This window comes from Haliotis asinina, chromosome 15 (assembly GCF_037392515.1).
Source record: "Haliotis asinina isolate JCU_RB_2024 chromosome 15, JCU_Hal_asi_v2, whole genome shotgun sequence".
Taxonomy (NCBI): Eukaryota; Metazoa; Mollusca; class Gastropoda; order Lepetellida; family Haliotidae; genus Haliotis; species Haliotis asinina.
Window position 1 is genome coordinate 48,703,076 of NC_090294.1, and position 288,358 is coordinate 48,991,433.

The 288,358-nt window shown below is 38.9% G+C and overlaps 7 protein-coding genes across 16 annotated transcripts in view; 3 read left to right on the forward strand and 4 right to left on the reverse strand.

The window, feature by feature from the left end:
* LOC137265572 (uncharacterized) overlaps positions 1–1,603 on the reverse strand; it is a 15,758-nt gene extending 14,155 nt beyond the window's left edge. The window contains exons 1-2 of one of the 2 annotated variants that reach the window (XM_067800991.1): positions 1,503–1,595; positions 1–735 (exon numbers count right to left, since the gene is read on the reverse strand). The exon at positions 1–735 is cut by the window's left edge and continues 2,929 nt beyond it. In XM_067800991.1, the coding sequence (XP_067657092.1) occupies positions 1–677 (677 nt within the window). In that variant the 5' untranslated portion in view covers positions 678–735; positions 1,503–1,595. Of the gene's footprint in view, positions 736–1,502 lie in introns of both variants that reach the window. The other variant, XR_010954935.1, reaches the window with a different exon arrangement.
* A 33,768-nt stretch (positions 1,604–35,371) lies between these two features.
* Positions 35,372–36,724, forward strand: LOC137265069 (uncharacterized). Its single transcript, XM_067800387.1, has one exon. It carries the CDS (start codon positions 35,372–35,374, stop codon positions 36,722–36,724), a length of 1,353 nt encoding a protein of 450 aa, XP_067656488.1.
* Positions 36,725–42,250: 5,526 nt separating this feature from the next.
* LOC137265071 (uncharacterized) lies at positions 42,251–43,477 on the reverse strand. The gene has a single exon (XM_067800388.1). It carries the CDS (start codon positions 43,475–43,477, stop codon positions 42,251–42,253), a length of 1,227 nt encoding a protein of 408 aa, XP_067656489.1.
* Positions 43,478–49,121: 5,644 nt separating this feature from the next.
* On the forward strand, positions 49,122–58,969 carry LOC137265340 (sorbitol dehydrogenase-like). Its single transcript, XM_067800724.1, has 9 exons — positions 49,122–50,312; positions 50,879–50,912; positions 52,440–52,604; positions 54,328–54,484; positions 54,971–55,089; positions 55,699–55,764; positions 56,410–56,585; positions 57,462–57,586; positions 58,370–58,969. Exons 1-9 carry the CDS (start codon positions 50,253–50,255, stop codon positions 58,521–58,523), a joined length of 1,056 nt encoding a protein of 351 aa, XP_067656825.1. The 5' UTR covers positions 49,122–50,252; the 3' UTR covers positions 58,524–58,969.
* On the reverse strand, positions 58,912–194,392 carry LOC137265338 (golgin subfamily A member 4-like). 7 transcript variants are annotated; one of them, XM_067800717.1, is made up of 41 exons: positions 194,233–194,392; positions 185,102–185,733; positions 151,187–151,417; positions 148,053–148,166; positions 143,030–143,176; positions 137,372–137,542; positions 136,836–136,907; positions 136,298–136,414; positions 135,611–135,736; positions 133,000–133,083; positions 132,058–132,126; positions 131,441–131,557; positions 103,297–103,461; positions 102,821–102,979; positions 100,879–101,619; positions 94,421–99,202; positions 93,377–93,480; positions 84,510–84,990; positions 82,707–83,618; positions 81,940–82,203; positions 81,161–81,290; positions 78,193–78,389; positions 75,734–76,405; positions 75,286–75,351; positions 74,758–74,820; positions 71,874–71,969; positions 70,832–70,993; positions 69,982–70,167; positions 69,498–69,674; positions 68,623–68,745; positions 67,429–67,524; positions 66,777–66,929; positions 65,593–66,001; positions 65,067–65,209; positions 64,362–64,449; positions 63,484–63,642; positions 62,933–63,063; positions 61,753–62,016; positions 61,315–61,449; positions 61,002–61,067; positions 58,912–60,592 (listed from the first exon to the last, which is right to left on the reverse strand). In XM_067800717.1, exons 2-41 carry the CDS (start codon positions 185,717–185,719, stop codon positions 60,515–60,517), a joined length of 13,068 nt encoding a protein of 4,355 aa, XP_067656818.1. In that variant the 5' UTR covers positions 185,720–185,733; positions 194,233–194,392; the 3' UTR covers positions 58,912–60,514. The 7 variants fall into 7 exon arrangements, with proteins under 7 accessions (XP_067656818.1, XP_067656822.1, XP_067656819.1 ...); XM_067800721.1 differs by lacking the exon at positions 100,879–101,619; XM_067800718.1 differs by lacking the exon at positions 69,498–69,674.
* Positions 194,393–210,118: 15,726 nt separating this feature from the next.
* On the reverse strand, positions 210,119–229,043 carry LOC137265423 (N(G),N(G)-dimethylarginine dimethylaminohydrolase 1-like). The gene is given in 6 exon segments (XM_067800822.1): positions 210,119–213,636; positions 214,641–214,772; positions 216,076–216,269; positions 217,073–217,178; positions 228,743–229,018; positions 229,020–229,043. Coding segments are annotated over 6 exon segments (852 nt in total). The 3' UTR covers positions 210,119–213,516.
* Positions 229,044–230,771: 1,728 nt separating this feature from the next.
* On the forward strand, positions 230,772–251,227 carry LOC137265530 (HEAT repeat-containing protein 4-like). 3 transcript variants are annotated; one of them, XM_067800946.1, is made up of 15 exons: positions 230,772–230,869; positions 231,302–231,475; positions 232,923–233,979; positions 234,696–234,829; positions 238,363–238,506; positions 238,941–239,152; positions 239,442–239,556; positions 239,693–240,009; positions 240,767–240,961; positions 241,278–241,382; positions 242,852–243,035; positions 244,340–244,525; positions 244,969–245,158; positions 247,653–247,848; positions 249,378–251,227. In XM_067800946.1, exons 3-15 carry the CDS (start codon positions 232,994–232,996, stop codon positions 250,653–250,655), a joined length of 4,242 nt encoding a protein of 1,413 aa, XP_067657047.1. In that variant the 5' UTR covers positions 230,772–230,869; positions 231,302–231,475; positions 232,923–232,993; the 3' UTR covers positions 250,656–251,227. The 3 variants fall into 3 exon arrangements, with proteins under 3 accessions (XP_067657047.1, XP_067657046.1, XP_067657048.1); XM_067800945.1 differs by lacking the exon at positions 231,302–231,475 and adding an exon at positions 249,015–249,122; XM_067800947.1 differs by lacking the exon at positions 231,302–231,475.
* Positions 251,228–288,358: the final 37,131 nt, after the last annotated feature.

Below are 288,358 nucleotides of genomic sequence, written 5' to 3' on the forward strand. Positions count from 1 at the left end.
CCGCCTTGTTTCATTTCTCTGCTTCTCAAAAGGAAGAAGGTCTCCAAGTCTATCTCAGCTTGTCGATCTAAAGCGATCTTCTCCTCAGCACTACTTTCAGGGTATTTGTAAAGTGAGTTATTATATTTCACTGGAGTCTCCGATAACCAGTGCAAAGAGATCATACACATAATAAAATGCATTGAATTTGAAGGTACACACTGTTTATAGAAGTCTGTTCCAGAAGCAAGAACATAGACGTTGTCCATGTCCGGAAGGTACACTTGAGGATCAGGAATTATTCCCGAAACACGTTTGAAAAGTGAATTGAAATCATTCACTTCAGTGTCTTCATAGATGACCTGGAATTCAGCCTCTGGGCCATGCTGATCTTTCAGATTTGCCACCAACTGCCCAATGAAAGGCATGGAAGCAGATCCATCAGCTGCCCCATAGTCGCCTATGCTAAACACTGAATCTTTGACATTAAATGGAATGGATTTGACCCTGTTCAAAACCCTGTCTCGCAATGGTTCGATTAAGCCAACTGTTTGTTTTCCGAGCGTTCTTCCGTAATTTCCGCTTCCTGGTTTACCATATGGCGCGAATCCTCTGGAGTATCGTACAGGTGCAAACACAGATATTTTGTGTAACCTTAGGTGTGTTCGTATCGCTGAAGAGAATAGACGAATGGACATCGTCGTGGTGGACTTCTTATGACAGATTACCTTTGTAACTGTTTGCTCTCTATCAATCCTGAAATATGTTAAAATCATCATTGTTTTACTGTCACAACAAGGAACTAAGAAACGTAGCCATGTGCATTTTCACTAAGGAAAAGATATGTCATGTCAAAAGGATGCACACCCCGCACGATTAGAATATTTCCCTCATTCCCCAATTCAATCCAAGACCATATGTCTCTATGCTGTTTTCTCAGGTGAACCTTTCAAGTAATCTTTTAATGCATTTGTGTGGGGCAGGATACACCCATTTCCTCCTGAAATCTGGTATCATCAATTACCTGAGAGTGAATAAACACATTTTCACACAGCCCTTATTCAGTAATGTTTTGTCTCGAAATACAACACAATACACGTGTTTTCGATACTAAAACTAGCAAATACGAAAGTACTATTCAAATATTGTTGACCACTTAAACGTTCAACTGTACAACTGAAAACACAACAAATATTGTGTCAGAATATTTCCCAATTGAGCCTTAACTGTCTGCCAATGCCACACGTCACAAACGAAAAGGTAGCATCAGAATAACTGCCAGTTAGGCATAAACCTGCCAACCTATCTATTGAAAATAGATGTACACATCGCATTCAGACGTTTCCGAGGAGCGGGGAAATGTTAAGCCTAGATTTTGTTGTCCATCTAGTAAAGGGTGTATTTACATTATGTGAATGTATCTACGTGCACATTGTTTTGATGTCATTCAGAAGTGCTTAGAATTCCTTATTTGTCACTCAACAGGTACATATATCAGCGTAGATTCATAGAATCATACTTACAAAAACGCGGTCTCTATCACTGCTGCCAACCTAATTCGCCGTCACAACTGCACTGCACTGCACTGCACTGCATATGCACAATGTACAGCAAGCGAGGTTATTACATTTCCTGCGGTTAGCTCGACCTATTCAATGAGACGTGTTAACCCCCTGAATGCCAGACAGACTTTGAAAATTCATAATATATTACGCACACATAGACATTTGCTTTCAAAATAAGATTTTGTTCGAACATGTCAAATGTTCAAAGGTCATCTCACTATAATTCTGTCGGTGTACAGTGAAGGGAGATTTTTACTGTTACACACACCACACGTTTGGACAATACTTATCACAGTCTTGTTTCATATGGATTATGTTTTTGCACGAACAAGAAGGAAATGTGTTATTATACCCTTCTATGTGATGGTATAGCTGTAGGTAGAGTCAGTACCACGTGAAAGTGTTTAATACACAAAGTTCACTTTCCAGATCTGAACAAAACGAGAGTTACAAAACACCTTGACATCAGTGGGGTTAAAGATATCGTGCCGAGTGCATGATGACACTTGCACTTTGGGGAGAATGACTATTATTATATTCGCCAATGAAATCATGTTCCATACAACGTTTCATTTCAATATTATAAAATCATAACATCCGCCTCCTCTGAAATTTAAGTCGATACATGAAATGTTTTATGTTCTTTACATCAAAACTCGCATTCTGACAATGTCACTTTCACCTACACTACGTCACACAAAAATGTTACCTTGACACAAAGTCTCCAAAATATGCAGGTGGTTGTCTCACTCCGTATGAGCGTCACAGCACCGGCGTGAGAGGCGATGACACTTCGACCCCTACCTCAGGTAGAACAGATACGGCACCCGTGGCGAGCCACCTCCTCCTGGTGGGTGCTGGGTAGCACCAAGAGGTCGCCGACACCCCCGTTGTGGACCCGGGGGGATATTTGGTCCACCAACCCGTTTGCCGTGGGTTACGGCGCTGTGTCGGTGGAGGAAGGGATCCTGGTGGTTGAGGGCATGGGAGCAGGACCATTGTTCCTATTGCTCCATACACCACTTTGGGCCTGACTTCACCTTGACGGGTGGTTGAATGGGCTCGGTTCAACCAATCGGCTGGTCATGCCAAGCCCTGTGCATGGACTGTGTATGTGTCATTGCACAATTTTGATATTTGGAATTCTTTTGAAACTCGGTCTTGGCACTACTGTTGATTTGTAACTTTTTTTATTCTGAATTATGATAACATGAACTTTGCCTAGAGTCTTAAGCCAGAAGGCGATGGCTCATAGGCCAATCTGGTGGATTAGTTATTTATAATTCTTCCACTAGAGTATATCATCGGAGTATCCTTGGTGCTGAAAGTCGGAGACCCACATGCGTTTAGCATTGTCCTTGTGATACTCCGTGGTGGGTGGGGAGCTCAGATGATGAAATCTAACTAACTAAAGATGGCTTACGAAACCCCTCAAAAAAAGAGCAAACGTCAACTTGATACTGATCCCATTGAAACTGACCACAGACTGCCCAACTCAATTGATTACTGGCCACGTTTTCTTGTTGTTGAGACTATTGACAAGACCCCTTTAAAGTTGAATCCTTTTGCCGTAGCTAAAGGTATACAAGGTATCGCCGGTAATGTTAAAAACATTAGGCGATTACGTTCCTGTGCCCTTGTGGTTGAGTGTGCAAATAGACAGCAAGCCACCAAGCTTATGAATATTAAATCTTTTGTCGGTGTTCCAGTACCGATCTCGGCTCACAAAACACTTAACACGAGCAAAGGAATTGTCAGGGACCCTGAACGTTTGTTTGCTGACATGTCAGAACTTGACATCGCCTCAGAAATGAAGGATCAAGGTGTCCTTTATGTCAAACGTTTTACAACCCGTAGAAATGATGCTACTGTAAACACAAATACATATCTGTTCTCTTTCTCTTCTCAAAATGTTCCAAAATCACTGAAAGCATCAACGTTGAAATGTACATTCCAAACCCTCTTCGATGCTTCAAATGCCAAAAGTTCGGCCATGGGGTTAATAACTGCACATTGTCTGTTGTTTGTGCTCACTGTGGTGAAAAGACACATACAACAGAAGATTGTGACAGTAACGTTAAGAAATGTACAAACTGCACTGGTGCCCATTCATCGTTTTCCAAAGAATGTCCTGTCTGGAAGTATCACATGGAGATCAACAAACTAAAATTCACCCGAAACATTAGTTTTGCAGATGCCAAAAACCTGGTCCAAAGTTCTGAACCTAAAGAAAGCTATGCTTCCATAACTAAACCATCGTCGGAAGTAAGTATAACAAAATCAACCGCAAGCTGTCAAACTGACTTGACGTGGATTACATCAGAAGCTCCTCTGATTTTTTCACCTGCAATATCCACTCAAACGCCACAGTCACTTGCGTCTCAAATCCAATCAGTAGCATCCTCTGATCATGAGTCTTCTCAATCATCTCCAGAATCTTCAGAAACTGTTAATACTAAACCTAAAAGGCCAGATCCTATGAAAAAACTAAGTGGCAGAGCCCCGAAAGGGTCACAAAACAAAATTCAGTTGTTTAGCAAATATGGGTCTCTCGAGGACATGGACGTTTCTGAAAACGTCCATTCTAGGGCACATGGCTTGTTGCCCTCCAAAAGAGTGCGGGGTAGATCCCCAATAAATCCCTTCAAAAGATAGTTTATTCCAATAATAGTGTACAGTGGAACTGCAGAGAACGGAGGACTAATTTACATGAATTACAGCTATTAGTCCAAGATTTTACACCTTCAGCGATATGTCTCCAAGAGACATATATAAAACAAACAGATATACTTGACCTTCGTCATTTTGATGCATATCATTGTTTTTCCCCTCCGAGTGATAAGGCCACTGGCGGATCATCCATTCTAGTCAGACAAAACGTTATTCAAAGCCCTGTTTCACTTAATACTAATATGCAGGCTGTTGCAGTGAGAATTACTTTACATGTAGCGTTTACGCCATGCTCTCTCTATATTTCACCGTCTTCTCCGTTTGCCAAAACTGATCTTCAAGCTCTATATGACCAACTCCCAAAGCCCTGTATTATAATGGGAGATTTAAATGGACACAACCCACTCTTGGGAAGTGTAACTACAAACACTAAAGGTAAGTTGTTGGAGGAGTTTTGCTCTGACAATGATTTATGTGTTTATAAAGATGGTTCCAACACATATTTACACCCTGGTACAGGAACCTATTCTGCTCTCGACTTGTCACTCACAAATTCAGAACTACTCAATGAATTTGAATGGTCAGTCCACGATGACCTCTGTGGAAGTGACCATTTTCTTGCTATACTAAAATCTGTAACTCCATCTGATGTTCCTCCATCATCAGGGCGGAATTTTGAAAAGGCTAACTGGGCTTTATATGAAACACTGTGTGCTGAAAAACGTAAACCTGAACGTTTTATTGACGTTCCCGATGCTATTAAATGTTTTTCTTATGAATTGAACTCCATAGCTGATGAGTGTATACCAAAGTCCTTTGCAGTTCCACACATACGAAAACCATGGTTCAACGATGAGTGCAAACAAGCAAGGGAAGGCAAGGGAAAAAGCAGAACATTATTTCCGTCGCCATCCTATAGTGCATAATATAAATAAATTTAAAATTTTAAATGCTAAAGCACGGCGTACATTTAAATAGAACAAACGCCAATCTTGGCAAAATTATGTATCCAAAATAAATTCTCGGACACCCATGTCCAAGGTATGGAACATGGTCCAGAAATTTAAAGGTAAAGGTACTAAATCTAGTGTCCATCATCTTAAACATGGAGATCAAGTACTTACCGATAAATCAGATATAGCAAATAAACTGGGTAAAACCCTCGCTAAAGATTCTTCCTCTTCTAATTATTTACCTAAACTCCAGCAGTATCAAAAACAAGAAGAAAAGACAACTATCAATTTCAACTCAGATAATGGGGAAGATTATAATGAAACGTTTTCTATTTATGAGCTCCATACTGCACTTGATCAAGCTCATGATACTGCTACAGGAGCTGATAACATGCATTATCAACTGCTGAAACATCCTGTCTGGAAACTCTTAAATTTTTTTGATGATATTTGGACATCGGGTAACTTTCCTCCTTCATGGCGTGACGCCATAGTAGTACCAATACCTAAACCTGGACGTGATCACACTGATCCATCCAATTATCGTCCGATTTCATTAACTAGCTGTATTTACAAGACCATGGAACGCATAATAAAGAATCGAATTGTTTGGTACTTGGAAACAAATAATCTTATCACAGATATACAGTGTAGTTTCCGTAAAAGCAGAAGTACTGTCGATCACTTAGTGCGACTGGAATCATTTGTTAAAAACGCACTAATTAATAAACAACACGCTGTGTCTATCTTTTTTGATCTTGGAAAAGCATATGACACAACCTGGAAATATGGCATTCTTAGAGATTTACATGACTTTGGCTTGCGAGCTCGTTTGCCTGAATTTATTGCCAACTTTTTAAATGACAGAAAATTCCAGGTCCGTGTGAGTCCTACCCTGTCTGATCATTACAGTCAGGATCAGGGTGTTCCACAAGGCAGTATTTTGTCTGTCACTCTTTTTAGCATTAAGATCAACAGTTTATCCAAAGTTTTAAACGATTCAATTGATGGATCCTTATCTGTGGATGATTTTAATATTTCATGTCCTGGTAAAAATATGCACACCATTGAACGGCAACTACAACTGTGTTTAAACAAAATAGATAAATGGTGTCTTGAAAACGGCTTTAAATTTTCTAAATCAAAAACCAATTTATACACTTCTGAACTATTTCTAAGTGGCACCCCAATCAAAGTTGTCAACGAGGCCAAGTTCTTGGGACTTACTTTCGATTCACACTTGACCTTTTTACCGCATATCAAATCCCTTAAATCTAAATGCCTGAAGGCACACGATTTGTTAAAGGTTGTCTCAAATTCTAAATGGGGAGGTGATCAAGCTACCCTCCTCCATCTGTATAGATCACTGATCCGTTCCAAAACTGATTATGGCTCCATCGTCTATGGTGGAGCATGTAGCAGCAACGTAAAGTTGTTACATACTGTTCATCATCAGGGCTAAGACTTTGTCTTGGTTCTTTTAGAACTTCACCTATCGACAGTGAAGCTGACGAGCCTTCTCTCAGCCAACGCCGTATAAAACTAGCTTTACAATACATCACAAAAGTAGCTTCTAATGAGTCTAATCCTGCATTTAATTGTGTCTTTAATCCTCTTTATGACGATTTATATAACAAAAGTCTTCTCTTGTTCCGCCTCTTAGTTTAAGAATAAAACCACTTATTTCTGCTGCCGGCATTGAGCTGGATAACATAGCCCCTTCTCGTCTTCTTTCTTCTCCTCCTTGGCATTTGGTTAGGCCACGAGTGGACCTAACATTAACTACATTTATAAAATCAGAAACCAATGAACTACAATATAAACAAGAGTATAATCAACTAAAACATAAATATAGCAATTATAAATCCTTATTTACAGTTGTGTCCAAGGACGGTGGTGCTGTGGCTTGTGCCACTGTCATTGGATCCAGAACAATATCCTCTAGATTACAAGACAACAGTTCTATTTTTACAGATGAAGCTAACGCCATATTAACGGCTCTTATGTATATTCAAAGGCACCCTAAACATAAACAGTATATAATCTATTCCGACTCTCTGTCTTGCCTTCAGGCTAATAAAAATATCTCTTGTAAACATCCACTTTTAATAGAAATTATTGAATTGTATAATGATCTTGCCACTGGCCAATACGACATCGTCTTTTGTTGGCTTCCCAGCCACGTAGGCATTTCTGGTAACGCAATGGCCGATCTTGCTGCAAAAGCAGCACTCAGCACAACAAATCTGTGACACCGCTTCTTATTCCATATTCAGATTACAAAGCTTGCATTAGAACGTATATCCGTGATCTGATGCAGAAGTGGGACACCCAAGTGGGTATCAATAAATTACATGAAATAAAACCGTACATTGGTTACACCTACTTGGGTTGTCAGTCCAGGTTTGAGGAGGTCATCATGCGACGATGTCGCATTGGCCACACAAGACATACACATGAATATCTTCTTAGAGGTGAGGATCCTCCGTTTTGTATCCCTTGTGATGAAAGAATGACGGTGAAGCATGTCTTGCTTGACTGTATTAAGTATTCCATCACAGGGGATACATATTTCAAATCCCAATCAATGAAGGATCTTTTTAATAATGTCAGTTATCATTTAATTATTGCGTTTTTAAAAGAAATAGATTTATTAAGTGACTTGTGAATAATTAGATATTTTATGATTGGTAGTTTAGAGTAGTAACTGAGATTGTTAGTGGCTGTACCCTCAAAGGGGGTTGAAGTATTGTAAAATTATTGTCCTCCCGAGGGAGTACGTAAGTCCTGAAACATTCAAAGTAAATTTAAGCTCACCAGGATTTTTAAATGTAGTATTTTTGTTATTTCAATTTTGGCTAAGATTTCCTACAATTGTCAGCGACTGAAGAGATGGTGTAAATCCAGCTTGGGTGCATGCAGGTAGCAAAGGCAGTGTGGTGACCTACCTTCAGCTGTTGGTGATCTATAGCCTATTTTTATATTGTGTTCTCCCTTCTAGATAAAATGTTTTATATATAAGTACTAGTTTTACATGTATATCTGTGATATTCTAGTTATTTTACCGTCCTTAGTCGACAGATTTTTAATAAATGCATACATTCCATTTAAATGTTAAATGTTCTCGTCACGATATGGCTGAGATATTGCCGATGTGACATTAAATAAAAACTCACTCACTCAGTCTTATGCATAACATTTCCTTGACTGACCGGTTTATCTCTAAGTTCCTTCCCGTGTGGACCCGGGACAGAATGTGTCCACAGCACCCCATTGCTTGTCGTAAGAGGCGACTAAATTGGGAACCTGTTTGCCGTGGGTTGCGTCCCGTGTCGGTGGAGGACGGTATCCTGGTGGTTGAGGGCAGTAGGAGACTGAACCATTTTGCTCCTATTGCTGAACATACCACTTCGGCCCTTACTTCATCTAGACGGGTGGTAGAATCGGCCGGTCACGCCATGCCCTGTGCATAGAACGTATTTTCGCACGTTTGATTTATTGGGTATTGGTCATTTTTTATGTCTAGTGTGTAATACCTTTTTGCTATATCTACTTGCCGAGAGTCCTATGCCAGAAGGCGGTGGCTCATGGGCCAATCTGGTGATGTCGACCTCTGTGTTCTATATGTCTCCAATTTCTTGTTAGTAGCCGAACCAGCCTAGCATTTGAATTGGTAGACAAATGTAGCTACTCGTATTTACTGGAGTATACCACTCCTGTATCCCTAGTGTTTGCAGGCTGGAGTTCCACTGCAGTACAACACTGTCCTTGTTGACACTCGGTGGCGGGTGGCTAGCGGGAGCGTTGAATCTATTATCATCACCATGTCAATCACACTTTCTGGTTCCACGAGAAACGACATAAAAAGACGTTTAGAGGCTGATCATCTTTCTTGTAATGAAGTTGTTTCAGGTACAACACACCAAGAACCTTGGCCAAAATTCATAGTTATTAAATCTACCAACGGTGAACCACTCAAGATCAATCCATTTCTAGTATCAAAGACAATACAATCTATTTGTGGAGAGGTTAAGAACGTTTCACGTCTCAGAGGAAGTACACTTCTTGTTGAGTGTGCGCGACGACAGCAATCCATAAATTTATTGCAACAACATCAATTTGCCAACGTCAATGTTGCTGTCTCAGCTCATAGAAGTCTGAACTCAAGTAGAGGCATTGTTAGGGATAGAGCCCATTGTCTCGCGGACATGTCCGAGGATGAACTAGTGGCTGAACTTAAGGATCAGAATGTAAATTCTCTGAAACGCTTTCCTGTTAAGAAGCAGGATGGTAGCATTGTACCTGGCCACACTTACCTGTTTACCTTTTCATCGTGTACTCTGCCAAAATCAATCAAAGCCGGCTATTTCAATATCGGAGTGGAGGTGTATATCCCCACTCCACTCCGCTGCTATTCCTGTCAGACGTTTGGACACGGGTCTAAGTCATGCCGAAACACTCCTCGTTGTCATCGTTGTAGTGAACATCATCAGGACTCTGACTGCAGCAATGATATTAAATGTGCCAATTGTGGAAACAGACATCTTTCATCTTCTAAATGTTGTCCTGAATGGCAAATGCAATCTAAGATACTTAAATTAAAGTATGAAACAAATATTTCCTTCATGGAGGCTAAAAACAAAGTCCTTAGCCAGAATCAACATAATCCCTCTCCCACTGTGACATACTCTGCTGCTGTCTCACGACGACCAGAAACAATCTCTACTTCGTGTCAAACGGATTTAACCTGGATGGCTTCTGAGAAACCTGTTCATGTGAATAGTACTTCTGGCAGTCAGGGCCTTTTTACAGCGTCTTTCTCTCAGACTATTAGTCACGTATCAGGTGAGGTTGTTCAAACAGCTATAGATGTTGAAACGTCAAAAGGTGAAATGTCAAAATCGCAAAGAAAACGTCTAAATCGTAGATCAAAGAAATCTCCTGCTGATACTCATGTAGACGTTCACAATTTGTTTGAGCCTTTGGAGATGGATGATACGCCATCTTCACAACACCGAAATAACGGTACACCCTCCTCTCGTACACGTGAGAGGTCTCCAACAGAACCACCATGAGTAACGCTACAAATGTAGTACAGTGGAATTGCAGAGGGCTTAGGAATAATTTTCACGAGGTCCAATTATTAGCTCAAGATTTAAAACCATCAGCATTTAGTCTACAGGAAACATTTCTTAAACGTGATGATAAGTTTGAAATGCGTTAGTACAACTCGTATCACTGTTTTTCATCTCCGGGGGATAAAGCAACCGGGGGCGCTTCGATTTTGGTGAGACAGGGTATCATTCACAGCCCTGTTCCTCTTAAAACTAAACTTCACACTGTTGCTGTCCGACTAACTTTACACGTCACGATCACACTCTGTTCCTTGTACATACCACCATCCTCGACTCTTCAGCTATCAGAACTTCAGGATTTATATTCCCAATTGCCTGGACCCTGTGTTATAACGGGAGATCTTAACGGACATAATCCTCTGTGGGGAAGCAAATATACGAACAATAAAGGTAAAATTCTTGAAGATTTTGTTTCTAATAATGACTTGTGCATATTTAACGACGGTTCGAACACATATCTGCATCCAGCAACGGGTACATATTCAGTACTAGATTTGGCAATCACAGATCCAACCATACTTAATGAATTTTCATGGTCAGTCCACGGTGACCTGTGTGGTAGTGACCATTTTCCGACAGTAATCACTGCTATAAATCCAACTGATGATCTGTCGAAGTCAAGATGGAATTGTTCTAAAGCTAATTGGCCTTTATTTCAGACTAGTTGTACTAAAAACTTAAAACCAGAATTTTTCATGGACGCTCATGATGCAATCCAGTCATTTTCGGAGACACTGAAACAAATTGCTGATGATACTATTCCTAAGTCCTCTGTCAATCCACACATTCGTAAGCCATGGTTTGATAACGAATGTAAACAGGCGAGGAAAAGTAGGAAGAAAGCAGAAGACTATTTTCGCCGACACCCTACTGTTCACAATTTAGATAAAGTTAAAATTTTAAATGCCAAGGCTCGACGCACATTTAAGCAGAATAAACGTCAGTCTTGGAGAAAATATGTTTCCAAGATCAATTCACGCACACCTATTTCGCAGTTCCATTGATCATTTGGTACGTTTAGATTCCTTTGTGAAAAATGCTATAGTAAATAAACAACATGCTGTATCAATTTTCTTTGATCTCGAGAAAGCTTATGATACCACGTGGAAGCATGGCATTTTAAAGGATTTACATGATTTGGGTTTGAGAGGTCGTTTACCTCTTTTTATATCGCAGTTTTTACAAGACAGGCAATTTCAAGTCCGAGTGGGTTCTACCCTGTCTGATCATTACAATCAGGATCAGGGTGTCCCTCAAGGCAGTATTTTGTCTGTCACACTATTTAGTATTAAGATCAACAGTTTATCAAAGGTTTTAAATGATTCAATTGATGGATCATTATTTGTGGATGATTTTAATATCTCTTGTCGTGGTAAAAAAAGATGCATACTATTGAACGACAACTGCAGTTATGTTTAAATAAAATAAATGAGTGGTGTCTTGAAAGCGGATTTAAATTTTCTAAATCCAAAACTAATTGTATACACTTCTGTAGAAAATATAAACCTCATAAGAACCCAGAGCTAACCTTAAATGGCTCTCCCATGAAGGTGGTAAAGGAGGCCAAGTTCTTGGGCTTAATTGGTGATTCCCGATTAACATTTCTGCCACATATTAAATCACATAAAGCTAATTGCCTCAAGGCGCTCGATTTGTTAAAAGTTGTATCCAATTCAAAGTGGGGAGGGGATCAGACTACTCTCCTTCACGTATATAGATCACTTGTCCGCTCTAAACTTGACTATGGCTCAATTGTATATGGTGGAGCCTGCAAAAGTAACCTTAAACTTGTAGATTCAGTCCACCATCAAGGTCTAAGACTTTGTCTTGGCTCCCTTCGAACGTCACCCATTGAGAGCCCCTACGTCGAGGCTGATGAGCCATCCCTTTATCAACGCCGTATAAAATTAGCCTTACAGTACGTGACAAAATTACGTTCTAATCAGTCAAACCCTGCCTATAACTGCATCTTTAATCCCCTTTTTGAGGAACTGTACAATAGGAAAACGTCTCTTGTTCCGCCTTTAGGCCAAAGAATTAAACCGTTTATTTCTGCTGCCGGCATTGAGCTGGACAATATAGTGCCTTCCCGTCTTCTTTCGTCTCCCCCTTGGCAATTGGTTAAGCCACAAGTCGACCTAACATTAACCACATTTAAAAAATCAGAAACTAATGAATTACAATACAAACAAGAATATAACCAATTAAAACATAAATATAGCAATTATAAAGACTTATTTACAGATGGGTCCAAGGACTGTATAGAGTATTCCATCACAAGGGATCAGTATTTTAATTCACGAAATATGAAGGATCTTTTTACTCATACCAGCTCTCATTTAATTATTGCATTTTTAAAAGAATTAGATTTGTTATCAGAATTGTAAATAGATAAATATTTTATTATTGGTAGTCTAGATTAATAACTGAGATTGTTAGTGGCTGTGCCCTCGAGGGGGGTTGAAGTATTGTAAAATTATTGTCCTCCTGAGAGGGTACGTAAGTCCAAAACATTCTATGCAAATTTAGTACGACCAAACTCTCAATCGTAGTATATTTGTTGTTTTTAATAATGGCTAACTTTCAGTATAATCGCCAACGGCTGAGGGGATGGTGTAAATCCATCTGGGGGTCCATGCAGGTAGCAAAGGTACTGTAAGTCCCCATGGTCCCTAGTATGGTGATCTACCTTCAGTTGTTGGCGATCTACAGCCCGTATTCTATGTAGTATTGTCCAAATAGTGGTATTTGTTTTAACTCTCCACACTAGTTTTAATTGTAAACGTGATGCTCTAGTGGGTTTACTGTCCTTTGGCGACAGGTTTTTATAATGTATACACATTTCATTTCAGTATCAAAATGTTCTCGTGACGATATGGCTGAAATATTGCCAATGTGACGTTAAATATTAACTCACTCACTCACTCACTCTAAGTTCCTGTCTCAATAGCCATTGCAATCTTCAGTGTATTATCAAACGTTAGTGAAGTTTCCGACAAGTTCCTGTGAATATTGCCATCTTCTATTCCACATACAATCCTGTGTTTCGACATAGACAGTAAATCAGTACCGAAGTTACATCCATCAGTTAGTTTTCTCAATTCAGACACATACGCAGGAGAATTTTCACCATGCTTCCTATTCTGTAAATGGATTTTTTATTAACCATTTCCAATGGTCGAGGCGAGAAATGTTCTTACAACATCTGTACCAGTTCATCGTACGACTTGTAACCGGGTTTAGCCGGTTGAACCAACGCTCTAATTAACTGATAAGTTTCTGTTCCAGAAGAAGCTAACAGAATGCTTCTTTCCTTCAATGTGTCGTCGAGTTCGTTTGCCGTGATAAAACGTGAAACACCTTGGCTGCCACTTGAAACTTCATAACAGGCGAAACCTGTGCAATTCAAATGTCTAAACTCAAACCCACATGCACTAGTTTACCCTTGCTAAACATCTCTGCATATCTTCCGTCTCTGTGATACCCCATCCTTGTCGCCAAATGTTAGCTTCGTCAGTCAAATCATGTTCCATACACACGACCAAACTACACAACATGTCGACTGGGTGACGACTGCGACAAGAATGCCACATTTTATGCCCTGACCCTTATAATGCAATAATGTTCTCGTGACGACAACAAATAAAATGCCAACGGTGCTCGTTGATAATATGACCTGACAACAACCAGTCGTCAAATATGACTTCAGACTCTATGACTGACAACGATGTTGAAGGACAAGAGACGGGGAATGGCAAATGTTACGCTTTAGGATATCGGCATCATTCGTGAAATGGGCGTCACCAAAGTTCCCTAATAGGACGTTGTGTGTCTCAACAGTTCAATACAGTGGCTGATTTGTTATCTATGACCAATCGTGTCATGAGATACCTGTCACATAGGAAATGACAGGCGATGGGGCGTGCGCTAAATTTCTGAAGAGCACGTTCGGTCACTAGACAGCTTGGGTACAGATTGACTGTTGGTTAGATCGCTGACCAATCGATATGCTGGATTTCGGCTTTATCAACTCTAGCTATCATGAAAAAGTTTGTGTATTGTGAACATACATGATCGTACGGATGCCTGAAATGTAGACGTAGGACTAACAAGCACTTTGACCAGTTTATTTTTCTTTGAAGCGCTCAAAGCGCTGCGATCAGATTATTTTTACCCCGGATAACCCAATCCAACCATTGAGTAGAGATAGTATCTATTTGCATATAGATTTTGCGCACACTACTTGTACATCAAAGATAATGGCTTGCTGAACATGTCAATATAATCTGCACATTGTTACGGATAACTATCATAGTTCAAGTACATGTATTATAGAATTCAAAAACGTTACACGATACTGATTTATTGTGATGTACACACTTGCAGCTGAATCTTGCTTGACTGTGTAGAATATTCCATCACGAGGGGTAAATATTTTACATCACGAACTTTGAAGGATTTTTTTATTAATCATAGTTCTCATTTAATTATTGCTTTTTTAAAAGAGTTAGATTTGTTATCTGAGCTGTAAATAGATAACTATTTTACGAATGGAAGTTTCAATTAGTAACTGACATTGTTAGTGGCAGTATCCTCAAGGGGGGTTAAAGTACAGTAAAATTATTGTCCTCCCAGGAGGATACGTAAGTCCCATAACTTTCGAAGTAAATTAAACTTTCCACTGTTTTACTCGTATTTTATTTTAATTTAATGTATGGCTAGATATGACGAAATTGCTAACGGCTGAAGCTGAGGACCATGCAGGAAGCAAATGTAATGTAAGCCCCCATGGTACCCAGTATGGTGATCTATACCCCGTTTTATGTTGCAATGTCCTCAGTAATTAAACTGTTTTAGATAATCATTACTAGTTTTAAATGAATGTCTGTGATATACTAGTGGTTTTTGCTGTTCTTCGTCAACGGTTTTTAGATTGTTTCAAGTATTATTGATATATATCATGGATTATGTTCTCGTCACTTTTTGGGCACCCGTGGCGAGCCACCTCCTCGTGGTGGGTACTGGGTAACGCCAAGAGCTCGCCAACACCCCCGTAGTGGACCCGGGGGGATATCTGGTCCACCAACCCGTTTGCCGTGGGTTGCGTCCCGTGTCGGTGGAGGACGGGATCCTAGTGGTTGAGGACACTGGGGCTTTTAACTGCGTTCCATTGCCCAACACACCACTTTGGCCCTTACTTCACCTAGACGGGTGGTAGAATCGGCCCGTTTCTATCAATCGGCTGGTCACGCCAAGCCCTGTGCTATAACTCTGTAGTGTTGCACAAAAATTTGAGAATTGTATGTTTATATTTTCTAGCCTTGGCGAATTTCGAAACAGAATTTGAAAGCGTTACTGTTTATTATTGCCTAGAGTCGTATCCCAGAAGGCGGTGGCTCATGGGCCAATCTGGTGGATTCATTAATCTTTTAATTTTTCTGCTGGAGTATATCATCCGAGTATCCTTGGTGCTGCAAGCCGGAGACCCGCTTGTTTTTAGCATTGTCCTTGTGATACTCCGTGGTGGGTGGGGAGCTCGGATGATGAACTATTCAACCATAACCATGGCTTCTCAAATCCCCATTACAAAGAAAAAACGTCCACTTGACAATGATCCAGATGATAACGATCAAAGACTGTCCACTTCCATTGATTACTGGCCACGTTTTGTCGTGATTGAGACTCAAGATAACAGCAGACTGAAGTTGAACCCTTTTGCGATACAGAAAGGCATACAAGGAATTGCTGGTGACGTCAAAAATATCAGACGTTTGCGTTCAGGTGCGTTGCTCGTTGAATGCAACAGAAGACAACAAACTACTAACCTGATGTCTACCACCACATTCGTCGGCATTCCAGTATCAGTATCTCCACATAGGACACTTAACACAAGCAAAGGAATCATCAGGGATAGAGATGGATTATTTGCCGACATGTCTGAATTTGATATTGTTTCAGAAATGAAAGATCAAGGGGTCACATATGTTAAGCGTTTTACAACACGTAAAAACCAGGAGACCATTCAGACTAATACCTACCTCTTTTCATTTTCCTCTCCAACAGCTCCCAGATCTGTAAAGGCAGGCTATTGTCACATCAATGTAGACACCTATATACCCAATCCATTAAGGTGTTTTAAATGCCAGAAGTTTGGTCATGGTGTTAGTACTTGCACATTGTCTGTTGTGTGTGCTCACTGTGGTGAGAAGACACACACAACAGAAGATTGTGACAGTGACTTTAAAAAATGCACCAACTGCTCAGGTGACCATTCTTCATTTTCTAAACAGTGTCCAATTTGGAAAGAACAAATGGAGATAAATAAAATCAAATTTACACAAAATATATCTTTCTCTGAGGCCAAAAAACTGGTAAAAAGATCTGATCTTCCAGAAAGTTATGCTACAATAGCAAAAACATCATCGGGTTCTAGTTCTAAAACAACATCAACCACAGGCTGCCAAACTACCTTGACTTGGGTCAATTGTGATTCTCCACAGTCTTTGTGCACTGCTATATCATCACAGACTGAGGAATCACTTCCTAGTACCTCAAAGTCGTCTTCTGATCACAAATCATCAGCATCTCAGTCACATTCAAAGTCTCAATCAACAGCTGATAGTCGACAAACGGTGAAAAGTAAACCGAAGCCAAAACCTGATGCTTCAAAACAACAAAGTGGCAGAGCTCCCAAGGGGTCACAAAATAAAGTTCAATTGTTTAATAAATACGGGTCTCTTGAAGACATGGACGTTTCTGAAAACGTCCATTCTAGGGCACATAGCTTGTCGCCCTCCAAACGAGTGCGGGGTAGATCCCCCATAAATCCCCCCAAAAGATAGTTTATTCCAATAATATTGTACAGTGGAACTGCAGAGGATTAAGGACTAATGTACATGAATTACAGCTACTAGTCCAAGATTTTACACCTTCAGCGATATGTCTCCAAGAGACATATTTAAAACAAACAGATATATTTGACCTTCGTCATTTTAATGCATATCATTGTTTTTCGCCTCCGGGTGATAGAGCCACTGGGGGATCATCCATTCTTGTCAGACAAAATGTTATTCAAAGCCCTGTTTCGCTTGTTACTAATATGCAGGCTGTTGCAGTAAGAATTACTTTACATGTAGCGTTTACACTTTGCTCTCTTTATATTTCACCGTCTTCGGCGTTTGCCAAAACCGATCTTCAAGCTCTATATGATCAACTCCCGAAGCCCTGTATTATAATGGGAGATTTAAATGGGCACAACCCACTCTGGGGTAGTGTAAATACAAACACTAAAGGTAAATTGTTGGAGGACTTTTGTTCTGACAATGATTTATGTATTTATAATGATGGTTCCAACACATATTTACACCCTGGTACAGGGACTTATTCTGCTCTCGACTTGTCACTCACAAATTCAGAACTACTTAATGAATTCGAATGGTCAGTCCACAATGACCTGTGTGGAAGTGACCATTTTCCTACTATATTAAAAGCTGTAACTCCATCTGATGTTCCTCCATCATCAAGGCGGAATTTTAAAAAGGCTAACTGGCCTTTATATGAAACACTGTGTTCTGAAAAACTTAAACCCGAACGTTTTATTGACGTTCCCGATGCTATTAAATGTTTTTCTGATGAATTGAACTCCATAGCTGATGAGTGTATACCAAAGTCCTCTGCAGTTCCACATATTCGAAAACCATGGTTCAACGATGACTGCAAACAAGCTAGGAAGGCAAGGAAAAAAGCAGAACATTATTTCCGTCGCCATCCAATGGTGCATAATTTGAATAAATTTAAAATTTTAAATGCTAAAGCGCGGCGTACTTTTAAACAGAACAAACGCCAATCTTGGCAAAATTATGTATCTAAAATAAATTCTCGGACACCCATGTCCAAGGTATGGAACATGGTCCAAAAAATTAAAGGTAAAGGTACTAAATCTACTGTCCATCATCTTAAACATGGAGATCACTCACTTACGGATAAATCAGATATTGCAAATAGACTGGGCGAAACCCTCGCTAAACACTCTTCCTCCTCTAATTATTTACCTAAATTCCAGCAGTATCAAAAACAACAAGAAAAGAAAACTATTAATTTCAATTCTGATAACGGGGAAGATTATAATGAAACGTTTTCTATTCATGAACTCCATACTGCTCTTGATCAGGCTCATGACACTGCTACAGGAGCTGATAACATACATTATCAACTCCTGAAGCACTTACCAGAATCCTGTTTGGAGACGCTGTTATCAATATTTGATGATATTTGGACTTCCGGGAAATTTCCTTCTTCATGGCGTGATGCCATAGTAGTACCAATACCTAAACCTGGACGTGATCATACGGATCCATCTAATTATCGTCCGATTTCATTAACTAGCTGTGTTTGCAAGACCATGGAACGCATGATAAATAATCGACTTGTTTGGTACTTGGAAACAAATAACCTTATAACAGATATACAATGTGGTTTCCGTAAAAACAGAAGTACTGTCGATCACTTAGTGCGTTTAGAATCATTTGTGAAAAATGCACTAGTCAATAAACAGCATGCTGTGTCTATCTTTTTTGATCTTGAGAAGGCATATGACACAACCTGGAAGTATGGCATTCTGAGAGATTTACATGATTTCGGTTTGCGAGGTCGTTTGCCTGAATTCATAGGCAAATTTTTAAATAATAGACAATTTCAAGTCCGAGTGGGTTCTACCCTGTCTGATCATTACAATCAGGATCAGGGAGTTCCACAAGGCAGTATTTTGTCAGTCACACTTTTTAGTATAAAGATAAACAGTTTATCAAAAGTTTTAAACGATTCAATTGATGGATCGTTATTTGTGGATGATTTTAATATTTCTTGTCGTGGTAAAAATATGCATACCATTGAACGACAACTACAGTTGTGTTTGAACAAAATTAATAAATGGTGTCTTGAAAACGGCTTCAAATTTTCTAAATCGAAAACTAACTGTATACACTTTTGTCGTAAATATAAACCGCATAAAGACCCTGAACTATCTCTAGATGGCACACCAATTAAAGTTGTGAAGGAAGCTAAGTTCTTGGGTCTCATTTTTGACTCACACTTAACGTTTTTACCTCATATTAAATCACTTAAGACTAAATGCCTGAAAGCACTTGACTTGTTGAAAGTGGTTTCAAATTCAAAATGGGGAGGGGATCAAGCTACCCTTCTCCATCTATATCGATCTCTCGTGCGTTCGAAACTCGATTATGGCTCCATCGTCTATGGTGGAGCCTGCAAAAGCAACTTAAAACTATTAGTTTCAGTCCATCATCAAGGTCTAAGACTTTGTCTTGGCTCCTTTCGAACTTCACCTATTGACAGTCTCTACGTTGAGGCCGATGAACCATCTCTTACACAACGTCGTATTAAATTGTCCTTACAATACATTACTAAATTACACTCTAATGAATCTAACCCTGCGTATAACTGTGTGTTCAATCCCCTTTATGAGGATTTGTACGACAAAAAGTCTTCTCTTGTTCCGCCTCTAGGGCACAGAATTAAACCCTTTCTTTCTTCAGCCGGCATTGAGCTTAAAAACATAGCTCCCTCCCGTCTTCTTTCTTCTCCTCCATGGCAATTGGTTAGGCCACAAGTTGACCTAACGTGAACTACATTTAAAAAATCAGAAACTAATGAATTACAGTATAAACAAGAATATCATCAATTGAAACATAAATATAGCAATTATACATCCTTATTTACAGATGGGTCCAAGGACGGTGGTGCTGTGGCTTGTGCCACTGTCATTGGATCCAGAACAATATCTTCTAGATTACCAGATAATAGTTCTATTTTTACAGCAGAAGCTAACGCCATATTAACAGCTCTTAGATATATTCAAAGACACCCTAAACGTAAACAATATATAATCTATTCAGACTGTCTTTCTTGTCTTCAGGCTATTAAAAATTTATCATGTAAACATCCACTTTTAATTGACATTATTGAATTGTATAATGATCTTGCAACTGGCCAATGCGACATCGTCCTTTGTTGGTTACCTAGCCATGTAGGAATTTCAGGGAATACACAGGCTGACATTGCTGCTAAGGCAGCACTCAACAAATCTGTGACTCCACTTCTTATTCCATACAGTGATTATAAAACTGCAATTAGATCTTATATCCGTGATCTGATGCAGAAGAAGTGGGACACCCAGGTGGGTATCAATAAATTGCATGAAATAAAACCCTACATTGGTTATACCCACTTGGGTTGTCAGTCCAGATTTGAAGAGGTCATACTACGACGATGTCGTATTGGTCATACAAGGTATACCCATGCATACCTGTTGAAAGGTGAAGATCCTCCATTTTGCATCCCTTGTGATGAGAGAACCACGGTCAAGCATATCCTGCTTGACTGTGTTGAATTCTCCATCATAAGGGACAAATATTTCAATGTAAAAACACTTTCGGATCTTTTTAACACAGTCAATACTCATTTAATTATTGGATTTTTAAGGGAAATCGATTTCCTTGTTGAATTATAATTGATATGTCCTGTAGATAGTTGTATTTTAATGGTTGGTAGTATAGATTAGGAACATTGATCATTAGAGGCTGTACCCTCAACGGGGGTTGAAGTATTGTAAAATAATTGTCCTCCTGAGAGGGTACGTAAGTCCCAAAATTTTCAAAGTACATTTATACTTTCCAGGACTTTTAAGTGTAGTATTTGTGTTATTTTAATTTTGGCTACAATTTCTTACAATCGCCAGCGGCAGAGGGGATGGTGTAAATCCAACTAGGGACCATGCAGGTAGCAAAGGTACTGTAAGTCCATATGGTCCCTAGTGTGGTGATCTACCTTCTGTTGTTGGCGATCTATAGCCTGTTTTTATACTGTATTGTCCATATAATGATATCAGTTTTACCTTTCCACACTAGTTTTAATGCTAATTGTGATATCCTAGTTGTTTTACTGTCCTTCGTTGACAGGTTTTATAATGGACACAATAATCGTTTTTATTGCTGAATGTTCTCGTCACGATATGGCTGAAATAGTGCCGATGTGACGTTAAATATTAACTCACTCACTCACTCACTCGTCACTTTTTGGCTGCGATATTGCCGATGGGACGATAAATATTAACTCACTCACTCACTCACTCACTCACTCACTCACTCTACACGAACATGGGTGTAATACAGTATTGCTATTTATGTCTACGATTCATTATATGAACTATTACAACGAATGAATGATTTAATTTGAAGAAGGTTTTTGTCACCGTTAATTCAATCAATGTGCAAACATAGTATTCACTGCCAATGACGAGTAACAAACACTTACCTCCTGTAACAGCATCTCATAATCCCCTTTCTCGCAGACATGTGTTCATTTGCCTGTATAAGACCCCGACATTGCAAGCAATTGTTATCAAAACACATTAATAGTTCTTCTGATTAACACAGAAAGCAACCTCACTCATAAGAAAAGCTAATCTTTGATCATTACTGCTAAATTGATTGAAATAATATTTACAGTACGAATTTAAAATGTAGAACGCATATGCGAGTCTGTCGCTGAGTAATTGGTGCTTTTTATTACCCCCAATACGCGGCTCTCGTTAGCGCTGTTAGAAGCTGACGAATTTGCCGCACATACGCGTCTCTCGGCCTTAATGAGGTAAGGGCACCACAAATGTCTTTGCACACGATGTCAACACTTAGATCTTATATTTGGCAATAACGTGTGTATTAATTTTGTGAACCCCTGCTCGTTTAGTGTCTATTTTAGGAATTTTTCAAACGAATCAGATCACTGAGAGAACACTCATAACAAGAAACATTGATGACTATAGAAGACGATAACACATTTTCAGTGTGTACTGGCGAGGTTTTAAGGGATTATAATAATCATGTTTGACTCTTTTAAAAACACAATTTTGACACTATGGTCACAGCGTATACTAACATATACTAATAGATGAAGACCTCGGGAGAAGAAAGTTATAACCCACACTTTTGTCATTTTGAGAAAAACGCATTTAAAAGTTTGTCATTAGCTGACAAATCCTGTAGTAGGAATAATTGGATATTGACATGTTTGTTTTGGAGATCATGTATTTGTGTAATGAAATATAAATATTTGTACTAAAATACAAGTTATAAAGTTGTGATTTGTACATTTGAAATAGCACCATACCATACATTTTTGTTGGTTATAACATTTTTTCTGAAAACGGTTTATCATTGTCTTCCTGAAGAGTCATTACATTGTCAATATCAGTCAATACCATGTGTTTAAAAACACAATAAAACATGGCTTAGCAATTAATAACTAATTCTATTTGTTCAGAACATAATTGAAAATAAGGAATGACCCCAAACTAGCACAAAAACAGAGTGGAAATGTTATTCAGTTGACATTACTAATGAAAACAAACATCCTTATTGTTTCCATTTTGAAATCCTGTCGTGGAAAATGATTAAAACGATGATGCAAAATATCACAGTTGTCAACTTGATAAAAACTAAATGAATAAAATTGTTTTCAACCAGAAATTTAACCAATAACAAAGCTGCTAAAATTTTAACATCATGAACGAAACAGATCAAAACTCTTAAAATCTTCTTTGAACAGGGTTTCAAATTGAAACTCAATCAACACAGCATGTGTTATCTCGAAGTATCTTTGTCTTCACCCAGGCCCTCCATACACTTTTTACTGCAAGAGCATGCAGGTCCTTTAGTGACTACATCAACTTTCTTCCCACTACTTGATACATAAGCTTCTCCTTTGTTCTTTAAATCTTTATTTATGGCCTTTTTGGATCTGTGTCTGGAATTTGTGTTTTTTCTGTCTCTCTTTTATCCTGAAATCGATTAGTTACATAATTTTATTTCAAAATCAGCATATGTTCTCTCAATAAACCTAATTTGTTCATGTGAAAAGCCTGGAGCACGTGAGATTAACATTGACATTGGGGATGCATATGACTTTGGTATGACCTTGTACTGATGAGAACTCTACACAAGCAGCATCAAGGTGCAGCAAGTTTGAAGGAAGAACTGAACACAGGTCATGTGCTTTGACTTCTGTAAAACTCACACACAAAAATTCAAGTTTTGGGCAGTGTCTAACATTCTCAATTTCATTCCCTGGGAGCACACAACATCCACTGATGTTGAGAATCTTGAGAAATGGTTCATGTTTGTCAGAAATGAAGGAGATTGTATGGGTGCATGAGTGATGTCCAGTGTGTGAAGTTTGGTAGATTTTGACAGCTGTTGGCACACAATGTCACTTGCACAGGTGGATGAAAACAAATACTCAGCATATGGTATTTAAAAATATCTAAAACAGGATGAATGAGACATCTGTTTTTGCAGATGGTTCTTCTCAAACATAAAAAGCCAAAAGAAAAGTCATCCACATTGCTCCAGAGGATACTGTTTCCATGAACAATATTGTACAGCAACATATGCCATATTTGGGATTTCACTTCCTCAGTAAAGTACAAATTCTAGTACTTTTTTCGTTGAGTCCCATCCGGGATTCGAACCCGCACCCTCAGAGTCAGGCATCTAATCGCCAGCACACAAAGTCAGCCGCCTAACCCGCTCAGCCACCGCAACTTCCCGGATGGGACTCAACCAAAAAAGTACTAGAATTTGTACTTTACTGAGGAAGTGAAATCCCACATATGACATATGCTGCATTTGACCACTTCCTAAATGGCATCGTGTAATAATATTGTACAGGAATTTGCAGATTGAATGACGATTTCATTAAGTGTTCCAGTTCAATGAATTCCAGAATTGTAACTAATACTTCCTCGGGTAGATTTATCAGAGTCATCTGTGAAAAAAAATGTTAGTTGTCAATTTGCATCTGAATGTTTTACCAAAGTGAACGTTTTAGTGATAATGTGTCAGTTGATAACCCTCAGTATTTTCCACTTTCGTTTCACGAAGAAAATGATAACCTACAAATACACACTTTCTCTGTTTACCTTTTGTAGAAGACACCCCAAACGTTTTTACATGCATATGTATATAAGTAACTTCAAAGTATCATTTCATTTTTTGGTGAAAATGCTTTTGTTTTTGCGTAATAGAACCCTGGGGTTGTCACGACTGACGAAATGAGCGATTTGGAAAGAATATGATAACCCACAAAATACAGGAAAATACCAAATTCTAAAGCAAAATTAAACTTAGCTCTGGGAAACTATTGTCACTGGATGCAGAAGTTGTCCCTTTATATGTAGGATCAACTGTGGTGTCATCGTTTTCACTGTCACTAGACAATTGCGCTAAAGCTTGATGATCTGTGAACATGTGTTCCGCCATGTTTCTGTGGGTCATGAATGTTTTTCTGAAATTGGTTCATGTGGGTGTGGGTTGTGATATTTTGGGTGTTGATGCAATAGCTTAAGTTTAAGAGTAAGGGGAGATAATTTCCTTTCACATGATTAGTTATGGTCTGGCAACCCACAAACTATGAAAATCGCTGAAATTCACCAATGGTGGGTTATAACTTTCTTCCCCCGAGGTCTTCAGATATTGAATTACTAACACATATCAATATATACTATGTCATACAAGGTATACTAACATATACTAACAGATATGGAATTACTAGCACATACTAATATATGCTATGTCATACACAGGACCCGTGGAGGTCCGGAGTAGAACAAGCCTTCAGCAACCTGCACATTAAAATAAATAAAAACTTAGTATTAAGGGAGATTTAAATGCAAGCCAATTTAAAAAAGTGAAAAATATGAAAAAAATAAAAAGTATCAACAAGAGTAATATAGATTTAGAATGTTATAGAGATGTAGTATGGGAAGTGGTTATTGTATTTTGTTAGAATGTTTAAATGTTTGAAAAAATATTTATCAAGTGAATAATGATGAATACATAAATGTTTTAAAATGAAGTTGATAAAAAGAGAAAATTGATCTAAATGTTGTAAGAACACATATACATACTTGTAACAATTTTTAAAATGGTGAAAAGTGGAATTATTGTATCACTGTTCGTTTCTTTTGTTTTGTTTTGGTTTGGTTTGGTTATATGTTTTTGTTTTTGTTTTTGTTTTTGTTTTTGGTCTTGGTTTTGTTTTGGTTTTGTTTGTTGTTTTTTGTTTGTTTGTTTGTTTTTTGTTTTGTTTTGTTTTTTTTGTTTTTTGTTGTTGTTTTTTTTTGGTTTTTTTGGGTTTTTTTGGGAGGGGGGGTGTTTGTGGTGTGTATGCCCAAAAAGTCAGCACAGCCAACGTTACAATGTCAAAACAATAAAGGACCTTTTTCATAGGTTAATGTTATTTTTTGTAAAAGAAATAGATTTATTAAAAGAATCTTTATGTATATTTTGTAAGTAGATAAGGTTTCATAATTGCTAGTTCACATTATCAACTTCTTTTGTTAGTGGCTGTACCCGCAAAGGGGGTTAAAGTATTGTAAAAGTATTGTACTCCTGAGAGGATTAGTAAGTCCTAAAACTTTCAAAGTCAACTAAGCTTACCAGGATTTTTAAACGTAGCATTCTTGTTATTTTAACTTTGCCTAACATTTCTCTGAAGGTGTAAATCCTCCTAAGGCCCATGGAGGTACCATGTAAGTCCCCATGGCCGCTAGTATGGTGATCTACCGTCTGTGGTTGGCGATCTATAGTCTGTCTGTTTTTATATTAAATTGTCCAATTAGTGGTATTCGTTTTAACTTTCCACGTTAGTTTTAATTCTGCTTGTGATATTCTAGTTGTTTTATTGTCCTTCGTCGACAGGGTTTTTTTTGTTTGTAATATACATATATTCCATTTCATGTGATCTCGTCACGATAAGGATGAAATAGTTCCGATGTGACTTCAAATATTAACTCACTCACTCATTCTGCCACCACCATCTGATGAAGAGGTTTACATAACTGCTACAGACACCTTGGAATCAGGATATATGAAGACTTGAACATGAAAAGTTTTGTAAAAAAACTGTGTAAAGCTGCAAGCCGTGCACTCTCTTCATTGTGCATCTTCAAGTTCAAAAGTGCCGGAGGTTTGTCCTATGAAGTTTATACAACTCTGTACAACAGACTGGTAGAGTCTGTTCTCTTCTATGGAGCTGGTGTGTGGGGAAATCCAACGTGTCAAAATAAAGCGTGTCGATATTACCTTGGAACAGGAACTAATTCCAGTAACCTACCTATATGAGGAGACATGGACTGGACTCCCTCCTCTGTGATGCTACGTGTAGAATTGTACAGATTTTTCTTCCGAGTTAGAAATATGCCTGAATCACGTGCAGTGCGTAACATTCATGTCTGGTTTTGTAAACTTAATGATTCTGGATTAAAAGAATTATCAAGTTCCTCCACGAATTGACAAATTGAATGCTGAGTGGATTATCACTGAAAATTGGAGTATATAGAAAACAACACAGTTTTTAAAATGTTTATTTTAAAGTTACCGTGATGGTCTGGAGTATGGGACGATGCCGGGAGACTGGGTGGTATGAAACTAAGAAGTTACAGATCCTTTAAATGTGACTTTACTGTTAGCCCTTATGTTAAATGTGTATGAAAAACAGAAGTGTTCTCGCCAGGTTCCGGAGTGTTTGGGCACCCGTGGCGAGCCACCTCCTCGTGGTGGGTGCTGGGTAACGCCAAGAGCTCGCCGACACCCCCGTAGTGGACCCGGGGGGATATTTGGTCCACCAACCCGTTTGCCGTGGGTTGCGGCCCTGTGTCGGTGGAGGAGGGGATCCTGGTGGTTGAGGGCAATGGGAGCAGGACCAATGTTCCTATTGCTCAACACACCACTTTGGCCCTTACTTCACCTAGACGGGTGGTAGAACTGGCCCAGTTCTATCAATCGGCTGGTCACGCCAAGCCCTGAGCTACAACTATTTCATGCTCAAAATTTATGAAACTGGTAATTTGATTTTTCATGCTTGGCACTTTGGAGATTGTAATTTGAAATTCATCATTTTATATATGTTTTTGCCTAGAGTCGTATGCCCAGAAGGCGGTGGCTCATGGGCCAATCTGGTGGAAATATTAATCTTTTGATTTTTCTACTGGAGTATATCATCCGGGTATCCTTGGTGCTGCAAGCTGGAGGCCCGCTTGCTTTAGCATTATCCTTGTGATACTCCGTGGTGGGTGGGGAGCTCGGATGATGAACCATTTAAAACCAACTATGGCTTACGAAACCCCCATTAAAAAAGCAAAACGTCCACTGGACCCTGATGAAGATGATAATGAACACAGACCGACCCAATCAATTGACTACTGGCCACGCTTTATAGTGATCGAGACTCATGATAAGACACCACTAAAGTTGAACCCGTTTGCAGTATCGAAGGCTATTCAAGGCATTGCGGGTGATGTCAAAAATGTTAGACGCTTGCGTTCAGGAGCTCTTCTCATTGAATGTAGTAAACGACAGCAAGCTACAAACCTGATGACAACTGAAATGTTGGTAGGAATTCCTGTATCGGTCTCAGCTCACAGGACGCTCAACACTAGCAAAGGCATAATTCGAGATCGTGATCAGTTGTTTGCGGACATGACGGAATTAGATATTGGGACAGAGATGAAGGATCTAAGGTGTGATGCATGTCAAAAGGTTTACAACCCGGAAAAATAAAGAAACTGTTCCAACAAATACATACTTGTTTTCTTTTTCCTCGCCAACTGCTCCAAAATCTGTGAAAGCTGGATACTGTAACATCGCTGTTGATACCTATGTTCCTAACCCATTAAGGTGTTTTAAGTGCCAAAAATTTGGACATGGAGTGAATAGTTGTACATTGTCTGTCACGTGTGCTCACTGTGGTGAGCAGACACATACAACAGAAGATTGTACCAACAACTTTAAGAAATGCGTTAACTGCGCCGGAAGTCACTCGTCTTTCTCAAAAGACTGTCCAGTTTGGAAACGGAACATGGAAATCAACAAAATCAAATATACTCAAAACATTAGCTTTGCAGATGCAAAAAAACTTGTCCAAAGATCAGACTTAACAGAAACTTATGCTTCTGTTACCCGAACATCGACTTCGCCAACCGTGAATGTAATCAAGTCTTCTGTTTGCTGTCAAACCAACTTAACATGGATTAATACTGACACTCCTCAGACTTTGCTACCTGAATCATCCACTCAAACTGCTGACGTACTTCCGGAGCCCATGGGTGTTCAGGATGTACCTTGTACACAGGAGAAATTATCTCAGACAAATGCAAAACGGACGTCTCAATCCAATGTGAAAGAAACTGAGAAAAACAAGCTTAAATCTAGATGTGAATCTTCACAAAAGGGTAAAAGTGGAAGAGCCTCAAAGGGGTCTAGTAACAAAATCCAACTTTTTAATAAGTTCGGATCCTTGGAAGACATGCATGTTTCCGAAAACATCCAAACAAGGGCACAAAGCTTGTCGCCCTCCAAAAGAGTGCGGGGTAGATCCCCAATAAATCCCCCCAAAAGATAGGTTATTCCAATAATATTGTACAGTGGAACTGCAGAGGACTGAGGACTAATTTACATGAATTACAGCTAATAGTCCAAGATTTTACACCTTCAGCGTTATGTCTACAAGAGACATATTTAAAACAAACAGATACATTTGACCTTCGTCATTTTAATACATATCATTGTTTTTCACCTCCGGGTGATAGAGCCACTGGTGGATCATCCATTCTAGTCAGACAAAACGTTATTCAAAGCCCTGTATCACTTATTACTAACATGCAGGCTGTTGCAGTGAGAATTACTTTGCATGTAGCATTTACGCTGTGCTCTCTTTATATTTCGCCGTCTTCAACGTTTGCTAAAACCGATCTTCAAGCTCTATATGACCAGCTCCCGAAGCCCTGTATTATAATGGGAGATTTAAATGGGCACAACCCACTCTGGGGTAGTGTAACTACAAACACTAAAGGTAAATTGTTGGAGGACTTTTGTTCCGACAATGATTTATGTATTTATAATGATGGTTCCAACACATATTTACACCCTGGTACAGGGACCTATTCTGCTCTCGACTTGTCATTGACAAATTCCGAACTATTAAATGAATTCGAATGGTCAGTCCACAATGACCTGTGTGGAAGTGACCATTTTCCTACTATATTAAAAGCTGCAACTCCATCTGATGTTCCTCCATCATCAAGGCGGAATTTTAAAAAGGCTAACTGGGCTTTATATGAAACACTGTGTGCTGGAAAACTTAAACCCGAACGTTTTATGGACGTTCCCGATGCTATAAAATCTTTTTCTGATGAATTGAATTCCATAGCTGATGCGTGTATACCAAATTCCTCTGTAGTTCCACACATAAGAAAACCATGGTTCAACGATGAGTGCAAACAAGCTAGGAAGGCAAGGAAGAAAGCTGAACATTATTTCCGTCGCCATCCTATGGTGCATAATTTAAATAAATTTAAAATTTTAAATGCTAAAGCACGGCGTACTTTTAAACAAAACAAACGCCAATCTTGGCAAAATTATGTATCCAAAATAAATTCTCGGACACCCATGTCCAAGGTATGGAACATGGTCCAGAAAATCAAAGGTAAAGGTACTAAATCTACTGTCCATCATCTTAAACATGGAGATCAATTGCTTACTGATAAATTAGATATTGCGAATAAACTGGGTGAAACTCTCGCTAAACACTCTTCATCTTCGAATTATACACTTAAATTTCAGCAATATAAAAAACAACAAGAAAAGAAAAGTATTAATTTCAATTCGGATAATGGTGAAGATTATAATGAAACGTTTTCTATTCATGAACTCAATACTGCTCTTGATCAAGCTCATGACACTGCTACTGGAGCTGATAACATACATTATCAACTCCTGAAGCACTTACCGGAATCCTGCCTAGAAACTCTTCTCAATATTTTTGATGATATTTGGACATCGGGTAACTTTCCTCCGTCATGGCGTGACGCCATAGTAGTACCAATACCTAAACCTGGACGTGATCATACGGATCCGTCCAATTATCGACCTATTTCACTAACTAGCTGTGTTTGCAAGACCATGGAACGCATGATAAATAATCGACTTGTTTGGTACTTGGAAACAAATAATCTTATCACAGATATACAGTGTGGTTTCCGTAAAAACAGAAGTACTGTCGATCACTTAGTGCGTTTAGAATCATTTGTTAAAAACGCACTAATTAATAAACAACATGCTGTGTCTGTCTTTTTTGATCTTGAAAAAGCATATGACACAACCTGGAAACATGGTATTTTGAGGGATTTACATGACTTTGGTTTGCGAGGTCGTTTGCCTCAATTTATTGCCAACTTTTTAAATGACAGACAATTCCAGGTCCGTGTGGGTTCTACCCTGTCTGATCATTACAATCAGGATCAGGGTGTTCCACAAGGCAGTATTTTATCTGTCACTCTTTTTAGCATCAAGATCAACAGTTTATCAAAAGTTTTAAACGATTCAATTGATGGATCACTTTTCGTGGATGATTTTAATATTTCTTGCCGAGGTAAAAATATGCATACTATTGAACGGCAACTGCAGTTGTGTTTAAACAAAATAAATAAATGGTGTCTTGAAAACGGCTTCAAATTTTCGAAGTCCAAAACTAATTGTATACATTTTTGCAGAACATATAAGCCACATAAGGACCCAGAACTATCTCTAGATGGCACTCCCATCAAAGTTGTAAAGGAGGCCAAGTTCTTGGGAGTAATTTTTGACTCACATTTAACGTTTCTACCACATATCAAATCCCTCAAAACTAAATGCCTGAAGGCACTTGACTTGTTGAAAGTCGTTTCAAATTCTAAATGGAGAGGGGACCAAGCTACCCTCCTGCAACTTTATCGATCACTGATCCGGTCAAAACTTGATTATGGCTCCATTGTCTATGGTGGAGCCTGTAAAAGCAACCTGAAACTTTTAGATTCTGTTCACCATCAAGGTCTAAGACTTTGTCTTGGCTCCTTTCGAACTTCACCTGTTGACAGCCTGTACGTTGAGGCTGATGAGCCATCTCTTGAGCAGCGACGTATCAAATTAGCTTTACAGTATGTAACAAAATTATATTCCAGTGAGTCAAACCCTGCATATAACTGTGTTTTCAGTCCTCTGTGTGAGGACTTATACAATATGAAATCTTCGCTTGTACCGCCTCTTGGTTTAAGAATTAAACCATTTCTTCCTGCTGCCGGCATTGAGCTGGAAAATATAGCTCCTTCCCGTCTTCTCTCTTCTCCTCCTTGGCAGATGGTTAGGCCCCAAGTGGACCTAACACTGACCACATTTAAAAAATCAGAAACTAATGAATTACAGTATAAACAAGAATATAATGAATTGAAACATAAATATAGCAGTTATAAATCCTTATTTACAGATGGGTCCAAGGACGGTGGTGCAGTAGCTTGTGCCACTGTCATTGGATCAAGAACAATATCTTCTAGATTACCAGACAACAGTTCTATTTTTACCGCTGAGGCTAACGCCATATTAACAGCTCTTAAATATATTCAAAGACGCCATAAACATAAACAATACATAATCTATTCCGACTCTCTTTCTTGCCTTCAGGCTATTAAAAATCTTTCTTGTAAACATCCACTTTTAATAGAAATTATTGAATTATATAATGATCTTGCTACTGGCCAATACGACATCGTCTTCTGTTGGTTACCCAGCCACGTTGGCATTTCCGGTAACGCAATGGCTGGTCTTGCTGCTAAGGCAGCACTTAACAAATCTGTGACACCACTTCGTATTCCTTATTCTGACTACAAAGCTAGCATTAGAGCTTACACTCGTGATCTGATGCAGAAGAAGTGGGACACCCAAGTAGGTATAAATAAACTACATGAAATAAAACCCTACATTGGTTATACATACTTGGGTTGTCAGTCCAGATTTGAAGAAGTCATTTTGCGACGGTGTCGTATTGGCCATACAAGATACACTCATGCATACCTTTTAAAAGGTGAGGATCCTCCGTTTTGTATCCCTTGTGATGAGAGAGTCACGGTCAAGCATATTCTGCTTGACTGTGTTGAATTCTCCATCACAAGGGATAAATTTTTCAATGTCAAAACTATCAAGGACCTTTTTAGCACTGTTAGTTGTCATTTAATCATTGGCTTTTTAAAAGAAATTGATTTTGTGGTGGAATTTTGAAAATTATGTTGTGTAAATAGATGCATTTTAATGATTGGTAGTTTGAATTAGTAACTTGAATCGTTGGTGGCTGTACCCTCAAAGGGGGTTGAAGTATTGTAAAATTATTGTCCTCCTGAGAGGGTACGTAAGTCCACAAACATTCACAGTAAATTTAAGTCTACCAGGATTTTAATCGTAGCATTCATGTTCTTTTAATTTCGGCTAACTTTTCATACAATCGCCAGCAGCTGAAGGGATGGTGTAAATCCAACTAGGGACCATGCAGGTAGCAAAGGTACTGTAAGTCCCCATGGTTCCTAGTGTGGTGATCTACCTTCTGTTGTTGGCGATCTATAGTCTGTTTATATATTGTATTGTCTAAATAGTGCTATTAGTTTTAACTTTCCATGCTAGTTTTAATTGAAATTGTGATATTCTAGTTGTTTTACTGTCCTTCGTTGACGGGTTTTTATGATTTATATATGCTCTTTTTCATCGTTGAATGTTCTCGTCACGATATGGCTGAGATATTGCCGATGTGACGTTAAGTATTAACTCACTCACTCACCCCGGAGTGTTTGTCTCCCTTTAGCCGTAGAAACTGGTCGTTAGACCAAGCCACACGTTCTGCTGGAAAATAGAATCTGTAGAAACTGCCATAACAAAACTACAGTTGAAGATGAGCGCCACATTTTAGTGAATTGTGAATTTTATTCGGACCTGAAGTTTGACCTGTGGAAAGAGGCAGACACAATAAGCCCCTCCTTTTCAGACTAAAATGAGGACATGAAATCTGTTTTCCTCATTTTGCAGCCGCTTCTTGCAAGAGTAGTCCTCAAGAGGCGTCGATCAGCCATATGATTGCATACAGTGCTCTACACCAACCTTTCGAACAAATGTTTGTTTTTTAATAATGAAAGTGACTATATCTCATATTATTCTTTTATTGATAAATAATGTTTCTCATAGGCTTTATAGCAGGGCATCCGCCGACATTGACACACCCTCTCTGCATCCTCCATACTCAACAACATTCTCTCTGCTGATGGAAGAAAACCACCCCCGTCAAAAACATCAACCAGAAATGCGTTATCTACAAATGAACTGTTATTGTGGACAGAGTACTATACGCGAAACGTCCCGACCCATCAACACCCGAGTATAAGAACGTCACTTCTCTGTTATCAATTCAGACAGCAAATCAGTCATCTCTGACCACATCAACGCAGGTCCCATTCATCAAATACACTGGTCTGACATCACCATTCTTGCTACCAATCAAAGACTTCACTAAACGCAAGCTTACCGAAGCCATCCACATCAAACGCCAAAAGCCCACCATCAACCGAGACCAAGGATACTTCATTCCAACCGCCTACGATGCACCCCTCCGCGAAGCTCAATCTGCTGTAAATACTCTACTGTATAAACATCTCACTACCTGTACAGCAAGTGTTACCTTTCCTTTACCTCAGCGGCTTACTGCCTAGCCAAAGATAATGTTATTGAGTTGTGTTTTCGTGCGTGCGTGTTTCCTGAGCCTGAAGGACGTGGAGTAAGTAAACAAACATCAAGTCAAGGGTACATCAACCCATGGGCCCCGAGGGACCAGTGAACAGCACATTTACCTTACCGAACACCTCAATATTTATTTTGAATTGTCTGGGTATCGGATCGTACACTTCAGTCAACCTGTGTAAATTAAACGATTCGACTCTTGCATCTGACTGTTTTTCCCGCAGGTATTGTCTTTGTAAAATAACAGCGGTGTAATTCCGCAAGAATCTGTATCGAAACGTTACTGATGTACAGTTGCTGCGATTCTTGCCGAAGTACCAACGTGCTATACAGATCTCTTGTCTGTAATTCTCTTCATAAAACAGTGTTTTCTACCATTGATGAATAAGAATCTCATTAGTCTGTAAACATACTAAACATAGTGTAAAACATTAGCGTATTACTCTGGTGTTACTGTCATTCGATCTCACTCTTTGTCACCTAAGATAAATTGTGTGGTTCACATCTGTCAAAGGATGCGGTTTCTTTCCAGAGGGCTGCATACTGAATGTCTTAATGGCAGATAATACACGCTGACGTGCTGGGACATACATTGTTTATCCCCCACAGGGTGTCATACCTCTTCGTGGTGTGGGGGAGGCAATGCCTTTGGTAGCGAAATGACACCATTCCTGCTCATCCTCTTTTCCAGCTTTCCTGTCTACTTTCCCATGCTTTACCTTGAACTGTTCCTCTGATCCAGTCTTTTGTCCTGCTTTGCTGTCACTTATGCTTTTGGCTATTCTATCCTATAGCTTTCCTTACCAACCCGTGGGGTTCCCGGGTTTAGAATTGGTCCCCAGTATCCTTATGCTGGTCGTAGAAGGCGACTGAAATGAGGCGGCCTGTTGGCCGTGGGCTGCAGCCTACTGTCGGGGGAGGATGGTTGTCTGGTGGTTGAGGGGTCAGGCCATTGGCAATTATATGACCTGACCTCAACACACCACTTTGACCCGGACTTCCCCTAGAGGGGCGGCCAAGTGGGCTCGTCTTGGTCAATCGGCTGGTCACGCCATGCCCTAGGAAGTCATACTTTATTGTGGCCAACATATAGTGATTATTGCTGTGTATTAAATGTACTAAAGCTCAGACGTTTCTTTGCCACCATCTTCCTAGAAGGCGGTGGCTCATGAGCCAAACTGTTGGTTTGAATTCGTTCAGTTTGAAGCTGAGAAAGGCTTGTTCTCTGATAGCGGGGAGGACTCTCCCTTTCTTCAGTGGATGACTGGGCAGACCTTACTTAGCAGTGTATATCATCCCTGTATCCCTGGTGCCAGTCTGCTGGAGATCCGCAGACAGTGGCACCGCCCTTGTTGGTGCTCGGTGGCGGGTGGGGAGCAGGGATGACGAACTTACTAAATCTCACCATGTCTTCCAAAACAACCGCCAAGAAAAGACATTTGTATTCTAGCTCATCTGACGAAGAAGTTGAAACAAATCCATTAAAGTCAAGTCACTGGCCCAAATTTATTGTCATTGAAGGTCAGGAATCTGCTGCAGTAAAACTCAACCCTTTTGCAGTAGAAAAGGCTATCAAAGGGATTGCAGGTGATGTTGACAACATTCGTAAGTTGAGATCTGGAGCCCTTCTTGTAGAATGTGCCAATAAACACCAATCATCAAACTTATTGAAAACCAAGTCACTGGCAAATGTACCTGTTCGTCCATCCGTCCACAAGTCTTTGAATTCCTGTAGGGGAGTCATCAGGGACAGAGATAAGCACTTAGCAGATATGAGTGAAGAGGAAATCGTTCATGCCCTCTCCCCACAAGGAGTATCCCATATTAAACGTTTCTCTCTGAAGAAACCAACTGGAACCATTGTCACTAATACCTATTTGATTACTTTTGCATGTGCTCAACTTCCAAAGGAAATTCGAGCAGGCTATTGTAATATCAAAGTGGACACCTATATCCCACCTCCACTACGGTGTTACAAATGCCAAAAGTTCGGCCATGGTGCAAACTCGTGCAGGAATTCAAAGGCTTGTTTTCGCTGTGGCTCATCAGAGCATGAAGGCTCAGAATGTAATGAGGAGGCACGTTGTGTTAATTGCTCGGGTCATCACCCAGCATTCTCAAAGCAGTGTCCAGTCTTCCAAAAAGAAAATGACATAGTAAAAATGAAAACACAAAGAAACATCACCTACTATGAAGCCAGAACTATCGTTGAAGGAAATCTGCCTAATATCAACCAATCTTACTCTGCAGCTGCTTCTCAATCACTTAGAAAGACCACTTGCTCAGCCTCTTGTCAAACTGACTTTACATGGCTTGAGGCAGAACAACCTAAACAAATCTCCCTTAAGTCAGCTCACTCTCAGACAGATAGCTCTTCTCAACCTTCTAATTCTACCAAATCCTTAGATTCCTCAACCTCTAAACAACAAAACCCTAAAAATTCTGGCCGAGTCTCCAAGGGAGAATTAGACCCCATCCAACAATTCTACGAATTGCAATCATCCCCAAATAGCCAAAAAGCGCAGAAGCACGCTAAAACCAAATCCAACCAACAGATTGATTTACAACCAAAAACAGTTGAAACTAGGAATTCCTATGAAGTCTTTGAAAATATGGAACTTGGTCCTTCCTCTAGAACCTCCAGCCCATCACCTTCTCGTGATGAACATACGACTCGGTCTAGAGGTGGCAACCGTTCTTATTCTTCCAGTAGAAGAAGAGGGAGATCTCCAATTCTTCCTCCAAGTAAGCATCCTTAATTATGGCCCCACACCTTATACAGTGGAACTGTAGAGGTCTTAGGAACAACCTTCCCGACTTGCAACTCTTGTCACAGGACTTCAATCCTGTGGCATTTTGCCTCCAAGAGACGTATATGAAAGAGACTGATCATTTTGATTTTAGACGATATAGTGGATATCACTCATTTTCACCTGCTAATGCAGATAAAGCTACAGGTGGCTCTTCTATATTGGTTAGGCAGGGCATCATTCATAGCCCTGTTACATTAAAAACCTCATTGCAAGCAGTTGCTCTCAGAATAACATTACAAATTGTTTTTACATTGTGTTCTATTTATATCCCTCCTTCAGCTCATTGTACACAGTCTGAGCTGCAGGAGATATATGATCAGTTACCTCAACCATGCGTTATCATGGGCGACCTCAATGGTCATAACCCTTTGTGGGGAATTAATGATTGTAATGGTCGTGGTAAGCTGCTTGAAAATTTCATTTTAAATAACGACCTGTGCATTATGAATGACGGGTCACACACATATTTACATCCCGGCTCAGGGACATATTCAGCTCTAGATTTAACGCTATGTAGCCCTAGTTTATACAGTGATTTATCTTGGTCAGTTCATGATGATCTTTGTGGTTCTGACCACTTTCCCACTCTATTATCAGTCTCAGACACATGTAATGATTCTACTTTGCCACAGTGGAATTTCAACAAGGCAGACTGGCCTCGTTTCCAGCTGCTTTGTGAGGATGAAATTTCAAGTAAATCATTTGTTGATGCAAGAGATCCTATTCAAGCGTTCTCTGATACACTTTTAAATATAGCAAACAAAACCATTCCTAAGACCTCTGGTGTTCCACGTACTCGTAAACCTTGGTTTACGAATGAATGCAAACAAGCTCGAAAAGTAAGGAAGAAGGCTGAAAAGTACTTCAGCCGACATCCTACCGGCCACAATCTAGGTCAACTCAAAATTAATGCTGCCAAGGCCCGTCGCTGCTTTAAATCATCAAAGCATGGGTCTTGGCATAAGTATGTTTCCAAGATTAATTCTCGGACCCCAATTTCAAAAGTTTGGAACATGATTGCCAAAATTAGAGGTAAAGGTTCTAAATCCTCTGTTCAACATTTAGTTGTTGGAAATGACACTTTAACTGATAAGTCTGATATCTCTAACAAATTGGCTGAAACTCTGGCAAAACATTCGTCTTCTGATAACTATGTGCCAGAGTTCCAGCGATATCAGAAAACTCAGGAAAAGTCCAAAATTGATTTCTCTTCAGACAATGGTGAAGAGTATAATGACGAATTTTCTATATCTGAACTGCTTACTGCTTTAAATAAAGCTCATGATACAGCACCGGGGCCTGATAACATACATTATCAGCTGTTGAAACACTTGCCCCAGTCATCTCTAGAATCTTTACTTCACATTTTTGACAACATTTGGACTTCTGGCAATTTTCCAACCTCTTGGCGTAATGCTACCATAGTTCCTGTAGCTAAACCAGGCCGAGATGCCACTGATCCGTCTAACTATAGACCGATCTCGCTGACTAGCTGTGTTTGTAAAACAATGGAACGAATGATCAATGACCGCTTGGTGTATTATTTAGAATCCAACCATCTTATTTCTGATATTCAGTGTGGATTCAGAAAGAACCATAGCACCATTGATCATCTCGTTCGATTGGAATCATATGTTAAGGATGCTTTCATTGCCGGTGACCATGTTGTGTCGATCTTCTTTGATCTTGAGAAAGCATACGACACAGCATGGAAACATGGTATTTTAAAAGATTTACATTCATTAGGCCTCCGTGGCCGATTACCAGAATTCATTTCTAAATTTCTGAGTAACAGACAGTTTAAGGTCCGTGTGGGCACCACTTTTTCTGATTATTTTCAGCAAGAACAAGGTGTCCCACAGGGCAGTATCCTGTCTGTTACTCTTTTTAGCATTAAGATAAACAGTCTGTCAAAAGTTTTAAATAATAATACTGATGGTTCTCTTTTTGTTGATGATTTTAATGTATCATGTCGTGGCAAACATATGCAGACCATCGAGAGGCAGTTGCAACTGTGCCTCAATAAAATCCACAGATGGTGCTTGGAAAATGGCTTTAAGTTTTCTATGACAAAGACCAATTGTATACATTTCTGCCGTAAAACAAGTTGCCACAAAGCACCAAATCTTTATTTGAATAAACATCCTATTAAAGTTGTGGATGAAGCCAAGTTTCTTGGTCTTATTTTTGACAGACGTCTCACTTTCAAACCTCACATTAAGCAACTGAAACTTAAGTGCTTGAAGGCATTAGATATCATTAAAGTTGTTTCTAACACTAAATGGGGTGGCGACCAAGCCACACTCCTCAATCTCTACCGTTCCTTAGTCCGTTCCAAGCTGGACTATGGTTCTATTGTTTATGGTGGGGCCACTAAGGCCACTTTAAAGCTACTGGACCCTGTCCACCACCAGGGTCTCAGACTCTGCATGGGGGCGTTTCGCACATCTCCGGTAGAATCTCTGTATGTGGAAGCTGATGAGCTTCCACTGTCTCTAAGACGCATTAAACTATCTTTGCAGTATATAACCAAATTAAAATCAACCCCTTCTAATCCTGCTTTTAACTGTGTTTTTAACCCAAAGTATTCTCACCGTTATGATAAAAAACCTAATGCTGTTCCACCCCTCGGCATCAGAATTAGAGAGCACATATCTGATGCTGACATTGATCTAAATCTTATTGCCGAATCCCGTCTTATATCTACATCACCATGGTGTATCGTTGAACCAGAGGTTGATGTATCACTTTCCAAGTTTAAAAAATCAGAAACAAATGAATTGGTCTATCAGCAGGAATTTACTATCCTACAAGATAAGTATACTTCCTACTACCCTATTTTTACAGATGGATCCAAGGATGGTGGTAAGGTTGCTTCTGCTGCCGTCTTTGGATCTGAAGCATTGTCCTTTCGGCTTCCAGACAATGCTTCTATATTTACAGCTGAGGCAAATGCTTTGTTAACAGCTCTACAGTATATGAAACACAGCAATCTGCGTAAATTTGTTGTCTTCTCAGATTCATTGTCCTGCCTTCAAGCACTTAAGAATCGCTCTCCTTCTCATCCACTCATGATTAATATTCTGGAATCATACCAGTCGTTATGCATGAACTCGTACATCATCGTCTTTTGCTGGCTGCCCAGCCACATGGGCATTAGAGGCAATTCCAAGGCTGATGCAGAGGCCAAGGCAGCCTTGGACAAGGAAATCTCTCCTTTTAGTATCTCGTATAGAGATTTTAGGCCCTGTATCCGATCATATGTACGCCAACTCTTTCAGGCGCTGTGGGATACACAGATCAATAATAAATTATTTCAAATTAAGCCAACCATTGGATATACTCATCTAAATTGCGTTACTCGATTTGATGAGGTTATCCTTAGACGTTGCCGTATAGGCCATTCCCGGTACACGCACGAGTTCCTTTTGAAGGGTGAAGACGCCCCTTTCTGTATTCCTTGCCAGGAGCCAATAACAGTCGAGCATATACTACTTGACTGTGTGGATTTTGCTCCTGCAAGAAGTACTTTTTATTCGTGTAATAGTTTAAAAGATCTTTTTAACAATGTGAGTTATCACCTAATTTTAGGTTACCTGAAAGAAATAAATCTGTTAAATAAGTTATAATTTGTCTTTTGACATACAGCATGCTTTTACTCCTATCATTTCATTGGTCTTCCAGGTAATCAAAACGCTATTTCTTATCTGTAGTTGTTAGTTTTTTACAACATTGTGATATTGACTAACGTTTTACTGCCCTTTGTTGGTAGATTAGTGTTTTGCTTTTTAATATTATGATACTGACTTACATTTTGCGGCCTTTCATTGGCAGATTATTGTATTGCCTTTTAATATTATGCTACTGAGTAACTTTTTACTGCCCTTTGTTGGCAGAATATTGTCTGGATTCTCAATGTTCACGTCGCTATATGGCTGAAAGATTGCCGCCTGCGACGTTAAACCACACATCAATCAATCAATCACATTGTTTATCCCAGCTCTTGTTCGACGCTTGTCCACGTGTACTCCACCAACATCACACACAGACAGTCCAATCTCAAACACATTCAGTGTGTTCCTAGTTACCTTCCAGCAAAAAACTCCCTGTCATTAATCCCTTCCTTGTCTTTGTTTTCCTTCCAAGTGGTGTAAAATATGTCAGAGATAATGACAGTTTCAGCAAGAGGCGGAGTCCTGATTTCGAAACTGCTGAGGGTTTGACGTCAAATGGTATTCCCGACTGATTCATATTAAGTCAAAGTGAGAAACTAGTATTTGAAAATCTTCAGTATTTTCCCCGTATCCTCTATATTCCATCCATTACACATACAAATACACATCCATCTGAGACATATTCTTAACGTTCAGTGGTCAGTACTTTGTTCGTAGACACAAGATCCCAACTGCTAGAAAGCCTTAGCAGTATAAGTATATCTGTGTGCGATTAAAACCGGGAGTAATGGATAACCAAATGTATACCTCTGAAAACCTGTGTTACTAGTGTAGAACACATGAAGTTCTGTCTGCTAGTGGAGATTCACTGAACATCTCTCTCTAAGTAGAGAACTTCTGTCTGCTGATGGAGACATACAAGCCGACCCTCTGAACTACTGTCTGCTGGTGGAGACCCTCTGAACTACCGTTTGCTGGTGGAGAACCTCAGAACTACTGTTTGCTAGTGAAGAGTCTCTGCACAGCTAAACTGTACCTCTGAACTACTGCCAGCTGTGATTGTTGATGTTGGTGCAGTACTACAGGGCAAATGTTATGGATAACAACTCCAAGAACTTCAAATAAATTCAAGAAGTTCTTTTCCATAAGATTTGTCCCGGATTACTCTCTGCTGGTGGAGAACCTCTGAATATCTGTCTTCTAGTTGAGAACCTCTGACATACTGTCACACATGTGTAGGTGATGATCTGACCTGATCTGTATGTTATCTAGTTTAAGTTGCTGTTCACCACACCCTGGGTCCAGAAACAATTCCGCGCGAGATACAGATAAAACAGTGGAGAATGTGAAACTGTATAAATGACCTACTTATATAAACCATCGAGTGAAAATTGCTGGCTGATGACCTTGATGTTTAGAATCTAGATATTATGACACCACAATGACCACTCAGCCCCCTTTACATTCCGTCACTCCTTTCTCAACTCAGTGAGCAGAGACTGATTTACCAAACTACATGGTCAGTAAATCTCAACCTTACCCTTGAAGAACAGGATTAGAATTGGTCTTCAGAAACCCATGATTGTCGTAGGAGGCGACTAACGGGATTGGGTGGACTTGTTTGACAAGTCATCGTATTTCCCATGTTGTTGATCAGTGGACTGTGCGATCAAGACTCGAATATTTATAGAATATCGCAATGTATCGTTGAGTGCAGCGTTAAACAACAGACAAAATGCATCTCAATTAAGCATCACAAGAGATATCATGTTGTCATCGTTTTATTTTTCTCAAATCATCAGGCTCTTTTCCTTATGATGAGGTAATTCAAACCCATATCATTCTTGAACTCATCTGGACTGATAGAAGTCATGCGTTTCTCAATAGTTGCAAAGAGTTCATCAACTATCTTCTCCTTCTCTTCCTGTGAGCGAGTCTCTGAGAGACCATTCACGAATGTGCTGTTACTCCAGTTCCTATGAGCTGCCACGTACATCCTGGCAAACTCCCCCCTGTCATCAATCCCTTCCCTCTCTTTCTTCTCCATCCAAGCATCATAGAACACATCTATATTGATGTACACCTCAGAGAACAGAAGCTGTAATCCTGATCTCTTCACTGGGGATGTCAAGTCAGTAAAAGGGGACGTTAACTGTTTCCGTGTTTGGAGATAAATTGGAAAGTTTGTATTTATGAATTCTTCCTCTAATATTTTGCCCGAATCTCTAAATTCCCTCCACACCCGTGTAGCTAAGAGTAAAAATGATTTTGACGTGTACGTTGGTTCCCCAGTGGAAGCATCAGTGTATTCACAACACACGGCCACGAACAATAGACCTCCTGGTATCAACTCTTTGCTTCTCATCGTCAAAAACGTTTCCCAGGCTTCCCCTCCTGCTTTCATCAAGGCTTTCTTTTCTGCATCACTGCTATCCGGGTAGATGTATAAGGAATCTTTATAGACAGTTGGTGACTTGGGCAACCATTGAGCAGCAGCTACTGACATGATGAAGTGCATTGAGTTTGATGGAACGCACTGTGTATGGAAATGAACGCTACTCGCATGAGCATAGACATTTGGAAGGTATTCAAGGTAAGAGGGCGGATCTGGAATTATACCTGCTAGTCGTCTAAACAGTGAGTTGAAGTCATTAAGCTCCTGATCTTCGTGGATCACCCGGAACTCCGTCCCTGGACCATGGTGATCCCGGAGGGTCTTCAACAGGTCAGTCATGAACGTCATGGACGTTGCTCCGTCAGCTGTGCCGTAGTCGCCGATGTTGAAAACATGATTTTGTCGTATGGGTATTGTCTTGATACTCTCCAGTAGCATGTCACGGACTGGCTCAAAATAGATGGCATTTTGTTTTCCAAGTGAGGCTCCATAACTCCCTTTGCCAGTGGCACCGTAAGAAGCAAATCCTCCTTGGTATCCATGGTGACATCTAAACGGACGAGGTGCTAGATTAACCAATGAAATCAATCCCCGGCTTGCATATCTGCTGCAGATAAGTGGTCCGTACATTATCTCTAAATAAACTTCCACCTCTTTAAATATTCTTCCGTTAATCTTACATATGCTGGACTTACTGGAACAGAAAAGGGTATATCTATAATTTTGCAAAATAGTTAGCATACACATTACACTAGCCGCAATACCAGTGTGTGTGTGTGTGTCTGTCTGTCTGTCTGTGTGTGTGTGTTTAGTGTGTGTGTGTGTGTGTGTGTGTGTGTGTGTGTGTGTGTGTGTGTGTGTGTGTGTGTGTGTGTGTGTGTGTGTAGCAGGAAGGGAGGAAGGTAGGTAGGTAGGTAAGTGTGTATATTTACATCGCGTTAAAGGATAAGCAAAATAACTTTATTGGTGGTGCAAAACCAAACTTTATTTGTAGTTACCTATACAGGCCTCACCAAGACGTTGTTCCAATGATCACCTTAAACGGGCCAATAAAAATCGGAGGCAAAAGAAACTATAACAGTCAACAGACGCTTTATGTGGATATCCTAAAAAAAAGAAAAGAGTTGGCGATGCTGTATTAGTGAGTGAGTTGGGTTTTCCACTGTTTTCAGCAAAATTCCAAGAATATCATACATTATACCCATGTGGGGAATCGAACCCGTGTCTTAGGCGTGATGTGCGAACGTCCGCAATATTGTTTTTTTAAAAGTAGAGCTAGTGCTTAGTAGCACTAAAAACATACATACCGGTGATTTAATTTTGATTGTGACATTTTTTTTGCTATAAATACAATAATACAAGATATGCTGATAAATATGTTCCATATTCTCCAAAATCTGGTGGCTAAAATCACCAATTATTGAGCTCAATTGTAGGTATGATTGATGGTTCAACTAAATTTAACAACCGTTCTTTCAGTTTTCAGTTACATAAATAAAGGAAATGCGTATACTTTCTTAGTCGTGTCACATGTTATTATAATCACCAGATAAGCCTATCCTATTAAACATTTTGAGATGGTTCCTGATGATTAAACACACCTGGATACTGAAAACCGAACGCCTTGATAAACAGTAAGTATTTAGTTGGTTTAAGTCAAAAGAATTAATCTAAAGCAGGAAAATAAACAACAGAACACAGCGTACGACCTACCTCCGGAAGGAAATCCAGCCATTTGTTTCCACAAATCACTTAGAGGTCCCCAGTCTCGAGAGAACACAAAGAGTTAACAATGTTACTATGAAATATAGGAAAAACCAAGGAAATGAGATATGCCAAGGTGCGCACATCTGTCGGCTTCATTCTCTATTAATGCTTCATTAACACCTTGACTCGATAGCAATACGAGCTGTAAATATCAGCAAAATCGTCCGTTGTTAATCTCAAAGTATCATGTTTTCACAGTATCATGTATATGCACAGGCTGGTTGAGTGCATTTTCATGTTTTTTTCACAGCGGGTCTAATCCATTTATTTCAGCATGATTGTGCATCAACTGCAGCAGTGGCCCCTAAACCCAGATGGTACATCCTTGTCGACTACCAAAGCGTTGCGTTGTTAAATCGTACGCAAGTAAATAGCTTTGCTCCAAGGCTGTACTGAACGTTAAGTTGACGTATGTGTAGTAATTCTGTCTCTATAAGGCAAGTCTATATAGCTGGCAGAACACCAGTCTGAAGGATAATGTTTACTTATTTATAGGTGTTAGAAATTATCATGATCTAAGCTAATAATTATCACCATAAAGGCTTGTGAAAGTTTATCTAGTAAACAGGAGGCACTATTTCGTGCATTTACAAACATAGGTCATTCCAGTTTCCTTTGGTTTGACAATATCCCATTACTATTTATGATTTAGAATAGCTGCTACGTCACGAGTCATACTTCAATAGGTCGCATATAAGCTATATCGTAACAATGGTTAATTATTCATCGACTGTAAAGTTACACCTACCTCTTTAGTCTGTCGTTTCTTGTTTGTTCCACATTATTGACATACGATGTGTTCTCCTTCGAAATTGGTTTGATTTCGCGAGAGTGAACAGTCCATTCGCCATTTTGTTTTATGCAAGGGAATGGAAGCCTGTATTGTCAGAATGTTGGTAGTTTCATATTGATTACAGAAAAAACAAATACTTTCCCATCTATAGTGCCATTTATTCAGTCATCCTGCGATAATACATCATTCCATTTGAAGCGCAAATGATAAAAAAATTACATTTTTGTCCCACTTGAAAGTTTGCAGATTAAACAATAGATGCACGTTTCTCTTTTGAGAGAGTATTCGTTAAGACGAAACTCAACTAATGTCAATGTCAGTTAAAGAGGTAGTTAAAGATTCAATGAACAGACGAAGAGATAGCTATATACAGATGAAGAGATAGTAATGGACAGACGAAGAGATAGCTATATACAGATGAAGAGATAGTAATGGACAGACGAAGAGATAGCTATATACAGATGAAGAGATAGTAATGGACAGACGAAGAGATAGCTATATACAGATGAAGAGATAGCAATGGGCAGATGAAGAGATAACAATAGACAGGGAGAAACAGCAATGGACCGATTTAGAGAGAACAATACATAGATGGACACTGGAAATTACAGTTACAAGCGTGCATGATGCTGTTCTACCAGCAAATGCTCCAAACAATGATAAAAAGACAATATAATAATGATTGTTCGTTGAAAGGTCTTTCCTATTCGGGTGTCCAAAATCATGAGACAGATCATCGGAGTTGGACTGTCAATGTCATGTCAATGTGCAAAATTTGGTTTCGCTGCAAAATGAGTAGATTCTGTATTAATGAGCAATTCATATCGTTCTCAAATGAAATCAAACGGGTTATAACATACAATAGTATAGTTCTAGACGTTCAGATATTTACTGAAGACAATGAATGATGCTGAACTGTGGAAAGTCGCCCTTAGTTGAATTTCTGCAGAATTTGGTATGATTTGTTATTTTTACTTTGATGAAGGAGCTAGATTTGTGTCGGGATTGTTTGAAATAGTTAGCTTTGGATTAGTTTTGATAAATCAGCTAGGGAATTGGAAGCCAGCAAGTATTTTACGTCCCCTCTTTCAACATCGAAAGATGTTTATCGAAACTGGGATAGTAAAATTCATGTGAAATGTGAAATATGCGGTTATAAGTAACGTTTACATGTTAAGAGCCAACTAGAAAGGCTTAAAGCTGAGATGCAATCAACAAAATAAGCATAATCAAAACATATAATAGTAATTCATCATTCATTCATGACATAATATCTACTGCTGGTTATGAAAACCAAATTATAACAGTACAATGGGAAAACAAAAGTGCAATGTTTTGTACTTGGGTTTACTGCCTCGAAACGAAGCACCCAAGATACAGAACCCAGTCAGAGCGGGTGGGCGTGTAACTTAGAATAACGAAGACTTTCATTGGTTGTTTCATTTGCCGATACGCTCAGAGCTGGTTATGTGCGAACCTATTCACAACGCATGCGCAACACTGCTGTGTAACTATGAGCTCCCTCTCTTTCTCGCCCTTTCACTCGGCCACCCACTCACTCGCATGCGCAACACTGCTACGTAACTATGAGCTCCCTCTCTTTCTCGCCCATTCACTCCGTCACCCACTCACTCAAACACAGAGGCCACACTCCACTGTGTCGGACAACCGATGTGGCGATTTGCGTAAACTCGAATCGAATTATAATATCTAAACAGAGTGAAGTTTATTCATGGCTGCATATATAATGTAGACATGGTTCCATCACTGCACAATGGCAAACGCAAAAGTTAGCATTCACTTCATTCCAAACTGTACTTTGCTAGGCCGAACCAGACTACATATGCTGTATAAGTTGTCCATAGTTAAATCTTAACCCTATTGTTGATGGGGTATATCGTACACACTACCCTCACGTTGTTGTACAGGCATGTCCCCAACCGTAGCAGGTATATCTTCCGTTGACACCTAGTTTAGGGTTCCATGTTTATACAGTGATAACATAAATATAATCTACCTCTGCGTTTACCAACAGGGTACAACTGGGTCAACAAATATGGCATTTAACTGCCCCGCAGAGATTGTATTGTGTTAGAGTGGAACAGTACCACCACCACCACCACTACTACTGCTACTGCTACTGCTACTGCTACTGCTACTGCTACTGCTACTGCTACTGCTACTGCTGCTGCTGCTGCTGCTGCTACTACTACTACTACTACTACTACTACTACTACTACTACTACTGCTGCTACTGCTGCTGCTACTACTACTGCTACTACTACGACTACTGCCGCTGCTGCTGCTACTACTACTGCTACTGCTGCTGCTACTACTACTGCTACTACTACGACTACTGCCGCTGCTGCTGCTGCTGCTGCTGCTGCTGCTGCTGCTGCTGCTGCTGCTGCTGCTGCTACTACTACTACTACTACTACTAGTGGGCATGGTGGGCGAGCTGGCTAAGGCGCCAGGCTAGTAGTCCAGCGAGGTTGAGGTTTCGGGATCGAGCCCACCTGTGACCGGGTGTAAAAACCTTGGAGTCACCTTTGTGTGCAGACTCTTTCAGTGTTGTCACAACCCCTAGTGCACAGTACACAACCCTGTGCACTTAAAAGAACCCACGAATCCGTTGGTATATGACCAATGGTGGCCACATGAACACGTGCATACACCTAGTTGCTGGTGCAGCAACGTGCAGTCAACTTGGACAAAGTGCTGTGACTATGTGTCCCAGTCCACCCAGCTGTCAATTGGGTACCTCGTTAGGATGAGAGAGCCACAATAAACTCGGTGCGCCTAGTGGCAGCAAGAGTTGTATACTCCCCAGGGAGTTGAGATTGAAATACGATGTGCTGTTGAGATTGACATCCGGTGATCGAGGGAAAAATACCAGCGCCTTGAGCATTCACTAGTGCGTGGATATGTGCGCTATATAAATATCCAATCTATCTATCTGCTGCTGCTACTGCTACTGCTACTACTACTACTACTACTACTACTACTACTACTACTACTACTACTACTACACTGCTGCAGCTGACCCCTGAATGTACTGGGTAGAATAGGCCTTCAGCAACCCATGCTTGCCATAATATTCGACTAACGGGAACGGGTGGTCAGGTTCGCTGTCTTGGTTGACACATGCCATCGTTTCCCAGTTGTGCAGATCGATGCTCATGTTGTTGATGATTGGGTGTCTGGTCCAGGCTCGATTATTTACAAACCGCCGCCATACTACTGCAACGCCTACTGCCGCCATATACACGTTGCTACTTCTGCCACAGTTACTTACACAATACTTCCACTCATTCCTCTCCTGGTAACATAACTATTACATCTATCACTGATACTGTTGGTGCTGCCACAATACTACTGCCGCTCTAAGTACTAATACTGGGAATGCTGTTATAACTCTTCAACCGCTACAGCTGTTAAGTCAGTGACTAATATAGTTCTTCCTTAGAGGCTGTGTCTGTGTGACCCACATCTGAAAGTAGACCTCAGTGTCACCGCGATTGCTAGAGGGCTGTAACTGACCATATATCGGTTTATGTATCTCGGTTACGTTGTTCTACTTAGATGTCGGTAGGATGATTATATCTTCAGTCGTGTCTAACACAGTAGCTCTTTGTATACAGGGGTCAGTCTATGCACGACTTTGTGTTTGCTATCTTTATCACTTGACTTTAACAGATCATTTGCAAAGACAATATTAAAGGCGAGCCGTCTATATTTGCATGGGTACATATACATGCACCTCACAGAGGCGGATACAGATGTCACCCAATCCCCTTTGTAATCGCCTCTGTTTTTATTTGCGACCGCAAAATACCCAGAGGTGTCTGGTAATGTACTGGGACTGTATCTTGCTCAAATGTGATTATATAAATGTGTATTTATACATATGTGTATTGTGAATATAGCGGCAGCTGCCCAAGGGGGTTTGTGTTTCCCTCGATCATTGGATGGCAATCTCGTACTATAATGTTGCAAACCAACATTCAGTCCTACATTGGGCGCCAATGTTCCGGTAAAAAATATCAAAGAGACGTGATGTGATTCGCATCAATGAAAGACCGATCAACGCTCTGGGGATAGGATAGCGTGATGTTCACCCGATACACATTCTGGTCAGTTGTATTACATAACGTCACTGGTCGAACTTCAAGGCCTCTTGTCACGACTGTCACGACTGTCACGATCGATGTACATTACAACTGAATATTGTCAGTTGTCTTACCTTTCGTGTCCGCCATATATCTAGAATATTGCTGAGTGCGCTGTTAAACAACAAACAAACAGTTTTCGAGTTTGTTCCATTAAATTAAGTTTTTGAAAGGGTTGAACTTATGGGTACGATAGCGGTGGCTTCGAAGATGGACATGTGCTAAGATGTTTATCAGTCTTGAATTATTGCCCGTATTTCATGGTGATTTGTCAGATTGGTTGTTTTTCTAATGATGGCTGGTGTGTTGGTTAACGCCACACTCAGCAATCAGCAAAGATCATCACAAGTCATCTCATGACGAGATGAGACTAGGAGCTGTTCACCTGGCGACATATGGCGGTATATTTTTAGAAAGAAATACTGTTTCAAGGTTATAAATCGTCATTACATCAACAGCAGAGTGTTGAAAGGTTCGTAAATCTGTTGGTTGGGTCCACGCGATGTGTTACATACGATTAGTTGCATACGACGTGTCGCACCGACTGAATTGCCTCACAACCGTCTGCATGTTATCTTCAACACGATAAAACGGGTGTGACAGGGCATATTATGTAGTATATGTCAAGTCACCAAAGAGAAGACCCCAGCTATACAGCTTCACAAACTAAAACAACATGGCGAAGACAGGAAGCAACCTATCCGCCGTCTTACAGGGGGCAAATGATCTGCGAATGGTGAGTACGTTGTTAATATGTAATATGTACCAATCATCTTACAGGGGGCAAATGATCTGCGAATGGTGAGTACGTTGTTAACATGTAATATGTACCAATCATCTTACAGGGGGCAAATGATCTGCGAATGGTGAGTACGTTGTTAACATGTAATATGTACCAATCATCTTACAGGGGGCAAATGATCTGCGAATGGTGAGTACGTTGTTAACATGTAATATGTGACGATCATCTTACAGGGGGCAAATGATCTGCGAATGGTGAGTACGTTGTTAACATGTAATATGTACCAATCACCGTATGTTGCTGCCAACCACTACAGCGTATCGATTGTTCCGATTAAAGCTGAATTGCTCGCCCTGCCTTAAGAGTGAGTTAGTCGGGTTTTACGCCAATTTTAGCAATATTCCAACAATATCACGACGGGCAACACCACAACTGGACTTCACACATTGTGCCAAATGTGAGGGAATCGAACCTGGGCCTTCAGCATGACACGAAGACACACATTAACACCTCGACTACCAACTCTTGGTTATGCACGTGTCTTTTTGTTTTCATCACAGATTGATGTCCCTATCCCGGAGCCGGAATATGGAGGTAAGTCCTACGCACACTCACCAACACAAGTACACACGTACGTTCCTACGCAGGTACGCATGCACAGGAGCTTCCTTTCGGGTTATAAATTTAGGAATTATTTTGTTTCGAAATTTTTCATGAAAGATCTACTTTGGATTCGAATCATTGATGTAAGGTCTAGTGTATATTCTGGTTCTGTGTAAAGTCTACTTTGTATTCGGGTTGTAGATACAAGGTATTCGAGTTATAAATGGATGGTCTACTTTCCATTCGAGGAATGATTGGAAGATCTACTTTGTATTCGGGTTATGGATGTAAGGTCAATTTGATTTCGAATTCATTCGGCTTATGGGTCTAAAGCCTACTTTGAAATCGAGTTATGAGTGGAAATCTACTTTATATTCTACCTATGTTAGCTGTTTGGAGCAGCCAACATAACTGAAATACATCCCCACTCTGCCGGAAGAGACGTTTTAGAAGATGAACGTTTTCCACATGCACTCAATGGTCACCATGGCAAAATCTATGCTAAATAAGTGTCCAGATCATTTTCAAATCCTCGTACCTCTCATGCGTTCATGAACCTATTTTACATATTTGTCTCACCCGTGAAAATCTGTACAAGAATTGATCTGACTTGATCGTGTGGTCAGGCTCACTGACTTGGTTACTTCGAGACCACTGTCATATAGCTGAGTGCAGCGATAAACTACAAACAACAAAACAATCAAGCTTTTCCCCCCTTTGATTATATATACAGTAAACATGTACCTTATTTGTGTCCGTGATTGATAGCAAGTTCAGAAAGTTCCGGGGTCAAGGCCTGACGCAGCTTGTTACTATCGTGCTCACAGTACACGATGTCGGGGCACGAACGATGACGTAATTTGACACGTCTGGGTCAGGCTGACATTTAATCCCAGAAATATAGTTTGGTAAAAACAATTACACAATGCAGCTTTGTGCCACTTAATGCGTTTCGAGAAATACTTCCACGGTCAGCCAAGCACTTGCTTGTAACATGAGATTACTTTTCATTGTCATCCAATCTCCGGTGAGAGTTTTCAGGCCAAAAGCAATTACTTTTGATTAACAGAAATAAGGAGTTTCTGGGTTTAGATCGCGTTCATCAATATTTAAATCTGGTAACCTCTGTCAAACTGTCGGTATAAGTCACCATTTCAATTTTGTTTTAAGCCAGCCCTTGTGTGATAGCTTCAAAATACAGAAAAGATAATCTAAGTGATAGTCACTTCATAAATGTTTCGTTATGTAAGTATTGAACTATAGTTCTAGGAATTTAACAGTGCAAAGGTGTTTCGTGCATGCATCATAAACTGTATTGATTAACAGATTGATTAATCTGCTGGTATGTAGTTGGAATACTGCTGCGTGCGGCGAAAAACAAGAAGTAAACAAACAAACAAAAGATACCGACGCGATCATTGTCACACAGTCAGAACCTCACTCACTCACTCATTCATTCACAGAGGTCCAATTGAGGCAGTTGAACTGAGGTATTTGCACTCACTCCTTCATTCACAGAAGTTCAACTAAGGCAGTTAAACTGTGGTATTTGCGGTACTGATGTTCATACCTGGAAGCAGGCAGGCTTTGGAGGGAAAGCTCTCACAGAACCGACTGTTCTGGGCCACGAGTCCAGTTCCGTGGTCACCAAGGTGGGAGAGGGGGTCACTCATCTCAAAGTAGGTAAGATACTGCCTTAGTTTTGTCTCTGAATTCCTACCTGAATTTAAGTTCACAATTACATTCATTAGTTGCGTCGAAGAGATCAACGAGAACTCAGATTAGGAATGAATTAGGACTAAGCAGGGTGCAAGCTTCGGGGTCAAACGAAGGGTCGACATAAAAGCACGAAGCTATGGTGGCTGATTTGGGCCACCGCTTTATCGCTTTCACATTTTCTCGCCTCCAAATTTTAAGGCGAGAAAGCGATGGCCCAAATCAGCCACCATACAAAGCAACGGTTTTTCACTGCACCATATCACTGGCACACATCACGTGAAGGAATGATATGCATGTTAGTGCTGGTATTGGCTTACAACAAGCGATACGATACTAACATTCTAGTCACGACGATATATTGCCAAGGTATTGACAGATCAATACAAAACAAATTTTAAAGCATTTCGTAAAATTCCGTCAGCGTACTTCAATGTTCATTCGGAAACGAGAAAATTAAATTCGTACTTGAAGTTTGTGAATGTTAATAACATACGAGCGCTATATCTGACACAGTTCTTGACGAAATTACGTAAGCATACATTTCAATCATCAATTTCTTAACCGGTATCGCGATTCGGAAACATTCAAATTTAGACATCAATGTATTGTCGCTCATATGAAGTATTGGGATATTCCACCATGTAAAACTTTGTATCGAATCAGTGTATCGGCGGTCCGTGCATCGATGCATATCTATGGATCGTCACGCCACTAATTCGCGTATATGATCTTTTCATAAAACAGATTCAGTTAAAGTGCTAACTAATTGTAGAAACGCTGGCACAGTGTGAAACCGTGCATTCCACATAATTCGGCCGCTAACTCTAGGACTGCCAGCCAATGTTTATCGATCGATGACTATCTCTAAATAGTAGCATTAGGTTTCCCCTTCGTCCCAGAATAAATCACCAGTTTGTATGGAGTAGTTTATTGTGGCATCTCTTGGTCATTCGTTACTTTAGGACTTTCAGCATTTGGCTATCGTTCCATGGGTGTCTTTAAATCGCAACCAGGTATGGCTTACCCGCTTTCCGTATGTGTGTCAAGGGGAGATAACAGCATGGATCACGAGGAATGTGAAGCAAAAGTCAGTCAAGAAAATATTTCTGTTGAGGCAAGCTACTTACTCACATGTTAAGATTTCTAAATCTGTAATCGCGATGAAGGTTACTGTCAACTTGAAGGTGTCGGTGTTTATACGACCCTCGGTATTGCTTTGGTAGGTCCTAACTTACATTCAAAATATAAGATAAAATAACAACGAGTGGTTTCAAATCCTAACATTTGGACAAAACTTATTGGTGAATGCTTGTGTGAAAGAGGGAGCGGGTGGTCAGGCTTGCTGACGTGGTTGACACATGTCATCGGTTCCCAAATGCTCATGCTGTTGATCACTGGATTGTCTGGTCCATACTCGATTATTTATAGACCGTCGCCATATAGCTGGAATAAAACGATTTGTGCAATCCCTTCAAAGTTCGAGCCTAGCAGTAATTGCGGCAAGGGGTGATGTCACCAGGTACTGGCCTAATCGCCCAAAGTGTCCACACATGTTCACTTAATGTCCACTCACTCACTCACTCACTCACTCACTCACTCACTCACTCACTCACTCACTCCCTCGATCACTCACTCACTCACTCACTCACTCACTCACTCACTCACTCACTCACTCTGTGTTGTCCAGGTGACCGTGTAGCAACAGAGCCTGGTCCAGCGTGTTACCAGTGCAAGAAGTGCAAGGCCGGCCGCTACAACCTGTGTCCAGTCATGCAGGTGATCAACCCTCAGTACGTCAGTGGTCTCAGCCGATACGCAAAACACAGAGCGGACCTCTGCTACAAGTGAGTCCCATCATGTTGTCACGTTGTCAAGCCTTTTGTCCTTATATGTCGTCATTTGGTCAAACCACGTGTCCTTATCTGTCGTCGTGCTGTGAAGCGATGTGTCCTTTTATATCGTCATGTTATCAAGCCATGTGCCCCTCCTTGTCGTTAGGTTGTCAAGTCATGTGTCCTTTCATGTCGTCATGTTGTCAAACCTTGTGTCCTTCTTTACACGTCGCAATGTTGTCAAGTCATGTGTCCTTACAAGTCGCCATGTTGTCAAGCCTTCATTCCTTACATGTCGCCATGTTGTTAAGCCTTGTATCCTGACACGTCGCCATGTTGTCAAGTCATGTGTCCTTACAAGTCGCCATGTTGTCAAGTCTTCATTCCTTACATGTCAGCATGTTGAACATGGGTAAACACTACTGAAAGAGACGTAAAAGACTATTCATGCGGTGTTTTCGTTGTATTGGTGCAATAATTTTCGCCTTTTTTTCACAGACTGCCCGATAACATTAGCGATGAGGAGGGTGCGGTCATTGAACCTCTTGCTGTAGCAGTGTATGCTTGTAAGAGAGCCAACATTGGGATGGGAGACACCGTGCTGATATGTGGGTCAGGTATGTCATCCCTGGCAACGGAGAGGATTCATATGGGGGACACCGTGCTGATATTTGGGTCAGGGTTATTGTCCTGGTAACAGAGAGTGAGTTTAGTTTTACGTCGCACTCAGCAATATGGCGGCGGTCTGTAAATAATCGAGTCTGGACCAGACAATCCAGTGATTAACAGCATGAGCATCGGTCTGCGTAACTGGGAACAGATGACGTGTCAACCAAGTCAGCAAGTCTGACCACCTGATCTAGTTAGACGTCTCTTACGACCAGCATAGTCGCCTTTTATGGCAAGCATGGGTTGCTGAAGGCCTATTCTATCCCGGAACTTCACGGGCCAGTAACAGAGAGTATTCATGTCGGTGACACCGTGCTGAAGTGTGGGTCGGATAGGTTCCTGGTTAAAAAGAGAAGATGAGAATGGTCAGAAGAGTTCAAAGTGATGTGAGAATCGGATCGGTTAGTTACGGAGGCAATGATCACTAAAGAACTATTGGAAGGAGCTAGGAGCTTTAACTTTACCGACCGATTTAGTGATATATTCGTCTTTGTTATGTAGATGGTACTCATGGAAGCGTACACAGGACCGAACATTTGAAACTGTTTTCATTTCAGGGTCAATTGGACTCCTATGTCTGGTGACAGTGTTGGCGAGAGGTGCCACGAGAGTTCTGGTGACAGGTGAGATTGGGACAGATTGCTTTTGTTCTGTGCACAACAGATGTATTCCACATAAGATAAGAATAGAACCTGATTACTTCATGCGTGGAGGTTAAAGCGTTCGGTCGTCACGCCAAATGCCGGGATTCAGTTCCAGACATCGGTACAATGTGTGAAGCCTATTTCTTGTGTACCACCGTGATACTGTTGGAATAATTATCGAACAAAACCATACTCACTCACTCGGCGATGACGGCAACATCTGATGTGGGCGTTAAAATCAATCGCCTGTGCAAGCATTGCCGTATAGGCACAAAACAAAGCAACCTCATCGCTTCGTTTAGATGATATTAGTTCCCCTACTCAGGTTTAAGAAAGTCGCGTTGGGGAGCTCGGACATGGATCTTGGGAGAACTGTGCCAAATCTATTTTAATTATTTGCCTATTCAGCGACCCGAATCACAGCATATAAGGCTGTCATATTCTTGATGATGATGATGATGATGATGATGATGATGATGATGATGATGATGATGATGACGACGACGACGACGACGACGACGACGATGATGACGACGACGACGCTGAAGAGAAGAAAGTACGTGACAGGTACTTAATAATGTCATCATCATTGTTTTGTAATATAATTCTATTCCACCTTTTTAGACATCGGAGATGACAAACTGAAGGTTGCGAAGAAAGTCGGAGCGACGCATACTCTGAATGTCAGGGGTCTGTCCCCCACGGAGGCTGCTGCCGCAATTGAAGAAGTTCTGGGAGAACCAGCTGATGTCTCCATGGAATGCACTGGCGTACCTTCCTGTGTCAGCACCGCCATCTATGTGAGTGATAGTCTCAGTACTCTTAGGTTTTATTGCTGGAGTTTAAGATTATGCAGTTTTGACTGGATCACAAAATCCAAAATCGGAAATATCGGCAAGAGGAAAAATTATTTGTGATTCATGTAATCGACTATGTATTACAAAACCCACTGTGATGAATGAAATACAACTGTAACTTTCTCATACAATACACAAATGCATGTCTTTATTTACGGCAAGCTGCTAAATGACTTCAGCGTGATCGTTTTGGGCATTTTTTGCTCTTAGTTACTTCTCGTATATTTATCGATAATCGATCGATAGTCAATTGGCGATTGTCGATCTCTATGAATAATAGTCAGTCCGACGGCAGATCACAATACTATGTTGCATCCCTTCGACGTATCCAAAACTTGGATTGCAGGTTCGAATCATTTATGGCTCTGAGTTACATTTGTCAGCATTACATTATGGCTGTCATGTTCAGTTTCCCCAAGCGGGAAATTTTCCATCACTTCGGACTTGCCAACATGACCTGGCACAATGTTGTGTAAGTCACATACTGTGAAAGCAGCGCTGAACTAAACTCAGCATGACACCTATTTCTGGATGGTACATTGCTGAATGTCGCAGGCAACAGATTTTCGATCAATCCGCTGGCTACCGGCTCAACTTCCCTAATTCATTACTTTATAATTGAAATATCTTCACATTTCCCATACTTTCTTAAAGGTTTTTAAACGAGCGTTCCTTCACAACTGTTTTGGGAGGTGTGTTCTATCATGACGTTGTTGTTGTTGTTGTTGTTGTTGTTGTTGTTGCAGCTGTTTTGGTAGTCGCAGACTTATAACAAGAACGCTTAAGTAAAGCTTAAAATCTGTTTATCTGTTTACCTAGGCAACGACACGGGGTGGCAACGTGACCATGGTTGGGATGGGTGACCTCGTTCAGGAGGTGCCCCTGGGCACAGCCGCTATGAAAGAAGTGGACATCAGAGGAGTCCTGAGATACTGCCACGACGAGTAAGGCTAATTCATAACTATGCAGGTGCTTTGGGGATGGTTCTGGTCACCATGACCATGACCTGTACAAAGGGGTCAGGTAGGACTTCCGTTGGACACTTCTGAAGAACCGTATTGGAATTGGTCCTCAGTAACACATATTTGTAAGCGGCGACTAACTGGAATGGGGTCGTCAGGTTTGCTGACTTGACACAAGCCATCGTTTGCCAAGTGCACAGATGTTCACGTTGTTGATCACTGGATTGTGAGCTCCTTACTCCCATTGTTTATAGACCGCCGCCACGTAGCTGACAACGTGCTGAGTGCGGCGTTTAACAACATGCCAACAAGCTAATTTGTCACTAGCATGAAAACTTACGACCGTTGGTACCCTATAAACTATGTCTGTAATAAGAGGTGTTGTGGTCAGATCTTGATGAGCCAATCATCCTACGCGGACGTTGACCATTACCCATGTTATCAATCATCAGATTGTCTGGTCCAAATTTGTCTTTACATGCTGCATATCCCCACATCTGTAAACGTAATGAACGCTGTGTAAACCTACACGGGCATTTGTGACCAAAATGCCTGTTTGGCCTCCACAGGTTGAAATGTGATAAAAGAATAGTGTAATTACTTACACATGTATACCTGATGAAAAATCGCGTGTTTGAACCTACATGTGTAAACACGATCATAATGCATGATCCTGTCCATGTTAATGTGACCAACGAGCATTAGCTGAATCTATGCGTATGCATGAATTAACTGTTCATCTATGTATTCGGTTTCATGCTTCAGCTTCACTACCGCGGTGTCTCTGGTTGCCAGCGGGAAGGTGAACGTAAAGCCTCTCATCACCCATCGATTCCCACTGGAGAAGTCTCTCGCAGCTCTGCAGACAACGGCGAGCGGAGTGGCCGTCAAGGTGATGGTCCGTTGTGCCGAGGACTGAAGAAGACATCTGCGACAGTGTCCCACCTCTATATATCCTGGAAATCCAGCGCTGCTATATTTAAATAAGACCATGTGTTTTTTTTTAAATTCTGTACTCTGAGGGTAGGTTGATGAAAGACCGCGTTTCACTTCATTTTATCCAAGTACTCTATCACAGCTGCATTTGAATACTGATACATCCTATAGTCCCGTACCCCTACGTCTTACCATTACAGCATCTCAACTCTTTATATCCAAGACTACCATCAGCATTGCCTCTTCAATTGTACAATTCAGTGTGCTTACCTTTTTCTTAGAAGGCCTCACCCTGTTAATGGTAGTTACCATCACCTTAGGGCCAAATTCCCAGGTACAAACGTTCCTTATCACAACAAAACACAAGATGATAATGTTTACATTGTTTTTAATTTTGTATGAGCATTGTATTAAAAATAAGTACATACATATTGCCTCTAATTATTTTGCATAGATCAACTGCATTCATAAAAACATCATCAACAAAATACAAACGGTATATTACAGTATGTTATAAACATGTCAAAAATCGTGGGACCATCCATCTGTCAATGTGCAGATGATGTGATACTGCTTCCTTTCGGGACGTGACTTCTAATATCTGAGGTCATTCAGTAGGATAGTATTCACCTACCAATCCTATACAACTATACAATGACTTGGCGCAGTGTTTTGTTATTTTGTACACATTAGCTGCTAACACTGAATGTTTATAACATTCCATAAAACAGGATAGAGATGAATTCAAGTAATGGTTTATGCAAATTTGTTATTAAACCATTCATTTAAAAATGAAAGCATAACATTTGTATCAACAAAGATATTACATGAAATGCATGCAAATTACTAAGTTGACTTTCAAGACATAGTTAATTGATGATGAAAGGAACATTTTGGACAACGGAACTAATATAGTCACATGTTTACTGTTGTCAACAAATACAGAGTTTATGCTGAAAAATATCAAATGACAAACCTTATATTTGATTATTAGATTGTTGAATAGATATTTCAAAATCAACAAAGTATGGTCCACAAAAATCCTAATAATGTACAATGGAATTTGAAACAAAAACAGATTAACTGCAATATATCAAGGATATATTTATCTACAACTGTTAACAGCCATTTTTAACAACATTTCACTGGAATTCAGTTTCAATAAATAAATTCATATTAACAAATGAGTAGGATACAGATTAGCAAAGCTGAGTTAATGGCACACAATGTCGTGAACTTTTCCTACTGTTGTGTTAATTACTGTCTGAACAAAACAGTCACATATCAGAATAGAAGACATAATACAGTGTTTGTCTAGATGCACGGTACATGAAAACAAGATCGGTTAATGCAGGAAGTACTTAACCAAACTAATGCTGGCACAACTTTGGCACAATACCTTGACAATTTTGTACTGAGGAACAAAAATGGTTCTGACCCCCCAGCACTGGAGAGTTCATACTGCTATTTCGCTAATGCTGCCATTTTCAAAACATAACATTCATGTTTCGTGGAAGATCAAGATATGTGAAGAATTGAAATCACATCTTCTCAGTTATAAACAACATCATCAATGGAATCATGTTGTGGAAGTGGAGGTTTTGTTTCTAAACAGAAAAACACGCTGACATCATTGCTTATTGTGTCAATACTGTGAAACTGGCTTTAGAGACTTCTTCTAGGGTATCCAATGACAACAGCCACTCGACAAACACCTCACAAAACTAGCAACTTCTCAACCAATCACTGACGTCTTTAACCATAACAAAGCTAAAACTGTCCAATGAGAGCACAGCTTGTAGCTAGTTGCCATAGCATTGTTAGTTGAAGTTTAATACACCAATCAACAGTCCCAGTAAATTGCTGGCAATGAAAGGTGTGAATTATGCAAGTTTTGTACAAGGCTAAAAGCCCTTCTACATACTTGTTATGAAATCAAATTTGTGAGGTCATATCAACGTGACAAAGAGTACGTTATGAACGAGGTGTGTGTCGCAGTGTGCTGTTGGTTGACCGTGGAGTGTGAAGATTGGAGGAAGAACTTGATGTCCCCTGAAAACAAGCAAGTAGTTTTAGTTAAAAAAACAAACATGGCAGATTGATCCTAGAGAGAAATTCTGCTTCAGTGTAGCCTCATCTAATCAACTGGAGGTAATGTGATGCCTACAAACAACCAACCTTGATGTGTCTGTGGTGATCCCATGTGAAAACAGATCCCTTGACATCAAAGAGGCACCAGCTACATTTGGGTTGCCGGTCATGTGACCGATTTACACGCCAATGCACAGGACTAAAGGGAGGCTACTTGTGGGTGAGTGTTGATTTTCAATGGACTTCAAATTATTAAAGTGTTCCACTAACTTATGACAGAAGAAGGAGACACACATAATAACCATGAGTCAGCACAAGGAAAAATGTGACTTCTCCGTACACATTATTACTTCAAAGGGAGGTAACTCACCGGTCTGTAAGGAGGCGGGACTTCTTCAATGAAACTAGCTGGCACAAGGCCTCTCTTCCCATTTATCTGAAATAAGCAATGAGCTCAACGTTGAGTGAGAACATAAACATAACATATATTATATGTGACATGCAGGAACTAGAGGTGCACCAAATTAATAAATCATAAATTCAAACCAATTACTCCCAACAGTTTTGTTTTGAGCAAGTGTTGAAAAACAGATTACAGATTGATCCATTTTCAGACAAAAGATATTTATTGAAACTGATAATATTGTAATATTGTAAGCTACTGGAAGTGAATGTTTCACTACCTGGCCATGAAAGAAACCATCTGGTCGGAGCTGACCGAACACCTCGATAACATCTCCTGCCCTGAAGGCCAGCTCATACCCTGTGTTATCATGCGGGGAGTGGTGGCGGGGGTCGTAGTCATACAGGCCCATGAACTGCAACAAAAAACAAAAATGACAGGAAATCACAAAAGAAACCTTCAACGTCTTACCCAATCTTTTGTCATCTGTTTTAAATGAAAATCAACAGTGAAAATATTACCATAATTTTTAGTTCATCTTCAAAATAATAGACACTACAACAAGCTCTAGATAGTACATAAACTGTTTTCGAAAGACCAACATTACTTTTAGAAGTAATCCGTAAAAAACAAACCCAATTATTTGTACTTCTTTACATCTGTCATACACATGTACCACAAAGTAATGTGCTCACACACGGGGTCTACACACACTCACCAGTCTCCTCTGAGCCTGTTCATAATGTCGACCAGACAAGATGGAGGACTGATCTGACTCGGTGGCAGCCTCATTCTGACTTCTCTCAATACGAGGCAGTTCTGTAGGTTTGTACACAGTCTCCACCAGTGTGGAGGTCTGCCCCGAGCTGCTGACTGTTTGCATGGAGAAGTGTTGGTGCTGACTATGGTCAATGTTCTCTATCACAGACTTCGCCAGGTGGGGACTAGAGGGCTGCAGACACAGGCGGCCATTCAGGTAGATCTGTCAAGAAGGAAGCAAGTGAATGTTGATTTGGACAGCATGATGAGTTTCTTGAATAGAGCGTACTGCTTAAAAATGTACAATGAGCTTTGATTTCACTCCTGACATAGGGATCAGTCAGCATACAAACATATGATCATAAATAAAGCTACAAGAAATCTGTTGACAAAGGCATGTCACTGGACCAAATTATCACCTCTACGTCATACAACTGTCCTTGAACAAGTACAGTTACATATCTAAGATGTGAAAGGTCCTGGTAACCCTCCACACCTCCACAAGTACAGTTACATACCTAAGATGTGAAAGGTCCTGGTAACCCTCCACACCTCCACAAGTACAGGTACATATCTAAGATGTGAAAGGTCCTGGTAACCCTCCACACCTCAACAAGTACAGGTACATATCTAAGATGTGAAAGGTCCTGGTAACCCTCCACACCTCAACAAGTACAGGTACATATCTAAGATGTGAAAGGTCCTGGTAACCCTCCACACCTCAACAAGTACAGGTACATATCTAAGATGTGAAAGGTCCTGGTAACCCTCCACACCTCCACAAGTACAATTACATATCTAAGATGTGAAAGGTCCTGGTAACCCTCCACACCTCCACAAGTACAGGTACATATCTAAGATGTGAAAGGTCCTGGTAACCCTCCACACCTCAACAAGTACAGGTACATATCTAAGATGTGAAAGGTCCTGGTAACCCTCCACACCTCCACAAGTACAGTTACATATCTAAGATGTGAAAGGTCCTGGTAACCCTCCACACCTCCACAAGTACAGTTACATATCTAAGATGTGAAAGGTCCTGGTAACCCTCCACACCTCCACAAGTACAGGTACATATCTAAGATGTGAAAGGTCCTGGTAACCCTCCACACCTCAACAAGTACAGGTACATATCTCACCCTGTATCCTACAACATGGGAGTTGTTGCTGCAACCAACTTCATCAAGCTCCGGTGGTATCCATGACAACATAATACCAGTTTCCCCAACCAGCCGCTCCACGTGGAATTGTCTTGGTGCCTCAGGTGGACCTGCATGCAGAATTACATTCAACCTTCGATGATTGCAGTTACCATCATAGCAGCGGACTGTTCTTAATAGGGTACCAAAGGGTACAAGGAGATACGAGTTTAATCATATAAGACCTGTCCTTAATATTCTGGACTTTTATAATACTGAAAATCCACATCTGTAGGAAAAACGACACTTACAAGAGAGATAGTTCAGATACAGTTTCTGGATATAAAACTCAAGTGTAGTTGAAATATTTTTTGTTTTTGTTTTTTCCAACATGACCGTACATCTAAGAATTGATACTTGATGCCTTTCATACAGATGCTAACAGTTTTCATTTTTCTTCTTTTTTCATTTCTTAAAAATAACATCACAAAATGAAAGAACATTATTAATTTCTACAGTTATTGTCACATTCTTAAATATCATATACTGACCACTTCTTGGGGGCTTTCTGTACATGGGTTTGTGTAAGTGAGTCTGAGCAGATGTTGAGGACACCAGATGTTTGGGTGTCTGGGTGCCATGATGTGTAAGACTACTGGTAGGAGTGGACCGACTGCTGCTGTTGCTGCTGCTGTTGCTGTTGCTGCCCCCTTGAGGAAGGAAATGATAAAACCTCAACAAATCGTTCAACATCCATTGTGACATGAAATTATCCAGTCATATATGTTCAACCTGCCATCTTCCATCAGATAGAACGTGTATGACTCAAAACATATCCCACACATGGATCACCTCAAGTCATGACACCAGGATTTAATTCATAGACATAAACCAATTTAATGTATTCTTTTGTCACTGTTTCATACACGTACATATATATGAACTTCAACATGGAGTTATCTCCCTTGAAATATATAATGTGGAATGTAATTTAAATTACTTTACTGACACAGTATGTGAGACATCATGCAGTGACCTTGGAGTCTCTGTTATAAGCTTTAGACCTAGTCAGATAACACAAGACCTATCAAAGCACGGAGACATGATGCAGTGACCTTGGAGTCTCTGTCATAAGCTTTAGACCTAGTCAGATAACACAAGACCTATCAAAGCACGGAGACATCATGCAGTGACCTTGGAGTGTCTGTCATAAGCTTTAGACCTAGTCAGATAACACAAGACCTATCAAAGCACCAAGACATCATACAGCGTTCTTGGAGTCTCTGACAAATGCTTCAGGACTAGCCAGATAATGCTAGATCTATCCAAGCACTGAGACATTATACAGTGATCTTGGACTTTCTGACAAATGCTTCAGGCAATGCTAGATCTATCCAAGATGTAAGACACAACTTCATCTGCTACCTACCATGTCTGGGGGAGATCTGAGGAGCCTGCAGCTGATGGTACATCTCCGTCACTCTCTCTGGGCTGTTGTCTTGGTGAGGTGGCTGGTTCTGGTGATGACATAAATTTGGGGTGACAACCAAGGCCAGTAACACAATTACAACTGCTCTATGATCTGATGTGCTCTTATACAGTCTCTAACCTTACATACTTATTCAAAACTGTTGCACATTAGACATACAACTACCATATGAGTATTGCTACAGTGAACTAATATCAATACATGTACAATCCAGCATCTCAGATTTCCTTGCAACTTTCTGATAAAACCTGTAATGTCTGCCAAGGCTTATGATATCCAGCTACTTGTGTCAGAATTTAAGTTAATCAGGGTGTGACTGATTGCAGTAAAGACCAACAGTGCTTTGTTTTGTCCGCAGAGACACAATGCCACAATTTTGCATTGATATTCTTCTGCTATCACAGTACACTGACCGTGAACAGACCTGCACCACAGCAACACAAAACAACATGCGTAATCGTTAAACACTTTCTGGTAAACTGTCCCATTCACAACACCAAAGATGCAGCCGAGTTACTGTGGTATAAGGAAAGGATTTAGGTCCTAGAGTAACAACTGGTTATATTACTGTGGTTCCCTAATTTAATACCTATTACAGTACAGTTTCTGCAATGTCAGTGATGACAGGATGATTGTCACAGTCACCTTCAGATGTTTTAACCTCCTCTCTTTGGGTGTGCCATGGTGTCCATTAGAACTCAGTCCTGCAGGCTGGAGACAAGTGGCAGGAACCAGACCCGCTCTCCCATTACACTCCACCTCATAGTAACCATTCTCATCTATTGGACCTGTAGACATAGGTAAGACTTTGGTGTAACAGTGTACCAGCATTTCAGTCGTATCATGGCATGTGTAAAGAAACTCAAAGTGATGCAGGTCTCGGATGCTTACTACACTGATCAGACCAGAAGCATGTATATACAGACATGCATGAATCAAATGGGTCTCTCCCATATCAAAAGCAGATTCCTCTTCTAATCTTTTGCAGAAGTTATAGCAGATTCTACTGACCTCTTTCTATGAAATCATTGTACAGAGAGACATTGCTTCCCAAATTTTCAGAATGTCTGTCAGTGGATTCTTGAGATCACTGGATTCCTGCTTGCTTAAAATGATGAATATTTGCCATAAAGGCTAATCTACATGGAAAAGACACACACTGAAAAGTCACCTGTGACCTTGACCTTGTCTCCTTCCTGCAGTCGGAGATGCAGACTGGGATGACCAGTAGATGATGAAACATCTGGAATGTAGTCTGTGATGGCCACAAAGTGACTGGCATCTGGCAGATGTCCATACTTCTCCCTCATGCTGTTGACCAGTCCACCACTGCCCCGTGGACTCAGATTGTTCACGTTGATTGAGCGCTGAAGAATCCCCTGGAATGGTGACCTTCGACCCATCAAGTGGTCAGCGGATTTGGGCCTCCTCTTGTTGGTAGATTCAACACTTCCCATCTCAAGGTCGCTGGACAGATCACGACTGTCTGACAGTGAAGAAGACGAGGACCATCGCCCAGAATTCTTCTGGTTCCTAATGAAACTGTTCACATCAATCTTCCCAGCCCTGGGACTATCAGCCTGAGAGACACAGAAAGGACAAAATGAGCAAGACAGGAATTTGTCTGAATAAGTTCCCCCCTGAAGGTTGTTAAATCAATATTTCAAGCCATGCATGTGTTTTTGTGGTGTTATCAATTACCCAGGGATGAGAATGGAAATTTTCATTTACAGCTGAAAACTAGTCGGGGGTCTGGGGGCCACCGGCCCCCAGCCAGGTCCAGGGCGGAGCCTGGTCGGGGGCCCAGGGGGGGGGAGCCCCCCGTAAGCTCCTGGGATTTTGGCATTTTACACACTAAATATGGCTTCTAAAATCAATATTAACACTGTATATATATTTAGACGTTTCAGAAAAATGACCCTGGGGATGTAAAAAAACGCGGATTTCCGCGGATCCGTGGAAATTTCTCATCCCTGATTACCTAAAAATATCTGACGGCAAACCGTAGAAACCCATGCTAGCTTATTTCAATCAATGAGTCAGTCAAACTGCCCGAGTCCAAATTCTTAATGAACACACTCAAGTTTTTGCCACAAGCTGCAAACTGTAAATCATCATTCCCTATGATCTAGTCCCATACAGTGATGAATACAATATGCTCTATGTACATATTGCTTTCTTCTGATATAAACACAACAGCAAATTGAGCAGCCTCATGAATGCTTCATGTTACAAGCACATGTTTTGCCTTTGGGGTAGTACTCTGTATCTGCAACTATGGGTTCAACTGGTGGATGCATCATGATTGGAGAAGGTGACAGCAAAGCAAGAATGGACACAGACAGAGGTACTGACCCGACTGGCTGGTGTGTAGGGTGAGAGAGGGCGGTAGTACTCCTCATTCTCGGTGTCCTGCTCAAACTGTTCCAGTTCCTCCAGAACAGACGCCAGGTTCTCTGCAGTCTGGCATCGCTTCAGCTCATCTGCTAGACGATGGATCAAAGCATCCTGTAATAAAGATGGGAAGTTAATAGACTGCATGGCACACTCAATATTCATGCTATATGATGGTGGCCTGTCAATTATCAATTCTTGGCCAGTTAATCCAGCTTGAGAAACAATTTATTCAGTTGTGATATGACGTTTCAAGTTACAGAATCTGATGGCAGATTCACCTGGTCACCTTTTAGGACAAGCATAGATTGCTGACACATGCAGGGAGGACTGTAATATACAGGTTACCTTATATATACAAGAACAGGCACACATTTACCAACTATACCAGTTATAAAATACCTGGTAAACAGTAACACCAGTCTGTCACAACAGGAGACAAAGGTTTTATAAGTCTGTGCTGCATGACAGTGCAGCAAATGGAGCTCTGCCTCCATGTAGCTATAAGTACTGTTTATTGTAAACAGTGGAAGCACCATGTTAGCTGTAATACCATTCCTCCGGTATGTACTGGTGCTTGACATAGGTGACTGGCAACTACGATGATTCCTACCTTCTCCCTGCACTTCCTGCTGAGTCGGGCGACCTGAGCCTTCAGAGGGGAGATGGCCATCACAGCCTTGTTCTTCAGTCTCTCCATCTCCTCATACTGTCAGACAAACAGCACCATGTCATGGCAACCACAATTGAGTAAACATGGTGGCAAACAATACTCATTATGTGAACATCCCCTGTAACCCCTAGTTGGTACGTCCATTTTTCAACACTTTACACTCAAGCCAGATAATAGTAATCTGTTATTAATTACATCTGGACCAAACAATCCAGTGACTGATATCATGTTCAACAATCTACACAACTGGGACACCTACATCAAGATATGAAAACATCCTGTGCTACCCTTCACACTATTGTTTTAGGTCACAGTAAAATAACCATTTGATATTCTTAAAATGGTAAAAAAAACCCCAAAAAACATCTACAGTGGGAACAATTTTGCATTTATGTTATTGTAAAGAAACCTATACTTGTGACGACTTCATGATTTAAATGTCCATAGCTATTCAAACTTGTTAAAAATGTCAGCAATGCAACAGTCAGAAAAGATTTTTAATAAATTAGACCACTGCTTTGACAATGAAAACAATTATTCCAGGATTTTCTACTTTTTCTCAACATTTGAATTTGATTTGGCCACCATATGATCAGGGCAATGCCACAGTTGTGAACACTTGACCTTTGTAATTTGCATATTTATCCATATATGACCACAGCAGTTGTCAGTTTCAGCCTTTTGCTTTATCCTGCCCAGGATATATACCATGATAAATCAGTTTATCGTTCTCTCATCAACTCCATTTTATTAATATGTTGATTAATAGTTAGTATATGTTAACAGGAAAAGAATACAAGTATTCATGAAGAAGAAAATATGAAATCTTGTCACTTTAAAGGCCATGTCTGAGTCAAACCACTTTGTGCAAACCAGTTTTCCCTTGCCAGTTACTGAAGACATGTTGTCAAGGAACCTCACTCTGCAATGCCATACAGCTAATAACACACACTTAGCGAATAAGACTGAGCAGAGAGTCACAGTTACACCCTTCAATAGAAAAATGGTTGCTGATAGAAGAAGAAATAAATTCGTATTCGTAGAGCAGTAAATTCACAGAAGCACCTAAATCTTGAGTGTTAACACATCTGGATCTAGTTTCCCTAAAGACATTATGTGATGAAGAGGACTTGCCCTGGATTTAATGTTATGATAGTCATCCTGCATGGACTTCAGGTGATTGTTCTCCTTGTCAATGTCTGCCATCTTGTCCTGGAGGTGAACTAGCTCCTGCTTCAGTTGCTCAACCCTCTCCATCTGGTGGCCATATCGGAAAAAGTAGACGCAGTGAGCAAGTGCAGAAATGACAGAGAGCTTGATTTACAAGCAGCCACAGTGATGTGCATGGTACCATGGTATTGGTAGACTTGGAACTATGAGAGAGAGGTCACTGAAGGACATGTCAGGGCTGATGTACCAATGAATTGGGGAAATATGGACAGAATAAATTCACCAATAACAATTACACAAAGAATACTTTTAAGGGAACGTTATTAGTTGTTATATATATCCTCCGAATTCTTGGTGGTTAATAATGGATAATCATGCAATATATAAAATCTCTCTGACACCCTGAAAAACAGAACCTTCAGTAGAAAGGCTGCAAAATACAGGTGAGTATCAGGTCAAGCTATGGCAAATGAAAACGGAAAAGCACTTGGTGTCATGAAGCTTGTACTTGAGAAAAATGTGGCAGTGAAACGGAAGGGTGCTGATGATACCCAGTTGAAACCGGGAGAAATCTTTACACTATTCGTAACCAACACCTATAAGAATCTGTGCACACTTAGTAAACCTTGAAAATTCATAACCAACCATAACTGGTTCAAACTGTAAAGGCAACACAAAAAACAACCACAGTACCAACTGAAAGAATTGGTGCATTGTGTCCAAAAGACAATGAAAACTCATCAGTAAAAGTCAGTCAAGAGTTCCTTCCCATGCACAACAAACAGTGCAGAGTTATCCCCCATGAGCCAAGGTAGCAGCAATGGGGTCTGACTGGTTACCTGGTCACTGAGAAGTCTTGAGGCTCCCTCCAGCTGTCCTTCAAGGGCATTATTTTCTGCTTCCTTCACACCAAAATCTTTCAGTCGAAGCTTCAAACTATGAATCTCATCTTCCAGATCTTCTTTCTCAGCCAGAACATGCTTATATTCTGTGCAGACACTCCTCAGATCATTGAGCTGCGTGTGGGGACATTATGAAGGGTTAGCAGGGTTAGTGAAGCAAAGTGTCACACAGAGCTTTCAGAACACTGCTGCGGGTTAGAAGCATGCAATCACAGACTTATCATCTTGCTTTTAATATGTGACTGTTAGTATACAGTGTTAACATTAAATGTGAAGGTGAACCTTTCCTTATCAACTTGAGCTGTTATCTCTATTTTCCATTCTTAACTACATCAAAACCAAAAACATCCGAACAAATCTTGACGACAGTTTGCCTACACTGACAATGTTAGAACTTGTCAACAGTTTGACAAACACTAACCTGTTCCCGAAGTTTGTCATATTCTTCCTTCAAATCCTTCAGCTGTTCGTCAGCATTCTCTAAATGTGATACTTCAACCTCCAGATTTCGTAGACTGTCAAGTGCATTGGCACGCATTATTTCTGTCCTATCACATTCCTCCTTCCATCGAAATACTTCCCTTGTTAGTGTTTCTATCTCACTAGTCTGGAAGGAAACATCACCGTGTTAACACGACACAACCAGCAAGTCAGTCCAAACATCCTTTTCCATGACAAAACATCAACCAAACAGGCAATGAACTACTGGTAAGTACCATAATTACACATAGCAAATGTATCAGTCTGATTCCAAGTCACTAATTTCACATCAAGCGCATAGTCGTCTAATTTATTGTTGGATTTGATAGAAAGTGTTAACAATGTAACTACCACATTTACTTGAGCAGAATACACTCTTTAAGAAGGAAAAGTGTGTAAATCATGCTAACAATAAATAATCATTTAAATAATCAGTTAAATGTTTTGTCTCAGTATCCATCCATTGACAAGCTCAATCAATTCCTCTAACAATATTGGATTTTTCAAATTAAGGTCAACACAGATCTATTTGCCAAGTTTGATGACTTAATACTTTCAACTAAGATTTTCAATTAGTTCTAAAAAATATCTGCATGAATAACACTGTCTGATTAAATCCCACAGATATATTTAAAAATGTACAAAAATGTACACTTTTGATAAGAATGTAGCTAGTTGTTAGGAAGTCAGTCTTGACCAGACATAAACTAACATGAAACTGTGACTGTACAGAGTTTGACATCAATGCTGCTGTCTGAACAAGGAAGTAAGTTCAATAGTAGTGTACTCACTTTAGCTGCTATTTCCCTATCCCGTTTGTTAAGTTCTGTTTTAATTGCTGCTGGGTCTTCCAATATGTCTTCTTTCCGATATCCTGAGTGTTGTAGTTCAGACTTAATGTTGACTAGTTGTGACTGTAAGTTCTGTACTATGTCCCTGTCGCTTTGCTTGTTCTGAAAAACACAGCATGATGGATAAGTTTTGTTGTTTGTCATCACTCTCAACCATACTGAGGGTGCCGTTCTCAGCCATACTGAGGGTGCCGTTCTCAACCATACTGAGGGTGCCGTTCTCAGCCATACTGAGGGTGCCGTTCTCAGCCATACTGAGTGCCACACTCTCCAGGTATGTACAGTTTGTTTGCCTGTTGTTTAAACTCGGCAATATTAGAGCTGTTAATAATCTGTATATAATCAAGTTTGGACCAGAAAATCCAGTGATGAACATCATGAACATTGATTTAAGCAGTTACAAAACAACATGTCAACCAAGTCAGCGAACCTGGCCACCTGCCTGCTGACCCTTACAACAAGCATGGGTTGCTGAAGACCTAATTCTAATCTCGATCTTCACAGGTAGCGTAATATGTACTCTCGAGCCATATCAGCAGCCAGCTGGTACAACAAGATTAGACTTGGATCTCACAAAACATGCATGACCATGTGTGCTCAAAAGATAAGGGCTCAATATTCAATTGATTTTTCACTTCTATGACAAAAAATACAAAAGACTGAATTCCAACATAGAAGTACTGGCATCTGCATTCCAGATAACATTGCACAGTATCCATGGTGTATGGCAATGTGCTACCAAGATACTGTTTAACTGGGCTCAACATCTGTGGAAAGAAAAGGCAGTTGGCTCACTCAAAATTAACCAAAGCAAGCCTTGCATATTTTCGATGTACACCTCCATGGACATTGGTATATTCCCTCATGGACATGTTTTCAGTATATTACTTCAAGGACACATTTTCGATGCACACCTTAATGGACTTATTTTCAATGGACACCTTCATATACATTTTTTTGATGGACGCTATGATGGACATACCTGGTTTCTGAGTAGTTCCTCTGCCTCGGACATCCAAGTTGTAAATGTGTCAATACACCGTCTTTTCTCCTCTAACTCCTTTTCTAACTTATTGATCTGTAACAGCAACAACAACAACACGTCCATTTAAACATCTATCACACCTCACACCATACCAGCAAACCAGTATCTTAGTGTGAACCACCTACCTTAGTGAAAACAGTAGAAGTTTTACTGATAGAAAGTGTTTCTGTATACCAGGCATTATCAACAAATGTGCATTCATCAGTACAGTGACAGAAGATAAGATAAAGTTTATTTATTTTTCCACAAGGATTATTAACTGATGAAGGTGAAACTATTTTCTATCTGTACTAACTCAGTGACCTGTTGTTTACAATATTTAACAATGCTATAAGAATGTTTCGCTGAGCAGATTTCCAAGAGTTTGCACCAATTTGAATTACTCAACAATCTTGAAGCAATTCTGCAACAGTTTGACTGTTGTTTTGCATATCACATTAGTCTAAAATTGGCGTCATTTGAATTTGCAGGACTTCTGCAGTTGGTTCTGCACCAATTTTGCATCAGTTTTTTTATCAAGTTTGCACAGATTTTACACCAATCTGGCTTTGGTAAAGCGTTAGGAAGATGAAAGCAAGCAACACTGGCCATGTATCAATAGTACTATGTAATATGTACTTCACATAGGAAACAAGAACGATGCTCAGATTTACCCATGGTCTGTCACAATCATGTTTTAGCCGAAATATGTCTACAGTCAACTCATTTTGTCTTTCACCTTCTGCCGACACATTGTGATATACAGTATTAAATCCACTTGTACCTATGACCAATGTTAACATGGAGCATTATGTGCACATTATTGTTAGCTGAATCAGGTCTTCACTGTACTGTTGGTCCAGAGATACTACATCTCAGCTGGTCAACACTCCAACTACCCTTATACCAACGTGCAAAATGAAGATGTGCTTCAAGCTTAGCAGTTATGCAGTGACTAGAATATCTACACTTTCAGTGACTATCCTGATCTTGTAGTTGTCATATAGATTTCTACAGCTACACTGTACCTTTACATTGTGTATAGATGGATTTACTAGGCTACACCTTCACACAACAGCCATATATTACAATATCACAGTTTTACGCAGATATAAAGATTTATGAAAAAGACAAATATGTACATTAAAACAAAAATCTACATGCAATAATGATGACTATTTACGATGAAAACATGAAAAATGAAAAGTGCTTATTCCAACACCAGTGACAAATAAAATGATGAACTGAAATAATCTGTATGAAATTAACTGAAAAAAAATTGATAAATGAATCTTGCAGTTCTGACAACAATTATTTGTTTATGCTGTGCATCCCGCCTCCAGAGTGCTGTTGCTATCGAGGCAGCTAATCAGTAATTTGCTGGACATCAATCAAGAATTTTTTGCACATGACAACTTTATTATTATAATTATTTCCAAAGAAATCAACAAGTTATTCTTCATAAATCAAAGAAATAGTTATCATTGTTAGAACTAAAAGCAAATATTTTCTACTAAATTATCCATTTATATGGGTTACACAACATCAGCAAACTACCGATTAGGCGCTGGGTAAAATTGAAAGCAATGCATCTTGGTCCTAGCTAATGGCCAGTATGTCTTAAGTCGGCCGAGTATGTCCGCATTCCGCCCCAAAATGGTGAACAAAAGAAAATACCCCGAACCTTTGGTGTTGGACTGGAACTGAAACTGAAGTGTCGTGCGCCACACTTTCCCGTCACTTACCCTCTGGCGACGGCGTGTGGCCGGCGGGGGCTGGTGACCAGAACACATGTTCAGTATCTCATGACATCCTCATCGCATACAATGGCTACTTTCTGGGATGGACATTAATGATCCTAACATGACTCTCTAACATGCCTTGTTCATTGACCCTAACATGACTACAACTGATCCACAATTAATGACACTTTGTACGAAGGCCAACCTATGTTGATGACTATTTGGAGAATCAAATCTTTGAAAGGCATTTGGAAGTTGGACAAACATAAAGATATAAAGTTTATATTGGTAGCAACTTCTTTACCTTGGTAATGATGTTACACAGATTTTGTGTATCTTCATCGGGTAACTACATATTTTGGAAGGATGAAATGCAGATGACTCCATGTTGGAACATGGCTAAGCATACAAAAATGCATGGAATGCCATTGGGCAAATAATGATTTGAATAATACATTTCAACTTGCCCATTAATATACCATTATTATTGATTGAAGCAACATAGTGGTCTCTACCATGGCAAACACTGAAGAATTCAATATTATATACACTGGAAGCTGTGAAAACCGGCATCTGTCCAATCTGGCAAGTTGTCAACACCGGTATAAAATCCATGGCTTGTACATTTACTATCAGCTCTACAATCCAGCACTTTGTCTAAATCGGATTATTTCGTCAGCCACAGTGAGTGCCTGTTTAGACAGCTTCCACTGTATTTGTATCATAACAAAGATAACATCCCAATGAGTGCCAGTTTAGACAGCTTCAAACTGTATTTCTGTCATAAGCAAGATAACAGCTTTGCTTGCCAACTGAATGATACATAATCACAACAGTTATTTCCTGTCATACTTTCATGTAAGATGAACCAAATTATTTGGATGATGATGATAAGGTGAAACATGTACATGAAGTGCTGACTGTATGACCTACACGACAAAATTGCCCTTGATTCAAAATAAAAGCAATGGTGAATCTCTTCAGCATAATCGTCTCCTTGAAGGGCAAATTATACGAAATCCAAGGCATAAAACTGATGCTGTATATAGTTTTGTTTCAAGAAGTTGTCATGCAGTGAAAAGTAACGTCATGTAACTTACTTCGTCTTTGACATTCTTATTCTCCTTCTCTATAATCTCAATATGCCGTGGTTTTTCTAGAGCCTGAATGGAAAAAAGAACGTGTCAATGCAGACACAATCAAACAGAACTCTGAGACACAACAAAACAGAACTCTGAGACACAATAACAGTCAATAGGGTAAAACGGATCTGTACAGTGCTTCTATACACAGATGTTCATCAAAACAAATTACAAATACATATTTATTCCATTCGCCAAGGCAGTGAGTGATTCATCACTACTGAAGGACAGGCTTATAGTTACAGACAGCATCTGAGTCAGTTTGACATATACCACATTAGCAAAACCAGCAACCAGGAATAAGCTCCTCGTCACAGTGACACATTTCTGACATGTAAAATGTGAATAACTGTTGCTATTTTAACACAAACATATTAGAAAGTCTTTCCTTGTAGTGTTCGATTTTACAAATATATCAATCATATTTCACCAGAGCTGATAAAATCAGCAGCTTCCACAACATCACAAAACAGCATCTTGTCATACCTTCTGTTTCCAAGAAAACACACTATCTTCTTCATCAGTCCTACTTTCAGCTCCCGAGCTCTTTGACTGTAAACCACAAACCATTTAATGTGTTATGAGAGCAATTTGTTTTCAGTCTCAGTATCAAAAGTTGGGACGTTTTCGCCTGAACAACTGAAAACACACTGAAATGACAATTTTCCCCGAAGTGCACCTTTCTGAATTTAGACACACTGAGGCTGACAAAATTACATGGTACAGATTATTGTGTCCTTCTCCATTCAGTGCTTACTCCCAGTCAACTTTCAGTACTAACATCAAAAGATAAGACATATCTATGTTTTAGAAAATGAAAAATGCCAAGCTGACTGACTGATTTGACAGTTCTCGAGACATAGTCCGGGTCAGGTTTGTTTCAAATGAGAGGTATGGCAAGAGATGTGATTATATTTTAAGTTAGAGGACTCACCTGCAGTTGTCTCTCAAGCTGTGCTATCCTGTCTCGAATGACCGACCCCCGGGATGTCGAGAACATTGATCCTGTTCCCATGGTGCCCTGCCCACTGTCGGCAACACTCTCAGCCGACACTGTCCGTGTAACCTGGGCAGACACAGGGGGCGCAGTTTGCAGGTGAGGGGCACGCTGACCTGGTGACCTCTGAGTCTCGTCAGCACTGCTGTCCATCTCTGAGCTCGGTAGATAGTAGGATTTCTCTGCGAAATTTCCCACCTTTTGTGGCAAAGATGGTGGAAGTGATTTTGGCAAAGGCGGAGCATGCGATTCAAAGCTAGTATCCTTCGATGCTCTAGCTCGTTGCAGCTGAGGGCTTGACCTATTGGAATCTGTGTCATTCTGTGATCGGTAATGGCTGTGCTCACTCTCCGAGTTAAGGGTGAGACCTATCATTAATTCCTCCTGACTATCTGTGTTCTTCCTGGGGGAGGTGGAAGGAACAGCCTTGGCAACACTCTTCCAGTTGCCAGACAAATCTGCTCTCTTCTCCAGACGTGGTTTCTTTGATTCAATTTTCTTCCACTGCTCCTCCATCACAGATTCAGCATCACTAGATTCAAGATGGCCACTTCGGCCATCTTGAGAAGCAGAAACACGAGGGCGGGTGTACACTCTGCTTCCTTGCACCTGTAAAACACAAAAAGCACACTGACATGAAGAACATTCCATAGAAGCAACAATAAAAGAATCATCATGCAACATTGTTATGTGACTGCATAAAACAGATTTTCATATTTCATTTTAATTTGATGAATAAACATTTAGTAAAGAGTGTATTTTAGTCTTTGAGTTTGTAACAGAATTAGTTGACAATCATCTTCATTTAACCATAAAGTCCTATCAGGTCAGTACCAAGACAAACCCAACAATCAAGGGCAGATATTCCATCACCAATTAGAACATGTGTTTCAAGAGCCAATCCCAAGACAGATGAGGAATTCAGTGCAACTACTTTCAAGGAACTGTGCCACCAACCTCTGTTTTAAAAAAATAATATTAATTTTAATTTCGAGAGACAGAAGTGTTACTTTACCCTTCAAACAGAGGAATTTAGACAAAAATTGACCATGACCACCTCCAAAAGAATGTCTCAACAATAATAACAGGACAATGTTGATACTTTTCAGCAGTTATTAATTATTAATACAAACTCAAGTTTTGAATTATCATATTAAAAATGGCAGTTCTATATTCTTAGTAATTGCAGTTAAAGTGTGCAATCTTAACCCTACATTAAAATTAACAGTGAAACTCCAGATTTACCAATGCAGGTAAGTCGTACATAAACAACTTATTCTACAATCTACTATCAGTTCTACACCAAAGATCTGTATACAGGGAAGGTAACCTCAGGATCCAAGGGGAGACAACTGCATATACCTTTACTGGATGCAGATGTATTATTGCTCCATCAAGCACGACCAGTTTGCACTCAAGATGAGCAAAGCTCTGAATCCAAATTCATAATAAAACCATTACACAATTTCAGACATAATATTGGAAAATCAAACAGTTGCTATGATGAAGTGAAAATCTGCTGCATTTCAGTACTAAATGGAGTAATGGCTACCAACCAATGTGTAATCTTCACACCCATAATAGCTGCCCATCATGGCCTACATTTGGTGTCAGTGTTTATCATAAATGTGACGGATGACACGTGTTAAGTATGTATGATCAAATGATGTAACATACCACATCTTGTGTAAATGCCCATAAGTGATGAAGTGAAGAATCAAAATGTTAAACGAAATTACTTTGTAAAATTCCAAACAAACAGTGACTGAACAGTTTGCATGTTGCTTAATACAAATGAATAATGCACTAACATTATGAGCATTATTTTTTCATACTATCACTGAACTGTTTGACTTCAGAATAAGAAAGAACAACCTCAGGGAAATTTGTTTTGTGCACACTTCTATCCACCTGCTACGAAATTAATCAGGCAAACATACGGACACTACCTATGTTTTCCTATTGTTTAGGCATTAGCAAATATTGGTACCTATACCAGGAACAGTCCTCATAATTCCCCACATATAAATCCAGTTTATAGCTCACCGACACATGTTCAGCAGGTCAGCTGATTTGTGACCATCTACTGACCTGGGTCCTTATTCTTGAAATGCTTGTAGCCCTAAGAATTCGGAACTTTGATCGTAACTACTGTGTTATGCATGGGCTTGAAAAGTTTGAAGGACTACGAACATTTCAAGAACATCTAAATGTGTACCACCCCCACGTCCAGAACTGGCTCTCTATGGCATACATGATGTGAGTTTGGTTCACCAGCACGTGTCCAGCTGATCAGTACGACCCTGTATTGACCAAACATATAAATGTCTACCACCTTAATGTCCGAAACAATTTCTCTAAGGCAGATAATAATGTAAATAAAATATGTATCTTACCTGATGCATATTTTCTTCTTCGACACTGCTGAGGTCTGAGGGCACCTGTTCCTCAGCATGTATGGCCTGGGGTTGCAACGCTGCTGTCCCCACTGGCCTGGTCAAGCCTCTCATTGTCTGCATAACCCTCTCTGACTCCAAGGACTGAAGACCTCGAGCTGGGAGGTTCTCACCGGATGAGCCCTGAACAGATGCATCTGTAAGAAAGAGAGAAATTGGTTAGGCAACTCAAGGCAATCTGAGGTGAGGTGAGGTGAGGTGAGACAAGGTGAGGTGAGGCATGCAACGCATCAGTATCTGCATAGCTGCTGTGATGACCTTGTGATTTCCATTATTGAGACTACAGATGGGAACAGTGCACTAGGTCTTGGACAAACTGACCCAACTAAAAATTTTCCTCAGTATGGAATATTTACTCAAACTACTACCCGTCAGTCTCCTGATTGATTATGTCAGTATATGCAAGTAGCAACTTGGGAACTTCAGTCGATCCAGTGATGCTGACTCAAGATGAGGAACACTGAGAAACAGAGTTTGTAACGTAGTTGATTCACCACAGGTAGTTCTTAAGGCAATTTCATCTATCATGTCAATAGATATGTAGGAGGTGTTTAAGTGAGTCACAAAGCAACTCAGAATACAATGACATCAAGTACTGATGCTCATGCTATTGACCATTAGTTATTTACATCCTACCAAAGCTGTGATATTACCTGGCAGGGCACCAATTAAAACGGGCAGGGCACTGCGCCCTGCTGAAAGGTCTAGGCAAACTTACATATTTTCCTGATGAGATAGACGCAGAATGTGAAGACACAGAATTTCTCATTGCACAACTATTGTGACTGCACTTTTTAACTTAGCTTAACAATACTTAGAAATGTCAATGACACAATTTTAATATAACAGAGTCCGACACCAAAAAGTAGTAAAAATCAATCACAGTACAGTTCTTTACAGATAAGTTGGAAAACTGGAATCTGACAATCTACAGAATAATGACACAGACTCACGTATCAATCAAAGTTTTGGAAATTACTGTACCCCAGTGTCAACGAACATTTCAAAAACAGACTGACTAACCAAAGCAATGGTGGCCTTTGTTGAAAGATCTCATCCTGAAGAACGTTTATGTTTGACAACACTTTCACTGTGACCGCACTCATTCACACACACTCAGATACACTCAGACACACATAAAATAGATGCAACAAGACCCAAAACTTTACAAACCCATGCCAGAAGGAACTTCATACATATTCCACATGTAGTAATCCAAATCAAAGACTGCTGTTCACATATCAAACACACAGATGGAGATATGTATCACGTGTATGTTCCATAGATGTGCAGCCACCATCTGTGCAATTCACCACACATTAAACACAGTGTCCCGCCAACATCTATTTATCCTGTCTATACTGCACTCTTCCTTGCACAGAATCAAGTTATTGGCTGAGATAAATGGTCCTGCTTTGAGCCCTGTGATTTCAGCTTCAACACAGACGTTATATCCTGCACCATTCACATACATCTACAAGCACAGATCAATATGGCTACTCACTGTCATGTATAAACTTTTATATATCCCTGGTGCTCTTAACCCTTTCACTCGTAAACATGAATCTGTTGGCAGTAAGATTGAAGTGTATAACTGTATGTTGTTTAACTTCACACAGTGAGGGGCAGTAGTGAAGCCCTGTGATTAAAGCGTTCGCTTGTCATGCTATAGACCCAGGTTCCATTTCCCGTATCTGTTGTCCCGCACCGTGATATTGCTGAACCATTGCTAAAAGTGGTGGAAAACAAAAGTTCCTCACTCTGACACAGTATTATTCCAGCTTCATGAAACTAGCCAATGGTTGAATGAGGATAAAACCAGTGATTGATGTTACGAACTTCTCACCAAGACAGGTAAAAATATATTCAGGCAAAGCTCTCTTTCCAAAGAATACCCATATTAAAAAGTCAGACTATCGAGCAGTACAAGATATAATTTCAGTCCCTAACAGCACCTTTCCTCAGTGATAACAAGCAGGCAACTATGTCACGCACTCCACAGTGATATTGATTTTTGTGACACAGAAAGGGTTAACCCCACCTGTTGCTAGAGTCTAGAGCAACAGCTTGAACACACTCACTGCACACTGGTCATGTTTCATAATACTAAGTTCAATACATCTCTGAATATCTCCATACAACAAAGTTTGACTGCCATTAATCAGCCATAGATAGATAGCTGTCAGCTTGTTCCTGGTATTGTCCTAGATCATCCACGGCAGAGATACACGCTGTGACTGACAGTTTCATAAGGGAATTGTTTTGAAGGCAGTTAAGCTGTATGTTTGTGTTATTATCCAGTTGATGACTCAATCTGCTTGTTTATTTGTATTTGGCTAGGTTTAACTCTATCAAAATTGTGTTTATTTGAATAAATTATACTCATGTAATTAGTGAATATAGTGATGATTTTGACACTAATGAGGGTATATCATGTCAACAAAACAAAAAACACATCTCCTAGTGAGCAATTTCATCCTTTGCAGATGGTACAGTATGAATCAAAAACAAGTGACAGTGAAACAACTCTCAAAATAATGTAAGAACCACTAACTTTATTAATCACCTAAAGGAAGGCACGAGAGACAGTACAGATTAACGACAGTAATAAGGAAGAATTGTTGCATAACATTTTCAAAAGACAATAAAGTATACTTGTGAGAGCATGAAAGACAAATATTCTTTTGAAACTTCACCTGCTGAGTGAAAATGTAAAGCAAATTCAAACAGATAAATACTTCAAATGAATGAATGAACAAATGAATGAATAAATGAATGAATGAACGGAAAAACACTTGTTCTTCTGCAGTTCTTAAACTACACATGGAATCCCATGTCACAAAAAGCAGTGATCTGTGCAGGGAGCGTGCCAAGAGATGACAATCTGACAGAGGTCTGTTCCACTCACCTGAATCAGGGTTCAACAAAGAGGGCACCTGCTCTGATGGCAGGATTTGTTTGAGACGCTGCAAGGTGTTCTCGTAGGACTGGATCCTCCTCCTACATACATCCAGCTCCACCTCATGACCATACGAACCCTGAAACATCACAACACATGACGTGATCTGGGCAATGAGAACCCTGAAACGACAACACATGATGTGATCTGGGCATTGAGAACCCTGAAACGACAACACATGATGTGATCTGGGCAATGAGAACCCTGAAACATGACAACACATGATATGATCTGGGCAATGAGAACCCTGAAACGACAACACATGATGTGATCTGGGCAATGAGAAGTCTGAAATGACAACACATGATGTGATCTGAGCAATGAGAACCTTGAAATGTGACAACACATGATGTGATCTGGGCAATGAGAACCCTGAAACGACAACACATGATGTGATCTGGGAAACTAGAACCTGAGACATGATGGCATTTACTGTAATCCAGACAATAATGGAACTAATGCATCTTTGTGTTGATGTTTATTACATTGCCAAATTTCAGCTAAATGATGGTGATCTGTAAATAGTTGCATCTGGACCAGACAATGCAGTGATTATCTCATCATCAATCACGATTTAACAAGATGACATGCAGGGACCAAGTAAGTATACCCTTTATTTGCCTCTTATGACAAGCATGGACTGATAAAAATAATTCTAACACGATTTTCACACGTAGAAACACTATTTTCATCCCCACCACCAAAATCACATAGTTTTGACATCTTACCTTGCCCTGTCTGAGCTGTACAACTGTGTCTTGAAGATGAGAAACAAGTTTCTCTGTCTCAGACAACTGCTGCTCAGATTCTTCGAGCAAAACCATCTTTGCCTGTATTTGTGCCAACTCTGTTTTGGGCACTTTCACTATGGCTCCTTCATCATCATCCGAAAACTGGGCAGTCTGCTTGAGCTGATTCTGAAGGACCACAATCCTCTTGTGACACTCCTCAAGAGTGCGGGGGAGCTTCTCCCTGGACGCTCCCTCCAAAGGCTGAAACACAATGTCAGTGTTCATATGTAATAACCATGCACAACAACACACTATGTGTTCTTTGTTCTCAAAGATAATCTCCTTCTCCTTTCCTTATATAATATACATGTACAGAAGAAATCAAGCTTGAAACTGTAACTGAAACTTTTCTGTATCTGTTTACAGGATGCTGATACAGACTGAGGACATATTAAGTTGTCATAATTATTGCATGTCCAAAAGAATACTATGCCTGTGAGTTATTTCCTGCATAAGCAATTCTTATTATCCTGCACTAGGAGCAGGTGACTGAGCATGGTATTATGGCACTTTTAGCAATATTCCAGCAATGTCATTTTGGAGAGGGACAACCACTCACTCACTTAACCACATACTGAAAATATGTAGGCAATGAATCTGAGCTCTTCACTGAAGGGCAAACCACTAGGCTACCCCTTAGTACCATGAGAATTTATTCCAATACCATCAGTCCAGCCCAACTGCCGGGTTCTGTGGTGTCTCACCTGTTTGCCACTGCTCTCCAGTTCCTGAATCCTGTACTTGAGTTTGGTCTCACTTCGCTGTAGATTACTGATTCGGTCCTTCATAATGGCTTCAGTCTGCTCAAGTTGCCTCACTTTGGCCTGAGAGTCTATATCTCGCAACTCAAATTCCTTCAAACGTTTTTGTAACACAGCCTCATTCTTTTCTGAACTCTCCACCTGCTGTTTCAAACCGAGTTCTGAGTCTTTTGCTACAAGAAGCTGCCTGTTCAGCTCTTGCACATTTCCCTGAATGCCCTGGATGTGATTGTACAGGACAGCATTCTCCTCCACGGCTCTCTGCAACCGCGTGGAGATGTCCATATTCATCATGTCTAGTTCTGATATCTTACTATTAGCTGCTGCCTCAGAGTTTTCTAACACCATTAACTTGTTCTGAAGACTCACTTCCACATTTTCATAATTCTTCACCTTCTCATACAGAGCTGTCTCAGAGCTTTCCAATTCCTGACACCGAAGCCGAAGATATTCAGACTTCTGTGCCAGTGTCATCTTCTCTGTGGCAAGCTCCTCTAGCCTCTTTCTGAGATTAACCTCTGAGGCAGCAAGCTCTTCTACAGTCATTTCCATGTTTTCGGACTTTGCAATCCATAATTCCTCATCCAGTTTGAGTTTCTTGACAAGTTCACGGAGCCTCCTCTCATGGATCTGCAGGAGATGAGTCTGGTCCTCCATCTTGGTTTTCTCAGAGTCCAGATCGTCACACTTCCGGTAGAGTTCCGACTCTGAAGCCTCCAACTTCTCCACCTGTTCGCGGAGCACTTTCTCTGACAGCTGCAGCTCCCGGATGCGAACATTCTGATCATGAATGGTTCCTTTGTCCCTCCGTGCAATCTCATGGAGTTCCTCTCTGTCTGCTTCCAGTTCAGATATCTGTCAAGTGAACATTTCAGGAAATGACTTAAAGGTTATTGACTTACTACCTGACTATCTTCACAATCAAGGAATAATGAAAGGGACTTTTTATTTTTCCTTTATTCAGTATCCCTACAATGAATGTTACATCTGTGGTGTATGTTGACAATCAAGTTTGGACATCCTCAGAACTTATCCAAGTAAAAGGGAATAGGGAAGCAATGACAATTCAATAAGTCACTAAGCCTGACAAGTCCATTTAGTCTTCTTCTTTGACAAGCATAGACGGCTTATGACCTCTTACCTGGGATCACTACGAGTTGAACCAGAAGGAAACTGTGACAAGCTGTTCAAGGCAGATTTACACACATCTCACTCAATTACTCGTTCACTCACTCACTCACAAACCCACCAAATAGCTCTCCCAGCCAAAAGTCAACCACTCACTCACCTAATCGCTCATCCAGCCACTCACTCACTCACTCACTCACCCACCAGCTCACCAATCCAGGGAAACCACTCAGTGACCCACCCACCAGCTCACCCAACCACTCACTCACCCACCCACCTGCTCACCAAGCCAGCCAACCACTCATTCACTCACCCACCCACCAGCTCACCAAGCCAGCCAACCAATCACTCAGCAACCCATCCATTAGTTCACCCAGCCAGCCAAACACTCACTCACCTTTCCACCCACCAGCTCATCCAGCCATCCATCCCTCACTCACTTGCTCACCCATCAGATCACAGCCAGCCAACCACTCACTCACCGACCCACACACCAGCTCACCCAGCAAGACAACCACTCACTCACCTACCTATCCACCCACCAGCTCACCTAGCCAGCTAACTACTCACTCACTTAACCTTCCACCATCTCACACAGCCAGCCACCCACTCACTCACCTGTTCTCTGTGATGTTTGTCCAGCTTCTCCAGCTCACGGATCTGCTGAAGCAGAACGTCTTCTGGTTTATCCAACATGTTGTCTGTTGTCTCCGTGGCAATAGGTGCTGCCACCTGGCTGGTCTCAAGACGTTCAACTTTCCTCTTCAGAGATTTCTCTGACTGCTCAAGTTGGTCCACTTTTTGGGACAGATCCTGATTCTTGGCATCGTGTTCCACTCTCTCTATCTGCTGCTTCAACTGATCTTCACGTTTCTTCAAAGTATCAATCTTATGGAAGAATTCTGCATGATTCCCATCACACTTTGATGCTGGTACGGATGGTGGCTTAGCTGACCTATCAAAGTGTTTCATTTTCTTTCTGAGATCATCTTCTACAAGTTGAAGGTCAACAACCTTTTGTTTAAGTCTTGCTTCTGATGCTTTGAGTTCAATGACCTGGTGTTTGAGCTTTTCAACACCAACTGGACTAACTTCAGATCTGAAAGTGAAAGAGATCATAATGAATTTATCTGAACATATTTAATTTCAACAATAAAGGTTTTCAATAAAACACTGAAAACATAAATCTTTTGTTTAAAAGACATCGGATATGGTAAGGTTGAGAGGGGTAATGCAGTCAGTTCTTTGGTTCTTGTAACAGTGATATCACACACCTGAAGAATATTTCTTGTTATATAAAGAAACACAATTACTATATACATGTGACACATGAGTAACTGACAGCTGGTGTTTAAACAACTGCATTGAGAACATCCAGTTATCTAGCAAGGAGTCAGCCTGATCTGAAAGACAGGCCTAAATTAATACAAGTGTAAAAGTGTCCTGAGATGGGCATTCAAATTAGCATCTATGTGATTCTGTGACTATCACATATATTGACTATCTATCAAACACGTGGTTGATACCCTCCTTAACAAGCCATGATCTGCCAGAGAAGAGACCCACATTCATCCTGTTCAATGGACTTACAAGTATGGAGATCTATTCTGCTGAGGATGTTCATATATATGTAAGTTTGATCAAGTCACAGCACTGCTGAAATAATCCCAAAAGGACTTGAAATACTGACTCACTGACATATTAACCCATGAAGTCTGTGAGAGCCCGGAGACTTCAACACTGCCAACAAACCAAGACTGAGACAATCAACCCTTCCCACCAACCACAACAGAAGTCCATCAGTAGGCTATGAACACTCTAAAACAACAGATCATACTACAGACAATGTTGACTAACTTGTTTCCATAAACTTTGACATGACATCAATAAGCATCCACCATCAAACCTCTCCATCCATTCGTCAAACTGAGAGTGCCCAGCGGACACTCGAGCAGGAAATTCATTAGGAACTACAATCAAACTACCAGGGTTGATTACTCCAGGTGGAAAACCATGTCGTGATCAATCAATAATGCATGTGCCAACAGGCAGGACGCACTCCCTACCTTGATCATCCCACAGATACTTAGCTGAACGATCACATTCCTACAGACTTCATACACAGCTCTGCTGCCCAGTGGATAGAATGGTTGCAATAAAAACCTCAGTAGTTCCATCCTGACCTTAACTTGCCATGCCAAAACACATAAAAAGATGGTATTTGGTTTCTGTGCATGGCTTTAGCCATTATGGGGATAAAGGAAAGACTGGTCCACTTGGAGTGGGTATATTGTGTCTAAATGGGTATCAATGTTAAACATGGGGGGGTGGGGGCCAATACAATAGGCTGGGACACTAGCACTGGAACATACACGCAAACACGTCTCAATACACACGTCACAACATAATTAGATGTCACCTTACTTCACATCCTAGTGCTGTAGGCCAACAAACCACTGATCAATGGGAGATCAATGAAATATCACATCAATTCATATCAGTATATTGCTCCACTAAAGGTTACAGTACCAAGGTCCTGGCTGAAAATGTATGACTCCATGCACTCACTGGACAGAGACGGTGGGGTAGTCTAGTGGTTAAGGTGTGGATTTGTCACACTGAAGAAATAGGTTTGATTCCCCACATGAGTACAATGAGTAAAGCCTATAGCATTCCCCATCGTGATATTGCTGGAATATTGCTGAACGCTGCATAAGACCCAACTCACTCATTCACTAGAGAGGACCCTCTCCAACAACATAACCCTCTAGTCTATTGTAAGTCTTCTGTATTTGTCTTTAGCTCTACTCTAGGTAGCCCATGCATGTGAGTGCATACAGGTGACAGACGTTGCTGAGATTCACTTAATGTCAGGTATGATCAGTATGTAGTTGACAGGCAATTATCATGTTAGTGTTGTATTCTACATTTCCTGCATCTGAAAACCAATCCATCAACATCATGTTTGCCATACAAGCAGTTTCACGCCCAACATCACCTGGCCAGAATTATGTGCATAATACAACAATATCAGGATTGCTGTAAGAATCATGCATGGTATCATCAGCTAAAACTTCTCGGGATTCTGGTTAGGACTGGTTGGTCTCTAACAGTCTTGTGCCGGTCATAAAGGATTTACTTTGAAGCAGATCATAGACAGAAAAAGACATATTTGCCTACTACTTTATTCACCATGTTTAAACCTGACAGGCAGACTTGGAAATACAGCTGTCTTAATACATGTCTAAAAATAATAATAAAATATGTACAGGCCAGAAATATGTCAGCAATCTACATTTGTTCGGGCGTACCAGACATAAGTTTCTAACCTGCTTTTTTTAAAGTTTATTCTCTGAAGCCTGGAAGACAGTGTGTTGTTCAGTGGTGTTGACTGATACTGCCAGTCTAGACTTGGGCCTAGATGCTCTCTTAGCACTAAGACAGTCGTAAGTACCATACAATAACATTAACTTACAACTATCTTAGCACTAAGAGAGCGCAGAAAATCTTGGCCATAGCGTCCACAGGCTAAATGTTTTCTTCAGTACACCATAACACTTCACAGGGAACATACAGCCTCAGAGGCATGCAGCCAAATATCAACAATTTCCTATGTTCAAGGGTAAAACGTCTAAATGATGGGACGGAAAAGTAAGAGTAGTTCCTACAGGGTTGATGAAGTAATCTTGTCAGTTATTTAAATGCAAAATGTGTTGTTTATTAATTATCAACATGTGTTTAGTTATCTAGTGACAGATCTTGAAATCAGTAAATTTTGTACACTTCACCGACTAATGCTGGAGGCTATTAACAAGCTACAAGGATTAAACAGATGACATGTTTAAATGTTGTTAAACATCCTTCAATTCAAACAGACTGAGAAGCTTTCTCTCCGAAACTACCAAAATCAAATGTGCAATATTTTAATTATTTTTTCAATTCAAATACATTTGCATGAACTAATCTGTAACCTACATACTCAACAACAGAGACCATATCACAATCTTGATTATTATTGCTCCATGAACACAAAATAGACATCAGGATATTCCTACCACTGACTATCAATATCTGCTTCATTACTGACCCAGGCACCTGTGATGACAGACACTGATTCATCACGGATCACCAGATCTGAATGAGACTGGCTTTAAGTGGTTGTCGTAAGATAATCAATGCTAAGAAACAAATGCTGTGATCGTCACCGTCCTTCTCACTGGCGTACCTTTAGTCAACGAGACAATGCAGGTAACAGCATGCAAACAAAGCCAACTATTTCATATCAGCATACTGACAACACTCCTCTCATAAACAAACACCTTCAAGTGTTAATTAAGTTAATGAAGTCAACAGCAAGAATATTGCAGCTCTATGGAAAGGACAGAAATAGGTTTATTGATTCTGCGGCAATCAGTTACAATAGCTAGATTATGAAAATTCCAAATACATTTAAGGTAAGCCTTGAGAAGACAAGACTATAAGGATGACTTGTGCTTCTCTTTGTGAATAACCATAAGTGTAACAGACGTTTTGTTTCAACACACATGCAGTTTGAACTGTAAAATGTGAGACTAAAGTCATAAACAGAAAACATTGACATCTCGGCATACAAAAAACCTACCCTGCAACAAACCAGTAAATCCAAAGTGACGCTACAGATGAATGACACCGCACTGTATTTAGTAATCACAGTGGAAACCCATGATGCATTTCCCTCTATTCACTCTTCAAAGCCAAGCATGACTGGATGACAAACTAAATAGTTATGGAATGCAGAGATCCAAGATTCCCCAACAGGTAGAAACATGCAGACAGGTGTTTAACGACATCAAGTCAAGATCGTCAATTCACATGGATGAAAATACAATAGGTAGAGCAAACATCGCCTTCACCTGACCTACCTGTCTTTCAAGACTACACGGAACAAACACAGGTCTTCAGGTAACGCTCCTTAAATCAAGTGGAACAACTGCATTGAAACTGACCCCAATACAACCGTTACAGCAACCATATACACAGATTGACAGATTATTTCTGGCTATGATCTAGGATTATTCTGTCAAAACAACCTGACACCCCCATTGGCAGGTTGATCTGTCTGGCTAATCTTTTCAATCATCAGTTACCTGTGAAGACTGTTGTCATAGTGCTAGTTCATTATTCTTTATGGGGGAGACAGGTTGTGGAATTTAGGTCAGAGATCAGAACAGAAAGCTCACTGCATAAAAATGAACAAAGCTATCACTGTGACAAATGATTACTACTCAATGGCACTTAACTCACAGAATCTAAATTATATTAATCTCAATACTAAATTCTCAATACTACTTAAATATCTCTAAAAAAAACATGTGGTAATAGGAAAAGAAAATGTTTCCCTTTTCTCTAAGCTTTTGAAGTCCATGGGCTGGTCAGTCAGTACTAACTGAAAGGGAATAAAAGCTTGGGTTTGAGTTCATGCTTACTTGATCCTAGCATTAAGACATGAAATGTTTTATTGACGTCAATTTCTATATTGCTTATTGAAGTTGGTTTCACTTATTTATTGCTTGTCATTTGTTTGGGAGGCACCGATTGTCAACAATCTGTTCAGATGTTACACTGAAATCACACAGAGGCACAGGGTTTGGGGATATTTCTTGCACCTTAAAACCTGTCATGTGTAACTACTTACTGTTCCTCACATTTCATGGGCAGTGGGGTGGCCTACTGGTCTTCAGGTAACGCCGAAGCTCTGGGATAGATTCCCTAAATGTACAAGGTCCACCTCTGGTGGTGGCCCAGCGTAATACTGATGGAGTACTGCTAAGTATAGGAGAAAACACGCCTCCGAGGTTTCTGTAGACAATGTCAAACTGGAGGGGAAAGGATTTTTCGAAACCAGGGGTTTTAAATTGTCTATGAAAACCAAGGAGAAGTGTTTTGTCTAACATATATACCATCAATGATGGGTAATTACAATGTACATTATCATTTAGTGAAGCTACATAACAGTTACTGAAGCACGTGTAAAATCAATTTAATGACAGCAATTAGAAGTGGGATAATTTAACCCCACCACCTTTATCGGACCGGTGGCTAAGCGGTAGAGCGTCTGCCTACGAATGTGAGAATTGTAGTTCCAACCCCGCCTCGGAAAACATTTGTAATGTGAGATTAATCTTGAGCGATATTTTTCAGTTGATTTCAAACACTCATGTATCATTTGAATGTTGATGTTCTCATAAAGTTAGGATAAGTAAAATCTGGCAAGTGGTCTTACTAACAAAAAGTAAAACCTGGGAGGAGGTCTTTCTAGCAAAAAGTAAAACCTGCTCCTCCAAAACAAAAACCTCAAATGCAGTTATTCTGGGAAAACAAGAAACGACCTAATACATAGTGAGAAGCACACTTTAGGTTTATATAATATTATTAACTTTATAGAGTCCAAGGTTACTGATTTCTTATATATGTTATAAGACTTAACTATATATTTTTGCAGCTTGTATTAAAGGGGCACTGATGCGGAGCAATTTCCGTGGACTGATGTAAACTTTTGTTATTGTTTTTCTCCCGTGAGTACCCGGATGATATCCCAGAATTCGTGACTGGTTCGAGACCTCTGCTGCGCAGACCGTAAGCGCAATTGATAGTTTAATTATAGACAGATCAACTGAGGTGAAGTCATTTTTACTTCATTACAAATGTATTATGAAAACAAATGAAACACTTTGAAGGTTAATCATCTGCCAGTGGTAGAAATGGTAAAAAACTATTAGGACGGAAAAATAACGAAGCCAATGTACCTCTCTATATTTTGTCTCATAACCCTAGTTAGTTTATTGTCATACTTGTATGATTCTGAAAATTGATAAAAGAACACACGATCTGCTTATACTCATAGTAAATTTCTAACATAACAGCAACATTTATACATTGTATAGAATGCCAATGTGGATCCTATTTCACACACATACGCGATCTAGTGTGTTTTTTCTGTCATACAGATTCTGCTGAATGCTACAACAAAATGCAAATAATGAATGTAAATCAGACTAATTTTATGGCAACGATGTCAGGCTACTACCTTGTTCAGGAATGTATCCATCAATATCCACGTAAAAGAAATCGTATTCCATTCATCTGCAGCTGGTAAATAATCCTGCTCTGTGTCGCGTGTCTTACAACTGTCTCATTTGCGAAAAAGTAACACATCGTTTCACGTCTTTCGTTGGTGAAAACCAGATAAACCTCTCATTGGTCTCCCAAGATAGCACACCTGGCAACTAATTGTATGATGTCCACTATTCTAAGTAATTTAGTTAACCAATAATGAGCAATCAATCAATCAACGCAAGGGTGGTTAATTCTTTGAAGGGAGGATGTTGTTTTTGCACTTACACTTTACGACAGGGTGTAGTCATCTACACACACTGCCTTTTGACAAATCCGCTAGAAGATAAAAGTAATTAATCAATCAGTGTGTTATCGGTTAATCCTTTGATCGATGTTTGTTTTTGTAACTCAGCTGATAAACCCTCTTGCATCACTTACTTGCACATATTACATAACATACAATACATTTGCCATTACAGACCTTAATTTATAATGTTGAGTATTTACTCCAGACAGGAGAAATGCCAAATGGGAACCTTTGTTGAGTAACCGAAGTGGTGTTACTACTAATTATACCTGTTGAAGATGTAATCTCTGTGTCGCATGCAGCCTGAAAACACTTATGAGCCGAAACTGTTTTGAGGATACCAAGAGAATTTCGTTACATAAGGAATACACACGGGCATTTGCTGTGTACTTGGGTAAATAGGTGAAATAAGGGTTTTTTACGTAAGAAAATTTTCAGATTTCTCTACCAAAGGCAAAGTCATCGTTTTTTGTTTACGAATTCAAATAAATCAACTGTGTGTTTTTATTATCATAGATAATAAACCATTGTAGCTACCATAGCTACCAAAATGTACGTATGATATTTGCTATCACTGCTGAACCAACACTCAAAACTACCTAAATATAAAGCTTTGCAATCTTCCGTACTGAAACAAATGGCTACGTGCCTGTAGACATCATATTTTCATGTAACATGATTAAATATTGAGGTTAAAAACACTAAAAACATCCGAAAAGAACTACACAGCTGGGATATTTGGTTACAATCAGACAAGGAATACCATGGATATTTTTAAACAAATGGCATATGATGGGCATCCGGCCTCCCAACTGTTTAGCTGAAGAAATTCTGCTAATATGGACAGGAGCCCAGTTCCTTTGTCTGTCACGGTCGAAGGAGCGGGCGCTGACCAATTTGCGGTTTGGTTTCATAATTAGACCGTTGGCGAGAAGCATTATTCGCTCCGCATCAGTGCCCCTTTAAGAATGTAGTTTAGCTTTGCTTGTGCTTTAGTATGTTTGCATAACACTGACGACAGTTTTAAGGAAGAAAGTTCCATAAGCTGAATAAAAGTGTTGTGTTCTGTCATAAACTTTCCAAAACAAACCAAATAATCCAAACAAGAAGCTGGCATCCATAAGTATGACAGCTAATTTCACAGGACCTTGATACAAACACAGGTACCCCCAAACATCAGTTGACCTGTCACAGAAAACCCTTAACATAACAGTCAGTAACCAATATTACAAATAACCCTTAACATAATAGGTAGCCCTCAACATCACAGGTAGTTGGTCACAGCCCATATAGGACCTGTATGTAAAGGTGGTCACATGCAATATAGGACCTGTACATAAGAGTGGTCACAGCCAATATAGGACATGTACATAAGGGTGGTCACAGCCAATATAGGACCTGTATGTAAGGGTGGTCACAAGCAATATAGGACCTGTATGTAAAGGTGGTCACATGCAATATAGGACCTGTACATAAGAGTGGTCACAGCCAATATAGGACATGTACATAAGGGTGGTCACAGCCAATATAGGACCTGTATGTAAGGGTGGTCACAAGCAATATAGGACCTGTATGTAAAGGTGGTCACATGCAATATAGGACCTGTACATAAGAGTGGTCACAGCCAATATAGGACATGTATATAAGGGTGGTCACAGCCCATATAGGACCTGTATGTAAAGGTGGTCACATGCAATATAGGACCTGTACATAAGAGTGGTCACAGCCAATATAGGACATGTACATAAGGGTGGTCACAGCCAATATAGGACCTGTATGTAAGGGTGGTCACAAGCAATATAGGACCTGTAAATAAGGATGGTCACAGCCAATATAGGACCTGTAGATGTGTGTGGTCACAGCCAGTATAGGACGTGTACATAAGGGGTGTCACAACCAATATAGGACCTGTACATAAGGGAGGTAACGGCCAATATAGGACCTGTATGTAAGGGTGGTCACAGAAAATATAGGCCCTGTACATAAGGGTGGTCAATGGCAACAGCTCTTCCTGAGCAATTTCACTCTGGACAATCACAAACTACTAAACACACAAGGATTGCATGTATTGCACTGCTCCTACCTGAGGGTCTGTTCTCTGTGTTGTATCTCTGCCATCTTCCGTCGTAATTCCACTTCTAGGTTTGAGATTTCTGCCATATGGTGCAGGGACACTGAAGGTGACATCTACAAAATCAACACAAGCAGGTCTATAGCAAAATCACAAAACTCAGACTCAGACTGTCCCTTTCATCACCAAACAGTGATATGCTACAAACATGATGTAAACTTACTATAGAGTCCAAGGTTACTGATTTCTTATATATGTTATAAGACTTAACTATATATATTTGCAGCTTGTATTAAGAATGTAGTTTAGTTTTGCTTGTGCTTTAGTATGTTTGCATAACACTGACGACAGTTTTAAGGAAGAAAGTTCCATAAGCTGAATAAAAGTGTTGTGTTCTGTCATAAACTTTCCAAAACAAACCAAATAATCCAAACAATAAGCTGACATCCATAAGTATGACAGCTAATTTCACAGGACCTTGATACAAACACAGATCGTTACCCTTACCAATATACTACCTCATAAAGTTCCTGAAACTGTATAAGACCATGGTACAGATGCCCAAACCTATCACAATGTTATGCTGATTGTAACTTCTATATTTGACGCAAGTCTTACTACAGTTGTAGGGCCTTGGGTTATGTATCAAGAGGAAACCTAAACACTGGGACTCCCACACTTCAGTAATTCTAGAACATCTACAGCAAAACTTTATTTGACAAATTCAAGTCGTAGACTCTATTCAAGCTTATCATATCAGCACTTTGACTGATATTGTCCAAATAAACTAAAACAGTGAGACATTGATCACAATGACAAGACTGTCTTGAGGACTACAGCCAATATACTACACATAGAAGAAACAAAACCATTCTTTTCTTCATGACACAAAGCAGTGACTGATATTGTGAGCTTTGATCCATGTCACCAGGGTACAATGACACAGTATCAACCAACTTCTTAACCCGCCCTTAATTGGTAGTGGTGACAAACAGGAATCTGTACACAGATCACTAAAAAGATTACATGTCATTTTACTGTTCAAACAGTACTCACTGGTTTAGGTTTATGGAATGTATCTGTCGCCTTTTTCTCCCCCTCAACAATGAAATCCCTCAGGTTTGTGACTTCTGCCTTGAATGCGGTGATGTATGTCTCCAACTCCTCCACCTTTTGTCGCCCCTGTTCCTTCTCCTGTTCCAGCTGATGCACCTTCTGAAGCAACTCCTCACTGGAGGACTCCTTTGTCCCAGAGTATCGGGAGCTTCCGTACTTCTTACTGGCTGGAGTCAGGTACAGTGTGGATGTTGAGGTATAGGATGGACTTTCATTCAGCTTGGCATTTTCTCTTTCAAGTTTACCAATAGTGTCCAACAGTTCCTTCTGTTTGGATTCTAAAGCAGTCACCTGACTTTGAAGGTCTTTTTCCCTGAGAAATTGCACTGATTTGTTTGCACCAAATGGAAGAGGTTTCTTCAGAATGTCTTTAGTACGAGGTGAGGCGGTGGCAAGGGAGGTGATTTTTGGCAAGACTGGGTGGTGGGTGGAACTTTTCTTCTTTGGGTCAGACTCTTGTCTGAGGGTCTTTACAGATTCACACAACTTTTCATTGTCTTTGGTAAGATTGTCACATTTAAGCACAAGACTAGAATTTTCAGACTGAAGCACAGAAACTCGGTCTTCAAGGTGTTTTGACTTATCACAGATTTCACTAATCTCACTTTGAAGGGCTTCTATTTTCTCTTGAAGTTCCTGTTCTTTCTGAACATTAACATTGATAGCACTTTTCACATGTTTCTCGCTCTGCTCTAGAGCTTGATTCTGAGACTGAAGATCAGAGATCCTCTTCTCATACTCAACCTGCACTTCCTCTAGCTTTCCCTGAGTTGTCCTCAACTCCCTCTCCAAATCTTTCAACACTACTGACTCCTCTGTCTTTGACTTCAGCAGTCGATCCTCAACACTGGCGTATGTTCTTGACAGGTGTTCTTGTTGGGAAACTGTTTGCTCCAAACTCTGAAGTTTTTCCTCTAAGCTGATCTTTTTATCATTGACAATTTCTACCATGTGGCGTTCTTCCTGAAGTTGATTCTCCAGGTCAACAATCTGAGTTTGAAAGTCAATGACCTGACTCTGGAGATCATTCATCTCATCCTCAACACTCTTCTTCTCCTGTTTCAGGGTCTCCAGATCCTTTTTCAAAACAAACTCTGAACTCTGTAGAGAGTCAACCTTGAACTGTTCTTTTTGATGCAATCTTTCCAATGACTTCACCTTATCTTCCAATGACAGTTTCTCTTCCTTAACACTCTCAGTCAAATGTAAAAGTTCCTCCTGCAGAATCATCTTCTCTTCCACTATCTTTTCCACATTTAGCTTCTCTTCATCTAACAGGGTTTCAATATTTGCTTTCTCTTCTTTCAACTGTTCTACGTAAGTAATTAAAGCTGAGGTATCAGATTCGGCACTAGTTGAAGCTCGTCTCATACCCTCTCTCCCACTATCACTCTCATCAACACTTGAACTACTCCTCAATTTCTGAACTTCACCTTTCAACCTATCTTCACATTGTTCCAGTTCCATAACACGTTCCATCAATTTGTCTTCCGACAATTCCAACAACTTCACCTTTTCCTTCATCTGCTTTACCTGTGTTGTAGCACTTTCATAATCCTGAAGTTTCATGGACATGTCCTTATTCTCAGTCTCCAGTTCCTGAAGTCTTTGGAAAATTCCAGATACCTTCTTAACAGGCTCTGGTTGATCAGTACTGATCAGGTCACAAGTTGATGTTGACTGGTCTGACATGTCCGGTTTAGAGGACACATCAGTGATGGTAGACATCTCAGAACATGAAGTTCCTCCTCTGGAGAGTCTGGAGCTAGTCTCTAGTTGGTCCTGCAGCTCTTGTTCCACCTGCTCAAGTTCCATGACCCTGTCCATCAGTTTAGACTCGGCATCCTGCAACACTTCCATTTTCAGGCTCATCTTGTCCTGCTCGTGGTGAAGCAACTGCAACTGTTCCTGCAACTCATCTCTCTCCTTCACAACCTTCTCTTGGTTTGAGTTTTCAGACTTGAGCTCTGACTGAACCGACTTCAGCTGAGTTACTTCATCTTCCAACTCCTCTTCTCTTTTCTGATGGTTCATCAGCTTCTCTTCTGAAACTATCAATTTGTCCCTGAGATTCTTTTCATTTTCACAACTTTCATTCAGTTTCACTTTAGCACTTTCACATTCACTCTTCCACTTTTCAAGTTCTGCCAAGATATTATGTTTCTCATTTTCCAAAGAAAGAACACTTTTTAGGAGTTCTTTCTTAGCCTTTTCAAGTGTTTCCATATCTTGAGACATAAGTTTGGTCTTTTTCTCAGACTGCTCATCAAATGACTTTGAGGCAGACAGTTTTTGTTTGAGATCATAACATTCAGTCTGAGCAGTTTCACATTCAGATTTAAGTTCAGATTTCTCATTTTCCAAGGTTTTCACACTGAATTTGAGATCTCCTACTAAACCATTCAAGAAGTCAATATCACATGTCAACCTGTCCAAAGATGACTGAATTTCTTCTTTTTCTGATGAAATATCTAAAGTTTGAGTTCTGAGATCCTGGTTTACCTTTCCCAAAGAGGCAACTTGTTCCAACAAATTCTGAATGTTCTTTTCCAGTTCACATTTCTGAGACACCACTTGGTCTATTTCAGAAGAAAGAGTTTTATTCTTCTGTTCAAAAGATTCAACATCACAGGACAATGTCTGAACTTGGCACTCATATTCCTTATTTGTCTCTTGAAGTTGACTCAGAGAAGCTCTCAATGATTCCAGAACCTTCTTTTGACCATCTTCCTTCCCTGTCAACTCATCCAACTGATTTTCAAGGAACTTTTTCTCCTGTTGAAGATTCCACACTTGGTCCTTCAGTTCCATCTTTTCTTCTTCCAGCTGATCACTTTCATTTTCAAGATCACTGACTCTCTTGGACAGTTCTAACTTTTCTTTCTGTAATTCAGTAAGTTCTGTAGTTTTCCTCACAACAATTTCCTCATATTCTGCAAGAGTCGTCTCTAAGGATGACATTTTCTCAGCACCTGTCCGTTCACTTCCCTGAGATTGTGAGAGTTTCTGTTCTAAGTATTTAACACTTCCTACCTGTTCTCGCACACTCATCTCTAATTTCTTTATTTTCTCCAACAGTTCATGTTTTTCTTTCTCAAGCCCAGTTATAGCAAGAGACTTTGTTTGTTCAAGGGTTGAGATCTGTTGCACATATTTTTCTTCACATACACGCATTTTTTTCAAAGATTCACTCAGTTCGGTTTGGGCTTTTTCCATATTTTGTATTGTTCCTAGTCTAGCCTTTTCATTCTCTTGTGCTTCTGTCAACTCTCTTTCTAACACACCACATTTAGAAACACTCTCACTCATCTGACTCTCCAACTCAGAAATCCTCTGTTTTGATATGGAATCTGTCTTGGCATACTGAGACACCTTCTCCATCAGTTCCTTCTCATGCTTTTCAAGCTCTGATATTCTAGCTGAGGAATGTGAACCTTTCTGTTCAAGTTTCTTCATCTCTTCTTTCATTCCAACCAATCTGGCTTTAGCTTTTTCTTCCCTCTGATTCAGAACTTCAATCTCACCCTCAAGTTCAGCAATTTTAGCTTTCATACCTTCCTCTCGCTTCTGAATAGCACTCAAAGTCTCCTCCATCTCTTTCAGTTTCCCTGAAGCATATTCCTCTCTCTGTTCATACACGCTAATCTGTCCACTCAACTCAGTAATCTTTTCCTTGGCTTCTTCTCCCTTCTTCACATACAGCCTGATCTTGTTCTCCAGTTTATCGATCTGCTTCTTGAGGAACTCTTTCTCCTTTACAAGTTCCTCCCCTCTTGTCTTTGCCTGCTCCAACTGAGCATGTACATTCTTTAGCTGTTTCTCAAGGGTCCCAACTTTGATCTTGGCCTGCTGTTCTGATCGGTCCAGTTTTTCCTGCAGTGTCATCTCATGATCTTCCAAAGACTCCAGTCTATCTAGAAGGTTCTCCTGAGAACTATGGAGCTCCATTATCTTGTCTTCATACTGAAGCATCTTCTCTACTGTAACTCCCTTGCTCTCATACACAGCAAGCTTTGCTTTCAGTTCTCGTTCCTCATGCTCCATTTCCATTAGAGTTTCTGTCAGTTTCACTTCGTTGTCATGCAAATTAGCAATCTTTTCATGCAAATTTTCTATTTTGGAATTCTTGTCTTCTACAATATTATTTATCTGTTCCTCTAATTCTTGAATCTTTTCAAACCCTTCAGTTTCAGTAATGAAGTCCAAATCCCTCTGTGAAAGGGACCTTTGAGGCATCGACACCTCATAGCCTGCTGAATGGAGATAAGGAGTTGAGAAAGACCTTTTCGCCATAGTCAATTCACCATTATTCTTTTCAGACTCGGACAACTCAGTAGCTAAGGAGGAAGACTGAGGAACATTATTATGAATGTACACATTGTCTTGTGCGTCCTGAAGACTATTTTTGAGCTGTTTATTCATGGCTTCCAACATTTTCACCTTCTCTTCCAGACACTCAATTCTGTTAGCATCCTCATCCGCCACCCTCCTCCAGTTCTCCCTCAACACCTCCTCATCCTCCTCCAGTTCTGACACCTTCACACTCAGTTTCTTGTTCTCCCTCTCTAACACACTTATGCGACCTTTCAGCCGCTCAGCAAACTTAACATCACCCTCAATGTCTGACTTCAGTTCCAGCTGATGCCGAAGACTCTTCTCTGTATTCTGTAGTTCATGAATAATTTGGGCTGAGGCCAGTTCTGCCTTCTCCAGAAAGTCAACCTGAAACAACAAGGTGATAATGTTGTTATGAACAGAGAAGGTAACACAATGAGATATCATAATAATGGAATTGATGATAAATCAAGCTGACATCATCATTATCAGAAATATGTGTAAAGCATGTAGGTTTTGTTAAATGTAAAAACAAAGTTCATTATACTGTAACAAGGAAACTGTTGCTTGGCAACTCTTCATAACAGTGGTGGCGACTGGAATATATTTGTGAAACGACAAAATGAATGTAAATTTTATTTCTAAAATCAATAACCTCAGATAACAGATATAATTATGTTTACAAGACAACATATATTAACAAAGAAACATCGGGAACATTAAATCGCAGGCATCAACCAGCCCTACTTAAGGACACATCAACCAGAAGCATGATGGGATGCATTGGAATAACACGATACAGCATTTGTGTCAAACTGTCTTTATCCATGAGATCCACATGAAATAATTTTCTTTTAAACGTGCAGACCTAGAAACTGTTGTCATGCAATTTGTCAAAGACTTTAACCACAAAACACAGTTTGAAGCAAAAACATAGTGTGAGCATCTGATTTTTTAACAGCAATGCATTTGATCTGAAATTTAACATAACAGGGAATGCAACATGCAATCTTTAAATTTACTAATGAAATTTAATCTTTTATTTTCATGCTATTTACATTAGCATCTATTCTTGTAAATGAAGCAATCACCTCATGATACAGACAGATATGATATCAAAAGAATTCGCTGAAGCAGTCAGAGATGGTATCGTGCCCGCATTTAATCTGTGACGCTTGGAGCCTGCATCAGCCTTTATGAAGGGATGGATACTCACTCTGATCCCTTCACATCAAAATCTAGTTTGATAAAACTAAGAACATGCTGTAAATCCAGTCCAGCTTTTTAACTTCTCTACAATTCTCCCTCATGCATCACCAGAAACATGTCCCAAATGACCCAGCAAACAAAGGGTGTCAGCCTGAAGTGTTAGTATGATGCATCTTAACCCACACAACCAACACAAACTGAACAGCACAAGACACACGTCCTCACAGCCATTAATCTGTGAGGACTTTTAATGATCCACAGACTAATGCATTTCCGTTTAATAGAACATTCAGTCATGTTATGCTAAATAAATGCAATAGGAAAACAGAGGAATTGAAAGAAGCAACAAATGCAGATCGACTAACACTTTACAGGTTTTTGCGTGACATACAGAAATATCTTTGCAGTTATTTGCAGAGGTGTTAGCATTAAAGAGAAGTAACTTCACAGATATTTGGTTGATAAAGAGGAATAACTCAACAATGATTCCTCATGCTTTGGTTCCCTTATCTAACCCTCAATGCTGCTTAAAATATACACAAGTTATCTACTGACTGCATTTGTCAGTGACATGTTGCAAGAGTGACATTTAAAGACAGCAATACTGTTTGACAATAACATCGCTGTGATTGTAAACACTTTTAGACACAATCCTACAATTAGTCAAACACATTTCTGCACATATCTATGATCGTTAATAAACTTCAATCCCATGATGCAACAGGACACAGAAACTGGGTGATGGATAAGACTAAAATCTACAAGGTCAAGGTCTCCACCAGCAGTCAACACGATCGGCATCGCAGATAGTAACAATCCATTCCCATGATGCCTTTCAAGTGGCCATGTTTTACCTTCTCGCGTAATGCTGTTTCAATAACATCTTTGTCCAATACGATCTCTTTCAGTTCCTGGACTGTCTGGTAAAGTTGGCAAGTCTGCCTTTTCGCCTCACTTTCACGATTAGTTAACTCCTCCACTTTTTCTCTACAGTAGTTTTCACTACTTTCAAGGTCATTGATGGTATATTCAGCAAGTTTCAGCTTTTCTCGTAATTGTCTTTCAGACATTTCTGCTGTGTGAAGCCGATCCTGCAAATCCTCACAATATTCTTCCATTTCTGCTAATCGGCTATCATAAGACATGTCTAAACTCTTGTCAGATTCTTCATCAATTATTTTCTTCTCAACAAGCTTTTGTTGAAGAGACATATTCTCCTCATACAAAACCTGCATCTTTTGGTCCAGGATATCAAAATCAGCTTCTGTGTGTTTAACAAGTTCATCATATTTAGCAGTTACACTTTTATCCAGCATCTTGGTATTTGTCTGGGAGTACTTATCCCGTTTACTGGGATTATCAGACCCGGTGGAATTGGTCCGGATCAGCTTCTCATGAAGCTTCTCCTTCTCGCTGTCTGTTCTGTTCATGGGTTTCCCATGCTTTGTCTGCAGTTTGATAACTTTATCTTCCAACTCATCAATCCTCCTGAGCAGTTTGCAGTTCTGACTTTCACATTCATCCAACTTTGTCTGGAGCTTACTGTTCTTCTCCATAAGCTCTACTTCCGACTTTTCATGGAATAGAAGCTGATCCTGAAAAGTTGTTACACAAACATAAAATGACATCTACTGTACATACATGTGGACACTCCTCTCACGACTCTCCCTCCATATACAGTGGAATAAGATAGAACAAAACTAGAACAGACAGTTAAAATCAGTAATGAGTAAATAATATGCAAATAATTTGAAAGGAATATACATAATGTGCAAAGCTTAAATAATTTCAATATTTGCTGTTTGAGAAAAATAATATCAACATTATTGAACTGATTTCTTCATTACATTACTGAACTGTTAAATATGATATCTGATGATTTCACAAAAAGACAATTTATCATTTTCATGCAGTTATTTGTTCACTGCAAACTATGGTCTAATTACAGTGGCTACAGAGAGTTTCAGTTCAATAAAACAACGACTAAGGGGTAAGTGTTAGATTAATTCTCTGCAGGGCATTTGATTAGTATTGTGAGAATATTTCTACATCTTATATATATTTTTCTTTGACCATGCAATAACTGTTCTGTTGATTTCTACATTGTTAATAGGGCTGATGGTATTAAAACATATAATCCATAAGTCTGAGAAACCAGGTATAAAAACAAATAATAATTTCTACATGAACTTTCAATGACCTCATTCCCCCATGTACAGTGTTTTCTGGTGAACTTTGAAAGTAATGCAGAATCATTTGTTTCTCTAGAAAATATTATTACAATATTTTTGTCCACAGATAAAAATAAGCTCTGAACAAATAAACTCTTTGAGGATTCATTTGGTGCTGACAATTTTTAGAAAATACATTTTTTTTCACATAAGTTAAAAAAAAAACAATACAAAGGATATATCAATAGCCAATCATTCTTCTACAGGAAATATATCACAATTTCCAAGGAAAAGGAACTGAGCTTAACAGTGTATCACCCAGTGTGGTTAGCATATGATTAGGTAAGACTTCAAAGGTGAGAGTTGGTTAATGGTGAAACAAAGAAGACAGATAATTAGGTCCCTGGTACACACAGTGAAGAAGGTGGAATATTGTATAACAGCAGGTTATCACAGTCTTTGCACTGATGTAAAAGAGCCAGCAGACTGAATGTGATGGAAACAAAAGGAGGTAAGAAAGGTAGAAACAGGAGGGAGAGTTATCCACTAATCCTTCCATCAACCACACCACTTGCCACCTTGCCAGTTCCGCGCAAGTCTCATTCTGATCACACAATGCCAATACCTTGAGTGCCAGCACTTCAGCAGACTCATGCCTGTTTGGAGAGGGTGTTGTCGCTTGTTGAGTGGAGAGTAGCATTTCCTCCAGAGTTGTCTTCTCTTGCTGGAGGGAAATGACCTTGGATTGAAGTTCTTTTGCTGTACATTCCAGGTTGATGATTTGCTGAAGGGAGGTAAACAAATGGGAGTTAACATACAGTCACAAGAAATGTACTCACCTTGGCCAGTGTTAGATACAAATTGACAAGTGCATCTGGCATAGTGCAATACTGTCTCATTCACGGAGTTTAATGCAGCATCTTGTCTCAAAATAGTCAAGATATATTTCACTCTGGTGGGAAAATCAAGTAATCACAGGTTATCAGTGTGCATCCTCGTGGCTTCAAAGGACTTTTAGAAATATCTAAATATCACTTTGAAATCGACATCAATCAGGAAGAAGCACTCTCTTAAATCAGACACCTAATATATTATCAATACCTGTTCAGCATCCTTGAATTTATCAAGCTTCTTTAACACTGTGTCAGCCTCTTTCCCTTTCCCCTGCAGCAACACCTTCAACTGCTCTTGCAGGGCCTCAACCTCAAGAGGGCCCCCTGACATGCTGTCAGTTGGAGTTACCTCCCTTCCTCCGCACTCACACACCTGTGAAAAAAAAAACACCTCTGAAATCATACTGTATACAGTAACTGACTTTTGCATCCACTTTTCCATTTATTAGTACAAGAACAACACATATCAATGTGAAACTATGAGTATATTTGCATATGACAACTGATCTCATTCTTTTGTAGTGAGTTCAGTTCAAGATGAACTATCACTGTGTACAAAAGTTTCCAGTCTACATGATGCATGCTAATTAGAATGTTAAAGACCACCACTGATACAAGGACTGGGTTGTTCACAAAGCATTACAGCAATAACATCAAGACTCAAACTGGAAATAGAGAGACATGATGTTCTGCATGGACATCTTAAATTTAAGAGGTTTTTCATTCAAATATATAGTCTAGACATCATTAACGCAGCATGAATTCAATGCACTCTTAGGATCATGTTCGTTTGTTTGCTGTTGCAAGCTGTAAGGCATCAGTCTGTAAGTAATAAAGTCTGGACCAGGCAATCCAGTCAACAATAGATCCTTTTAGTCACCTCGTAAGACAATCATGGATTGCTGAAGACCACTTAAATTAACCCTCATCTTCATAGGTAACTCCAAGAGGTATAAACTCTCCCTTATATAACTCTTACAAAAACCTCACTCTATAAATTTATCTTAAACATAATGTAGGTACATGACTGAACCAAATCAAGATTCTCAATCAGCTTTAATCTTGCCACAGCAGAAATCCAATCCTGGAATACACACTTTACAGTATCCTGAGCCTATAGACACTGTTTCAATATTAGCTTGATAACCGAGAAATCTCTCTTTAAGATAAGAATGTAATACTACCTATAATTCATAATAGAGGCATCTTGCCAACACTCTCATAAATATGAGCTTAATTTGAATAGCACTTATCATTAATCTCCATCAAGTCATATGATCTGTGTATCGACTGTGATCACCACAGTAGTTCTCCGACATGCCACATTGTGAACTACATGGACTGACTGTTTCTCAACTCAGTGATCATTGATTTTGTGTAGACATGATTTATATAATGATCAGTAAGTGAGAGTTGGGTTCAAATCTGCCATAATTAATTAACATATCACATGTAGCACCGCCTACAACATTAAGTGAGTTTAGGTTAATGTCGCTTTTAGCAATATCAACAGAAATGGGCTTCACTATGCACATGTGGGGAATCTTACATTGTAACCACTAGGCTACGCCTTGGACCATGTAGCCCCTGTTTGGAGGACTTGCATGAGAGGAAAGTTCAGAGCTGCAGATCTCATATATATGTAATTGTCTTGCTTGGATTTCATTTGTAACTACCATATGTGTTATCTTTTTCAAGGAAGTCATAATTTTGTTATTCTGTACCAAAATTAGGATAATCGTTTATGATAATTGTTTATCTGTTTTATCCACTTTTGTCCATGTAAAACGTTGTGTCTGGTTTTAGTCCGACATTACAGTCTTTTAATCCAACTTTGTTAACGCTCACATACCTGTCATGCTTTTGCAGACATTTTATCAAAAGTGTTTTGTAGTATCTGTGTATTGTATCATTCCATCTTGCTTTGGAAAATTTGTATGTTTCTCAAACTTTGTAATGTGCTTCATCAGTAAATACAAACAAATTCTACACATTTATTCTGTTCTATTCAATGGAAATATTTTGTGAATGATGATTCAATTTTTCCTGGTGTTAGTACAATGCTGAAATTTCAACAGGCTGACTAGCATGACATGTCTAGATACTTGACTTCTGTAATGAGCTTTGCTAAAACTGAATTTTTTACTTGTCTTGTGTACTTTCTGTGCAGACACGTTCTTGTGCACTCTACGATGAAGTAAAACAAATAGACGAAAGGAAATGTTGCAATCTAAATTAGTGAAATGCTGAACACTTTAACAGAGCACACACGGTGTGCTTGTGTGCTGGGTCTCAACAAACATTACGTCTGGGTGTCTAACCCTGTATTTTTCACCACCATTTAAAAAGCAACTTTTAACTAAAATAGAACTAACATCTTTCGAAAATTTTTAACACACAGATTTTCATTGTCACATTCCTTTCTTAGGAGAAAGGATTCTTCCTGTTCATATGGGTACAATGTGTAAAGCCCACGTCTGGCGTCCCCGGACATTACTGGAATATTGCTGTTAGCAGGATAAAACCAAACTCACTTACTCACTCCTGTTCAGAGTCAAAGTAGATGATAATGATTTACTGACTCTAACAATATTCAAGTTACTTTGCAGCATGTCAGCTTGATGTGGGAGGAAGTGCCAAACGGATGCAGACTGATGCTCATGCTGTCAAACACTGGGCCAGACTCAGTTATTTACAGACCCACACCATATAGCCAGAATACTGCTGGAATACAACAAACGACCAACCAACCCACTGATGGACCAACTGAAGTGGTGCATTGCATACAAATCAAGATTTGAATCCCCACTCTTAGGTTTCAAGTGTGCCCTAAGAGAGAAACTCTGTGTGGAGAATGGAGGTACTTTAAAACACCTGGCCACACATGCACCTAACTGGGGTGTCAACACCGAAACTTCTTACTTCATATTCTCATTTTCTGCAGTGTACTATCAAGCATTCTCGCAGGAACATTTGAGGTTTCACCAACCACAATCCATTTGTTTAAGGACAGGAGTGTGTCTCCAGAGTTTTTTGTAGGTTTAACACAGTAGCAGTACTGTGCCAGCACAGTTGTCCCCACTTAAAGTGACAATGCAAACAACAGGATTGTCAGATTTTCTTATTCATAGTGTCAGAAACATGAACAACCTGAGCATTGATCCTGACTGTAAAATCCCTGACATTCCAACAGCCGTGTGTACTCCTGAAGAATCTGGTCAAACACTGTCAACCAATCCAAAGCAGCTGACAATCGCAGGTGGGAATGTCCCTCACATTCACAAGACCTCAAACCATTGGTTCTGACTGACCACTATGACACCAGATGACCTCCTTCCTGGGCGGACCTAACACACCTCTGTCACACAGTGACTGTGTCCACAGTGACCTCTGTATTGTATCCCCTGACCTTCAAATGTTGCACACATGTCCGACTATTTTACACACTTCCTGAGTTTCCAGATGAAAACAACACAATTCCTTTCGGAGATCCCCTTCCTCATTTCACCAAGCCCAATCTTGAATTAACTTCCCCAGACGTCCTTTTCACATGTTCCAGCAACTGATCTGCTGATAAGTTATAATCCTATACAACTTCAATAGACAGACCATCAATGGTCATTCACGTATCTTCCTTAAGATGATTACATGCTAATATATAGTGTAAAGGTGTGTGTTACACGGAATCACATGACTGGGCACTGAGACATGATTGCTGTGATGCTCAGTATTATCAGGTATATTAACGATGATAACAGAAACATTAAAGCTACTTTAGCTATTTTGCCTAAAACTGAACAACACCTATGGTCTGGAACACTTAACAAACTTGTATGACCATCTTGTCATAGAAACACAGAACCTACATCAGCTGTTAGAGTCAACTAGAGTTTTCAACACCTATAAAAGAATAAACCTAACCTATAATTTTATTTTTCCACAGAAACACATCAGGTATCGAGTTAAAACCAAGCAGCATCAACTGACCCTGTTTGCTGTTTTCAGGCAATGGAGGTGTTAATCTGTAAGCTGCTAAACTGGGTTTCTTGGTAATAACAGGTTGGGCTGGTATTAATTTCTAAAACTTACTTCTACTTTACCAGTAGAACGTTGGGGACTTTCTTATTATTACACAAACAGTAGAAAAATTGGAGAAAAAAAAGAAGAAAAATCAGATATAATTAAACTCCACCACAACCATATACATCAATATCCGTGCTTAACTGAAGGCTTTATACATATAAACCATGTCAAACAACTTACTCATCAGTCAAACATTTCGTAAGTTTTATGGAAGAAATGTTGTGGACATTTCCATAACTGACAAATTGCTGACAAAAATGATGACTAATGCAATTGATAAGCGACAAGGCCTTGCATGTGTTTGTGTCACAGGTGGTGTAGAATATGCTCCAGGGTTTCCAACCCCCTCATATGACTGCTACTTGATAGTCATTCACATGTCTGTACTTAGTAAAAACCATACACTAGATACTGCATTGACAATAGACTTAAGAATGAAAAGGGTTTTGTGAGTGTATTTTGTAACATGATTAACAAGTTCAAGATTCCGTCAACACAGCTGCATCCGCCATACTTGAAACAACCATTGAGACAAACCAATACGTGGATATATCACATCATTCCATAACAAACAAGATTTCAGGTCAAAAGTTCACCACAAACAAATTGTCCTCCAATATTATACTTGCAACCAGAATCATCTGGATGAACCGTCCAAACATATCATCCAAAATTTGATATTATTTTCAGTATTTATAACACATGAGGCATTGTCAACAAATGTATAAAATTTGATTCCTAAATATTTCAAAAAGAATCCTTCTCACTGTAAAAACTGAGATTTTAAAAGCCTTCGGTACTAAATCCAGATTTAAACATGTTCACATCTTTTGAGCAACAGAAAGAGAATTTCAGGATATCAATGACAACTGATTACTTTTTATGAGTTTATTTTTTCCTGACAAACAGTTTGTTTTCTATTTCAGTCTGTCATTTTGTCAGGTGGCCTTGACATTCCTTCTCAACTCAGGATACAATAATACTGACATTGCTGTGCCTTTAAACACACACATCAACAATACAGAGCCCCGCTACACAGCAACAAGCAGTCCCTCGTCTTCTCTCCCCTCCACATTATCTCCCGTTAATCGTGATCTAGGAATCTCTCCACAAACGCACTCTGATACTCATCCATAGACATTAAACACACAGCTTTCCCTTCCAAGTATGTTCGTGAAACATCTACTGATATACCCTTCCTTGGTTACTTTGATGCTGGGGGACTAACTGTGTGGAAACAAGCAGTTGGTGATGGGGGATTCTACACATGTGGAAGACAACAGGACACACGCAGATTCCAAACAGTTTACTGAGGATTTACTTGAAGCAGTGACTTGACACACACTACATCGATGACAGGTGAAATGCTGAAGGTCACTTACTTGTTCCAAGGTGAATACCAAATGTTCTTATAAAAGGAAGAACTGAAACAATTATTATATCAAAAGGAATCATTAACTACAAACCATTATTTGCTACCCTTGCTAGACCAGGCAAAGTTTAACTAGATTCATACAACAACATGGTTTTGTTAATTCCATTCCTTACCACCAACCAACATATACTGTCCAATATTTGCTAAGGCAAAAATAGCTTCTAATCTTCATAAAGGTGAGGCCCTTGAAAAATGTTGAGTAGTATAAGACACAGTCAAACATTCTGACCAATTAGCTGTTTTAACAACATTAGAAGATATATATAGGAGGACTTAGAAATTCTGATGCTGTAGATATAATGTACACCTCCATACAACCATTAAATAGCAAGCAGGACTGCTGTCACCAATTAAGCACCAACAGACACTGGCAACGCACACAGGGAACAGAGGTCGTAGTGCTGATCCAAGACAAACACTTATGAAACATACAAGCATGGAACATACAAGCTCACGGTTCTTTCTAAACCTTTATCCTGATGTCCATCAAGAGATATAACACCTGGTATTGCACACTCTGTGAGAAAGGTAAATACACCTGTAATGTTCACTACACCTCTCCACTACAGGTGAGAGAACGAAGGCATCAATCATACAAATCTCACCTTGTCTCAATTAGATATGTTGATGACACCTGGCATGATATGAATTCACACAGAGGTTATCGTAGTTCATTTGCTTCAACTGTCTGTTGTGATTTCACCAACAGTGAAACGATGCAGAAATACCTTTACAATGGCAAGGTTCTCTCTCTCTTCACGAGTGACAATAATCCAGTCACATACCTAATATATATGTATGGTGATCAAGGTGAAAAAAATGCAAGAATGGATTATAAATCCATCAATCATGCAAGAGAAATACCATGTTTGATGATATGAAAAAAAACAGGTGTTTTTCCATGATCAGTCACTGATGTGACATCTTCCCCTCTCAGTTATTGACCCTGTGTTGATGACCTCTCAGTCACTGTGATACGCCTTATATACAACACATGGCCATTCAAAATAATGACAGAAATGCTTCAGATTGCTGTAATTGCTGACAAATGAAGCTCAGTGACATATAGTAAACTACAGTTACAACATGAAGACAAGTCATCAATATTCCCGCAATGACAAAATACTCTTTATGAATTTATCCACAAGTTATGATTATGTCAAATGGTTTGAAGTGTATATAGTACAGTGGATGAAAGTATTGAAAGTTCAGTTCCAGGAAGTAGCACAACCACCAAATTTGTTGCCATGGAAATACACAAAAGAAAAATATTTTATTCCAAAACTACCGAAAGGCACCAGAACACCAACAGGCCTATCTATGTGCCAAGTTGAGTGAAGAAATGGTTAATGGTCAAAGAGTTCTGCTCTGGAAAAGACAAATGTCACTGACAGATGCCGGACAGTGCCCATTTTATACGAATCATTCCCTCTATTTATCCCCTGGGATAAAAAGAAGGAATGACTTGGTTCTCCTAGAGCTTGTGAATCAGGTAACCACACCTGTAGGAAGATGAGTATGTCATCCTTTTGTTCCCCCACCCCTCACTCACACACAAGTATATTACACTGTGACTGCAAACTTATGTTCCATTCATTGTGGTTATATTTTACAAACAATATGCATCAGATTCACAGTAAACACAACTGTATTTCACAGCAAACATCAGTATATTTTACAGGTTCCTGATGTGTGCTCAATAAGCAGCCGATTAACACTCGCACAATACTGCCGACAAGGATGTACATTCATAGGCTGGGAGGACAGAAGACAGGTACTGCTGCTCCCTGCTCTCCTATTGAAATATATTAGACATCAACTAAACCAGCCTTCAAGTTAATTGTCCTACAGATTATCTATTGTAGCTGACGACCAGACCCATAGGTCAGTGATGTCGTATAACCTATTACAACACACCCTTAGAGCCAGGGATTGGTTTTCTCTTTCTCAGGAGCGTAACTATGACACGAAATGTGCCGCAAACACAGTCATCACCTTGGAATCTGTACAATTGTAATATCTATCGGATGAAAGACGGATGGATGGAAAGACAAGCTATCAACAACTTATGAATACAGTCAGGCCACGATAATCCGGACACTTCTGTTTTTCATAAAAAATGTTCGGATGGTGAAATGTATGGACTACTGAAACGAACTTTTATGAACACAACTACAGTAGAGTTACTTCCATTTGACATGGAAATACAAAAATATACGAACGTATACAAGTTTCAAAAGACTTTATTACAGTTTGTAGACATAACAACTTGAATATTCATATAATAACCAATCAATGCGTATAATCATGTCTGGATAGATTATACATACACGTAACAAAACTCACTTGTGATAGAAATCTACATGACAGTAACAGTTCTGAATGGTGGAGCTTTTTACTTTGTACCAGGCAGTTTTCTCGGTGCTTTTCGGAGATTAAGCATTTGTGGCCGGTCGGCACACTGGATGAAATGCAGTGAATGAAATGAACTTTCACGTTGGTCATAGGCACACTTGTGCCTGGCAGCATTGTCACAAAGTAAGATCATGTATCAACCACATGATTGCATCTGTCTGTCAAATGGTCGTAGCCAATCACAAACCATATCCGATGTTCGAAATTGTGTTCTTGCCAAAGAATGTCCGCATTCTTGACCAAAATGTTTCACATAAGATCAAAACTGGCTTTTGGGTTTTCTCTTTGTATCTACAATTTTTTTTTTTTTTGTATGGCAGTAATTTCACATATTTTACGCCTAGGGGCGGGTCTTGCCATTATGACTGACAATCGTCAGCTGATCTCATTTTGACACGATCAGTGTTTTATACAGGAAGTAAGCATGACAGGTATTACTCCAACTAACCAAAAGTGAGGCCTACTAAATGATCAAAATCACAAACAAACGACATCTTCACCTCGGAAGTGTCACTTAACAATTACTACTGAATGGGGTTCATGGTGTGAAGGGATTATCCGAACCTTTTTCATGTACCGCCGGATTAATGAAGCAAAAATTGTGTGTAATTAGCTAATCTGTTACCACTGATTAGCGTCCGGATACGGAGAGTGAAGCACCGGATTACTGAATCAACAGATAATGAGTTTACTTAGTAAACAAGATTGGTGACAGCTAGTTATTGTTTGGATATCGCGGGAATCAGATTGTCGGGGTCCGGACTAACGCGGCCTGACTGTACACATTTTAAGTTAAAATGGCACCTGTAAAACTTTATCCTTCAAAGTTGATTCAAAGAGCAAAGTAGCTGTTAAAATCATCATTATGGATAAATGAAAATCATTGATGACACAAGGACTTTGTGAAAAGGCAGGATTTATCCTGTGTAGGTGTAGAGGTATGCACTTTCAGACCAACAGAAAACCTATACAAGACATAACACTCTCTTGTAACTCACTGCAAGTAACCTGGTCTTGAACAGCCCTAAACAAATATCTATGTGTATTTTACATATCCTTTATTGAAAAACAGTCATACCTATTATTGGAAGGTTTGAGACACCAGCATATGTTTGACAACAGCTTGATATTATAGGGTGGGACTGTCTAGGACCCAAAAGATTATGTGTTCCAAGACCCAAGACTAGATCCTTGTCAGATTGGCCTTGTTTGTTGAAATTGTAGCAGGTGAAGAGTTCACATTATATGACCATCCCAAGGTCACAGAGCTCCCTATTGTTATTGTGTATCCTTGTCAGCTATCCTAAATGTCTTTTCTCTGTTCTATAATAACTCAAAACAGAGGCAGGAGTCTGTCATCTTCTGTCACAAGAACTCAATTATTATTTATAAATGAATTCCGTAACAAAATGGAATTCTGAAAGAACATAACTCCACATGCCATGAAATGACTCTAGGTGTATGTATTATGAAATATGAAAGGTACCATGTTTCTTGTAATAAACACAAGGTCTCTTGGTAAGTGCCAAGCACACATTCAGTTTATCTCTTTTTGAAAAGCCCTGGTCTCTAACAATCGCTGGTTCTTCAGATGTAAATGACTTCTCCCTGAATATGATATAATCTGAAAAAAGGTCCTGTTTTAGTTCGTTTGATGGATAATTTTTGTTAGAGGAAATATATATTTCCAATCACTGTTTCAAAAGATAATATTCATGGTAATGGAGACACTGAACATTTCATGTTTTTCACAATACAATTTTTTTCAGGATATTATCTGCAAACAATAAATATTTTGGGTAATACCTGTCAAGAAGTAATTATTAGGAATGATTTCATCCTCCATCCCTTAACACCTACTCCCCTGTTCCCTGACTACCTGCCAGCCACTATGTAGCCTATTAGTTTTATCTACCTGCTGCTGTTACTACTGTTTACAAAGCTAAGCACACATCACAACAGTTAGACCCATATATTTGCCACGACAAAGGCCCATGTCTGATCATGTGATCTAAATCCTCACAGATACCTCTCCCCAAACTGTTGTCATGCGTAACCTATATTGTTCTTATGGCATGACAACTAACGGCAGTAGAAATACCTTGAGGTGTGACTGAATACATTTCAAGCTACTCAGATTACACTGATAGTGGACACTAAGATTTTATCAAAGTAGTACACTGTGGACAGGGAGGGAGAGAGAGAGGGAGGGAGGGAGGGAGAGAAAGAGAGAGAAAGAGAGAGGAAGGAGAGAATGTGTGTATGGAAGACATGGAGAGAGGAAAGGAAAGAATGGATGAAAGAAAAGGAGAGAAAAAGAGAGGGAGGGTGAGTGTTGAAGTAGATGTTGAGTGGTGGATGTTGGTTGGTATGATTTTCAGAACCAGCGATGAGTTGCCCATATTTTACACAAGAGTGGAACTGCTGTAGGTGTTTTTGGGGGGGTTTGATGAGTGGACAAATTTAGAGGGTAATCACCTATAGGACATTTCCAAGATACTTTTGTGAAACTGCCCATTGAACTAATGAGGTGTCAATCCACAAGAAATTCCACAACAGTCATCATCAAAGTACTAATTGGGAGAGTCCACCCACCTGGCATGAGGCAGGTCTTAAAGCTATGGTATTTATACAATGCTCAACACTTACACAGGGTGACAATCACTTCCAATCTCACAAGCCAGCATAGATCAGTAAAGTTTCATAATGTGTTCTCCAGAAGAACCAATCTTCCACAGACAATGGAGAGAAATAACATCACAGGCACTTCTCCAGATCTTGCACGGATCTACTTTTCCCCTGCAAACTTTTGAGTCCAGCTGCAAAGCGACTTGCATTAACCATGCACTGAGCCATTTCAATAAAACATCTGACCTGTGTGTCTAGCTTGTCTCTGGCCAATACTCACAGAACCTAAATACCTGAAAATTTGGAAGAGCATTGTTTAGATGACTGTATTTTAAGACAATTCAGTAACTCCATGCCCAGCTATGAGAGTAGGTAGGGAAGGCTTGTTGTCAAAGTGCTTTAGTCTGAAAACAATTCACTACACATACAATTTGTAATGCTAACTTACCAGCAGTCTATTACTGGAATAATGCTAAAACAAGTGTCAAACTGTATTCACTCAACTGCAAGAACAGTATGCAGGTCACCAAATTCATGACAAGAAAAATAGTGAGGTAACTTTGCCCTCTATGTGTGAATCAATTCAGTTCAGCTAATTAAAATGACCTGGTATATTGTGCACTAAACATGCAAATATTCATGAAGTGTTGATAATCCCTGACTCGGCAGTTTGTCAACCATGTTTCGAGTATGTCAATTTAAATAATGTCATGCAACCCAGTGAACACATTTAACTAGCCCAGATACTGACGATGAGTCATTGTGCGACAGCAGCAACATCGTCACACCAGTCAGGTACTTGAGAACTACAACAGCAACACATGCAGCTTTGGGCGGACAGATGGTATTCAACACACGTGTCTGTGTCAGCCCATGATTGATCACATGACTAGAGAGACTTCAACTGAAACCCACAAGTTTAAAATAAACTTGTGACATCACTGACAGACTGCCCCTGAACAATCATTTATCCTTTTGGTAGGGCAGTGGGCTAGCCCTGCTGTTAAAGCGTTTGCTCGTCACAGATCAAAGTTTGATTCTGAACCACACGGGTACAATGTGTAAAGCCCATTTCTGAATTCTCCACTCTGATATTGCTAGAATATTGCAAGAAAGTTGCAAACTTAACTCACACACTATCCCTTTCTCTCAGCTCTTAGTGTCCTGCTACAGTCAGTAAGTGAGTTTAGTTTTCCGCAGCACTCAGCAATATTTGTGTGTGGACTTCAGAAATCAGGACTTCACACATTGTAAAGAAATATCCCAGCAATATAGCAGCAGAGTGGAAATAATCAAGTCTGGACCACATAATCCAGTGAACAACAGCATAAGCACTCATCTGCATGATTGGGAACCAATGACAATGACATGTGTCACCAAGTCAGCGAGTCTGACCAACCAATCCCGTTAGTTGCTTCTTATGAAAAGCTGTTGCCTTTAGTGGCAATATTGGATGCTGAAGACCTATTCTACCCCAGATCTACATGGGTCTGTCCTGCTACAGCCTGCAGTGAAACACAGGAAAAGAACTGCACCACCTGGACAACTGGATCCCCTGTAAACATCATTGTTGTGAAGGCATCTACATACAAGATTGACAATATAACCTCTCATTGAGAGGGACCTCAGGGCATGGTCACTGGACACTGAAATATTCAGAATCATTACTCACATTAACCTCTGATTCCAGCAAGACTCATGGAAACTCATTTCTGCTCTAAATCTACTGTTTACTACTGTTTCCAAAACAACACCTCAGGTTTTTTTAACTCATAATCAATGATTTTAATTAGACAAAATGTATTGGATGACTGCTCTCTGTACCAGCCAATCACAGACCCCTGGATACAATTAGCCACTATACAGTGCACCACTGATCCCAGCTAGGAACTAATTCAATCAAGATGACATGAATGTTTGATGATGGGCACCGACGTGAGATTAATTCCTGATGAGAAGTCAGGTACAACATGTGATCATTGATTCCAGCCACTTCCCCATCAAGTGTACATACGTCCATGTCTGGGAAGACGCTATGTTCTACCATGCTCTAGCAGAACTCAATCAACAGCATGAAAACACATACAATGCTGGACAAACATTATGGATAACAACTCATTTTATTTTGTGAGTGTTTTGATGCAGATTCTTGTACCACTGTCAAGTCTGACAAAACAAATCGAACTCATGAAATAAAAGAACTTGTTATCCTTACAATTTGTTGAATACTGTACATCAAAAAACTTCTAAAATAAATGTCACTCAAAGAATATGGAAATATATTACCTCCAAAATATGACACATATATCTACTAGGATCTCCAATATGATAAGTAATAAAAAAGTTGAATATCCATAGACCTTTTTCATCACACCAAATTTTAATTGCCACTCAAAGAAGTCAAGACCACCCAGTTGTGTAACAGTAGTCTTCAGATGGTGGAAGCACCATGTCAAACATAGAATTCCATACGTCTTACCACAACAATATCAACATAAAATGTAAAAATTGTACCTCAGCATGGCACCTTAACTGCTTGTTCTAGTGTCCTGGGTATTCATAATAAACCTCATCTTATGAGAGATTTAATAATAATGCTAAACATATAACCCACATTAACAGACCCACAAATCATAACATTTAATTTAAAGAGCCCATAATCCTGTTCTGACTGAGATTTATTGTACATGACACTGCACACACCACCTTAACAGTAGAATGCCTCTTGGTCGCTGCCAGACACAGATTCCTGTGATGACAGCATGACCTGCCATCCACACACAGGCGAAGCATTCCTGGTGGCAAGCAAGCACCTATCTGTTAAAGCTACACATTACTTCCCTATACATCTGTCTGCACAACGCATATATCACGCCAGACACAGATTCCTGTGATGACAGCATGACCTGTCATCCACACACAGGCAGAGCATTCCTGGTGGCAAGCATGCACCTAGCTGTTAAAGCTACACATTTCTTCCCTATACAACTGTCTGCACAATGCATATATCATTTTTTAAATCTGATATCAGTTTAAGGAAAGGAAACATCAGGGCAAAGTCTTCACTATGTGTTGTCTGTGTGACCTAGATATCCTGCTGGTATAACAGTGATGACAACATTGAAAGTTCAGTGACATTGATACAACAGAACTCGGACTTCATGGTGATTGAGTCTGACTGACAAATGACAATTTCTGACAAACATTAGTGTTCCCCCTGGGGTTCAGAAAGGGCAGGGTAAATTCATGGAAAAGGGCACTTCATAACCTCAAAGGGCATGTTGGTGAGGATTATTTAAAAACAACAAAATGTATAAGAAGTCAAATTCTCTTATAATTTCAATTCTAAAGTTCATTTTTACTCTTCTCAGTTTGTATTTTAAGATTAGAATTTGAAAAAAGCATTTCAAATCTGGAAAATACACACTTGTCAAAGTAAACCACTGCAATTGAGGCAAAAAAGGGCAGGGCGCAAAAGTCAAAGGGCAGGGCGCAAAAGTCAAAGGGCAGGGCACTGCGCCCTCCTAAATGTGCCTAGGGGGAACAATAAACATGGGGGTTGGTTTTCATGCCTCTTGAATCAGCACTGCAGCTTATTCACAACACATCTGATCAATGTGGAAGGAAAACCCTAAGTGATGTAAGTCACAGACATTTCCCCTTGGGGGAACAACAAGCACAGGTATGGTACCAACAAACCTAGAAACATAATACTGGCAAATGGGATTCAAATCAACTATCAGAGGTTTCTGGAGTTCCCACTTTATACAACTCTGCACAATAAATTGCCTTATTACAAAATGGCTCCATCATAAACTGTAAGGGAGCAGACATGGCAATGCCTGTTTAATATGGAAGAGTAGAACTGAATCAACTTATGCATGGACATGATTGCCTCAAAATGAACATACTATGTACACAAGAAAGTGGCTCTGTTCAGTTGCTTACTGATGCTCTAGGTGACACATATGTACAACACAGATCCAACTCCTCAAAAATATGTTACTAATCCAAAAGTGATCACATTTTTATTCTTGTTTTAGCAAAGCATCACACTCCCTTCAAACCTTGTCAATAAAACACTGAAAAATAACCCTCCCACAACATATTCTCCATAAACCTGCTACATCATCTAAACAGGTAACTTAACCAAGAGGTTTTCTAATAAACCAACATCTTTCTAAATACTTTCAACTTCTCAGAAGTCCCAGACTTGCTGACAGTATATACTCTGAACACCTACTTTCACACCCCATCAGTTCAGATATTACTTGTATTGAAATGTTCCTGAACACAAATCCAGGAGCCTACCTGGCAATACTTCACCTCAATACAGACAACAGTATTGGCCAGTAGGCATGTCACACCCAGACACCTACATACAACCCTATCTATTCAGCTGAATATGACCTGACCAGTCTACTCTACACATGATCAGGGCCATACTATCAACAGAAGTATTCCCAGCTCTGTATAAGTATGATTACAATTGGTGTTTCCTGACATAGATCTCCACTACTGCAACAGAATACAGGATCCTGCCTGCTTATTTCTGTGACAACTTATGTTTTCTTATCACATTCTATCATCACCAGGGGCTTTATTCTCCAAACATTCGTAGCCTTAAGATTTCTTAACTTTGGTCGTAGCCAATGTGTTAAGAATATGCTTAAGAACTTTGTGGGGTTACTACGTTTCAAGAATAGCTAGCCTAATCTCCAACTCAAATCATTTATCTCTGACTGGCAGGCCTTCACGTGACTTGTGACTGTAGTCATAATAAAACTTCCCCAAACTGATCCAAGTTAGTCATTAGGAATCTTTTCAACGATAATTGTTTGTAGTAAACACTGATCTCATAATTTAACTGAAATACCCCAGAAACATTTATGATCTGAAGTCTGTTTAGTATTCTTTTATGCAATGACAATCTGTTCTGCGACATAAGCGACATCATACAGGATATATTTGGACAATAACATTACTGGATATGTAAACAAATCTGGAATCTGATGTTTAACCCTATTTCGCAACCACCACTGTCAGGCTAATACGTTCCTGCCACTGAAACCGAGAAGCAGCTTGACATTTTCTTCAATAGTACACATACTCCAGGTAGGGTATAGTCTCTGTTAGTATTTGAGTTCTCAGTGTAAACTAAACTTCACATGTAGGATAACAGCCAAGAAGTCGCAGTTTGGTCTGAAGCTAATATGAACAATACAAACACAAAATACAAAAATCAGACAAGATATTCACCTCATCACAACAATCAGCAATGGCTAACTGCCACAAAAAGGAAGGCAGAATTATATCTTTCAAAAGTCACTCCTTCAGAAAGCTAACGAAACATGTGACTTTGTAACACTATACTCACTATATTACCCTAAAGTAAGTAGATGTTGACAGATTCCTGTAGATTCACCACACTGTAGCATGTGCCATGACAAGACTGTTACCTAACAGTCCAGGTGAATGACCTGCCGTTTACATCATAAGTCTGCTGCCGTTCTTCATCCCACAATGTCCTGCAGACTCCAACATACATCATGAACACCATGATGCAACACTCGATCCCTGAGTTGTGTGACAGATACGTCCTTCAAGTCAGCAGCAGGATCAGCACCTACCATCTTGTATTGTCAGCTGACAATGACAACAACTCATGAATCACTCTGCAGTCGAACGTTGCCAGTCAAGTAAAATTTAGTTCACATAATAATTGCCCCTAACAAAAAATGATGTGAAGTTTGTAGCTCGGTGCTCAGCAATGTGCCTGTTACATGATGACAGCCTGTAAAAGATCAAGTCCGGACCAGACATTCCAGTGACTGTTATTATGAGCAACAATACAGCCTGGGTACAACCATGTAACCTAGCCTGACCACCTCATCCATATTTCATTGGTTTCTGGGAGAATCTCATTCTTGTAATCACACTGGGTGACATGTTCCTATGAACAAAGGTTTTGGCACTGACTCACTATAATGTCACCCAATGCTACCCATTCCATAACGTCGATATTGGAATACATGGGGTTAATTCAGTATTAACATCTCTCAGTGGGACCTGGTTTCTGCATTTGTAAAGGTAAGAATAAACATGTTTAATTCCTTCATACACACTGTACATGTCATTCACAAGTCTCCACACAGAATGTCAACTGTCACAGATATTTCCCTTATAAGCAATGACTATGAATAATAGCATTTGAATAGACAAAAAAGAACTCTGACATACATTTTGTATCAATCAATCACAATTTAACTCCATGAACATTACCAAAAGGTCTCTATTTCACTCATTCCTGATTCCTTAAACACTGAAATCGAGAAAAACAACCTCAATATCCTTTGTATCTTCTTATATTCTACACTATGACACATCTTGAAATATTCAGCAACATGATGCATCTTGATATATTCCAAAACTGATACATCTTGAAATATTCAGCAACGTGATGCATCTTGATATATTCCAAAACTGATACATCTTGAAATATTCAGTAACAGAACCATAGCCATGTCACAACATACAGGTGTCATTTATCAAATACGAAAAAAATATCATCTAACAAAAAATGAATCACTGCTGATCTAAATTCAGAAAGACTGCTAGTCTCATACCTTCAAAGGGTCAGAAATTCCACGGGTGATACCCTAAACATGCACGACTTGCCAGTAAATCAGCTAGTGATTAATGAAGCAAGCAGCAGTCAGGTGTCCAGGTATGACAGATGGGCTGGTGCTCTACATGCATGTATGTATGAGGAGGTGGAACTATGTGTTATCAGTCGAGTCTACGCAACATCTGTACTGTTTCCAACCACTTGAGAAAACTCATCAATGTCACAATCACAACAATTCTGAAGATAGGTTACACTCAATTATCAATCAATTTTTAGAACTGATAAAGATGAGTGTTCAGTATATTAAGTAAACAACTTCAAATTCCACTTCAACAGTTTAGCACCAAGGGGACTTTACCATAGATATGGCTTAAAAATGTTTTATATCTTTTTTAACATGTCTCAATCAGAATTGAGCACTCCATTGAGTCATATCAACCTAATATTGCAGTAAACAACCCTTCTGATCTTGTCAAGAGACTCACTAAAAGGGTTAAGTAAACACAGTGCACGATAAGATAATTTGACATGCTTTGATGTTTATTTTTAGAGGGTAAACATATCGCTGACATAATATTGATAAATTTTTCCATCAAAAAAAAAAAAGATTTTAAACATAAGATGGTGTTTGCTATCAATATGTATTCCATTGTTGTGGGGTAACGTGACGATTTCCTATCATTCTGATAAACAAAAGCCCAGTGTGATCATCATTGTGTAGCATTGATCCTATGTATGTAGACATGTGTAAATGTTACAGAGTGAGTGAGTGAATGAGTATGAGAGTGGGCAAGCGAGCACGACTTTAGGCCATATTTAGCTACATCCTGGTGAGGACACCAGAAACTGGCTACTCAACCACCCCATAACAAAACAGACCAATGTTATTACACTTACAAACATTCCAAGTTCAACAGCAGTGGAATAAAAGTTTCAGTTTTTCTCCTTTGAGTAATTGCTGGTTCCCACACACCTATCTTACAAAAATGGTTAATGGTCTAAGGAGTGATGTCACTTCATGAATTAATCCAGAAACATAACATAAACAAACAACAGAAGTGGGGACACACTAGAACACAAAACCACTGGGAATCAAAATTATGACACAAAGAGTGAACACCTTAACTACAGTGCCAACCTTATCATAAGCTATCTTATCTTTGGCATGCCAATCATAGAAACAAGTTGGACACACTAGTATCACTACCATATTCAGACACATTTGTTTTTTATCTGCAAATGTGATTCATGTCAGAGACATGCCAAACTGCTTCATCCAAACATCACACTTGCACAGACATGTGTGAAATGATAAACATCTCCCTGAACGTATTTGTTTAAATTTCCTTCTGAAGCATGTAGACATTGAAGGAAAAACAGGTGACAGAGTCAACACAACCAGACACAAATATGCTCCTCCCTGACCAACTCTTGATGACAGTTAACCCCCTTTGATTTCTGACTTGTATCAAAACTTTTAAGTTGAAATCATTTAAAATACCACCAAGCAAGAAGAACAAGTAACTTTTACACCCACAAAATCAAACCGATATCGGCCATTTCCATGTATGAAAAAACAACAGAGTTTCAAAAATCAAAATTAAATGTATACATACACCAGAACAATATTATCAGTATGGCTATTATTTAGCTTGGATGGAAACGCAAAAAGCATTACCAAACATATAATGTTTTATCCTTAGCTATGCATCAAATCATAGTCTAAAATAACTGAGTATGCTTTTGTTCAAATGTACCAAATTTATTTCTCATTCATATGAACATATCTGATTATTTTCATAACGATCAAATATCTTTTTCTTCTCATTTCTTTTTTTCCAGATCCTATACGGTAAAATCTTCATCCTGTCTTAGCCAATCTTCAATAAACTCCGACCTAGCGGAATGATAATGATCTGGTCTTATTTCCACCCAGTGAAGATTGTTGTCAGAAACACATGACGATGAGATGACACCTAGACCGAGCTAAGTGTGTCAACAAGCATTAGGCTACCTGGTCCTCTGATATTTGTTGAGCAAACCGCCAGGTAAATGCTCGCTTTCCATCCCCCCGAAACACCAACACTGTGAAAGCCTCATTGAAGTACATGCCGAGAGCACAAACCTGCTCTATACATGTTTCCATTAATGCTAAGGTAGCAGGATAGAGGTTTTCGTAATATCTAGATTTGATTGTGTTATGACAAATGTTTTCAAGGAATGACTAGAGATGTGTAGCTGATTACAGAAACCAAGTTCAATGTCAGCAAGTGTCACATGTCAGTTTCACAAAAGATAACGAGAATGAGATTTTACAAACTTTCAAAGGTCAAATTTTTTATGTAAAATAAGGATAAACTGTACAAAACCAGTATTTGTATTGCTTTGAAACACAAAGACATGATGTCATCAGATAAATAAATCGAAATATTGGCAAATATATCAACAGATCTATAGTAGCTTAGCTTGTTCGTAAATGTTCAGGTACAGATATTACAACCTTGCAGACTTTAATGCATATTACAAGTATAACATTACACAAAGTAGGGATACCTTCTATGAATATTCATAAAGCATATTACATTACGTAACGTAGTTTATTACTATTATCGGTTTACATAAGTGATTAGCCTGAAATAAACATAGGCAGATTAACTTGGGAGATCAGTAATGCTACTGATAAATGAAAAACCAAGACTTTCAAAGATGGCAGGATACTAAAACACAAATAATGGATGGTTGGAGGTTAGAATAAAGATCTGAACATGAATACATTGGACTTTGGGTAATCTGCCTGACAAGCCAACGCTTTAACTACCAGGGTACACCACCGTTTCCCAGCTGGTATGAAAATCTAACATTTAAATTACTTTTGCCCAAGATGATACAATGTGTTTTTTTGCCTGTGAGATATTCATCGATGAAAGGCTAATATTTTGTTTACTCTGCAAGGTCTGACAGCGACAGTATCAACATCATAAACTTCATGCTGTTGATATTATTCTATGAAGGACAGAAGTCACAGTACAGTCTTAATGTTTGTACTGAAGATTAAACACCATCAAATCAGTGACCTCTGGCCAACTTATGTGACTAGGAATACGCTCATCAAGAAGGAAGTTACCTGAGAAAGATGGCTTAAGTGTTATTTCTTCATGTACAACATTACTGATATTTAAATCTGATAAAATTCTATCATTTCAAAAGCATGAAAAGGACAATGATTTCTATTTTCAAAATATAATTCAAAACTAAAAAAGTAACAATTTGTAACACTTCTACTGCCACTGAAACTAAGCCCTGTCAAAATGGTTTTGCCTTCTTAATCTTGGCTGGAAAACCTGAAATATGGTTGATTTCACAATACAGTACTGGCTTTTCTTCATTAATAATACATATGACTTGAAAAAGAAAACAGAATACAGATAATATCTTTGAAAATGTTTTTTTTTCACCTCTCAAATAACCCCATACATTAATGAAATATCTGGGATTAACTTCTACAAAAGTTTACAGATGAGAGTATACACTGACAGCATGAGCTATAGCCCTGCAGTTACTTTCCATACATAGCACCTCTTGCAGGGCAGGAAACAGAGGCGTTGTCAGTCATTTCTTATGAAATGTATTCCATATCAATGGGGCATCACACAGTATGGCAATAAACAACCCACACTGAGATCTAGCTGGAGGTCAGGTTATCAAACATGAATAATTGAAGACTTTCACACTGAATAAATCATCATTCATGTCTTTATAAACCTACAGTATAGACTGTACTTGTGCTGTTTCTGAAAATATAACCTGATCACTTTTATTCATATGATAATGAAACTTTCAGCAAATATTTTGAGCAAAACTGAAACATGTATTTTTCCCAAATTTACCTATTATATATGAAACACTGGTGAAATATTATGAGGGAATAAAAGTTCAAATGATACCGTGTTATTATTTTACAGTAAATTTATGTATTGTTCACTAAATTATTATATGGCTTCATTTTAAATTATATAAATAACAACTGTTGACATTACGAACTTAAGTACATAACTAAGCATGTTGTGAGTATTTCTAGTTTTCAAATATCGGTATGGTAATGTTGTTGTTATCAGATATGACACTGCCTCTCATTATATCTGAGACAGCCCATAACGATCAGGAAAGCTGGTGCAGTAATATTGATAAAAGTTGTCACAATGAATCAGCTCAGTGTATATATATATACACACATATTGCACAGCCTGCAATTTACATGAGTCAGTAATCCACGGAATGCATACAAATGTCACAATAACTAAATACACACATCTTTATAAAAGTATAGAAACAGTGCTACACATTCCCTACACTGACATTTCACCAGTTCATGAAAATACACTTTCTCCATCTCTTCACTTTCTTTTCCAACATATACAATATACATCAGACACACCTCAGTGACTCAGGTATCTGTCAAGTGAAATGGGCACATCTGAACGACCCCACACCTGATACCATGTAAACTCACCTGATGTTAAGAAAATTCCAACTTGTCAAAGAAGCACATTCCATCATAGTTTCAATTGACTGAACTTTCCCAGCATGAAAAATTGATCCTGAAGAGCATCCATGAAAGCAGAGGAAGAGTTAGAGCATAGAGCTAGGTGTAGGTAAATCCCACTATGTCAAGTGACACGCTCCTGCAATGGAGGGCTGTGACTGCCTGTGAGCCAGCCCACTGTGTACATGAATGCTACAAGGGGCACTACACTAGGTCAACTCCTTAGGCACATAACAATACAGCACCTTCTGTTGAGGCCCTCTTAGGGAGGACAAATCTTGTCTTCCTGTTTGAAGATTAGCCAAGTGTAGAATTACTTCCCTTTATTTCAAAGAGATGATTTTACTGTCTGGTGATGATGGTATGTTTATTTTTAAAGTACATTGAAGTGTTTCTGAAAACAGTACATCCCATAAATGATTTTTAAGTAATGCATGGCTGATGGTAGTAATGAATTCACTTAAAATAACTTTAAGCTCATAATTTCATTACTAATTTATCATTTACATCACAATGCTGACTCAGGGGTTTAGTTAATTAATTAATAATACAAGGAAATAATTATGTATTATCACTGTCCTATTTATCAATCAACTACATTTATTCTGTTTTACTATTTTAATTGTTCTACATAAGTATGACCCAGATTAATTAGTTTCATTATCAAAAGGAAGAAACAAAAAAAATTGTTTTGTTTTAAAGAATATTATACAGCCATAAAAATAACCGTATTTGTACAAATCTACCCAAGAAAAAAGTCAAAAATTTAAATGTTAAAAGTAATTCCACAAGTTCCTATTCAACAAGTCCCTCCTCCCCAACCCCACACAGACAGAAAACATAAACAACAACACAGAAACAAAAACAAACCTGAAGCATTTAATACAAAATAGATTCAAATTGATTTTATTGAATGGAATACATAAAATCAACCAAAAACATACATGTGCATAAACACTCATCCAAATTTAGGGAATCAACATATTAAACTAACATCCAACTTTCGTGGTCTGGTCCCAAACCCATCTAAGAAGAGATATTACTCAAAACTCCAAACTTTGTGTATCTTGAGTAGTAAAGAGGCAGTTTTTATTCATAAATTCTGTCTACTTTGTCGTCCATCAATTTCTAGATAATCCTGATCATATAATTATCATTTCTATACAGCAAGGTATTTAACATATTCCCACCATAAACCAGTCAGCACCAAAATGAGTCTCGATCAAGATCTCTCATGACTAACCGACCTAAACCATAAAACCAACTAATCCATTCAATGCTTGACAGTCTAATAAGTTGAACTTCTACCGATAAACCTTAACAAAGATTAATTTTCATATTCAGCACATCTAAATGATCTTATGAATGAAATCAGGTACTGCTCTAATAGCTAAATTGCACCACCCAGAAGGACCGACTAATCTCAATGTAATCGATACTGAAATAACGCAGGTAAAGACTTAACGTTAATTGTGCAGGTAACAGTCTCTGCTTTAGCTTCCGGCAGAGTCAACATCACAGGCTGTACATGCCTGGTTAAGCTGATTACAGATCAAGACTGGATATAGCTGAATTAATGTAATCTTTCTTGTGGAACAAATGACATTTTAAGCATTGCACCACTTTGCTGACCTCTGTGTCTTGCAAGGCTCCAGCCATTTTCTTTATGCAAACAGAAATTATGTTTGTGAGATATGACTTTGCTAAGAGAACATTTACATATACTTGGTTTACAAACACAGCTACCTAAGTTCTACAAGGTAAAGTGATCAGTGACTTTCTTCTATAAAACCAAGCAAAATTTGCTATGAAGAGTTATGTCCCTTACACAGGCCAGGATCATATGACAATGAGTTTGAAACTCAGATATTCCTGGGTTTCCCAGATGTTTCTGGGTTTGTCAGTGTTATAATTATACCGATGCTCACATGTTTCACTAAAGTGACACATGATGAAGAAACGAATCACTTTGGATTATAGTCTCATATCAAGCTGACATGTCGTGATGAAACGGAAATGCTGCTCAACATGGCATTCAACTCCTTGACACAGTTTATGATTTAGACAATTCTAGCACTTGGGATGAAACACATTTAATATATTAACAATCACAGGACTATATAACCATTTTCTATTAGAAGTAGATAAGAACTATTTTCCCTAAATTACATCCGGTGTTCATGTGCCGTTGTTATCGATATCCAAACATGAAAATTTTTCAGATCAGTTGAAAGGTAATGCAGATATTCCACACAATAAATAATACATTCTTAACCAAAACCTGCTGCACCCCTAGACTCAGTCCACAAATTCTCAGTGTGAAGATGATCAGCACTCCCTTGCTGTATTAAAGGTATCTCTCAGATGATATCCTCATTAAGATCGTGAATCACAATGCTGTTTCCATGGCTACATTACCTGTTATCCCATGGCCAAGCAAGTAGTACGAACACAATAATCAATAAATAAATATTCTGCTAAATAGTTTACATGTCCTTGGTGTGGAAATCTCCCCAGTAGCATAATTCCAAGTCTTTGATACATCTTTTAAAAATTAGATTTTTATCTCCAAATTTCAGTCAAGTGACATAATTTATCTATCACTTCTTTATTAAACAAAATTAGAACTTGCAATTAGAAAGTTCTAAAATACATGTGAATCAATGACCAATTTGCACACAATATGTTGATCTCACACTGGTTTTAAATGAAAATAGAGATATCTAAAAGGTTTATCAAATTTGAAACATATTCCAATAAATTTCACATGTGCAGTAATGAAAGTATTATGTGTGCAAACACAATTAATTTACTACACAAATAACTCAACCATCCAACCCTAACAGGGCCTCCCAGAAAAATATACTCTGGAACAATTGTCAAGAACAATGGTAAAGTCAGTTGTCAACAAGATCTACTATAATCAATGGTCAGAATAAATATTGTCATGATATGAGGAGGTTATTTTTCACACCTGCGTGGCCATCTAACACTGGTATGGCATGTAACAGCCAAGTAAATATCGATGGGCATTACTATCATTTGCTACTGGTTGTATTTACAGGTGGAAGACCGTCAAATAAACCCCTTGTCAAAAATATTTCTTAAAAAATGTTTTATCAAAAGGATGTGAATATTACATTGAAACTAACCACAGTATTAACAATACCATCAGGACATTATGAATAATGTTTGCTTTTGGACACATTTACATAATCATTCTTAATTACCCAAAATCGTAACTTGTGCCAAATTCCACAAATAGATCTCAATGCTGTACAAAACAACCTTAGCACTATAACAGCCATAGGTCCATGTTAAGGTATGGAAGCTACGATTAATCACCTTAGCATTAAGGTTTCCTTGTAAAACAGCAGCCTAGTCCAGTACTTTATGATCAACAATGCATCAATAAATGACCGCTTATACATATTATAATATAATTCTTAGAGTATCATCAATATCTGCAAATCAAAACCGTTTTTGTTTTGTTCTTCTATTGTTAAATCACTTTAACACAAAGACTTGTGAGTATAAAGTCAGCCTGGTCCAATAATTTATCACAGACTGACAAGAAATGATGATTTGTGTGAGAGGCATCCTAGAATTTGCTGGTTCGGAGATGACAAAACATTATGGATGATAATCTTAAACTACCATTCATCAATATCGACATTGGATTCTCAGCAGTGTATTTTAAGGGTTTGTTCTACCATTGTTATATTACTATCAACAAACCTTTCCCCGCAGGACATGAGTAGGTCACCAAATATATATACGGTACGTTTTAAACAAGACTGCTTTAATGCAGGCCACATGCAACATGTGGATACTATCAGATGTGTGTACACAGGTACAACCCTTCTCTGTTCAGGCAAAAGTGTCCCCAACAAATGTGTTACCCATTATTCTCAGACATTGTTCTTGTTGTATGTCTGACTAAATATGGACACTGAAAAGTGTACGAAGTTCAGAAACTGTTGATATTAGAAATGTTGTCGTGTTTAGGTCTTACAGATTAAAAACATAATAGCTAACAGATTGTGTTGCAAACTCTGGAATTATGTGGCAAGTTTGCTAAATGTCAAATGTAATTTAAGGACACTATTACAAATTCTATGTCAACACTGACAGGACATGGAGGTCTCTATGTTTGTCATTAAAAGTATACAAAGGTACAAGGTACGTGTTGGGTAAGTATTGCATGTGTGACTTCTTTCAACCTGAGCCACAATCAGGGAAGATGTTGATTATCATATTTCACACAGTAATGAGGGTCCAGCATGCCCCCATAATCAAACTTAAAATAAAGTTTTAAAGCAACAATATACTGCTGAAAATTCGTCCTTGTAGTCAGAGTGTTACCGTCAAACTACAGTTGAAACAATAGAGAGACATCACAGCAGAGTTTATGATAGTTATTTCTTTTCCTGGACATTGCAGTAATGGTCCAATCATTTTGAATATATACTAGTATATATCAGTGATGTGGTAAAGATTGCTAAATTAAAATTGACTTTAAACTTAAATATTTGAGAATATTTCTGACTTTTATTAGAAAATAATTGCCAAAAAGTACTATAAATGAAGACTGATCAACTCACCAACAAATAACACATACCACACTATCAGGGTGGCAAGTCTTGCGTGTGGACCACTAAAAATAAAGGTAACTCTTTTCACAGGTAGAACCAAACTACCCCAATATCCATACATCAGAACTGGACACAGGTATAGGTATGTACAGCATACATAAATCCTGGAAAACTGATGAGATTCGTGAAACAATATGACCCACCTTGACAGGTTCCTCCATTAGGAATCCATAATCAGTGAAATCAGCATACCCTCCATCAGAGAACATACATCAACTCGGGGCTCAGACAGAAAACTAATGGCCAGCACACGGCCATATTACTCTGTTCCTTATTCCAACCCCGAGGGGCTCATTCTGATTAGTGGCAGAACCATTCAAGCATTACCACTGAGAATCTATCATATAGACAAACGACAGGGCAGATCACCACAGGCTATTAACCTGGTATTTATACCTGCATTTGTGCTGAGGTGCAATGACGAGTGGTCCCACAAAAAAGTTCCTGAGGGCAAGGAAGGGTTATTGAGGGAGATAAGTATTGATCTGGTCACCGAGAGATAAGGAGGTCAGAAATTAAGGTAGCCATTAAGGTCAAATATAAAGGGATTGTTCACATTTGTAATACCATCAGGTCACTGGAGCAGTCCTCAAGTCAAACATTCACTGCACCATGCTCTGATCAGTTGCAAAGAGCCTCAAACCCTCTTGTTTTATATGTCTGTTTAAGTCTTTACTCATTTGAGTGAGTGAACGAGTGCATGAGTGAGTGAGTCAGGCTCCGTGACTTCACAGATGCATGCAATTGTTTCCAGTTTTAAGATCAATGTTCATAATGTCAATCACTGGGCTATTTGGTATTATTCAATGATGGACAACATTAAGCTGGAATGTCAAACTGATAAATGCAAAATTAATCAAAAACACCCCACATGCTTCCCGTACTGGGAATAAAACTCTCACTTGACGAGTGAACACTTCAACCACTAGGCTACCTCACTCAAGTCAAATCAGTTTGTGTATGTAGTAACACAGCTAGAAGATCACTCTGTGGAAGTGAATCAATGAAACGAATCTGCTTGGATTACAACACATCCCTCAGGCTTTTGCTCCATAACATGCAATAAATTCTCCTGTAGACATGAAATGATGCAACAGGGAGCAGGAAGACTTCACAATGGTCCTGAAGTAGAAGATGACTAAAGGTCAACTTGGCCACTTGTACAATATTTGCAGGCAGTGATTCATAAAGATCTCAAAGAGTTATCCTTCTTGTTCTCCAAGAAATTCCACTCTGAACCTATTGATCACACCTTTCTCCGTAAGGAGCAGGTAACTACAATCATCTCATTTCTACAGTGTATGAACCTCCTTTTTGGAATTTTGTGTTTCTCATTTAATGGCACAGTAAGCAATATTCCTACAGAATCATCGTCTGTTAATAACCCTGTCTGGACCAGACAATCCTATGACTGATGCATTTGGGTTACGATGACATTCAGTCAACTAGTCATGTCAACAAATGAAATCCACACTCCACTCAAATGCCTCTCACAAAAGCAGTGGATGCTGTGGTAGCCTGGTGTATTCACTCATCACTCTACAGATCTGGGTACAATTTCTGATGTCTACAATGTGAAGATCATTTCTGTTGCTCTCTGCTACAACATTCATTGAAAATTGTGAAAAGTGGCACAAAACTATCTACATCCTCCCTATCAGCGTAAAACAAAGGCTGTACACTTAAAATATCTTCTTCCCTGGTTGATCTTGTTGTGCATTTCATCAGCAAATCAATTTTCAAACATGATATTAACCGAACTGTTATGTATGAGATCTTCTTGTTGTCAACACCACGGATATGGACTGAGTCAGTGACAGGATGGTGGATGGTAATGGCAATTAGGTCAAACAGCATCTGAATCTGTCCCTGTAAAGAAACTGCTCCTTTGCACTGTTTTCCCCACGTGATGACATCATCAGAAAATAAGTGAGATGCGTCGAACATACGACATGGTCAACCTACCTTTGGCTGTGCACACTCTTCCAGCTCAAGGATGCGGAACTCCAGGTCCTCAATCTGCTCTGTCTTCTCTGTCAGGTCCTGCTGGAGGTCGGCGGTCTCACTCTCAAACACTTGTACCTGTAATATGGAGGAGCTGTTTACGACTACTTCAAAGGCACCTGTATTGTGACATCCCTAACACATATGGTGAGAACACAGCTGAATGTTATGAATAAATATGTAAGCTGTAATATCTTCACAATGCTCATTTGATAATCAACAAAATTTACCAGAGACAATGCGAAATAAGAGACATCTGATACAAAATTAGATGTCTCTGATTTGAAATTAGAGAATTCATATTTAAAAAAAACCTCAAACTACAGCCCTGCCTACTTCAATATAAGCCCCTTAATGAATCCGTTAACAGTTAGAAATATAGTGAAAAACAAAAGTACTTGGCGAGCCAGTCAGAAACCATATAAACACTTGCAATGTCTTGGTTGACATTTTTGGGGGGGGCAGCGTGATGTTTTCCTATTTGAATAGCAATGTGCAACTCAAGATTCATATTTCAAAACACTCATTTTATGATTCAATAAATTTCATCATCTTCCAAGGTTGTTCAGGTTATTTACCCGTTGTCTCAGCTCCTCATTGGACATGAAGAACTTTTCCTTCTCCTGGAGCCATTCACAAGCTTCACCCTGGAACAGTCAATGAAGATATGTTGATATGAGGAGGCTGTTACCATCCTCTGCTGCTTCTTCAGCACAAGCTTTCACCTTGGTACATAACCAAGACTTCACAAAACTCAGATGCATCAGTAAACCTCGTTGCACCACCCTTGAGGAAACACAATCCAGTACAGAGTCAACTGCTACATGTGAGGTGTGCAGTCTGGGTGAAGCCCTTCACAATTTATTGACTGACTGAACAGGAAATTGATTTCATCAAATGTTGTATTGAGACTCACACCTCAATTACAAGTGAGGCCTTGTATTTTCATCAAATGTGTCTATTCATACTAGGGATGACGAAAAGGGTTTGGCAACTTGCCCATGATTGGTTGACCGTGTTTTTAGAAAACTTTCAAGATTTTGGGGGCATTGGCTATGCAATCACCTTGATGCTCTTAAACAAAATGTGCAACTTTCTGACTGGTAAGGTGTCAAACATTTTAAAATTTAAAATAGAATCCAATTAAACTGTCTTTTCATAAAACACACCAAACATTGTTCATCATTCCAGAAAAGACTTTTCAGTTTCTAAAAGTCCTTCCATCAGGCTGTCACATAGGTCCCTGATCCAACCCTAACTCAGTTGTGCTAAGGACACTGATTCACTCCACTCACTCACTCACTCTCACATTCACTCGCCTGTCCTGTATCCTGCAACAGTTTCCTTCACTCTCACTCACTCCTTCACTCACTCTCACACTCACTCCTTCACTCTCACACATGGAATGCCCTCACTCCTTCACTCTCACGGGACTCCCTCACTCCTTCACACACACTCATTCTCACTCACTCCTTCACTCTCACTCACTCACTCACTCACACTCACCCACACTCACTCACCTGTCCCGTGTCCTGCAGTAGTTTCTCCAGCTCCTCTATCCGACACTGACTTTTGAACAGATCCATCTCCAGCTGACTCCTCATCTACACAACAACAACAGTCAGTAGTCAGTACATCATGTACTCCAAACACTTGCTTGATCTACTTGTCTCACACGACATAAACCTAGACAGTTCAGCTGGTGTCCCATGGTATGACATCATAAAACTTCCAAGAGTTGTGTCCCTTTCCTGACTTGTTTCAATAGACCTGCTTATGATTCAATAGTGGTGAAATGTAAAGGTTCATGGGATTCAGTCAAGCCACTGATGTGTATGAACTGTATCTTCAGGTAAGTCTTACTTTACATGTTCAGCTGACAAGGTGAAAAAATTCTGACTTCATTTCCATCTTTTTAAATAATTATTTCACATTATGTAAATGTAAAACAATATGTATGTTGCATTTTCAAAAACAGCACTTTCAGATTATAATTAAAATCACATTTCAGGCTTTGACAAAACAGTTAATATAATGAGTACATTAACTACATACAGACAGACCTCGATCAAACCCAAGCGTAGGGAATCCACACTCCCCCCGGAGACGTCACACACCAAGATATACATGAGTGTTTTCTGCAAGCTACAAGACTTGTACAGATAGAGCCATCATCATCAGTTGACCTGTCTGTATCACCTGCGACAGGGTGTATACATGTACTGCTACAGTACAAGCATGTCCTACAAATGTGTACGTGTGCCCTGACATGAGAGTATAACATCCAGCTTGTACAGATTATGATGCTAAACCTGGGCGTGGATGTTGTTGTTATTGATACAAACACAAGTTGGGAGTGAAGGCCAATATCCACAAACAGTACTCTACTGTCACGTGTATTGACATTCACACGTGGAATGGCTCACATGTTTTCTAAATGATCCAGAGATATTTCAACAAGTTCTGCCTGAACTCAGAAACTGTCCTGACCCGACTGAGACATGATGAACATAAAAATTATTTTATGGATCACAAATATTTTATTGATCATATCATGAGTGACTAACTTCTTACTGCTGGTAATATGTTTTGAGCAGGGGGAACCAAAATTTGGCTTCACATATTGCACCCATGAAGGGAATCAAACCCTGATCTTCTCCATTGCTATCCAATGTTTCAACATCTAGACAATTCTACTATCCTCAATGTTGGCATTGTACTATGTCAGTGTAAGACATTTTTCACCCATTGACAATGAATCAAATAACTGTAGACATGCAATCATGTGGTAACTATAGCTCTTATATCACATACCTAATGATACTAGCCAGTGATGCATATGCTATTGATTTTATCCACCAGCACAGGCAGTAACATGCAATGCCTTTCCAGTCACTGCTGATTCCCCCCACCATCCAAATTAAGTACTGAATCTGCATGCTACTTCAAATGCAGACAAAATCTGCACATGACCAATATCTAGCATTTTCCACATGTGAGAGACACATGTGACACTTCTGCAGCAATCAATAAGAAAAGCTAAAGACCCAAATGAGGACTTAATTATAGCCATAACAGACACTTGAGTAATGCTACATGTATATCACCACACCCTAGGATTAGCTACTGCAGACAAGGAAGAGTTATCTCCCTTAAAACACAAATTTTACAAGTTTTGTGAACATGTAAGATGTGAGATTTGAACAATGTGAACTGATATTCAGGACCTGAATATTGTCCATTGATATATATCTGCCAGTTACTATTCAATCTGAAGAACATTACAATCTTTAAATAATTAAAATTATGTTTGTGAACAGGAGCTACAATTTGTTTCTCATCAGAATACTAGTCCTGCTTTTTTTTCTGGTTCATAAATCAGTTTTTGTATACAATCTTCCAGAATATTTCACACTTTAATTTTGCTGACATTTGTAAATAATCATAATAAGCCCCAGGGACTTACCTTGAGTCCTGTATTTGAGGGTCCCTGGGACTTATACTCCTAAGTTTCAGGGGGCCTGGACTATAAAATGGGGGTTCCAGACACTTATTGTTATCATTCATACTATGTTATGATATTGTTGCAATTCAGTTTCTGTTATTGCATTGTGCATCATGATCAACAGAATAATTAAACTGCAAATGATATTATAACCCAGCTAGTTTCAGACTCAGTGATAACTTATTGTTATGAGATCAACATTTTAAAAACAAGTATTTGGACCTTTCCTGCATCCCTGTGGATGCTCTTACCAATTTCGTTGTGTCCGTTAGTTTTATGCACATATGACACAGGAATTTGCATCCTTTAAATCCCTGAAATCCTTTTCAAAAAAGTAAACAAATATTTATGCAAATGTTTTCCTTACCCTATGTCCTTATCACATTTGTTCTTAATGAAGATCCTGATTTCACATCTATCAAAAAATTGTTGGGTGGAAGGGTAGCCTTGTGTTTAGCCTTTGCCCATCATGCTGAAGATCCTGGTTTGATTCCCAACATGGGTACAATGTCTTGAGCTCATAGTGGTGTCTCCAACTTTGATATGGCTAAAAGCATCATAAAACCATAATCACACACTCAGTCACTCACTCACTACATAAATGTGAAGTGATATGTGAGTCGTACCTTGGCCTCCCTCTGTGGGTCGAGCAGACCATCAGTCTGACTCTGCAACAAGGCATGAGACTTCTGCAGCTCCTGGTGTTCACGCATCAACCTCTGATAGTTCTTCTCCACCTCCTCACGTGTCAGCTAAACATATTTAACTCCAGATACATGTCTATACATATGAGAATTAACAACTGGGAGTTAAGGTATGAACAAACACTTTGAGGAGTTGCCTCTCCTAGCAGTACTAGGATCTACTGTTCATGGGTTTATATCACATATTCACTCTGATCTTTTGTCTAACACCACAATCCATATCTTCATAATGGTGTGATATAAGTCTGAGGCATCTAGCACTTCCAGACCAGATACCCTGATGTGAATTTAATAGTTTTCAAAGCAGCAATATATTCGATTCAGTGCCCAAGGCCATTGACATATCAGTGATTTGGTCTGGACAAATGTACTGTGTTTCTGTACTTTGTTCAAGAACAAGTAACTAGATAAAGTTGTGTTCAAAAAGTCAATATTTTTGGGATCATACACTGTATGTGAAGTTCTAAAATTTGAAAACCTGATGATATTATTTTTACTCTGTTGTTTGTTCGAAAACAAGTGACCAGATGAATTAGTGGTCTTCAATAAACAAAACATTTTTTTATGTTGTAGGTGATAATTTGAAAACCTGATGACATTATTTTTTACCTCATCCCAAAGGTCATCATCAGATACCGTCAAGGAAACAGATGACAGCGAGTTCTCTGAGTTTTCTGATCGGCTGTCTTCATCATATCCATAGAAGGTCTCCTTTACTCCCGTACACTGCCAGGACAAAAGAGGTACATGTAACCTGACCAACAAGGAGAAACTTTCAGGCTGTGTCCTCATGTTTCATCACCAATATATACCCACCCCTTTGCTTCCATCCCTTCCAATACACACTCAAACCAACCAGGCACACCCTTATCTCGCTACTGCTATGAACCCTCTCACACACTCATCCCACACCCTCATCTCACTTACCTCCCAGTAGCACAATCCCACCTAGTCAATACCACAACACAGCCATCAAAGATGCACCCTTGTTCATGCTGTTGACCACTGGATGCTTATGGTCTAGACTTGTTTATCTACAACTGCCGCCATATAGCTGGAATATTGCAGAGTGTGGCATGAAACAACCAGCAAATCCCTTCAAACCCCTTTCATGGAATGTGCACACATGCATGCACACACAAACTACCTTCTCTTGCGATCTCATTAACCTTCTTCTCTTCTTCCTGTGTTGTATTAACTCTATTCTTCTGTCTTTTTCCTGAAACAAATGAAAGAATGCTGACTGCCAACATGTCATTATCCTCATGTGAATATGTACTAAAGTCCCTGTCTGTACAGGGCATGTACGAACGTTAATTGACCTGGCTAGCTATTCTTAAAACATTTGTAGCACTACACACTTCTTAAGCCCATTCTTGACACATTGGCTACAATCAAAGTTAAGAATTCTTAGGGCTACAAACGCTTCAAGAACAAGGGCCCAGATCCATTGGACTGCAAAATCTGCCTCTTGCCAGAGGAAGCTATTTAGAATTCTACTGCAGTGCTCCTCTTGCAATATATATGTCCTAGCTACTGATTTTTGCATCATAGCTACTTATTCAACAGGCCTTTTCTAGTCCTAGCTACTTACTGAACAGGCCTTTTTGAGTCCTTCGTACTTTTTCAGCAGGCTTGTTTGTGTGCAGTCTATTGTGTTCTTATTGTAATCTCTATACTCACTGAGCAGGCCTGTTTGAGCGCAGCGATGGATTTGCCCTGCTCTGTGATCTGCTGCTTCATGCCCTCCATCTGCAGCACCTTCTCCTCTGCACAGCTGAGATCACAACGCTCCTGCTGCAGCTGTTTCATCAGCTGTTGACACTTGCGTCTGGAATGTTCATACTGGTGGTTCTGGAACAAAGAGGACACAATGTTCCTACTCGTGGTTCTGGAACACAGAAGACAAAGTATTAACACCGGTGTCTCTGGAACAGAGAGGACACTATGTTCATGCTGGTGGTTCTGGAACAGAGAAGACACAACGTTCATGCTGGTGGTTCTGGAAGAGAGAAGACACAATGTTCATGCTGGTGGTTCTGGAAGAGAGAAGACACAATGTTCATGCCAACAGTTCTGGAAGAGAGAGGACACAATGTTCATGCCAGCGGTTCTGGAACAGAGAGGACACATCATAAAAATAACCTTTATGTGGAATGTCCATCTTCCTGATGGTTCTGGAACTCAGGCCAGTTTGACAATATTTCATTTCCATCCTCATGTCAGTTTCATGTGGTAGGAAAGATGATATCAAGGCAGCTCTAGATACATACCACAGTGAAACCCAGTTACATCAGTGATGCAAACAAACACAAAAACAGCACATACATGGCAAATCTATAATGAATAAGTTTTATTGCACTATGAAAGGATACAACTTTGCCCATCAAATTGCAGCAAGTTAGACAGGTGGGCTACAACACATCACTGGAACAAAATGTGTCTACAGGCTTGTGTTTGTTTTCATGGTGTGTCACATTGAAATCATATATACAAGTTGTCAGGGAGTGGTGGGGTAGCCTAGTGGTTAAAGCCACACAAAAGACCCAGGTCTGATTCTCCACATGGGTACAAAGTGTGAAGAACATTTCTAGTGTCCCCTGCCATGAATACTGCTGGAATACTGCTAAAAGCAGCATAAAACTAAACTCACTCACTCACAACAAGATACCTTGGACCCTATCGACAAAACATTGGTAGAACTATGCCACTTGAAAGCCTATGGGAATTATAGAGCAACAATAGGTCATAACGTTACGAACGCTTTGTGGATCGGGACCTTGGTCCATCTTAACCACACCTGATATTTTCCCTATCTCCAGTCCGAAACTCCGACAAGAAACTGTTTTCTTAACACATTACTGGAATAAAAGTATCTTCAGAACCCCAGCAGACTTGGCAAGGTAGACTGGAAGGTACCACATAGCCTTCCCTGTGTAAACACTATACCTAGTTGTTAGGGGAACAGTGCTGATGGAATGGTGGGAAATACCTGACAGCAGTGTTGGCTGTCTGAACTAGTGATGGGATCAACAAGCCACATTTGCAGTGTATTTGGACGGACTAATTGGCTTGGATTCTTCCGACAAATTTGCTTTTCTTGGCAAAAACTACCTTTTCGATCGTTCAGATAAGAATAATTCCTCATGTCAGAGAGTTGTGGTTGGTTAGGTTCTCTATGGGGGAGAATTTTCTTCCACATCAAACACAACTACTCTTGGCCTGATGTGATCTGAACTGACATAGCAAGTAAATCATGTTTACATAACTATGACAGCCAATGACACCTATACTCATAGAAGTGGCAAAAGCAGCTCCAAGATCAAAAGAAATCTCTTCTAAAACCAGAATCTGGTTTATCCTACCAAATGTGTCATTTGAATGTAATAATGAATCATATGTGATGATACCAAGTATTCGCCAAAACGTGAACATATCCTGCCCTTCAATTTGTGCATTATGGAATGTGTTATCAATTTCATGTGTGACTTAAAATATATCTGTAAGCACTGTGACCGATCAAGTAGGAGTTTTGACAGTTGCACAATTTATGCCAAGATTTTAAAACAATTCCACATACAGTCGAACCCCATTTACTTGGACCCCACATCTGGAAACCCTGCCTTCCAGACAATTTTTATGTGAAACGAAACTTACGTTCATTACTTGTACTCACTTAACCGAATCCCACACTTTGGGGGCCTGATAGTGAATTTTTAAATTATTCCTATAGATTTCCATTGTAAAATGATCCAGTTATCCAGGCGGAGAGATCTGTGCAACGTGCATGTGTCACATCAATACCATTTACCACACGAGTATGTGTGATTTCATTCATAATCTATCGGAAGGCATTTGGTGTAAGTGGATCAAAACACTAGTGACGCGTGTCACTCGGGTTGTTCATTAGGATTTGGCGAGTGTGAGAACATTTCATCAGTAACAAAAACACATGTTAAGTAGGATTAAGGTAAACTACCCTGTAACTGTACTGTATATAATGCTTATAAATCGACACCTGCCATCTGTCGCGATGCAAGTCAAAAATAGCCTGCCACATGATCTAAGTCATGTGATAACGTCCTGAAGTTTACTTTCTGCAGACAGCATAAGTTCATCGCGATGTCATATGCTTTTAGGGCATTTAAAATTAAAAAAAGAATATGCAATTGGCAAAATAGAAACTCTTTGTCATCGATTTATGTTTTTTATCTAACTCTACCCTCTGAAGCTCCACACGCTACACGATTACATCCGACACAACCTGACAAATGGTAACCTGCGTTCCGCCTTGCATGTATTATCGGTACACTTATATGTTATGATGATTCACTGTTATTACTACTGACTGTTGATTTATTGATATACGTACATGAAATGTTTTTGCTTTCACTTAATTTTCACTTTTTCTTGTTTGATCCAGTTAATCGGATGTCTCCAAAACGTGATACCAAAACGTCCAGGGTCGACTGTATATCTTTTTTATTCCACACATTCTGGGTTAAAACATTTATGAGAAAAACTATGCAAGCCTATATCCACACACTGGTCTTATTACACCATAACATACGCTGAGATTATATTTACTCTGCCACAAAGACAAAACATTTTGTCTTTGAAAATGTGAAAGGCAGACAGAAACTAGCCTTGCTCCACTGCTGTACTGAATGGCTTCCATGCATGTACAATGATTCTATTCTTACAGACTAAGTGTGTTAAAATTTTACGTAACATCAGTTTATTTACCAGTACACTAATGGACCCATATTTCCTAGAAATTATCATTAATTAATACTTTTAATTATTAACAAATACATATGAAGTCTAGACAGAAGCATATAATTAAAAAGGAGCCCCACACTTGGGAGTTTGAATGGTCTGGGGGATAAATCTAACTTGCTCTCTTAAGTGCCTGGCATTACAGTAAGTGTTGAGTAAATGGGAAAATAATAACATCCACAGACTTTGTTATGAAGCAGATCACTAGGAACAAAAACAGATGCAACTCCTATTTACAGTGTGCTTATTAACCGTTATCTACATTCAGATCCAGTTCATTTTGACAAATGTAAAACATCCCAAAGCTCTGAGCAGCAAGCTAGCAATGGTGCGAACATATATGATACTAGTATTTGATCTCCTAAATAACTATTAGTACACATCCTGTGACCCTCAGCACAACAAACAAGTTCCCCTTGATACATCTGATGTTTGGTTGCCTGTGACTCGGACAGCTCCTCTGGAAAATTCCAAGAACCCCAGAGGTAATAGTTTCTGTACCTAATGCCAGGGTGTTTGTTTGTCTAGCTATCTCCTATTACTGTAGACTGAGAGAAGCCAGCAGGCAGGGTTAGGAGAACCAGGTGGTGTGTACCCAGGGATCCACATACTGCTGGCTACTCTCTCAGGTTGATTTAGTAGGCGGCAGAGTATCCTCATCAAGTTGCCAATTAATGTTTGGACAACCAGCAACTCACACCAACCATTACTTAGCTGGGATGAGGCAATGTTGCTTGATGTCTGATTCATCAACAATTCATCTATTTCACATGGGCAGAAGGGTAGCCTAGTAGTTCAGACACCTGTGATGCCAAAGACCAGGTTCGAATCCCACATGGGTACAAAGCACGAAACCTATTTCTGGTGTCCCGACATAATATTGATGGGGTGTTGCAAAAAGCAGCTAAAAGATTCATCTAGTTCACAGCAATCTGCTAAATGTCCCTATCTGGTCAATGAAATGAGCAACATTCAAGTCTGATATGCTCTTTTGGTAAGCATGAGGAAAGAGACAAATCAAGATAAGCACTTAGTCAGTATTTTGATCACATGGTATCATGACACAGTTGAGAAACAACCCCTGAATACACAAAAAGTAGATCATTCTCACCCTTTCTTGAGGTAGCTGGGAGTTACTCTGTGGAGTCACAGAAACAATGTTAACAACCAATCATTAGGGTGGCCCAAGCCGCCTATATCTCAACCTCAAGTGATGTTGTGGGAGCGTTTTAAGGGACTTTGAATGCTTAAAGGACAACACAATGATACAGACACACAATAACCCATTATACAAACTTTCAGTGACGATTCTTGTCAAAACGATCTGACTTGAACAAGTGAGTCCCAGTGTATCAGTTTCCAGAAAACTGCTCTGTGGTGTGTGAGTCACACAATTACACACATCTCACACACAGTGCCTGTTATGTGTTTGACATGGAGGTCAAGAAACTGGATAGTCAGGATAAGAAAAACATATACTTGACACATAATATACATCATTCATGAGAAGATTTATGTGTCATACAACTGTAATGTAAAATGTCAAGCAAATCCACTTCAATTTTCTGAAAAATATCAATGTAAATATATGTCTTCCAGTTTACAAGGCTAGGAAGCACATGGAAGCTGTGAAGGAAACAATTAAAGGCTAACAAAGGCTGATATTTTTCATATGTGTTTACTGTAAAATGTAGGCCATCCCTTCCCCACCTCCATCATCAAATACTCAGGTGTCCAACACACACTACAATACACTGTATACAAGTAGTATTGATTTTTCAAATTCACCCATTCACCTCTGCCTTTACACAGTTAACTCAAATCCTGCTAAGGCTGAAAACATACTCTTTCAACATTACATAAATACTTTTTCCAAACTGTGATTTATTTTTCAGGAATTTTTTCTTAAATTAATAATAATGTTTTTTTTTCGTAGAGTGTTGCTTTAAGTATATTGGCCGTAGAGCCATACAAATCTACACCAATTATACCACCGACTACTGTTTATTTATTTGTTCTTTATTGCTGCATCCAGCAATATTCCAGCTGTATTTGATAGTCATGCTGTTGTTTGTGTAGTCCTGTGTGAGCTGTGACTGGTGACTACACTGGTATCATAATAAGGCTTGGTGACATGATTGAGTGCATGTCATTGTATATCACTGATGCTCATATCATCAATCACTGGGTTGTCTGGCCTGGATTGGGGTGTTTACAAACCACCTCAATGTGGCACACACAAAGACTGAAGCTGTTCTTAGAGGATTCACCAAGTGATTACTTGGTTGCTTACATGCAGTGCAAGCTTGTATCCCTATAACAGGGTGTGGCATTAGCAACCATGGTGAGACATTCTGTTGTGCACAGTTACATACCATATTGGAGCAAGAGACCCAAGTTCAAATCCTGGTATGGTTCTTGCACATCAGCTTGACAAAAGTTGTAAACATCAGCTTCCATCAAACATTTTACAGATATGCCATGCTAAAAGTGGAATACTGTTCAAATAGATGTTCATCAAACTCCATAAAGCTAATTGACCTGTTTTATAATGAAACTTACAAGTTTCTTGTGATCCTCTGTGAGCAACTGAGTTTGGTCCTTGAGGTTTCGGTTGATAGAGGTAAGTTCCACATTCTTGTCAAGAAACTTCTTGTTCTTTTCATTAAGTTGTCGGTTCTTCTGTTCTATATCTTTGAGTTTCTTACTCTGTAAACAAAACATATAAGTTTCAAGAAATAGCACCATTCCACAAAAAATGGTGATCGTAAAACTACTTTTAATAGTAGAGACATGGCACTGAAGCTTCTTGTTAATAAGTGAACATTAATAAGTGAACATTTTAGATGGCAACAAAGGTTGCCACTCTGCTTCAATACTGAGAAGTGAAACACTATAACGAAATGATTTATAGAAATCATTCCCAAGGTGCAGCTCTGTAATTGCAGAGATGTAAATGGATTATGCAAATATAACAGTTATGTAACAATTATAATGGATATTTACCTGCACACATGTGCAAATGAAGAGGAGAACATACAAAATATGCACAGGTCAAGGAGAATAACATTTTAACTAAATGTAAGACGATGAACACATTTGGTTTTGAGACTGATTATAGTATTGACTGCAAAGTGGTTATCATATGTGTTTGACTTTACACTGAAAGACACAACAGGTTAAAATAGTACACATATATTTTGTTTGTACATTTAAAGTTGAAAAAGAAGCATTTTCCACACTTAAAAAGATCACAGTAACTTCTTTGTAACAAAAACAGTAAATACTTCATAAATTCAGGTCTATCAATCAAATGTGACTAGTACAAACATTTTATTAAGTTACCAATATCAATTCTATCACAAAAATATGCACCAAATATATCCTCCAGCTGTTGACCAAACATGTGCCAGTAGACATCTTATACTGACATGAAGAAACGATTTATCAGTGACTATCACCCACGACAACCAATTTGTTCCTGATTAAATATATTCAACAGGTAAATCCAACAGGTGCACAGCTTTACCTTGGTGAACACCTGCTTATCTTTGATGCCAAAATGGTATACGACCGTATAGTTGATAGTACAGATAATACTGTCTTCTCCACAGACTTTTTGGCGCTAAGTAATTCTGCATCAACCAAATTTTCTATTTTACACTTGCACTTGTCCTGTTCCAGTTAAACACTAACTGTCACAACACCAGACAACTTTTGTTCGTCTCTATGGTCAATACTCAATAGTGAGCATCATCAATGCACCGAAACACTACCAGTAACACTGAACAGCTGTACTGCAGCAGAACAGATCTCAGCAAACAAATATTCTTTGATTCATTCCTGCGTCTTCAAAGTAAAACAGTGTCAGTGTTCAAGTCTTGACCATAGCCATCTTCAGAAATCCTTATGAAGCTGATATCATGTTTGCTAGAACTAAACTGCTAACTGTAAAATGAACGCTTGCAACATCTTCCCCAACAACAGAGAAATCTAAAAGAATGTATTTACTCCTGTAAATGTATTAGCTCTTATTCATGTTCATCTTCAACTTTAAATTGGAAAGACATTAAGACTCAAATCAAATCTTTTAAGTAAGTTCACAGAAAATTCCACTTGAATTTCAGCAACACATACAATATGCCCAAATCACTCACACCCTTCTTCTGTTCCCTTCTTCTGCTGGAAATCAAAATCCTTTCTCTATCGCATCACTGTAATGCACTATTTACAAATTTACTCAGCTAGCTAAAACACCAAAACATATATGTCCAGGAATCACATCCTCATCTTGTCTTTACATTTTCACAAACACATGCACAACGACCGGATCATCACAATATATCCAAGTCCTCCTCCCCTTTGTATATCTAAAGTATGTCCCAGGACAGTTCTGAATCCTTAAAAACACGAAATGTTCACAGCATATTTTCAAACACCTTCCACTTCTCACAAACACCAACATTTTGATGACTTTTCCCACAGGTCTGACAAATTGATTTCCACGGCAATCACCCAGTTATTACATCAATCCGTCACTACCTCCAGTCAACCAACCACCGCTGTTCCAAGTGCCATTGTACCTGTATGAAAGGTCGTCAGCCAATACCTATCCATCACAGCAGCCCTACACGGCCACATAACACCGATCCATGGATTCAAGGCATGAAATAATTCAGTTTTATTGCCATTCCTACCTTCTATCATCAGTCTAAGATTTGAAACATTCACCATCAGACGTTAATATGGGCTGGTTGCTCTGAAGGATCAACATAGAGCTAGCTTGTTCAATGGATCAGGGATTGTGGTGCAATATTTCAATTTAATCATTTCTGTCAGAATGAGTTTGATGACGTACATATACAGTTATAATGGCTGGCTGCTTGGTTACATCATGACACAACCAATAGGTCAGGAGAAAACCTGTCTTAAGTTTTCATTTCAAAGCAACTGATAATGTTTATAGCTACAATAAATTGACATTAAACATTGTATAACATATGAATTATGTACTGTGTGAAGCATACAACAGGCTTTGATTTTTGTAACGTGAGTGAGCAAGCTTAGCTTCAGCCACACTCAGCAATATTCCAGCTATATGGCAGCAGTCCGTAAATATTCGAGTCTGGTCCAGGTACTCCAGTGATCAACAGCATGAGCATTGATCCGCACAATTAGGAACTGATGACATGTGTCAACCTAGTCAATGAGCATGACCATTTAATACGGGCAGTCACCTCTTATGACAAGCATGAGTTTCTGATGATACATTCTAACCTGGGACTTCACTGTCAGTTTCGAATGGGGTGACTGGTTGCCGTAGGGTGTTGTGGAAGAATAAGGGGTATGGTTCAAGAGAACAGATATGAGGGTGTGTGGTACAGTTGTGGAATGAAGAGGTCTGTGACAGCATGCGGTACAAGGGTTCTGATGGGACAATGGTATATGATATATTGTTAGATGAGGTAGGAGCTGCATGGGAAATAACCATGATAAATATTTTTTTTGCGATTAGCCTGAAACTAATCAACTTGTGCCTAACAGCACACACCAATGCTAGAAAAAACATCATTGCCACAGAATATTCAATAACAGTCAATAATCAATAACCCTGAATATCTGCTGGAACCAACACAACAAGGTGTACTTGGCACAGTAATGATGAAATGCATTGGAAGGATACGCATATAAGGAGGCCCGGCTGTTCTTGTATCACCGACACAGGACAAACTATCTTAAGGATATTGGTATATTGATATTTCATCAGATTGTCAATGAATTAATAGATCATTATTCATAATTTCAAAATTTACATACATCCTTAACTATTTTTGTCCAATATATATACAGACATGTGATAAGTTATGAAGACCCAATTTGATCCTCCATCCCCTCAGGATCACAATCTGACATTGATTCACATTCTGACACAACTTGATATACTGCTGACCATGCTGACTGTGTCCACCTGCACACAGACACAACCAATATCTACAATTCATACTGAAGTTAACAGATTCCCATACTCACATTGCCTCCTCTACTGAAACTCAGTTCAAGAAGTGAGAAGATTTAAACCTGGCTGATGTGTTAGGAAGAACTAGCATTACCTAGCAGACCGATTGGGCAAGCAAAACAGGAACTGAAAGCAGGCATGTGCTAACTCTTGTTGTGTTTGAACATAATGGTTTACAGGATGATCAATCAACCATAGCGTTATTAATATCAGATCAAAGGAGATCTTAGTTCTCACTACTAGTAAGAATAAGTACAGGCCCATACTGTTTCCTTGATAGTAAGGGATGTCACAAATATTTCACCTTAAAGTTACCAGATATTTGTGTGAGTTTTTTTGTGTATGTCCTTGAGCAGAAAATACTGGTAACAAAAACTGGTGACCTGTTAGGTCAGTTATTAACAAGGTACATAATTCTTTCTGTTTTTGTATTATAGATAACCTTGCAACCAAATGCTAAGCTCTGTATATTGAAAAGCACCATGGATCAAGTGTTATCTTTTAATTCAAGTTCCAATTTGAATACAAATACAAATTCTGAGTTGACAAGAAGATAAAGTCTGATAACACTCTGTCCCTAATAGTCTGTTTATTTAACTATAGCTATCACAGCATCAAGCAATACACCATCTATATGATGCTCCCCACATTGAATTGTGCATGAAATTGCAACCAACATATTCCTAGCCATACTAAAATTTGCTTAATCCTTATAGTTTAAATCCTTAAGTTAATAAAAAATGATATTATCAATGACCAAATGATGTCTTAATGTTTTAATGGTACTTTTCTCATCATTTTAGAGTAAGGTTATGTATGAGATTTGCAAAGGTCTAAATTGTATCACCATAACAAAACAACAACAAAAATCCAATGTTAAATATCTGTGTATGAATCTGTTCTTAATTTACTTCAATTAATATATCCATACAAAACCCCACCCTATCCGGGTACATTGCCACAAAATCATCTAAGCCTCAAGTCCAACTGCCCAATTCTATGTTCAAAAGAATTATAGCATGCAGAAGTCGAGAAAACGAAACACAGTGAATGTGAAGCTCCTTTCTGCATCCTACGTAATACTTTGGGAGGGGATAATGATACTATCAACCAGAAATGCGTGAATATGATGGGATTTCTCAAAAGTACACCTCAACACGGTTATCACCTAAAATAGATTCATCACCACACAATCAAAACAAGATGCACATATCAATATTTGTTGTAATGCTGACACCAGTACACAGTCTCTGTGTGAGAAACCCGTGAAGGTAGAATAGGACTTTAGCAACCCACACTTGAAAGAGGCGACTAACTGGATCAGGTGGTCAAACTCCCTGACTTCGCTGACACGTCATCAGTTCCCAGTTGTGCAGATCGATGCTCATGCTTTTGATCAATGGACTATCTGGTCCAGATTCAATTATTTACAGACCGGAGCCATATAGTAGGAACATTGCTAAGTGCGGCGTAAAACTAAACTTACTCACTACCTCTGTGTGAGGCAGCATGGATGCAGTATACTGCCTAAAATTTCCTAAATTTCTATACACAAAATGACGTCCTTACCAATTCCTGGTTGTCTTGCACCAGACAGTCACACTTCTCCTTTAGTTCTTGGACCTCAGTCTCTAGGTGAGCTAAATCCTCAATAGCTCGTTTGCCCTCGCCCTCATATGATAGCTGAAAGCAAAGAAAATCTGCAGAACTGCAACCAAATGGATGCGCACACTAAATTCCAACTTGCCTTTGTTAATACTATTTACCTAAGAACTACGTGTAAGACCCACACAAAACATGAATAACATTTTGTGATTTATACAGCTATTCTCCTTACAACTATATGTTAACAATGCAGCATTTTGTTTTTGTCATTCTGCTTTTCTCATAACAGCTATATGTCAAGCATAGGCACCACATGCCGACACTATACTATTTTGGTCACAGCTACTTATTAGGCATACACACCCTATGCAACATTGTGTAGCATGTGATATCACATTTATAGCATGGATTCACCCAGATTCATAACATTATTTGCAGCAGTATACTGTGTCAGTGGAAGTCAAGTTTACAAGATTTAGCAGCCTAGATTGCACAATACATGAATCAGTGATTATTATTATTTCATTATTTCCCAAAAATGCTGAGACATCATGTCAAACTACTTAACAATTCACCCATTACAGTGGGTGAGTGAGGGTAAAGGCTGCTTTGATATGTATCAGCATCAGCAATTACAAGAACAGTTCTACAGTATCCCTGAACAAACATACTGCATACATAGCCCGGGCACCTGTCCTTTGTTAAATAGCCAGGGACAAATATATGTAATGAGTTTTCAGGGCATAACAAGGTAATTGGGAGTTAGGCCTTGTCATCAATGGAGTGATGATCAGTTGAAGGTTCACTGTTACTCATAGTACTGACTAGCAAACCATTGTGATTACACCGGCTTTACTCCAATGGATGCAAACCCACTTCATGCACCATCAGTATCTACCAGTATATATGTACTTGTGGTGGTGTGTGTCTTTTGGCATACAGTAAGGTTGGTCACAACTCAGTTGGTCACGGTGAGTCCTTGGATGACTTCTTTGAGTGGGACCTTTGATCATTGTTGACTGGGGAAGAGTGATGTTTTGATGCAGGTTAGAGTGATAGAGTGAGTGAGTGTGTGCGTGCGTGCATGAGAATGGTAGAAGAATCTGTATCGAAACACTGCACTCACAAAAGAAAAGAAGCTGTTATCCATAAAGTTTGTTCAGTATGGGATAGGTGATTGTGTTGGTGGAGAATTCTAGGAATAAAACACACCTGTGTGTTACGTGGTCTTATCGCACTTTTCAATTATTTACATTCTTTACAGAATATATGTTTAGACAATAAAAACAATGAAGACAAAGACTGCCGATTTATTATTTCAATGGTGAAGAGTTTATTAAAACAATAGACTTGAAATCTGTTAACTTGACTGCCTACAACTTTTACAAAATGGATCAAATTCCAATTTCAGTTATTCTGTGAGGTCACATCATCCATGACAATATAATTCTTCATATAATTATACATTGCACCTATCTCACAACAGAAAGGTTATTAAGTTAATATTCCTTAACAGAAAACATCTAACAAGCATCCATTTCTGATGAAATTTAACAGCATACACAATAATCAGAGCATACTCGGGTTAAATATGTAAGTAAGTATGACATTTATTTATCAGGCCACCCTCTAATGACAGGTTACAATGAGCCTACATACAGGTGTACACCTAGAATACCGGCTAGTTTAACTAAGAATGTCAAGCAAGTTAAACATCTAGGTAGACACAATTATTTTCTGTTGCTACCATTGTTAACACTACAATCAACTTCAACCTTGACACACTTTATTTCCACTCCAGGGTTGTTAGATCCTGCATCCGGAGTGTGATTGGATGTTCCAGTGAACAGTTAGAATGCGAACAGTTGGATATGTATTCATGTTTATATGATACTGTGCACGGTTAAGTGTGATCTGATACTGCATCCTGAGTGTGATTGGATGTTCCAGTGAACAGTTAGAATGCGAACAGTTGGATATGTATTCATGTTTATATGATACTGTGCACGGTTAAGTGTGATCTGATACTGTATCCTGAGTGTGATTGGATGTTCCAGTGAACAGTTAGAATGCGAACAGTTGGATATGTATTCATGTTTATATGATACTGTGCACGGTTAAGTGTGATCTGATACTGCATCCTGAGTGTGATTGGATGTTCCAGTGAACAGTTAGAATATGAACAGTTGGATATGTATTCATGTTTATATGATACTGTGCACGGTTAAGTGTGATCTGATACTGCATCCTGAGTGTGATTGGATGTTCCAGTGAACAGTTAGAATGCGAACAGTTGGATATGTATTCATGTTTACATGATACTGTACACGGTTAAGTGTGATCTGATACTGCATTCAGCAATATTCCAGCAACATCATATCCTTGGCCCTGGGTCACACAGCAGTCGTACCACTAGGGTGATCGCAACTATATACTTGAATGCAAACTTACGACAGTCGTAGCGCTTTGTAAGATGGACCATGGGAGACCAGACCTGAGCAATACATTTTGTATCCATGTGGGAATCACTAAGATGAGCGAACGCATTAATCACTATGCTGCGAATCCCCTCTAATATTGGTAAAAGATATAACAATGCAGCAACAGGAATACTTGTAGTGTTTCAGTTTACTGATAAATGTGTAGTCCTTGCAGATAACGGGTTATCTGTCCTTGGTCTGACGGAGGGAATACCTGTGATGTGTTTAGTGATGCAATGAGTAGTTGAAGCTTCATCATGGCAGGTTGATGAGAGAGGATAGCTCTAAGCGGTGCAAGTCTTTAGCTTTAGCATGCAAATGAAACCACAAAGCACAGATACGGTGACTTTCAAAATGCCATTCTGGTGAATGTACAAAATGTGTCGGACAAACTTATTATTTCCTTAATGAATTTATGTTTGATAAATACAACTGATGGAAAAGCATACAACTTCACCCTTGCACTTTCAGCAAACAAACTGCAAAATTAATGGGAATAGAACCCAAATCTTCAGTATAATGAGTGAGCACTATAACCACAAGGCTACCCGTCCGGATGGGTGGAGAGTAGCAACAGTGAAAGAAAGGGACTATCGCTGCGAGGACTTAGATCCTTACCGTGTAAGTGGTTGCCCTGGTTCCACTGCCATCACCGAGTTTGCCATTACTGCCGCTGCTGCTGAGACTGAGATCCATGTTAGGTGTGACGCCTAGGGCGGCGGGGTGGGGGGAGGCGTCGTGTGACGTCGGCTCCCTCTCGAGCGCCAGGTGCAGCGCATACCCCGACTGATGACCCAGCTCTCGCTCCAAGTGCGAAATTATCTTGTCCTTATTCTTCAGTTGCTCAATCTGAAATAAATATAAATAAACAACATAAAAAAAATGCCTTCTTCCTTCTTTATCATTGCTGAAACTACTGGCTCCAGCATATCACAGCGGTATCCCTGAAGGCTATGGGTTAGGGGTAGGCTGTGGAAAGGTTCATGGATTGCAATTGTTGGGTTTTCAACAACAACTAATCAGTGGTATTACTAAGAAATGACAGACTACTGATGCATCGATAGTACGTGTGATTATCGATAGCTCAGTAATTGACTTCCATTGATAAAATCACGGCACAAAATATTGGATGTTTGGATGCTGACTTGCAGAGTACATATTCTAACTGTTTAAATGATCTAGGTTTGAGATTTCTTGTCAGTTATCAAAAGAAATGGAAACTACGTTAACTTATAAGTATTTTGTATAAACTGTGTATTTGTTTGAGAAATGAGACAATTCAAGGAGAAAAAACTGCAATCATATTGCAGTGGCAGGTCGCAATAGACTATCGCTATAACAATGATATGTCGCAACAACCAACCGCTATCACAATAGTTGGTGCCCCCCTCAAATGTCACCCTTAGATAAAGAGCTGCAAGACTGGGTAGCTGACTGAGAGCCTGGAAAACTTTAAGCAGACCATAATATGCTTCAACATGACACTCCTGGCTTTTGGATATGCCAAATAATTTACAAACCTCTAAGGAAGATTACAGAGAGTCAAGCCATATATTTCAGTAGCTGTCCCCACTTGCACAAAGCGATCGTAGATCTACAATGATTGTAACGCCCATTCTTCAACATAAACATAAGATGGTCGGTGCAGTAAGTTTGCTTTGGGCATGTGGGCCCTGGTTTACAGAAGTGCCCAACCCCCTCAAAAGACTAAAAAATATTTGAAAAGAATTAAATAAATGAATTTTTGACATATAGAGAAACCTTGTCATTTATATTTCATATCACTTTGCAATCATACTTCCATAGTGATGTAACTCAGAATCTTGTGTTTCTTTCAATAACACCAATAATTACTTATGTATTACTTTCATCTGTCTACATGCATCTTAGGCCTAGAGAAGAGTAAATATCAAGTGACGCTTCAAGACAAACTTTTTTTCAAACTATAAAATTTTCTCTCTTAGAAACAAGCAGAACAGTTTTGTAACATATGTTATATTTGTGATAAAGGTTTCTTAGTAAAGTACAAATTGCAAACAAACTGTGATCATTATTTCATTTTATGTATTTGAAAGTAATTTATCAGAATTGATAGTCAAAAGCTTAAGGTTGGTTTCAGCCAATGCAAGTTCTAGCAAAACCATAGTTATTAATCCACAAATGGTCACCCACATCCTGACAACTCATTCTCATATCTTATGGTATACAGCAACAAAGAAGCTCTATATAAGCACCATTTATCACCTATTTCTGACTAATTTATCAGCGGCCCTGTATGTAGTCTTGGAGATTTACCAACATTTGGTGGTTAGAAGAAATGAAGAAGAAATGGCTCTGACATGACTTGACATGATTCATCCCAAGACACAGTCTGAATCAAGTGTGTTGTTGAAAGGTTCTTCATCAGTTACCTACTTCTGTGTACATGGGAGTATCTCTGTGCTGATTTGGCAGCATGTCATGAAGGCAAAGAAAACCTCTGGTATCCATGGCGATGGTTCCAAAACAGCATCAACACAAAGAATGCTTAGAAGAATCTTTCAGGGCCATTACACCTCCAGGGTAAAATGTTTGATAAATTTGAAGTTGCTAGAGATTCTGAGGTTCTTGGGGAGTGTTTCCTTCTTACTCATCTGTTTGACAATGGCCAATATTCTTTTCAAGAACATTTCAAATTTTCCCGAAGTGTTCCATGATACTTAGTGACCGTGTCTGCCTTCACACTCTTCTAACCAACACATGATGGAAAATACCAGAAATGGTCTGCAAAATGTGCACCCTTACAGGAATTTGATCCAGGTCTTTGGTCTGATTTGCCACTCAGCCACATGGAATGTTCTTAAACATTATTTGCTCAAACAAAAGATATAAATAATACTAACTTGATCTAGCTGCCTATTTTTGAATGTTGAAGCATATTTTGCAAACATTATTAAAATCAGACAATTTGGCTTTCAAGACAAACAAATCTCTTCCTTCAGAAAGAGTGTATGCAAATTTCAAATAAAAGTGTCTCGCACAACTTGTGTCTCTGAATCAGTGATGATTCACGCATGTATTGACACATTGCAAATTTATATCAGGTGATTCAATGCACAACACACCTACCCATGTACTGATTAACATTTTAATTCTGCATACAAAAGCTAGTGTTAAGTATCCTATCACAAAACAGAAATCTAAATCTCATTTCATGATTCTATGAAATAAAATGAGCCAGTCATGCAAGTAAACATCAACTGATTGTTAGCCTTGTTGGCCTCCATATTAGATCACAGAGCATTTCCAGACAGCATCTCATATGAATAACCTTAGTGCATATTGTATCATGATCAATTAATGTTTCTCAAAATGTACTGATATGCTAGGTGGACTTCCTTCGAAATCCCGGCACATGTACTCTGATCCTAAAGGAGCAAACATATATTTTTCAAGGCCAGGTTTGAACTGAGGCTATCTAGACATGCCAAGTAAGACTTTGAGCTCTGACTTTATTTCCAAATTATCTTCTAAGATCTGAGAGAACTGTAGACCATATTGAGTCCAGAAGCAGCTGTTGCGAGTCTATTTCACTAAAAGTGAGTGGTCAGTTAACAGTAAAGACAAATGGTCGGGTATTTTTTCGCTTCTTTCTGTCTGTGACAGATACAGGAACAAAGCAGACACCATCTCCCAAATGGAAGGAAGAAGCATTCCTCCAAAAACTGTGTGATGTACTTCACCATGAATTACACTGATGAAATACCACATCTGATTAGATATCAACTTTCCAGGTATAGAAAAGTACATCTTGATCCTTACTCCGGGCTACTCTCAATGCAAAACAGTGTGTCCATGCACACAAGTTAACAGGAAGAAGTAATTTATTAGTTCAGCAGGGTGCAAAACCATAAGGTTCAAATCATTAAATCCTAAGTGATGCTGATTACATGTTACATATAGCTGATGCTCCTGACAAGAAATGCATAGGAAGTTCAGAATACCAGTTACTGATGCTCAACAATAGAATATGGAAATCCCTGTGTGGGACATACTTCAGGCTTCTGAGAATGTGCCATGGTGGCATATAAGTAAAAAGTCTGAAAATCACATCCAGGAACAAGTTGTCAACCCAGCCTCCAATGTTCAGATTTGTACAGCAAAATTAATCTATTATTTATACACCCATCAAAGGACAGGTCCATGTATATACCTAGAAAATACTGACTCCATCATTTTTTATTCAACTATCAGCAGTCGATGTGGTTACTTCTTCCTCTACCCATGTCAAGCAGTGACTTAACATTACCAGCCATTCAGTCCATTGAACCAGAATTATTACTTATTACTGACTCAGGACATCGGTCAGGTAGCTATCGCGATTGCAACAGAGATGTTCTCCAAGGAAGTGTGGATATAGCATCTTTAGCTGGTTCAACAGTTCTATATTCAGACCCAAGAGTGTATGAAATGAGCAGATGAGGCTTGATGTCATTTTCAATGGCATTCCAGAATCCTGAAGATCTGGGGTAGAATAGGTCTTCAAGTACCCATGCTTGCCACAAAAGGTGACTATGCTTGTTGTAAGAGGCAACTAACTGGATGGAGTTATCAGGCACGCTGATATGGGTAACACATGTCATTGGTTCCCATTTGCGCAGATCAACACTCATGCTCCTGATCACTAGACTGTCTCGTCCACATTCAAATATTTACAGATCAATGCCATATAGCCGGAATAATGCTGAGTGGAATAAACCTAAATTCATTCACTCACTGAACAGTATTCCTGTCACATCATAGTGTGTCTGCTTCATGGTGGAGGAAAGCCTGAAATGATCACAGTGGTCTTTCCAGTCTCCAAGAGCATGCTCTCAGTACTGACCAGAAACCCAGAAACATCATCACAGCAAATATCTCAGGCCATGTCCATCAACCAACACATCCAGGTCAATGACAGCAACAATCCTCTTTCCAAGAATAAAACTGTCTGGAATACCTCTATAAGAATGGCATGTGAAAGCTCACCTGATCAAACAGCACAAGCACACATTCACTGATATAGCTCACATGGTAAAATAATGTTACTAAAAAATAATGGATTAATAGAATTGTTGTTAGTATGCTTACACACATTTATAATAGGTTCAGCTTCAGAAGTACAAAATTTCATTCAGTCATTCATGAGGAAGGTTAGCAATTGTTCAAGTCCAAAAATATCCAATGCAGTGTTGACAGATGTGTTTTATCCATTTCACTCACCCACAGAGAGAGTACTGATACTAGTCACTAAACCCACTTCCAGGTGAGGTGAGGTGAAGTGAGGTAACATTGCATTCAAGATTATTGAACTCATGCAGCAGCTGGTACAAGTCCAGACTTACACTCAACTTAGTGCCAGCCCACTGATTTACCATGCTTCTGTTTGAAAGGCACACCCTCTCTAGTCATACTGTACACACTTCCAGCTAGACTAATGGTCTCTGAATATATATAATTTTGATTGTAGGGTATAAACCCCTCTAAATTGAAAAGGAGCCCTCAGAAGCCCAGATATCCTGTACCTTAGGAAATGTAGACTTCATTTATGACTTTCGCATTGCTGGGAGGGCAGGGTATAGGGTAAATGCTTTATTCACCAATGGTGTGAGCCAGAAACAAGATATGGAGACTGGTGCAAACTGGAGCACACTTTAGCAAACTGAAACAAACTGGACTAAACTGGGGCAGACTTTGAGATAAGATGCATCTTTTAAATATTTTAATCATCCTGGGAATTGATTCACCAACCATCTGCTTTCCACCCAGACACTCATTCTACTATGCCATGGAGAAGGTCCTTATTATATGTTTTAGGCTGACAGGAAACTACTTTCCACCGCCTCTTACCTGTTCATTACAGGAATGTTTCACTTACATTTCATCACATTCCAAGGTGTTGTAGTGAATGCATTCATTTACCATACTTATCTACTGACACAGCTCACCTCATAACACATTACTAGACAACCTTTCCTGCTTTCTTAGTAATCTCCGATAACTAGTTTCCATGGCAATTGCTTAACTATCTCTGGTTGTTATCAAGGTACTGTTTATCAAGCCAATACCCTGTTTAGATTATTTCAGTTAAATGTGTCTGTTGGCAATTTTCCGAATGAGTTACTGAGGCTTTCATCTCTGCTAAATTACCAACAACATATGAGGTTAAAAGTTAAGGATGACATAAGACGCTAGACAAGATAACATTAACCCCAGGCTACAAGTTTATAGTGGACAGACAGGATCAAACCCACTACCAACAAGTAGACCTGGACGCCATACCCACAAACCCACTGCCAACAAATATAGGTATGTGGACGCCACACTCATAAACCCACTTCCAGCCCGCACATTCAGACACCATACCAACAAATTAGTTTCGGGAATTGGTTAAAATCTCATAATGGATTATTGGTTCATTACATCCGATAATCATAATCAATCATAAAAAGAACTGGTTTGCTCCATGTATCAAATTTTCATGTTATGCTTCTTAATGCACAAAACTTTTGCTTGTTGTTTCTTCACAAATTCCACAAAATGAATTTGCGAATTTCATCATCTGTAAAGGATCACTAGTATGTTAGGAACATACATTTTCTTGAGTCTTTGAGATAAATTCAGTCACGACTTGGAATGAGCTATTAGTGCTCATGAAATGTAAATTTATTGACACAGACAAAACCCACCTTGTGAAAAATACTGCTCATGCAAACAAGTGTCCAAAACTGTCTTCGAGTATGAGAAAACACAATGCTCCTCTATCTGTAGCACTCACACATTTCACATATAAAAGTGTGAGCTGAGGCACTACAATTCTCCTGTCATGTGATCGCAGCCTTTTAACAAACATACTCAAATAATGTAGCAAACAATTTTTTAATGTTGACATTTGTGTCAACACCACTGGTTGAAAAACTGTTATAAATAAACCATCAACAAATTAATGACAGTCATCTTTGTGTCTGAAAACAACAGTATTGTTATCTTTCATATTTCACAAAAAATCCACTGTACACCAGTGTTGTAAACCATTTATTTTTTTCATTCTTAACCATCCTGAAGTTTCTTACAAACAAAGAGATATACCATTTCATAAATTCACAATTTATAAATATCACAATCTTGGCATTACCTGTAAATACATGACGCAAATATCTACATATTAAACAAGTGTCAAAAGATCTAAACAAACCTTAAATGTAATTTGTAAATGCTGTCATTGGCTCCATATTCCTATGTAATAGTTTAAATACAATACAGCAATTCAATACAATAATTCAATGAGACAACAAACAGTGTTGTCAACAAGGTAAAGAGAAACTTCTTACCACCAGGAAATCCCCAGTGCTCCTAATGTCAACACACAGTAACTGATCTCCTGTTGCTGTGTCTTCTCAGTATCTCTGTGGGTGCTCACACACATCACACATCACAGATCACACGCTCTCATTCACAGCCTCATCATTCCTGCTCTACATTCACAGCTCCATCTGTCCAGCTTTACACACCGGCTCACAAATAACTCACCTTACAGTAGCCTCTCATAATGAACACAATACCAACAAAAGTTGAGTTGGACACTAGATGGGGAATACCTCAAGTGTGTATTTGTCATTTTTCTGCATTTTTGTTTGAAAAGATATAAATAAATTTCTTGGGAATATGTTATTTGATAATAAAAAAAAACATCATTGTTTTTCCATGGACTGTCACAAACCTAGGCCTTTCCAACTAACAGAATACTGAATTCTGATTGGATGATAATTCTTAAAAAATCAAGTAAGAGAACAAAACATGAAAAATAAATAGCAGAGTTGAACACATTCACTTTTGTTGTCAACACGAATAAGATATTTAATATTCTATGACTAAAACCTGTAGAAAATTAATTTTCAAAACTTCAATATTGCATGCATCTGGCCACACTGAATGACAATGGAGTAAGTACTTATTAAACGTAAATTGTTAAAAGATAACTTCTTTGAGTGGCGTTCTTGAAGTTTGGAAGTACAATTCAACATAGAACAAACTTTTTGGATAACAACTTCTTGTCTGTTTCAATACAGATTCTTGTATTGTTACTAAGCTCTCAGGAATAAAAGATATCAAAATATTGATATTTATAATAATAATATGATAATATCCACAATATCCATAAAGTTTGTTCTACATTGTTAACAGATACAGAACAGTCATATGGGAAGTAGCGGGAGTTGTTTTTGGTCCTCCCTGTAGCTCACATTAATCCCTTATTAAGACTCCAGCAAGGCCTATAGTCTCACAATCCAAGTCATGACAAATGACGCATGTAGATATGCTTGGCTGGACATAGGTGTATTATTATCCATTGTCACTCTAACCATAGGCAATACCTATTGTGGTCGGGAACCTAAACTACAACAAACAAAGGTGCGATGGATATTAAACTGCCTTAAAGTTTTTCAAAGTGTTTTCCTGTGGCCTTTTTTCAGATACTCTGAAGACATAGAACACCAGGCAATATAAAACTATGTGATTGCAAAAATTGTTTCAGTTGTAGAAGAACAATCATTTGTGTATAAATGAAAAATATATCGGAATCAGTTTTGCTGATCATAGTAAAATTGACATTCAAAACAGTTATCAATATCATTTATGATGTTTTAAACACAGCATTTTCAAAATCATCCTATACATTTTTTTCGACACATTTCATGCACAAACATTATGCAGGATGTAAGATACTTTTATTCAAATGATATTTCTAAAAAATATACCGACATCAGCCATACGCTTATTTTTGATGATAGAAAAAATCAAACAGAGGATGGTTAGCGGATAGAGAAGTATTTGATGTGGAACATTATGATAATCATGTTTTGAACCTAAAGTGTTTAGGACACTGTTTACAGACAACATATATAATTTTGAGGTCAAATACAATTTTTTCAGTGCAACTTTTCTTTTGTCCGTTTAGCGCAAAATGAACACTCATTGCCACACTATGAGCCTAAGTATTTTGGGAACACATTTTTATCAAAATATTTTTTTAACAAATTGAAACATAAGTATTTTGCAAGCACTATCTGGGATAAAATGGTTCCTTCACTAAAATCCCAGGTCAAAGAAAATCTGCCAAATGGTCCATCCCCAGTGTCCATTGCAAGTGACTCGTATTCTCGTGGGTTACATTTCTCATCTCTGCATTCCTTTTAAACTGAGCTTTCATTTCTTTAATTAACAGCACATTATAATTTACTAGAAAATGAAAAGATTCCTTCATATTGATGTCAAAGATACTTGAAATTCCTATTACTATATATGGCATCATGCAAGCATCTAGATGGGGTTCTGTTATAAAACAAACATTTTCTCCAGAAATACATAGCGAGTCTCTCCAAACAACTTGAAGCTATCAAAAGCTGTGAAATAACTCATTCCCAGGTGTGACAAAAAATCTCAAAGGATCCTATTGCACTAAAAATAACCTACCATATGGCAAAAACATTGTGCTTGGAATCAGTAGCACTGCCATCAGAGGGGCTGTCAGACCAGTACACCATGCTATCAAGAAAGAAGCAGTTTTGCCAGGGAATCATGTTTAGTGGACATGACATGTTATTCAGATAATGTAACAGTAGTATTAACATTGTGATTGAGCTACAAGCATTCTTTCTGTGAAGCCTGTATAAACACATGTTCTGAATTTCAAGACTGACAGGGAAAAGAGTTACTACCTAATTTACGAGTGATGCAGCTCCTAGATGTTCACAATTTTCCTGAAACCTATGAGCAGTTATGAAGGGATTGCCAAATTGACTTAACGCTACACAAATTACAGCAAGTTACAGAACTGACTCACATATAAGCTGATACTTTGGGGTCTGTCTGTTAATTGAAGCCAATTTAAGTCAGTTTCTTAATCCAGCACCAAGTGATGTAGAATCAATTTAGAGTGAGATTAGGGCATATTCTCTCAACTTTGATAATGCCTTTGGAACATTTTTATTTGAGCATCAGAAAATATTAATGCACTGGTAATGAAAATATTCAATGTATTTCTGTTAAATGTAGCATTAACCTCACTCACTCTGCATGTCAATAACAGCAAAGATCAAGGTTAGACTTGTCCTCCATGCTTGCTGTAAGACTCAGTTGACAGACGTAATTATATCCCAAATGTGATGCTCATGCTGTTGATCACTGGATTGTCTGGTCCAGGCTCAATTGTCTACAGACAGCCACAATATAGCTGGAATATTGCTGAGAGCAGCACAAACTAAACTAACTCTTCATGATGATGAGGAGTGGTGAAGTAGCCTAGTGGTTAAAGAGTTCGCTCAACACAAGTTCGAATTCCCTCATGGACAGAATGTGTGAAGCCCAGTTCTGGTGTTCCCCACCGTGATATTGTTGGAATATCGCTAAAAACCTCATAAAACTACACGCACTAACTCATGTTGTTGAACGATCTTCATCAAAGTGAATCCAAACATATTTGTGCCCATTTTAATTTCATATTTTTAGCAATCACCATTATGAGGAAAACAACATTCATTTAAGATATTTGTGAGACAGGCAGTCAAGATATTTACTATACTCATCAAAAATGTAGCGGAAACTGAACTTTCAATTTGGATAGGAAGTGTAAATGTTAAACATTTCAAGGGCAGACATCTTTTGAACGCATCACCATTTCCCTCTATTACCACCCTTAAACAAAATGCATGATAAGCACGTGCACAACACAGTAGTCCCTATGATGATACATGTTCTTAATTTTGACGTTTTTTCCAAGAAGGTCGAGAAATCATTTAGAACATTAACTTTGACACTCATCTTACATCACACATTTGTTAGTGTTTGTTTCTGGTCGTTTGTGTTAAAATGAAAATCATATACATGCAAATGCCATACACCAGTCATCTTTCAAAAGCGACTACATTCCAAGTAACTATGGTTGTAAAGAAGTGCAAATGGTGATGCACTCTTAAAACATTCAATAATATCATATCAACGCTGACTGACTCCGTTAAAGCTCTTAAATATTTTTAATCGTAAATAAAAAAAATGAAGTTCCTCTACTTTCTTTAAACAGTATATATTACAAACCATGTGCACTTACTTACATCAGACCAACATAAAGTATTTCCTCTACTTCGACATATCTCAGGAGCTACTAATTAAAAATCTTTGTGATGATTATAGGCACCAGTTAGCCATTACAGTAAGCAATCTTAGCATTAATGACATACGACATACATAGGTCTACAGATGCTTTTAACAACACCACCATGAACCCTGTACCACAAAACTATCTTAGTGCTACAACCTGTCTAACTCAGACACCTAAGACAGACTTATGACAGCTGTAGAGGATGAAGGTCACTTTCTGCAGCTAGCTCCAGAATCACCTATGTTTCCATTAGAAAATCATCATATGGGTCCTACATAGGGATCATTCATCTGTTGGCATGTGTAAGAAACCAAGCAATTTGTCCAGTTTGGTGATACTGACTTTCACCTTTCTGGAGGCAGAGGCACTGTTGGCTAGGTGGATTAATTTCTTAATTTCATGGTATCCATAGCAAATTAGCTTTTGAGGGAGAGCTCCTCGTCCAGCTAATGGTTACTCACAGGATTGACTTTTATTTCAGCTGAAGTCCTAATGATCAAATGATTTCCTTGCAAAGACATATTTACAACATATTCTGACATTCAGGTGTTCTCCTGCTCACAGACTTTTCCCCTCTATTCAGCTTATATCTCCAGTTCAATTTTACAATCATGTCAGGGGTTCAAAAATATGTTGAAAAGCCACTTTCCACAGGGCATGTGACTTCAAGAAAGTTACTTGTCCTGACTAACTTTCCACTTGCCCTGAGTTTTTGACAAATGCGTGATGTTAATATTCACTGGACCATCTTCCGAAGAGTGATAATTTCACTCTCTACAAGCTCTACTTTGTTACTACTGCAAACTTTAATAGCTTCATCATGAGCAGATATGAAATGAATCCAACATTATTTGCAGTTTCAAACCGTAAGTGGAAATTATCTAGTAGTCCACGGACAAGTAAGATACCATTATTTGATTGCCCGAAATGAAAACTGACAGGCAATGGGGTTTTTTAATCCCTGCATGCAGTTAATGCAGAAACTGAGATAGATTTTTCAAGCCTACTTCAGCGCTTCCCTTTAGTGTCATTACAGAGAAAATCAGGGACCAAGGTTACCTCTTGGAATGGATATCAGTTTCCATGTACAACATAACACAGTCAGTTTCTGGGTGAGAGCACTAAAAATACTGGCAAAAAACATTTGTTCCTTTACCAAATCTATAGAATCTATATAAAATACACGCCTGCCTTGGTGATGGCACTGCTCACTGACTATATACTGGCTATACTCACAGGTGAGTGAGGCAGCACCAGTTTGGTCAGGCTGACATGGATTGACATTTTCTCAGGAATTCCATGCAAGAGCTCTGACTCACAGTGTATGCAATATTACACTGTTCTTACACACCCTGTAAATCCAGGAGCTGTTATATATTAAGCACAAAGTAGCATGCCATGGCGCATGTAAAATATGTCAAACTTTTTCATATGGACAAAGAATCGACCTTTTTCCATTCTTTGTGAAATTTAGCTACATGAAGAAAACAAGTATGAACAGTGAACTTAATCATTATGGATGACGAATCACATAAATATTTTCTTACTCATGATTTGTGTCATAATTGTATAAAAATAGCTAAGAATTTTTATTTTTGTGCATACACATTTTACAATGTGTCTTCAAAGTGTCTTGAAAGTTTTCCATGTCGGTCAGTATTTGACCAAAACCTTACAAAAAATTCACTTTAAAAAAAATATCAAAACTTACAATATTGACAAGATGACCAATTGTGGAGTATGAAGTTAATCCATGATGCGTTGTGGAAGAACTTCCTAGAGCTGGGAGTTTGACTCGCGGCGGCAGGGAATGACACGATTCCATTCTGTGCGTTCAGGAGGCACGCCTGATGGTGACTGAGGCAAAGATGCTCCTATCCCACAATACCTTCCAAGAATTTGGCACCGGTGCCAATGCCAGCAATCCATTTGGATCAATGCCAATGCCTCTCAGCAGGGTTTTTGTTTTGCAACTGGAGATCAGGACATTTGCTGTGCCTCCAGTCGAGTTCTGCCGCTTCCCTTCATCTCCATTGTGAAAATAATCAGTCCTGTACATACGTCAGTAGCACATTGGTCTCCAGACTGACTCCCTCCATTACCCGATGAAAGTCTGGATGGAGTCTGGATGCAGTATATTCATTAATTAGCCCAGCTACTTTATCACTATTTTTTCATTATATTGTGTCAGTAAGATTAGCAATATTCTAGCAATATCACGGTAGGGGACACCAGAAATGGGCTTTACACAACGTAACTGGGTTTTGGCAAGACGAGCAGACACTTTAACCATTTTAAATAAGTATTTGGGAGCTAGGGCAAATGTTATCATATTGTTCATAAAAAATGTTTCCTGTGTAAATGCTCAGGTCTGGATCAGCCAGAGAGGCCAACAACAAACTGTAGACCATGTGACCAAAACAAACCAATCACCAGGTAGACAATGAGACCAACAAAAATGAATCAACAAACCAACCAATTAACACATGGCCATATCACAAACACAAACTAATTAAAAAAAAAGTTTCAAAAAGCACATTCATGCACAATATTTTCAATGACACTATTTTCATGTCACGTATCTTTAATTATTTTTCCTATAAACATTATTTCTGATCATTTACCTGATTAGCCAGCCCTAAAACTATAACCACGGCAGGGAAACAGTTCATGGTAGAATTTGATGTTAATTTATTTAAGATTATTTTCTACTATTACAACTTTTTTATTCAGTAAAATTACAAATTCAAAAACAAATTGGGTTCCATCTGAAGTCCACAAATAGATGCAGACTCAAAGTGTTTAATGAAAACAACAGGAATGTACCTGTAAGTGCTACAATATGACAGAGACCAGTTCCAGTTGTCTGTGAATACATCTATTCTCACACAACAAATGGCCATGTCTGTGTCTCTGTCAACATACTGCACCCGCTGATCTAACCTCCACAGTTATGTAAGACCTGTCCTGGTGAACCAGTTACAGGATGCCCTCTACAAATACTCCACAACAACTAGCACAGATATCTATCTGGGTCCCCATTAAAAAAGAATTGTCATAACTGCATACTTCATCTTTGGCAACAATGTCCTAGAGTCGAGTCCAGTTTCCCTTCCTTTCAATCACAATTAATGCCCACTTGTTGCTGCACTATTATCTTTAAAATTATCTCTTGCTTTCTTAAAGTGCAAACAGCACATTATGGTTTGAATTTTCTTATGAATATCACAGTGCTTCCAATGCTGTGTACAGAACCGAGTAACATAATCAGATTGGATTCTTACACAAACTTCAACAAGTATAAACATATATATTCAATAAACTAATTCTTGGTATTCATCTCCATTCAAAATGCCAAAATTGTCAAATATTGACTGATATCAATAAATCCATTAAGACATCCACATCCTTACCATTTTCCTCACTCTGGTTCTCAGATGTTTCCAATAAATCCACATACACACACACACAACGATGACAACGTTACACAACTGTAATGTAAGTGTGGGACTAGTAAGAAATGCCATATGCTCTGTGTAGAGGTAAACAGTGCATTAAGTGATGGTGTTGCTGTTTGTGTTAAAATGACTGTTACTTCCACGGTGGAACTTCCAGCGTGGAACTTCCTGCTGCTCAGATATGCAGCGCGGAAAGGTCGTCGTGTGTTGCATCATGCAGTGTGGTAGGGAAATTAACAATGTTATACTCTGAGTAATACATAGAAGTTTAACCTGTTAACTAGAACCTGACAGTGACGGCCTGTATCTCCTCATGAGTGAGCGATGAACAAGTGAATTTAAGTTTACACTGCTTTTAGCAACATTCCATCAATATCACAGCAGGAGACACCAGAAATATTTTTCACACATTGTGCCCATGTGGGAATCAAACCCTGGTCTTCAGGAACAAGCGTATGTTTTAACCACTAGGCTACCCCACTGCCTCAAGTGAGTGAGACTCTGTATTTCAGTTAAAGCGGCGCTTATCATCTAAATGTATTTGGAAGTCCTGAAGTGATGCAGATCAAACCTCTGTCTTTTTGGTGAAATCTATGAGCACAGGTAAGCCAAAGTTTGAACCCCCTACCCTTCGCTTTCTGGTGTGCCGAAGGGAGACGACTCATTGCATCTCTCACAGACTAAAATTATTTTGCCATTTCATGTATATCCTAGATGCCATAACCCAGTGACTAAGGGGATTGGTTGGTTAGACTCAAAGACTCACACCTCTGAACAGACCCCTTGAATACAAGAACCTGCCACTAGTAAGTTCTCTGACTTGGTTAATACATAACATGTCAGCCCAATAGTGTGGGTCAGTGATATTCCTAATGAAGGAATATTATACTAATCTACATCACAAGTACATGCAATGCCTTACACAGCACTTCAGACAGACAGAGAGGCAGACATACAGACAGACAGAATATTTCAGTATTTAAGGCCATGGCCCATATTACATAAGGATTTTCACACATGTACTCAAGCTGGTCTTGTTACAGGTATTTTGTCACTGGACAAGACAAGGGAGCTCTTGTAATAACAAAAAGAAAACACTAAAATGCTACACTAAACTATCAAAAATATATACTGAAGATCTAATTTTTATTCATTGTATTTCATATTCTAAAAACTTTATATAAAAACCTTGCCAAACTTAATATAGTATCCAAAACAAGAAATGCACAGATGAGATTCTTTTGCAAAAATGTTGTGGTTTCAAACTTGTATAACTCATCCATAAATAGGCTTTAGTGCATGAAATTTTACAACAGTTTAGAAGAAGGTAATGTCTGTACAACTAAGTGAATACTTTTAGATAACAGTGATGTTGAGGGCAATGGTGATGACGTTGCATGACTCCAACGTTGTGGTTCCTGACTCTCAGACCAATCTCTTTCAACCTGTCCCATACAGTTTCACCGGACATCCTCTAAAGTCTTGGCACCGTAGCTGCTGTGCTTTCACACATGGCAGTACAATCACACAACTCTAGTACCCGGATGTACCGATCTTGGACTGCAGTGATAAGTCAAGGCCTGCCTGCATGGGTACGGTCATTTGTTATACCTGTTTGGTAGCAACGAGCTGCATGCTATGATATCTTGCTCAGAATAACATTCAGACGCCTGGCAACCGAAGACTGGTAATCTCCAGCATGCACTCTTTCAATGGCTATGTTCCTTGTCGCACAGTCAAGACATGATGTAGTGATTTGAGCCTGGACCTCTTCAAAACAAATGCCGATTTCTGAAAGTATGTTGGATTCTTATTTCCAGACAGTAAATGTTCTTTGATGCACAGTTTCTACTGGCAGGTGACTTCTGTTGCCTTGTGGCAATGTCTCTCTGATCTTTGTAAAAAATCTCATCAAAATCAACATTTTCAGGTAAAATCAATTTGTTTTACTTGTGCAATTGTGTAAAATCATGTTATCATCCCTTTTTTACATATTTTGATGATTGTTTGAACACAGTAGGTAGTTAATAGATTTTCAAAAGTTCAAATTGCCTATGCATTTACTTTTTAAAATAGTATATTAGATTTTTATCAGTACTTGCTATAATTGTAACAAAATTGTCTATAGAAGGGTTATTTCTTATACTGTTGAGTAAACATTCTCTTCTTTCAGTTTCATAGTGCTGACAAATCATCAAGACATGAAATTCATCTTCTACAAGAAAGAGATTTTTACTATGAAAACATAAGCAAAATCTGTCATCAGCAGTTAAACTACAATGCCTCCCTGTTTTAATAGCTACAGCACTTCAAGCTCCTCACATAAACAATATGAAGTTCACTTAAAGACTGTCAACACTAAGTTACCAATGTGCCACTAAGAATTATCTGCTGTACTGACTATTGGTAGAAATATTTCAGTAATCTAAATTTAGCCAATACCTCTAATGGAAGTTTCATCATAAATCTTCCCACTGTAGCAACAACTTGAATTTGAATTTTTAAATCATTTGAACCATTTAAAACGAATGCTATCAACTATAAAAAAAAACAACCAAACAAAACCTATAATGGCCCAGATATAACCACAAATGTAGAATAACCTATGAACCAGTTCTGACATTCCAATCGTTCTCTCAGCCCAATACGTTACTGCTAACTACCTTGGCAGTAAACTTACCCAATGTGAATAGGTTTGTGCTCAAGACATTTGTGTATATACACACAGTGATTGGTGAGCAATTACAGCCCTGGAATCTGGCCACTACTGGTAGAAGGATGCAGTCTGGAGGTGTCTGCTGGCAGACTTGCCGTGGTAGACTTGGTTCTGTCTGATGGCTTGCTCATCAGACATGAACTGAAGCTAAAAATGACTGTCAAGGTCTTATGTTCAGGCTAGGCCTGCATCAGATAAAATGCCGCAATTAATGGTTAATAATTTCCCCTTTCAAGATATCAAAAGTAACGAAAACACTAAAACCTATTCCTATCATCACAACCAGAAGCTGCATCCTTTTTAAAATTCACATATGCTTTCTATTTGACTAATACCAAACACGAAAAATGGTCTTCTCTTTAAAATGAATGTAATACCGTGTATCCTTGAATTTAACCAAACAGGACTAACAGAACCTTCTATCTTTTGAAAACATTCCACCTCCACGTCTGGATGGCCTACTTCCCTGACTGGAATCTGACACTGTCTTACTCCACAAGAGAGCCATGTATACATGATGGAGAGACACATGTAATGATGTCTCATCAGTTTTATGCAAAAGCTGAACTTAAGCAAGTCTAGCCAACACCAATCCGCTGAAGAAATCAACAGGTGTGATGGTTCCATAACAAGTGAGAGAATGGTATTTATCCTCAAAGATATCCTACAGGGATTTTTTGCAACATGTCTGACAGAACTATTAACTGACTTCTTGTTGCTGTGATTACTATGAAATTATAGAATCATAGTGTGGCTAGTTGCAGCATTGAGTGTTTGCTGATATTTAACTTTCTACGTGATACATTTCCTTCTGTTACAATAAGTTTAAGCCAATATAACATTAGTACACAACTAATTCTGATTGGTCACCTGATTCCGATTGTCTCCTCTTATCACATCGCTCATTTCTGTGTAAGTGATCTTTCTTTCATCAAAACATGAATCACTAAAGTTGCATTAATTTCGTCCCAACCTGCATCTTGGATTTACCCATGGACTGGGACTGAGCTTCACAACTATCTGTCTTCATTAGTTTATAAGCTTGTAAGTCTGACCATACAACAGATGGATAGATGGAGCAGGAAAGAATTGTCAGTAGTGAAAATAGAATGTCTAATACTGTGTGTAAATCATAAAGGCTCATGTTTAATGTAAGAGGAATTTTTTTTCATGAAAATGGATGTGAAACGGAATCCAGTATTTTGTTCCAATTGCATCAAAGAACCAGTCATGATACAATGCAAGCCAAAGTTCCAGTTAATTTGAGCTATACGACTTACGACTGTCATACATTGATTGCAGCAAGGAGCATGATATAGGGTAATTGATGCAGTCAGTAACGGAAAAGAAACTGTAAGCATGGAATATGGTCATGCACATCCTTTAGGCTTGGACTGGTGAAGGGGATGCATGTTTATGAAGCGTTAGATCATAAGTTGTACATGTTTCACTTGGAGATGAGTTCAATGAATATCTCCTGGTACAGTAATACATTCAATATCCACTGTTTTCCGATTAGGTCCAATATTTTCACCCTGTTTGTTTCCATTATTTCATATTTTATAGTTGCTCTAGTTTCAGTACCAGTGTTTCCCAAAAACATGCTCTCTTGTTTAGAAGCCCATGGCTATTGTTTGAAATTATTTTTCCACATAGAAACCTGTGGGTTTGTATTTAAAGGGGCACTGATGCGGAGCAATTTCCGTGGACTGGTGTAAACTTTTGTTATTGTTTTTCTCCCGTGAGTACCCGGATGATATCCCAGAATTCGTGACTGGGTCGTGACCTCTGCTGCGCAATCCGTAAGCGCAATTGATAGCTTAATTATAGACAGATCAACTGAGGTGAAGTCATTTTTACTTCATTCCAAATGTATTATGAAAACAAATGAAACACTTTGAAGGTTAATCATCTGCCCGTGGCAGAAATGGTAAAAAACTATTAGGACGGAAAACGTCTCTATATTTTGTCTCATAACCCTAGCTAGTTTATTGTCATACTAGTATGATTCTGAAAATTAATAAAAGAACACACGATCTGCTTATACTCATAGTAAATTTCTAACATAACAGCAACATTTATACATTGTATAGAATGCCAATGTGGATCCTATTTCACACACATACGCGATCTAGTGTGTTTTTTTCTGTCATACAGATTCTGCTGAATGCTACAACAAATAAATTAAAACAAAATGCAAAAAAATGAATGTAAAACAGACTAATTTTATAGCAACGATGTCAGGCTACTACCTTGTTCAGGAATGTATCCATCAATATCCACGTAAAAGAAATCGTATTCCATTCATCTGCAGCTGGTAAGTAATCCTGCTCTGTGTCGCGTGTCTTACAACTGTCTCATTTGCGAAAAAGTAACACATCGTTTCACGTCTTTCGTTGGTGAAAACCAGATAAACCTCTGATTGGTCTCTCAAGATAGCACACCTGGCAACTAATTGTATGATGTCCACTATTCTAAGTAATTTAGTTAACCAATAATGAACAATCAATCAATCAACGTAAGGGTGGTTAATTCTTTGAAGGGAGGATGTTGTTTTTGCACTTACACTTTACGACAGGGTGTAGTCATCTACACACACTGCCTTTTGACAAATCCGCTAGAAGATAAAAGTAATTAATCAATCAGTGAGTTATCGGTTAATCCTTTGATCGATGTTTGTTTTTGTAACTTAGTTGATAAACCCTCTTGCATCACTTACATGCACATATTACATAACATACAATACATTTGCCATTACAGACCTTTATTTATAATGTTGAGTATTTACTCCAGACAGGAGAAATGCCAAATGGGAACCTTTGTTGAGTAACCGAAGTGGTGTTACTACTAATTATACCTGTTATAAATTCATGAATTGACCATCAAGAGAATGATGACAAATAACACGTGTAGGTTTACACCATCAAACGCGAGTTACAGCAAGGAAGATGTAATCTCTGTGTCGCATGCAGCCTGAAAACACTTATGGGCCGAAACTGTTTTGAGGATACCAACGGAATTTCGTTACATAAGGAATACACACGGGCATTTGCTGTGTACTTGGGTAAATAGGTGAAATAAGGGTTTTTTACGTAAGAAAATTTTCAGATTTCTCTACCAAAGGCAAAGTCATCGTTTTTTGTTTACGAATTCAAATAAATCAACTGTGTGTTTTTATTATCATAAATAATAAACCATTGTAGCTACCATAGCTACCAAAATTTTCATAAGATATTTGCTATCACAGCTGAACCAACACTCAGAATTACCTAAATATAAAGCCTTGCAATCTTCCGTACTGAAACAAATGGCTACGTGCCTGTAGACATCATATTTTCATGTAACATGATTAAATATCAGGTTAAAAACACTGAAATAGGATCAAATTGGATCAGTAACTATACCATCCATGCATTCGAAAAGAACTACACTGCTGGGATATATGGTTACGATCAGACAAGGAATACCATGGATATTTTTAAAGAAATGGCATATGATGGGCATCCGGCCTCCCGACTGTTTAGGTGAAGAAATTCTGCTAATATGGACAGGAGCCCAGTTCCTTTGTCCGTCACGGTCGAAGGAGCGGGCGCTGACCAATTTGTGGTTTGATTTCGTAATTAGACCGTTGGCGAGAAACAATATTCGCTCCGCATCAGTGCCCCTTTAATTTCAAAGTGTATCAAATGATGGATCTGACCAGTCAACTACAAGGGAGCTCAGATACAATGTAGGTTTGAAGGAGGGTGACCGGAATGTATACGATGAAGCCGCAAGTGACATTGATGATCCTTTCGGTGAAACTGAACTGTTTGACTTGTTAGAAACCCTATAGAAGACGACGCAAGCGGCGTCAACTGCACCTTTGTGCAGCAGACTGATCCATTTGAATCCCATTGTTCTCATGACCAATTTTTAAACATTGCAAAGTTTACAAGACTTATATTAGAGTTTGTATACATTCCACTTCATTGCATATTCATGAATAAATTATTAATATATTGCATTATGATTTTTTATTCCATATGATTGCCACTTTAAAAAGATTTCCAAATAGAAGCCCATGTTTCCGGATATAAGTCTGGGCTTCTGTCTGGTGTCAAAGTTCACTTGTTAAAAACCCTATTTTCTGTACAGATGCCCTTGTCTTGGTTTTGGAACACACAGACAGGGGTCATCACTGATACACTGCTTTCCACCTTTTGATATTGACAAATATTATAAGCAACTAAATAAAACATCAAATATGTATTCCAACATCAAACAGCTGACCCGGTATCATAACAGTCAGTTGGGTAAGTGTATGGCATGTACTGTACTGGGGTTTTGGCATAGTTCCTGTAACTGGCCTACCACTGTGGACTGAATGCCATATAAACAGAGTAAAGTTTTAGGGAGTTAGATTCCAGTGTGAGTTCCAATGGATATACCAGACATTCTCTGCTATCTTGCTGTTATCTTGTGTGTTTGGCTAGAAATAGCATCCCCAAAACATGCTCATTAACCCAGCTAGAGAGCTGTCAGAGTTGCCTCCCTTTGATACTAGGTATGACCACACCCAACTGTGAATATAGGTACAAATGAATTTGATTATTTAGATAAGCCTGAAAATTACTTTTTCTAAACAGTTGGTACCAACTTCATTTGTCTCAGACACATTGTGAATCTGTGAAAAATAACAAACAAGGAACAGGAATCACGTGATTCAGGTCATTGGATGAATGAATGAAGCCAAAGCACATTTAAGTCTTCTCCCAGGAGTAACAGATTACCACTACAAAAACTTTTGAGTAGGGTGGTATATATATTAAAGAGAAAAGTTGGGTCCCTGGTATCTAATTGATAATATTGCAGCTCGTAACTAATTACTACATGTCTTAACGAAAACAATGTACTCAACTAAGGCTAGTTCTCAAACATTTATGAATAAGGACATGAAGTATTCATTTCATTTTCATAATTACTGGTTACAATACTTCAAAAACATTTGTAACCTCCACATTTGTTTCTGTTGACAGGTAATGCTTCATTTAAACCAGCTGAATCAAACACTCTGAGGCAGCATCCATCTGTAGACAAACCAACACAAGGATCATGGCTTACAGAGTTCTCTCCCTTGTTCCACCAATTCCATGCTTTACTGTGAAGCTCTCATTTCTGATGCTGTCACCAGTTTGAATTTTACACTGACAACTGAGTTCAGTTTACAAACAAGTGATAACTATTGCTCATATGCAGGCTACGATCAGTTAGTAGCAAAGGTGACACAAGCATGGAACCCACAACAAAATATTCTTATTAGTTTCGTACAAGATTTTTCTAAGTTATCTATGTCTTACAACATTCCTATGAGTCTCTTAAAAAATTCTTATGTGTCTTACAAGATTCTTATAGGCTTCTAACAAAATTCTTTTATGTTTCCTACAAGTTTCTTACAAGGTTCTCATTTCTAACAAATTTCTTATAATATTAGAAGATTCTTATAAATTTCTTTAACATTTCACATTAGTTTCTTGCAAGATTTTTTATAAGTTTCTTATACATTTCTTACAAGAATCTTATAACTCTCTTACAAGACTCCTCTGAGTTTCCTATACATTTCTTACAAGAATCTTATAACTCTCTTACAAGACTCTTCTGAGTTTCCTATACATTTCTTACAAGAATCTTATAACTCTCTTACAAGACTCTTCTGAGTTTCCTATACATTTCTTTTCAGTTTCTCAAATGACTATAAAATTTCTTAAGTCTCTTTTAAGTTTCATACAAGATTCTTATACAGTTCTTATAATCTCTTACAAAATTCTTACACATTTCTTATAAGTTTCTTACAAGATTCTTGTACATTTCTTATAAGTTTCTTACAAGATTCTTATAAAATTCTTATAAGCTCCTTATAATTTCTTATAAGCTTCATACAAGATTCTTATACATTTCTTATAAGCTTCATACAAGATTCTTATACATTTCTTACTCATGTTGTTGATCACTGGATTGTCTGGTTCAGACTCAATTATTTACACAGACTGATGCCATTTAGCTGGAATATTTCTGAGTGCAGCGGAAAACTAAACTCACTCACTCTAACACATTTCTTTTAAGCTTCTTATAAGTCTCTTACAAGAAAGATATAAGTTTCTTAAACAATTCCTATAGGTCTGTTATAAGTTTCTTACAAAATTCTGATACATTTCTCATACGTTTCATACAAGATTCTTTGAAGTTTCTTCAACATTTCCCAGAAGTTTCTTATACATTTCTTATAACTTTCTTATACATTTCTTAAAACTTTCTTATACATTTCTTATAACTTTCTTATACATTTCTTGTAACTTTCTTATACATTTCTTATAACTTTCTTATACATTTCTTATAACTTTCTTATACATTTCTTGTAACTTTCTTATACATTTCTTATAACTTTCTTATACATTTCTTAAAACTTTCTTATACATTTCTTGTAACTTTCTTATACATTTCTTATAACTTTCTTATACATTTCTTGTAACTTTCTTATACATTTCTTATAACTTTCTTATACATTTCTTATAACTTTCTTATACATTTCTTGTAACTTTCTTATACATTTCTTATAACTTTCTTATACATTTCTTAAAACTTTCTTATACATTTCTTATAACTTTCTTATACATTTCTTAAAACTTTCTTATACATTTCTTGTAACTTTCTTATACATTTCTTATAACTTTCTTATACATTTCTTGTAACTTTCTTATACATTTCTTATAACTTTCTTATACATTTCTTATAACTTTCTTATACATTTCTTAAAACTTTCTTATACATTTCTTGTAACTTTCTTATACATTTCTTATAACTTTCTTATACATTTCTTATAACTTTCTTATACATTTCTTGTAACTTTCTTATACATTTCTTATAACTTTCTTATACATTTCTTATAACTTTCTTGTAACTTTCTTATACATTTCTTATAACTTTCTTATACATTTCTTATAACTTTCTTATACATTTCTTATACAATTTTTTGAAGTCTCTTACAAGTTTCTTATAAGTTTCTTACAAGATTATAACAATTTTGTATGCAAATTAGATATGAACTTAATAAGAGTGAGTGTGTATATTTTTACATTGCGTTTAGCAATGTTCCTGCAATATCATAAAGGGGTACACCAGAAATGGGTTTGCACCCATTTGGGAAATCGAACCCTGGACTTCGACATGAGAAATGAATGTTTTAACCACTTGGCTACCCCACCGGCCCTGAATCTCAAAAGAATCTTGAAAGAATAGAGTCACAGTCTAGAGTAGGTAAATCTGTCTCAAGCTTTGTCACTATGGCATGAGCAAATATGTTACTTGGTGAATTCCAATTAAATGTTAATACAGAAGTCAGAGAAAAATCTTGCAAAACAAATAATAACTTTGATTTTAATCTGACAATAAACTTAGTGTTCAATCACTGCTGTTTACAACATGGCACAACATGTTGACATTGTCAATGACAAAAACTGTACACAAGACAAATGGAGTTATTCCCCTTTCACTAAGCTAACAGCATCCCTTGTTTATTCTATTGGCACCTCCAGTACTACCTAAACACAACAAACATTGAACTATTCCAGTAGCTCCTGGTGTAAAACATGCCAGATGTAGAAATAGGTTGAATCAGATTGGTTTGTTACTTTAAACATCTATCCCATTGTGAAAGACACCAACTGGCAGTTTCATTCATGAAACCAAACTGTCAGCCTGGGCCTCCTTTCATGAAACATCCCTTACTAAGCTTAACCATAACTCCCATTCTTTAACACTGCACTAAGTTCACCTTAGTGATTTATGATTAAGGCCAGGTCTTATAAATTAAATCCTGCAATCAGTTCAGTAGTTCAACAATAACAAGTTCCTGATCTTTTTGTTCTGTAAATTACATTTCAACTTTAACTTTCACCACATCCTGACCCACTTTGTTGGCATATTGATTGATCAGATTGGTTTGTTACTTTAAACATCTATCCCATTGTGAAAGACACCAACTGGCAGTTTCATTCATGAAACCAAACTGTCAGCCTGGGCCTCCTTTCATGAAACATCCCTTACTAAGCTTAACCATAACTCCCATTCTTTAACACTGCACTAAGTTCACCTTAGTGATTTATGATTAAGGCCAGGTCTTATAAATTAAATCCTGCAATCAGTTCAGTAGTTCAACAATAACAAGTTCCTGATCTTTTTGTTCTGTAAATTACATTTCAACTTTAACTTTCACCACATCCTGACCCACTTTGTTGGCATATTGATAAGAAAATTAGAACCAGCCATAATGACACGTCTACACAAAACAAGCAATAAAGATTTGTCTGTACTCACTGCAACTGTAAAAACAAACTTCCCATGTAATTCACATTTCAAAAACAAATGTTCAAATTACTTCAAATGAAAAATGATATCCCATAAACTTCTACAGCCACGAAAATATTCCCACACTGAATTATAAACACTTGAAAGATAAAAACATTTCCCACCAATGAAAACATTTTTTTTTATTAAACCCTTAAAGAGTGAAGGAAACATCTGCATTATGACAAGTTTATCACGTGTATTTCCAGATAAAGCTAGCCTATCTCTACCACGCAATATTTCTTTGTGTGCAATGCAGCATCAGAAGCACTCTCCACATCACCCAAGTCTGTTTATAATACAGTCTCCCTCGGGTCTACACAACAAACACACAAAGCCCCAATATGCAGGTTGCCATGGTTATACAGCTTCATATATCTTCTGACATTTGTTCAAGAGAGATGCAAGGGCCATTAATTCCTGGAAAGTGGTTGCATTACTTTAGTGAATAGGACTCCTTGTTCATGTCATGACTGTGATATTCAGTGATCAAAATATCTGCTTTCCTCTAGCCAGTGATGACAAAAATGGACTTACCTTTTCATTCTCCTGGTTGTTTTGTGGGATTATACACATATACAACTGCAGGAGTAATTGTACATTGTAATATTTCCAGTTATTTTCAGAATGAGGTTATAACGGCATTGAATTATTTTCAATTACCTTTCTAATGAGTTCAAATTTAAAGTCTGCCCAGCATGGGTTTTGTTATTCTTTGAAAAGGTATGATAAGCAGAGACTCTTATCAACTTGCTTCCCCATCTGTGGCATCTGACAGGGAAGGAGTTTTGATAAGGGGTCAACAACGGATTAGGGTATGAATTGTTGTTCATGTTATTGACCACAGACTTGGTACTAACTGGGATTCAAACACAAGCATTTGCTTCTGGCACACTTAAAACACACATTTCCATTCATGAGTGAGTTAGAGTTCAATGAATGAAGTTAATCCTGAATATGTTGCAAAATATTTTCAGAAATTAAGAGCGAGTTGACCTTGACACTGTGTAATAATTTCCTGATTGTTAACTTGTAACGAAATACCAGGACATTTAACAAGCTACAAGTCAGCTACAACCCATAAATGTCAAAGAAACTTCTCTAGTTTTCTAAATACAACTAGTACTGTGAGCCTGGTATTTGTACAAGATGTTGTAGCAGTATTGTGTCGTTTTGGACGATCCCCTCTTACCTGTCTGCTCGCTTGTGGAAATATTTGACACCCTGCTTTGTCAGTTTCTTCCCGGACAGACGTATTCCTCCTACACCTGAGATAACGACACTTCAACAAAGATGGTTACCTGTGACACCTCAATGATGCAAGATTAGTTTCACATCTAATCTTTTCAAGGTGTCAAAATATCTCACCACTATGTGCATTTTAATGTTCTTATACAAAAACATTTGCATTTCTTAAGTGTGCGAACATTCGTCACACCTCCAGAGCCTTATTTACAAAAACAATCACCACTGATTACACGTGATCTAACAGAAGTACAGTACAGAAACAGAAATTACATAATGTAATTTTCCTATACTGTGTAGTCTAGAGGGTATGCATTTCGTTGTCACTCCACAGACTGGGTTCACTGCCCATGCTAACGTGTGCACCTGTTTTCCTTCCACAATAGTTGCTATATTCAAAATGTAATTTGCTGGTCATATTCTAATGTTTCTGTACATTTGAAGACACCAGTTTTAGTGGCACTGAAGATGAAATCCCAAAACTTTTGTACATCCAAACTTCTATGATGATACTCAAGGAAGTTGGGGCAACATGGTGTAAATCTCACACACTGATGAACCAAAAGTATATCACATTACAGCACGTCAGGGAGCAATGTCACACAGCCTTCCTGAGGAAGGGAGGGATTCACTGAGTGAGTTAGTGAGTGAGTGAGTGAGTGCAGTCCATGTGCACTGCCTACAATAATAACAAATTGGTTTGTATGTTGAAGTAAAATAATGAAACTTTTGGGATTAGGCTTTTGGGTGGGCTACCTTCCTCCCAACGTTTTTAACTGAAGTTACAGTTGGCATGCCATCTTTTTCATAATCCTGTCTCCACCCATGCTATGAACCCAATTCTCTGTTCACACAAATTCCTTTGAACACTAAAAAATAAGCTATGAACAATATTTCATTGTTTGTCTCACAATGTGTCATTTAGGGACATGTCAGTCCTGAGAGCAAAGCCTTGAAAGAGAATCAAATCATCATCAAACCTATCAGAGTTTCACAATGTTTTATATCACATTCCCAACAAGGCCCATTGGAGGAAATGAAAGAGCAAAAACGAGACAGACACCAAAATATTTTCAAATATTCAATCTAAATCTGAATCCTATCTTTAAACAAAGTGCCCTCACAGCTAATTTTCTTCAACAAGCAATCCACTTCAACACCTTTAAACAAGTGGTATTTGTTCATATATGCTTGCTTGGTGCAAAACAGACTCCCAAGGTTCTTGAAATCCCCGACTTAAAATCTGATCTCTTTAAGCTATCTTAAACACTGCCAGCTTGGTTAAATTTTGGAACAAAACATTCATTCAGAGTTATTGAGCTGATGCGGCAGTATGCCTGTAGACCACACCCTTCTAGGTATCCCCAAAGTAGCGGGTTTAATACAATTCTAGGATTGGACATGTCATATCAGGCAGAATTACGGATAAATTTAATCAGCAGAATATTTTTTCACAATTGTCACATTACTGAATCCAGGTTATATAGTACATATCTGTTTAAATTTTATCAAGTAGAATACTGAAGGCACGGTGTATATAAAACATCTTAAGTGAATAGTATTTTCATTGACATTTTTATACACATCAATTTGATCCAGGTATAAATCTCATTATGTTTGACAACTTAAATATCATGTTTATTAGGAGATAAACATTATGTGTTAGCCAATTTCTGGGTGTTGTTCAGTATTTCTAGCACGGGAATTCATCTGGAACCAACAGCATCAGCTGAGAGATTTCAAATGAAATATTCCCATGCTTCACATGCTCAATAAACACACACAAATTGGCCAACACATGGCCAGTACATGATGTTTATCGACATTGTAAACACAAAAGTAAACCAAAAGGCCTCCATGGGTTTTACTGTCTGCACTCATTGATGGGTACAGTAGTGAAGCCTCATTAGCATGTTATTTCAGTTGGTTCCCATGGCAGCATCAGAAAGTGCTCATTTGTGACGTCATTCCAGCTTTACATCATCATATGATTTGAATGACATCACCACTGCTGGTGACACAACAAAGAAACTGTGCGTGATATTTCAATGTGTCAAATTAATGAATAGTCTTGTAATTTCCAGGTCATGATTTTCAACCAAACAGTGTACAAACACAACAACTTTTGGTTTACAGTTAAGAACAATGGAGTCAAAATATTGACAATAAAAGCATATAGCACAGTTTTGAGTGAGTGTGTGAGGTTGGTTTTATGCAGCTTTTCTCCAATACTCTAGCAAGATCACTGTGGAAGACACCAGAAATAGGCTTCACACATTGTACCCATGTGGGGAATCGAACCTGGGTCTTCCATGTGATGAGCAGACATATTCACCATCTGACTACCCCACATCCCTACATTTTTGATGCTCTAACACTGTTTTTAAGGTGCTCAACCAAGCTGAAGACAAAGCACCATTTTCATGCTCATGATGTTAAGGTGCCCATGGATGAACCTCTGGTCTGATGCTCTGACAATGTTTTGACTAGATGGGTGTATAGATGGGTTATCAGCCTTCATGAAGCTGCCTGTAATTGCTCAAGACAACATCACTCAACACCCAAGTAACCCCACTGTTTATAAACATTCCACCAGCCTTAATTGCAGGTGATGCAGTTGCTGCTGCTGCATCCTGCACATGCTTCATCTACATTCACATCTTACAGCCCGCATTTACCAATCCTCTGGAACAAATCTACGTTAGCAGCTAATACAAATATCATTGTTGTTAAAGTCTGGGACGGTCACAGCAACTAGTCAGTCAGTCTCAAGGCTTGATTTTTAATAATGGGAGGACCAGTTGCTTTCTTGATAATTTAGTGTTCAAAATTGCAAACAGAATTGAAATTCAAATGCCAATATACATAATTTGTTAAACAGTTAGAATAAAATGGCTTGCCACTCAAAAATGGAAACATATTCAGATAATTTTTCATAATAAACTGACCTGACTTGACCCATTTATATTTTCACTACAAGATGTTTCCAAACAAAGAAATAAAAACAAATATCATCTCAAAATTAAATTTCATCAACACTGCAAAACTTCGATTCAGGGCAAGTGAAATACCAAGGTTATTTCTGACAAGGAATCTAGTTGTTGCTGCAAGTTGGAACATATCAGTACAAACATGCACCCTGTGTTAGTGATCTCCTACACAAAGATAACAGGCATTGTTTATGCAACAGAGTGTCTCCTCGCCTTTCACCACAGCTATTACTCTAGCTTATAATTTGGTGGAGTATAAACATTCCACTAAAGTGATGACTTGGCAAAAATGCTGCATGTTTTACCCATCATGACCTTGATAGCTTGCAAACTAGTCGAGGTATTCTAATAAAGCATTATCTTATCTATCTTATCTTATATTTTTATTCATGAAAATTTGCTCTTCATGGAAAATTGAACTGTAGCCTAAAAATGTTTATGAAATTCAATGCCACGTCACACGATTAATTATCTATGCATTTTTCAGAAATAGCTGAAACAGGAAACACTACTAATAATCTCAGATTAAAAGTATGTTCCAAGGAAGACAATATGTGTTAGCATTTAAGCCTTCCTCTGTTCTCAGTACAACCTATTTTGCAAGAACATGTTAGAGGTTGAAATGGGCCACGAATACATTTACAACCGAGGAAACATTTCAAAGTATGAGTGCAAATCTTGTAATGACTTGTGTTATCATGACCAGTCTTTTGGGAAGTACCTTATTTGTAAAGTGTACGTACTGTTCATATTTTAAAATTCTCTTAACAGATTCTTAACCTTTGCCACATCTTACCAGATACTTCACACATACACAGAAATAATAATGTTTGTCTTTAAGGGTAGTCTTTATATGACTAATCTAGAGTACAAGTAAGTTTGATTTGACCCACAAAAAAAGAGCTTGTAGAGCATGCACTACATTTAACAAACATCCTGCTGAATCAGTGAATCATTGTATATGGCAAAATGTTTGATCCACCTTCATATCCTTAAACTGTAAATAAAAAGTGATACAAAAATCCATATATCTTGACTACCACTGTTAACTTTTCAAAGCAAACCCAAAACGTGTTATCATTGTTTACTAGCATTCCTTTCGATATTTTGAAAACTTTCATCTCAATGTACATTTTGCAGTTTTAACAAAATACAAATGAATACAAATCCTTTGATGGTGTAAAACCCCAGCAGATGTAATGTTACATGATCTACAAGTTATTCTGAACTTACAGTATTACAGTTATTCTGGTGCAAGAACATCTGACATTTTGTCAGCAAAGTGATAAAGTAGTATGTGGGAAATGCTATCAACTCTCCCTCCTAATTACCTTGGACCAATCACAGATCCAATATTCTAAATATTCACCAGAAAACACAAGTAATAACATCCTGACAAAAACATCCAAGCAAGATCCAGTAATACTCACTGTCTCAGTAGCTCTCCCTGGCTCAGTGAGTGGGAGCAAGAAAAGGGATGTACTTTGCGCTTACAAAGAAATCAAACGACTTCTCTAACCAACAATGCCATGTCTACGGTGTCAGAACTGAGAAAGGATAGTAAATGTTATTGTTCAGTGACGACTTTACTGTTCGGCCAGGTGTAAGGGCCACTGTTGACCTCCATGTTTGGGGAGTTTCTTGAGTAAGCATTGCACTTTCGCCAAGTTAATCACGATAAACCTCTGTTATAACAAAGATCATGAAGGAATGCAAATTTGCCCTCTCTTCGCTGTTTCCAATACGAAGACCAAACTGTCTTTCATTCAAGATAAAATACCTCTGAAATATCTTCATTAAGATCAGGATCGTCGCCATGGTTCAGCTAATACAGTACTGTAAGTTAAACCATTTGCTTCTAACTAATCGTACAGTTCTCAACAGCCACTAGTATAATTTAGAGGCTAATATTCTAATTTATTCTACATTTGCTCAATCAGGTGGTAAGTAATATCAAAGAACACACATTTTGATACAGCCATGAGGCATTGTTTATGTTTCTCAAGAATACCCAAGTCATTGAACAGAACACGTTCATATTCTAAACAGAAAAAAGTCAAATAACACAACAAATATGTAAAAAATGCTATGAATAAGACAGCGAAATGCTTCCATGAATCTAATGGTGCTGTGTTAGAAACTGTTGTGCCAACATGTTTCTTTGATGCCAGCTTAGCTGTAGAGTAACAAGTCACACTGAAGTGGCTAACCAAAGTTAATGCTTCAGGGTGTTTACGCAGGGCCTTCACAATGTATCACCTTTGTCATCTCGGACACAAAGGTGACGCTCTAACACTGGATTTACCCAACAGTCTACATTACTTTGTTCAGCGTAACAGGTCATATCATGCTCATTTTGCCACATGGGAAAACAAATCTATTTTTTTTAGATATACAACTGAAGTGAAGGTTGAGGAAAACATTAATCACAGTCATATAGTTTGTTTTGCCCCATAAAGTATTGTTTGATATTGAGGTAGAAATGGTTTTTGTTTGTGGAAAGGGAAGAGTTCGCACAAACACAACATTGGAATAGAGATGCATGTGCATCATGCATGCATTCAGGCATAAATTGCCGGCTTGAATGGCAACCCTTCATTTACTGTCTGAACACAGCAACTATGGCTGAGGTTAATGAGAGATCAATGACAACAAGCCACTGAACATCTACAAAATCTCGAGCAATGCTTCTTTTGCCTTCAGTATATTATACACACCACACTTACAATCCTGGACATGCTTTAACACTGAGGATATACCTCGGATCATTCATCCTACCACCCAAATATACTAAGTCTCACTCTGTCAGATAATGAACACAAAATTCCCTGCAGATAAATATGTTACTCATAGATTAATTAATCACACATTGCAAAAACACTGTGAGTGATCACATGGTTTTTGAATGGTTCATTATACATTTTTTTTGTGTTTGATATACACAGATTGAAAATGGTAGTCCACACCCAAAAGCAGATAGACTAATGCTTAGTTTCTGAATATATGTATAATGTTGGTCCAAACAAAGGACTACATTTATACAAGAGGAACATCAGTGAAGCTGAACCTGATGACATCTAGACTTACATCATCTGGAATTTTGTATTGAACGAGGGTTGGAGGAAACAGAAAATAATGTGGTGTTCAGAGACTGTGGGACAGGCTAACAAACACACTACAGACATTTGACTGGTTGTTCTACACTGAACGATGTTGCCACACTGTTGTCTTGAGTGGACTGTGATAAGGACTAAACATGCAGTCTGTGAAGTTGCTGTGGTCACAAAAAGTACACAGTGAGCTCACTGTTGTTTATGTTTAAATCTTAAAAATAATTAAAAAAATGAAGACAGTTTTCAAACTGCAACCTCTCTGTTGTTCAATCAGAAATAAGAATGTGCTCCCAGAAATAAGAATTAGCTGTGCCTTTTTTTTTGAGACTACAGATAATCTTACACTGACACATAAAACTGTTTTGTAAATCACTGCCATACTTAATGAAAAATGTATTCAGATTTCTAACAAAAACAACATTCACATCTCAAAGTTTACAATAATGAATACAGTGAGTATAATCACACACCCTACGGAGCCAATCCACCTTGTAAGCATAAAAAGTTGCTGGAGATGTGAGTTAAAGGTTTATAGATCATCTCCTAAAAACAAGCTTCACACACACGATGAAAAGTCACACGTATCCCATCCATCTTCAACCTTAACTAAGCAAGCACCTGTTGTGGTCCCAGTACCAGCACCAAAGATCATTTCCAAAAGTGTACATGTCCAATTAATGTTAGTGTTCAGTAATAAAGATGCATGTGAGATCTGTCAGAGTTGAGGTAGATCTGTCAAGGGTAACATAGATCTGTCAGAGATGAAGATGCAAAGATGGGCAGTTTCCGGAGGCAAGGGCCCAGAACTGATTGATGCAGGAGATATCTGAGGATACACGCTGATTTCATCCTCTGTGATTCCCTAGTGTACATAGTGAGGAGTGGGATTTTATAGAGGAAGTGCTCTTCCTCTCTATCTAACCTTGTGGAGGAAGTAGGATGGCCATATTACATGCTACTGATTAAAACTTATTGATGATGTCATACATATATCTTCTTAATCATATAAGTGCTGGTTTTTGCCAGAACTATTCACATCCAGATAATGTCAACAGTTTTGCACTCATAATTCATTCCTTGATAATTAGTCATCTCTCTCTGAGTTTTAATGGATTTTAGGAAAAAACAAACGACATCATTCTCGTGTTCAGATAACTCCTACATAAAAAAACAATAAAAAATATAAATATAAACAAGTAATCAAAACTGTTTTATGTTTATAGTGAATGCTGCATCATCATCATCATCATCACCACCACCACCACCATCATCATCATCACCACCACCACCACCATCATCATCATCATCACCACCACCACCACCATCATCATCATCACCACCATCATCATCATCATCATCATCATCATCATCATCATCACCACCACCACCATCATCATCATCAATGAGAGGACAACAACAAAACATCCAAGATGTGATTGACACTTTGACTTACCAGGTGCCTTATTTCTATGTATGCTTCACGCTTGACCCTCACGACCTCCGACTGGTAATGTTCCGCAGTTTTGCGCAACTGCCGACAATACTGTCTCTCTGCTTCACTTGCTGAGGTCAATGAGTCCTCAAGCTGCTTCTTGGTACTCCGTAAATCACTCAGTTCATGCAACAGTTTTGATTTCCTTCCATCTTGAGACAAGCGAAGAGATTCTCTCCTGGTCTCGCTGATGTACCGGTGCAGGAGAGATTCCTTCTGTTCCAGTTCATGCCTCAGCTTGGTGACTTCTGTTTCCTTCATCCTTGTGAATTTCTGAAGGTCATGTTCATGTTTCTGCTGAAGCTGTTCGCGTAGGTTTTCAAGTTCACGTGTCTTTTCCACCTGAAACTTGTTCTGGAGGTCAGCTATGGTGGCCAGGTGTTTCTGTTGCTCCTGTTCTCGGACCATGCGGATGTCCAACACCTTCTGCCAGTGGACCTGCTTGACATTGCCTCTCTGAACGTCCAGCTGGTTGCGAAGTTTTGCCAAGTGGGTACGAAGGTCTTCATTTAGGGTTTTCAGGCTTTCGACGGAACTTTCACTGACCTGTCGCTCAAGCTTCCGTCCAGGCACCGCCATTACTCATCTTCCTTCTGAAAATATACAAAATACATTTGAAAAGTTATACCCTAATCTTCAGAAAATTTGCATATCATCAACATGTGTAGAGTTCAATCACCAGTGATGATTCCAGAAAACGACTGTTTTAATTACAACACACCTGTCACTGTTCATTTCATCTTATTACAAGCGATTCACTAAAGGTATAAGCTTCTTAGAGAGAAAGTAAAACAAACAAATGGAAATACATCACATATATGCAAATCTTCCTAAAACAATGCAACATACTGCTGTCATGTCAGTTTCTAGAAATTACATCTTCAGTCCAGGAATAAACCTAACATTTTTACAGGATTAACAACAATTTATCCAAAACAGACATTTAAAATTTGAATATCATTTCATTCCATTTTTGGATCCAAAATTTAGATAGTCTATTCCACATGTGAATGTCCATCTTGCTTATACATGCAACCATGTATGCCAACATCTGGCAACATCAGAGGCCAATAAAAATCTTGAAATCTATTTAAGTGTTATCAGTCTTCGGCCACAACATCAAGATGAGATCTTTAAACACAAGATACAACAGACCACAGTCAGTAACTATCACAGAACTAATCCCCTTAGTCTGTCTTGCAGTCCCTGAACCACACTATTTTGCCTACTGCCCAGTCCTCTCTACAGCAGTAAAGCCATAAAGGAAGCAAGTCTAGATTTCCTCAGGTTCAAATCTCCAGTCTCCTGGGGCTCCATTTCAATTAAAATGGGTTTAGCATAAAAAAAAACATATTCTGAGACTAAGCATTAGTCTCCTGTCCTAACATCCCCTATTCACCATTCCTTAGCAGAGATCTCTACAAGCCAATGGCAAGATGAAAGCATACATTTACATGAGAGATAGACGGACTTATCTACAGACACATGTTGAACAGTGGAAAGGTTATTTATCATTAGCAGGTCATGATTTACTAAATCCTCTTATATATGAGCATTTTTACCCACTGATACATCCTGAGATGAAAAAATTGCAATGAAAACCCTGTTAAACATTGAACCGTCAGATTCAAACATGGCTAAAGTTACAAAGTAAGGAAATTTCAACCAAACAAAAATCAACACCCATCATACTCAAACAACACTCCATAGAAAGCGCCCCACTCCCAAAATTAATACAATTTACAGTCAGCGTCAAATAAGATTCAACATCATGCAAGGGTCTATGTATAAGACTACAATCCAAACTACTGTGAGAAAGGAAGACTTTCAAATGCAGATAACATCTGAATCATTGTTCGCCTTCATCTTGGTCTGGTGACAGCTCGACCTCTGCAGCCATGAACCAGTGGTCAGTTCCCTAAGCGTGCTCCTCAACATGAAGGAGAACCTCTTGACCACCATCAGGCAGAGATACGCTTGATATGCTGGACATCCCGCTACTGATGCAGGCCATCTCAAGGTCATCCTAGCAGCAACACCATCTGGGCTCATTCCACAAGGCTCACAACCATAGTTTTGGAAATTGAGTTAAAGTATGGCAGTAATAATCGGCATAGGGCTATGACTACAACAGAACAAAGCCATGGGCCACTTGGTGAATTTGAATCCTTAATTTCTTTGCAATATTTATTCAAACTAGATCCAAATTCTTATTCCACATGTTCATCAAGATCTTAACACTACTTAATGACACAGTTCTAATGTCATCGCCCACCATAGCTTTGCTGTCACTTAATATTCCTCTACCACTTTCTATTAACATTTCCCCTTATTTCATATACGATTTGTCCATGAAAAGAAAACATGCATTTCCTCAGTCAACCATTAAATAGCACGTACTGTTCCTGTTTCTTTGTATTTATAAACTTTTCTGACTTTATCACTATATCAACATGCATACCCTGCCCTTTGTGGGAGTTCATGTACAATATCCTTCTTCTTCTAGTTCAAGGTTAAGCTTAAGTTGCACACAGCATCCCTGGTCCATGGTAGGACCACTTGCACTGGTGTATCAGGCTCATCTAAACAAATACTGCATCGGTCTGGCCCATCAACAACCCAACCTTTGCATGTTAATTAACCTTGCAACCATTTTGATGGACTACAGACACCCTGAACGGCATCTCCAAAACATTCTCCACAACCCCTACATGTACATCCTCGACTTTAACATAATGAATGCAACAAAATATACCCCCATAATAGAATATACTTCAACCCTATCCCCATGCATACAAACCTAAATTTAGTGATTACAAGAATATATACTCCCATCCTAGAATATACTTCAACCTTGTCCCCTACATACTTAGTCTTAATGCAGTGATTACAAGAATATATTCTCCCATCCCCTGTATTCTCAACTTTAATCCAGTAACTGCAACAAAATATACCTACATACCAGAATATTTAACATTTTATGAACTCTAACCTGATTCTACCCTACAAAATGTTGAGTGCCATCTTTCAAGTCTCAGCAACAAGCATAACTGTATAAAAATCTAGGGAAACTATGAGCTTCACAAGACAACAGGTAGACAGAAGATCAAACGTGGCCTTTTCTTTAACTATTCACCCCGAGCTCCATATGGTATTTCAATGCTAAAACCTTCAAGCAATGCATACAATGCCCATGGACAGTCAAACTGAAAGAACATGGAATTAAACAAGAATCTCTACAACCTTACCCCTGAACCATGGCAGACAAGCGTGATCTCTGAAGAAGACAAATTACTGGCACCATGGCCACGGATGGCAACAAAATTGCTAGTTTTCTGTTTTCAAGCTGACCACTGTAATCAGAGTGTTAATAATTTGTGGACACAAGTAATTCTCCTCAACACAGAGACAGAAATCAGCAATTACACACTAATACAGGCCTGTTTGTTAATGTTAAAGATGATCAAGGATTATCAGCTGACAGAGACTTCGCCTTTGAAAAATCTGACAGGAACCAATGATATATATTTGACTTTCTTGGTTAATTTCTGTCCCTGTATTAGCAAAAAAACATGGGCACCTGACATGCTCATATATATTGTCTTTGTTTAAGTCACTGCCTATTTCCTATCTTTACCTTAGTGCCCATCCTTCCAGCAGCATTTTAAGTCTACAGTGAAGTCTGGACCAGACAAACTATTGGTTGATGCCCTACCTGGGTGCCATTGTACAAACAACCTTAGTGCTACACCAGTTAAACGTCCATGTTATGGTATGTTACTTACAACCGCCTTAGCACTATGACTTCTTGCACGTAATGATACCACGGTTCAGAATGCTCAAAGTAGCAAAGTGGAAAGTGTTCGCTCGTCATGCCACAGACCCGATTTTGATTCCCCATATGGCTACAATGTGTGAAGTCCATTTCTGGTGTCCCATCCCGTGATATTGCTGGAATACTGACAAAAGCGCCGTAAAACTAAAATCAGGCAATGAAAGGACAGCATGTTTGAATGAGATATCATGTACTACTGGGGCATGGTATCTCCAGTTCGTAAACTAGCCGAGTTCCAGACAAGTACACACATCTGTGTTCAAGTTGTGCAATATCTTTGAACTTAACATTAACCTACTTCACTTCGCACTAGATTTAAAATATTTAAACAGACATATAATGCATTTCCCATATAAGAAATTTCACATTCTATTTTCTAGCAGTTTCTAACTGTTTTCTTTTATCCAAAACATCTGCACATTGTAAAAGCAGTAATTTACAACATGGGCAAAGTGCCATTATTGTTAAGACATTGTTCCCAAGTGATCAGGTTTAAAGTTCTTCTGCTTCCATGAAATCACAGTTAATGGTGTAATCCAATGACAGACAATTCACTGGAATCCACAATTCCAGTATCTGATCTTCCTTCTCCTGTTCAATCCTCTGCAGTGTAATTACCTACATGCGTTGTTACAGATTCGTTAGGCAGATCAAAGCCAGGTGATAATTGCCTGTCAGGGATTGAATTGAGAAAATTATCCTCATTCTGATGATTCAAACCAGTCCCCATAGAAAGAAAGGGATTTTGAGCAGCTCTGGTATTTATCTAAATGAAGGGGAAATTGGGGTGCTTACACACATAAAGCTGTAATTGATTACTTGGAACCAGGCAAGTTTCACAGGTAGGATTTGGTGGTTGTGGCGCTGGGTTTAACAGTGATGCTCACATGGGTTATGACAATATAACATAAGGCAATGATTTACTTCTAGTATTTTGTCTTGAAATCTGCAGCAGGTTGGAATGAGAGAATTACGGTGGAATGAGAGAATTAGGGGATCCTCGTCCATAAGATATAGTTGTAGTTTTACACCATCAGCAATATTCTAGCTGCATTGCCACTGTCAGCAATATTCTAGCTACTGATGTAAATAATCAAGTAGAGACCAACCAATAACTGATGAATACTGCACCATCAGGGTGCAATGTGGCATACAATTAGTCAAGCCACCAAATCCCCTTTTGTTTGCCTAAAACAGCAAGTGAGCATGGTTTTATACACTTTGTATCAATATTCCAGCAAGGAACTACCACATTTTCATTTCATAGTACTGTGCTTTACAAGCATACATACATTGATTGTCTGATCTGCTCAGAAATTAAACAATTCCAAAGGAATCCACAGACTGTGACATTCCACACTCAAAGAGAAAACCTACTTATTCCACTAGAGACCCACAATCCATCAATTAACTCATAAACCCCTTGCTTCATAATTTCAAAGACAGTTCTTAAGTTTGGGTAAATTTCCACCTGGTCCATGGATACATAATTTGTTGAAACAACCAGCCAGAACAACAGCCACACACATCCAAGCCTTGTTACATTAGTATACATGTCTGCCGCTGACACAGAAAGATCACCCATCAACAGTCCGATCAGAACATCAAACCCTCAACTTTTAATTAATGACAAAAGACTAATGATCTGTTTGCACCAAGCCTAGAGCAGCATAACTACATAAAAAATCAGATAATTCAATGTCACATATTGCACGCCCCTTGCAATCAAGTTGCACATTTTACACAGTTTAATGATCAAATGTGACTTTTTAACTCAGAGAAGCCTTTTTATAAACAAAGATTACGCTGGCAACAATTATTTGATACATTCAGTTTTTTCTTGATGACTTGATATGAAAAGTTTCTCAATGACTTGATATGAAAAGTTTCTTGATGACTTGATATGAAAAGTTTCTTGATGACTTGATATGAAAAGTTTCTTGATGACTTGATATCAAAATGATAACAGATTTGGAATTTACACACTTTGTAAACTATTTTCTTAGAAATAAAGTTTAATTTTAATTTCCATTTTGACAAACCTGCATACCAAACATTTGTCTCAACCTAAGTTACTTTTATCATAAATACAAACTTTAGTTTTCCAATTCCTTGCCCTTCCAACCATCCGTGCATGCATGAATCCAGAAAGCTGACAAACAAAAGCTTATTTTTATACCAAGTGATCCTTTAATTCGAACTAATGTTCACACGAAAGCATCTGGATATATTGTATAAACTGGCCATAAACTGCTTTTACAGTATGTCTGCCAAGGCTGCCATATTGAAACTTGCATTTGCACCTCCTGAGCAAATTCATCTGTCACTGTTGGAGCATGCATTTTAGCTTCATGGGTACCATAGTAACTGGTTTCCTAGGAAATGATGTTTACAGTCCATGAAAAAACAATTCAGAAAGAACTCTTGAACATAGTCAAAGCGCAAAAGGTCAACTATCCAACTTAAACTCAGGCCCAACATTTAGCAAAACATGCAAATATTTTCTTAACATCTTGAAAAACAGGTGAAACCTAGGTAAAAAGAAAAATATCACAGTAAACAAATATGACAGCTAACTTCACATGAACCCAATCTTACTGCATCTTGAACAAAAATGATCAAGCAGTGTGAACGTAGGTTTAGTGTTATGCCGCTTTTAGCAATATTGCAGCAATATCACAGTGAATGAGTAAGTAATAATAATTACGTTTTGTAAATAAGGCAGAGACATTTAATGTTGTATATTACGTTTAACTATAAAGTCAATTAATAAGGTTGTACAAAAACATTTCTTATTTGTGTCATGTTTTGTGGTGTTATTCATGGCATTCTCCTTGTCGGTTCTTTGTGTAAGCCAGGTTAATGAACATGCATATAACATGCATTTCATGTTAGAGGTAAATTTTGTTGGATTTTGAGGATATTGATTGGCTGACTGAATCACCTGCTCCAATGAATTATACCTCATATAATACAAGTTAAAATCGAACAAGCTCAGCTCTATCTTACGGTTTGTATGGCGAAGAGGCCATGACAACAGAAGTATGGTACACAGCCTTCCATCTACTGGTTTAAAACAGCAACTTTCTTTGTCTGAAAGCCTAAAACATCCCTCAGGTAAAGATGTTGTTTCCACATCCTGCAGTCAAACAGGAGAGTCCTAAAGTAGACACACTTAGTGCACAGATAACAGCAATCATCTAGCCATCAGGGGCCCCAACTCCATACTCACGTCCCTTCACATTTAAAGACATTAGACCAATCTATCTCAGTCCCCTTCAGATGGAAAAAAACACAACTGATAAGCATGGGTCAGAAACAGCCTTAAATCCTCTTCCTTCAGCGTTTTTTATCAGGACACTGACTGAAAGTGGAAATATTCCAGTTTGTGGAGCATTAAGTTCAGATAAGTGATAGAAACTCCCACTGTCCCTGCCCAGAACTAGAACATCCTAGCATGGTCTCTCACTCAAGAACAGCTTGACATATCTTAATCTCTCCACCACAGGGGCTGTCCAACCTCTTAATGCAAATTAAGAAAGAAAGAAGCACCTGTTCTTGTGGCCTACCAAAGAACACTTTCCCACTGTGCAGAAAAATGTAGAGACGTCCAAATCAATCATGGAAATAGCAACACAAACACAAACCTTGGTACTGAAACAGTAAAAGCCGCAACTTTACATCACTAAAACTTGAGTAAAAAAAACAAAAAACCATGGAGTTTGTGCATGCGCACATGGAAGAAGTAGTTTTGAACCAAATGTTGCCCTTTCCACTTTGAACAAAAGTTGCCTTCCCTTTTCAAAGTATTTCTTTTGCATTATTAATACTTACATCATCATGCTTATGTGCACACTTGTTTAGCTTACTTTCCATTCGTATGAAATAACTGACAATAATCTTTTCGACATATTCAATTCCCTGATGTAAAAATGTTGCCATACTATTTTGGAAATATATTAATGTTTCTATTTCCATGATTAATGTGGGATTTCCTGCATTTTCCTGCCCAATGAGAAAGCTTTCTTTGGCTGGCCTAATCCTGATTCCATGGGCTCTATTTTGAAGTCTCATACATAAGAAATGTGAACTGCAAAGAAGAAACAATCTGACAATATCACTCAATCCCTTACAGAAATGTATGAACATTTTTCTTAAAAATTCTTCTCTAATACCTTTGCAATTAATTCCAAGTTAAGACATTCAAGGAATTCTAATGAGACAATACTTGAAAAAGATGTCGCTTAGGATCTGCAAATGAAGTTTCATTTGTCACTGATCACCTTCTTTAACAATATGAAACGCAAAATTGGGCAACTATACTTGCCTACAGCTGCACACTGCATGAAAACTTAATTTAAAACCATATACTTTTAATGACATGGTTAGTGAGCATCATCAATATCTTCCGGTATATATATATACTTGTGCTGGTGTGCGTTTTGGGGCATAGTGAGTCCTTGGATGATTTCTTTGAGTGGGACCTTTGAGTGACTTAGAGTGATGTTTCAGTGAGTGAGTGAGTGAGTGAGTGAGTGAGTGAGTGAGTGAGTGAGTGAGTGAGTGAGTGAGTGAGTGAGTGAGTGAGTGAGTGAGTGAGTGAGTGAGTGAGTGAGTGAGTGAGTCTTCAGGCAAGCAACTTCATCTGCAACCATCATGACAGGGGTCACAAGAAAGGGGGTCACAATGATAAACATTTTTTCTTTCCTCCTTTCCCATACAAATGTAAACCTGTCCACTTTGTACAAGGTACAGTGATTACATTTTAAGATCAAAACCTAACCTCATAGTGCTAATGGAAGTACAGTCTATGTATTTGAGAAGTAGATAGACGCACATTTTACAGTGTAAAATAGATAAGGTCATTGCCCCTGAGAACAACCAGTCACCATCATATTACAGAGCAGATTCCAACTGGGCGTTAAAAGCAAATAGCAGTGAAAATTGCATGTATGGGCCACCAACACACTGTACTGATAACAGGTGTCAGCAGAGAGCATGTCCTACACTGCCAGTGGCACCACCACTTCCACAATTTCTATAAAAAAGATGTTGCCTGACACAAAAGAGCACTACTCCAGACGTTCCATGGAAGCAGCTTAGCATATCATGATGCTGCCCTAGATTAATTCACACCTCATAAGTACTCATCTTCCTGCTACTCAAATACATTCAAATTATGCAAACCAAAATGGCTGCATTTGAAACTTAAGCATATTTTCCTCAAAAGTACTTTTAGGGTAATACATGTACTCACAACCACTGGAGAGCTGGTCAGCCTCTCATGCTGGCTACATCCGAAATCAGTTGCTTAAATGTGTAGCCAGCATCTTCTTCAAACATCTATTCTTAGCAGCGGCAAGGAGGAGGGATTCCCTCCTCTCCGAAACCTCAACCAAACTGATCACAAACACAAATATCTAACGGTTGTTTAATTATCCACTACATTAATCAAACATAATTGGAGCACAAACACCAATTATAAAATACCATACAGATGCCGATATCCAGTTTGAGTGTGTAATTTGAACCAATGACATTTAACATAATTGCTGAGAAAATACATGGCCAGTGTAATGGCTCTCATTATCATGATTATGGATGTTCTGTCGGCCATTTACATAGCTGTGGAAACAGAGCAAATGTGTTCTGGTGCTACAGCTCAAATATGCTGTGCATGTCTGTGGTATTAAATGATTGAATTACGGACACACAAAATAAATAATCCATAAGGCCAGACACTTAATACACATTTACACGTCTCACAACCTTGTTTTTTCACATTGGACATCTATAATATTGACATTACAGTATCAGTGCCTCGGAGTATATTTATCTGGGGTAATTGGACCTACACAGAATCATATTGTTTAAATCTGAATTTTATGATAATGTCTCGACTGTTATTTTTGCTCTTTAAATTTGTAATTTGATATGATATGGCCAGATTGATTCATTATCTGACCTCATGAGATGTTGGAATGCAAAACACAGTACACACAAAATGCAGGTCAAAAGCTCTTAAAATGATGCTCATTTAACATGTAGTCTTTTCACAAATAAATTTCAACAGGGATGCAAGTACAAAAACTTATCTAGCAAGCAGTAAATATAACAGCTTGGCTGTGTCCTCTAGTCACTCTCACATATTAGAAGACTACAAGCATTTGGGAGTCATGTAAGAAATGACTTAAATGGGAGTCGAAAAGAGGGAACTTGAGAATTTCTGATACACCTGTTCATGAAGAAAAAGGTGGCTGTAACACAGTGTTCAGCATCATTCTCAGCAGACGCATCACAAGAACATAACAGTTAAATTCCTTTGATCCTGTGCATAAAGAGCAGATAAAACAATATGTTGCTTCAAACAAAGTAGTGGAATGTACTGCTGCCTCTTATGACAGCACAATTAAAGGAACCTTGTTCTGCCCTGATACTGGCAGTTAGTCATCATGTTTTCCTTAGTAACACCATGGAGGTTTGAACAGGCTAATGGGTGTAATTTCTGCCTATCATCCTGTGTAAACATGTATCTGCAGGGGCACTGGGAAGCGTTTTTTTCTCATCGCTTGAATTTTTAGGCAAATGGATGCTTGAATTTTTAGGCTAATGGTTTCGCCTAGCTGGAACAAGACATCCTTGACATTGGCATAAAGTCAAATACTCACACCTGCCCCGGTGATTTTCTTTTCAACTCCATGTACAGATAATTAATATAATGGTTATGTCTTTCATTATGTTAACAAATTTTATGTGGGTTGTTATCCCAACCTGTTTCGGTAATGTTTCATCTCCACAGTTTAACACTAAAACCATCAAATATATCTTTACAGTAACCTTGGATATACATCAGGTATGAAATAAACTGGTTCCGTTTGATATTCAGGAATGTTTCACTTTTTTCTGCTTTCCTCAGGTCATAATTTGGAATTCGTCTTGGCTCATTCACTGTGGGGATTGTTAATGTTTATTCATATACTGTTCCACATTCTTTGTGAAACTTTGAAAACAAATTAGGAAAGTGCTGATCTGGCGCTTTTTTTCTGTGTATGATTTGTCTTGATGTGGCACCCCTAAGAAGCCTGTGTATTATATCATGGATGTTCCGGAACTCCGCTTCCTTAATCTGAAAATACATTAAGGATGCGTAAAACTTAAGGACGTTACTGTTAGGAGGCACACAGATGCTAACGTCTACAGTATCACAGGAGGTTGAATAGTCCTCCAGAAAGACTCATGACAACTCTTTATTTCTCAAGTACAGTGTTGAATGATGATAAGATTTCATCCCTTAACTACATGAAGCCTGTAGTATCATCATCAGGGTATTTTTCTAAGACAAAGTAAGACTAGCTTTGCTGTAATTTGTTCTAAAATCAAGGAAGGCCAAAGTTTATCTTTTGTACCTATATCGCCTACCCTATTAAATCAGTCTCAGATACCAAACATAAAATGCCAATAAATATCTCATCATATATCACCAAGATGGTTCAATGTAAGGAAGGACTGTAAGGGTCTGACATTATAAACATCAATCAAATGAAACAATTCCCTCTGTGGTTGAAATGGTTTCCATACCATCCAAGGACGTCAGTTAGTAAACTTACTTTTTGATATAAAGCCTACTACTCACTAAGCTGTGCTACATATAATGTTTTAAAACTCTGAAACATAATTGTAATGGAATTACCACAACATACACAGAAGATGACCTTGCAAAATCAAACTGCTGTATTGCAATATGAATTGTAACGCATTCATATTATCAAGATATGTACCATATCAAGTCCTCATCATATCAATACACCCTCTACACACTGGTAATTCCATCACTAGACACATATTTCAGTACTGATATATGATGTGGTTGTTATTCTCTCCCAGGTGAATCCCAACCCTGAATAAATAGTTTTCACATCTCAAGCAGAGAAGCTCAGACAGTGTAGAAGAGAAAACACTGTGAAGGCACTGCATTTCAGAGCATCCAGGAAATTCTAGTGAATTTCAGCGACTCGAACTTTAAGGGTCAGGTAACAGGTATCAGACTGAGTCTTCTCTGCTCACACAGCTGTCACAGATACATAAGGTTGCTGTATAACTCGCTGACATCTCTCTCTGACACCCAGTTTACAGTTTTGACAGAAAACAATTAACTGCAAACAAAAGAGATACCTTGGCCTCCCCTTTCTTGCCCAAAGCACTCTGGCCTCTAATTTCTATGAGTGGCATTTAGAAGTTGGTTTGATGAACAAAGAGGAGAGTTCTATGGATAAACAACTTCTTTAATATCGATATGAACGACATTTTATATTCATGTGCTTGACAATGGTGTTGGCAGCTATACTGAAACATCACTCTGGCCTTTATTAAGGGTATATTTCCAGGGAGCTCCACAATCACACACGGCTCATTTACAGGCTATGTTTTCAGGTACAGTGGAGAACTCATAGGACTTTAAACAAACAGACAGTGATCATATGATTCTGAATCATTCCAACTATAATTTAGTAGGGTATCAAGCCAGGTTACTTGTATACATCAACTGTATAAAGAAATAAAGAAATCAAGACACGCAAGCTGGAAGAGACAACGGACGTTCAGTGACATCTGCTACTGACTACCAAGTTTTTGACTGTCATTATTTACATTTTGGAAGGCTGTGAAAACATAACTCTTTTTCTAGATAACATCTTCTCTTTTACTTTAATTCTTGAATATTGAGTTCAGTTTAATGAGTTAATAAACATGCATGTTCACATGTTTTCAAAAGTAGGATTAACATACAAATTTAATGAAAATAAAAGGCAATGACAAGCTAATCCTTGTCTAGATTTATGTAGTTTCTTACACTGTTCATTATTTCCAGTGATTGATGTTCAGATAGTCACGGTCACTTGGAATCTGCCTTTGGAACACCTCATCAACAATCCTGACCTGTTTCCTGGCACCAAACCAAACTTCCTCATACCTACATTAATCACTGGAAAAAGAAGACACTTCACTCACTCATCTGTGATAAATGAATAAAGATGTACCATCAATTCGGCCAAATTTCAAATATTTTGTAAAGTGTTTTGCATTGATGTTATTCTGTCAGTTATTAATTGACTAGTCTTTTCCGTGTGCTTCAGCTTGTTTGCTTTTTGGGGGTTTTTGGTTGGCTACTTAATCAATGGAGATTTATTTGTTTAACTTTTGTGTCAGAGAGAAAAAATCTCACACACTGTCTGAACATTGTATTTTATCTTAAAACTGTAATAAAAGAAATATTAAACCTAAACCTATTGGCAATGCTAAACAATTTCAATAAACTTAATGTCCACACCCTGGCATCATGGAAACCTGTAGTGGTTATTACTGGCATCCAGTCATAGTCATCATGTTGCAAGAGGCAACAATGTGAGCCCCATTAAATTTTGCATATGTTACTGATGAAAAGTAAGTGTACTAATTTGTCTGAGAGTGATATGATGATAGAAGAAGTCCAACACAGTCCAGTATTTCTAACATAGAACAAACACCCTTCTGATCTTCAGGCGATAGTATAACATCTGTAATATTCGCCTAAGACTATCCACCTGATAAACAAACCAGATGCTTATATCTAACTATTTTAACTTGGTCCAGTAGTAATTATTTTTCCTGATGTGGGGAAAGACATACAAATTTCTTTCCAATAATCCCTATGGACATAAACATGTACTTTCTGTTTGCAGTTCACCTTATGTCCAACCTTTCATCTCTACAAAAACATGTTTAATTCTCTTCAGAGAAAACAGAAGTAGTAGTTGGGTAAGCTGTTTCTGGCAAACCCTGCTTTCCAGACAACAATAAAACAAAGTAGAACAACCTGCTACTCTTACAACAGGTGAGGTCATAAACATGAAGATGGCTGAAGATGGCTGTATTTATGCCCAGCAAAAACATTTCTCCTGACAGTACAACAGACAGTGAAACTGATGACTGGCTTATCTGGGAACTATCTACACTACAAGTCTTTCCTCAGGGCTTCTTCATGATTGAAAGATACAAATGGAACATGTGTTTTTGTGATTTGATATCAAGGAAGGATCATAATGAATCACCAAGCCTTGAGTCACATCTAGTTCAAAGCACTGATTTCTTGATGTTGGCTCTGATGTCTCTGAAACTGCTGATCAAAAACTGTCAAATCAAAGCTTTTCCTTAAAGACAAATTTGCTGTTTGTTGCTATTTTAATATATTTATTCAAAGACAACATTTCTCAATAAAAGTACTGATTATTTTCAAGGACTTCTGTCAGGAGTGATCAGTGGATTAATCTACCTGACATAGCACAATTAAATGGTAAAAAAAAGAACTAAACCAGATAGAACCAGACTTACATGGTTCTGAATAAAAAGGCTTGTAATAATAGACTAACAAGAACACAGACATACAAGGTCCTAACAAAAAACATTATTCCACAAAAGATCCTGGATTTGAAAGGTCCAAAGAAACAAATTTTCAGATAATAAAGTTCAAACAAACAACACTCCAGAGGTCAAATGGCAGATAATTTCATCTTTCGTTACCATTTGTCCCTCCAGTAACTACCCACATCACCACACAACAGCCACATAATAACACAATAACACATCACCACGCAACAACTACACCACCACACAACAACACATCACCACACAACAGCCACATAATAACACAATAACACATGATAACACATCACCACACAACAACTACACCACCACACAAAAACTACACAACTACACCACCACTCAACAACTAAACAGCATTCATACAATAGCCACACCTCATCTACAAAAACAAAAACTCAGCACAGCCACACAACCTCACAACGTGCATTTAGTGCACTGAACTCGAGTCCGACATTTCCTGGCGGCATCATATCTGATGTAGTGTGTGCATGGATCAGGATGCATGGATGATGTTTTTCAAAGAGGATGTCAAACTGCCATATATATATATTTATATAAATGACATTTCAAACAAGTTGACTCAGGACAGACTTCACAAAGTGTACATGCTCTGTGAACAAGACTTTCAATGATCTACATAATCTACGACCTGAATAAACATGGACTTCCCGTCAATGTGCTCATAATCATTTACTGTATCCTGGTGGAACAACAAACAATCACCTTATATACTGGACAGAACTGCATGATAATAATTAACAAATCAATTGTATTTTCAGATGTAATTTGTAGAAAAAGTCTACTTTAATTTCAGAAAAAGATAATAATTTGTATTTGTTAGTAACCCCCCAGACCCTCAAAGTGATATTACTGGAATACTGCTAAAAGCAGCATAAAACCCATTACTTACACACTGGGTTCGTCTATGCCAAAGTCTGCAATTTTCTAGTTATATCCCAGTGGCTGGCAAATAATCAAGTCATGACAGTCAAACCAGTGATCAATAACATGAGCAACACTCCATTTCAATAGGTAATGATGACGTCATGTCTGACAGGCTGCCACTAGACCATGTGTACAACATGACTAGCATCAGATACAAGGGAACATACCTAGCACAAATAAATCCACAGTTTACCTTGCTCAGTACTGACAAAGGATATATACCTCTTAAACACAACAAAAACACCAACCCAGAATGACATTATATTTCTGATTCATGAAATTGTTATGATAAATCATCTAAGTGTATTTCTATATCTTTGTGCCTTTCACATTTATATTTGAAGTTTATAGAATACTGCACTGTTTCTTAATGGAATGCTATACAGTAAATGTCTGCCTTAGCTATGAGCAAGTCTAGCAAGCTCTATCAGAATGAACAAAATATATTTCTATATTGTGTATAAAAACATTTCTTGGACAATATGTTAGTCTACAACATACCCGATGACAAGGACGATCAGCACTGGAAGAGTGTGATACTCTGTAACTGAACCAGAAGTATCCCCAATACACACAGTCACTCATCCAGGGTATCTAACCCAACAACATCCCTCCCTTCCCCCCCCCGTGCACATCACACAACACTCTCCCCTAGACACAACAACAAGCAGGCCCAACGCCATGCCAGTCGAAGATTTCACCTGTTCGCGATTGGCGATTATTTCTCTCCCTATTGTTGAGGCAGTTTCTCACAAGGTGTCTCTATACACATCACCTTGTTCTCATCGGGACCACATGTTCACCATCAACCCTCATAAACATCGTCTTGTTCTACCTTGTATGTATACTTATGGTTCATCTGGCACTGACAGAAGGCATAGATCATGCATCTCATAGTTTCACAAACTGGTCTGTGCCATTGTACAAATTAGATCTCACATTTCAACAAATAAGTTCAGAGGATGCTCTACCATAACAACATATACTACTCAAAACCTTGTCTTTCATATTACTATAATTCAACTTTCATAGCACTACATGAAATATATGAAAGAATCAGAAGGTGCATAACTTGTTTTGAGTAACACATATGTTTAGATTACAAATTGCTTATCTATAAAAGTATATTATAAGAAGTACTTGAAACAATGCACTCACTGTACATAGCAATACAGAGCTTTGATAATATACAGTCAATCTCGTCAGCATTTTTCTATATTGAAGTAGGGGATTGTGAAACTTAAACATAACGCCAAGCATCACACAATGATAAGTATCCATGACAACATTAACAGAACTGCTAGACGATGCCATACAATAATCATATCCATGTCATATCCATGTCATATCCATGTCATATCCATGTCATATCCAGTACAATAACAAGTGAATGAATGTCTGAAAATTACCGTGGTGTTATGTATCACTGATCCAAAAGTGTCATGTTTCAAACTTCCCTTCTTACACTAATGTCCAAAATTGTTGGCTGCCACAATGTCAAATATCACACCAGTTATAATGTGACACTAATTTGCTTATTATTTGCATAGAACTATTACTCAAACTAATTCTTCAACAACTTGGTATAAATTTTCAAGTTATATCTGACTAAATCCTTCTCTGTTTCTAAAGTGTACACAAGCATAACAGGGATTTATGTCAGATTCCACGGTAAGTACCCTTGTCAGGAACACTGGTAAATACTCCCCACTTCCAAAGTTCTTGCAAGTCATTGTTTGAAAGACAGAAGCACTGGCACTGCATATGATCAAACATGAAATAGTTTTATTTCTTAAAATTTGCCAAATTTTCTTAGAAACCAGACTTCAATGTTCAATGTCATTACTTCATAAGTGTAATTGTTTAAAGGTACTTGTAATGTAACTCTTCCTCCTCGTCCATCAATGAAACCTCACTGGCATTTTCTCTGCCATATTTATTGCCACCAACACACAGGCATTCACCAGTACTAGCTTCAGTGGCACCAAATGGGGATTGAGTGTCACACCTGGACGAGTGTCAGTGATCATGTGCCTCTTTCATGTCTTTCTGAATCATAAACTTAATCATTAAAGTACATTAAAGTAATAAAGCCAGACACAATATATTATTGTTTAAGATTCGCACATTGGGATTAAGGGACATATTTTGGAGTAATAATTCATACAAATATTCCTTATTATCCTAACAAATGACAAATTAAGATTCAGATATTTGGAAAATAATTTTTGCTTTGCCATGATAAGTTGTAGCTTCAAGAAAAACATCAATATAAAATAATAAAACCTCATCTCACAGAATACCATTCAACAAGTTATGACTATGTCGTTTAAAACATGTTTCCAGATGAATCTAATAATTTATAAAAAAAATTTGTTATTACTTATTACACCCTAAAAAATGCATATCACATGTTCAGAGTGATATAGATAGTTATTCTCATGTGCCACAGGTCTGGAACCTTTATCTTTTGTCCTCGACAAATGGACAATTTAAGCTTCTTCTGTTTCAGTGATGGTATCTTTATTCTCTCTTTGATACAGTACCAGATATTTCTTTCACAGACATATGGATACTTTTTATCCTTTATGTTATGAACACCTAGACATTTTATCCCTTATGTGACAAAGATAGAAACAATTTAGAAAGCCAGGAACTCTATCCTGAATGGTATACTACTATACATTCCACATGACCAGGTACTTTATCCTCCAGTCCATAGATCAGAAGCACACATTGCCAAGGAGAGGCTTATCCTTTATTCAATAGAGAACTTTACACTTTGCTTCACAAGATCTCATCCTATCCTCTCCAGAACAGATAACAACCCTCTTCCCCTAAAGCTATAGAATATAATATGTAACCTCACACATACCTGTATCGGAGACCTACAGATCCATCTACACGGTTATCCAGTACTTGTTCATTAATATTACAATCATGTATCAAAGCCTAGCTGTCCACTGAGCCAGTCTTCACTGAAGGCAGTGCGCTATAACCCCTATATCCCATGTGGAGTACTATGGCTGCTACAATACTCTATGACATTTACCAGATACACCAGTAACTGATGTTCAAGGTACACTTGCCTCTGTGCTGTGAGCGTATGGAACAGTGCCATTATTTACTACTCACAACCACAGCGCTGGTGGTAATTGTAATGCAAGGTATCCAATAGGATTTTAAAGAGATTTCATTGCTTATTTAAAATAAAATCGTTGTCTTCTTGTCTAGTTGGAAACACTGTTTTAAAGAGTTTCATAGGTGTTTGATAACTTGTTCAACATTATCATGGCTTTGAAAGTAGTTAAGTAAAGAACAGTTTGTTTTTCTCTCTCAAATAAGGAAAATATATTCTTGTCTTTATGAAATTTGTGTTTCTGCTGATAAGAGTATGAAATATAATCAGCCTAATAGTAGTAGAAAATGTGAATTGTTTTACTGTATGATAATTAATTAAAAGCAAAAACTAACAATTTACATGTTTATGAGGTAACTGTTCTGTGTTCTGAAGTATCCCTAAAAATATGATTCCAACTCTATCATGTCTATTTTCCAGAACAAAAGCAAAACTCAGTGCCCTCTTTTGAGTTTTACAGGATATGTTTGTACTCAAGGCAAAATTTCACTCATGTTTTATGTTGTGAGGAACTGGTTCAGTGATAGAAATTAACACTTGACCCCAAGGCCCAGGTCACTTGAAGTTTGCCTGGGTGAATTAGAACCACCCCACTGCCCCCCACCCCCCCATCCGGGGCGACAAGGGCATGTGTCACTGCTCATAATAAAGATGGAAAGACCTCCTTCCCTATCTCCTCTTCTGATAACTCATAACAAGCCTCACCATAATCATTTAAATGTGTTTACCTAAAATATAAAATGAGTTTTTTACTGCATCATTTTTTTAACTGGGCCAGTAGAAAACAGCTTGGGCCAGTAAGTTTTTAAGCCCACTGGCCTGAAGGGCCTGTCTGAAAATAAGGCTAATTTCCATCACTGTCATCATTCATGATGTGTTGATCCAGAGACCATGACATACATTAAATAATATTATCTATCATACGGTCTCTGGTTGAACTCATTCATGATGTGATGATGACTTCAGAAGTTTGTTTACCAAAAACATGCCTCCTGTCTGAGTTCTTATAACGTAAAGACATGACACGGTTTTTGGATAACAACTTGTATTTATTCTTTACATGACTAGAACTTCTTATATCGTGATAAAAAAAGCCGCTGGTTTGAAAGGGCCTGACACAAAATAAAAGCTACCACATTTAGCTGTTCTAATATTCTAACATCTGTTCGCTTCATCAGCCATATATCTCTTGAAGCATAAGATGTTAAGAGTGGAAATTACGTAATCTACACCGCTCTCGGTCTAGCATTTGCTGAGGAATCACATTGCATATTGTAGTAACCATTCGCCCTTGACAATAATATTATTCCGCAAAAATACCCATAATACATATTCATTAAACATTTGTTAAACGCAACATTTGAGCAGTTCCAAACTGATATGACATCCACCTGGGTCGGCTTATGCATAGGAAAGTCCACACATTACTAAATGAAGCATCTCTTCTTGGAACCACCGACACCAGAATATTTACTGGCCATTAAACTCGGAGCAGATGTGTAACCAAACAACTGATGTAATATGACGCCAGACCGAACACTGGCTAAGACGAAATGTCAACTCGATGAGAAAAACGGACGAGAACAAGTTGTTAACCTCTGCCAAGATTTCGTCACACTTACCTCAAACTCAGTTATCTACGGTCATTAATCCCACTGAAATAGTATCCGTTCGAAAGGTACCCGTGTTGACTGGAAGCTGATGTAGGAATTCAGAGCAACCACTTTGGTATAGCATCTCCAGGAATTTTATCACTCGAAAGTTATGACAACGGTTCAGTCCCTCTCAGAACAATGCCATATGATACTGTCTTAAATTGACGGCCGGGGGCGAAATTCCAGTGGCTTTGATCAAATATAACGGGAAAGAGTGCAAATCTTGACCCGGCTGCAAACTTGCCGCCTCAGCTTCCAGTGCACGTGGCGAGGTTTACACACCAAGTTATCACCACTCCTGGAAGTTTATCCCTCCGCGCTAAAAATAAATTCTTCCTAAATCGAAGAATCCTTTCAAATTACATATCGCAATTCCTACTGTACAGATAATCCTTTTCAAAATAGTTTGTGCTGGTTACGTTTGGCCACGAATTATTCTATTTATTGTCATATAAGGGCTTTGTAAATAACATCTTGATTCCAAATTTTGCGTATGAATATCTGATTTTCTAAAACCACGCCGCCCACGTAATGAAATGTTTTGACTTGCCGCGACACTTCAATGGCCAATTGGTGAACTCGGCTGTCAGACGTTCTCAGGGAGCTGACGATACAGTAATAGCATGTTCCAGCGAGTACAACATCCTGCCTTGAAAAGAATTCTTTTCTTCCTTCTCAGAATGAATATATTGTTCTTTGTATGGTGTGACGGTGGTATGTATATATTCATACCTGGGCCAGACAATCCAGTGACTGACGCCTAGATCATCGACACAAATGGAATACGATGTCATGCATCAACGAAGTCAGCAAGTCTTATCGCCAGATGACGCGTGTTATCAATGAAGACAAACATCAGTTTCTGATGAAATCTCTCAGAAAATGTGCATCTTTAAGAAGACTGTAGTGCGGTTAGTATTTAACTTTAGTAAAGTGTGAAGTTCGAAATTAATAGGACGAAATGTCTCGTAGATTGGAGTCGTGTTCTGTTCCAGAATGTGGAATAATTTTATCTACTCGCTGCCTCAAGCAATACAGAAAAATGTATTGTTTCGTCTTTTCAATGCAAAAAGATAATAACATAATTTGTGGTGTTTTCCTTAATCGCTGTTGACAAGACAATATCGAAATCCGTACAATCTGGCACTTGGCATCGTGGTACGACCTTGAAGAGATGTGGTCTCAAAGTACATAGATTCAGTTTCGTGTGTCCACCGTTGGTGTTGATGCAGGCTTGACAACGACCACGCATACACGACACTAAATCTTTTTGTGGGTGTTGTTCCATGTCCTGCACTTGTCCCATTTCAGCTAAAGTGCATTCTGGGCTTGACGTAAACGTCTCTCCATTTCATCCCAAGTGTGCTCGATTGGGAAAAGATCCGGAGAAACAGCTGACCAGGGATGGACAGGAATGTTTCCGTCTGGGGAAATCTGTCACAACACGGGCGGCATATCCGCGCACAGAATCCGCTTGTATAAGTGTGACGTCTGTGCGGTTGGATGAACGGCTGCTCATGAGACCCAATGATCTCCTTCCTGTATCGGAAACCTGCCATTGACTAGGATAAGTTGTGTCTGATCATGAGATGTGATGTCTCCCCATACCATAACGCTTTTATCAACAAACTCTCCACGCTGAACAATGCACGCACATCCCATACCGTTCACCCTGTCGTCTGTACACCTTGTCACCATGTCCTGTCATCTGAGCCTCCCATGTGAAATCTCGACTCGCCACTGTCACCATGCCAGTCTTGTCTCAGTGCCGTCGCAGATGCTGTCTGCACCCGGCAAGACGTACCTGTCGGTGATATTGAGCAAAAACTGTACTCATTGCCGTCGAGGTATTACGTTGTTGTTATTCCTGTCTGTAAGCCAAGAATAGTCCGAACAGTCAGACTGTAAATAGGGAATCGAGTCCTTAGATTGGTCAACAGAATGTGGTTGCCTGACTTTTCCATGTAGTTGAGATCGTTTTTCGATGGAGACAAAACTTCTGACCTCCTTTCTTTCGGGCCATTCCAGTCTCCAGCACACCCACTCGCGCTGGCGCTGAATTTCTGTGAATGGTGGCAAAAGCTACGCGCAGTTTAGCTGAAAATAAAAAAAGTAGTGTTGTCCACAACACTCCAAAAACAATGGTCATTTAACCGAAACGTCGTGGTGTTACTAACATGATGTTGAAAGTGCAGACAAACAGGTGTCAAGAGAACCATTGAAGAGACAGAAGATATATCCTCTATGAATGAATTATATCACACAATCTTTGTTCCAGGGAGGGTGATCAAAGCTTGAACTACCACAGGATCGGAGGTTTTCTTTCTGAGCAAAAGGCGATCTTAGCGCAACAATGATTGTAACTCTCATTCTTCAACGTAGGCTCAAGACAGTCGTAGCGCTAAGATTGCTTTGTGCAAGTGGGTCCAGGGTCATTGCCTTGCGTGTCATTGCATCCGATTCTCGTGATGTCAATCACATGATGAACTTAACAATTCTCAATGCTGCGTTACACAACAAACTTGCATCTACCAGACGACCTGACGGTTGTCATAACGATGGCCTTATGCCTCTGAATTTGAAAACAAACATTGAACTGTAATCTCTGCCAGTGTAAGAGCATGGAAACAATGAGCTATTGACTGTTATGCGTAGAAATATTTCTCGTCCTGTTGTAAGTTGAAGTTCCGTCACAACGCTTCTCTAGCAAGGATGATGCAATATTTGTCAATGTGCAACTTTGCCCGAGGGCTTGCGAATAAGCCGTGGGTCGAGACATTCCAGGGCTTAAATGAGAATTATTTGGTGTAGACAAACACAGTTGCAGCATCGAAGGTAAGGGCAGACAGCCTTTCAGTTTTTATGTCCATTTAAGTGACATAACAGCGATGCGATATAGCATCGTCCTGACCTTTAGGAAATGTCTTTCGAAATGAAAGACATTGGATCATTTTGAGGATGATGTTTTTTAATAATGGAAATTATACTTGACGGAGAATTTTCAGTATTAAAATTAATAAGGAGCGAATATTGTTTCACGCCGCGTTTAGTAATATTCAAGCAATATCACTGGAACAACTGAAATGGGCTTGACACAAAACATTTGTGGGGCCTCGAAGCGGGTCTTGGGCCTGACGATCCAAAGTATTAACCACTAGGCTACCTCACGCCCCGACTTAAAGCATAAATGAGTTCGCTGTGCATCACAGTATATTTAATTTCATTACATCGCTCAAGTCGGTGTGTGCCTGGGTGCACGCGCATCTGTAGGTGGCGCATCCCGTCGTCATACCGCCTTTGTGGTGCTACACAACTGATGTGTCACATGCCATAATACCACACACAGAGACTGACAGTCTCTCTCATGCATCTTTAAAAGCGTGAAGAAATGTCAATGACCAAAGCACTCGTAAAATCTCTCCTGCAGATGCTGAAATCTTGTCCCCGAATAACATGAGTGGGTCGCGAATGAGAACAGTCCAGTTCAGTTTGTGTCTTTGTTTAACCGCTTTCTCCACAATATTCCAACTATATGACTGCTGTCTGTAAAAATCGAGTCTCAACAAAACAATCCAGACTGACAGCATGACCTTCAGTCAATACATTTGGGAGACAATGGTCTGTCAGCCAAATCAGCTTCAGAAGTGAGTCATCATTACTGAACTTTCCATAGACATACCTGTTAATTAACTGTTGCAAGATTAATTTTTCTAAACTGTGTAGAAGTCATTTTATTTGGATGGAAATCACCTTCAGCTAAATGTACATAATTTTCTTTCACCATTCTGACCCTGGTCTGGGGTAGAATAGGCCTTCAGCAACCCATGTTTGCCATAAAAGGCGACTATGCTTGTCACAAGAGGCAACTAATGGGATTGGGTGGTCTGGCTCACTGACTTGGCTGACACTTTATCGGTTCCCAGTTGCGAAGATTGATGCTCATGCAGTTGATTACAGGATTGTCTGGTCAAGACTTGATTATTTACAGACCACCACCTAATAGCTGGAATATTGAGGAGTGTGGTGTAAAACTAAACTCACTCACTCACTCTCATCTTTCCACTGTTATGGCTTGACACTTGATTAAGCACCAAAGTTAAGTACAACTTTTAATCTACCCCATAGACGACCATGTTAAACCTGACTGATATGTCTTATACATGTTGTTTAAATGGTTGCAGTTTTTGTGATCATCATCAGAAAATTGAATGGAAATTATGTGTATGTAGCTGAGATGGTTTCTGTGCTGGTAGATACCTATTGAAGGCAATTTGACCAAAACTAAATTTATGAAAATTATACATATACAAAGTTAATCAACATTAAGGTCTATGGGAATATGGCTGTAGTACTGTTGGAAATGGGAAAAAATGACTTTTCATGTTTATCTCTACAATTTATGTAGTTGGTGTGCGAAAGTGTGAATTGTAGGTTAAAATAAGATGGCAAAAGTAATAAAAGGTCTTTACTGAGGAGAGATCAGTGCATACATGAGCAATGCAGACTTTTTGTCAAAGACCAAAACGACGTCTTTGGAACAGACCACGGCCTTATGCCAACTCGTGGGCAATGACATTGTATTACAAAGGGCACTTTTGGAATGCCCATTTTGAAATAGACTTAGCTTGAGTATAAACTGACATAAAAAATGAGCTGACATAAAAAATGGTAACTTTTATGCTTAAACTATTACGGATGTAGCTACCATGGAGTCTCACTATCGCTATGAATTGAAACAGGTTGGAGAGGTCTGACAGTACATTTTAATGATGACTCACTTGTGGCCGACTACTGCCTCACCATCCCTCCCGTTAGTCTGTTTGACAAAACTTTCGCAACACATCTTTTAATGTCTGGAGTCGTTGGGAGAACCTGATGTTACAGCAGACATGAAAAAAGGTGAAAAAAAGCTTCAAGAGAAGTAGAATTAATCCGTTTGTGAGAGATCAGGACTTCACATATCAACTATTTTCAGCACAAAACATTTTTTACACTTTATTTCAGTTACATACAAAACAGTTTAAATCATTTAACGTGAGATAATCCATCATAACCATATAAAACCACAAGAATTATAAAAGTATATTTTAAATTCACTGAATGTCCATACTAATTCTTAACATATACGACATAATATAGCTCATCTCTGGGTGATAAAAACCCACTGCGGACATGTATGATCAAGCATGTACTGTATTACCATAGAGTCTTTGAATGGCATTTAGAAGTGATACACATAAAGACACAAGTTTTTTATGGATGACAACTTCTTTATTGTGAAAAGTCACGACGTTTCGAAGTATATTCTTACTTCTTCATTAGGTGAAAGTATATTCTTACTTAAGTAAGAATATACTTCAAAACATTGTGACTCTTCACAATAAAGAAGTTGTCAGCCATAAAAAAACTTGTGTCTGTATTACAATGTCTGAATATGGACCATATTGAACAAGCTGACTAGAAATAATACAAAATCTGTTTAATAAATGCAGCCAGCATCCATTCCATGCAAAGCAAGTTTTTGTAAATGCATATTGTTCACTACTGTCAATCACTGCGGCATATTCCGGATCCCTTGGGGGAAACTTTACCTTAAACTACTAGAATCATGGGACACACCAAGTTGTAATGTGTAGTAGATATGGCCTTGATTGTATTACGTGAGATAGGTTTATTTGTGTGAGATGGGTTACGGCTGCGGAGGTCCCTCCAAATAGGTTCATGTGTGGTTTTCACATCAAGGTCAATAGAAAGCACCATGAATAAGTAAATACTCACATAAATGACAAACTCTGTAACCACAAAACTCACAAACAAGTGATTGTCATTTTATCATTGATCACATTTCTGGTAATGAGAAAATATGTCGTCATCCTGACATAGGCAATCAAACATTGTTGTAAATGCCACACATAAACCATTTATTACGTCAAAAAAAATAAATAAATAAATGACTTTGTCTTTGGTTATTTCTTGCAATGTGTTCCAATGACATCACATATACTGAACAGCAAAAGAAAGTAGAAGACAAAAACACGAACACTTGCCTTTATGAGATTTCATTTTTTCAAGACATGCATTTCTTTTGCTGTTCAGTATAGTTGGCTGTGGTCATCTTCATAAACAGTGACCTTCATGGCAAAATGGCAACAATCAGCATCAAGCAAAAATATTGACACAAAACTCAAAATACTAAAAACAGCTTCACCAATACCCATATCCCTAAGGGTAATATTTCTGGTTACACCTGATAACACCTGCAAAGTCAGGAATCCAGGATAAATCCCTGGTCAAACTACTTTTGTTGTCCGCCTGATTCATTTTCTGAATACACAATAACCACAGTAACAGCCACAACATTCTCTCTTTAACAGAACAAGGTTTTGAATATAACAATTATAAAGTTGAGGTAGAAGATATTGAGACTTTCATTTTCCCAATTTGACCATCAGATTTAACTACATATATTCCTATGAACCAATATATATATGTTAAAGGCACAATGTCAAACATTTTCGACAATATTTTGGTCTGTATTTTATATACTGGGGGCATATGCAGTCAGTTCAGCCATATGTAGTATGTAAGCCATTGCTCCATACATCGAAAACTGTCACAGGTGGTGTTGTCAGTGTTTGACAAACCGGTTTCAATTACACGTTATATTATTTGATTTTTGCAAAGTGTGCTCCAAGGGACATAACTCTATGGGATTCACTTGAAATAATGTTCAGCCAGAAGAGGGCGTGAGAGTTGATTTAATGCAGCATTGCATTAATTCATTTGAACTTTTTAATTTAATACAGTAAGATAAATGCATATTTTTATAAGAAATTTCAGATAGCTTCCCTGGGGTTTGATATCAATATGGAGAGAAATACAGTATGTATTTTTAGGGAAATGTGGTATGACATTATGCCTTTAAAAAACTGAAATGCACATATATGATGTAAATTTATGAAACATAAAGAAACATTTTACATTTCAACCGTCTGCGTAGAACAATGATTAACAATTTTGCCTACATGAAAATTAGGAAATGTTAACAAAATTGGTGTGTATTTGTGTTTGATAATAACAGTTTATGAAGTATGACTTAGTGAATATCATGTCACAAGCGTCACATACAGTTAACAACTGGAGGTAGATGACTTTGAAGGCAGCAGTTACTGGGATAATCATATAAAAAGGAGGTCCTGAGATAAAAACTGGTGGTACTTCTCAGTTCTAAATCAGGTCAGAACCTAGAAATATGATTTTCAAAAAATATAAGTAGAGAATCCCACAGACAAACTTTATAGATAACTTCTTTACTAAGAGTGTGTAACATTTCAAATCAGGTTCTTGTGCTGTTGTCGAGCAGGAATGAATGGTACATGAACCTGAATAGAAATGTCACTCACTCATAAAAGTAATAGCAGTGATAAGTTTATCCGTTTTGCACTATTTTCCATTTATTGCGGTTTCTCGAAGCACAGGTATCAAAATAAGTACTTGGAGAAGAAATGGGTTTTAAGTTTGGACTTGAAGACAAGATGGGAGGTACTGATATGAAAAGGAAGAGAGTTCCAGAGAGAAAGAGCACAGAATGAGAATGATCTTGACGGACTAGAGATTAATCTCGTGAATGGTTAATATAGTTGATCACTGGATCTCTGATTTCTGTGACGCTAACGGCTGTATGTCACAGATAGAAGTTTGAGCTCGATTCTACCTTGTACTAGGAGCCAATGGAGATTCATCAATATTGGTGTTACATTGGATGTCTTCTTGCAGCAATGAATTAGATGAGCTGAGGCATTTTGTGCTCTCTGAAGCTTCCTGTGAACATCTTGACTTACGTTGATAAGCAAACTGTTGCCCTGGTCAGTCCTAATTTAGAATCGGAGACCTGACTGACTGGTGGTTTCCTGAGTCAACAAATGTCTAATCTGGCCAAAACTTCTACACATGTGCTTTATATGTTTGTCTATAATCATATTAGAGTCTAGAAAGACACTAAGATCTTTCAATGCATCAGAGAATGGTGAGTCACCAACACAAAGCAAAGGATAAGAGATAGATTTTTGCTTGGAGTCTGTACCCACAAGATGAACTACAGTCGTACTGTCGGTTAACTTCAGTTTGTTCTTCACCATCCTGGTTTTATTGCAAATGTGCAATGTTCAAGGCCATTAAGTGCCGTAGAGGTATTAAAGGCATTGTTATCCATAAAGTTTGTCTGTATTGTACTTCCCTGCTTCTAAAATGCCAGTTAAAGAAGTTAACAAAGAGCTATCAATACCTCATTCACTGTGACAACAGACATGAACAATTGTTTACAAAATTATAGATGGACATGTCATAATAAGTTTGGAAAAATGAGCAGGTGTACTGTAAAGAGTGTCTATCCTGACACAGCCTCCTGGTTTATGAGCACCGAACAGCAGGTGAGGCAGCCATCCACCTTGTAGAACTCCGAGAATGGGACGTCAATAATTCTTCCCTTCACACGTTTCTTAAGTAACTGCGAACATGAAATTAAAACTGGTGAGTGAGTGAGTGAGCAGGCGTGTGTATGAGCGAGCGAGTCAGTGGGTGAGTGAGTGAGTGGGTGGTCTGGGTGACAGCTAGGGTTTCAGCCAAAGTTTAGGGCATCTTGCAACTTTATTCCAGTCATATCAGGATGGTGGAGTAACCAAATGATTCATGTCCAGTTGTCACGCTGAAGACCCAGGTTCAATTCCCCACATGAGAATATATGTGAAGTGCATTCCGGTGTCAGCAGCCATGGTATGGGAGGTAACAAACCAAGAAACAAACCGTAAGGAACAGGGATACAACCTGTTTTCGGGGATTTGATGCAGTTTTGCACAGTGGACAGTGACCTAAATTCATGTTGGCTGAATGTTTTTAAAAGAATTCCTGCAAATCAGTTCACACATAACCAAACACGAGAGTTTGAAGTGAGGAGAAAAGCTGAAGCAGAACTCTGAAATGAGTTCAGTTTTTAGCATTTTCAAAATGATGTGCAGACATGGGGAGACAACTATTCATCACACATTATGTGATACAGTGAGGGCATGAGTGAGTTCAGTTTTACACCACTTTTAGCAGTTTTCCAGCAATATCACAGCAGAGGACACAAGATATGGGTTTCACACATTGTACCCATGGGGGGAATTGAACCTGGGTTTTCAGTGTGACGAGCAGATGCTTCAACCACTAGGCTACCCCACTGCCTCATACTTCATACAGACATCAGTTTATTCTTCAAACTTGAGGACAACAATGCATGAACAAATGTTTTCCAGCTTTGGCAAACACTTTCCACATGAAGACATGCCACCCAATAATATCCTCTCACAAGCTTTTATTGTCCACAAAACACAGGTGTGTGATCTCATATTGTGTGATCACTCAGTGACTTACATCATTGTTGTTGTGTCCATCTAATATAAGATTCTGCCATCCGACTAGCTGATACTGCACTATTGGCCACAAATACACAATTTGGAATCCATTACTTACATCATAGTTGTGCTGCCCAATTTCTTCACTGGGCTTCACAAACACGTTGTCGTTGACCAGAAGAACATTGGCTGCAGCATTGTTGTTGAGCTGGACATACTCGTACTTGAACTTGGCCTGTGACTTCATCAACTGTTGGCAAGGGTCAAGGTCAGTGAGAGTCTCTTACGACAAGCATGGGATACTAAAGGCCAATTCTAATTTCTGAGTTAGTGAATATGTATGTGAGAGTGAAAAGAATGAATGATTTAGTATATGGTGCATGTAATTAAGTGTGCGAGAGTAATCTTATCACTATAGATTGAGTATTTGGTTTAGCAAGAGACAGACCTGCGGAGATGCTTGTCACATATTCTTGCTAAAACAATGGAAAATTAATTATGCAAGGAGTTCAATGAATTCATGAATATTTTATGTCTGCTTCTGTTACTTCTGTCTGAAAATCACAAGTTTCACAAAACACACGGAATATTTATAAATTATGTTGAGTAAAGCCTTGAGGTAGATCCTGACATACACTTGGTGCAACCAAACAAAATTTAGGTTGCTTACATCAAAACTGATTTGCATGTGAAGCATCATTTGGCTAAATCAACCAAAATACAATAAGTTCAATGGACTGTAGATGTATTTGTTTCCAGTCTGGGGACCGTTCATAATTCACGACTATTACGAGGGATGACGATAATTATTGAGGAGCATGTACAATGTCAATTTTAGATGATGTTAGGAAAAACATTTTTTATCTTTAATATCATTTTTTATTCATTTTTATTATACTAACCTCAGTGATAAAGGATATATCTATTTCACACAAAAACATCTAGTGTTTCCTACAAAAACAGTGCTGATGACACTGTATCGGCAAAACTGTTTCTGCTCTCCACATCCAGGGCTTTTGTATGTTTTTTCAATGATGAACCATACTTTTGGTTCCACACTGTGTGGGAGCGGTGTGATCATGTGACTTCCTATCTATATGTTGCCTGCGACCAACACACGAGTGATTTTACTGAATTTTCACTTGCTATGTATATGCAATTGACTTTGCATCTGAAGTGGCATTAACAGCCTCTGGTAACAAATATTGATGTTTTTTTGCATTTTATGCAAGTTAACATCCAGATTCCCACTGCCAATAAAACCTCTCACAACAGTGAGAGTGCATCCACCCTACTGATGAAACTACTGTGCACGCCCATAGTGCATGCACAAGCATTGTAATCGCTGAAAAGTGAAATCACCAGAACGTCAAATTCAGTTGGCTTTGGGATGTTTGACGTTGAAGTCTTTGGCAAAATTAATGAACATGTACATATGGTGCTGAGAAACCAGGAAACATAACTGGAGGAAACCAGTGATCACAGTTTCCTGGTGCATACAAGGGAGACAACCCTACACAGTGACATATATCACAATTACACCTGGTGCATACCTTGAGTGTCTCCGTTGCCTCCTGATCCCCTCCAACAGCTATCATGTCCTCGCCACACATTGTTGCCAAGCTCTTCAAATGCAGAGAGCTTTTTATAGGAAATGGCGTCACAGAGAATTCTGGGAATGTTTTTGCCAAGCACTCAATACCCTTTTGATTGGTTCTGGATGAATGACCAACAAATATCTCCCGACCTGGAACAACCATTATATAAAGCAACATATACATGATGATCATAAATCAGTCAAAGTGTCAGTACTGGGCAATCACTCTTAACCTTAAAAGGAAAAAACACCTATAATAAATCTTAACAACAGCAGTCTTTGTATGAACCTGGCAATCCGTTTGATTTGTGTGATGCATTTGAAGCAGGTTTGGTCAGATCATTTTAACAATACACAAAAAAAGAGTGCTGCAAACAAAAATGTTCAAGTACATGAAAATGTTTGAGTCAATGAAAAATCTGTTTGAGCTAATTCATTTTTCAGTCAACAAAATGCTCCTGACAGATAAAGATTGAAAACTCAAAACTTTTAGCATTAGAAAGCTGTGAAAGTTCAGCTAGCGGCTTGCAGAAAAACTAGCCTGCCCACAGGGCTGGCTGGTCAAATTTTGTACCGGTCCTGCCAATATCTAGCCTGTTCTCCAAGTATGAATAAAACACCACTGCAAGACTTAAATATTTTAAACTACCGGTATCATTTAAAATGCACAAAAAGCTAAGTGAGAGAGCTCTGTTCTTATATAGCAAACATATCTCATCGATTTGATTTTGTTTGCAATAATTTTATCTGTTTGAGTATTCTAGTATCCTTTGGCAATATTCAAAAAGGTTATAATCATCATATATGTCACTGGTTTGCTAAAACTGACTCGACATGAGGACAGACTAGATTTAATTTTAACACATCCTCCACAACATTCACCCGTCTGGGACATTGGGACAGGCTATCTTTCCTACACTATTGTAACCGTTCAAAATTATGGCCATAGTTACCGGTAAATAAGACATCTCCTCCATCCACACAGGCTTCAGGATCCTCCATCTCATAGATCTGAGGGGGCTTCTGTAGTGACTTTAATGCTTCCCTCATCGCCGTCATCTACACACCAACATCAACAAGAAATCAATCCTAAGTTTCCATCTACCCATGAAGATCCAGGATAGAACTCAAAATTGATCCTCTGTAACCCATCCTTGCCGTAAGAGGCGACTAATGAGTTTGGATGGACTTGTCTGACAAGTGATCGCATTCAAATTGTGTAGATCGATGATCACTGGATTGTCTGGTCAGGTTCGATTACTTACTGACTGCCACCATATAGCTGGAATATTGCTGAGTGCGACATAAAACTCAACTAGACTCACTCACCTTGTCCCCATAAATAACACCATGGAAGCAGACTACATGGCCAACTCATTAATTAAATTGTGCAAGTGAGTGAGTTTACTTTTATGAGAATGTATTGTTGTGGAGTGCTTGGAAAATGTTAGCAAGGATCTCCACCAAATTCCCATAAGTTGTCTCATGCAACAAGCATGTTGTTACAGCCCTTTCTGACAAGATGTTAATGAATGGTGAAGCATCATCCATTAAGGAATATACCTACAACTCTCCTGCTGTATCCACACTTAGGTCACCTTTTTCCACAACCTTAACTCCTATATACTGAGGGAAACAAATAGGGGACACCACTTCACTGCACTGTTCCTTTATTTATTTTCAGATTCAAAGTTGCTGTGGAAAATTAGAAAATATTAATGGAACAGGAATTTTCCTGTGTTCCTTTACTTGTTTCTTTCAGTATATGTCCTGCCTGGAAAGGTGTTATTTCTACATGCGGTACCAGAGCTGCATGCGTTGTTGGGATGACATGTTTTGACCATTACTGTAAGCAGTACATCATCAGCGACTGTTAGTAACATATTACATACCACGATTTACGGCATGGGCAATGTGAAGTATGGCGTGAACAGTTACACCTCCACCACTATTTAAATAGGAAAGAGTTGGCTCTTCCAATAGTGCTGTTACATATACTTCTGTATGTCCCAACAGGTTAAATTTTGTACCAGTGATAAGGATGGTGACTGCTTTTCATGCTGATCAGAATAATTATTAGAATTATTATAACTTTAACGAATAACACTGGGGCTAAGTTTACTTAGACTGTTTGGATGGAGGCAAGGGAGCAAAGAAGTCATAGATGCATCCACTTTACTTGTATATTGTTTGGGTGAAAGGCGGGACTATAATTACAACTGAACTCGAGAACTAACAAACATATAACACTCAATCAAATCTGATTGTAAATGAAACATCAGACCAACTTTGTGTGTGACTTTTTTGTAGAATTTATGTCGAAAAAATAAAAAAAAGTTGTCAAACTTTTGACACAGTTCCCTATTTGTTACAAGAAAGGAGTGCAATGAGAGATCAGCCAAGTGTATGCAATGCACGTGCACAGGTAACAACAAATTTATTCATTCGTTTACTGGTGCCATCTCCATCCTGTCTTGCATACTTGGACTACATTGTAGATCTATCAGAACATACACCTTAGCAAGGATGGGATGGAGGAAGCATTTTCATTATGTTAATGTAAACGAAATTTATATTAACGCAAATGATCTAATTCTTCTCTTTCACTGTAACTAGAACTTATTAATTGTGAAATTCTGGGTTTGTAATTACTGCCTTTGCTGACTATGTAGGAGGGAATATGGAAAATAGCACAGTATTTTCTGTCTTCTGCACATGCACACATGAGAAATATAAAAACTGTGAGCCCCATATCTGAAATTATGTCAGAAATGTTCCTGAAAATGATTTTGTGTACTTTTATCATTAAATGCACTTTTGTAATGGAAACTTGATCTTGGCTGCTTCACTACAGGGTGCTCTCTGGCATAGAAATATCAGCAGTGCATGAATAATGCTATCAACTAATGCTTCCAATAGGTCTCACTGGGCATCTACAAGTGGAATGGGTGTAAGCGATACGACTATGCCGCCATCTTCCTTCAGATACTTTCATATTATGCACACACAGTTTTTGATGATCCAAGATAACACCAACATCTAGTCTCTGAAAGGAACATATTTTACAGAAAATGCTGGCAGGTCTCACTGGGCATCTACAAGTGGAATGGGTGTAAGCGATACGACTATGCCGCCATCTTCCTTCAGATACTTTCATATTATGCACACACAGTTTTTGATGATCCAAGATAACACCAACATCTAGTCTCTGAAAGGAACATATTTTACAGAAAATGCTGGCAGGTATTTACAAAAGTATTATGTTCATTAAATTACTGAAACAGAATTTATTATGATGCTTACATAGCTATGCACCGATGGTTCCAGTCTGTTCACTGCCGCTGATCATGTTTTGAAATGCAGCGGAAGGGAATCATGGCAGCACAGAAAAGTGTTTTCTCACAACTAACTGTAACAGTTAAAGCCATTTCTCATGTCATTCGTGAAAAATTACATGCATATTTATATCAAAATGTAACCTCAATTAAATGATTGTGTGACTAATTCAGTGTTTGTTTATTCAGTGTTGATTGGGAATGAAACAATTAATGACTTTTGTGAACTTGAAATTGCTGTAATATAGATTGTGTGACTATATCTTTAATTTCAGTTATGTTACAGTTGCCAAGAAGAATTTATTTTGGCTGTCATTTATTGTTGTCAAATTCAGTAGAAATAATACCAGAATTGTAACTGGCCGTAACTGTTCATGCGTGATATTGATGAATTAGAGATAAGTGCAACATGGCGATAACTGTTCGCCAGCCAGTACAGTACATAATAAAATATAATGAAAAGGAGCACTCAGACTTCAGAAACTGTCGAAATCTAGACTTGACACATATTCTGGACTTGCATGGACTTTCTTGGATATACATGTATTTAGTTTTAATATGACAGGCACACATCACAAACTGTTACTTAAGATCTGTGCTCATTACCGTCTGGTCACAGATTATCTCATGGATACGATTTTGGATCGCAGTGTTTACTTAACGAAGGTTTTAGCGCCACACAGACATTGTAAATTCTCAAATGATGGCTAGTGCAACAAGATGAATTATATGCAAGACACTTTTTACTGCTGTAGCTAGCAAGATAGCAAAGAATGCTTTCTATGCATGTGTCTGAAAACACATATGATAAATCAAACACAGTGGAGACAAGGCTACAGAGACTTGTCTCGTATTCCACACGCCAGTCTACAATCAGATTCAGATCTCAATCCTTGTTATAAGTTAAAGGTCACATGCAACGTAAAACACAACTTTGCAGATTCTGGTACCTTTTGGTATGCAATTACCGAAACAAATCATAAAAAATGCCAATTCAATCTATAAAGTTGAAAAAAAAACGCGATGAAAAAAAGCCCGCGAAATCGGAGTTCAAACGTTTCACTAAATTCCCCCCAGCGCTGGTGGGAAAACTGGTTTCAACAGCTGTGCTGCGCTGCGTCCATAACGCGTGCGCAGTGAATAGATTCGCGGAGCTTGAAACAGTACGCATACTGAGGTCGTGAGCAGTAGTCTAATCTTGGTTGTGTACACAAACAAGTAAATAATCTGCTCGTTATGTAAAAAAAAACATGTTGATTGTGGTGAGCAGTCTCTGTCACAGAGAAAGCTCAGTGTCTGGTTTATTCACACCTATATGTCTGCCTGCCTGTCTGCTAAAGACAACACGCAATACACAGCTTCAATCATTGACCACGTGCAGTTTGAACTTAACACCTATCAGACTATACGACATAAAGAAAATAAGTTGATTTATGACTCGTGCACCCGAGTCCTGTCTCTGCCACATTATGTAATTAGGCACGTGTGATACACATGACATGTTTTTATGTCTGTGGGTTGCAAAACTGGTGCAAACTCTTGTCAGTTTCAAGTCCTGCTTTGTACTTGGACGAATGAGAGATTCCAGCCGCGCAGTAGTTTACTATCTCTACTGACATGATTTTTTTATTGGATCGAGCGCAAATTCAGAGAATATGTATTTTCCAAACCCAACATCTCTATATACATTCTTCATGGATACCAACTTCTTTTAGTGTATATGATTTTGTTTGACAACAGTATATGAATCCATACTGAAACGACGGATCGAGTACACTAAAAGAAGTTGTTATCCATAAAGAATTTTACTTTCTGGTGACTGGCTATACTTCTAAAATGCCCATCAAACAGATCATCTTTCTCTACACACAATGAAACCTAGCATATCAGCAAATGAAACAGCCAGTCGGAAGCCGTCGTTTCTCTTGAGTGCATATCCACCCGCTATGACTGGATTCGGTCTCCCGAGGGCTTCGTTTTGGGGGAAGTAAGCCCAAGTACAAAATATTACACTTTTGAATCGCGATTGTACGCTTATAATTGTGTTTATTTGTTTTTTTAAAAGCAGCAGTGTATATTATATGTCATGAATAAGTGATAAATGTGTTTTAATTATGTTTGATTTTTTGGTTGCATGTGACCTTTAAGAAACAAAGTTAATATCAGAACTTTCCATTACAAGCCATAACATAGTTTGGTACCCACCTCCCCTCGACGTGACGGTTGACCTGGGCGAGTGACAAGTGCAAGTGCCCCAATAACAACAGCAACGTCTTCAACGAAAGGGCAATCAGGTAGTCGTTCATCTGAGGGCACACTCACAACATCAACACCATACTGTCCCAAGGTCTCAATGTAGTTAATGAACTGTTGTTTCGCTTTTTCAAGCACAACTGCCTGAGTACCATCTTGTCTCAATGCCTTGACAAAGACATTAGGAATATTGCGAATAATGGCTGTTGTACATCGCAAAGCCATGATTCTGGAATATGTGGCTTGTGATGCTTGCACTGTTGACAGCATCTGCCGTTGACCTGCTTTTACAGTGTGTCCCGTGGCAATAGATCTCATTATATTTCAACCAATCACATTGTAGTACATGATTGTTACAATACAAGGATTACTCCCTTATGTGGTGCAATGACTGCTCCCGTCATCTGGGGTCCTGTACTATCATGGCTGACTACAGCATGCAAGTGTGATGTGGTGTTGTCTTCTATATCAATAAGTTTGGATAACTTATGAGGATGTTAGTGAGTGAAACAATGATCACATGACACAGCAAAAGTGAGTGCAGAGTCCCAATCCAGGGATAATGAGTTTAAAGAAGTGAGCACCTACTTGTTTAATCTCTCATAATTCGGAGACTAAGCAGTGATTTTTGCTCTTTGTTGTACAACTACCCATCGAGTCCATATGAACACTTCAAAGTGATATAATTACCACTTGAGTGTCCAACAAAATTTTGCAGTAACCATATCCGGCAGGTTGTCAACCAGATAGCTATGTTTGCCTGCATGTGTGAAACAGAAGCTGGCCTGTACAAAGGAGCTATCACACTCTGACTGACCTGTAGCAACCTACATTGTTTGGCCTGGTACCAGTGGCTGTGAAGTCGACTCCAAAATTAGGATGTGGAACCATCACAAGGCCTTCTGGAAACATTGAGAACCAGCACAAAGAGCCAAGACAAGCAAGATTCCACATCCAGACACCCTGACGACAGCAAAAAGAACTAAATTTATACCATTGTCCACATTTTCTTCGTGTATGAGTTTATGGACCAAACTTTTCTAGACAGAGGGCAAGCTATGATGAAATAATAATTCATACCAAAATTCAGTATTACTTATAACCAGCAGCAGCATTCAGATATTAGCAAAATATAAATACAGAATATTAGTTTCATCATGTACCAGTAATAGCTTAGAGAAAGGCACCAGTCAAAAGTAGTACAACTTATCTCACAGACATACTGTTCAAAAAGGTATAAGTAATGCCCACTCAATTTCACAGATGTTCTAGGGCTAAAATCCTAGCCTGAGGTAATCAGAACTCCACTGTAAGACAAACCATTCACTAAGACAAGGGTTATGTCTAGACAGGTTGATAAACTGCTTTGATGAGGTAAACATGCCATCACCTACATTAAAATACCATTATGCAACCACCACAAAGGGTTGTTAAGATCCAGCCCAGAGTAAGCAATTAAGCATCCAGTAAATGTGCCAATAAGATTAATGCCACTTAGAATAAGATTAGAAAATTAAATACTCCCCCTGTCAGGCCATTGAAGTTGTTGTGGTAGAATACTCCCCATTTCGTTTATACTGCATTTCATTTGATATTGTAGCTTACACCCATTATTGTATCAGTCAGCAAATCATAATCCTTGCATTGTTTCAGTTTTAATTAAATAGTCTCCACCTCCATTTGTCCATCAGTAGGGATTAGACTCCCAACACAGGTCAGCTCTAGCCCTCAGCCCAGAGAGTTGTACTGACCCTCTGTGGCCACCCTTGCGATTCTATTTCTTGTTAATAAAGTTGAAATTAGGTTCTTGTGACTTCAGACTCTTTGCTGAGTTAATTACACCAAGCAGCAGACCAGCACACCAGTTAAATAAGGGATTTCACCGGAACACTCACTTGGAGTCAGACCCAAGACCTGGGCCCCGTTTCACAAAACTCTTGTAAGCTCTTGTAAGATGACGCATTGCACCTCCCATACTGTAACACAGGAGCTACGGATGCTACAAGAAAAGTTACGAGATCTTAGGTTTACGAGAGTGTGAGGAAACGGGGCCCTGTATCATAACACTGACCATAACTGGATGTCACAACAGGTCTGGCTTGTAAACCATAAAAGGGAGCAAATCAGGCAAATACAGCCACTACCGGCAGGAATTATGGCAACTTTCACCAAGTTTGGGGAAAGTTTTATTCAGATGCTCCTTGGAAACTTTAACAGCTCAGTGAGGAGTGAGTTCAGTCAGTCAAACTCAATAGCTGAGATGGACGGTCTCTTTCATGATTAGCAGGCATGCAAGGCTTCACCCCACAATTCACAAAATGATGACCAGTCTGAATTAATCGAGAAATACAGTTCGCTCTACCTGTGTATATACTGCATAGTGTAAAAGAGCACACTTTCGCTCAGAAATATTATAGTTAAAACATGAGGATGCTTGTGCATGTGGAGTGAAGGAAAAACAACAAGTGTTTGCCACATCAAGTGTTTGCCACAATTCAAGAGATAATGCATTAACTAGAGTAGTGGTGACCTTGAAAATAAGATCAAGGTCACCCAAATCAACTGATGCATACTTCCCAATGTAGACTGTCACCAAATTTGAAGACACTGGGTACAACAGTGGATGAGATATATTAACATGAGCTTGAAGACTGATCAATGAGTCATGGTGACCTTGAAGATAAGGTCAAGGTCACCCAAATCGACTAGTGTCTGCGTTATCCCCTAATGTAAGCTCTCACCAAATTTGAAGACACTGGATAGAACAGTTCATGAGATACTATTTTAACAAGAAACGGCACATACAGACGTACAGACTCTGCTGAATACATAGTCCCCCGTTCTGCATTGCCACAAGAACAGTAAGCAGAATCTAAAACGAAATGCCATATTGCCTAAGTTTACCATGAAACTACAAGCTTCTCATGATTTTATTTTTCTTATCTGTCATTGTTATTGTTACAATTTTCGAAAAATTATTTAACATAAAAACACCTCTGGCATAGTGGGAAAATGAAGCAGAGGAGGTAACCCTGAGATATTTAGATTTAACTCTCCTGTTCCTTCACTCCGTTGAAACGGAAGCTGGCAGCAGAAATGGAGGTGAAGAACAAGTTGATATACCACAAGGGGTGCTCAACATGTTGCATAGAATATAACACATTTCACATCAGTAGTTATTAAATAATTGAAATCAACACCAATCTGAATACCATGAGTGGAAATCTGAGAGCACAACACCGAGAGGATATGGGTGTGTACCTTTAATGTTGGTGATATTTTACCTTGACATGAAAATTATTTTTCGAATCAAAGTGAGAGAAGTACATTGCCAACCTTTGCTCGCATATGAGAAAACTGGTCATTTTCTCTCTGTTGTGCAATCCTATTTATGCTACAGTCTGCTGGTGTATGCATGTACCTATATAATGATCTAGGCAATGCCATGACATTCAGCTCACATTCAGATATGGCTGAGCTTTGGAAAGTAGAGTTTGTGCTATCTCAGATGGAAAAGCAGGAATTACTCCATGATGGATTCCATTACCATCGAAACCTCACTAGAGGATAGAGCGTTCACTGGAAGTGCATCACGAAAGCTTGCAGAGGGAACTGCACTATTGTTGAAGAGTTTGTGTGCAACAGATGTGAACATTGTTATCCACCTATTGATTCAGAACAAGTGAGATTTGTAACTTGAGGAAAAGAGCTAAAGAGGCACCGGATCTGTACAAGATATCTACAATGAGCAAATTAGCCAGATTCCACCAGACAGAATCCAGAACTTTCCATTGTTTCCTTGTGTTGCTAGTGCCGTGTACAGACATTGAAGAACAGTCCATCCAGCCCTTCAGCTACTTCCACAAACCTGATCACGATAGAAGGGGCTGGTCTATGTACCCACTTGTTTTTGCCCTACCACCTGATCATCAACCAAGCACCTATCACCGCCTCTACAGCAAGCTCAAGACATCTGTCCACGAAATCCTTCATCATCCATTAGCTCCAACTCAAATCCAGACCAATTTTGAACAAGCAGCTATCCGAGCGATTCCTCAAAGGCATTTAGAAGTTGGTGTCGTAATACAGGACAAATTTTTATGGATAGCAACTTCTTGACTTTATTTTCACGACATTTCGGGGCTTATCCTATCCCCCTCATCAGGTTGAGCTGAACTGAACAGTAAGGCTTAACTGTTAACTCTGCCCATGACCTCACAATGCTTATAGCTAAAATGGATAGAATTATCATTAATACGCCCGCACGTTATCAGAATTGAGGGGTCCACTCTAACTTGATAATGCTTGCAAAATGCTTGACGACAGGCCATTATCAAGCCTGTTGTTACATGACGTCGTAAGTAGCTCAGCTGTTGAAGTTCAATCACCTACACCTCGTTTGAACAAGGGTTCATTTTTGACCATATATTTGGCTCACATTCGTCACATGTACCTGTGTCATGTTTTTATTCTTATTTTATTAAAAATTCTGTTTATTTTAGCTATAATAACCGTAACACTATTTTTCAGGGCATTATCATTTGCAGGAGCCCTCGGTCTTTTCAACTGCGCTCCTTCGTCGGGCAGTTCATGAAAGACCTCGGGCTTCTGCAAATGATAATGCCCTGAAAAATAGCGTTACCCTAATATTATGACGTCACAATCCTATGACAACATGATACCAATAGCTAACAGGAATACTATGACAACATAATACATTAGTAGTGAATGGTTGCAACTAACATGACTCATAGATTAAATACATCTTATTTGGATATATAGTAGTGTTGTTGGATTAAATCAGAAATGACAGATCCATATTATACCAAATTGTAAGTTTAGACATGTACAGAGATTTTTGATAGATATATTGCATGTAAAGTAATTATTGTTCATCCATGGGTGCCTTTGTCCGTTTTGTTTTTTTTAGTAAGACTTTTCGGTGATGCACCAGGAACTAGGGAGGTAAACCCCTAGATCTCTGTTGATCTCCGGTACTAATCTTCTAATGAAGATTGACTCAAGAAGTTTTCTTTTCCTCCACTTATTGACGTTGGACGCCAAGATTTGAGAGTGTTGCCAGTTGATAGAGTGATTTTGATTTTTAACAATGTGTTTTGAGAGTGCAGATTTAAGGTCTGATTTTTCAACTGAAAATGTTTTTCAACTTGCTGGCCTTTCAACATTAGACTAAAAGAACACAACACTTCAGTTTCCAAATATTTCCAAATATTTCCAAATGTCTAAGTATCCAGTTGCTTTTTCCACTACATCTTGGGAAAGACCCAAGCCTGGTCTTGCAGTTCAGTACAAGGAAGATCCAGAGGTTCAGCAATTTAGGGTGAAGGTTAGGCACCCTTTACAATCCTTAGGGTTTAGTAGCACTGAGGTAAGATTGAGGACTCTCAACCAGACGACCCGCGTTCGGTTCCCAGAAGCGACGTCATTTCTTTCAGATTCTTAATTAAATTGTTAGCTATGTTGTTCACTTGACTGCTTACACCACTAACACTAGATGTATGAAAGTAGTAAGTTAATTCACAGGAAGTTGCAGGTGACGAGAAGAGATGGGGGCCGAGCAAAGCCGGAGGAAGAATCACGGAGACGAAATAGAAGGACAAAGGTGTTTTATTTTTTATCCCTTCACCCACTTTTTGAATCTTACCCCCAAATTTCTAAACCCCCATTAAACGCTTTAAACCCCCCAAATTATACCAGCACCCCTTTTTAGAATATTACTCTCCGGGGAATAAATCCCCGGGACCGCATTTCTCACTGAAAAAAGAGGACAGGTACGGGAAGGAACTCTTTCCGACATAACTGCTCCGCGGTGCTGGCTTGTGCACAGGGACTTGTATTGCTGAAAATAGTACGTGCGGAAACGGAATACCTAGCGATTACGGAAAGGTTATGTTTTTTCGCCCATCGGGTGTTTTAAGTGAAATACATAGTATTCCTTCTACGAGAGGCGACGATTTTCGTAGGCAGGTTAATGGCGTACACATGAAAAAGTTGTCTTTTTCCCCCAAGTTCCAAGTGAAGTTACTCAGTACATAGTGCACCGATTTTGATAATTTTGGATTTATTCAAAAGCAAATTTATCTGGATTAATTTCAGTAAGAATTGTGGCTGTGTGTTCCAAACTTTCCCACCCAGAATTCGCCCATAATCGAGAGTGGGGTGTTTGACAACTTTGTGGGCCTTAATCCTTTCCTTCTTTATATGTATATGGATATCAGTGTAGGCTTGTTGGACCCACGTACTATCTTCAGCAATACAAGCCCCTGTGGGCTTGTGCTGCGCCTGGTAAACTGCACTCTAGCCAAATTTTGCAAGGTTCTGCAATCAGATTCAGATCCCATTCCTCGTCACAAGTTGACAAACAAAATAGATGTCAGGGGAGTAGTGCACATTACCGGGCGCACTTTTTCTGATTTTTTCGCTGTACTGGCGGGGCTCGAACGCTCTCAGCAGGGGTCGTGGGATTCCAACTGGTGCTAATTAGACTAATTAGCAGACACGCTACCTTGGGACTATTATGGTTTGTTTTCATTTGCTGCACATGTGCAGAGCTAGGTCCTGTCTTCCCATTCATCAAAGCAAGAAGCCACACCTAGCCATTGTTTTCAAGATGTTGTGCCGCCAATCAAGAAATTCACAATAGATGGATATATATAATCGCATCTAGGGTAAGCCAACCCTAACCTTTACTCACTAACTCTAAGGATCTAGAAAGGGGGTGCCCAAGGGCTAACCCTATCCCTAACCCTAAGGATCTAGAAGGGGTGTGCCCTAACCCTAAGGATCTAGAAGGGGGTGCCCTAACCCTAAGGATCTAGAAGGGGGGTGCCCTAACCCTAAGGATCTAGAAGGGGGGTGCCCAAGGGCTAAGGATACAGCAGCGCGGTACAGTGAGACAGATCAGTAGCTCTACAGAGCGCTCTCGCTATAGCGCGCTCGTTAGCACGCGGTAAACTGCGCTCTAGCCGATGTCAGAACTTACATTTACAAGCAATAACATAGTTTGGTACCCACCTCCCCTCGACGTGACGGGTGACCAGGGCGAGTGACAAGCGCACGTGCACCGATGACAACAGCAACATCTTCGACGAAAGTGCAATCGGGGTATTGTTCATCCGAGGCCAGAGTCACAACTTTGACACCACATTGTTCTAAGGTCTCAATGTAGTTGTTGAACTGTTGTTTCGCGTTTTCAAGTACAACAGCCTGAGAATCATCTAGTCGCAATGCCTCGACAAAGACGTCAGGAATATTACGGACAATAGCTGTGGTACACCGTAAAGCCATGATTACCGGAACATACGGCTCCTTGCATCGAGCTTGTGATGCTTGCGATGTTGAGAGCGTCCTCGTTTGGCCCACTTACTTCAAATGTGTCACAGAGACACTTGCAATAAATCTCATTGTAACAGGTCCAAACCGTGCTATCAGTTTGACTCTAAATGCTTAACGACGGTTGAATTGTTTGAACACGAAGCGCTTTATTGATACTTCACTGATTTTCTCCTGTATGTTCACATTTCAGTCTTCAGTGACCGTTCACATTCATGATTTTGAATATTACTCGTGGAATAGAACTGTACACACAACTGCAAGTAGGGTATCGTCATATTGCAGGTTATTCTAGAGAATACCTGTTCTGACGAGTAGAATGTGTACGTTATCGAAGTTTAGGATTGCAAAGTCACTTCCCTCTTGCCATGTTAAATAAACCAGGGATAAACTATATATAGTCTCCCCGAGTAAACACGCGAATCAGAAGCTTCAGTGAAGTAATGCGTCAGCAATTTCGCTTGCAAATGTCACCCACAGATTGTACTGTAGGTTTGATTTCATTTCAGACCGATTACACAAAATCTGATAATTGCAACAAAATATATTTTGAATAGTCACATCTGATGAAATCGAAGATCACTCTGATGAACTGTCTCATAATTTTGGACAACAGAATAAAATAACGTTGTTGAACACAAACTGATTATTTTGTTGTCACGAGAGAGATAGACGAGACACAAATGAAACTGACTGAGTTAATTGTGTGACAGTGTTTGTTTTGTCCTAACATTTCATATCTGGTTAAACCTTCAGATTTTCAATGACCAGTCCCTCCTGGATTTCGCGATTCCGCGGTTGCAGAAAAATCACGGAATTTACTTTGTCGCACAGTAAAACATCTCGTCCGCGGAAAACGCATTTGCGTGCAGAATCCGTGCAGAATCCGTGCAGAATTTGCCACTTCTCTGCAGCGGAATTTGCTCATTTCCAAAACTGAGTGAAAACTGACTGTCAGCCGAAAGGAAAAGTAGAGCTAAAGTAGGGTTGGTTACACATAAAAAGGACTGACATATTTATTGTGACAACATGTTCAAAATAATCATGATTGAAGATATTTCATTAATTAAGCAAGTTTTAGGCATTTTTCAAATGATATTACATGAATTTGACACTACAATTACATTCTCCAAATCGATCATTTTGAAAAATGAAATTATTTCAGATTTCTTTTAGGTATAAAACTGTCTGAATGAAACCGGAAGTTGTTCGTCTGCATCAAAGTTACAATTGAGCTGAGAGAAATAACTTTCAGTGAGTGTTTAATTTTCAAACACAGAAAAAGGTGTGAGTGCTTTGTTACTCAAGATGTGATGTGTACTGTCGGCATAACTTCATATCTGTGTTTGAGAATTAAACTATGAAGGTCTGTATAATGTTTTTTGTTGTTTTTTTCTACATGTTTTAGCCGCAGAATGGTTTGCAGAATATTGAAAAGTGCGGTGCAGAATTTGCTTAAATTTGCCGCAGAATTCTTTAAAATTTGCAGCTGAATCCAGGAGAATGATATGACAGAATGATATACTACTTTCGTACCACTCTAAAATGTTTCAATACAAACAAAATTTGGAGTCGTAAGTGCCATACGTTAACGTCAACTTACGCCTATCTCAGCGCTAAGAGAGCTTCGAAAATCTAGGCCCTTGATCTTATTTTCTGTTGTGGTATGACTTAACAGGGAAAGTGGAGTTGCCTCCCCTGGCGTCGTGACAACGAAGGAAACAATATGGCAGCCCCCTTGGTGTATTTTGAATGTGGGGGCTAAAGTTCTGTCGAGATGTTCATGCATTAAAACATTACTTTGTTTGGGTAAGTATACATATATCGTACGTTATATCAAAGCTTTTGACGCGTGTCACAAATTTATGAAATTTGCATATAAAATGTAACCATAGAACTTGGTCAATTTCTCACCCCTCCCCGCTGTGGGACATCTTCACCGTTAGATGTCAAGTTTTTAATTTCAGTCCATCCATAAAGCTTTTCACTTCACCAATCCCAAAATATTAGCTACTGACACATAAAGCATACCAATGGTCACAAGCGAGATATGCCCATGGCAAAATGATAACTAATTATGTTAGGACATATGAATAATATTGCTACTACAATGTATACTCTACCTACGGATATCGGTTGAACAAATAATACAAACAGTTCTTTTCGTATGTATGCTTGTTGTTTTTAAATGAAGAGATTCCCCCTCTAACATCTGCATCTATCAACTTCTTGATCCATCAGGTGTATTATCACACTTGAGCTCGAAGAAAAACATGGTCATCCACCACTGACTGTTCGAGGCATCTCCCATTCTCCGGTCGTCCGCTGCTGACTGTTCGAGGCATCTCCCATTCTCATGTCATAACGAGAAAGTAATGTTATTAGGTGTAAGGAAGAGGAATCTTGTCAAAAAGGGTGATGAAAAGTTGCGATTTTTTAAAGTTGATTAAAACTCACAAATATTTGTTACATTGCAACATTTTGATAATTCACAGACTTGGACCACTTCCTATTTATCGGTCAGTGATGTAAACAACCGCAAAGTATCACATATCCGTAATCTCGGCAGAAAATGTGTTTGCCTTGAGAATAGGAAACCCGCGAGAATAGGAGACGGCCCTATATGTTTGTTAGTAACATGATTGATTGCTCCTTTGAATCCACTCTCAGTGACTGAAACATGTTTTGTGTGTGAATGGGGGTCACAGTGGCAAATTGTAATGCAATAGTGCGCTCCTCACTCTTAAGGACTTAACTGGTCTGTCTGCTATGTTTGTTTAATGCTATTGTTACTGTTTGAAATATAGTCAAAATACGTTGAACATATGTTTTGTGGAATCTACTATTTTACATTTGTATTGCATGTGTGATCAGTGATGAAAACCTGACAAGACAGTCCAGTTTAAGTAAACTTGGGCCCAGTATTATTCAATACACTGCTTAAACCGAGTCTAACAAACCCTAGTAGAAGGTCGCATCTGCCAACCTTTTCAATTCAACAATCAGAACACAGCCCAGCTGCAAAAGTTAACCTGTCTATGAAAACTATTTCATAGTTTCATTCCTGTTTAAGGATATAGTGATAAAAAGTCTAGAAAAAGTAGAGATATCTCATGTCATGCAGTGCTGCAAACTCCCACTTGTCCAGGATGGTCTGTTTTGCAACCGGACGGTCACGTTTAAGAAGTAGCACACCCTGTGGTCTTGCATGAGTCTGACTTTGAGTGTAGTCACTAATGCCTTAACTGAAACAGGTTTGAAATCATTAAGCAGTTTCTTATTTACCTTATTAGTTTTCTTAATCCAGAAAATTCTGGACTGGCAACTTTCCAACTGGTCTAGTATCTTTTGAGAGTTATCATGTATCAGTTAGAAATAATGCAAAACACTATGAGAATCTAGCAGCAGTAATAATAACTAAAACTAAATGCTTAAGTAGTCATAAAATTGTGAAACAGGCAGGCAGACTAAAATTTCATCTACCCTACACAACATACAAAAATTACTTGAGAAAGCCACACCATCAAACATGCATTATGTTTTTGCTACCTATGGTGACTTTAGTCAGGCAGATCAAAATGGCATCTTATCAACTTACAAACCATTGCTGAAGAAGAGCTTGTGCACATCTCACATTCAGATGAGAAGGTGCTACAATCCCCTTCAATTCCACCCAAAACTCCTGAAAAGACATCCATTATATTTTTGTTAATTTATTGATCTGGTTTACTATCCTGTCTGAAACAGTTAAGGGAGCCCCTATGTGTACCAAACTTCAGTCTTCCCTTAAACATGGCAATTATTTCTCTGACAATTATTTTGAACTTGAAACTACAATTTTGTTCCATTTATTTCATTTCAGATCCATTTATGAACTTTGAATTAAAAATTTAAAAAAGTAAACGAAACCAAACTCCAAGATATCCCAGCGAAATGTATGCAAACATGAAACCAGATACGGTGAAGGTGCCCTCACACTTTCCATGTGCAGCCCGAGTCAAGATGCCACAGCTAGGATCAGAGGACTCTGATATCAAAATAAGGAGACACCCCCCAAGATCTGCCTTGATGATGTACCAGTCAACAGACTTGTCTAAAATGCCTATACAGGATTCCTACTTGAAGCAAATCAGTGCTGGACTTGCTTTTGAGGAAGAAGTTGTCAAAGACCGGTGTTTCCATACACTACCTTATGACTCCAAGTACTTCTGGGAAGTGATGTCCTTAGATGGCCTTGTTCCTCTGCCTCCAAAATCAAGGATTCCAGTTGGTCGGCACAATGCACGAGGGCCGGATGTTAGACACATGCCGTGTGGATTTACAAAAGTCACCAAAGGGCATCATCTGAAGCCGTTGAAGAGAAAGATCATGGAGAAGGCGATGCAGATGCATCAACAAGCTCTGATGGCTGGAACCGGGGAAGAAGCAAGGTCTCTAGGGGATGACATGGATAAGCTGGACGATGAAGACGTTTCACCTGAACATTCAGTATTTATGACTGAGGTCTCAGGCAAGAAGTCCAAAGCCAAACCTACACTTAAAGAACCTTCTCAGACAGCTCCAAAGAAGGTAATGTCTGGCACAATAAAGGATGCAGTTCCTAAATTGGTGCCAAGTGCTTCTGTCAGTCCGAGTAAGGTAACGTTGAGTCTGAGTTCATCTGAACAACAAGCTGCAAGCAAAAATGACTGGGATTCCTATCTGTTGTCTATATTGAGTCCTTTGACAGCTAACTGGGTGGTGCATGAGAGAATGTCCCCTTCAGATGATCAGGAAAATCTGAGTAAAGTGTTAGCGGGTTGGTATGGACAGCCTGACCACACTGATCTGGTAAGGGACGATGTGAGCATCACAGACATGGAAGTTAACCCCAAGAAAGACAAGAAGACGAAGAAGGTCAAGAAGGAAAAAGAGCTGACGTAAGTTTGAGAGAGTGAGGGCTGGAGTGTGTGAGGGTTGGAGTGAGTGAGGGTTGGAGTGAATGAAGGCTGGAGTCAGTGAGTTGGGATTTATGCTTCTTGAAGTGTTATGTCAGTTACACCATGGTATTGTTGTTTATGGCTGTTTTTCATGCACATTTAAGAAAAAGACCATATTGACTCATTTTACTATCTGCTATTTTCATGGAGTTGTAATCATGAATCACTAATGGGGTGTTGATAGATTGAGGGTCATTACTGATGTGAATCTTGGATGTGAATTCAGAACTAGACTGTGAGCAATGGGAGGTCCCATGTTGATACAAAATTTAAATTAATCTGAAATTACTTTGAGAGTTGAAGATGTTCTAATGAGTACTATATATAGAAATTTTGTGTTTAGAGAAAACGTCCTCATGATGAAAACTATTCATAATCAGTAACTTGCAAATTCCATTTGAAAATGTTTTTGAACCAAACAGATTGCTGCTTACTTTCTTATTCATTTTATGAATTAGAACAAAAGAGACAGGAACAAAGTAAATTTGGACAAATTTGGACAAATTCATTGCTGTCATATTAAAAAAAAAATACCGCATTTTCATGATTCTGACAGTTTTACAAAAAAATTTCTTTTCCAATTTTTATGGGTTTGGATTGTGTATACACATATATTGTGGAAAATTTCATTCTCATTAAGGACGCTTCTCTTGTAGATTTTTTGAGAAGATTAAAGCTGAGGTCCCCAAACGTGCTGTTGATCCATATTCAGATGACAACCAGGCACCTTTCTACAGACAACCTGCAGGTCTGCGGCGCCAGCGGAAGACAGAACAGAAGGAAGAAGCAGGTATACAATGTAACGTTTGCTAATGGAACACGAGTATTGGCATTGTTATAGGAACATGAGTTTTGGCATCACTCTGCTTCAGTTTGTGCGTACATTATTTAATATCTGATCATACATCTTCTTGTTTCCTTTTATAGTAAAGTATTCATGTTTGAAATCAAGTCACAATGCAATTTTCCTAGGTTTTGAGAGGAAGTTCAATAATGTGATGAAAATTAACCATATTTAATGCACCGTCACCACAATTTTGCAGTGGCAGCTTTGGGTAAGGATTTGTACTACTTACATGTCAACTAATTATTACTTAACCTGAAACAGACAACGGTAGATATGCCAGTCTAAGTAAACTTTGCCTGAGTCTAACAAAAACCTTATGGGAGGTCGCATCAGGTAACCCTTGAGATTGACCAATCAGAACACAGCTTACCAAATCGTGAAAATGCTCATTCGCACATACCTAATTGAACTTTTTATCTCGAAAAAGTTTGCACCCAAACAATACCGAATGCATTGCATATTTAGCATTCGGAATTGCTTCCGGGCGATGCACACGGCGTACGTACAACCATGACAACAGTGAGTAAACAGTCGCTGAACATTGTGTTTTTGGCAGTACTCGAGGATGTTATCTTGCAGAAATATTAGCTTATGGTAACCATATCAACAGAAACCCCAAAGCATATATACTGCAGGTCAAATAACTGTGTTACATGTGGATTTTTGTTTGTGGAGAGATCTGTGTCAGTGACCTGAATATTTTGGAAGTCCCTCTGATCCCTAAATAGTAGCAGTTGTCTGATTGGTTAAATCTACTTAACCGTCTCACGTTAGACTGGACGGTCATTGGTCGCTCAAAGGTTACCTGACACGACCTTCTACTAGGATTTTTTAGACTCAGTGGTGGAGTGTAACGAAACTGTAGATATGCTTAACTTGATGCATTGTTTTCTATGTGTAATATTCTTAGCATACTGTCAGAGTTAACCAGGTATATTCTTACCATCAGTGATCGCGGTAGAACTAAAATTGTAAATATGTGGTCATAATCTTTTGCGTGTGAAAATTTCAGTACATTCCTGGATCATGTTAAAATTTATTGTTTGTCTGTATGTTGCGGTTTTAAGGTACTTTTTAAAATTATGTAGACCAGAATCTATGCATTCAAAACAAACGCACAAAATATTTTTTGCATATTTTTATTATTTTTTGGCATGAAAAACACGTTTTTGCGTAATCACAAACACTGCTTGCCACGTATAACTAGTTTTCAGAAGTATTTCCTTTCACCCAGGGACATTTTCATCTTACAGAGGTTGTTCCTGTCATATCTGTCTACGTATCCTCTGCTCTAATATGGCCATAATTCCTGTTTTTCTTAAAATCTTCTGTCAGCCAAATATTGCAACACAAATTATCTCCCTTCTTTCTATACAATCTGATAACGTTACATCGACTTAGATCCAATATGGCGGCCACCATGGCATTAGTTTATCAACGTTTAAGGATAGATTCAGTATTCTATGTTTAACTGAAAAGCAGAAACTAACGCAATCAATATAAACTGCAGGAATCATCAGGATGTTTTTGTTAATGTAACACTCAAGACATTTAATGGCTAGCTTTGTTCTTTGTCAAAGAAGGGGTTTGGAGATGTAAGAGGAGAGAGGTAATCGGTGATTACATGAGGCGAAGCGTTTGTGCATCGTGCTGGGAAAGAGGTTCGAGTTTTCCCGAAGCATTCTGAAATTACAGAGGCTTTGCGAATGACCGCTTTTGAAACAATGTCGCTGATTGCACAACTAATTCTGATTGCGGCCAATCACAAGTCCAAAACAGTCGCTTCATGACAGGGCGGTATTAGAACAGAGGTTACATAAGAAGACATGACAGGGGCATTCTGTGAATAAATTGATGCCCAGCAATCGCTGCTGGTTGTACGAGGTGGCCCAACGGAAAGGGTGGACAGACATGATAGTTGTATGTTGCATTATCACAGAATTGTAAGAATGTCATCGATGTGCCTGGTCCAGGTGATGCTGCTCATCACTGGATTGTCGGATCCAGATTTGATTATTTAGCGACTGCCATCATAAAGCTGGAATATTTCTGAGTGTGGTGTTACACATTAAACAAAATGTTCATTTAATGATAGAAGCAATCTTTTTTGTACATCAGTTAATTCATGTTAATCTTGTAGACATATCAACAGTTATTACGTTGTATAGTAGAACTATTTTTGTATTTAGATGATGTAGCATTAACTTGTAAAGTGTCTTGTTTTGTGTTTCTGTTGTAACTACAGTCCTGTAGTCTGAATTCATGTTTTGTTCAAATGTAGTAGTTTTTTTCAGTATCTTTTTTGTAGAGGTAATTGGAGTTCCTGTTATATTAGTCATTATATATATAGTTGCTGTTTTTTTACGCTTTTTCATCTGAATTACTCGCTAAAAACATGCAAAATACATTCTGGGCATTCTTCATAATATAAGTCCTGACTTGCCAGTATATTTTTGGTCTAAGCTCCCCATTGCCAGTTTGTATGGCCATGAAGACAGCCTTTGCATCAAAATGTGTCTGTTTTGTCTATTTCAATTGGTCAGTCACACTGGAAGCGTGTCAAACTGGCTAATGATAGCCAGGGCGATAATCTGAAACCAACATGGTAATCTATTTCGGTGAAGAATACTGTTCCCAAAATTTGAGTCCTGGAGATACAAAGGATGGGGAGCCAAAAGTTGGTTATTCGATTCCCAAATGTCGTAAAGTCCTACAATCTGGCACAGTTACTGAAATAACTTCACATAAATTGAAACCGAAGTGAAGTAAAATCATCCAGGGTAGAAAATGCCACTAGATCACTCTCCAAGGCAGTTGTTATATTAAATACATCCTAAATGCAAGTAGTTTGTACTAATCAGTCTGTTCCCAAGGCTTGAAAAGAACAAACTAAAAATCCAGGGTGGTTGTGTAGCCTGGTAATTAAGGTATTTGATTATCATGCTGCAAATCTGGGTTCATTTCCCCACATCAGCACAATATGTGAAACCCATTTCTGGTGATATTGCTAGAATATTGCTAAAAGCGGCATAATACCAAACTCACACAATTGCTAAAAATCCATCTCTAATTGTTAATGATTTTGGCAAGTCTAGAATCCCTCAGTGTGGAAATGAGGCATTTTTTTTAACTCTGTTGGGATTTATATTTTTGTTTTGAAGATATGAATTCATGAATAAGGTGCTAGTAACTAAACATTTGTCTGAAGTGAGAACTTACATTTAGTGATAATCTTCACTGAACTTCTAAAATTAATTTGATACAATAATTGGTTAGGATAATATTATCTCAGTGGTAGGTCTGTTTTGTACCACAGTCTGGGAGTGCTTAAATAAAAATGGGCTAAATGCACATTGTAAATACACATTAGCACAAGTGACAAAAAATAATTTAACAAAAAACCTGAGAATGCCAGAAATTTAAATTAGATCTCTATATAATCATGGCAGCATACAAAGGTTTGATTATGGTTACAGGAGCAATCAACAGCACGGCACATGGGATCGAAGTCAAGTCATACCAGCCGTCACCACCGCCAACCCTACGAGACTTCATCAATCCCGCAGTCGGAGACAAGATGTTTGAAACGGACAACATGTACCAGCAGGAATGGCTGACAGGTGGGTGTGGTTTGTCAGTGAGTTTGGTAAAAGACATCGGTTTTGTTTCATTTTTTAAAAGGCGAAGGTTTTAGGTAATTGTCACTTTGGTCTCTTTGGTGTACAGTGCTGTTGATGAAACAAATAATATCAAGGTTTATGTGAGATCTGAACCCATGACCTCGGTTCCTGCCATGCTCAAGGGATGCAACTCTGGGCTTTGATTTTTTAAGCTCTCTTAGTGCTAAGATAGCCGTAAGTTAATGTTAGTGTGTGGCACTTACAATATTAGCACTAAGAGAGCTTAGAAAATCTAGGCCCTGTAAATGAACTACAGCAGATTAGCATTGCATCAATTTTATATTGTGGAGAGAATGTCCTTCTGATAGCTCGTAGAGCAAGATGGCTGTAAGTATAATGTCACGATGTGTATGTTTTGTAATTGTTGTTTTCAGGAGCCCAGCAGGTGTACTGCAAATCTGACCAGGACAAGATTGTCATGGAGAATGACAACAAGTACAAGAAACGTCTACAGAAGGAATATCCCCACTCTCCAGAATGTTGGTTCCCTGAGTCTGAGTCCGAGGGCAAGGTCACACAAGATCCTGACAAGAGCAAGATCAAAAAAGGCCTTCGACGATGGAAGGACCTCCCAGAGCCTGTGGATGTGAGTGCTTATGTTTCTAGATTGTTGGAGATATTTTATTCAACTGCATCAATGTGACAGTGGTGACAATCGTATAATATCTAGGCAATGAGACTTGGAATTTTACTTTATATTATGTAACTAAATTTGTTTGATTCAATAAAATGTAGTGATGTCAGTCATATAGAAAATATTCAGTATCGATACAGAGCTCATGGTCAAGATTAGCCGTGGGTGATGGTCATGTTTTCCATTGATTTGTGGGTAGACTTCCAGTATTGAATTAGATTTTTCATTCTGTTTCTCCTAGGACACTGTCGAGGTCCTAAACATTGTGCCCCCAGGCTATGACCCAGAGTTCCATCGATCACCTGACCCAACAACAAGAAGGATCACCAAACTGAACGCTTCCCTCATGCAGATCAGTAAGTCCTGATGGGTTTTGAGCCAAGTTGACTGTCACGCCTTTCCTCAGGCTGTCCATATTATCTGGATGATAAACATGTACCGCTACTTAGTTTAAATCTGATTCTGAATATGATCTCATTTTCTTTTCTCCAGTTGAAGAATGGCGGTCAAAGTGGCACCTGAGTGGTCAGTTTGCAGACAGCAGTCCGATGGACCTGATCCGGGATATGGCAGACATTCAGCCCCACGTGAGACTGAAGGCTGTGTCTACAGTAGCGAAAGCAGCAGAGTATAAGCCCCCAGAGGAGGCAGGCATACAGTTAGAGTACAAGGACAAGCAGGCGGCCACAGCCACCAACCTGCCGGACGAGATCTTTGTCGCACTCAACTACCTCCTGGAAGATGAGCATGACCGTGTACAGAAAGCAGCCGCCATTACACTGTATTCCTTGAATCACCCATCAGAGAAGGTGAGTCAGAGAGATTCTGGACGTGTGACATATGTGGATGTCAGGGGAAATATTTATAAAACTTCTCAGATGTTTGCCATCATGTTGCTGTCAAACCTTTTGAGTCCAGTGGACAGTGGGGTAGCATTGTGGTAGAAGCGTTAACTCATCTCACCAAACACCTGGGTTCGATACCCTATATTGGTACAATATGTGAAGTCCATTTCTGGTGGAATATTATCGCAGGAATATTGCTAAAAGCATTGTAAAACTAAACTCCCTCACTCTCTCACTTTATGTCCAGGGTTTTCTACCTTTGCGTCATTAAGTAAGAACGTTGGGGTCAAGATGCAGCTAAAGGTTTAAAAAACCTCAGAAACAATTTGAATATGTAAACCTGTAAATCAGTCAAAGCTCACCTTTATGGTTTCAGTTGAAAATGTACAACTTCAGCATGGGTAAAATGCCCTTAGGCTTTTTCCTGAAGTCAGTGTTCTATTTTTTTAACTCAAACCTCAGTGTCGTGTTCAATAAACAATGCTAATCTCTTCTTGCCAAAGACTGGTTTACAAAATATTGTCATATTTGTCACAAGCAGTTGAAAAACTGTAGTTATATTTGATTGTCTTATGTAAACACTTACTGTTCTAGTAAGACTGTTTAAACATTAAGGTAAACAACAGTCAATGATTCAATAATAAATCATTACAATTTTCATGAGAGGATGGATTTTCAATGAATTATGTGCTGATTTGGCCATGTGTTGTTTGTCAACCAGGCCGAGTGCATTCTGCGGGACACCCTCCTGGGAGAGAACGGTGTTGACCGCTGGGCAGCTGCACAATGTCTGGCCCACTTTGGTGTATGTGACTCAGATGTAGTAGGGGAGATAATCAAACAGCTCCTGGACACCGAGGACTCCATCAAACATGAACAGGCCATTATGCTCCTGTCCAAGATCAGCTACAACTCGGTGAGATTTCATAACTGTAAAACACATCCTGGTTATTTCTAAGTTCTTATCAATCTAAAGACCCTTCAGTTTTGGTTACAAAGTGAATAAAACAAACCAATTTTTCATCTTATAAACATTTTCAGATTTGTTTTTAGCAAAAGTAATACTGTTCTTTCTGTCTGCCCTATTGTAATATCTTCAGTATCTCATGAATATTGTTCTTAATGTTTATCTCTGAAACCTTGTTAATGTGTAGTGATTTACTTTCTGCTTGATTTACAACATTAAAGTAACATTGAGCTGTGGTTGTCATGACAACTTGTGATGTTATTAGACTCTGGTTCACTCTCTGGTGGCCGAACAACTCAACAGTACCAGCTGGAGACATAAGGTCATTGCCTGCAAGATCCTCCCAACACTCCATGGAACCATCAACAGAGTGAGGATTGACAACAGTATTTCATTAGAGGGAATACAACACACAGTGATACAGTCAGATAAATTGAACATTTAAAATCTCAACCATGTGTTTGGTTCCAAATTTGATTTGGCGTTGTTAAATCTACAGGGAACAGTATCATTACATTGACACCATGTTTGTTATACATACATGAAATGAGACATTTTCTATCCAGGTACCTGACCTTTATTACTCTATCCTGCCTGGATATCAGTTATGTTAATTCCTGGCATCAAATTTGTGAGAAATGGCAACGCATTCTTCAGCTAAGAGGCTAAGAGGGTTGTAAGTGACAGTAATTATGTCTGAATCTGCAAAGACAACACAGTTGTTAATCATAGAAGAATAGCATATTACATTGTTTGATCTTATTGTCACATAACATAACAGCTCCAGGAACTGAGATGGGTACCTGAGTCCAGTCATTACCCACCCGTTTAGGGTATCCAAGTTACCCATCCTAGCCTTACTTTACACGTTATTTTCATTTCAGTTCCTTCGGTCAAACCTGTAGACTTAACATAAGGATGGCGTTTTGATGTATTTAATTTAACAATTGTCACCTGTCACAGATATTTCTACACTCATGTATGGTCCTCATGGTGCTAAGACTGATTTTCTTCAATCTGGCATTCCCATTTATAAGTGGCGAATGGCTTAAGAGAATTTCTAGCATGTTGCTATAAACTGATGGTTAAGGTCTTGGAAATGAAGTGAAGCATGTCAAATATCCCCATAGATCTCCAGAATGATCAGGGAATACCCTATGGACATGAAAGATCCAATTACAGTGATGCATTTCTAATTGTGTATACATATATGCATGCAGTCGGTGCTGTTCTGTAGACATGGTTCGTTTTTCTGCTCTTGAGTTGTGTTCAAGTTCAAGGACTCAAATACCCACCAAGAGGAGATAACTCCTTGTCATTACTCCTCTCACACGTTTCAGATATCGACGTGAAACCATGAAGTATCTAATGGTTGACTGGAAGCTACATAATAGTGCTTGTATTAGCATGCCACCTACAATACGATTCATCATGATACTAAAAGCTTAGTTAGGATGATGATACTGCGAAAGTCAAATTCAGCCAGCGTTTTTCAATGTTTATTCAGAGATGAGAAAAACAGGTTTAAACACAGACTTTGTTAATGCTAATCGCATGAGAGCACTGTGTCTGACAAAGGTCTTGATACAAGAATTTCCGAGAAAATGTTTACTTCTGAAGGGAAAATAAGTAAGACAATATTTTAATCATCAACCAAACATAAGTCATTTTCCTTGACAGATATTGCAATATTCAAAGTTAGACATCAGTGTGTCAAGGCTTCTTTTAAGTATTGTATTGGGATATCATCTTGACATGGAAAATAATAAGGAGACTTGTTATATACATAAGTAACCAACAGGGTGAAGTGATGCTAAGTATGTTGGTCTGTGACTACAGGACATCACCAACAAGCTGTCTGAGCTCATGTGGAGTGATTGGCACAATGATGTAAGGAAGGCTGCAGCCCATTGTCTCGGGAAGACACAGCATGGCCGTGACGTCCATGATGATCTCAAGGACAGGATCGCCTCCTCTAATGAAAGGGTCCGACTTGAGGCTGTCAGTAGGATTGGACAGTTGGGTGAGTGCTATACAGATGACACTTGTGTTTTACTTGTGTTGAATCTGTTTTTACTTGGAAATATACTGTAAGAGCAATCTTTGCTTAGCTATTTACAGCTGACCATGTCAGACAGAACAGCAACAGAAATGGAACACTGTCTTTCTGTCAAGTTTTGAAATGGAAGACATAATTAAACACGAATAGATTTCATTTCTTCGAAACAGGCGTTTGTTTTGCTGTTCAGTATATTCTATACGTGAAAATTCAACCATAAAGGCAAACTTTTGGAATTTCTATGAGGGGAATATATATATATGATAGTTGTCAGTAATTGATGAAAGATCGGACACCTATTCTTGATTCTTGTTGTAAAGGTGTCAAAGTGAAAAAATCCCAAATATGGCTGTTCTTCAAACCTATGTTACACTATCTTAAGTTTGTCACAAGAACATGTTTCCATGTTTAATTCTGGAATTTGAATGAGGTTTTAGGAATCGTACTGGTATAACATATTCACTATTGTAATATATTCAATGATCCATCCATTTAATTCTCGTGAATATCAAATTGAATTTTGGGAAAACCCTGAACCTGTAATGTCAGTGGAAAAGAACTCGTTAGTTAATATTAGTTAGTTAGTTAGTAATATGACTTAGCTACTAGAACATAAGTAAGATGGCATTGTTATCAGCACTCAAGTAAGATGACATTCTTGTCAGCACTTAAGTAAGATGACATTACTACAAGCACTTAAGTGAGATGGTATTGTGATTCACACTTAGATTGACAATGACATTCTTATTAGCACTTAAGTAAGATGACATTGTGATACGCACTTAAGTGAGATGGCATTGTGGTTCACACTTAACATTTGCACAATGTTATTAGCACTTTCATGAGATGGCATGCTACTAGCACTTAAATAAGATGACATTGTCTTCTTGCACTTAAGTAAGATGATATTTTTATCAGCACTTGAGTATGAGGGTATTGTCATTACCACTTGAGTAAGATGGCATTGTGATTAGAACTTAAATGTGATGACATTGTTATATACACTTAAGCAAGATGATATTGTTATTAGCACTTGAGTAAGAGGGCATTGTGAATAGTACCTAAAGGCTGACTCATTTCAGTATCCCCATCATAGATATAAGCACAACCACTTGCAAACTGCAGATTTTGCAGAGGAAACATTCTCTAATATCTACCAAACTGTCAGATTAGGTTATTCATAAAATATGTGCAAGCACATCTTTTTCCAGTTGTTGTTCTCTTTTGTATGTTATTGAAGATTTAATTATATTTAATGTTATTTTTAGGGATAATGACCGCCAAACTTCTGCCTGTGTTTCTTGAGTGTTTTGATGACCCGTACGTGTCGATCCGTGTGGAGACTTGTATCACAAGTGGCAACCTGGAAATAAAGGATGATCGTGTACTTGAGAAGCTGGTGTACCTCGCCACGTATGACCCCATCTGGAAGGTCAAGGCCCTTGCCATTCAAGGTAAGCATTAATGTACTTCTCATGAAAGACTGTTTGTTAGCCAAAAGCAGATGCTCTACAAGAATGTAAGTACAACTGGTTCAGTAACTACATCAGGAAATGAATGAAAGGATTACAGAAAAATCTGTTGATGTCAGCAGTTTCCTGGTATATATTTGATAGAATAAACTGTTGTAATGATTATTTGAGCACATTTTTCACATCAGATTCTTTTCAAGATTGCCTGCAGTGTGTCTGTCCTCACCACCAGCCCTAGGGTGTGTTGGTAGATCTATAGTATGTCTGTCCCCACCACCGGCCCTGGGGTTTGTAGGTAGATTACAGAGTCCCCACCACCAGCCCTAGTGTATGTTGGTAGATCTATAGTGCATCCCCACCACTAGCCCTGGGGTGTGTTGGTAGATCTATTGTGTGCCTGTATATAATGTGTCTGTCCCTGCCAGCCCTTGGGCGTATTGGCCAGATCAACGAGGACATCACAGAGTGTCTGATGTGGGCACTGCGGTACGAGGAACAGGAGGGAGTGAGGGCGGAGGCGTGTCACTCGCTGGTTATCCTAGAGCAGAAGGATGAGGTGTTTGTGGAGGTGCTTCAAGACAGACTCCTGGTGGAGACGTCACAGATTGTCAGAGAGTAAGACCTGGCCTTTTCCTCATGTATTTCTGTTTTTCATTTGTTGATTTTGACATTTAACTTTAATGACTGAAGAAATAACAGGTTCAACACAATGATGTCATTCTATCTGAAAAATTATTTGTAATTTTATATTAGTATTGCCCTCTGTAAACGAATGAAACCCTTTGCTCAGTGATCAGTCTGGCACTGCAATGTGTGACACATGGTAAGATTGATGATGTTGGGCAATATAACTGCTTATACGTCCTCTTGGCATGGTTGGTTCTCCATTCACCCATCTGGGCCCGCTTGCACAGAGCAGTCTTAGTTACAATCAATCTTAGGCCCCTACAATCAACTTTACAATCACCGTACAATTGCTCTAATCCACTTGCACAAACACGATCTTAAGACAGCATGGATTTAAGATCGCAATCTTAACTAAGATCAAACTCTTCAACGTTGGAGGTAGAAATTTCTTAAACTCGACTCCTGTCTACAGTTGTCTTCAAGTGCGCATAAAAGGCAGCGCAAATAAAACGTGGAACTGGTTATTGCACGCAAATGACATCCCTTCCTTAATCGCATCTTGCCGATTTTTCATGAAAACAAAAACAAACCAAACAAAATAAAAAAAAAACCCAAACCCACAAATCTTTGAAGGAAATAATAAGTTTGAAGAAGGAAGCGATATCGTGGAAGGTAACATGTATAATCACTCGTACCTCAGGGGTCAGTCTCTAATTTTTCTACATTCTATTTTTTTATGAACTAAACATGTGCTACTGCAACCACAGAACTATCATGTTTTATGCAAGTATAGAAATACAAACAAATACGTTAACAAATTGGGTTTTGAGTTATTGACCTAATAATCAAGAAATTAAAGGATAGCAGATAAATAAATATTTCCTTATGATATAACACCTAAATGTACCATGATTTGTCAGTGGCTGTCAGTTGAACATAGTTTGGCATATCGCAGGTGTTATTTGGAGTAAAATCCCAAATATATCCCACAAGCATTAGATTTGTAAAGATATGAAGGAGTGACATGACTGTGAGAGTGTTGTGGAAAATTCATGACAGGGAAATATGAAAACGTTATTATTTTGTGTGTGTTGTTGAGTGCTCATCCACAGTATATTAATTACTCTATGCTATTTTGTTGATAATTATTTTTTCGTTCTGTTTAAAAAAACGTTTTATGCAAATTTCACATACCCAAGCAAGTGTATTTTTCCCGTTTGAAGAATACATGCATTATATTTAAAATGCATAGATTACAACTCTTGTCTCTCGTCACATTCAATTTTTACAAGTAGAAGAAACATAATTTTGCACGTCATCCAACTGTAGATTATTTCAATGGTAAACTAAGACAAAATCATTAACCGAAAAGAAACATGTGGAGATCTGTTCTGTCACAACAGAACATGCATTGTATTTGGGCATGGCAGATTTTACAGCAACGGCATAATATGCAAAGGGAAACCACTCCAATCTTGCGTAAAAACTAAGATTAGCTGCCCTTGAGTTATTGAAAAGGTCATGGCCACTGCTAATCGCATGCAGACACTTTTCGTTACTATCCTTTCCTTGTTTATCAAAAAGGTATGGTGTTCATACCCTTTCCTACACTGAATGGGGTGAGAATTGTACTGTATGATATCGACTCGATAATGATGTTGTTCACTACCTCAGATAATGATATTTCAGAAGTTAAATCGATGTTGCATTCTCCGTGCTGTTGAAGTGTCTAGGCGAATCATACAGTTTTATGCCATATAAAAGCAATCCCCAAACGCAAAGCTAATTATTTGCGCGAAACTGACACCAACTGACGCCATTTTGCTACTGACTACAATGATCTTAGCTCCTTGCAATTGGTTCCGACCAATTGTAAGTTTTGATTGTAACTTACAATGATCTTAGCCTACAATCGCTTTGTGCAAGTGGATGGCGATTGTAGCCGAAGCCTAAGATCGCGATCTTAAGGATTTACAATAATTGTAGCTCTAAGATCGTTTTGTGCAAGTGGGCCCTGAACTAGTGTAATTGAACAAATATTTGTACAAATACTTGTAGTACGGAACCTGCATGCTCTAGCTTGTGCCCATTATTAATTAAAGTTTCACATCAGACATGCCTTTGTCCAGCCAAACGTTCATAGCATTTTCAATAAGTATAAATGAAACATTTTGCTTCCTCCATTGAGGAGTGCTGGGTCTTATCCAGATTTATAGTCAGCCCTGATTCTGCAGCAAATGTAAGCTATTCTTCTCAAACTGGAATATAACATTTCTCATTGTAGTGATATCATACTGACAAATGTTATGACTTTGTGGAGAATATGTATATTTTCCTGACCAGTTTCATCAAAACTGCAATTTCTTACCAGATCGACTGCTATAGGAGCTTTGTTTGCATTCCCAGCACACACACGCACTCACATGCCACCATGTCCTATATTCGCATCTGCATATACCAAACCCTGATCTTGACCTTGCAGGGAGATCGTGGAGGCGCTGCGTCGTATGGGAGTCAGCACGACAGAGGACATGGACATGGTCACGCAGATCAAGGGTGAGGTCCGCAAACTCTGCAACCGCGATGTCATCGCCTCCCACATCATGATCAATGAGATGGATGAGGATCGCAGGGAGAACCTCAAACGCATGATCTATGAGACGGACAAGGAGCTTGAGGTAACCATTGATCCAAGTGTTTCCAACACTGCATGAGAGCAGATTGAAGTATGTCTGGCACTGAAGACAGTGATCATTGCTCATGCTGCTTAAAACAACACTCACTCACTTTCATATTACCACTCACACTGTTAGTATAACTTCTCTGATGATACTCTCTAACACCCTTTCTTCTCATATTTCACAACATAATTTTCACATGTAAAGTAACCATTCTCAGTCTCTGAAATTCATGCCAGTCTGCCAGTCTGCCAGCCCGTAAGGAAATGTCCTGAGGATACAAGTCCTTTTTGACTCTGAGATTTCTGAGCCAGTTCTCCATGATTAATTTTGCTACAAATTTGAAATGAATAAAACTGACAGAAAATGTAAACATTTCAAACATTTTTGTCTCAATCAAACTTGTTAGAAATTATAATGGCTAGTGAAATGATGTTTCCTATCGCTTGGCTCAAGACTTTCTAAGAATTTCTAAAGCTGTATTCAATATTGGATCATGTTTGCAATCTCATCCAAAGGTTTATCTCAATGTCACCACCAGCCTGTCCTTGGTTACCTTTGAACATGAAATGACATTTGCGTAGGCAATTAAAGGCTGGGATATTTATTATTATCTTGTGCCCCAAATACTGACCCACTGTTACTGAGAATGGTTTCAGGACTGTAAATACTAATCCTCCAAGCACAATTCTTTGTGAAGAATTCATGGCCCTTACCATTCCCAAAGTATGTGTAACACTTTTCCATGGCCCCTATTACCTATGATAAATCCCAGTAGACAGTGTCCGTAAATCAGTCCTTAAATCTATACCCTTGCTGTCTGATAAAATGGAAATGTATTATATTTTGTGATATCCCACACTGATAATGTTTTGAAAATCTGTGACCTCTTTATTCGAAGATAGGACTGTGCTATTTTTCATAATGTAACTCCTTTTTGCCGTCATCTGACGAATGACTTGTCCCTAAGTTAAGGGATCTAATTTTCACCTGTATCTTCCTTGACTGGAGTAGGCATTAGGTGGTGGAGATGTGACCGTTTTTAGCATAGATTCTGTCATGTTTTCATTCTGTTTTCATCTCTGTCATATTTAACTGGTGTCTTCATCTTCCACTCCTTCCTCTCTGTCTTTATCCTTGTGTCTCCTTGTGTGTGTCATCTCTAGCGCTACTTCCAACATCGTAACCAATTCCTCCACCTAGTCAGCAGGTCTGACTTTGACTGCAGACTTCAGCTGCTGCAGAGTTCTGTCACTATAGAGAAGCTTCACAAGGTAGCGGTCAAGGACATGTAACAATAATCACAAGAAAATATGTCTGTAATATGTCTCATTAAAAAATTGGATTACAAGAAAAATAATACTAATCAATAATACTTTTTTATCCATAACAAATATGTAACTTTCTGATGGATTTCATCAAAACACCAAATGTTCTGAAATCATGTTTTATGAAGCATGTTTCATTATAGTTCTGTAAGTTTAGAAACATATTTTACACAAGCTAACTGAACTTTCCCTCATGTACAGGAGCACCAAGCTTTGAAGGAGAAAGCTTTGAAGCGGATTCAGTCCTTGAGTCGGATGAGCAGCAGCGGAACCCAGCCTCATACCAACACTGGCTCCAGAACATCCTCAGCTGCTGTGAGTCGAGAAGGAACGATGTTCACTCCCTCAGCAGATAAAGAACTAGAGGCCCTCATGTCACCAGAAGATACCAAGGAGGAGCTCAGTGAATCAGTCACCACCAAGTCCAGGGTAGACACGGTGACAGCCACCTCAGTCTCCAGACCTGGTACATCCGGAACCCAGACGGACAGCCAGCTGTCCGAGGGTGGTGGGGAGAGTTACCAAAGCACCTTGGTCAAGTCCAGGATGGAGGACAGTGATGGGGACTACCTTAGTGGTGAGACTCCAGGCAGTGCTCAGGTGGATGGTCTTTTGAATAGGAGTGATAATGTGGAGAGTGCCCATTCTGAATCTGTTGGTTTGACTCTTGCTTCAACTTCACCTAAAGGTTTGGCACTTTCTTCCATTGATATTCGAGCATCTCGACTGAGTTTTATTGGTACGTCCACTGAGAGGAAAGCTCAGTTGTCAAGTAGAGACACTAACAATGAAAGGCAAAAGGTTAGTGCAGAAGCACTCAGTACTTATAAGGGTTTGGAGACAAGGTATTCTAACTTTAATGCAGATTTAATGGCCATTGACAGAGGATTGAATACAGCCGGAGACAATGAGAAAGAATTGGAACTTCCGCACAATCAGCAACATGAAAAGGTTGTTACATCAGTTGTGATTTCATCCTCAGACAGTGAATCAGCAATGAAAGAAGTATGTGCAGAAGAAAAGGAAGCAAAGGATGGCTCTCTGACTACTGTTAAGAACCAAGAACCAGAGTCTGGAGATGTTGGAGTGGTGATATTGGTGTCCAGGGCATCTGAGGAAGATTTAGATCCTGGAAGGAAAGGTGAAGTTGCAGGATCATCAGAAGTAGATTCAGATCCCACAGATTCTGTTCAGGCTGAGGTTACAGCATCAGATGAAGCAGACATTGTTGCCGGAGGGATGAAGACTGGGGAATCATCTGAACAAACAGTTGTGAAGACTGATCTAGAACTAGTTGGTCAGGATACTAATGGTGGTGATCCCGAGCATGTTGAAGGCTCTCTTGCAGATGGATCTCAAACAGATGGTTCTCAAGTAGCAGGACATCTTGCAAAAGCTTCTCCAGCTGAAGGTTCTGCTGCAGAAGCATCAGTGGAGATTGTAGTAACTTCTTCCCCTCACAATCAGACTCAACAGTAAAATCTGTGCCCATGTCTATGTAGTGCTGTGATACTAAATCTTATCTCTTTTGTTGTGTAGCTAGTACAACTGATTGTAAATTCTTGTGTAAATATCCTTTGTAAAGCAAACGTTTCAGAAATTGTTTCCAAAATGGTTATCTGATACTAACACTGTATCCTTGCATATGTGTCTATGAAACTATTGTGACCTTATAGGCTAATGCATCAGTGTATCTTACATACCGTGTCAGCTGATTCAGTATGTCCATCAAAGATTGTCAGTTTATGGTAACAGACTGAAAATGTGATTATACATTTTCTGGAAAATACAGATGTTTATGAAGCATTTTTTTAACAAATTGGATACTTATTATTTGGGTTTCTCTTCAATCAGTGTAATTATAGATCACCCTGCCGAAAACAATTTTGTTTCCACATTGTGTCATTTTCCAGTGATCTGCCTCCAGTTTGCCTCTTTTTGTACAGCAGTGTTTTACAACAAATGTGTCCTACCATATATTGTTTTTCACCATGGATCTGTGATATTTTTCTTATGTTAATAGTTTTGTTAATATAACAATCTTGACCCCCTGTTGGTCTTGTTTGTTCTTGTTCCTGTTGTTAATCCACCAACACCTTCAACTGCATGCACAAGATTCAGTCTGGACAATATCAGTTCTACCATGAATTTGGAAATCAGGTAACAATTAACCATCTTTGACTGAAACAGCTCATTGAAGTTGAAAACTAACAGTTATTGACAAGAACATGATCATGCTAATGTTGGGTGTGCATCTCTTTAAACAACTCCCCAATTAACCAATATTCATGAATATATAGTAAGATTTGTTTGCAGTGTTATTCTTCATACACTATTTAAGCGATGGACATCAAATATTTGGCAGGAACCAGGGTAGAACTTGGCATGAAACTGAATTTCAACAATGAGGACAGCATAGAAGTTGAGATTCAGTGCTGTGTATTTTTTAACATTGACGGATGTGACATCTTGAATTTTGCAGCTGATTTACATTGGTAATTATAGTTGGCACAATTGCATATTACCTAACCAAGCGTCTTGATGCGGTCCTTATACACTCAGTGCACGACCCTGCATGTCTTGAGTGTGTAAGAACCACATCACTGCTCTCGGCTACAAATTGCCAATATCTGCATCCAGTGGAATGGATAAACATCCGTTTTGCCGGTTATTTGTAGTGTGATAATCGTTGCAACGTGTTGACGGTGGCACTTACTGATTTTATAGCGCTTTTTGGTGTGTAGCATAGGGGCAGAGCACTCGTGTTGCCTTAGTATGCTTTAATGAAAGAGTTACATCCCCTTGACCTGTAAATTTTTGTACTTTAACGATGCACGGCTTTTTGTCAACTGCGGGTATACATGCCGGGAAACCTTACACTCTGCTTTCGTGTTGCGCTAATGGAATCCTATGGCGGAAATATCGGTTTCACACGTTTAAACTTTTGTCGGTTGTCATTTCTTCTACCAAGCTTTAACACTTTAATGTGATATTTATTAGGAGAAAGTTTGAGATTTACGTTAAATGAGTTAGAAGGGCGCAGAAATAGTGTCACTACCACACCTCTTGGTCGTATTGAAAAGATACAAATTAACCACAATTCACAAGCAAACACGTTAGTTACCCAAACTTGGCATACACTTGATAGGCGTTATACTTCACAAGTACGGCCCGCTTGAATATTGCAAGGAAAGTCTTAAAATTCAAATTCCACTCTTGCTCACTTTACGTCAAGGAAGTCAGGAATTCTTGTTGATGGTATACCTTTTCCTGGACGAGGAAAGAAACGATAGAGACAATTTCTTGTTGTTTGAAACACTGTGTTTTCTTGTATTTCCTTGTATTTCCATGTGAAAAAATGCACATAGACACGGAATATTTGTAATAGATATGTATTAGGTACAGTAACCTTAAAAGGAGCACGCATAATACGAACTGATGGGTATAACGAACTTCTATGTTTTCTTTGGGGCGGTAGGGTAGCCTCGTGGTTAAAGCGTTGGCTCCTCACGCTGAAGACCCGGGTTCGATTCCCCATATGGGTAGCATTGTGTGAAGTCCATTTCTGGTGTCCCCACGCCGTGATGTTGCCTGAATGTTGATAAATGCTGCTTTAGGCCATATTTACTCACTCACTATGTTTTGCCCCGGCCATTTCTTGTTAACTTCGTATAACGAACGGCGGCTGTTACGAACTAAAATATATGGGCCTTAGAGTTCGTTATATCTCATTCTGCGTTTGTGTTATGTGCCGCAGAGTGCCATGACAGGAAGCTGGCTTCTACATGACGCGTCACGTTGGTCAAGCAAAACGCTAGCGGTTCTGCGTCATCGGTGACACATAGACAGCCAATTCACAGAGTTTGACCACCCAGGCGCCATTGTTTTTGATTTGTTTGATGTGTATCGCCTCACTCAGCAATATTCCAGCTATATGGCGGTGATCTGTAATCAGTCGAGCCTGGACCACACAATCCAGTGATCACCACCATGAGCATCGATCTGCGCAGTTAGGATACGATGACATATCAACCAAGTCAGCCACACACGAGTTACTGACGACAAATTCTAACCCGGATCTTCACTGGTTATCACTGGTTATCACGACCGTAAGCAGCTGCACAGCATGACGCACATGACGCCATTTCTTAGCCGAAATCTCTTCGCAGAATAATATACAATTATAACCTTTTCAGGAGGTGAATACCTATTTTTATTTATATCAAAATAATGACTGTAATCCTGAGGTACTGAATGTTTTAAATACGAGCGTGCAGCTTTAACATTCATTAAAAAAATGTTGTATACATGCATCATCAAGAAAGCATGTGATTACACAAACAATAAAATCATTCCAAACTATTCATTAAGTGCAGATATCGGCTTGACTGTGGAAGAGTTTACAACACGACTGTTATGTAGAGCGGGCTGGGCTGGTCGATGGCGCCATGATAAAGCGGACATCCCAGCGCAGGGCAGTTCACTGGAGGGATAAAACAGTTATTGGGATTTAACAGACCCGTTGATACCGTCAGACACAGTGTTCTGACTCACTTCAAAACTCAACACGGCCCTACTGATTACACAGACACGATCGTCATAGTTGAGTTTGATATGAAAATTGTGAGTCATTCAAATTTTTGACATTTAGCAGAGAGATTCCTTGGTACTATCGTTTGTTTGATATGAAATAGATACCGATATGAACAGAACTTTCAAGTTGTTCTTGACTGAAACAAAGTCTTCATTGGCGGATCCGCGTGTGTGTGTGCGTGTGTATGCGTGTGTGTGCGTGCGTATGCGTGTGTGTGTGTGTGTGGAAAGTGGGGGTATGTTCAGGGTTCAGACACCCCACCCAAGCACCACCCCACCCCACTTTGAAAACAACTTACGATCAAATTGAAGAATTTTTTTATTTATTTATTTATTTATTATTTTTTTTTTTTTGCGTTGGCGGAGGCAATGGGGATTCAGGGGGTTCGAACTCCTTTCAAATTAGGTGGATCCGCACATGGTTTTTGGTATGAATGATAAATATAATGAGACTTTTCCACTTTTCATGCGGTATACAAATGATGTGAAATAGTCATGTCTCGGACTGATCCCAGATCTTTCATGATCTCATTTCTAATATCAGCAAGAGAGCATTCAGGCGAAGTAATATTTGATAATATTAAAAAATATTAATGTTTTAAATTGATTGTGCAACATGCCTTCATGAAATTATAAAATTTAGATCACTCTAATAGTCTTTGAATGCATTTATAATATAGACCAAATGGCTTCTGAAACAATTTGTAAATAAATTACGATGAAGAAAGTTCAAGTTGACCCAATCAAAATGCCCAGATCAGAGTCTGGGAAAATGACATGTACAAACTTAGTTTATTTCACACCGTCATGAAAAATCAGATGAGAAATACCGAACTCTAGACACAGGATTTTCTTATCCGACAAAAAAAGAATGACCTCGGAAACTTTCGGAAAAGAAATTTTCTTTTAATAAGCCGTTTTATAGAAGAAAGAGTTATCTTCTTGTGGGTAAATTAGGTTAGCGTTGCCCTCAATTAGCTTGCATTTCCATCGAGGCGTTTCCGTTAAAAAATGTAAATTATCGCCTGTCTGACGTGTTTACTACGCTTGTTGTTCACGGAAAAACCAATAGGAGCTGTAGGTACGCGTTGTCACCTTGGTCAAATTGCCATGGAAACATGCCACAAGGTCGCTTTGACAAAGTGGTGTTAAAAAATCACTTTTATTTTCACGAATTTCCCTCCAACACGTAGATACTTCATCATCTGAGAGCGATTCCGCTTAGAGATTGTACACTGATCTCATTTTATTATGACGAAACTTTATAATACTCTTCATAGGGGCGGTGGGGTAGCCTAGTGGTTAAAGCGTTCGCTCGTCACGCTGAAGACCCGGGTTCGATTCCCCACATGGGTACAATGTGTGAGGCCCGTTTTCTGGTGTCCCCCACCGTGATATCGCTGGAATATTGCTAAAAGCGTCGTAAAACCAAACTCACTCACTCACTCACTCACTCTTCATAATTATCAAGTATGTACAAGCAGCAATAACTGCATCATGGACCTGTACATGTACAACTGTATACGTATGAATTAGGCCTTGTCTTACAGAAGTAAACGCTCAGCTAGCTTTCTGTAACCTCCCGAGCCTGTCTTTCTAGCGGTGTTACAATTTTAAGAGAGCTACTGGTACCTCTAAAACTAAACGCCACTGGGACTTTTAGACTAACGCATAGTTTCTGAATAATTTTGTTTAGTAACAAATAAACCGTTTAAATTGAAATGGAACCCCAGTGAGAGGTAGGACTTTAGTATTTCAGGAAGGGCTGGGCAGAAGGGGAAACGATGTGGCTCAGGGACTGTGAGACAGACTAGAAGACTCCCAACCTACCGTGCATTACGAGATTAGAATAAACTCACAATACCAGAAAAGTGGATTTCTTTTTCAGGCTGAAACAGCAACCTTCTTCCGCCGCCTCCCCAATGAACACACACGTTCATAAGATGATGAAGATGATAGGCCATATCCGCTCAATTCTTTCAGTCCTAGAACCCGATTCACAAGTCAGTATAAGCAGGCACTATCATGAACAACTATTCAAACAAAAGAAAACAATTACCAAAAGTTTCATACCGCCGTAAAAAAGATGTAAAATGTCATTTGTTCAGCTTCCCCTATTTCTCTTTCAAAATTTTTTTTTAAAATCCCCAAGATTGATATTGAAACAAACCCTTCCTGCCACATGACGTATCCATATATTTGCCTCATGTTATCTAGCCTTGGAAATGCCTCGACTCGTCACTCGCCCCATCAAACACAATAAATGCATATTCGCCTCGACATACGTTCTTAGAGAGTTGCCGTGCATGGGCCAATCAGCAGATTGATCTGACCAAAACTCAAGATCAGAAGATTTGTTCCAATAATGAAATCTTATATAGATCATTCATCTTCCATTGCTACAGCTCCCTGGTTTCCGTTTGCCAAAGACTTCTGTAGTCTGTTCCCGGAAAAGGGGACGCAGATGAAACGTTGCTGTTGGCGCAGTGTTTTAACAACAAGGAGCCATATGGTGGTCAGTGCGTAGGTCAGTGTCACGTCAGTACCACGAACATTCATTCGTCTCAATCTGAAGACAGGAATGGGATGGGCAGCTTGGTGGGTTCTTATTAAAAGGTCTTACATTTTACTGTTCTCTAGTTAATGATGATATATTTTCATCGGCTTCTATCGACTTATTCTTCAATGAATCTTCAAAAGAACGAATGTCTTTTTACATCCTTATCAAAAGTTATTACTTTTTGTAATGTCCATGTTAACGGGTATTGTGCTGCTACAGTCGCGTTTTGAAGAATTCTGTACTTTTAAATCTTTTATTCTATTAGATAAGAAGAACCGACCTTCAGTCCTTGAGAACTGGAGAATTCAATTTGCTATATGTTCCTACAGAGACCCGACGTCAGTCAAGATATAACTATATTAAGTAGTTATGGCTCTGCGGAAATAGTTTCTCCTTTAATGTGATCTCAGCAGCTTTATATTTCTGTTTTTGCAACACAAACATATAAGAATCAATAAGGTTATTATTCATTCTTCAAACAAGAACTAGACAAAGGAAACTGTCAGAACGAACATCCATAACAATTACTGAGAATTAAACTCTGAAAAAAAACCACTGAATAACTATTAAGGTGAAAAACATCCTGGAACAATAAGTTGGGACATAGCGCTACGGATACTTTTAGAACATGCCATAGAATTAGGACATGCCGTCAGCGGATACTGTTTGAACGTACCGTTAGTACATAGAATTAGGACATACGGCTAGCGGATACTATCAGAACATACCATTAGAACATACTATTAGGATATAGTGCCAGTGGTTGCTATTAGGACACATCGTTAGGACATGCTGCCCGCGGATACAGTTCGAACATTTCATGAGTACATACTGTTTGTAGATATCATTAGGAGTCACGTTTAAGGTAAAATATTAAGGCTAACAGCTAAAAATAATATTCTGTCCTACCATTTGAACGAAAAACCCAACTCCAAAATTAGATTAGAAAATCTCACCCAATCAAAGTCGAAGTAGTGTTAGAATACAAATATATAAATATCAACTTTAAAGAACAACAGGGAGAATTATGCCATTAGTTTGTACTGCTTGAGTCGCAACCAGGAAATGTGTTGTAGATAAAGACACACTACATCATTACATGTGTATATGCAGAATGTAAAGGTAACACACGCACGTATGTTTACCTGTATTGTTATCAATATTACCTGCATATGTATGTGTCATCAAGTTGACCATTGACCTGATGAATCACGCACCTTAGACCGGTAAGCAAGGTGAATCTCCCCTGATTGCAAACCTGAGTCATACCTGCCCGGGACCTCCATGCAGCACGTGCTGTATTGATATATACAAGCTATAACTGTATCTGGCGTCATCGCGGTTAAGACATGTAGAAACAGGCACCAACGAATCTTCATGTAAAGCTTCAAGCAGTGGGAATTACAAAACACTCATCGTGACGGTTAAAAATCGGCTTTATAATTGAAAAGCACCCTCATCATTAAGAGAATCTAGGAGGTGAAGTCTCTGGGGAGATTTAAAACAAAAAGGCATTTTTATCGTGGCTTGGATGGAAGAGGTTTTATAAATTCATTCTTCTAAAACTTACTTTTTGTGATCAGCATTTCGAGATCTTGATCACAGGTCATGTTTTTGCTGCTTTTTCATCAATTCGAATTGATGAATGGGGGATTTACACCTCCTTTAAAGGATGACTAGAAAGGGATTATATAGCTTCCAACTCGTCAAATATCCCGTGGTGCTTTCTAAGTGGGTAGCTGACTGGTTAATGTTTGTTACATATACCGTTCTGGTTCGACTCTAAAATGATACAATATGGGACAGTTTTTATACATTTTGCACTGTTGCTATGTCTTGGTTCAAATCAGGAACGTCAATCTCTAACGAAGGAACTCACGGACCGACTAGCTGTCCTACTCAATCCCTCACTCATTCTGTTTTTGTATCATCGTACAGGCTCATGCTATTATCCACTGGTTTCTTCGGGCTGGTCTGCTGATTAAAGCGTCCGTTCGTCATGCCGAAGAACGGGTTTGATTCCCCACATGCACCAAATGTGTGAAGCCCAATTGCAGCCATGATATTGCTGGAATAATTCTAACAGTGGCGTAAACAATACCCACTAACTCTAACCGTAATTCGATAGTAAAACAGGCCTTCGCTAAAGACCTGATATACGGTGGAATGTGGCATAAAACAACGTTCACTAAATAAGATCTAACGCATGTATGAAAAAAATCGCTCATATTCCTGGATAGATACGCACATTGATCACAAAATCTCTTTACTCACTGATTTCAGGTTGCAGTTAAAAGCAAATATTTAATATTCTTACACGCCTCGATACCTTTAGAATTAAAGGAATTTTGTCTCTTGGCATTTACTCTCACAAATATGCATTATATTTTTTTGTAGAACATTGTTACGGTGAGATAGGAACTCCCTGATAGGAAAACGTCTGTGAAATAACAGGCTCTCTCATAAACGAAAAAGATGTATTAAAAGAAACACAAATATTGTTTTGGAATAAACAATACACACATTGGTCGTAAACTGACTGCTGAATCGTGTAATCTGAGACTTTGATCACCAAGAAAACAGGGCGCATAACTCCGCCGCCAGTTCACTGACTGTTGAGATAGACATGCCACTCGAGTTCACTCGGCTATTTCCGACTTATGCATAGGTTGGGATGAGCCGAGTGACAATCAGGCTGGAAACAGCTGTGTATTCTCACTGTTGCTTGTGAAGTGCTCTCAACTGAGTATCGGGTGGCCATCATGGAGGAATCACTTCATGAGATGAGTGTCAAACTTCCCCTGTTTGTTATTGTGACTCTGCAATAAATTTAAAGGTATGGGAGCAATTAGAATTTCTTGGTAGTTTTAATTTCCATTCTCGCTTTCGGTCGGGTATTTTCAAGGGCAGTTAAAATGTTGATGCATAAAAATTTTAAGACATAAATTTGCTTTACAATAGGTATATGGGGCTGGTTTGTAGAATGCAGTCGTCGGTGTAAACGACCGATGATTTTCAACCGACAACACTACGCCAGAAAATAACCTGTCCATAATCTGCAGCAAATGAATAAATGGCAAAACACTGGTGAAAATGTTGTGAATGGATTACAGAAATTCGTCTGGCCGAAGGTTGATTGTGTGAGGCATATTTTGGGCGTATTATATATTATATATTGTTAAAAGCGAATGTGAATGTTTCCAAATAGAGATTGACGATTGAAAACGAAAACCAGTATCAGTTTTGGACGAGAGAAGGTGGCTCTCGTGTCTGAACGTTACCATTTATCTGTAGTCCAATTTCAATTCCATTTTCGCTTTTATATTAGCGTTTACGTGCTTTTAAGATCTAAAAACTGCTATGATTCAAAGCCGATCGTGGGCAAACAGCAGGGGCGGTATTCATAAAGCTTCTGTGAATGTTCTTAGTTTAAATAAATCCTTAAAAGTTTTATGAATACCGTCCACACCTTCCTGACAGGTAGAGCCGTTGTACTGACAATCAAAACAGATCAGAAGATGTGATAAACGGTGCAAAAATTAGTTGTAACGGTAGCCATCCTTCTAAACATTTGGGACCCATGTAGCCAATTCCTTTAAAGCAAGCGATCAGTGTTCCGAGTTATCTCCCTTTGCAGCCAGGATCTTATGCTTGAGGGTTTGAATCCTACATTAGACTTTTGGATTGTGAGCACCATCAAATCTTTCACCAACTGTTACACATCTGCAGCCTGTTCCTCTTCAAGGAAAATAATAAAATCAAACTTTTATTCAAATCGGCGTTATGCCACCTCATTCGCGCCTACATCACAAGAAAACACGTTAATTCCGTATTTGCACTCGACCAAACTACAACATTAAAAGCGAGAAAAACAGATCATAATTAATGCCACCTGTTCATCTAAATTAATAACTGTCTCTTATCTTATTACGGTAATGATCAGCTCATCAACGGCATATTAGTCATAACAGTAAGTAGGCTACTTGTAAGCCAGAACGCTTTGCTCAGCTCATCGATGGCATATGATTGCCTGAACCGATGACTCATGCATGTATTAGATTTTCTCAATAACCCGTCAACTCGCAACACACGCCACTCTAGCCAGTGCGCGCTACTTATTTAACATGTATTTTCTTTCCTTTGTGGATAGATAAATCAAAACCATATTTTATGCTTTTGTCATTTTTTTACAAGCGTCAACGCTTGATCTACATAACCTCTGCCTGACCACTGGCTGTGTTACATTCACTATTCAGTAAACCTGTTCCTCACTCTCACACCAAGACTTCGGTGAGTTGACATCATATTTGTGACCCATTACTTTAGATTTGACTCAGGTGTATTGTACATGAAACCTCTATTGAGAATCTCTGTATTTTGCTCCTTTGTTTTTGCTGAATACAAATTATTGAAAATTTTACACTCCTCAGTGTTATATATTTTGCCCGTTCTGAGTGAATTTCTCACACCTTTTGTTACGGCAATTTTTTAACCGTAACAATAGAACTACCTCACCCACTCACTCAATCTGTCCCAAATCTAGTGCATCCATCAGCAGTTTCAGTATATTTACCCTATTTTCTGTCAAGAAAGTTAATTACCCTTACAGATCATTAGTATGTACACTTTAGAAACTTGACGTCAAGAGACATTCAGTTGATTATATCACGAAGTATACTATCAATATTGATCGATTTTAATGACCATCAGCATTCCATACATATTCAGTTAATATTACCGAACATCCCTGTTTCAAAAGTTCAGTGAATTGCAGGTTTTATATAAGTCGATTGATATCCATGTTTCGCTAGGACAATAATCACTATTTACTATTAAATTGAGTTAGATATGGTTCCGATGAATAGATGAGAACATGGCGACATTATTGTTAAATGACCATGACTGCACCATGTGGTGTGGGCTTGAAACTACCATTCAACGTCTACCAATTTATGAACAAGTTATTTTGATATGTTTATCCCACATAATGCAGGATGAGTGAGTGAGTGAGTGAATTTAGTTTTACGCCACACCCAGCAATATTCCAGCTATAAGGCGGTAGTGTGTAAATAATCGAGTCTGGACCAGACAATCCAGTGACCAACAATATGAGCATCGGTCTGCGCGATTGGGAACCGATGACATGTGTCAACCAAGTCAGCGAGCATGACCAACCGATCCCGTTAGTCGCCGCTTACGACAAGCAGAGTCGCCTTTCATGGCAAGCATGGGTTGCTGAAGGCGTATTCTACCCCGGGACCTTCACGGGTCACATAATGCAGTGTACTTGTTTGGGGCACATTATTATGGATGGTTAGGTTAGTATTAATGAGTGAGTGAGTGAGTGAGTTTAGTTTTACGCAATATCCAGCTCTTTTGGCGGTGATCTGTAATTACGCAAGTTTGGACCAGAAAATCCAGTGATCAACAGCATGAGCATCGATCTGCGGAACTGGGAACGGATGACATGTGTCAGCCAAGTCAGCGAGCTTGACTACCCGATCCCGTTAGTCGCCTCTTACGACAAACAGGGTCGCCTTTGTGGTAAGCATGGTTGCTGACGGCCTATTCTACGCCCGATCTTAGTTCACGGATCCCTTTTGTTGGAAGAATAGCGACTTATCTAGTTTCCAATGTTAAACGACTCTCAATATGATGGAACGGGTGCTTGGACTGGTTAAAGTAACACCATATCGTAATAGTGGGGAACGCTGTCAGCGTGACTGGTTTAAGCGTCACAGATGCGATTGTCCACACACCGTAGTTGAAGTAAGACCAGCACCCAGTGTTTGTTACTCATGAAGGCCATTTAAATGTTTAGAAAAAAGGTAGTTGATTATACTTAAAATAGAGAATTTCTTGTGTACATTGAGATTGTATTTCAACATGAACATGTATTTTGAAGTCGAGGACTTGGGCCGACTTTCTTCGTATTTGCATCTATTTCTCCTGAGCACTAGGGTGATGTTTGCGCAGATGAGTTTAAGTGTATGTGAGTGTTTGGACCGCACCTGTTTCAGCTAGATTCACTGAAGCGTTAGCGCAGTAGACCCCGGAAACCAGTCAACATCTGCCTGTGCCATGCCAACATGCGTAATTACTAGTTCTTTGTCACCATGTGATTACCATAAGTAACGAACTAAAAGCCTCGTCTGTTACGTGTATTTTCGAAAGGCTTAGACTAAGTTCATCTATGTTGAAAATTGTCCATCTGAATATTTTAGAGGACTTTTTAAAATTCAAATTTAGCGAAAAGTACACTTGAAACGAATATAGCTGCTTCTACGGCTTTCAAGGAAGTGAAGGTTACTTTGAGAAGCCGAACATCATATTACAATTTCCAAATGCCTGAGCTATACATACATTTGTTGTAAACTTTAGCTGTTATTTTCAGTTATGTTTTATTTAGTTTGCTACGACAGACATAAGCGCCAGTTGCTGTTATGGATCATATAATCTGTTGTTGAAAACAAAGCCTTGGTTAAATCATCCACAGTATTATATTTCCCTGAGGAGTTTTTAACACAAGCCCAAATACACAAGATTTAACCCTGGAGTTCATGCCCATCACACGTCAGTGCTACACTGATGCACATCAATTTAATTACTGTGCAGTCGTTCTTATCACGCTACATGCGTTTCATCAGAGACCATGCGCCGCCTGACTGCACAATTCTAACGAATTGTGCATGATTTTACACACAGACAAGCACCGTTTGAGGATGAACAGCGCCAGGGATGTTCTAGGGCAGCATCAGTTCACTTGACTAGTCACCACCTGCACAGCAGTATCAAGCAACTATCTTGAAAAAAAAGTTTCAGCAGTTTACTGTTATGATCTCTGGACAATGTCAGTCAGGCCCCCGGCCTTCTGTGTGACCCGATGACCTTCTGTCACGCCGTGTGACTGAATGGCCGTCGTTTTTGCAAAATGTGTGAGTAACCTAATGACTTTCTACGCTGTATCGGGCGACCAAATGACCTCCCATGAGAGTAGCTGAGAATGACTTAATGACTTCTGTTTTCCTATCCAGTGTACCTGTGAATGACCTAATGATCTGCTCTTGCGTTATCAGTGTAACTGAGAATGACCAGAGACCATATACCGGTATGGTCTCTGGAATGACTAACTGACCATCTGCTACCATATGTCTTTGACAGTGAGTGACCCAATGACCTACTTTTTCACCTGATTGAATTGTGTGACCTAATGACCTACATTCACACTCGTGTGACTGTGTGTGACCTATAATGCTTCCTGTTATGATATCTCGTTGGCTCTAAGTAATATCATGCTTTGTAGTACGATATCATTTTGACTGAAAGTGAATTTTGTTAAGATATCCGTTTGACTGTGTGTGATGTAAGTATTCCGAAATCATTTTTATTGCTGATGGCCTGTGACCTTTTACACAATCTGTGTGACTTTGAGTAATGCGATGCCAACCTTACACAGTATATGTATCACTTTGTATACTTTGATACATACTACATAAAGACGTAAGGACTGAATGTAAGCCAGCACGGTCAAATACAGACACTTGAGATGACTTGAGATCAGTCAGACGTTCGTGTGGTTAGTTGTATTCTCTGACCTAACTGTCACCGATGTCTGACCACGTAGCAATGCTCATACCATCGACCACCAGTTTGTAAAGTCATGGGCCCCGTAAAACAAAGCGATCACAGAGCAACAAATAGCGTAACGCTATTCGAAGATGGGCTGTGCAAAGGGGTCCTGCCGCTAGCCCCCTCAAACTAGGATGCAACATATTGGAAGATATACTTCACTCACTCACTACCTCACTCACTCACTCACTACCTCACTCACTCACTCACTCAGTGGCAACATCTGACGCTCTGTATCAAACATAATGACTTGACATACTCCTGTAATGACTTTATAACGACCAACAACTTAACGCTCATCGACAGGGGAAGCCTTCAAATAAGATGTGTTCAACGCTACTTCAAATGTCCCTTGAAACATGTTAGAAACAGTTCCTCTTATTTTCTTTGGCGGGGTTATATTTTGAACGCCGGTGCGAACAGATAAAACAAATGTGTGCTGAGGCTCCAACGTAAGCGGCCATGAGTTCGACGCGATTCCACTTCCTGCAGGAACCATGACAGATGGTAAAGGGAGATGATACAAAAATCACACCTGGGAAGAGAACGATATGTCATTTGTAGAACAGCTGACTTGTATGCTAGAAATGTTGATCAGTTGGTCCTGGGTATCACGAACTCGGATTTAGGTATGCTGCCATGGCAACAAATGGAATGAAAATAATCTTCTGGATGTTTAAAGGCAGTAATGTCCTTCCAAACAACGACTGTCGGGGTACCTTGGCTTACTGAAACCAGCTTCGGTGTTTACAGGGAGGTGCGTAGGTATGTTGTAGTTTGGTCTGTGGTTGTATCCGGGTTTTTTAAATGAAGGTTTTATGCATCCATATTTGGTGTATCTTGTATCCGGACTTGATAAATCCGTATTTGATGTATTAAGTATCTGTGGTTTGTGGTGTTCGTAGTTGTACAGAGTTTGCAGAAATTTAACGAAACAAGTTCCGAAGTCTAAACAAATAGGTCAAATGCCGAAAAATTCATTTTCTTCCCAAATATTCACCCTACCTATTCGTTTTTATTCAGAATTACACTGCTACTGGTTAGTTTCCACGAACTGTCACAGGAATGTGCTTTTTACGAAACAGACACAGTCAAATTTGACAAAGGTTCTTTCGGCTTTCACTTACATGAAAATCAAACTCTGTATGCATTCTTTTGCTCGTCAGCTAACAACAAATCTTTTTATGATATATATAGTAGGATGAAAGAAATTATTTCCATCCTTTCCCCTCTGTTTGTATTTGATTCGCTAAAATATGCACGTGTTTCCGAGACTAATGATGCAGAAAAGATTCGGCCATTTATGAATGTGTACAAACCCGAAACCAAAAACCGCTTCTCATTCATCAGAGCAATATCATAAACCGTTATTATAATTTCCGGTTAACGGTTCTTGTTGATCTTCTGGTTATAACAGCAAGCTTAGCAACTTGGGATGATGAGTTGGCACCAGTCATGGTACTGCCAGACGTCTTGTAGCAGAACTTCAAAGCCATCCATCTTCCTCGCTACACTCCAGAACACTCGCCCGGCACCACAACACAGTAATGTAGTAATTGTAAAACCATTGCTTATTACTGGAGGTTTCGATTCGTATTTCTTTGTTGATATTACAAATACAAGGGAGATAACTGCTGGTCAGCTTCACGTGATCTTGACGTTTGTTTATTGATGTCAATACAGAAGATACCTTTGGTACTTTTTGTTTGTTTACCATTGTTCCTTAATTATTTCTTGGTGTTGAGGGAAAAACAGTGCAGCATGAATGAATAGGTGACGATGGCTTTTTAAGAAGCTTTTACTTACCGTTATATTGCAAGACGGTGAAACCAATGCCTGAGAAGCAAACGATTTAACAGCTGTAATCAGCCAAAATTCATACGAACTATATTTCATATTGGACATAAAAAAGGGCAACATTCCAGTTATTTAGCAGGGACTTGAAAAAATTCTCAACTTGACAATACCACGTAATCAACTAAGGATAATACAATTAGCTCCCCCCCTCTCCACCAACGTAGCTAATTTGCTGTAATGGCCGTTATCGCCTCGAATCATATGTTAAAATCATATTAATGTAGCTCTTATCATGTAAGCTATAACTCTAATAAACCTGTCGTCACCTCCCTCCTTCAAATGCAAAAATATTGTTGTACCCTTTAAATAGACAGGTTATTTTGCCATGAGAAGGGTATTGGCAAGTGTATTCCAAGGGGAGATAACCGAGCTAATTTAATATTTGAGCCAGAGGGCGCGTCTCTCATCACGTTATGAAAACAAGAGAACATCTCAGCCACAATAAGATATGTTTCCCCGCTCTTTCAACCAGCTAATTTCTTCGTTTTCTTTCTCTGACACGAAGCTCGCGCACCTGCGAAGATACGTCTCCCAGTGGCAGACATTTTTCGCGTGAAATCTGTAAGGCAGTATCCGGCTTAATTTGCCTGTTTGCTCGTAGCTTGTATGACGGCTGCTGCTTATCTCAACAAACTTCGCAATACTTTGAAAAGTCAAAAATACAAGTTTAACATGTTTATCAGTTGACATTTGGAGCTGTGATAAGCAGCCCTGACGCCCCGTTGATAGGGCGGGGCCTCTGAAAAGAGCCTAAACATGTTTTATCTAAATACAATTTACAGTCATATCCACGAATAAAAAAGATTGGTATGGCACATTCTGAGGAAAACGAATGAAAGATCATTGGCAAAAAGAAATTCATGGTAATAAAATGGAATTTCAAAGCTGAAAGATCCATACGTTTTTTTCTGAAGAAGAATTATTTTTGTCTGCTTTGTTTTAGACACTTGTGAAGTAGTTGTAGAACCAATTGGACTTGAAAAGAAAGGTGTCAATAAGATTACTGAGGCCGTCCGAGAGTGTGCTGCTTTCACACTCCAGCTTCGACAGCGTAACTACATCTACACGGAAACGAGAGAGAGAGAGAGAGCGAGAGAGAGAGAGAGAGAGAGAGAGAGCGAGCGAGAGAGAGAGAGACAGAGAGAGAGAGAGAGATAGCTGCGTGTGCAAGTACACGTGTGTGTATGTGTTTCTTGTCGAATGTAACACTCACTGCTGTAACAGTGTGTCTGGAATACCCATCCGGTGATTGATAGAGTAAGCATCGATCATCCTCATCAACACCATCCAATCCATAAAGGCATCACATACTGACTGCGGTCAGTGTTATCGTGGAATCAGCATTCTTCCAAGTTGAACGTTAATGCCTAAAGGCCAAGGATCGTTTTCTGATGCTCAGTTTCTCAATCAACGGATCCTGTACTGCCAGAGTCACAACTCTGCACATATATTGTTCCCTTCCTTTACCTTTTACACTGGAAATTACTGACAAATAGAACACGGTCTTTTTTCATTAGGTTTTAGTCCGAAATTCAGAGGCGACATGTTTCCTGTACCAGACACCCACGTGTTTTGTGGGGAGAATTCTCATCACGCTCCATTAGATGAACACCCTTCTGTGTAAGCGGCATTGCATGTTTTATAAACAGAGTAATTAACTGTAATGGAATATGGAAGTCAGCACAGCACGTCTATGGTCGAAGGCTTTCTTGGAATTGAGTTCTTATGCGTTTCTTTTTCCTCCGAGCATCACTCTTCTAAATTAGCAAGATACGGAGGAATGCTTACATGTCAGAACAAATTCGATCTTATCGTCCCAAAATACTGATGTTTTGACGTTCGGTTCGTATCGCCAGCTTGGGAGGATGATGAAGCGTTTACACCGGTCATGTTTCCACTTCGTAGAGACGCAGCTGTCTGCGTACGGCTGATTACGTATCTTTGTATATAAAATATTGTAAGCAAAGGGATAAAGAAAGATCCATGTTTCAAGAAATCTGTGAACAGCCTATGATGCATATGTACAGTGGATAAGGTAGAGGCCACTGTTCTGCTGTGGTGTACACATATGTGTATTCTTTCTGTGATCTTGGGTATACGTGTCATTATGTCATTATGTGATCCTTGGTACACGTGTCATTACAATCATTTGGTGATCCTTGGTATACTTGTCATTACGACATAAGGTGATCCTTGGTACAGGTGTCATTACGACATATGGTGATCCTTGGTACACGTGTTATTACGACATAAGGTGATCCTTGGCACAGGTGTCAATGCAATCATTCGGTGTTTTGTTATTGTTTGATATGAAGCTCGGGGAAGACATTTTCCATCGATATAAAGGAACATTGCATTCTTTATGTTGTGCCACTTTTTAATGCAAAAGGATAATAACATGTTTTGTGATGTTTAACTATTGACAGGACAAAATCGAAATCTGTATGGTTTGACACTTGGCATCGTGACACGACGCGAACTTGATGATATGTGGTGTCAGTACGCATATTCAGTACCGTGTGTGTCCACCATTTGGTGTTGATGCACACCTGACAACAATGAGACATATACGACAGTAAGAGATTGAAGAAAGCTTGGATAATGTTGTTCCATATCAGAACCAACGCTTGTCCCAATTCAACAATAATTTCTGATTCTGGGCTCGACGTAAACATCGTTCCATTTCATCCATTGCGGACAGGTCCGGAGAAACTGGAGTGCCTGAATGTTCTCCTGTCTCAGTAAATCTGTGACAGCATGTGTACGGGTAACCGTCTTGAACCGTACCTTGAAACCGTCACCATAGAGATGAGATCGTGTTTTGGTGGACACGAAAATGTCTGGCCACGTAATTTTGGCTCATTCCGATCTCCAGCTTACCCACGGAGCGGAGACACTGATTTTCTGTAACCCACGGCATGAAGTACGCCCAAATTAGGTTGAAATTAACTTCCACAACGAGGTTCGAGCATAATCTACCATTTTTTTTCAATTTTGAATGTCAGATGTGTAAACTTCACGTATCAAAAAGCATGCAAAGCACTTCACTGCGCAGAAAGTGCATGTTTATTTAAGAGTTACATTTCAAATAACTTTAACGGTTACTTTTTCCGTTAGTATATTCCAGTTTGAATATATTCCTGCATGGGATAGCATGAACGTTTTTGAATGTTTTCAAAATGTTATAAGGTAACATTTAGCCTGTGTAGTGCAATGAAGCCACAAATGAATGTGTATAAAACTGCTAAATACATCCACCTGAACAGCTCACCGTTACTTTTAAATTCCTCGTATGTCTCGGTCAGTACTAGTCTATTCACAGCATGAAAAGCACCTGATACATTTATAACACCTGGTGAAAAAGGTAAAGCATTATTTATTTTTACCTTTGATGTTGTGACAGGTGTCACAACGTTTTAAATTATACTAGTGAGTGAGTTTAGGTTTACGCAGCACTCAGCAATATTCCAGCTGTATGGCGGTGGTCTGTAAATAATCGAGTCTGGACCAGACAATCCAGTAATCAATAGCATGAGCGTCGATCTGTGCAAATGGGAACCGATGACAATCAATTTCAGAAAGTAAATTTTGAAATCTCATATATGGCATTCACATTAATACCTACAGTTTTCAAAATGTGTTGTGAAAGGGCTGGGTATTTACTATAAGGCATATTTCTGGTGTTCCCACCGTGATATTACTGCAACCATGCTAAAATCGGCCTAATACAATGCTCACTAACTCTACCATAAACATTTCCGAAAGCTTCACCCAGACCAGACACGTATGTGTGCGTGCGTGCGTGCGTGTGTGCGTGCGTGCGTGCGTGCGTGCGTGCGCGCGTGTGTGTGTATGAACAGTGTTATGTGTTATCAAGCGTTTGTTTCCTCCTTCCAAATGGTTAGCTAATCCCCATGTTTTCTCTATCCTTTTTCCTTTTCCCATGTGTGTTTTTGTACAGTGTAATAGCTGGAGAGCTTGTTTCTGTGAGGTAGAAGCTGATGCCAAGGTGGAGATTATGAACGGATTGAATTTGATGACATGTCATTCATTTGGTGTGATTTCATGTTAAAGGATGAAGTTGATGAGAAAACACCCCACGACGGATACGTTCCTACGCTTTGATGTTTGTAGCCTACTTTTCTTTATCTTTATAGTCACTACCAAACCCGATTAGAATATAGACAGATCAGATGTTCCGATTTCGAAAGTACACTTTAAACCAAAGTATCACATCTATCATGCGTTGCCCGCGCAGACGTTTGGCGTTCATGTGTGCACTAATGTTTAAAACATTACGCGCATAATACATTAATTTTAAATGATGCAACAGAAAAACCAAACGTTCCAATGACTCTGCTCAATACTCTGTAGTTATAAACGCTTTCTCGGTCGATACCAAAGAGCGAACTCTTCACATCACATCCAGGACCAAGGGAGGGTTTTTCATGGCGGAGAATATGAACGGATTTAGTTAGATGAGCTTTCACACCTGTAATTTCGTGTAAAGGATAAAGTTGATGCGAAAACACACCAGGCGCGTTTATGTTTTAACGTACTTTTCCTTATCAAAATTTAGTCACTAAGAACCTCTGTTAACATAAATACGAATCCGATGTTCCGATGTCTTTAGCACACGCTAAGCGAAGATAATGAAAGTATGATTCTAAACAGACGCGAACATTTAGCATCACAGTCGCAGACGCTGGACGCGTTTGTTCACTGATGTTTAAAACATTTCAAAACCAGAGGACGAACAGATCGCGTCATGTCCGCGACCAAGGGAGAGGTTTTCATGGACGGCTCTAGGTTCAACCACACTCGTTTTTACAGACACTCATTCTTATTGTGGACAAATGGATGACTGGGAGGCGGTCAAGTCAAAATTATTTTTTTAAATGGCAATAAAATATTGTTACGTGCACAAATAAAAGTGACACGCCTATGCCCGAGAACCATTTCGCCGTTTTATTTATCCTAACTGACTTGCCTTTGCGTGTGTGTTTGAACTAAGTCAGGGGTGGGGTAGGTTCACCTTTTTACGAACCCCTAGTGTTATCAATTTAGGATCGCAATTCATTGACAGTTTATGACAGAGTTGGCATCGAATAATGGTTTCTTTTTTTCGAAGATATTTTTCATGTGGGAAGATGTATAAAGCTTATACATACAGAAAGTTACAAAATTTATTGAAATCCACGAGCACTGATACGGAGGGGCTAAGCTCCGAAACTTAATTTAATCAATGAGAATCGTTGAGAGGTGTCTGGCACGCCAACCGACGTAACTCTGCACAGGGAATTCCAACTGGAGATTAGTCTCCCTTGCATCCAGTGAAGCAATCACGTGTCATTATCTGTATTGACGTCTCATTAAATGTGTAGTAGCTAAATGTAAACTATCAGGAGCCATAGCGTTTCTCGTGAACTGGATATAGTAAGCATTTGCATTCAGTGTGCATTTTCAAAGGGATGTAACTGCTGAGAGAATGACCAGTCACGTGTTATCTCAGCAGGACCGCAGCAGTTTTCAGCCATGTGTGAGGGAATGGACTTTTTATTTATTTTTCGGCGAACCAAACAGATTCGTAATTAATTGCGTGCAGCTTGCCCCGATTACACTGGCTTGATGATGATGAGAGCGACTTATAAATATTGATAATTACACTTCTGTGAGGTCAAGGTCAGGAGCTATGACTGGTGCATGATTGTACAAAGAATCCATTGATCAACTCTAAATGCAGACGATGGTTTAATGTTTAAATCGGTTTATTTGATCTATTTCATGTGCTTTAGTGTATGTTCTGTAGTTTGTAATGTCATTGATTAAGTCATAGTTTTACTGGGTTATATTGTTTAGAGTTTTGAGTGACATTTCACATCATTGGTAATAGTGTTTTAGCGGCACGCCTTTAAGGTAACGCTTTAGAGTTGCCTCTCTCTGGTGTGTTTTGACTATTGGTAAACGAGCCGTTCGCGAACGTTCCATACTTCGCTAGAATATTCAAGAATCAGTGACAGTGTATGTATAAGGCTGGTTGGCTGGTTCCCGGAGTTGTGTCATCATTCGGCCTACATCCATCTGTCTGCCTCTCCCTCAACTTTCAATCTACATTCAACACTGCTTGCTGCGTAAAGATTTAGTAAAACTGTTTCTCACTCTCAACCAAGACTTTGGTGAGTTGGAATTATATTTGTGACCAATTACTTTAAATCTGTCTCGGTTGCATTGTACTAGAAACCTCTATTGTAAATCATTGTATCTTTCTCTTTGGTGAATACGTAATACTGAATATTTTAGACTTGTCTTTGTTATATTTTGCGGGTTCATGGGGGATTTCATATACCTTTTGTCAAGGCAAATTATTAAGCGTAACAACGTCATTTCAATGTTAGTTGATGTTTTGGGGTTTGATACAAAACGAAATGCCTTATTCCATCGACCTTTTTATGAATAATATACCACTCAAATGTCGTAACGCAAATAACACGGCAGTAATGACGGAATCCTTAACCGTGTTAAGCATTCGCTGTATCGAATTAGAGATGAATTCGTTGTGGCTAAGATGGGAGTCAGTGAAAACTAAACTGATGTTAGCGTTTCATATTTACAGCTTGGCGAAACTAGAATTTGCTGACAACCTACACACACACACACACACACACACACACACACACACACACACACACACACACACACACACACACACACACACACACACACAGAGGCATGCATAGACACGGGATCACACACACGCAGATACACTTTTTCACACTCACTGTTCTGAGTGTAATGATCTTTAGCGTGGTGTTAAGACCTTTTTCATGTTATATACATGCCCCTAGTTGACACTACACCAATGTTATAGGGCACATATTTCACCAAGGAACTCTTTGTTACTTCTACTCAACCAGATCAATCTGTTATATAGGCTGCTGTCACAACGTCTTCCCACTCAGGTCTTATTAAAGAGCTGCAGATGTCTCACGGTAAAAGCTTTCCGACACAATATCTACAGAAATAACACACACGTAACACGAGAGTGTCATGAAGGTTATGAAAATTTCATTTTCTTACTTATAGTGGACATTCTGGAATGAAAGATGTTTAGTGTATGCTGTTACTGGTTACATGTACTCATCGAGAATCGGTACCACCGCTAATCTGTAGCATGAAGTTATTGTCATCAACGATGAACTTAGAATCAGTATCTCGTTTTGACGACTCTTAATACTATTATTACACTGTATTATTCATATGTGTTCATGGGTTCAACAAAATATTCTCTCTTTACTGCGAGCATAACACGTCCAACACGTGATATCCAGGCTTCTTACATTTTCGAATGCAACTGCCCGGCTTGTAAGTGATATCTGAATACTGTGATATTTATATATGATATTTCAAAATCGACACTAGTTATTATGCAAGTCAATACCTGTGATGACATTTTTCAAAGCCATTACAAGAACTATATAGGTGCTAAAATATGTAACAATGACGGTGTCAGGTTTCATACAAAGAGTACAACCTTCACTCACGACCTCCTGAAAGACACCAAGTTAACCATCAAGCAGCTGGGAGTCATGAAGTTTATCGACCATGACGTTGATAGACTTGTCACAGTTGTGTGAGAAACGAGAATGTTACACCATCTCTTCTTGATTTTACGCAGGATGCCGGACAAACCACAACCCATGTCTCCACAGAAATTGACCCAAACGATAAATCTGCTGGGTTTTTTTTTTGTCATCTCTCTCCTTGGACCGAAAATTGTCCTAATTTGATTCCATTGCAACTGTCAAGTTTAATATAATTACAAGTAATCTACCATTTATTCCCATGACTTGGTGTTGTGTGTACTTGAGCGTTAAGACGCTGTGCATCAGTGTGCATCAGTACAGCTACAGCACTATCTGACGGTTCAAGATGCAACGATCACGTCAAGTCAAGTAACAGGGCGTTGTACACTTGAGCTGGATTTGGTCAGGGTCTGGAAGAGGAGTGGGATAGACTCAAACAGTTTTTACAGAGATTCCCACGTGTGTGCACCAGGTCGAACGATGAATGCTTGGCAAATAGAGGTACCATTAGAGATTTAAACATGTCTTCTGATGTGCCATCTTAACGGATACTCCTTGCAAGACCGTCGACGCCTATGGCATGCTGTCATACTTGTTAAGTGTTACCCATGTGTTCATTGTTGTCTTAAAACTGTTGGGGGGACTAACATCTTTTGCAGTTTGGTAAAATCACGTTTCTTTGTATTGGCTTTCGATTTTAGAAAAAGTGCATAGGGAAACTGTTACGGTTGAACTGTACATCGATCCTTCGTTATTAAGCTCAGTACGACTTATCTATATTCAACCAGGGACACTCTTTTCTGTATTATTTCAGTACAAAGTCTAAAATTAAAAAACACTGTAAATAACATGACTACTTAGTGTTCAATTGTGGCTTATTAATAAGCTCGTGTTTGTATGTTGTGTTGCCTTTTATGAATTGAAGTATCCACCATTGAGCGATTGTTCTCCCTTCACGAATACACCAGAGAAAGAGGCACAATGAGTCTGATACATACATGCATTATATATATAACAATAAGCGTATATTTATTACCCATACCCTTCATAATGACACTCTTATTAAATATCGATTAACACATTTTTCTTCAAATTACAAAACAAATGAATGTACAAAAACAGTGTTTAATGTCACAGAAATATCATTACTTGTTAACGGCAACACCCTTTGACAATAACGAGACAATGTGTACCTGTGATCTTTTTTCGTTGAAATCGTTTACTTGCATTGGTAGATCTATTATTTTCTATTTATAGAATTATTATTTTCAGCGTACCTGAGTACGCACTGTGGACCTGTTACAGGAATTGTACCGATAGCGTTGAAGAGGAAAAAAGATTGAGATTTTTTGTGCTGAACGTTGTACATAGTTATCAACTCTAGGACGGTGTAGGTGTAGTCGTGGCCGATGACGTTGACAGAAACGCTGACCTTGAAAGAAAAATGATGAATCCGTAACAAGCCAAACGTCAAATTCTCATCAATCAAGCGTTTATTTCCTCTTTCGACATGCTTAACTAATCCCCATGGTTTTCTATCCATTTTCTTGCTCCCATATGTGTTTTGTTTTTTGTACAGTGTAATAGCCGGAGAGCTTGTTTCTGTGAGGTAGAAGGTTGATATTTGATGCTAAGGTGGAGAATATGAACGGATTGAATTTGACGACATGTCACTCACCTGTGATGTAATTTCGTGTATAGGATGAAGTTGATGAGAAAACACCCCACGACGGATACGTTCGTAAGCTACGATGTTTGTAGCCTACTTTTCTTTATCTAAATATAGTCACTACCAAACTCTGTTAGAATATAGACAGATCCGATGTTCCGATTTCGAAAATACACTTTAAACCAAAGTATCACATCTATCATGCGTTGCCCGCGCAGACGTTTGGTGTACATGTGTGTACTAATGTTTAAAACATTACGCGCAGAATATATTTAAATGATACAACAGAAAAAACAAATGTTCCAATTACTCTGCTCAATACTTTACAATACTCTTTCTCGGTCGCTACCAAAGACCACGGGACGTATTTTCATGGTCACGTGATCAGGGGATCTGACGGACTCATTCCCGCACTTTAGAGGTATTGTAACGAGGAGTAGAAAGCATGTGCTTTCTATCGTGAAAACAAGGAACCAAAGAGAAGCGGAACGATTACATCAGAGTCGCTGCAGCGGATGGGTTTGACGTTGCTGGTTGAACACCAGAGGTCCGACTGCCACTGCGCCTTTCGTTTTTACATACTGCTGTTCTGAATTGGGATAAACACTTAAACAGTAATGAATCTTAACGATGTATGAATCATTTTTGCGCAAATTACACAACTAGACAGTTAAACGCTTTACTGAAGTTTTGATTGGGGTATCCTCAGTCAAACATTTTTTTGAATGCGGTATCCTCAGTGAAACAGGTTTTGAATGGGGTATCCTTAGTCAAACAGGTTTTGAGGTAGATTACTGAAGACGTACGCCATTCACCAACACGTCTGATGGTTTGTGGATTCCTCTAGTGGCGTCACTCTCCTTAATGCCAGTATCACGACAGCGTTCATAAGCGACTCGGCTAAACTCACTCACTATTTTGTTGGTTGATGAGTATTAACAAGTTTCTGACTGAATATACTCATTTTGTATATTTCAATACCAGGAGCAGGCTGCCTCAGAGTTAAACACAGCTACTAGCAAGTCAATGTACTAGATCCTGCTAACTTGAGACAAGTGACTCAACAGAACTCTTGCCACGTACACAGAACTAACAGGCAGCAATCTAATTACACCGAGACAAAATGTCTAAAGTCTGCACATGGCCAGGATTGCGCATCATATGATTCCGGTAATAAACAGGTTTAACAAAACACTTCCGATACAAATACAGTGTTTTTTTTCGCAAATTGGCTGTTGAACAGACCGTTCGTCACAGGTTGTTGTAATAAGAAAATACCGCTATAACGACACCTGTAGTGCCATTTGCATGTTGTCAGTTTTCATTTTGCACATGAGAGGCAGCAGTTATTCAGTGCCGCTGTTTGAGTGCACGTTGGCTCTATGGAGATCAACAATAGTATAACAAAGTACGATTCACACACTAGCGTGTTCCTGGTTGAATATAGACTATGGGTTGCAGAAAGGATCTGAGTTAAATTATGAACGATCGATGTTGCACTGAGTATGAACTTGCCATTCTTGCAAACTTATGTGACTCAAAAATGTGACAAAAAGCAAAGTTTTTCCGTAGACTGGTCCCGTCTATCGGTTGCATATATACCCTTCAAAAGAAACACTCGAAAGGAACATCACATGATCGCGTGGCAAGAGATGCTGGTTTGTATCATCGCCCGAATATTGAGTACATATTTGAGTCTCAGAAAAGGCAATTTGAAGGAGTCCCACTTCCTTGCAGTCCTTGCACTTCAAATTCAGTCAACTCGACTGGTGGCCTATGGCGAGACGGACACGTCCTCCTATTATGTTCCAGGTGTGTTCAAAGAGGGAAAGATCTGTTCTCATTGCAGGTCATGACATCCTATGAGTGTGGATCCCTGGCGATGTGTGCACAGTGAGCACAGGCATTAATGTCCTGAAAGGCAAAATGCCGATCCACATGCCTTGCAAACAGAACCACAAACGATGTCAGTCACCCTGCAAGAAGTATCTAGTGACCCTACCTTGCACAATGTGGAGTCTCGTTCAATCATTGTGACACTGCCCAAAAACCAAAACCGATACTCCACCAGATCAGTAATGAAGTTGACGTTGGCTTGACGTTCCCTTTCGTGTGATCTTTTGATTACATCAGCTGTATACACACAGACAACATGAGCTTTATACTGAACCATACCCCATCCTCATCCGAACCACAGTTTCACTACCGGAACCTGTGCAATTCCCAATATATTCACACAAGTCGATGAATTCTTCTAACCATCACACGACCGTGCTTGTTTAAAGACCTAAAATGAAATAAGAACAATTCACGAAGATATTTGAAAAATGGCTTTCTGTAATGACATCTTATATAATTACCTCACGACCAGTAACTTCAAAGCATATTTTCATGAAACAATATTTCATGTTTTGACGAAATAATACATCACAACAAATATGAAATATGTATTTAAAAACAAAACTGACGCCAAAAGTATGACTTTCTATTCCGTTTGACATCACGTTGGCAAATTCTAAGGATTTATCAGACACACTTGTATATGAAACATTTCTTTCTCCGAAGGAATGTGCAATTGTCTGGATCAGAAATATAATCTGTGACAGGAAACATGGAACTACAACTATGGGTTGACGTAGAACACGGACCACTGATGAGAAGACAGCTTCAAGAAAGCTCTGGTGAGACAAGCGCCTCTCAGGCGTGATAAGGAATCACGGAATAAGGCATTACTCAGATTTTCTTGCCAAGTAATCAATGTTGACAGGCTTGCATAAACTTCATGTTATGTTTCTCCATATACGCTTCTTCTAGAGACAGTTGCACACCGATCACAAACAAGAGTTCAATGTTAGAGACAGTTGCACACCGATCACAAACAAGAGTTCAATGTTAGAGACAGTTGCACACCGATCATAAACAAGAGTTCAATGTTAGAGACAGTAGCACACCTATCACAAACAAGAGTTCAGTGTTAGAGACAGTTGCACACCGATCACAAACAGGTGTTCAGTGTTAGAGACAGTTGAACACCGATCACAAACAAGAGTTCAATGTCAGAGACAGTTGCACACCGATCACAAACAAGAGTTCAATGTTAGAGACAGTTGCACACCGATCATAAACAAGAGTTCAATGTTAGAGACAGTAGCACACCTATCACAAACAAGAGTTCAGTGTTAGAGACAGTTGCACACCGATCACAAACAGGTGTTCAGTGTTAGAGACAGTTGCACACCGATCACTAACAAGAGTTCAGTGTTAGAGACAATTGCAAACCTATCATAAACAAGAGTTCAGTGTTAGAGACAGTTGCACACCTATCATAAACAAGAGTTCAGTGTTGGAGACAGTTGCACACCTATTATAAACAAGAGTTCAATGTTAGAGACAGTTGCACACCGATCATAAACAAGAGTTCAATGTTAGAGACAGTTGCACACCTATCATAAACAAGAGTTCAGTGTTAGAGACAGTTGCACACCTATCATAAACAAGAGTTCAGTGTTAGAGACAGTTGCACACCGATCACAAACAGGTGTTCAGTGTTAGAGACAGTTGCACACCGATCACAAACAAGACTTCAATGTTAGAGACAGTTGCACACCGATCACAAACAAGAGTTCAATGTTAGAGACAGTTGCACACCTATCATAAACAAGAGTTCAATGTTAGAGACAGTAGCACACCTATCACAAACAAGAGTTCAGTGTTAGAGACAGTTGCACACCGATCACAAACAGGTGTTCAGTGTTAGAGACAGTTGCACACCGATCACTAACAAGAGTTCAGTGTTAGAGACAATTGCAAACCTATCATAAACAAGAGTTCAGTGTTAGAGACAGTTGCACACCTATCATAAACAAGAGTTCAGTGTTGGAGACAGTTGCACACCTATTATAAACAAGAGTTCAATGTTAGAGACAGTTGCACACCTATCACAAACAAGAGTTCAATGTTAGAGACAGTTGCACACCGATCACTAACAAGAGTTCAGTGTTAGAGACAATTGCAAACCTATCATAAACAAGAGTTCAGTGTTAGAGACAGTAGCACACCTATCACAAACAAGAGTTCAGTGTTAGAGACAGTTGCACACCGATCACAAACAGGTGTTCAGTGTTAGAGACAGTTGCACACCTATCACTAACAAGAGTTCAGTGTTAGAGACAATTGCAAACCTATCATAAACAAGAGTTCAGTGTTAGAGACAGTTGCACACCTATCATAAACAAGAGTTCAGTGTTGGAGACAGTTGCACACCTATTATAAACAAGAGTTCAATGTTAGAGACAGTTGCACACCTATCACAAACAAGAGTTCAATGTTAGAGACAGTTGCACACCTATCATAAAATAGAGTTCAATGTTAGAGACAGTTGCACACCTATCATAAACAAGAGTTCAATGTTAGAGACAGTTGCACACCTATCATAAACAAGGGTTCAATGTATTGTCCACGTCCTTAAAGTGGTTCTTGGCGTTTGCACAAATTATCAATGCAATAACGATGTGGTAATATTGTGTTCTAAGGCGATTTAATGATTATTTATTTCTTTGTTAAGTCTTTATTTCCAGATCTTCTGTCTCTGTAGAAAATGTTCCCACAGTGCTTAAAGCTGTCTCAATTTGCTGATGTTCAGCCTAATCTCACGAGAAGCCGTCATCCCATGCACGTAGTTGTCTTGCCAACAGTTTGTACCGCCCTGATGCCCTTGTTCGTTGACAAAACCTACATAATACAGCGAGGCAAACATTTCATTAGTAGGATCCACTAAACCGTTCAATGTTATTTCAAAATATTTGATAGTCTTCTTCCATCATAGGAAAGCATCATTCTCCTGGTCATAAATACAATTAGTTGAAAAGAAATCTATGTCAACACTACTGGCTGACATGGAAATAAACAGAGTGGTTAGCAATACAACATAATACCACTGAGCGTCTCCCGGGCATAATTATGAGTGGAAATGGTATTAATGATATTGCCTTGGCAACTAATCTCATAAGTCACGCGTTGTCAGTGACCCTTTATGCTGACTTGGAGAATTATAATCTACACAGGTTCTGGTATGGTGAGCCCTTCGCATTCATGACAAAGAATGGCAAAGACTCAATGGAATTTCTGACCAATTAGTCAAGTTAGTTATATATCCTATCAAATATACGTGATACTGGCGTATATACTTTTTATTGTGGAAATAGAAGCGACAACATCCCTTCCACATCCCTAAGAAATCTTTGCTAAAAAGCACGTTTGATGGTACAACTCTGCCTAAATCGAGAGTATGCGTTTGTTTCTGCAGTATAACAGCTTTGGGGTGTGGTTTCTAAACAGTTGATTCTGAACCAGATAATCCAGTGATTGACACAGTGCCATACGATGACAGAACATGAATTTGTCGGATCCCACGGATGGCACTCGTCAGACACACATACAAAGTCTAGTCATGTGTTCACCCGAAACATGTCGGACAAGTATGTCACAAGTCAAAATACAAGCTGAACATATTTTTTGTCAAATGTTGAAATATCTACCATAACACGTTTGGAAAGTTTTTCAGGCGTCTTTAATGTTGTAGCTTTGATTGAAAAAAGCTTAAGAGCTCTTTGAAATCTTGTGGACAAGAAGCTGTACCTGGAATGTTAAGAAATGTAAACACCGAAGACCTGGGCTGTTGGAATATTGCTTGACTGAAAGGAAACTTTACTGTAACAGTTGTGATTTTGATATCGCCCCTTATGTCATACAACCACACTGTGTCTTTATTCCTAAATCTAAACACGAGACAGCTGAGGTGGTCTCACGCTTTCTCCTTAATTTCAAGTCTTTTTTATGGTTATTGGCCGATATTTCATTGTCGATGTACCTGAAATAATTTTGGATTATGTCGACGGGTAGAACTGTCCATTTTATGTTGGATGAAGACTATTTTATAGATATACAAGTTCTTTATTTTGTAAAAGCGACTTAATAATTAATTACCTCCAATGTATCAGTTGCTTGAAAATGAAGAAGGTTTCAGAGCTCCGCTTCATTATATTATTTTTTTTCACTATGAATGTTTTTTCAGTAAAATATATTCATTTCAGAGACTAGCTGTTAGTCTACCGAGAACCCATCAGCTAGGTCTGTTGTCAAAGTAAGAGGTCCTTCGGGAAAATGCTTTGCTCGCTAAAGCCAGGCTTTTGAGCCCAATGACGAACCGACCTTAATAACGTGATCTACATTGTAGCCTCATTGTAGCCCCTTGTAGACTAAAAACGCTATTACTTCAAATAAAGTTGGTCTTGTGTTACATTGATAATATCACAGGTTTGGGGAAGAGCACTCCGAAAAACAATATTTATCAGTACAAAAAAGCGTATGTCAAAACCCGTGGAAGTGTTTTCATTTTCAGGGACTAAACAAATCTGCAGAGCCATAATTTCTTGGAATTTCTCTTGGAAATCTAGACTTGCAACATTTTCTAGACTTGCATGGCCTTTCTTGGATATATAGACTTCAGGGTCTGTACGACAGACTAGTTTCTCGGCTCCACTTACCGATTTCGTCCGAAAGAAATTTATGACTGATTCCGTCGTGTTTGAGATTCGTATGGTGGGATTTAGTACCAATCCGTGTACATGTACAAACGTGCTTAAAGCTTTGTCACTCCGGTCAGTTGATCATTGTGCACTAGATATTTGTTTTCTATTCTGAGATCTCCTGTGTTGATTATACAAAAAGATGCCAGTCATTTGCTGTAAGAATAAAGGCTATGTGTGGTCACCTTATATTAGTGGGTATCAATTCCCTTTCGGGTGAGGAGTTAGAGAATAACTACTCATCTATTATGACGAAGGGCAATATGCATGCTACGAACCGAAGAGTACACATTAAGATTAAACACTTGGAGCCAGAGATAAAATTTACTTCTGCACCAAATGGTAACAGGAACTTGTGAATTTCACTTTGTCCCAGACAGAGACATGTAGCATACGAGCATGATTACACCGATATATCTAATGAAAAGGCGGGCGTCTCAGGACATGCACTTGCTTCAGACTTAGTGACCTTTCTATCACTGTTACATCTTCATCAACCGTTAGATAGTCCTGTACCCGTACTGATGAAGGCTGATATACAGCATCGTAATTAAAGCTGCAATAAACTCAACCAAATAATGTGAGATAACAGTAGATTATTTCTAAATCTGCACCTTCGTACTGAAATGAAATTAAGAAACTATTGTACAATGGCGGTGATGAGCAAAAAACCCAGCTGTATAATCATGTTTAGACATTTCTTTCCGAGTCTTGCGTGAAACTAGATAAGCGACTGAGTAACATTCTCGTTTTTCACACAGTTGCCAGTTAACTGTAGGGTCGATAAACTCCTAACAGTTTGCTGGTTAGGTAGGTGTAACTGTGGAAGTGGTGGACAAAGGCTGTACTCTTCATAATATAGACGACTGGCTGACCGAGTTTGGTTTTACGCTGGTTTTTGTAATATTCCAGCAACATGACACCGGGGATATGGTCTTAACACTTTGTAACCATGTGGGGATTCGAACCCGGGTCTTCGGCTTGACAAACCAACGCTTTAACCACTAGGCTAACCCGCCGATCCCATATACAGAGGAATCATAGAATCACAAATATAGATGTGATAAAATGCAGATTTAATTTTTTCCGTAAAGTGAAAAATAGTGGTGAGATTTTGATGAATGGATCAGTGTGTATCGGTTATGACTTCCAGCAAGCATGTGCCACCCTACCGTTAGCATCATGAAAAATGTGATTATTGCCCCAGCTGTAATTAGTGAGAAGTACAAGTGAAGATCCAGGGCCTATATTTTCGAAGCTATCTTAGTCGTAAGTGTCATACATTAACTTCAGACTGTCTTAACACTAAGAGAGCGTCTAAAATCTAGGCACGTGCTAGAATTGATCTTCCGCATTCCATGATAGTCGTTAGAGGTGACCAGCGGGATCAGATGGATGCTCGATGACTTGATTGACACATGTCATCCTATTCTAGTTGCGTAGATCAATGCTCATGATGTTGATCACTGGGTTGTTTGGTCCAGACTCCATTCTTTACAGCCCTCCGATACACAGCCGGAATATTGTGGAGTGTTTCTTTACACAAGCATAATAGAATAGAATAGAATAGAATAGAATAGAATAGAATAGAATAGAATAGAATAGAATAGAATAGAACAGAATAGTGAGATAAGATAGCACTACAAATTCAACAGAGCTGGTGTCAAACATCATTTACACGACGGGCAGTTGCTCTCGAAAATGAATGACGTGCTCACATCGTGGGAGAGAATATATGGTTGAATTCTCCTGACCACATATTAATAATAGAGCTCGATAATGGCATTGACCAGAGTCGTCTAAATGCCATTCGGTTTCCATGTACATGGTAATAGTAGTTCATTATAACTGTTCCTGCTACAGATAGCGGTAGTAGAGGTTCCTGATGAGAACATTTAGTCCGTAATATCGTACACTAAACATGTTTAATTCCAGAAATTCCTGCGAAGCAGATATGACATCAAAGAAAATAAAATGCTCCTACCCTCCATGACTCTCTTCTTGACGTACGTGTGTGTTATTTCCGTGGTTAATGTGTCAGAAAGCTTTTACCGTAAGACATCTGAGGCTCTTTAATAACATATGAAGGGCAAAGCGCCGTGACAGCAGCTTATATGGCTACGTCTACTGACAAGTCGACAACAGATTGATCTGGTTGATTACACGCAGGCATAACTTAGGAGGGTTTTCGTGTTCGTGCGTGCGTGCGTGCCTGACTACCTGCTTGCGTTTGTGTGGTTGTGTGTGCGAGACTGCGTACGTGTGTGTGCGTTCATGTGTGTGTCTGTGTGCGCGCATGTGTGTGTGCGAGCGCGCGCGTGGGTTTGCGTCAAACAGGTCATAACATGACGTTAAAGGTTCTTGCAATGATATGACGTGCGCACGTCAGTGCACATGTTGTCTGTCTCTTTTTACCTCTCTGTGAATATGTATGTGTATCTGGATGTGTACATTTGTGTATTTGCGCGAGTGTATATGTGATTGTGTCTTCATGTGCATGTGTTTGTCGGTACCAAAAGTTTCGCCAAACATGTAGATGTGATACGCTCACATCAGTTAAGTCCCAGATTGAATTGTCTTCCTATCTCCGATTCGACACAACGTCTCGACTATAACGCCGATAGGGATTCCGTCACAGTCATTCTGTTGGTTCACAGGGTATATAATGGGTGAAATAACATTGATAAGAGGGTTTCGTGCAGTAAAAGTGTCCTCTAGTTTTGTCAAAAGCATCAACTGTGGTTACAATTATTGTTTTTGTACATACACGTTTTAGAAACCATGTTTATTTCAAATCATACCCGCACAATAAATTAAGAGAAGTGAATCTTAAAGTAGACAGGAATCCAACGAGCCCCCAACAGTCATGATAGGCTATCTTTGCAATGAAACCCTTTGGTGCGACGTTATGATCTACATACATTGATTAAAGCAACATTTCTTAATCCGTTCATTTGAAAATAAAAGGGAAGGGTTCGGATCACTGGGTTTTCATTGTACACAAACTCAATGAACCTTTTCTGCCAAGTGAAAATAATAGATAAACTGTCATCAAACACCACATGGAATAGAATAGGCAAACATACAGTCCGACTTACTTCCTTTACTTATGATACATCTTTTGATTTTAACACCGTCGTCTGCATTTAGCGTTAAAATCAACAGATTCCGAGTACAATCATGTACGACTCGTCATTTCTGACCTTGACCTCAGTGACACTAACGATGAGAAGCCTTACTCACAGAAGTGTATTTAAAAGTCACTCTCCTCATTATCAGGTCCAATTTTATCTGGTCAAGATGCACTCAATTAATTTGGTTTTGCCGAAAAATGAATAAAAAGTCCATTCCCTCGCCACATGGCGGAAAACTGCTGCGGTCCTGCCGAGATAACACGTGACTGGTCATTCTCATAGCAGTTACTTCCCTTTTGATGAAGTATATTCCATGCAAATGCCTATTTCACCCGTTTCGTATAGAACTCCATCGCAGGTAAAGGTGCGAGATGATGTGTATTTTGCTATTGCACATTTGAATATTTACAATTTCGTAAATACGACGAATGAAAGTAACGACATGAATGCGTCAATGGATGCAAGGAGAAAGGGGGTGGTTCTCTAATGATGAATTCACCGTGAAGAGTTACGTACCTTTCAGAGATCTATTCACGTGAGATCGAGGCCCAGATTCACATTGATAATCGTTCAAGGTTTATCACCTCCCGCTCCCATGCTTGTGAATGAAAGCTTCATGCAACTTCCCACATCTTGAAAAAGCAAAGATCAGTATCATTGTATGATTTATGGATTTCTCTGCTGGGCTAATAAACCTTCAAAACAGTAAAAGTGTTGATGGACATCTAGTCAAATACGTCACAGTTTCCAGTGTAGAACTGAAGGAGGACCACGGGTTAACTGATTTTCCTGTCAGGTGTGACCAAGGCCATATGCCAGGTTTACGCACTAGAATGTCTTCTAATTTGCTATGTACGTGGAAATATTTTTAAAAAAGCCTGACATACATGGAAATGAAATATATTGTCGCACTTAAGAGTCAGACACTGCTCTTTCACTCACAAAGCTTGAGTGCACATTCTGCAGAGATCATCAACAAGCATACGCACAAAATCAGTGATAGAACGGTGTCAGACATGATAATTTTATCACGTTTCTCCCAATACATGAGGAACTGCTGGCAAACAAGGATAAGTTGGGCCGTCGTAGAGAACGCGTTTACCAGGAGCAGGCGATGCAGAGCAAACCCATTGAAAGGGAGAGAAGGTGCAGGCTGGTTCACGTGCAGGGCATGATAATGAACATTCACGGTTTGATCGCTGGTGTTCTTTTTCCACGATGGAACCAAAGGACTAAAATGCATGAACACGTTCATGAGTGTTCATTAATGTGTCTTCCATGAAAAACCTTATCGTGGTCGCGAACATGGCGCGAACTGTTCGCTCTCGACGAGGCGTTTTATAACTGTAGTATCTTGCCCATTGTAAATGGAACATTTGGTATTTTGTTGCAATATCTAAATATATTATGCACGTACATATAATGTATAAAACATAAGTGCACAAACAAAAAAGCAAACCTCTGAGTACGGGATGGGGTTACAGTCGCACTATTTCCGTTTAAAGTTAACTTTTAAAATGGACGTCGGATTAGTCTATATGATAAATGAGTTTCTTAGTAACTAAATTTAGGTAATGGAAAGTAGGTTGCAAACATCAAAGCGTCGGTACATATCCGTCGTGGGGTGTTTTCATCCTTTACAAGAAATTACATCACAGGTGAGTGATATCTCATCAAATTCAATCCGTTCATATACTCCACCTTAGCATCAAATATCAACCTTCTACCTCACAGAAACAAGCTCCCTACCTATTACACTGTACAAAAACACATATGGGGAAAAGAAAATGGATAGAAAAACATGGGGATTGGTAAAGCATGTCGAAAGAGGAAATAAACGCTTGATTGATGAGAATTTGACGTTTGGGTTGTTCCGGAATCTTCATTTTTCTTTCATCATTACAAGACGAGGGTTTCTGTCAACGTCATCGACTACGGCTACCCCGTCACCTGTTTATAGGTAAGTATACAATGTCATGCACAAAAAACAAACTGAACCTTTCTATCCTCTTCAACGTCCTGTAACAGATCCACGGTGTCTACTCACGTGCTAAGAATAAATGATCTAAAATTAGAGAATAATAGATCTACCAATACGACTCAACGATTTAAACGAAAAACGATCACTGGTACTCAATGTCTCATTATTTTTAAGGTATGTTCGAGTCGTAAAAACAAATCCATCAAGAAGTAATGATATTTTTGTTACATTGAGCACTATTTTTACACATGTTTTTTGAGTGTTTGGAAAATAATGTTAATCGATATATAATCAGTGTCAGTATACAGGTTACCGACAAGAAATACATGTTTATTGTTATATGTAGTGAGGATGTTTGTGTTATTTGGATTGTTCCTCTTTCTCTGATGGGTGCATGAAGGGAGAACCATGGCTCTGTAACAGTTTCTTCATTGAGTAAGGAGCCTCACAGCACCTCAACGTAAGATTTCCTCATGTATGTTATTAGTCCTCATGTATGTTATTAGTCCTCATGTATGTTATTAGTCCTCATGTATGTTATTAGTCCTCATGGTAGTTGTAAGGTAATGATGAGTGCCTGGAAACACTTAACAATCGGTAGTGAAGTATGACAGCAGGTGTTACAGCTGCCACTGATCATGAAGGCCGATGGTTAGATCTGCAATTGTACCTCTGTTTGTCACACATTCATCGACGTGGCATAATGTATACACACACGAGTCTTCGAAAAGACCAACTGAGGGAGGCTGTCCCCCACCCCTCCTGCAGTCAAATGTATCCAAAGTGGTCAGCGCCCAACGACAATGGACACGTCTCCCTGTTATGTTCCAGATTTGTCCAGATATCATCCCATGGCGCTCTGCTGCTAGAAGTGAACATTGAGCATGTTCTCTGTTGTCCTGAAGGACAACATGCCGACCCACACACCTTGCAAGTCTGTATCTTATTGACCCGAGTGACACCATCCAAAATCATACACAATACAGCCCCGAATCAATAGTGACGTTGACGTTGGCTTGAAGTTTATATTTTGTGTGATAATTATTGCTACGGTTCCCCGTTCACACAGAGGCAAAATGAACGATTTATGGCCTCACACTCAAAATTAACCTGTCCGCATTTGAATCTCATTTGTTGTAACGGAACCTGAAAAATTCCCAGTAAATTAACACAATGCCGAGGAATTTCTGCCACGATTACACATTCACTGTGGTTGACAAATCTAAAACGAAATAAAAAATTATAACTTTCACAAAAATGTGCAGCTCACTATTTATAATTTGCCGAATAAATGAGAGAAACATGAGACCTTGTCTTTCCGTCAAACAGATATAGTGACTTTTTACCTTTCGAAAATAACCAACTTGAAAAGAAATGTATTTTCTGTTGTTGACGAAATGACAAAAAACAAGAAATAAGAGACGTCTTCATAAACAAAACTGACTCTAATGCATGACTATATTTGCGAAACAAATGCGTTGTAACATGTATTCCGTTTGACGCCATTTTGGCAGATTCCGAGGACTGACCAGGCACAGATATGAAACATTTCTTTCCCCTGAAGAATGTGTGATTGTCTTGATCAGGAG

Coding starts and splice junctions, on each gene's coding strand:
- LOC137265069 (XM_067800387.1), top strand. CDS start 35,372: ATGTCTTCCAAAACAACCGCCAAGAAAAGACATTTGTATTCTAGCTCA.
- LOC137265071 (XM_067800388.1), bottom strand. CDS start 43,477: ATGTACGGACCACTTATCTGCAGCAGATATGCAAGCCGGGGATTGATT.
- LOC137265340 (XM_067800724.1), top strand. CDS start 50,253: ATGGCGAAGACAGGAAGCAACCTATCCGCCGTCTTACAGGGGGCAAAT. Junction 52,605..54,327: donor GGTCACTCATCTCAAAGTAG/GTAAGATACTGC, acceptor TGTGTTGTCCAG/GTGACCGTGTAGCAACAGAG. Junction 55,090..55,698: donor CGTGCTGATATGTGGGTCAG/GTATGTCATCCC, acceptor TTTTCATTTCAG/GGTCAATTGGACTCCTATGT.
- LOC137265338 (XM_067800717.1), bottom strand. CDS start 185,719: ATGGCGGTGCCTGGACGGAAGCTTGAGCGACAGGTCAGTGAAAGTTCC. Junction 102,980..103,296: donor AATTCAAGGATGCTGAACAG/GTATTGATAATA, acceptor ACCTCCCTTCAG/CAAATCATCAACCTGGAATG. Junction 67,525..68,622: donor ATCATAACATTAAATCCAGG/GCAAGTCCTCTT, acceptor TTTGTCTGACAG/TATGAGGAGATGGAGAGACT.
- LOC137265530 (XM_067800945.1), top strand. CDS start 232,994: ATGTATGCAAACATGAAACCAGATACGGTGAAGGTGCCCTCACACTTT. Junction 238,507..238,940: donor CCAGCAGGAATGGCTGACAG/GTGGGTGTGGTT, acceptor TGTTGTTTTCAG/GAGCCCAGCAGGTGTACTGC. Junction 241,383..242,851: donor TCCATGGAACCATCAACAGA/GTGAGGATTGAC, acceptor CTGTGACTACAG/GACATCACCAACAAGCTGTC.